Below are 288,358 nucleotides of genomic sequence, written 5' to 3' on the forward strand. Positions count from 1 at the left end.
TCAAATTGATCACATTTCCGTCCCCTCGCGTATGTGGTACCAAAGAGGTTACGTCATTTTTCGGTTTTTCCCCTTCAAAATTTTCTAGAGTTCCTTCAGTGGAGCAGCGTAAACTGGAGTGAGACAAGTGGCCAACAGGCTTGGAGCTCACATATTTAGTTTCTTTCAGCCCCGAACCCCTTGCAAGGACGTGTTTTGCGTACCTTTTAAATTACTCCTCCCACTTCTCTTTCAATTCAATTCAATTCAATTCAATAGGGCGAGTTGGGTGGGCTTACAGCTCTCCCAGTGATCACATCAATTTCTACTAATCAATATTATAAATCCAAGGCATTTTATCAAGTTTCTATAGTGGCTGTAACATAAGAAAGATTCACCCATACTTATAGTCCTCTATAAATTATTGATATATACTCACTTCCACATTCAGAATGTAGCACAGTAAATCATTCGAAATTCTGAAATCACGATCAAACGAGCCGTGACCAAGAACCCCAAATAACCAGATTTATTAGAAATTACAGGGGATTTACAAACTTCCCATTATTTGATCACTATTATCTGCGATTTAATTGCATATAATTTTGTTATATTTCATAATTTTAGGAACTACATTACTTCTAGGGCCGTATTCATAGACATTTTTAGCACGGGCTTCTGGTGGATGATCAGCGTTTTTCGTATTCATAGGGATAGGATATGATTTGAATTCTGTACTAGTAACCAGTGGATAGCCGGGGCTAGCTTAGTACGCTCGTAGCGCGTGCTGCGAAATGTCTATGAATACCACCCCTAGTGTTTAATATTACAAAATGTTGAATTTAGACCTGAGTCGAGATTTCGCCTAATTTGCTATTTGTGAGTTTCGATACTGACAGTGCTTGATTTGGTTTCGCCCCCCCCCCCCCACTTTATTGCTAAAATTAATGTTTTCCATTTATTCTCTGAATGTTCTTAAACATTTCGCTCAAAAGTAGTCCAAAACATCCCAGTTGTAGATTCTGCAGGTTCATATGCTGCCACTAGATAAGTCTCTCCTAAGCCCTACATCTTTCGTAACTTAAATAAAAACATCATGGTGTAGTATCATGAAAGTAATATTTGCTTATTTGTAGTAGTTTGTTTTACAACTGCTATGGTTATCTAGCGTCTGAATGATATGAAGATGATAATGCCAACTAAATGGGTCCAGGGGCCAGCGCCAAAAGTTAACCAGCATATTATTTTAATGGGTTCAGGGAAAACGCCAGATAAAAACCTCAACCAGGTAACTTGTCCCAAACAGAATTTGAACCCAGACCAGCTAGTCTGACGATCAGACATGCTGTTACTCCACAACAGTAGACAACAATTATTAAAAGTTGTATGTTTATTATTATCATTGTTAACTTAAGAGTCTTAAAGACCAAATACCTGACTTGCAAGAAAAGTATGGTAGTAAAGGCGTTGTTTTTTTTTTTTCTTTGTACAGAGGAGGAACCCGAAGGCTTACACTGCAGCCAGAGGCTTATTGTGCTTATCACTCCTATTCTGTGAATGATTGGGTAGCCAAACTGCTGCACTCTTATACAAGTACAGTATGCAGCACCGTGAACGTAACCCGAACTATTGTATGGATGATGATTAATGATTAATTAATGATGGCGAAATGAGTCTGAGATCCAAAGATGAAAATTACGTAGCAATTCTGCTTCAATTGGTCGAAGTAAAATCCTGGAAGAAACCCCAACCAGGATTTGACCCGCTCGTTTCATAGCCAAATGTGCTGACCATTACTCCACAGTGATGGACTAGTAAAGGCATTACTGAAAATCACAATTCACATTATGTCGATAATAATATAGAACTACCACATACATATGTAAGGAAATATGAAGAACCCTAATTTAAAAAAAAAGAAACATAAATGATATGAATATTAATTTTATGACAGCAAGCGAAATAAAAGTACCAAACGAAAGTTGCAACCACAGAGGCCTATTACTTAAGAATTTTTAGAAGCAGTCTCTGTTCAGTAGAGAATGCTGAAATGGAAATGGAAATGATATTTGGAATAAATCCAATGCTTGTATTTAACATAGGGAAGATATGGGTATAGTAGTACACTTTTTTATTTTTTATAGTATCTTTCAAACCTTTGGTTATATTTCAAAAAGCCCTCAAATATTATCTACATCACTATTTGACCATGTTTTACATTTACACTGATGGATCTCTCATGGATCAAAATGAAGGAGCTGGAGCAGGAGCTACTTGCCAATACTTTTCTCTTTATAAAAATGTTGGCAAGTACACAACAAATTTTGATGGCGAAGTTGAAGCCATTTATGCATCACTTCAAAATGTATTTGTATGGCTAAACCAGTGCAAAAACATAGTCATCCTGTCTGACTCCAAAGCTGCAATCCAGTCCATCAGTTCAACTACATCCCCTAAAATGGAAAAAGTAAAAGAAATTCATTGCATGGTAAAACAAATTCAAATGCTAAATAAAAAAGTGGTCTTCTAGTGGATCCCGGCCCACTGCGGACTGAATGGTAACGAGAAAGCAGATATGTTAGCAAAGAAAGGAACTTATATCAACTTAAAAACAAATTTCAAGTTCCCATATGAATCAATAAAGTGAGTCATAAAAAGAATAAGTTACAGCGAACAGGCAAAACATCAAAATTCAAAATGGAAAGAATCATTCAAAGATCCAAAACTAATTCCTGATCTAGCTCGAAAATCTGCCGTGGCCATGTTTAGATTGATTACTGGTCATGATTGCCTCAGTAAACACCTCCATCGTATTGGAGTACTGAATTCACCTAAATGCTTACTGTGCACCAGAGAAGAGGACATGGAGATGGAGCACCTGGCTAATTGTGAAACTCTTACGACATTTGTGGACCTTCCATCAAAATATTGGGAAGCAAGAAGGATGATGACTTCATTGTTAAATCCAGAGCATTAGATATACACACACAATTATTTATACTTCCTGTAATATTCCAGTATTATATGCAAATGTGAAACTAGAAAACACCTACACCTGTTCCAACTTGAGGATACAGTGGAACACTCATTAGGCTACACTGGTACACCCGTTATTTTGTCACAAATATTTAATAATAAATCCTGAAAATAATTAGAGTTCTTATAATTTGTACAATATAGTACTTTCTACTGCTTGTACATCTTATTCATTTTGGACTGCATCACTTTATGATTATTCCAATTTAGAGTCGACGGCAATTCGGAAGGCGGTAATCTGCCAGCGTTTGCATCGAGAGACAAATAGAGAGAGCAAGGCAGCCTACAACATTGCCACATCGTACTTCACGCGTACATGCAATACAAATAGCGCAGGAGAGAATTTAAATTATCAAAAGGCAATAATGAACTTAGCTGTTGATTACTTTAAGCATGATATCAAACAAACCCTCTTTCCTTCACTAACAGTATTCTTTGCACTGTTCTCAATCCCACACCACATGCTTCTGCAGTCGTTTCTTGCGTGTTGGCAACGTTGCAGCCAGCATCAAGGTTGCTAGCAGCATTCTGCTCGTCAACGTTTTTAAAATAATTATACGACTTAAACACTATTTTCCACGCCTGCCTGTGCAATACTCGTCTTCTTACAGTCTGTTCTTCCATTTATTTATCTTACACACATACAGTAAATGTTAGTTTTACTTATTCAGTGTATTGAAACACTCACACGTGAACAAACAAACTCGGAAAGTACTTGTTACAGACTGATTCTGATTGGTTCTACTGCACAAGCTTGTGATGTCACATACCAGAAATGCTACGGCGCATATAGCAGCTACCGCCTTCCGAAATGCCGTCTAGTCTAGTCAATGTTGAATGTGGAGTTCCTCAAGATTCCATTTTGGGAGCACTCCTATTCTTGATTATGGTGAATGACCTTCCAGAAAATGTTAGTTGTAAATCTGTATTATTTGGAGATGACACAACTCTTTATTCATCACATACTAATATAAACATTTTAAATTCAGCAATGAAAAAATTATAGTAAGTTGGTTTCGGGTGAATGGTTTCAGTTTAAATTTAGATAAAACTCAAAATATAATATTTTCGTTGAAAAATACATCGAACGCCGAAGCTCGGTCATAGGTAAAATTGTTAGGGCTTGTATTGAATTCTAAATTAGCATGGGATGAACATATTAATTTGTTAAGTATTAAGCTGTCAAGAGTAATTTACTTATTAAAATATTTAAAATCTTTAATACCAAAATTCTACCTCATAAATTCATATATATTTTATTTATTTTTATTACGACGCTGTATCAACATCTCAGGTTATTTAGCGTCTGAGTGAAATGAAAGTGATAATGTCGGTGAAATGAATCCGGGGTCCAGCACCGAAAGTTACACAGCATATAAATTCATATTACGCCTTTTCAATAGTATATTATCATATGGTATTTAGATTTGGGGAAATAGCAGTAGTATATCCAAGATTCTCATTCTACAAAAAAAAAAAAAAAAAAAAAAAAAAAAAAAAAAGCTATACGCATTTTAACAGGGTCTGCACATTATGACGCTCATTGTAGACCAATATTTATTCAAGAAAAAATGTTAAATGTCATAAATTTATATATATATATATATATATATATATATATATATTCCAATGTCTAATGGAAATTAAGAAAAAACCTTAATACTTATCACCATAAAACAGAAGTTCATCACTATAACACAAGGTACAATTATTGCCTTTCAGAATCTAGAGTTAGATTAAAAGTCCAAAAAATGGTTCAATTCTATTGTTATAACAATGTTTAACAAGTTACCACAAAATGCATATGATGCAACTTATATACAATTTAAATCTATTTTGTATAACTGGTAAATCAACCATCCATTCTATAGTATTAGTGAATTTCTTGACTCCACTGTAAATATATTGTAAATTTATAAGCTGCATTGCTCTTTATTATTACGATTATTATTAGTATTGGTTATTGTTATTATTATTATTATTATTATTATTATTATTATTATTATTACCAGTATTGTATTTCATTTGTATTACTGTATTCATCTGTTTTTATATTTTATATCAAATATTATTTTATTTTATGTCTATTGCAACAAACTGTTGCTCATGACATTAATAAACGATTGATTGATTGATTGATTGATTTATTGATTGATTGATTGATTGATATATGAATTTAAACATCTCGAACTAAAGAAAACTATTCAGACCTTTATTCAGCTGTTACTTTCTCACAAATATTCAATAATGATTACAGATGCAATGAGTAACAGACCTAAAGAATAACACTGATAATTTTTAAATTTATTTACATTGGACATAGAATCAATTTAAGTATGAGAAATTTGACAAATTTCAACTGAATACTAAAACTTCAGACTTGCTTTTTGTTCCACTTGAAAGTAAGGGTAGCTTCAAAACAATATGTTTCAATTGTTTTAATTAATTTCATTAAAGGATTCAGTCGTTTCATATAATTCACCATAATATTATCTCCTAATCATCTCTTGCTTCTCCAGTAGAAAAGATTTTGGAGCCTTATATATCTTGACCTTCCTAAGTAACACAAAAGAACCAATAGTAGACGTTCATCATTGTTATCATTCTCTTCTTCAGTGTTCGATGTAATCTCACTATAATATACGCTGTCATTAGATTCGCTTCGACCGTATATAGTCCATACTACAGAACGTCCATAAGGTCCAAATGTCCATACGGTGAAAATGTCCGTGTACTAAATGTCCATACGACAGAAAGGCCATATGATAAAACGTCCGTTACGTCAAAATGTCCATAGTGTCAAACGTCCATAATGTCCAAGTTCAAAGGAAAATTCTGCTTGAATAGAACACAATAAATTTTATTCTATAACTCGTATAAATAAGTTATTAGTCATGGGGAACCGGAGCCCCACTTTTAAGATGGTAACTAATACTTTTAAGATTTAAGAGAATTTCTCCTCTTTCTTCGTACCTGTTGCAGTTTCTCACAATCTGGAGAATTTGTCTTTGATTCGTCAAAATATACCATTCATTCCCGGCTCTTTAATTTGTGTATGCCTCACTCTTGCTTGCAATATTTGTGTCCAAACTCCATTTTCTTCGCGCTTTAGTCACTGTATAAATCGTCAAGTGGATGGATGTACAGTCATCATGCGTTGAAGAAGATTGTGCCAGTCTTCTACCGCGTTGTTTGTGTGCTGCATGCCTCTCAGGCTTGGGAGGTTCATGTTCCTGTATCACCAAGAAAGAAGTGATGGCACTAACTAAGGATTTCATTCCGTCTTTAAAAAATTCAGTTCTGATTAGTTCTGCACTTGAAAATTTTTACATAGGTTACTATAACTACCATGAACAATGGATATAGTGTACATTATAGAGCTATGGACATTATGACTGGACATCAGAGTGAAGTGGACATTATAGAACTATGGACATTTTGACTCTGGACGATTTAACATGGACATTTTCAACGTGGACATTATTCCATGGACATTTTGAGGTATGGACATTATAATCCTGGACTTTATGTGTGGTAACCTTAGATTCGGCAGCAACCGGCGTGGGTCAGTCGGTTAAGGCGCTTGCCTGCCGGTCTGAAGTTGCGCTCGGGTGCGGATTTGGTCCCCGCGTGGGCTGATTACCTGGTTGGGTTTTTTCCGAGGTTTTCCCCAACCATAAGGTGAATGCCAGGTAATCTATGGCAAATCCTCGGCCTAATCTCGACAAATACCATCTCGCTATCATCAATCTCATCGACGTTAAATAACCTAGTAGTTGATAAAGAGTCGTTAAATAACCAACTAAGAGAGATTCGGCATACTGAATAGCAGCATCACAATCTGAGAAATCACTCATACTGTCAATAACTAACTCCGCCTACATGATTTTCTTTGTGCAGCTTTTAAATATGTTGTTCTCTGTATTCTGTCAGTCTTGTAGCTCAGATAGGTTTGTCTTTAACTGGTGTTGCTGTGAGGACCTGACTTTTGCTCTTTCTTCTGGATCTGCCCCCTGTCTTACTATGTGGATGTTTGGGAAGTGGACGAGAACAAACTACTGTAGTTGATGTAGTTTGAGTGTCTTCTTGTTTTTTCCAGAGGATGTGGTCTGTTTGTCCACCAGATAATGTAGGTCCTTCAACATCTGGTAGCTCTGTGAGATGGTGATCTGGTGTCCGTAGGTTTTTCAGAGTGGAGTTTATTGTCTTTGTTGTTTAGGTGTGACCTATCAGTAACATATGAAGATAGGAGAAACTCATATTTTGAACATATCTGTTTCAGGGCCAAATGCCAATACATTGTACCTTCCAGTGTAAAGGCTTTCAAGTAACTATTTCCAAACAAAGTTCCTATATCATAAATAGAGTAGTTTGGCCTGGATTTGAGAGCATCAAGTCATTGCATTGAAATTAGTTTTCAAGGATTTAATTAACAACAAAGGAAGAGCAAAAGCCAGGTCCTCATAGCAATACAATCAACATTGATTATTGCACAAAACACGCACTTAACGCAAAAAAATGTAATTATGAGCAGTTAAGAGAGTCACCATATTCCCTTCCCAGTATCACGCGGCGTTTTCTTCTTCCACTAGGTGGCACCCACCTTGGCGTATAGCAGGGACGACATCTGCAAACAAAATTATACAAAACGTGAGGAATGTTACTACTGGTGTATAGTATTAGACAGAGTGACCTGTCCTCTTTTGTCCGGACATGTCTTCCTTTATAGGCCTTTGTCCGGGGTCAGGGCGGATTTTTGAAAAGTCAAGAAATGTTCTACTTTTCGTAACTTGTATGTCTGATATTTTGAAATTATCAGATTTGACGCCTTTTTCAACTAATTTTCCTGTAGGTAGCAGCAGAATCGACAGAATATACTCTTTGCCAAAGATCATAACTCTCTTTGCATACAAAATAATATTAAATTTACATTATGTGCTGTCTTTTTTATCTATTTTGATAATAATTATAGGCCTAGTTCCCTTGGCTTTCATATGTAGTTAACTGTAAAATCATTTTATATTAAGTTTTATAATAAATATACTGTAATGAAATAAATATTAACATAATTTTAAGTATAATGTAGGCCTAAGCCTAAATATAAACAAGGTAGATATTTTCTGTCCTCTTCAATAATTCTAGTTCCCTTGACTTCCATATGTAGCTAACTGTAAAAGTATTAATATTAAGTTTTATCATACTGTAATTATATTTGTAATATTAACATACTATTAAGTATGATATAAGCCTAAATTTGTACTGTAAATATTTTGTAAGAAAATAGACATTGACGTAATTTGAAGTATAATGTAATGTTTATGTTATGTTTTATTTAACGACGCTCACAACTGCAGAGGTTATATCAGTGTCGCCGGATGTGCTGGAATTTTGTCCCACAGGAGTTCTTTTACGTGTCAATAAATCTTCTGACATGAGCCTGTCGCATTTAAGCACACTTAAATGCCATCGACCTGGCCCGGGATCGAACCCGCAACCTTGGGCATAGAAGGCCAGCGCTATACCAACTCGCCAACCAGGTCGACAGTATAATATAGGCCTAAGCCTAAATCTAAGTACATATTGTCTGTCCTCTTTTTTCGAACAATGTCCTCCTTTTTGAAGCTTTGTGTCCTCTTTTCTATCGATGTGAATCTGGTTACCGTACCCTAGTATTAGATATTTTCCCAGATATTCTACACCAAAAGAAGCTATACTGCTTTTTGCTGATATATCGTCGCTTATCTGACGAAGTGACGTAAGCGCCAAAACCAAACATTTGGAGATACTTCGCCAGCACACTTCGTTGGACCATATCTATATTCTGACGAACTGGCGTACATCCATCTCTAATGGTTACTTGGCAGTGAACATCGTGTTATCGTCGTAAACGCCATTGCTCTTTCATTCTTTTTCAGACGAACTGGCGTATCAGATTCGCAAGTCGCTTACGTCTCTTCGTTAGGTATTACCTTTTTTAAAACTGGTCGTTACGTCTATGTGTGCAGTGTATTGCTAGGCTCCCTATAATCAATGGTTTGCCACGTGATGCCAAAAATGAACATTTATTTATAAATTCGAGCAAACTAACTATTTCGACATTATTAAGCTGCCTAGAGTATGAAATTGGCACAAAAAGAAACACATTGGACTACAGTCAGAGAAGTCAGAGTGACCAAAGACGACCCTAACTGCGTTTTTGTAAAAACCAGTCATTTGGACGAACATTATGAGCAGCTATCTCTGAAATCACGGAATATTTCTGAAATTTTGAAGCTTCCTCTGCCTCTTCTTAATGTCACCTCTCCAAAGATTTCGGTTGAGAAGTACAACGATTTGCAGCAGCTATGCAAAGGGTCAACACCAGTAATAAGAGATGTTTATAAAACGTTCTACAAGGAACTCCCATATTAATTCTAGGGTACAATAATTATTATTAACCCATGAACATTTTCAATACTTGTTTGTGTTTCTTAAAATTGTTTGTAAACAAATAAATACATTGAATAATTTCAAGGGAAAAATTGTTCCGGGGCCGGGTATCGATCCCGGGACCTCTGTTGAACGTACCAGCGCTCTGCCAACTGAGCTACCCGGGAACTCCACCCGACACCGTCTCAATTTTTCCCTTTATATCCACATAACTCGCGTGGGCTGACGAAACGCCAGAGACCCACATCGAGTGCACACAATCTCTGTGTGACTTGAAATTGTGGTTTTCTGTTAACGTACACAGTAACGTATATATTATGCAAATCTAATCTTTCAGGTAAAGCTCCCTGTAAAGCCGATTTGAATAATTTCAAGGGAAAAATTGTTCCGGGGCTGGGTATCGATCCCGGGACCTCTGTTGAACGTACCAGCGCTCTGCCAACTGAGCTACCCGGGAACCCCACCCGACACCGTCTCAACTTTTCCCTTTATATCCACATCGAGTGCACACAATCTCTGTGATTGTGTGCACTCGATGTGGGTCTCTGGCGTTTCGTCAGCCCACTCGAGTTATGTGGATATAAAGGGAAAAGTTGAGACGGTGTCGGGTGGAGTTTCCAGGTAGCTCAGTTGGCAGAGCGCTGGTACGTTCAACAGAGGTCCCGGGATCGATACCCGGCCCCGGAACAATTTTTCCCTTGAAATTATTCAAATCGGCTTTACAGGGAGCTTTACCTGAAAGATTAGTTTTGCAAATAAATACATTATTCATTAATTTTATGTAATTTAAAAAATTTCTTGAATTTGCTTTATTAAAAAAGTTTATAATCCTCTTTATTTCATAGACTTTCAAATAATTATAATGTATAATAAAAATAAAAAATAAATAAAATTAGTCAAAAAATAAATAAAGAATAATACAACTCAAAGAATAGCATAAATTAGTATTATACGATCAGTCATGTGTATGGCGTAAGTGCCTTCCTATTATGAGTGAAATCTTTCGAACAGACGTATCTCCAATTAAGGCCTAAAATTTTAGAGTTTGCCATTAGTCCTTATTAAGAGAAACAATAAACGAACTGAATCAATGTATTATCTTTGACGTGTCAATTTATTACTTTGAGTTGTAGGTCCGCATATAAATACACTTTTCTTTCAACTGCTCTCCTGTAAAATTACACATTTGTCGCTTACGCCACTTCGTCTTTTTAGCGACGATATATTGCGTGACTTGCATACAGTAATAAACAAGTGGTTTCACGTTGCAGCAACATATACTTTCCACGTAATTATCTTTTGTTACTTGTCTGTAGAATCATATGGAGTCTGAACATACTGACACCATTTTGCTCCCGTCCAAACATGGCTCCGTCCATGTCTCTCGTAAGCAACGGACAGAACACAGCAGTCAGTAAAGATGGCTGTGCTATATTACATAGTTCAGTTAATACACCTCGCATTTACGAATCTGTGACAGGTTAGGTGTGGTTAGTTTAGGCATTTTTTATGCCTTGCAGATTCGAAAAAATTCACCTTACATCCCTAGCGCTCTATACACAACCATTAAAGTTTACCGCTGTGGAGTAACGGTAGCCTGCCTGACCGTAAAACGAACGGGTCCGAGTTCAAATATTCGTTGGGACAAGTTACCTGGTTCAAGTTTTTCCAGGGTTTTCCCTCAACGGCTTAACCCATCAAGAGCAAATGCTGGGTAACTTTCGGAGCTGCCTGGACTCATTTCGCCAGCATTATCACCTTCACATCATTCAGACGCTACATAACCAAAGCAGTTAATAAAGCATCGTAAAATAACCTACTTAAAGAAATTAAAAAAAAAAAAATCCATTAACCGCAACATATGCGAAGAAATTCCCATGTACAAAACTGCGTGTTAAATTTGTACACCCACCTCTTACGAATTCCTAATGAAGTCTTACTACAATTAGCATATTTAAAATTTGTTCCGCCAGATGGCTCGATTGCGAGATCGTTAAAGTTACATTCTCACAATAGCAAAATAGCAATGTCGCTGGATCGAAACCACACAAGGTAAGTTGTACATTAAGAACATGTCGTAATTACAGGACGTAATAGAGAAGAAACACAGAAGAGGTACTTGAAGATGACGAAGGAAGGACTGTGGAAGGAGAAAAAAGAAGAAAAGAGTAAGCTAAGACTAGAGAGGAGAAGGGAGAAAGAAAGTAAGAGAGAAGAGACATCTATCAGCTAAAGTTTTAATCCCGCAACTACTCCGTCATCTAGTGCTCCTTACAATAACCATCCACGATGTCGCCAACTATCTTCCCAATCTCTCCACAATGTCTGTTTCTCCCAACCCTAATATCCCCTCATAACCCACAAGCCCAAATGCTTCTTGGGATGGAGGAAGAAGCCGAGCATAGGTGTAGTTTCAGGAGTATTACCTAGTATTATGTGATGGGTTTTGTTAGGTACTGTTATTGCAAGTTATCTTGAACCTTACATTTCCTAAGTCAGTCTTTCGAACTGCTCGGTACGGCATGTATTCATCAACGTAACGACACGGCAAGGATGCCCCTCCCTCGGGTAACGTGACTCTTTTCAGAAAACATTGGTTCTTTCACTTTATGGTTGTCTACTGTAAAAGAAATTAGTTCAATATAGACATCATCATCTCACGACACTCGGTTTTGAGAGGAGAACATGGTTTTGTAGCAGGGTTTAATTAACCTGTAATGATTAAGTATTCAAATATAATTGTGTGTACACTCCTCCTCTCTCATCTGGGCTGGGGACGGCAATGGCGGAGTTACTACAGCTATTTCTATACATTATATAGGCCTACATGACTTACACCTACAGCTGATATGTACATATTATTATAACAATATTTTACAGGCTTATTATTTGAATTTACATTAATTTACAATTTTACACAATCAATATCTCTATCACTGCTGCCATTATCATCATCGTCTTCATTGCTTGGTCCAAAATTAATTATTATTTCGTCAATGGCATCATCCATTCGGAATTATCTTCTTAATCGTAGATACTACTTTCTGAACAAGATAGAATTCTTCGATTGTATCCCGAATGACATGTTGATCGAAGTCGTCCACTTCAACTTTACACAAGTCCTAATTCTGGAATGAAATAATACGTTTTGTAGAACTATAAGAGAATAATAACTTACAACAGTAATTCATTATGTCGCTTACAGTACATACACTATTGTGCATAACTATTATAGCAATAATTTCTAAACATTAAATACCTATTCTTTCCTGGAGTAGTGTGAGGTTCATTCGGTTGTAAGTCAACATTATTCTTAATTCTCTTCACGGAACTAATACTTTTCCCAGACTATTTAGCCGCTCTCTCTTATTCCTTTTCAAGAGGTTCTGGCAAACATTTGTTTAATTTTTCTTCCTCGCAACATTCAATTATATTTGCGATAATTTCTCTTTCTCTGCTGTGGATAACAGCGTTACTTTTTCTCCGCGGTGGTGTGATTTCACCATAATTACTACCCTGTGGTTGCTGCTCCATGTTAACACTACTGGTACGCAGTGAAGGAAATAGTTCTATGTTTCTTGAGAAGAGATTATGATGCGGAGCATGCGCAAACAACTCTCTTGACTCCACCCACGTTACGAGCTTCCTTCCCTCTGTCCACGCTCAGGAAGTTCAAAATAACTTGCAGTAACAGTATATACAGTGAGATCACAAAGTGGGCATATCCCCAAATGAATTACGATACTAAGAAGGGTATGGTTGATTGATTGATATGGACATGTACCTGACAGTTTAACGATCCAAGACATCGATATGAAAACCTTCATTTTCACAGCACACCTGAATTCTGCGCCATGACCTCTCAGATGTTTTGCGAAGATAATCAAAAGTCACTTTGTTGAAGGCATCTTCCACCGCTACTCGTAATTGTGCCATTGTGTTATAGCGGTGATTTCGCACTTTGTCCTTTATGAACCCCCAGAGAGCATTATCAGATGTTGTGAAGTCGGGACTTAGTGGAGGCCAACCAAAGAAGCTTGATCGTCTGCAGATCCTCTTCCAAACCACAGGTTGGGGAAGGTCGTATTCAGGTATCGGCCCACTTGCAATACTAAGTGTGCTGGCGCTCTGTCCTGTTGTAGCTTCCATACCAGCTTGATGCAACTGTGACACCAACCATTTACTAAGCATGTCCTAGTAGGCTGGCCCATTAACGGAACCTTGGAAGAAAAATAAAGGACATTGTTGGCGGTTTCACACCAAAGCAGTCACGAAATTTCATCTTCACTGTTTCTACCGTGTTGACAGTATGACATCTTTAATGAAGCCAAACTGTTGTCACTAAACTTTGTTCGATGGTGAATGGACAATGATCAGCCATGTTTGTTTATAAGTGCACAGTTACCGTTGTACCACAGTCTAATATATAGTCACGAAGCTCAATACGTAGGCAATATGCATCCACAGATAGTTGCTAACCACTAGGATCGCTACTATCACCTCATCACAGACAATGCGAAATAGTACTGCACAGTCTATTGTTCCTAGCACCCTCATCATCTGAAGCTTCATGACTGTATATAGCCTACTAGACTGTTGTGGTAGCATGGTACCAGCTAAACATGGGAGTACCAACATTCACAAAGAAAGTGAAATAATACGCCCACTCTGTGCTCACTGTAGTATTATGTGAGAGATTAGATTAGGTTAGCTTATGTGTATAGTATCGTCATCATTCACATTACAATGTAACAACTGTCACCACACATTCTTAATTATGCAGTTCCTGATTTTAATAAATATTTTCATTTGATAAAGTATTTAATTGTCCAGTAGAAAGGGTGAAAATAGATGTACAGTTACTCATAATTTATTAAAAAGGAAAAAAACAAAGTTAAATGTAGTGTCGCTCACATTACAAGACAAGACATACATATAGCATGTATACACAATAATGGGAAACTTTGCTTTTCTAGAAACTGAAAAAATAAGGTTTCTTCTGTTGGACATCACATCATAAGATTTTTTCTTTGTTCTTAATTTCCTGACGACATTATCTCTACCAGTTTAAATAAATTAACACTAAATACTACATAAATACTATAATAGTGATAACAGAGTGGGAATAAAATTCCTGTAGAATATGTTTAAATTTGGAAAAATCTGCTGTATTTGTGCGACTCACATTATAGTTGTCTGTCACTTATATTACTTGGTCAGAATTACGTAGTAGAAAAATTATTTTCACGTATAATTTATGCTTAGAAGACACTGAAATGTATCATTAACACATTATAAAATGAAATGCAAAAGAAAAAAAATCATACAATTTATAGTACTTAAGATATATGTATAATGTCCGTCTTAGTATGAAGTTACCAATTATATTATATAACTGAGGGCTTTATAGAAGCCAGATCTTAAATGAATTTACTCATATAATGATATAAGAAAGGAAAATAGGCTACCAACTTTAAAAGCAATGAAATTAGCATGAAAAAACAGCAATTAAAGATATCTTGAAGCTAAGTTTCATAAGGAAAATAGTTTCTCACCATAATATCCTCATAAATAGGAAGTACACGGTATAGGCAATGGTTTATTTATTTTTGTAGGTTATTTTACGACGCTTTATCTACATCTTCGATTATTTAGCGTCTGAATGAGATGGTGATAATGCCGGTGAAATAAGTCAGAGGTCCAGCACCGATAGTTTCCCAGCATTTGCCCATATTGGGTGGAAGGAAAACCTCGGAAAAAACCTCCACCAGGTAACTTGTCTCGACCGGGAATCGAACCTGGGCCACCTTGTTTCGCGGCCAGACGCGCTAACCGTTACTCCACAGGTGTGGACTAGGCAATGGGTACAATAAAACTTCCACCTCGTCTCATAATATTAAAATTTTGATGAAATGTCCCACTTCTGAAGGAATGACCCAGTAGTATTATGTGAGAGGCGAGGTTAGCGTTAGGTTAGATGTATAGCATTACTTACCCGTTAATGTGCCTGGTGGGTAGATCAGTACCGTCCTTTTGAAGAATTCACACAACACACGGGACCTGGAGTAGTTCGACTTGAAGATGTGCTCTGCAAAGTAGCCATCGACGTGCTGCTTTTTAGATCAAATACAGGAATCGAGTATTTGAAGGAGAGCCACTTCCTCTCGATGTTCTGAGTGTGTCTCGACAACTGTTGTCTGATTAAGCGTATAAAGTTCTCTATGTGAATCTACGAGCTGGCGGCCATAACTACAAACTCCACAGAGATGCACGAAGCCTTCATTCTGCAATGAGTTACCAGTATATGCTTTCCAGCAGTTTGACACAATTTTCGTCCCACTGACGAACATTTCTAGCAAAGTTTCTGCGTTACGGTTCCCTACAGGCACCAGAATGCACTGAGACTTGCCAACTGTACACGACACTCCACTAGGGTGATCAGACGTCCTCTTTTATCCAGACATGTCTTCCGTTTTAGGACTTTGTCCGGGGTCAGGGCGGATTTAAAAAAAAATCAAGAAATGTCCTAATTTTCGTAACTTGTATGCCCGATATTTTGAAATTATCTACTTTGAAGCCTTTTCAAGTAATTTGCCTGTAGGTGGCAGCAACATCGACGGAATATACTCTTTGCCACAGGTCATAACTCCCTTTGCTGTTCCTTGCTATGGCGTTGCTCAGAGGTAGCCCAAATAGAGGTGCGAATGTAAATATAAATAGATAATCCCTATTCTCTTTAAGTACCAGGAACTTTCATATGTAGCCAACTGTAAAGTCATTATTATTAAGTTTTTTCATTATTATTTTTAATAAAATAGACATTAAGACACTTTTAGTATGATATAAGCCTAAATCTGTATTGTAAATATTTTGTAATAAAATAGATATTGACGTAATTTAAAGTATAATATAAGCGTAAGCCTAAATCTAAGTAGATATCTCCTGTCCTCTTTTTTCGAACACTGTCCTGTTTTTAATCCATGTGAATCTGGTCATTCTATACTCCCCATAAGAATAAACTTTGAATGGCGTCAGGTCAGAATGCGTAAGTGCGTGCACTGTGTTACCACAAGTCTTTACAAAGATTACACACAATCATCGCACTTATATGGCTTCTCGACAGAATGCGGACGTGCTTGTCCCTTCCGAGGTTCAGAGTATATAAAACATTTTCCACAAGTATCACATTTCAATGATTTCTCGCGAGAATGTGTGTATGCATGCCTTTTGAGATGTATAGACTGTACAAAATCTCGCCCACATACGTCGCATTTAAATGGTCTTTCACCAGAATGCGTACGTGCATGAACTGTGAGATCACTAGACTTTACAAAACATTTTCCACAAACATCGCAACTGAATGGCTGCGCTTCTCCCAAATGCTTACGAACATGGCCTGTAAGATAAGACGAATCTGAATAACCTTTCCCACAAATATGACATTTGTATTGCTTTTCGCCGGAATGTGAACGGACATGCACTGTGAGACGACTACACTGTACAAAACATTTCCCACAAATATCACATATGAACGGTTTCTCGCCAGAATGAATACGTTTATGGATTGTCAGATAACTTGAATCTGCAAAACTTTTCCCACAAACTTTGCATTCGTAGGGCTTTTCCCCAGAATGCATTCGTGCATGTACTCTGCGATGACTTGAATGAAGAAACCCTTTCCCACAAACATTGCATTTGAAAGGCTTCTCCCCAGAGTGAGTACGTGTATGCACGATGAGCTCGCTAGACCTTGCGAAACATTTCCCACAATCATTGCATTTGAATGCCTTCTCTCCGGTGTGCGTAGGTAAATGGGCTTTAAGGTGTTCTAAACGTAGAAAATATTTCCCACAAGTATCGCACTGATATCTCCTCTCGGCGGTGTGAGTTCGCAAATGCTTTTTCCTACTTTCGAGACTCCGTAACAACTTGCCACAAATATTACACTTAAAGGAACCTTCGTCTGTATAACAGTCTAATTGTGATTCCAACTTTTTCTTCTTTTTAAACCCGTGATCGGATAGCTGGAGTTCAGCAGTACTTTCTCTCACAACACTTTGTGGGTAGAGACAATTTTCAGTTCTTCCGCATTTCACCAAGAGCGCTTCATTCTCTTCAATGTCAGAGATGCTGTAATCAAAAGATTTCATTCGTAATAGCAAATAGCTTACTACTACAATAGTGGAAAGTGACGATAAAAATTGGCGACATATTCCACAACTGTCACCTAGCGGTTCGATAAGATAACTAACAGCAGCGTCCATAGCAGTTGATATGTTTTGGTAAAAACGGTATTTTTCTTTTCTTATTTCTTATGTCCTGTAATTTAAGGAAATGGCTCAAGAGGTGTTATTTGTGCCATATGTGACTGTTTTAATTACCAGATTCAAATGAACGGAAATAATTGTCAGGTTTTCCAAAAACAAGGGATTGTAAGGACCATATAATGAGGTTATGATTGATTTGAATATTGTAGCTAATGATGAGAGGAATAGATGAACTCTCTCATCCATTAAAGCTATTGTTGACATTCAACATAACATGGCCTATGTAAGTTGCACTGGATTTTTAGTACATTATGCAACGAGCCTATAATGGTAGTAATTAAGACGCAAGTATGTTTGTTTATGAAACTCGCTTGCGCTCGTTTCATAATTTTCATACGAGCGTCTTAATTATCATTATAGGTAAGTTGCATACGACTTTTTATGCTCGACCATACTTCTAACTTGAAAGTATTGAAAATTAGGTCTTCATATGGTTATGTGCGAACTGACCTGAATTGTGAAATGTGCGCAGACGCGAAAGTATTGAATTTTTCCGAGGCCTAATGTCATTGACCTTGGCACAGAATAAGATGAAAATTACTCTGATATAACCTGGAAACTGATTTAGAATTGAAAAACGAGATGACAAATTGAATTTATTTGGATATTATTTACAATTAACGCTAATTATTATAGTAACAGAACATAACCTTCTGCGACAGTATTGGATTTCCAGCCTCCGTGATTTTTTGCTAATTGTCTTTCGATTGCATATCCGAGAATAATCGATATAACGGTACAAAGCTTACTTGTCATTGGCTGAACACCAGAACTTTAATGAGTAGGTGTACTTTAATGACATGCATTAAAGGACTGCTACCAGGTGTATAATTACTACATTTCGGCATGGTCGAGCATAAACAAATTTATGTGCAGTGAAAAAGAATCAATGTATCTTGACCGAGTAAAGTGAAAAGTGGAAATAAATTGTCCTGGATGTCAGAAACATTTGAAAATGATTTTCACAAATTTTCGTGAGAAAGTCTTCATGGACTTAAAAGTAAGATAACTAATCCCTAAAAACGCACATGTAAAAAAGTAAACAATTCATTTGTGACTTTCAGAGGCTACAAAAATATAAAATGAAAGAAGGTAGCACACAGTTAATATATTAAACAAATCGTTTCTTTCAAATGACTAGATAATTATTATTTATTTTTCTAGTAATTTTCCTTCCTCCCATTTCCTTATTAAACTTCAGATTTTATTTCACAATTCATATAAATAACAGGGGTATAAGAACAAAAGGAAAGAGCTTTGAATTTATTTAGTTATTACGTTTTTTTAAATATGAAACTAACATTTTTCTCTTTAACTTTAAATATAGTCTATGTATTTGTTCTCATAGCGAGTCACTAGATGGCATTGGCGACACTGTCGCTAACCACATGCACATTATTAATCATTACTTTGCACTACTGTAGTAGTAAGCTATTTGGTAATAGTTAAGAAAATCACTATAACAAAGTCTATCAACATCATCATTAAAGCAGTGCAAATACTAGCGAGCATTTACGCAGAATACCCGGTTAGGAATGTTGAACAGGTCTCGTGACAGAAGTCAGATCGGACAATTAATGCAAAATATAGATATTTGTACGTAATTGCACAAGCTGAATAATGACATGCATATTCTGAAGTCCAAAAATGTGAAGGGCCCATGGAAAATTATGGTCGTGATCATGAAATATGGAGCAGTAAGTTGGGCCCCATACAGACAAAACCAAATCGATTCAATAGAAAAGCTCCAATGCAGGGCTGGAAAATATATGGTGAACAGATAGTAAAAGACTTACGGTGGGAATTTCTCAAATCAAGCCGACGAAAAACAAGACTGACTGCATTGTTTAAGGCACAAATGGGACGCAAAGCATGGACAACCATCAATATTAGATTAGTAACACCATCATACTTAGGCAGGGCTGATCATATTAGGAAGTTTAAATGCAGAAAACAAATGGACGTGGCAAAATTTTCCTTTAAACGCACAATAGTAGACTGGAACGGCTTACCTGCGGCGATCTTTCAGGGTGGTCCTCTCAAAATCAATACATTTAAGGAAAGGTTGAGAAGATTAGACTGAAAACGTAATTGTACATGCAGTGTAATTATCTAAATTGTGTCATATAATTAATTAAAGTTGATATGTAATTAATTAAGATGATATGTAATTAATAAGGTGATAAGTAATTACTTAAGTTGGTAATAGTTGGGTTTAATAGAAGTTAGGTTTACTTTTGCTTATTGTAGGTGTTATTATAGCACAGTTTTTATTTATAGTCCTAGGTTTATTGCAGCTATTTAGTTATAGTTCGAATTAAATTTGCGTTTATTTTATTTTTTTATTGCTGTAATTATTGTAAATTTTATTAATATTTATTGTAATTATTTATTATTTATTTATTATTAATCTGTGACTAGGAAATTAAGAGAGGAATTAAGAAATGCAAAATTCGAATCATGGAAAGTAATGCCTGGAAGAGGCAGAGGTGTAGAATTGTACAGCCAAGTACCTAAAGCCAACGCCTGGATTTTTAATAAGTCTGGACTATCTACATCTGAATGGGTAACCTGCCTCAAAATGAATGCCAATTTAGCAGCAGTTAGAGGAGTACCTGGTCGCTCTTTGGACGGATCCTGGTGCAGACATGGCTGCCCGGAGACTGAAACCCTTGCCCACGTCCAAGGTCAGTGTAACAGAGGTTTACTCCTCCGAAATGCCAGACATCATCATGTTCGATCCTTAATTGCAACTGCTTTAAGAAAAAAGTCTTGGACAGTAGAAGAGGAAGTTTTTTGCCTTGCTACTAATGGCTCCTCTAGACGTATTGACATCATAGCGTATTCCCAGACTACCAAGAAAGGATATATAATTGATCCTACCATAAGGATTGAAATGGGGAGTAGCCAGCCGGAGGATGTCAATCAAGAAAAGATCAACATTTATCTGCCAACAGTTGATTACTTCAAAGCAAAATACCAGCTTGAAGACATTGAGGTGATTGGTCTTCTTATTGGAGCTCATGGTGTGATTCCCAATTCTTTGAACGCTTCAGGAAGACTTTTGAACTACCACAGACACTTACTGCTGACATCATAACTTCAGTTTTGAAACGCTCTTGCCAAACTCTGAGTCATCATATTCACTCTGTTTAATTTTTTTTTATTTATTCACTTTCTATTCATATATGTTTATTTTAATTTTCTTTCTACAAAATTTATGTAAACATTTAATATTGCAAAATTCATGTAGGAGAGTATACTGAGCCCTTCTGGGCTATCTCCAATGGGAGGCAGTAATTATTATTTATTTATATATATATATCACTGCCAACGGGTATATACCCATTTGTAGTGTTAATAAATACATACATACAATATGAACAAATGAAAATGACGAGATGTTGACTAATAACTCTTTTTGTTTGTGTGAAAATAAGAAGCTGCAAAGAATTGCACTGAAATATACATTAAATCAACAGATTTAATGCTACCCCTAGTTACGTTATAATGGAGCATTTGAATTTCACATCTCTATGTTATGTTATGTAATTTCTCGTACATTTCAACGCCAACAAGCGGATGGCATATATTTCGCGTCGACTACATTATTCTGGACTGGCATTGAATATAGGTATTAAATCGCAACCAGTCAACAACACTAGGTGAAAGAGCGCAGTCGAACTGAGGGAAGAGTTCAGGCCATGAGTAAGAAGATAGTGAGGACAATGAACTGCGACTAAGAGACACATAGAATGGTTGAATGTTAACCAGTGAAAATGGAAAGTATCGCCGATTTAATTAGTGAAGAATTGGGCATATTAGGTCAGAAGCTCGAGGTACAAGTTTTAAAAATGTTATAGAATATACACAGGCTACAAGAGGACAGACAAACAATAGATAATTTAAAAGAAATCACGGAAGGAAACAAAAACAGTGAAGAACTACTTCAAGAAAACAAACAAATGAAGAATAGAAAGAAATATTTCGATGAGAAACAAAGGAAAAGGAACTTAAACGTAAGTGAAGAAAAATATAGAAAAGTAAGGGAATAAAGAGACCAAGTTTAGTAATATTTACTAACACGAGAAAGAAAGAATTAATTATGATAAATAAGTTATTAACAATTTAATGCACAGTAATATTATATTTCAGTTTAATGAAGCTATACATACTTATTTAACAAGACAAAAAGAAAATATATTTTTTTCTTAGCATGGCTCGGTAACTTATGGAACGAAAGGAAATAAGGATTTTTAATAACTTTTAAACAACGCCCTTGAGAATACAGAACTTTACCAAATTTCTGGTGTTTTAAGAATTGTTTAAAAAGACGTTTTTGGGAAGATTATTTATTTTAATTCTCAGTTGATTTATTTATTTCATGATTTCAAACTTTTTCTTCTTTCTGCACAAAACTTTGTTTTTTTTTTATTTTATTGGGTTATTTTACGACGCTGTATCAACATCTAGGTTATTTAGCGTCTGAATGATATGAAGGTGATAATGCCGGTGAAATGAGTCCGGGGTCCAGCACCGAAAGTTACTCAGCATTTGCTCGTATTGGGTTGAGGGAAAACCCCGGAAAAAACCTCAACCAGGTAACTTGCCCCGACCGGGATTCCAACCTGGGCCACCTGGTAACTTTATGTTACCTTATTGTTGTTCTTATTTTGCTTTCTTCCTTTAATTCTTTGGATATTGTATGTTTTCCACAGACTGTAGTTTCAGGACTTTTTAAATTACATTGTACAAGATATGTATGTGTTCTTGTATGGCCCCTACATTTGAGCTATACTGTTTGGGGATACTAAAAAAAAAAGGAGAACTTAGAACAAAATTTAGTCTGGAGTATGATTTTGACAACAAAACGAGAAATACGAGAAGACTATTGCTTCCATTCTTGAAGGCAACAACGAGTAAAGGACATTTTGTTAAAATGTATAAAGACAACTTGAAGGTGAACGGGAAATTTAATAGCCTGGAATTGTCAGGAAAATTTAAATTACAAGGAGTTTGGGATAAATGACAATGCAAAGGGAAGTGGGGATTTAGTTAAGGAAGTAGGGACTACAGAGTTATAAAACAAAAATAAGAGAAGTAGACATGGACAAAAGACGATGGGTCACAGGCCAAGACAGAAAAGGAAACGGTTGAAAACTGACATTTGTGAACAACAGAAAGGAGGAAGCGTGAGCGAAAATAAGAATGCATATGTGAACAAAAGAAACCCAGTCGAAGTCAGAGGTCAAGAACAAGGCGACATCAGCATAATTCAAGTAATCCAACCACATGGAAACAACGCGGATCCGTAGACCTAACCCAACTACGCAGCAACAGAAGGTCGAAGAGTGTAGGTGGTGCCAAGAGTGGAGTTTATTCGAGTCCACATACTGACAAAGTGGTAGATGAAGTGATGAAAAATAAGGCGAAGAGATAAGAATGGGGGAATGTAGAATATTCAAATCCACCAACAACTGGGAATATTGACAAAATTATATCTAGACTGCGGAACTTCATGTAATTGCATGTTTTTGTTGATTTGGTACACTGAAAAAGTAAAGGTGGATCTTTGCCATTCACGGTTTTCACATTCGAATTAAGCCAACTTCATTTTGCTTAAGTGCATATTTCGGGGGTTTTTCCTTTTAAATGAATGTATACAGGACGACCAATATTTATGTCCAACTTTCTATTACATCATAGTAGCAAAACCAATCAGGTTAGGTTACCCATTCTACCGCTAAAATGTACCGTGTTCCATACCATTAAAAGCACAAAAGAAGCTGTCACTTTATTTTACTTCATTGAGTTCTCAGTACGGTCTGAAACATTTAATGTAATCAGAAAAATATAGTGTAAATCTCAAAATGTTAACCACGGCCACAAGACTGACTGTACGATCGAACACGAATTGCTGCTCGAATGGAGGTGTGGCAGTCCCCAATTATGGTGCAGAGATGGTGGAGAATGGTGAAAGGAGGAAATGCGACGCTGGACTACAAGACCATCAAGAGACTTCACGCCAACTTGATTCGCACTGGCTCAGTTACGCAACAGAAGAATGGTGGTCGTCCAAAAACAGGGATCTCAGAGGAGGCCAAAGCAGCCACTACTGAGGCCTTCCAGAGAAGTCCTAAGAAATCCATTCGACAGTACAGCGGGAATCTGGTGTATCCTATGGGTCCATGCAGCAGTTGCTAAAGGAAATGAATTGGCAACCATGAAAGCCACACTTTGTGCATGTTATGTCATGTGAGGACAGTGATATCAGAATGGAGTTTGCAGAGTCTCTACTAGCATGGATTCAAGAGGAATCTAACCTTTTGCGACACATTCTATGGTCAGACGAAAGGAGTGTGGTCGGGTGGCAAATGAAAAGCTCGTGAGAGCAGTACAGAATGTTCAGCCACGTCTGAGAAAATGTGCAGCAAATGCTGGTGTTTATATCGAATTTCAATATTGGTGGAATTTTAAGCAATCCTAATGACTGGACTATTAGTTCATATTACTTTGATCCTGTCATGTTAATTCATTTACTTGTGATAAACGAATAAAAAGTTGGACATATATAATGTAATGCACATTTAAATGCATATATTAACATCTTTCTTGTTTTACACGATTTTTTATCTAATTAAAAATTTGTCTGTGATAAAAATAAGAATAATTTCCAAGAAATATGAAAATTATGTCAGAAATAAAACTTAATTACTGTTGAGGTCATGAAATTGCTGCGACGACAAAGGATACGTGTCCCTAGTACATAAATTGGGACTTTTCCACTTTAACATTAGCCTTACTGCTGCTGTGTGTACAGTACATAATGGCCATATAAGTGTAATTTTCCAAGAGCCAGGACGAAAGTACGCGATATGATAGTATTTAATATGAAGGAACTCGGAATTCACACGTTACAAAAATGTTGAAAGACATAGACTTAGATTTGTGGTATCGTGAAGACATGACATTATATTTGTAACTGTGGATTGTCGATCATTATTCACATTACACCAATAGTATTAATGCATGATTATTAGCAGATTAAGCACCGAAATAAATTACTTTTATTTACTATTGTTAGTCAAATGAGTAATTGTTTCATAGTTTAAATTTCATACACATTACATTACAACTAATTATAAAATTGTAAATAAACAAGAAATATTGCTTTAAAATGACAAGAAAGGCATTTAATATTGAAGCAGTAAGAAACACCTTAAAAAGACAAAATAAAAATTGACCATATCACTTTGAATTACCCCAAATCATATTTAAATCTATGAAAATAATTATTTACTTCCGCCCAGTAAGAAAGGCATTTTGCCAAACATCTGGGCTCTACTCATACGTAAGGTTGTCTCTATCTCTTTTCTCCTGGAGGTTGTTTGGGCTATTTCATGAACAAAATTAGGAGGACTTCACCCTAAATTATATTTAAAACTATGATTGATTATTAGTAGGTATGCAAGATTGTACTTTTCGTGTTCATTTTACCAAAGAAATAAAATAAACTCCTTAGCGCTTATTGGCTTCATAAATTCCCTCTTCCATGAATTCCAGAGACCATACTTATTACACAGACAGAACAATCCATGCCATAACATATTGCAAATTAACGCCATATGTGAGAATTTTAATGAAGCAATGAAAGAAATGATCACGTGAAGATTGCCACATCACACTCACCTACTGGGCAGAATCTCATTCTCCTCAAGAGTAACTTCCACTTTCAACTCTTCCTTTACTGGGTGTAAATCGCACAATTCTTCCTGAAAATAAGGAGAGAACAGAATACAAAGATGGCGCAAGTTGGCATGAGTAATGCAGCAATTTTTCATGACACAAGTCTGCATTTAAATCCCACCAAGGACAAGCACAGAACTGAGTAGCAAAAGGCACTCCTTGCAATTCTTATTTCATAAGGATCTTCTGTTTCCAGTACATTAAGATTTGAACTCATATAGTAAGAAAGAAATACAAGTAAATGTCTTTACCTATGATTAATTTAGGGAAATCTAAATCAATTCGATAATGTGTAAGAATTTTATTGTGTGCCCACAAAATATAATTTGACACAATGATTGCTTGCCATTAAACATTCCATTAAATTGTAAAATCAAAATGAAAATGTATCCCTGGGCCCTACATCATCGTACACTGATTCTAAGAACATATCCCTCAGAAAGTAAATCAGTAAGAGCTGAATGAAATAAAATGTAATAAAATTGAAGGGTTCAGAGCCAAATGCCATTTATTAAAAACGGAGAAAGCAAGGGTTAAAGTTAAATGAAAGTCATAGTTTAATGAAGATTGACATATCATTTAGTTTTAATGTGTATACTTTATATTACTTGCTACGGGGATTATTCCTGTGTTCGTCCATGGTCTGGAATTTAGGTTAAGTTTAGATTTAAGACCTCTCCTGGCACCACATTATCATAATCATCCTATCACATCATCGGGGTAATGTAACTCTGCCTTCCAGGCGCCCCAACCTCAGAAGTGGGTTACAATTAAGCCACGGCCAGGAGAGAAGACCAGAAATGTCGAAAAGACAACCTGGTGGCATTGGATAAAAAAATTTATATATTACTTGCTACTTTTAATTACATCACCTTTCATAAACGAAATAGGATATGTTCAAAACCAAGCTCTCAGACTCATTACTGGTGGAATCAAAACAACTCCAATAGATTCTATGAGATTACTCACTAACATTAACAGCATCAAAGTGACAATAGAAGAAAAAGCACTGATTCAATATGAAAAACTTATCAGATTACCAGGAAACAATTGGCATTCATACAGTCCTCTCTGTAGATTGAAAACTAAAAAAAGTTTCATACCCATTGTTCAAGAATTAAAACAGAAAATCAATATCCCGAATTTAAAAGAAAACTTACAAATTAAACCAAACCCCTTAACTCTATTAAATATAGAATATAATCTAAATTTAACAGAAGAAATACTGAAATCAGAAGTAAACGCTGAAATAATGAAACAATTGTCTTTAGAGACAATTAATATTAGGTACCCTCCACAAAACTGGCTTCATTTATACATTGACGGATCCTTGATCTCCAGAGAACAAGGTGCCGGTGCAGGTGTTATGTGCTGTCTCTTCTCACTTTATAGATCTCTTGGATGTGGAATAACAAGTTTTGATGGAGAAATCATTGCAATAAGTGAAAGTCTCAGGAATCTTCTATGCCACATCAATAAATTTAAGAATGCAGACTCCAAAGCAGCTATTCTATCAATAGTCTCTAAACACACACCTTCATCTCAAACAGCAGAAATAACTAAAATGCCCTCTCAAGTAATATCACTCATTAAAATAATAATTATATTCCAATTGATACCATCCCATTATGGAATCCTGGGAAACGAGAATGCGCATGCCTTAGCAAAGAAGGGCAGCACTGCTACTTACAGCCATGTTACTAAATCTACGTATTACTCTGTGAAAAGATTTATTAAATCTACATACATAGACTTCAACAAACAAAATTTGATAACACAATCTCAAGGGAAAAAATAGAACTCTCTGCATCAAAATCCACAGTTAATTTCCGATTTACCACGAAAATCGTCTGCAGCTGCATTTAGATTGGCAACAGGCCATGACTGTTTGGCCAAACACCACCATAGAATTGGAATATATCAGTCTCCTAACTGCCCATTGTGCAACTCAAACCAAGAAATGGATTCGGAACACCTCAAAATCTGTGCTTCAGTGGTTGACTATGATAATATCTTTGAAAAATATTGGAGTGCAAGAGGTCAAGTGACTTTATAGTCAAACGCCTAGCATTAGAAATCAACAACATATTACTTGGTACATGTTTCCATTGAATTACGGTATTAAGTTCATTTTAACCCTTGTTTTCTACAGTTTTAGTAAATGGCGCTTGGCCCAATAGGGTTCTGAACCCTTCAATTCATATAAAGACATAACCATACATGAAATTTAGGGTCTATTGAAATCAAGGACTAAATAGTTTTTCATCATATGTCTCTGGATTCAGTGATACAGTAAAGTGTGCTTCAACAAGAATAGAATATTAATATTGAATGAATAAGAGCCAGATCACTCAGTGGGCTCCACTTACCTCAACTTTACACTTTGTCGTAACAACATTACTGGGTACTGCAGTTTCCTCTAATGTGAGGTTATAGCATTCCGTCTTTATTCCAGCCACATGGAGATCTAATAAATTCTCTTCCTGCAGAAGAGACATAATGCATATGTAACATATAATAGCTTGTAAAAATGTGATTTTAAGTGCTACATGTTGGTCCAGATGGTAAGGCTTGATTGCAACTTGATACGCATGTGAAATACAATATAATGAAAATATCGATAGTGATATAACAACAAGACTTTAAAAGCTATATAGCCTACTATAGACAAAAGCAATGTTTACTTCTAGAAATAAAAAATATATCGATATTATGACTCGAGAAGAATTCATATCTGGAAGTTAAAAAAAAATCATTTGTATTGTGTCTGTACTTCTGTAGGTATATATTTTCTATGAATCTAAATATCTCAAGATATACTTATAAAACACATATCAAGTGAAAGAACAAAAAGTGATGTTACTGACACTGTAAACATAATTTTATTCTAATTCAGTGAGTTACATGAGTAATTTATATTACGTAAAATATACATATCCTCCCCTTGGCTGTATACAATGTTCGTAAAGCCTTTATAATAATTTGTAAAAGATAGCCGAATTGATGCTAGTATATATTTCAACCTTCTTTTCAGCAATGGATAAGGATCGCTAGTACCAGTGGCGGTTTTTATTTGGAATAGGGGCAAACTAATAAAAAATAAAATGCTAATTATATAAAATCTCTTTACCACCTGTTATATCTCAGTTATTATGACCATTATTATTATGAATTAACTGTCGAATAAGTGTTTCTGTGTTCTTGCTATTTTGACTCATTTTAAATCCACTTTTTTTTTTTTCTTTATTTTGGAGTTTTTCATTCAATTCTCCGTCCCAAAAATGTCACAATGTGAGTCCACAAGAGTCAACTTTCAGTGCCCATGCCACAAGTCAACATTCAGTAAACACAGTGTAAAGTGGTAGAGAAGAGAATTAGTGACGCCCAGCCAGAGGTGCCAGGGTTACAATTTCAGTAAAGTTAGCATATCGTACCAAATATTATTACGATGTACCGACTACATATGATATTTCCACCCATCCTTCATCATATCGTACCAACCTTGAATTGAATTTGAATTTAAGGGAAGGGGCATTACGACCTATCACTGCGACTTTATTAGATCCATTTACCTACTGTCCCTCAAGCTAGGCGCATTCCCAAGCGTCGCCGGTTGACTACACTAAGGTTCGTTGCATAACAAGGTTTAGAGTGGGACAGTCCACTCATCCCTACACAAGCCCTCTCCATGCGTTGCCAGTTCGGGAAATGCTAAGGAATGACGACGGAATGGAGAACTGTTGACGAAATAAAGTAGATGCCTCGTGGGAGAACCCTGAGAAAAACTCCAACTGCAATCTTTTCCGTCAGAAATGTCACCATGGATCAAACCGTTAAATATATCGTATTTTACCTGTTTGGTAATTTGCTAGGAGACGTCGTTGCATACAGATCACTTTTACACTAAACCTAAAATTTGTTTTTACAAGATATACTAAAACACTAACCTAACCTTTTCCTTAATCTGTGACAGGTTAGGTTAGGTTAGTGTTTTAGTATACGTTGTATACACTAAGGTTAAGTTTAGTGTAAAAGTGGTCTATATGCAACGACGTCTCCTAGCAAATTACATGTTTTTATGCAAACATCTTTCCCAGTTAGAAACCGCTGGTTTAGAATATATAAATGTGGTGTGGGATTTTAAATTACACCTGTTGAGAAAGATTGAAAAACGCAGGTCTATATATTGAAAGTCAGCTCACTATAAACTGGAATTTTGCAATATTATAAATGTCGGATATAGAAAAGATAACAAGTGACTTTCGATTTACCTCTGGTAAGGGCTTCTTCTCATCTGTATCAGTGTTATCACTCCAATGTATAGCCAACGGGTCAACCTCGAGTTCCTTCTTGATCACATCCATCTCGACTGTAACAGACAAATAAGTGTTGACACATATCTGCAGAATGTGAACTGCTGAAAGAGTTATTTACAGTGATTACAGTAAACATTGTAATGTGTTGTGGATATGATGAAAGTGTTAAAATTGATTTATAACGCCACATTAACAGTGCAATATTTGTTCAGTGACCGGTGGATACTCTCCTTGTCCGATAATTATTCAATGATATAGACTTACCTCTATGAAATATTCAAATTAAAATGAATTACACTTTATCGTTCTCCTCCCTTCCTCGTACAAACTGTAGGATACACGATTACAGTGGACGAACACGAACAGCCACCATTACGATCAAGCGAGCTGTGACTACGAAAACCAATGGAAAACACTACATGGATAACACTATATATTTATCCATGAACACTATTTAATGTAAAAAAAAAAAAAAAAAAATTAATAATAATAATAATAATAATAATAAATGAAAGAGAACAGAAAATGAAAAATTACAATAAAAGCGACGGGGGATTTACGGATTCCAGATTACTGAAGCAATACGTCTGCGGTTTATTGCTTAGTATTTAATTGTTATCGGTCTATTTCATTGTTAGGAAATTGATTTCTTTTCTTTTCTTTTTTTTTTTTTTTTTTTTTAGCTTTTTTAAATTTTTATTTTTGACTTCAAGAACTTTGTCATTTCATATTAAAGTTATCAGTACTTTTTTACATCCAAGAAAACTTTATTGCATAAAATATATACAACACAATTTAGCTGATAATGTTATAAAACAAAACATGTGGAATATGTATTAAGGTAGCCATCCTGTTATGATCCCAAAGTTATCACATAGTATGGTATTGCTGTGGAAAATATTTTTTTATAATTTCCCTCCAATTCTTGTAAGGACATTTAGTTTTGTAAGTTGGAAACAGCAATATCTGTTTTGAGGGAAGAATGACAAGGACTGGCTGGTTTTATACTATGGAAAATGGTATGAAAATTACACTGTCATTTGTATGGACAATTTTACATAACGGAAGTTATTGATCAACATTTGTAAAGTACTTTTCTGTGTCAGTTTAAGTGAGTAATATCATCATAAAAAAATTAGATAACAAAATACCTATCACACTATCATACAGTTACTACAATGACCTACCATGCCCATTCTAATGATACATAGGCTACACATGCCAATGGCGGCTTTCAAGTTCTGTTACGCTATAGGGTATGTAGATACTATTTATTAATGAGTAACACATTAAAAAAAAAAATCAGTCTGCATACCAGTACAGTCATTTCGACTTAGGGTAACTTTGTACTACTTCTAGCATATTTTTATACTTGCCTAAAATAGTGTTTATTAAAATTTATATTTAAAAGTAAACTATTTAAGAAAATTACTTATTGTATGGGTTGGGACATAATACATATCTAAAATCATATTCAAACAGGTGAATTTTAACATTTATGGTGGTAAAAACTTACATGGCTAATTGGGGAAACTATGTACCACATGTGTTCTTTTATAAAATTCAATTCTCTGTATTCTCCTTCAAATTCAAGATGACTTTTGACAGTACAATAAGAAAATACATGGAATTTTACATCATATGAAGTTACAAAAACAAGTTTACTGGAAACGTAGAACATTAACTATAACAATAAAATATACCAGTACTACAAAAGAAAATATATACGTTTCACATAAGTTATTTTTAATTCCATAATCAAATTCTTCACAGTATTAACATAATGAGTTCATACATGCTCCTTTCATTTACCAAGTCATTAACGTTCTTTATTACTTCAAACTTCGTCAGGCCATATCCATGCATTCCCTTCTTGACCTTATAACGAACTTTGTATCTAGAGATGGGACCATACAATTCAATGATTCAATGGCACTGATGTGTAGGCCTATCAGAGATCAGTGATCCTTCATATGAGACCATTACAAAGTCATAGTACATAGCACCATCTTTCTCGGTGAAAACATATTTGGCCTCCCAAAATTATTATTTCGGTTTTACTTTTCAATTTATTCCAGTGTTTACATCATCTAGTGCCTGCTGTATCGTTTCGCTGGAATATTTTGCCTTTATTGTATACCGTTTTCTCTCTGGAGAATTCCTTTGATCTCTTGCCTTCTCAAAATTTCAACGCACATTATTGAAATCCAAGATGAGTGTAAAAATTAGAATAGTACTTGAATAAACATGGTCAAAGAAATTTCATTAACAAGCCAACTGTGCGGGACTTAGTACAAAAAATAATTCTTCAAGTTTAATTAAAGGGTCTGTGGTAGATGTAGTAGTTACAATTTATATTAATGTTATGTATAATAAGTCTCATGTAAGTTAATAAACAAATAATTATATTTATTTATGCTCGACCATGCTGAAAAGTAGTAATGTACGGTACACCTAGTAGTAGCCCTTTAATGCACCTTATTAAAGTACACCTATTCATTATAATTCAGTTGTTTAGCCAATGAAAAATCACCTTTGTACTGATTTTACCATTATAAAACCGCAAGTATCGATTATTCTCGGATATGCAATCGAAAGACAATTAGCGAATAGTCATGGAGACTGGAAATCCAATAGGAGAAGGTTATGTTCTGTTACTATAATAATTAGCGTTAATTGTAAATAATATTCAAATGAATTCAATTTGTAATCTCGTTTTTCAATTCTAAATCAATTTCCAGGTTATATCAAGCCTAATCTTCATGTTATTCTCCAGATTATATCAAGGTCAATGACATTCGTGTTTCGGAAAAAATCAATACTTTCGCGTCTGCGCACATCTCAAAATTCAGGTCAGTTCCACTCCTCACTTACATAACCATAACATGAATACTTCTGAATAATTTCAAGTTAGAAATATGGTCGAGCATAAAAAGTCGTATGAAACTTGCCTATAATGGTAATTAAGACGCAAGTATGAAAATTATGAAACTCGCTTGCGCTCGTATCATAAACATACTCGCGTCTTAATTACTACCATTATAGGCTCGTTGCATAATATACTATTATAATCGAATTTATATGCTTATAATAGAATTAATGTAAACATGCAAACTTTTTAGTGGTACAAAGTAACCCTGAAATCGAACCAAAAAGCACTGTCGGATTAATTTTATAATTCACAAGACATAGGATTGTGTATGTCACGAGGTTATTACTGTATTTGAGAGAATAAGCATTAACATTTACAATAATTGTAACACTAAGATAAAATTATATATACTTATAATATAAAGTTGAAAATCGTTCATAAACCAGATACTATAAACAGAATGCAATATTCTTCTGACACCGGACATAATAAATAGAAAGCAAAGCATAGAGATTGTAATGTGTATGGCCTCTGTCCAAAGATATCAGACTTAGGAAATGTGAAATTAAATCTTCTAGTAAAATTGGGAACTGGTAGTAAGTTACTTTGACCAGTACAAAGTTACTGCAAATGACAATTGACACGAGAATTTAATCATGTATACTTACTTCACTTATAAGGCATAATCGAACAGTAAGCGGCTGGTGGTCAAAATAATGAGTGTGCTACAATTTCTATATAGGCCTACTGTATACACTTATATGTATTTATCTTAATTTGAGACTCGCCTAGTGATGAAATTTGAAATCCATATGACGTTTCTTCCTACTGTAGAACCTGTCAATTACCCTGGTGTTAAACCCTTCAACTTGGATATCATACTCTTTTCTATTGACAGTGTTACTTCACAGAATGGATCCTGTGAATTATTGGATGCTATGTATCGTAACAATTGAACAGCTCCATCTGTATTCCGGAAGGCAGGTGTTCCGTATAGAACTCAAAGTTATGTCTTTAACACTCTTTTGTTCAGTACAATATAGCTGTTGACAGCAACTTCAAGTTCGCGTTCAGGAAAATTAGGCTATCCAAAAATTGCCAGAAAATTTGCTGTTTAACAATTTTGTTGCATCTAGATAGCTTAAAGACTGGAAACGGTGAGTAGTTTTCTGAATTATACGGTCACATACTTCCTTGGCTTCAGTTTTCTGGGATTCCATTCTCCGTCGCTTGCTGACTGATTCAGGAGGAACCTCAAAAACCAGGTAGACGGCAGCAGCAGTCGGACACTTGAATTACCAAATAGGCCTACATTGTAAATAGTTCCGAGTTCTTCCACAAACAAGCATTCTCTCGTTACGCTTTACTTTTGCAATCTCCAAGCTGTGTTGCGCTGAAGCTGACTACAGCACTTCCCCGCGTAAAAATAGCCGATCAGGGCAGTGATTTCAGCTTCGCACATGCGCATTAATTGTCTACATTCTCATTTAGAATTTTGAGTAGCACATTGTACCCCCTGAGGCACCAAAGAGCTAAGAGCGAAGACTAAACACTCTATAACGCGTCATGAACATAACCACGGGAAATTGTCAAATGGCAGATCAGATACTATGGTGGTATTGCAAATACAATATTTGAGCAAAAATTATCATTGTGCTGTAGTAGTGTAGCAAATAAGGACGGGCCGCCCCTGTAATCGAATCAATGATCCTGAGGTTTAGAGTGCGTATATCATGAATTTTCCTTTAAGCTCCTCAGCAACATGGGACTTGTGGTTTATTTTCTCAGCAATATCATTCACTTTAGTAAAACTTAACCATAACCCTTATAACTTACACTGAGACTGAGACGTAACAGAATAAGAAAAAGTTTCAGAGCCATAGTGGGCCAAGTGCCATTCATTAAAAACGGAGAAAGCAAGAGTTAAAGTTAATTGAATATCATAGTTTAACGAAGATTGGCATATAATTTAGTTTTAATGTGTATACTTTATATTACTTGCTATATGTTTCATTGAATTATGACATTCACTTAATTTTAACCCTTGTTTCCTCAATTTTTAATATGTGGCGCTTGGCCCACTATGGCTCTGAGCCTTTTATATATATATATATATATATATATATATATATATATATATATATTGTTTGTTTTTATAACATGGAGCGGAAGAAAAAAATGTAAAAATGTTATTCCAACCAGTTATTTTGCCTGCAAAATTATATTATGTACTTAAAAAGAAATACTGATGGCTGTCACCATACTTCATAAAAGAAAAGTACTCGTATGTTTTACCAATTGAATTCTCTTAAGTCATAAATTTACAGACGTATATGGAACTCATACGTAATTAAAAAAAACTCAAGAACACAAAGACAATTCATGTTACTGTACCCTTATTATTCTCTTGAAATTGGACGGAATTATTATACCCAGTCTTCCCATAAACGCTGTTACAAAGAAATGGCGCATATTGAACAACTGTTTTGTGGGTAATAAACGACACTGTGTTAAGGCGGCTCGCATTCGGCGAAATTCACCTCGAAAAGCAGTTTGTAATGTCTTAGGAACTCTACAGTTCGAAAATTTCTATGTCAGCGTGCTTTGTGCTGGTCTTGAACTTCTTTATCGTTGAAATAATGGGCACTTCCTGACTCCGCATCTGAATAAGCAGAGAATTCTGAACGAAGGACACACCAGCAATTGTCATCAAAATGCTATCCTCAAAGACGAAAAGATTCCACAACTGAAGAGAATTTTAGCAGAGAAAATTATAAGGTTTACGATTCGAGTTCACAGAAATCTGGTGAGAGAAGGACCATCATCCCACTTTACAGGGTTTGCAAGGGTGTGAGTCACTCGGCTTTATATTTGTGAAAAAAAGTGTTTAATAGCAAGTACTGAAGTGTAGCAAAACACTGTGTTGGAGCCATTTTTGAAAATATGAGCAATAACTTACTCAGAAATAAACAGTGGGGATTATACCAATTTTCTGCCCCAGTCCACAAAGCTAAAGTACAGTAGCGTGCAAATTAATCCGAGCACGACATATTTTTTACATTTTCTGTCATTGTTGGCCTCACAGCTGCTCATGCCGCTTTAATTGACATCTGTAGTACGTGTAATTCCATTCTTGAAGGTCTGTCGTTATTTTTTTTTACAATATATGTGACATTTTGCCTGTCGTTTTGTACTTATAAGCATATCAGTTGTGTTGAAGACTTAATACTGCAATCCTGTGTACATTTTGTCGTCTTCACAAATGGATACAACTCCACGAAAATGGTCTAAAATTATAACATTAGCAGAGCATTCATCTATGACACAGAGGCAAATTGCTGCAGAATGTCACATCGGTTTGGCTACTGTTAATTCGATCATAAAACGATACAGGGAGACTGGATTCATCACACCCCAGAAAAAAGGAAACTGTGGCCGGAAAATGAAGACTTCACCTGCAGATGATCGTTTAATTGTCAGGAAAAGTAAATTAAATCCTATACTAACTGCTGTCGACTTAACCCGCGAGTTAATGGCTACCACTGCCAGTGGGGCGAATGGACGAAGGGCTCGTAAGCCTATTAAGAAGCAACTGCTAACCCCTGTTATGTGCAAAAAACGCTTAATGTGGGCAAAATTACATCAACACTGGACAGTGAATGACTGGAAGAATGTACTTTTTTCCGATGAGTCTCATTTCGAGGTCCACAGCCACCGTATTTCTTACGTATGGAAAGGATCCGAAAAAGTAACAGCAGCTCATCTCCAACAAGCACCCAAATAAAGTAATGTTTTGGGGTTGTTTTACACATGAAGGGCCTGGAGCATTAATACCTATCTAGGGAATGATGAATTCTGACAAATATATTGACTTATTGGAAACCAGAATCGTACCAGCTGCAAAAATCATTTCCGGATGGCAGAGGTGTTCCAACAGGACCTGGCACCATGCCATACGTCTCGAAAAACTACAAAATTCTTCAACAAGAAGAATATTCAGGTACTCCCCTGGCCAGGCAACTCACCCGACATCAACCCCATTGAGAACTTGTGGTCAATTTGCAAAAGAAGAATGCAAAAAATGGATTGTTCTACAAAGGAGAAGATGCTTTCTGCCCTCATTGGTATATGGTTTCGCGATGAAGAAATGAAGAATATTTGTGGGAAATTAGTGGAATCCATGTCAAATCGTCTCAGTGCTGTTATTAGGAACAAGGGAGGCCACATAGATTACTGAGGTATGTTTTAGATCCTTTTTTTTATCCCGTTTGAGTGTTTTTACACAAGTAATTACGTTGTTCGGATTAATTTGCACGCTACAGTATATGCAGAGATGGTTTGCGCTCCATGTTAATGATTTCATATCAACTGGTGGCGGGCCTAGTGCCATTACATCTCCGACCTCAAACCCTTGGACTTGAAAATGCGTCCAGTGCTTGGAGGCATTGTCTGTAATTAAAGGTTTTTCAATGTCAAAGATTGAAGCAGTGCTTGGAGGCAGGAATGGCAGAATTTGTAATGGAAAACATCCGTATTGTCATAGCTCACTGACTGAGTTTTAAAACATAAATAAGGTGGGAAATCTTGATAATGATTGATGTATTGTATGTGGAAAATGTGTAAATATTATATATTCAAAACAAGTTTAAAATCTTCAACAGTATATTTTTCTTGCCCACAAAACAGAATATAACATAATTATAACAAATAATTTGGAGGGAAAAATTATTCTGGGACAGGGCATCGAACCTGGGAACTTTGGTTAAACGTACCAACGCTCTACCAACTGAGCTACCCGGGAAATCTACCAGACACCGATCCAATTTTGCCCTCTATATACACAGACCTCAAAGTGGGCTGACAACCGTCAAGCAACCAACATTGAGTGCACACTGACTCTGTGTGACTTAAATTGTGGTTTTCTGTTAACGAGCAGTGACGTGCATTATGTAAAATCAACGTTTCAGGCATAACTCCCTGTAAAGTTGATTTGAATAATTTGGAGGGAAAAATTGTTCCGGGGCCGGCCATCGAACCTGGGACCTTTGGTTAAACGTACCAACGCTCTACTAGAAGAGCTACCCGGGATATCTACCAGACACCGATCCAATTTTGCCCTCTATATACACAGACCTCAAAGTGGGCTGACAACCGTCAAGCAACCAACATTGAGTGCACACTGACTCTGTGTGACTTAAATTGTGGTTTTCTGTTAACGAGCAGTGACGTGCATTATGCAAATCAACGTTTCAGGCATAACTCCCTGTAAAGTTGATTTGAATAATTTGGAGGGAAAAATTGTTCCGGGGCAGGGCATCGAACCTGGGACCTTTGGTTAAATGTACCAACGCTCTACCAACTGAGCTACCCTGGGGAATCTACCAGACACCGATCCAATTTTGCCCTCTATATACACAGACCTCAAAGTGGGCTGACAACCGTCAAGCAACCAACACTGAGTGCACACTGACTGTGTGTGACTTAAATTGTGGTTTTCTATTAACGAGCAGTGACGTGCATTATGCAAATCAACGTTTCAGGCATAACTCCCTGTAAAGTTGATCTTAATAATTTGGAGGGAGAAATTGTTCCGGGGCAGGGCATCGAACCTGGGACCTTTGGTTAAACGTACCAACGCTCTACCAACTGAGCTACCCCGGGGAATCTACCAGACACCGATCCAATTTTGCCCTCTATATACACAGACCTCAAAGTGGGCTGACAACCGTCAAGCAACCAACATTGAGTGCACACTGACTGCGTGTGACTTAAATTGTGGTTTTCTGTTAACGAGCAGTGACGTGCATTATGCAAATCAACGTTTCAGGCATAACTCCCTGTAAAGTTGATCTTAATAATTTGGAGGGAGAAATTGTTCCGGGGCAGGGCATCGAACCTGGGACCTTTGGTTAAACGTACCAACGCTCTACCAACTGAGCTACCCCGGGGAATCTACCAGACACCGATCCAATTTTGCCCTCTATATACACAGACCTCAAAGTGGGCTGACAACCGTCAAGCAACCAACATTGAGTGCACACTGACTCTGTGTGACTTAAATTGTGGTTCTCTGTTAACGAGCAGTGACGTGCATTATGTAAAATCAACGTTTCAGGCATAACTCCCTGTAAAGTTGATTTGAATAATTTGGAGGGAGAAATTGTTCCGGGGCCGGCCATCGAACCTGGGACCTTTGGTTAAACGTACCAACGCTCTACTAGAAGAGCTACCCGGGATATCTACCAGACACCGATCCAATTTTGCCCTCTATATACACAGACCTCAAAGTGGGCTGACAACCGTCAAGCAACCAACATTGAGTGCACACTGACTCTGTGTGACTTAAATTGTGGTTTTCTGTTAACGAGCAGTGACGTGCATTATGCAAATCAACGTTTCAGGCATAACTCATTGTAAAGTTGATCTTAATAATTTGGAGGGAAAAATTGTTCCGGGGCAGGGCATCGAACCTGGGACCTTTGGTTAAACGTACCAACGCTCTACCAACTGAGCTACCCCGGGGAATCTACCAGACACCGATCCAATTTTGCCCTCTATATACACAGACCTCAAAGTGGGCTGACAACCGTCAAGCAACCAACATTGAGTGCACACTGACTCTGTGTGACTTAAATTGTGGTATTCTATTAACGAGCAGTGACGTGCATTATGCAAATCAATGTTTCAGGCATAACTCCCTGTAATGTTGATCTTAATAATTTGGAGGGAAAAATTGTTCCGGGGCAGGGCATCGAACCTGGGACCTTTGGTTAAACGTACCAACGCTCTACCAACTGAGCTACCCTGGGGAATCTACCAGACACCGATCCAATTTTGCCCTCTACATACACAGACCTCAAAGTGGGCTGACAACCGTCAAGCAACCAACATTGAGTGCACACTGACTCTGTGTGACTTAAATTGTGGTTTTCTGTTAACGAGCAGTGACGTGCATTAAGCAAATCAACGTTTCAGGCATAACTCCCTGTAAAGTTGATCTTAATAATTTGGAGGGAAAAATTGTTCCGGGGCAGGGCATCGAACCTGGGACCTTTGGTTAAACGTACCAACGCTCTACCAACTGAGCTACCCCGGGGAATCTACCAGACACCGATCCAATTTTGCCCTCTATATACACAGACCTCAAAGTGGGCTGACAACCGTCAAGCAACCAACATTGAGTGCACACTGACTCTGTGTGACTTAAATTGTGGTTTTCTGTTAACGAGCAGTGGCGTGCATTAAGCAAATCAACGTTTCAGGCATAACTCCCTGTAAAGTTGATCTTAATAATTTGGAGGGAAAAATTGTTCCGGGGCAGGGCATCGAACCTGGGACCTTTGGTTAAACGTACCAACGCTCTACTAGAAGAGCTACCCGGGATATCTACCAGACACCGATCCAATTTTGCCCTCTATATACACAGACCTCAAAGTGGGCTGACAACCGTCAAGCAACCAACATTGAGTGCACACTGACTCTGTGTGACTTAAATTGTGGTTTTCTGTTAACGAGCAGTGACGTGCATTAAGCAAATCAACGTTTCAGGCATAACTCCCTGTAAAGTTGATCTTAATAATTTGGAGGGAAAAATTGTTCCGGGGCAGGGCATCGAACCTGGGACCTTTGGTTAAACGTACCAACGCTCTACCAACTGAGCTACCCGGGAAATCTACCAGACACCGATCCAATTTTGCCCTCTATATACACAGACCTCAAAGTGGGCTGACAACCGTCAAGCAGCCAACATTGAGTGCACACTGACTCTGTGTGACTTAAATTGTGGTTTTCTGTTAACGAGCAGTGACGTGCATTATGTAAAATCAACGTTTCAGGCATAACTCCCTGTAAAGTTGATTTGAATAATTTGGAGGGAGAAATTGTTCCGGGACAGGGCATCGAACCTGGGACCTTTGGTTAAACGTACCAACGCTGTACCAACTGAGCTACCCGGGAAATCTACCACACACCGATCCAAGTTTGCCCTCTATATACACAGACCTCAAAGTGGGCTGACAACCGTCAGGCAACCAACATTGAGTGCACACTGACTCTGTGTGACTAAATTGTGGTTTTCTGTTAACGAGCAGTGACGTGCATTATGTAAAATCAACGTTTCAGGCATAACTCCCTGTAAAGTTGATTTGAATAATTTGGAGGGAAAAATTGTTCCGGGGCCGGTCATCGAACCTGGGACCTTTGGTTAAACGTACCAACGCTCTACTAGAAGAGCTACCCGGGATATCTACCAGACACCGATCCAATTTTGCCCTCTATATACACAGACCTCAAAGTGGGCTGACAACCGTCAAGCAACCAACATTGAGTGCACACTGACTCTGTGTGACTTAAATTGTGGTTTTCTGTTAACGAGCAGTGACGTGCATTATGCAAATCAACGTTTCAGGCATAACTCCCTGTAAAGTTGATTTGAATAATTTGGAGGAAAAAATTGTTCCGGGGCCGGGTATCGAACCTCGTACCTTTGGTTAAACATACCAACTCTCTACCTACTGAGCTACCCGGGAAATCTACCAGACACCGATCCAATTTTGCCCTCTATATACACAGACCTCAAAGTGGGCTGACAACCGTCAAGCAACCAACATTGAGTGCACACTGACTCTGTGTGACTTAAATTGTGGTTTTCTGTTAACGAGCAGTGACGTGCATTATGCAAATCAACGTTTCAGGCATAACTCCCTGTAAAGTTGATCTTAATAATTTGGAGGGAGAAATTGTTCCGGGGCAGGGCATCGAACCTGGGACCTTTGGTTAAACGTACCAACGCTCTACCAACTGAGCTACCCCGGGGAATCTACCAGACACCGATCCAATTTTGCCCTCTATATACACAGACCTCAAAGTGGGCTGACAACCGTCAAGCAACCAACATTGAGTGCACACTGACTCTGTGTGACTTAAATTGTGGTTTTCTGTTAACGAGCAGTGACGTGTATTATGCAAATCAAGCTTTCAGGTATAACTCCCTGTAAAGTTGATCTTAATAATTTGGAGGGAAAAATTGGATCGGTGTCTGGTAGAGTTCCCGGGTAGCTGAGCTGGTAGAGCATTGGTACGTTTAATCAAAGGTCTCGGGTTCGATGCCCGGCCCTGGAACAATTTTTCCCTCCAAATTATTCAAATCAACATTACAGGGAGTTATACCTGAAAGCTTGATTTGCAGAATTATAACACTATGTAAGAATTCCATGAGCAATACCAATGAAAAAATAATCTGATGTAAAGTTTGCTAGAAACAGTGTAGGTGTAACTAAAATTGAATTTGTATTGTTAGTGCCTGAATGTCTAAAATTATTTATGATATAAACATTTTTTCCAATCATTGGCAAAAAATTCTGACCTAATGAACTTTACAATATATATCATAGCTGGGAAACAGTATCATTAATTTTGCAGTCATGAATGAAGGCATGCTTATAGTAAGGTTAAGTTACGGGCCGTCTGCGAGCCGCTACTTACTGGGAGGATCCAGTAATGAAGGCTGTATAATGCATGTGCAGGTAGCAGCTTGTAGTTAGTTCGAGGGACGTTTTGACAGAAAATGACTATGTCCGTGTGTAGTAGCTGTAGTAATTGTGACTAATTGTTTTCTGTTTAAAAGAAAATATCAGTCAAGAATGTGCTAAAATCACACTTTAAATGCTTGTGAGAGTTAAAAAGAATTTCAAAGGCAGATCCCAGGACAGTATTGTTTGCTGTGGAAGCATTATTTCCACACATTCTTTCTTACTGATATCAGTTTCAAAAAATTATCAAATATACTCTCAGTAAATATATAAAGAAAATAAAAATACTAAATATACGCGCAGTGACCGTATCTGACTTTGTCCAGTTGCGGCTGTTGCATTTTCCCAATATGTAGGCATGCTCAGGTGGCCTGTAACTAAAAAAATTCTTAATGAACACACAAAGACATTACAACTCTGCTTATTTTTCAGCAGAAATTTAGAAAGGCAAGAAATATCAATCAGCATTGGTCTAAGTATCAATACAGATGCACTTCCAGATATTCGAAGCAGGTGAAATATTTCCCCATAGGTATCACTTTTGGACGACCTTTCGGATGTGTATAGGCGTTTATGTTTGTTTGGGCTTTCCGATCCCGGATAATTTTTTCCACATTTGAGCCGTGCTCGATGTCTCAATCAATTCTACTAACCCGCTGTACCACTGACAGCCTTCGCATTCCGCCATATTGCTGACAACGCCATCTTTTCATGCATAATTCCTGTTAACTTTCCTACTGCCTGGCTGGATAACAGGGTACGTTAGAGAGAGGGAAAGCTAGTCTTTTTGGTAGCTACGAAGAGATTGAAAACTCACTCAGGAACTCGGTGTCGTACATTAGACATCGGAAGTATACTCAGACAGGTGTGGTAGACGCGATTGCAATATCACTTAGGAGACCGGTGTTGTAGGGATAAGTATACTTTGGAAATTTGGTCGTACTGTAAATTCAGTGAACTGGCACTGTGAGGATAAGTAGAGTTTATTTTATCTGTTATTGTGTGCCGTTTAACTTTCGGCACCCTGTGTTTCTTTCTTTCTTTTTTTTTTTTTTCCTTCCTAATTGATGTCATTTTTCTTGTTAGTTACCCTTACTTCTCATAGATGGCATCCTATCCGCCATTTTAGGTCTCATTCTTCCTTTTTATAGATAGCTTGTTTTCTTTCCGCCATTCATGGTCTCTTACTTCTCACGTATAAGGAGCGAATTTAAGTTATCACGTGACATGGGTTTTAGATTTTCATTGGCCCTATTCACATTAATTGTTAATTAGCGTCGGTTCTCCTGAGAGGGACGCTTGACGCAGTGCAGTCTGGGGTCGACGCTCGAAGAGTATGGTTGTGTGACAGCCGTGGAGAGCTGAGAGGTTTTTGTTTAGCGACTATCCATGATGCGATCACGGATAACCCAGTCCGGGCAGGGACATGTACTGCTGCAGTCGGGACTCGATCGGGGATAGTGCCTTACTACATGTAGAAGCGTGGCCGAGCTGTGCTTTGGTGTGCTGTGTGATAATGGAGGCATGAGAGTGGAAGAGAGGCCATTGTTGTTTGGTTTCGAGGCTGGCCTACCAGGGATCATAACAGGTTTTTCTACATCAGTAATTGTATGTTTCTTTGATTAGTAGAAGTATATTTGATTTCATACCGAGTATTAGGTAATTCAAGTATAAGCTGGCATTCGTCAAGTGTATATTTTACATTGGTTGTGTTTGGTTTCGTATTAGTGCTTTCTGCCACATCCGACAAGTTTGGACTTGTCTAGCAAGTTACTTATACTTATAATCTGTGGGTATAGATGGTGTTACTATTGTGTGTAACGGTGAATGCCAGTTGAGTGACGATTAGTGGCAAGCCAGTTTCGATGCATTGGTGGAGTTATAGGTGGCTGTATTTCTACTGCATCCTTTTGTTCATTCTCCAATTAACGGAAGTGCTAATTAATAAATGTAAACGGATAGTTGATCATTTATACTGAGCGTTTTCTTTTGTACCACCTCGCCCATGAAACAATCGACAGTATCATACGGTTGACAGCAGGGCGAAACTTTATCGTTTAAGTATTATTTACTTATTATTTATACCAACTATTCAACTTAAACAGAGGCCCACCGTTGCAATTGTAATTATTCGTGTTTATCACTTTGGAGGTTAATTAATTACGTTGTTCTGACGCACTGCAATATACGTCGATTTGTGAGTTGAGTAGAAGACTCGGGAATATGGCTGTGAATAGTCTAATTGGTTACTACCTCTACTTGCATCGATCATTTTGAACACTAATTTCATTACAGAACTTTGATGATTTCTGTGTTAGCGATCTCTTTTCTCTCTCTCTCTCTCTCTGAGTTTATCTTCCTTTGTATTATATGGTGCAGATGTGTCATTGTGAAATGAAGTTATTGTAACTGCTTAGCTATAATATTTGACATACTAGTTGAATGTGTGTTGTTCTCTGATACTAGAACGTTCCGTTCAGGAAATAGTGCACTAATATACATGGCTCTTACGTACTGTGAGAATTATATATAACTTCGAATTCACAATCGTAGATCATACAGAATAGCGCTCAATCATGTATAGTGTTAAATGGAATACATGTATTCTGAGTATTGAATGACTGACATAGTGTGAGAGTGGTAGATATGATAATGCAACACATATTTTTAGATTGTAATTTTGTCACAGCACTAGTTATTCAGCTTCATTATTAATTGTATCACATCAGTTCATTTGTGTATTGTTTATTTATTCTTTCATCAATTACACTGTTTGTTATAAACTTGCATTTGTTATTTCATCACTATAGGGATATCTTATGCGAAGTTTTACCGTCAGATGGCAGGAGCGTTCCATGCAGGGCAACATGTTGTAGGGCTATGTTTTTTCATATGCTACAGTTCATACGCTTTCCCGCTTGTTGGAATTTCTGTGCGTGTCAAAATTATATTTACAGTTATTTTGTATAACCTAGTATACTTTAATATATTTCAATATTTTCTTACCTCATAATTTAATTTAATTTACAATAATAACGTAAATCTGTATAATATTTCCCCGAGATCGTTAGGGAAATCTGCAGTATGCAGAATATAAATACGAGTAAATTGAATGTTCATGAACCTAAACGAGAACTTTGAGAACAATATGCACAAAGAAAAATATAGGAAATATGTCGAAAGTGAATATTGCCCTCTTGAATTATTAATATTTAATAACCGTACGCTAAAACCAGGATATGCAGCCACCAATGTGGTTTTCTTTTTATAGGGAAGAGACTATCGAGATTGAATTCCTTGTATTTTTTCTGTAGTTACAGAAAGATCAAATGCAATTTTTAATAGGATGACATAATATGATCGAAATAGTATCACGATTATTAGTGTGTTTTGTAGGTTAAGGACATGTAGTTTTCAATACTCTATGGGATGATTTTGAACTTAAAACATGGCTTTAATAATTAGGGTAAGGGACATTAAAAACATTATTCACGAAATGGATTTCACTAGGGATCGTCCTGGATAATAAACATTCCAGTTTATCGAGAGTTTACTGCAGGCGTAAACTTCGGAGACTCCTACAACTACTGCATATAATCTAAGCTAACATAGCTCGCTGTCGAGGTTGCATATGTTTTTATAAATTTATCTTTTTCCTCTTCCAAAATGAAACTATAGTCAACAATTCCTTACTTGAAGTAGTTACTTTTATTTAATAGCTAGCACTTTCAAGGACCAATTTTATTACTTATATTTTTTAAGGTTTAAAGCATATATACAGAATATTTCGGGACCTGATTGAAGACAAAAAGCTTTCCCTGGTTTTTACATATAGGAACATAACAAAAATTTGCCATTTTTAGTTGTTTTTAAGAGTATTTAATATACTAATACACTACGCATATCCTCAATGTTTATATACCGAAAAACAAATGCACACGCAAAGCACATCTCTCATAGTACACGTGCGCTATCTGTTGGTGCTAGTTCAGGATATCCCTATTCCACTGCGCCCACTTTTAAACTCAATGCCTTTAACATGTGACGAGTGGCACAAATTGGTAGCAGAGTAGGACCTTACATTGTAATGAAATGGTCTCTCGAAGTGTGTAGGTGGGCGTGAATCCTGAGGTGACCCGATTCTGACAAACAGTTTTCGCAGATATTACATCTGAGTAGTCTCTCGTCTGTGTATAGGCGGCCGAGATTCCTGAGATGTCTCGATTATAACTCCTTCCACGTACATCACATTTGCATAGTCACTCGCCTTTGTGTAAGCGGACGTGTTGCTTGAAATGTCCCGGGTATGTGAAACGTTTTTCACAGATATCGCATTTGAATGGCTTTTCGCCTGTGTGTATCCGTGCATGCATGTCTAAAACTGCTTTTCGCGAGAAACATTTACCACAGACGTCGCATTTGAACGGCCTTTCGCCCGTGTGTGTACGTACATGTCTATTTAAAATTGGCGATTGTGAGAAACACTTCCCACACACCTCACATTTGAATGGCTTTTCGCCTGTGTGTACCCGTGCATGTCTACTTAAAACTGATGATTGAGAATAACTTTTCCCACACACCTCGCATTTGAATGGTCTTTCGCCTGTGTGTATGCGCGCATGTTTGTATAAAATTGACGGTTGTGAGAAACACTTTTCACACACTTCGCACTTGAATGGCCTTTCGCCTGTGTGTGTGCGTTCATGTGACTTTAAATTTCCTGAAACTGAGAAGCACTTTCCACACAATCCACATTTAAACGGCATTTCCCCAGTGTGTGTGCGTACATGTATGTTTAAACTATTAGAAGTTGAAAAACACACGCCACACATTTCGCATTTGTATGGCCTCTCTCCTGTGTGTATGCGTGCATGTATCATCATATCGCATGATCTTTTGAAGGATTTCCCACATACATGGCAATGAAATTGCGTGCCGCCTGTGTGTAGGAAGGCATGGTTCTTTAAATCACTCGATTTCGGAAAACACTTCCCACAGATATCGCATTTTAATGGCTTCCTTATTGTATGTGTACGGAAATGAAGTTTCAGTGATTCCAGTGTTACAAAAACCTCATTGCACATATTACACTTGATAGAATTACGACTTATGTCATTCGTATCTGTACAGTCAAATCTGTCACTACCACAGTGTGTCAATTTGTCTTCTTCATTATCAGTGCTGTGGCATACTGGTGACACACTCTTGTCGACATTATACATAAAGCTGAAATCAATACAAAAAATTTATCAGACTCCAGAATTGTTTATGTGGTGATATTAAAACATAACAGGCATTATAAGTATATAAACTTACATTTAGATTTAGATTTTATTTAATAATAACATATACATAAAAACGTTACATTAAAATACCTCGAAAGAGCAAAGCTTGTGTTCGGGGACAGTTCCGTTACATAGATACAAAGTATGTGATACTTTGTAGACAAAATACTTAAGAAAAAGGCTCACATAAAGGTTATAATAAAATTAGTAAATAATAATACTAATAATAACTGACTGAAAAAAGAGACGATGTTTAGATTGATGGATTAATATTAAATTATTATTAGTAGTATAATTAGTGCAGGTCATGTTGATATAGTAACCAAGATAAAATAGAAAAATACAATTAGGATAGAAATAAACTTGTTTTACAATACATGGTACATAATATATATACAGGGAAGTCTGTCATATAAATTTTTTAATTCTGGATCTGAAAATTTCATTGCTTAAAGTAGTCAATTCTGGATTAAATTTTATTATCGAATTATATAGACGTGTACTGTGTAGAAAAGCAGCAGATGTGAAATATTTAGGTTCAACTAATTTAAGAATTTCATTTTGTCTTGTATTATGATCATGTGGCTGAGCTACAAATTTCATTCTATTTTTATGATAGAATTTAATTAAAGAGTATTTATAAATTTGGTCAATTCTAAAAACATTCAATTCGGAATGGATCAAATTTGTTGGATAATCCAGTCGCCTTTTCAAACAAATTTTGATTATACGTTTTTGCAACATAATTAGAGAAAAGATATTCACATTGTCTAGGTGGTGTCTATAATTATATTACAACCCATATCTTTTCATTTTTAGGGTCGTATTCATAGACGAGACTTTTGGCCAAAGGTGACTTTGGAAAGAACAAAGTCACCATTTTCCTATTCACAGTAGACACTTTGACGAAAGTAAACATGAATCGTGACTTTACTTGGAAGTCGCCGAAAATCTATACTTTGACTTTGGTTCGTAAATATAAGGAAAATGGCTCATATTTGGACAATTGTTGAATTTGCCAAGGTTATTGAGGACATCCAGGACATTATTAAAACTGTTCATGTTCCTTGGTTTATTATTATAGATTATAAATTCAAATGAAGGTACAGATTTGATAAACAGACAGTATCCTCATCATGTTTTAACTTTCATAATAATAATCACAGAGGATTATCTGTACTTAATTACTTACAAATGGCTTTTAAGGAACCCGAAGGTTCATTGCCGCCCTCACATAAGCCCGCCATCGGTCCCTATCCTGTGAAAGATTAATCCAGTCTCTATCATCATATCCCATCTCCCTCAAATCCATTTTAATATTATCCTCCTATCTACATTTCGGCCTCCCCAAAGGTCTTTTTCCCTCCGGTCTCCCGACTAACACTCTATATGCATTCCTGGATTCGCCCGTAAGTGCTACATGCCCTGCCCATCGCAAACGTATGGATTTAATGTTCCTAATTATGTCAGGTGAAGAATACAATGCGTGCAGTTCTGCGTTGTGTAACTTTCTCCATTCTCCTGTAACTTCATCCCTCTTAGCCCCAAATATTTTCCTAAGCGCCTTATTCTCAAACACCCTTAACTTATGTTCCTCTCTCAGAGTGAGAGTCCAAGTTTCACAACCATACAGAACACCCGGTAATATAACTGTTTTATAAATTCTAACTTTCAGATTTTTTGACAGCAGACTAAATGATAAAAGCTTCTCAACCGAATAATAACACGCGAGGATTATCTGTTCCAGCAATAATACAACTTATTTCATCGTGATTTTACGCTAAAGGTAAGAATTGATAGCTTAATATTGATTTTGATTATTTAATTCTATAGAGAATAGGTTATACAGTTGCCTATGCAGTTAATTTACGAGTATAATCCTTGCGGTCGTCATATAATATTTTCTTCATATGCATTTCAGATAATTTTCAAATAGTGTCTGCAGACATGCAGGGAGTAACTCTGCCAACTGTCAGCAGAATAATATGTCTCCCTTATAGTCTCTCATTGGTGGCATCTCCTTATCTTCCATATCTTCAGATTAAAATTATTTTATGATGAAACAATGTGAGGGCTTAATGTGAAACTAATGTAACTACAATCCATGTTTTATTCACAGGAAAATTCTCAACACGCAATACTATTTGAGATGAACTATATCATCATATTTTGTAGTTACGAATTGTATTATATAGACTATAATAGTCTACTGTTCGGACTGAGTTATGATTTTTGTGACAAGAACAAATTATTATCGATTAGTATAAAGATCTAAAAATGTCAATTTTTGTACTTATGTTAATTTCACACTAAGTCCTCGATATTATTCTTATGTAAAGCTGCAAGAAGAGTTAATAATCGCTTAACACGTAGCAATGTTCAATTGGTATGGTATGGTATGGTTTATTCTCAAACTTTTGGTCCTGCTGGCCCTTCACTTATATAGTATTCGGGCCAGCAGTCCCTTCCAGATACTATTTACAACTTGCACAATACTCGATGTTAATGACCGACATCTCTTCATCATTTAATGTTCACCCACTAAGTCTTTCATGTTCGTTCACCACACTTCCTATACTTCTGCGTTTATTAAATATTCCTTCTTTCCCTCTACTCCTACCTTCTACTATTTCCTATTCCTAATAACAACGTAACAATTACTTTTTCTATTCATCATTTTCACAGACCAACTTATTTAACATATCACTACAATCATTTACTGTACTATAACTAAGCCTACCAGCTATTATTTGCTTTACATCTATCTATATTACTTTTTTGTCCTACAGATACCTATCTAGTCTAGTCCTACTTTTAGCTCCTCTACTCTTCCTATATTTGCAATACGTCCTACTCATTCGTACTAATTAAATAACTCATCATGACCCTTTTCATACTAAAACACTATTCACCCATATTCACTGCACCCTTAATTAATCCTTCATTCCACTGACACACCATTTCCTTAGATTGTATGCTGGTTTATCCTTGCTGCTCTTCGCCTTATCCCTATCGACTTTCTTTTGCACATTCCCCTTTCCCAGCTGTTGTCTCACGTTGCCTTCATTTCTTTCGCTGACACCACACACGTCTACATTACCGCTCCTATTCGTTTGACACATTACACTCTTGTTGTGACCTTGTGGTGACGTCACTACAGATTTCTTCCATACGTTCGTGCAACTTTTCCCCTCTCGACTCCTCACGGTCATTCCTCCATCTTCACCTTTCCACCGGGCCGGGGTCGTTCTGCCGCATGTTTCTCGATCGGAATTTGCTGTCCTCGACAAAACTCCGACTTCCGCACTCTCTAGCATGTCAGGTTTCTTGCTCTTCACGCCTTCGTTCCTCGTACTAAATGAATTTTCTTTCACTATCCCCATTACTTTATCCTTAAGCATGTTTCTTTTTCCTTCGCTTATATTTTCACCTATTCCAGATTTATTTACGCTGTCCAAACATAACTCTACGTCGAAAGTCACGCCATTAATTTTTAACTTGTCCTTCACTAGCCTTGCGTAGTGACTGTTTGTCCTTGCCGCTTTCAAAAAAGGCACTAACACTTTCCTCCTGCACCTCACTTCATAATCAAAGTCACTATAGATGCTAATATTAGAGTCTTTTAACTTACTCTTTTTGCTCATTATCATATCCTTTACCATAGAGTTCGCCAATTTGACTAGTATAGGCTGGTTAGCCCCATGCCCCACTCTGTAGACCTCCTTCACTTAATCGTTACTAATATCTAATCCCATCCCCTCCCAGCACACAGTCAGTATCACTTCATATGTTTCCCAAGATTGCTCTCTTTCCTGTTCTTCGATCCCGAAACATACTAAATTATTCTTCCTCTTCTCTTCTTCTAAGTCTTTCACTTTCCTCTTCAACATCATGTTCTCCTCTTGCAATTCTTCTATCTTCTTATTGATTTTAACGATGCTTTCCCTAAGACTTTCCGGATCCATTTTACTCGAAACACTCACTTCACAATTCTTTAAACTTTAGAACGATTTGTTTGTACTATTTACTCTTCGCTACTTTATACAGCACGCGGTCATTCACATCCAGCTCCACTCGTCGCTCAACAATGTTCAATTGTTTTAATGATTTGTAAGTCAAAAGATGGCTTTGATTGTAGCAATGCCTACTCTATTTCTACTACCTATCAATTTAATTCGTTTAAGAGACAGTGAGAGTGATTGCCAACGTTAAAACAAGATAATCAAATCTCGACTTACCGAAGTCAAAGTCAAGGTCTCAGAAGTATTGTCTATGAATAGGATTTTAAACAAAGTTAAACTTTACTACAAAAGTCGACTTTGGGAAGTCTTCATCCAAAGTCTCGCATAGCAAAGGAATGGCTAACTCATAAGAGCCATGCGTCAATCATTCCGACGTATTTTGCTATATTTGGGAGGAGTACACACTTAAAACAAATAGAAAACGTATTTCCGAGTTTATGGAGAGACCATATCTCCGTTACTTTGGTGTAAAGGTTGCAGATCAAGATAAGCCATGGGCCCATCATATTGTATGCATAAGGTTATCAGATCATTTTAGTGAAATGCAGAACACAACAGTTTATAATGTAGGACAATGTAAGATAATATAGGATAATTGAACCTCGATATCTAATGCAATTGAAATATACCACCATAATATACGTTAATTTTTTTATATCATCATCTGCAGCACTACAGTCCAGGTCAAGCCTCGGCTTCTTTCAGGATTCTTCGCCATTTGTCTCTATCCCTGGCTACAATCCACCAATTCTTCACTCCAAGGCTTTGAACATCTTTCCGTATGCAGTCTTTCCATTGAAGCTTATGTCGTCCTGCACTCCTCCTTCCCTCGACTTTGTACTCCAATACTCTTCTAGGTAGCCTATCTCGTTCTCTTCCATCCTCCTTATATGCCCTGCCCATCTTAGTCTTGAAATCCTGATCTATTGTATAATGTCAGGGGATTTGTAGAGTTCATATAACTCATTGTTATACCTTAGTCTCCATCCATTACCATCGTTAATAGGGCCAAAAATTCTACGTAATATCTTCCTTTAAAATATATAAAAGCGATGGATATCAGTTTCTGTCATAGCCCAAGTTTCGGAGGCATACATAAGAGTTGGCTTAATTAATGTTTTATAGATTCTGCATTTAGTTCCACGAGAGAGAAATTTGGGTATAAATTGTTTTTTCTTTTAAACCAAAATAACTTCTATTGGCTATATTTTTTATATATTTTCTTAAAATATTCACACACAAACTATCAATAAATATCACCAATTACACTTATCTGAAATCTAATATTACTCAAAACATAATATTTCTTTTAAATATAGTGCATTAGATATATATATTTTAGTGATATTTATCTCATTTTACTTGTTTTTGTTTTCATCATATTTCCCGATAATGGTAATGTCTATAATGTGACAGCTAGAGCCACTTATAATCATAATTTTCCTTACTGTGTGTAACTAAAAATATTACGTGCATTGTTTGCTTTGTACTTCAGTATTTTATTATTATTATTATTATTATTATTATTATTATTATTACTATTATTATTATTGTCTCATATTTTCATACTTTGCATGACTCATTTATTTTGACTTACTGTACATATTTTATTATGCTTCGGAATATGTATGATAAGACTTTCTTGTGTTTTATTATGCATTTTCCCTTCTTACTATATGTTATATATTGTGTATGGTTTCTACTAACTTCTTGCTTACATTATATTATGATTATTTACTTCAGTTTTGTGTGTGTCCTATACTTCGTATATTTGTGTTGTTTTTTGCATTGTAGTATTACTCCTGGTTAAGTGTTAGAGGTCGTATGGCCTTAACTCTGCTAGACTGAATAAACCATTATTTACTTACTTACTTATAAATGGCTTTTAAGGAACCCGAAGGTTCATTGCCGCCCTCACATAAGCCCACCATTGGTCCCTATCCTGAGCAAGATTAATCCAGTCTCTATCATCATATCCCACCTCCCTCAAATCCATTTTAATATTATCCTCCCCTCCACGTCTCGGCCTCCCCAAAGGTCTTTTCCCCTCCGGTCTCCCAACTAACACTCTATATGCATTTCTGGATTCGCCCTTACGTGCTACATGCCCTGCCCATCTCAAACGTCTGGATTTAATGTTCCTAATTATGTCAAGTGAAGAATACAATGCATGCAGTTCTGCGTTGTGTAACTTTCTCCATTCTCCTGTAACTTCATCCCGCTTAGTCCCAAATATTTTCCTAAGCACCTTATGCTCAAACACCCTTAACCTATGTTCCTCTCTCAGAGTGAGAGTCCAAGTTTCACAACCATACAGAACAACCGGTAATATAACTGTTTTATATATCAGATTTTTTGACAGCAGACTAGATGATAAAAGCTTCTCAACCGAATAATAACACGCATTTCCCATATATATTCTGCGTTTAATTTCCTCCCGAGTGTCATTTATATTTGTTACTGTTGCTCCAAGATATTTGAATTTTTCCACCCCTTCGAAGGATAAATTTCCAATTTTTATATTTCCATTTCGTACAATATTCTGGTCACGAGACATAATCATATACTTTGTCTTTTCGGGATTTACTTCCAAACCGATCGCTTTACTTGCTTCCAGTAAAATTCCCGTGTTTTCCGTAATCGTTTGTGGATGAATAAACCATTATTATTATTATTATTATTATTATTATTATTATTATTAAAATAATATCAGATTTGATTATAAAGAGACTCGTTACAAATACATGAATAATTATCATCGTACTACAGTACTCCATGTGGCTCAATAAACACCAAAACATAAAAAAAAAATATTTTATAAGCTTTGTAATAGTTATATCTGCTTGTGTTGGTGGAGGATAATTACTAAGGCACTGTGATTCGTGTTTATTTCTCCCTGCTGTAAACGCGTATACTTCGCTAAAACAACAATGACATTACATTTTCTTTACGGAATCTTGGTGCACATATCACAACTGAACTATTAAGGCCCATTCACAATGAAAATTAAACATAACGTAAACATTAACATAAGCACATAAACATATGCCACAAACTTAAGTAGCCAAGGCCCATTTACAATGAAAATTAAACATAACGTAAACATAACACATGTGTGGAAACAAACATACCGAATCAACAAAACTACAGAATCTATTAAATAAAAATGGAGAATTGCATAATGACGATGTAGCTATTCAATTTATGGTTCTAATAACTACAATGGCATCAGTATATGGCTTTCAATACTTGAAATCAAAGAAACGGAGATGTAAAAAACGATGGTGGATTCATCCATTGAATGAGAGAAGAATACAACAGGGGGACTTTTATAACCACATTCACATACTAATATATTTTGAAACACCAATACTTTGAACTATAAAATAATGTTAGCTATAAAATGATTTAACTAATACCTACCTTCAGAATTCATTTCCTGTGCTATTTTTTCCCATACATTCTCTTTTAATGTAATATCTTTGTATGTTTTATGTTTCTTGTCGTATAGGCAAGGGTTTTCTTGGTATAAAATAATCAACTTTTCGTCATATGATTCCATGTTGCGCGCCTAGCTATCATCACGGCCAATAGATCAAAATATTGCTTGTAGGCAAAGCCCATGAGATGTTAAACAAAACGTGAAAACACGCTTTCCGCTTGAGTACTGTTTCCAAATCGCATAAACATAAGGATGAAAGTTTGGAGTTTGCAAACTTTCATGTTAACGTCTTATGATTAAGATTAAGTTTATGCTTATGTAATTCATTGTGAATGCTTTCATTAAATAACATGGACACAAGGTTTTATGCTTACGTTATGTTTAATTTTCATTGTGAATGGGCCTTTACTCGTAAGTTTTGTTCTTCAGCAGTCTGCAAAGACCCAAAATGCAATCAACCAGTGCAGTGTTTCTATTGATGACGATTTGAAGGATCATTACACTGTTGCACATCTTTTGCCTACTGTCTTCATAGCAAGGACTATTGAATGACTATGATCTTTCAAGATAGTCGACCTGGTTGGCGAATTAGTATAGCGATGGCCTTCTATGCCCAAGGTTGCGGGTTCGATACCGGGCCAGGTAGGTGGCATTTAACTGTACTTAAATGCGACAGGCTCATGTCAGTAGATTTACTGGCATGTGAAAGAACTCCCGCGGGACAAAATTCCGGCACATCCGGCAACGCTGATATAACCTCTGCAGTTGCGAGCGTCGTTAAATAAAACATAACATTAACATTTAAGTCTTTCAAGATAGGCATGTTGCCATGGTGGGTTGTGGCTCATTCCTTTCTTTCCCGAGTCACTAATGCATTTTCAAACGAAGAAATATTTGATTATAAGAATGTGGGAAATGCAAGATTTTTCAGAAAATTCCACTGGACACTGGACAGAATCAGGACCTGATTTAGGCAGGAGCCTATGGTGTCTGTGCTGAGGGCCTCATGATTCTGGGGGCCTCAAAAACCAGGAACAAGCTTTTTTAATGAATTATGCAAATGGAATAGACAACAAATCTGCCGACTAAAAATCAGAATTGAGAAAATAAGTAATTACCTAATTAATTATTATATCAGAAAGCGTATTAAAAATCACTTTATTGTTTTCAGTGTAGAGTCATAAATTGAATGCAGAGTTTAATGTGTTCAACTTGTAAAAGTTGGCTACCGTGTACAGTTTATTCAAATTGTAACAGTAGGCTTATTTACATAATTAATAATGAATGCAACAGCCAAAGTCAACAATATTGTCACTTGTCACTGGATTGAGTATTAAACAAAGTGTCTAGTGCTTGTGTTGCAGCGTATTTAATTTCTATAATTATGAGACTATTATCGGTGTGTAGTGGTAGTGTTAAAGTGTTTTTGTAGGAATGTCCATAATTAAGAATGGAATTCCCAAGTAAATTTGAGTTAGGAGCCATTAAAAGAAAACGGAAAGCTACCGAAATTTAAAAAAAACATGAAAAACTGTGATCATTGAGCAAGTATGTTCGTTCATATGTTACTAGCAGTAACTCCTTTACCCACAGAGATCTCCAGTTTAAAAAAGTTAGGAATGTTCTAATGCAGACTAATGAATATTTGGGCATACAGAGACAGCAATCCGCCACAGCTACTAACTGTGGAGAATTTTTTTTCTTTTGTATAAGCCTAAACCATAATTTAGGAAAAATTAACATTCCTTCTTACTTACTGGCTTTTAAGGAACCCGGAGGTTCATTGCCGCCCTCACATAAGCCCTCTTAGCCCCAAATATTTTCCTAAGCACCTTATTCTCAAACACCCTTAACCTATGTTGCTATTTCAAACTGAGAGTCCAAGTTTCACAACCATAAAGAACTAATTTAAATTCTGTACATTCGAAAGTTCAATTTACTAAAAAAGATAAATAGATAATAAGTTCAACAAATGACTGCTGTCTGCCACAGTAAAAATAAAAAGGTATAGTAGAATTTGCTAATGCAATGAAATATTAAATTATACCTTTAAAAATAAATATTACACATTTTGGGCTCAATGGAATAAATGGATGTAAAATTAAAAATAATTAATGTAATTGAAAATCTAACGCAGATTTATGAAACAGATCTTGTAACTTCAAAACAGTTGTCAAAAGGCGATTGAACTTCACCTGTTCTCTGTTTTCATTCAGTTCTTGACCAAGCCTCTTCATTTCTTAATCATTCAAAACTTTGTTGCAACACAGAAAACATATATCAAGTGATATCTCTATCCAATGCCTTTGCTTCAGTAAAGTCTCATTTTATAAACCTAGGAATAAACAATTGACTCTCTTCTGACAGAGAAAAAATTTTGCAGTCCATACAAAAGAAACCAAATGACCTGGAAATGTACAAAAACTTGCCCAGACATGTTCAAACATTTTTAACAAGAGCCAGAACAGGTCACATTGTCACACAATTGTACCTACACCGATTTCACCTTTCTGATAATCTTACTTGTCTGTGGTGTAATAATCCTGATGAAGATCTGGAACACATTCTTCTATATTGTCCATCCATAAACCACAAAAGCAGTAAATTAAAATCATCAGTACCAGTTGCAGAAGACACAGCCCTGCAGAATATATTGACTACACCCCAACTCTGGCTATTAGCTACAGGGCTCTATAATGAACACTGATCAAAGACCCATCATTTCTCATGGAAAACAAAACCTGAATAGACTACAGTGGACTTTATGTTGTAAGCAACTTCAGGAGTTTCAGGCGCAGGATATTATATCCCAAAACATAACGAGAGATATTATATATCATGTTCATCTCCCTCTAGTCTCGAAACAGAACTACTGGCTATAGAGCCAACTCTTTTACATGTCTCTTCCTATATGATATACTTGTATGCATTTTTAGTGACTCAATGGGAGGTATTCTAAATATCATGAAATATACTTCAACTTCCCACAAATTACAATCTCTATACAGAAAATATTAAATAAACTAAATCTTCAAAAAGAAATAGTATTCCAATGGGTATCTAGTCATTGCGGCATTACTAGAAATGAGATTGTTGATAATATTGCCAAACAGGGAACATTTTTGGGACCCAAACCTATGCAAACAATTTCTTTAATCTGCGCATATTCTGCAGTTAATTCTCATTTAATTAATTTATGGATCGAATTATGGCTTTCTTCTGATAAAGGCAAAGTTCTTTAAAACATATGAAAGAAACCTATTGATTCACAAATGTTCCGCAACATTCCCAGACACATACAAACTTTCTTAGCAAGAGCCAGGACAGGCCAATCTTCACCGCTTTAAACTTGTTGACTCTAGCAGTTGTTGTTGGTGCAACAATAACGAAGAAGATTTGGAACATATCCTCTTAAAGTGCCCTGTCACAAACATCCATAAAACTAATCTAAAATCTGCAATTCCTGTAACCATGGATAAATCTGTCCAATATATACTGAATACACCTTATCTTTGGAATGTGGCTGCTTAAATGTACAACCAACATCGTGCCTTTATCCATCATTTGTAAGAAGAGGAAATTCATAGTGAGACATAGTGGAACACGTGTTGTCAGCAAATAGCTGGATACACTACGAGGATAGAATAGAATGTTGTAAGCAAACAACTGGTACCCAGTTGAGTGATTGATTTGTTCTCGGTTTCATAATGAAAAACAGATATTTAAGATACATCTGTATTTGTCTGCATTTCATGAAATGAAAATGAAAATTTGACAGTGAACACAACCTACAAATTCAGTGAAGTATGAGGAGAGAGACGAAAAGCTCCAGGTAGCTGTTGTTGCTGTAAAAGTAACGCAACCTATAAGTATAGACGTACACACTCATAAAACTTGTCGCAACTTTCGCAGCACTCGAATTGTACGGCACGAAAAGCAGAGAAATAGCACAATGGACAGGGATTGCAGTCGCAGTAGAAATGTTGTCAATCAAAGTAGTGACGTGATCGTACTCTAAAAGAGATCATGGTTCTCGAAGGACAGCAGAATATTGAAGCAGCAGATATAATAGGAATTGTAGTGTGATACTTGTCATGGTAATGATCATTTTGGTGAATCTTATGTCATTTCTGTACCAAGATATATCGAGGAGTTAATAAGAATAACATGGTAGATAAAAACAGTATCATACATTATAAAATTTATTCCCTATATCTTCATTAAATAAAGTTCTGAAAGAATGGAATAAGCAAAACCAGTACAGTAAACTCACCTCTCAGTCAACACTTCATCCTCTTCTGAAGATACTTCCACTTTCTGTTCCTGCTGAACTCTGTCCACATCGAACAAATCTTCCTGGAAAATGAGTAAACAATGAAGAGAGCTTTAACTGCCCATATGGGTCATTGGCTTCCTATGTCAAATAACTCACTATTCAAACCTAGTGAATTGAATCTAATTTTTCAGTAAGGTTGTAATGAGATTTATACAAGATAGAATTGGTTTTCTGTAACCACTTTGCATTACATTCTTGAAACATCCTTCAATAATCTACGTAAAGATTAATTTTTGGTCCTATAGAATTTATCTGTTATGGTAATAAATGTTATTAGAGGAGACAAATTCGCTCCACCGCCGGGGATCGAACCCGGGTCCTTAGTTCTACGTACCAAGCGCTCTAACCACTGAGCTACGCCGAAGTTCAAGTCAATCTCCTCTAATAACACTTGTTACCATAACAGATAAATTCTGCAAGATCAAAAATTAATCTTCGCTCACCAGTGCATATACTGAGGAATCCCGGCCACAACGTCACTCAATTGAGTGTGCTCCTTGTGTAATGGCAATTGACTTAATATACATTATGTCAACAAATATGTCTTACATGGAGTAAGGCCACAAAGGGAAAAAAACTAGAGGAGAGGAATTCGATCCAGTGCTGTGGATTGAAATTTGGCGTAGCTTAGTGGTTAGAACGCTTGGTCATCATCATCATCTGTCATACAGCCCTTGACCTCCTTAAGAATTGCCGCCCAATCTTCCCTCTCTAGGGCTCTCCGTCTCCACCTCTTAATTCCTGCTTTAACTATATCATCCTGAACATCATCCAACCATCGTAGTTTAGGTCTTCCTGCTCTTCTTTTACCACTTAGCGTGGCATCTAGTAATCTTTTAGGAATATTATTATTGTCCATTCTGATAATGTGGCCCAGCCACTCCAGCCGTCTAATTTTTATATCAGTGACAATACTTGGATCTTTATATAGTTTTTGTAGTTCAGAATTAGTCCTAATTCTCCACTCTCCCTTATCATAAATAGGGCCATAAATTTTTCTTAAAATTTTCCTTTCCCACATATTTAAGATGGTTATTGCTCGTTCAGGTAGAGTCCAGGTTTCGCTTCCAAAAGTCACCGTAGTTTTAATAATTGTTTTATAAATCCTCACCTTCATTTTTTTTAGATATATCTGGTTCTTATAATTTTATCTAATGCTCTGAGGCGTCGATTACCAATGGCTATTTTATCCTTGATCTCAGTTAATATGTTGTTATCCTCGGTGACTATCGAGCCGAGATATCGCAACCTTGACACTTTCTCAAAAGTAACCTCATTTAAGACAACAGTTTTTACAGTATTGTCTCTCGTGGTTATGTTATTCATATACTTTGTCTTTGTTCTGTTAATATTTAAATTTGAAGCATTTGTCTCATTATGTATCTGTTTGAGGACATCATCTAAGGATGACACATTCCGTGCAAATACAGCTACATCATCAGCAAAAGCAAAGTATTGAAACATTCTATTAAATATGGTTCCCCCTGGATTAATGGCAATCTTTCTAATAACTCGCTCTAGACCAATATTAAATAAGAGTGTTGATAAGGAGTCACCCTGTCTAATTCCATTATGGGTTATGAACATTTTTGATAATTTATTCTGTATTTTAACTTTATTTTGTGTATTCATTAAGGTCATCTTGGTTAAGGCAATTAACTTTCTAGAGATTCCAAATTCTGCCATTGCATCAAATATATAATTCCTATTTATTGTATCACATGCTTGTTTAAAATCAATATACAACTGGTGTAACGGTAAGTTAAATTCATAAAATTTCTCTAAAATCATACGTAAGGAAAAAACCTGACCAGTCGTAGATTAGAACGCTTGGTACATAGAACAAAAAATCCGGGTTCGATCCCCAGCGCCTGAGCGAATTTTTTTCCTCTAATAACACTTATAATCCTTAAATAAATTTAGGCTATTTGCTTATATTGAAACGCATTGGAATAAAATTGCAACACTGAAAATATTTGCACGTAATGTACAAAATACGTAATTAGAATTTTTACGATATTTTATGCAAATAAACAATAAAAGATTATAGTGACATATAAATACATTTGGCTGTATGTATATCATAGTTGAAAATTTCATATCCTCCAAAATGCAGACTCTATAACATGACTTGTTCTTTTCAGATAAGAAAGCACAAAATAAAAGTTTTGGCTTTAGTCAATTTCACTGTAAAATGATATGTAACACAGAATGTTCTGGCGGTTTGAGAAGATTCATAAATTCAAATGAAATTTGTTGTCACTGTGGAAGATTGTAGGATATTAAGAAGTCGGTTTCGTGCCAGATAAAGAATCTTATGGCAGTTCAAAGACTGTAACAACCGATATTAATACTGATTTTATAACTATATGTACAAGAAATTATAAAAAAAATATATACATGGAATATTCAACATGCAGAATACGGAGTGGATCAAGTTGTGAGGGGACAGATGAGCTACTTAACAGTATTGCGTATTTTCATGGATTTATTTATAAGAGAATAAAACAAAGTCCTTTATAAACAAAGCTGTATTATTATTTATATACAGTATATATTATTTTAATGTACCGAAGTACATATGATATTTCCATGCAGATCCCGGCCAACTAGTCACTCATAACGCGTGCACCTCAGCACATGTGTGGACTTTGGTCCTACGTTCATAGATATCTATGACGTGGTGCAGAGGGCGGCCACTAGAGGGAACCCAAGAGTTGGAGCTTAATCTGAGACGATTCTGTCCGACGCCAGGGTAGTATCCAGTGTGGCTTAGTGGATAAAGCAACAGCACGTAGAGCTGAAAACCCGGGTTCAAATCCCGGCGCCGAAGAGAATTTTTCTCCATTCCATTACTCTTTCATTGTATGATGATGCAGAATATCTGCATGGAAATATCATACGTACTTCGGTACATTAAAATAATATATATATGATATGCGTAAATCACTTCGTGATTTAAGACGGCGCTTATTCCGTCGGATCCCGGCCAACTAGTCACTCATAACGAGTGCACCTCAGCACATGTGTGGACTTCAGTCCTACGTTCATAGACATCTATGACGTAGTGCAGAGGACGGCCACTAGAGGGAACCCAAGAGTTGGAGCTTAATCTGAGACGATTCTGTCCGATGCCGGGGTGGTATCCAGTGTGGCTTAGTGAATAAAGCATCAGCACGTAAAGCTGAAAACCCGGGTTCAAATCCCGGCGCCGGAGAGAATTTTTCTCCGTTCCATTACTCTTTTATCGTATGATGACGCACAATATCTCCATGGAAATATCATATGTACTTCGGTACATCAAATAATATATATATGATATGCGTGTAAATCACTTCGTGATTTAAGACGGCGCTTATTCCGTCGGATCCCGGCCAACTAGACACACATAACGAGTGCACCTCAGCACATGTGTGGGCTTCAGTCCTACGTTCATAGACATCTATGACGTAGTGCAGAGGGCGGCCACTATAGGGAACCCAAGAGTTGGAGCTTAATCTGAGACGATTCTGTCCGACGCCGGGGTGGTATCCGTTGTGGCTTAGTGGATAAAGCATCAGCACATAGAGCTGGAAACCCGGGTTCAAATTCCGGTGCTGGAGAGAATTTTTCTCCGTTCCATTACTCTTTCTTCGTATGTATGTATTATTATTATTATTATTATTATTATTATTATTATTATGTTATAAACTCATTTCTTAACAAACTTAGAGAACTTCCAATCTTTTGTCAGTTTTGAATAAACCTATGCTATATCCGTTTGAACCTACTATTCAATGTCTAACAAAATAATTGCTAGACCAGTACAACAAAAGAAAAATTTTGTAAAATCCAAATGATATCCTGCTCTTACGCGCAACTTTCTCCCTGTATTCGAGATAATTCTCTGTTACCCACTGGAATTACACATTTTTGAATTATTACTCTATTTAAAATCTAAAACTCAAAGCTGCCAAATTTATAAAATATGGGAAATAAAGAAAACAATACTATTCAAGATTGTTATTGGTTGTGACATACTTAAATGCATTACTGGTACATCTGCATATTGATAGTAAACCACTTACATTAACTTCAGCTTTCACGAATGCGAAGGGCATAGACACTGGAGTGTCTTCAACTTTTATCTCTGATTTGAGATCACAGCTATAGTCCACACATTCCGTCTTCATCCCCGCCACTTCCAGATGCGATAAATTCCCTTCCTACAGAACATAAAAAACATCTTGGACAAAAGTCTTTAGCTATTTTAAAGTTGAATTCATGTGTAACAACCTTCAATCTGGTTCTGCATGGTAGTCATTGACTAGCTCTTTCAACACAGACAACAAATTAGGAATGAATATTGAAGGCAGAATAGGAACTAGACCTAAGAAACAGGTTACGTCTGTTAATGGGTCAGGTATTCCTTCCGAAAATAATTTACATACTAGGTATAATATATTGTGTAAAAGAAGTTGATTTATGTTCTACTCTGCCTGTCTAAATATGTTTTCAGAAATTTGCGTCGTCACTCAAATTTTGTTTGCTTTTGAATATCTATGACTTGTCTAGAACCGAAGAATGTAAATACATTTGTACCTTAACGTTTCTATGCACTTCTCTATCATGATGCAAGGTTAGGACCATTCCCACAGACTAGCTGAACTTGATGTGAAAAAATGTCTTTCTATGTGGAGAATCCAACCACGTGCATTTATTATCGTCAGTCAAAACGATGATGCCTTATATTACACAAATAAGGTGTGGGACTCTAATTTAGTCTACTGAATGTAACTATGAAATGTATGCTTTTCTTGCACAGTTAGACAAAAAAATAAACGAAATACATAGTGAGTCACTTCAGTTTACCTCTGGTAAAGTGTTATTATCCCCTATTTCGTATGTGTCATGTGGTTGTAAGCCCAATGGATCAGCATCAGGTTCCAACTTGATCACATCCATCACAACTGGGAAAAAAAAAAAAAAAAATAGTTGCGTAAATATGCAGTGATTAACACAAACTGAACTGTGCAGAAAAACTTATTTCAATTTGCTATCACATTTTTTTATTTAAATTTCTATATATGTCGGTATGTAATAATGAAATAATAATATTACACAGTAGGCCTATTACGAACATGTTCAATATAGCCTATGTGTAATTTACACGAATAAATCAAATACCAGTACATTTATTTCATGTACATACAATATACTATACTCAAAGAACATAAACATTTCTACAATAATGACTTTACTTTTCCTGACGCCTAAATTAAATGATATTGTTAATGGATCCATATTATTCGCATATTATTAAAATTTATATTCTTAGTTTCTTATTATAATTGCACGGGCGCTTACACACGTATTTTTGTTTACAATTACAATGTTTAATAACCACACTGCCTCTGATTGACATTCTGGCTGATATGTAGGCTACATTTATTATCAGGCAGTACATCTCACTTGACGATATGTCAGCGATGTATGCAACAGAGCTGACCATCCTACCACATTATCTCCTGGCCTAGTTGCCTCATAAGTGGTGCCTTGTTTGTATAACTTGTGAGGTTCAGACCTGTCTTCGGACAGTTGACTGAGCAACAAGCAATATCACATTTCAACCATGTCCAATATTGTGTCATTTCAAAGATGAAAGATAGAGATTTAATTGGATTCAAACGTTTTCAGACAGGACTACTCCATAAAATGAATATAATAAGTGAGGAGTGTAGTTGCAAAATCAGATAGAGTACATCACTTTTTTGAAAAGGAGTTAAGGCTGGTTCACAATAAACCTGGAACAGAAACGACAACAAGAACGAGAACGGAAATATTGTTAAAATAAATGTATTGAAATGTGAGCATTCACAATTAACTGTTTAAATAAATTTATTTTAACAATATTTCCGTTCTCGTTCTCGTTTCCATTCCAGGTTTATTGTGAACCAGCCTTTAATGTTATATTTCATATCGTCATATGATTCTACAACTGCTATAGCACTGTTATGCTCCAAAGCCAGATACATCACATGGATTTGTATGACGAAAGAATACTATCCTTGGTTTCTTGCAAACTTTTCTCCTCGATAGTGAAAAATTATGTTTTAGTTACAACTAAACGCCTGAAGATGGATTCAATTACAAAGTCGCACTACGAATCAGAAATATTGTAATCCAATATAAATATTAAGAATATCAGACTTTTCGTGGAACAATAAAAGAATTTACATACCTTATAACTGTTATAATATACAGTAGGTACCTATAGCCTAAGCAATGATTTCAACGTTGATTCGGTAGTTGTTGCGTACACGGCCTTCTAGATTGTAACATTTGTTAAGTGTTAAAAATATGTAAGATGGTTCCAATTTGTGGTTGCAAAAATAAATACACTTTAATATAATTCTACCATTTTGTAATTCCCGTTCATGTTGTTTCTATACCCTTTATCCTTCTATATTTAAAGGCGAAATATGCTGCAGTGTAAAGACACATGAATATGAATGAGTAGAACAACTTCAAAGACGCAGTCTTCCCAAATGAACGGAGACCCAAAACGGGATAAATCCATATGCGCTATTATATCCACCGTCAAAATAAAATAAATGTAGTAAACAAGTTTAAATTGTTTGATATACTTCCGAAAACTAAAACGTATTACGAAATAACAGTAAAAGCAAAGTAGTGTTGTAATGACTAGGACTTACCTTATTAAAGTAGAATGACAAATTATATTATATTCAAGACTAAAACCTGTCTTTACTAAATCCGTACTATTTCATAAAAGTAAAAATTGGTATCCTACCCCTTCCACAACTCAATGTCCTACCGCACAAAACAATGATGTCTGATTTGCACGGATTGCTGCCTTTAGAGGTTATTTTCAGTCATTTAACCAGACCTGCAGAACTGTAGCTTTTCAGAGCGACTGCCTTTGTATTTCTAACCCAACCTCCTTTTCTACCAGTGTGGTTATGGCGTTCTAGTTACGCTCGGCTGCATTAACATTCATTCTCGCGGTGGCAGGTATACAATACGTTATCAAAAATTACAAATGAACAGATAATAAAATCCTTAGGAACATACATTTAGAAAGTAAGAGAAAAGTGAATGAGGGAAATAAATAAGTTAAAAGACATGTAAAATAAATTGTAAAATGTATGTGTGCATGTAATGTAAGAAGTCTACCTATGTATATATCCTATTACTAGTAAAGTCGATTACGTCCACTTTTTATGTAAAATAAGTTAAGTACAGTCCCCGACTTGTCTTTCCATGCTCTGTATTCTACTAACATGAAATAAGTCCAAAATGTTGCAAGCAGGCAACAAACCCAATTACTTTATTTGAAGAATTTATTATGATTCTTCGTGCAATAATAAAGTTTTAATTCCTGTTTTTACAAAACTTGCATTACTGGTCTTAACTGGTTTTATTAGTAATAGGAAGATAAATAAATTGTACATTGATAAGTGAGTGATAGCTATATGACCGGATGTCAATGCTGTCATTCAACACAGTAACGCACTGTGAATAAATAAATGAACAAATGAATGAATTAATGAATGAATAAATATATAAATAAATACTGTACATTAATTATAACACTGTGATAGCTATTAAAGTATTTCTGATTGTTTTACAAATAAAAAGAGCGCTATTTTAATTGTTTATTTAAAAAAATGGCCCATAAGTACACATTACATTTGGGGTGTCAGCAACAACCTGCGCGACTCCTAATGTTACAAAGTTAGGCGAGACTGGTTAAGGGTTAAGTAACTATTTCTACATATGTGCGTGGTGCGGTAAAGTATTGAAGTTTCATCTCGTTTCTTTATAATATATATGGTTGTAGGGGTGTCGCCAGCTTCCAAGTTAGGTTGGCGCAGCTTAAAATTTTATAGAGATGACAGTACAGGGAAAGAAACAGTTATAATAAACTAGACACATTTGTATTGATAAGGAAATAATTGATATTTAATTAATTTTTATTTGATTAACATATGATATAAAACGATGATAAATCCACGTCATGGAAGAGTTGAAAATGATTTATTCATAACACTGGTCAAGAAAATTAAACTCATTTCTTGTTAAAAGATAAAGAATGGGTGATTCTTATAGCATTTTCCGTGCTGATTTCAGATCTATTTTCAAAATTGTTCTATCACCCAGGGTTTTTGAGTAATAATATGAAATGTACTTCAGACATTTCTAGTATTAATACCTTGTAACATTTTACCTAAAATCATATTTTATTTATCTAAAATGTATGTGAAATAGATTTCAGGCTACACTTCGCTTCAGAAACATCTCTTTTGTGTGTCCAGCAGTAGTCTGACAGAATATTTGGGCTCCATTTTTCCATTTCAGAAAAATCCTGATGAAAATGCTCTCCATGTTCGTCACTCAATACTCGAAGGTTTTGAGGAAAGAAAAGAAATAGATGAGAATCCAATAAGTTATTTTGCGAGATACATGACACCCCATCAAGTTATAGTTCTGAATCAGCTCGCTGACAAGTTCTCTGTAATCTTATAATCTGTGGTTACTAGAAAGTAACAGTCTCTTGAATGATCCTTAGGTTCCCAGCATATCATTGGAACTGGAAAAGGCATATGACGAGATCCTTTTAGCCAACTGGTTAGGCTGATAGAATTACATGGAGCACAACAGATTTCAGGAGCCCAGTTCCTGTCCTCATCTATTTTGTAATCACAAGAACACTCGTAAGCTCTTTTAGTAAAATTCGCCTATGTGCTTTCAAAGTTAATTAATCACAAACGTAACAAAACTTGTTTGTGATTTACACTGTATTTCGAGTGTGTTTCGCTTTATAATATACTTTTACTACACTTAAATTTAGGAGAAATAAAACACGGGTTATTAAACTTGTTTCATGATTGTACGTTCCAACTCAACTGAGAATTAATACCAACTATCGCAGTCTTATGAGGAATAAAATTAATTTTTATGAATTCTGACTTCACAGGCAACAATGATATAAAGTTACAGGTCAATTGCTAAAGCAACGAAATGAAATATTTGAAATATTTTCTTTTCATTTGCATGTTAAGGACTGTATATAACAATAAAAATAAATCATGTTTTTCTAAAATTACGAAGAAAATGGTGGGTGGTAGAACAAAGCTGGCTTCTTTTTTTTTGGAATCAGCATTACATAAGATCCAGCAGAAATTGTACATTTAACAAAATCATTATTGACCAGTGTAATTATTGAAAAAAGTAATTTTCTTGGGTACATGGCAAATTTTTTCAACTACAATTTGAATAAAGTAATAGTAGTTGTCAAACACAAATTTTCTATGTGCACTCGTCATAGCCAGTCCGTTTAACCGGTTCTTTCCCATAGTGCTTTGTAGCCATGTATTGATCCTTCACAGACTGCTGAAAGCGCAATCTACTGTATTGGTGGTGCACGGCTGGGAGAAAAGTATCAGCAGAGCCTTTTTCGTCACCGGAAAGGAAGGTTCATTCTCCTTTAAGACTTAGGAGACGACAAGGTCTTTTAGTTCTTCACTACTCAAGTTCATGTCCCTCCATATTTTCTACAAAGTTCCAGCTCTGCTTCTAGGCCCCCTAAATAGTAAAAGCTATAGAATGAAGCTGACTTTTTCTTTAATTCATCGATTGCCATGAGTAAAATATGCGTAGGATGTAGATATTCCAACGCAGAGGCAGGTATATTGTCTTAGAAAACCGTAATTCTAACCCTGGAGTATGCCAGCCTGGAGAATAATATGTCATCAACCACTGATGATTGAATTATCTCTTTAAGAGATTAGCAGCTTTATAAAATTTAAGGTCTTACGTAGAATCCAACAATCTTCTAGTAATTGTTTCATTTTCTTAGTCGAAATCATAGCTGACCATCCAACATACCTACCAATGTCGTGATCGTGGCTGTCATCCATTGAAACGCCAGCTTCGATGACGCCCCATATCGTCCAACAGCTGGGTCTGTGTCCGCTTCATCCGAAGTAAGAGGGATTGCCTTTGATGTAGTCTTAGTTGACACACTGGTATCACTTCGTCTTCGTCGCTGCCATTCCCATTTCCATCTGGCTTTTTCCTTTTAAAATTAGCTGTAAACAGTATATTGCTAAAGTTAAAACCAACTTATTACAACGACTAATACATTCCACGAGGATATATGAAAACACTATTAATTTTATTAACCACAACAGGTTGTTAGCTTCGATCCTTAAATTGTATTATTTAACATAAGGTGAAAAAGTACGTACCAAAGAATTTCCTAATAATATTCATGTTTCATATTCTCAGTGTCAATCTGATGAAATTGAACCAAAACTCCCAGACTGAGGCGGTGTTGTACCATACAGCAGTGTCATGACGTGATAATTTTTATGAAACTTTGAACCTTAAAAATTTTACACTCAGTTGAGAACACTGGCTGACTGTATAATTCGCAATGTCTGACTGGTGCCTGAATTGCGCCGATTCAATACCTTGGTGCTAGACACAAAATCTAGAGCCATGCAGATAATCATAGAATACATAAACACAATAAATCTTGAAGGACATGGAAATCGGTAGAACAGCTGATGCATGACAGCGCACAAATTCCTTGGCCAATCAGGAAACGTGTGGGGCAACATCACACTCGCCATATACGCTTCTAGAACGGTTCCATATACTTAGTTTGTGGACTGGCTTTCCAGAAAATCCCGGAATTTAATTGTATATTCCAGCAGTTCAGTATTCTTCACTTCCTTCAATGTAACAAACAGATTTTTAGTTATAAACTTTTTTTCGTAAGTTCTCCATTTCTGCACTTCCTTTTATTTTTTTCATTAATTTTCCGCTCTCACATAACCTCCCTCAAATTAATTTAAATATTATCCTCTCATCTACGTCTCAGTCTCCCAACTAACAATCTATATGCATTTCTGGATTCGCCCATACATGCCACATGCCCTGCCCATCACAAACGACTGGATTTAATGTTCGTAATTATGTCAGATGAAGAATACAATGCGTGCAGGTATGCGTTGTGTAACTTTCTCCATTCTCTTGTAACTTTGCCCCAAATATTTTCCTAACACCTATTCTCAAATACCCTTAACCTCTGTTCCTATCTCAAAGTGAGAGTCCAAGTTTCAGAACCATATAGAAAAACTGGTAATGTATTTAGAATATTTATTGACGACATATTTAAAACGATTCTGCGAAATGGTAATTAGTGAGGTGCGAGCCATTTCTTAATTCTCACAAAGAAAATATTTTGTTATTGTGAGTTATGATTTTAGAGGACTCAACTTATTTAATAAATAATGATGGAAGTGTCTAGAAACATCCAGATTAAATTTGTTTCCAATGATAACATTACGGTTTTTTAAATGAAAACTCATCTTTCAGTAACTCGTGTTACATCGAATAAATATTTGCTAGCATGGCTGTTTTAGCTCTTTCCGCAGTTGAAATAGCTATAATTCATGCATGAAGACTTTATAGCGGCGGAGCATTCCATAATTGAATGAAACTTTAATTCAAATTTCCCCCTTCTTCAAGATTGACAATGTGAACCAAGAGCACAAACGTGAATGTTCCATTCTATAATCTAATCTTAATGGCGAAACGTTGATAAGAAACGAAAACTGCGCCGACAGTGGCAGTTAGTAGAGTTAGCAATTAATAATGAAAACCCACGCCTTCTATTTCAGATTCAATAGACCTCAGTTTTTTTTTTTTTTTGCCATTAATGATATGATAGAGGATTCTTTGCTAAGTTTTGAATGAAATTATATAAAGTGTTAGACATAAGACACGGTAAAAACAATCAAGGTCCATCAAAAATCGAAATTGATTCTTATATTGGAAAGGAAGTACTATCATGTGGCCTAGCTAGTAATAAGAAATAATCGTTCTTGACATTCCACTACGTCAACTTCTATTAAATACACACATAAGAAAGCATTAAATGCTTAAACTTTAAAATTCGTTTTTCTCGAAACTTTCTAAAATGGACCTTGATCGTTATTTCCGTGTACCCTTCATATAGATACATTATTTCAAATGTTATGATTAATACTATTAAATCCCATCAAAATAAAATATAGCCCTATTTATTTCCACATCATCCGATATTGGTCTCCAGATTTCTTCATGTTCCGTGTTTTTATAGCTTTCATTCCATGTATCATATAAATAGGCCTACGAGTGACATCGTACAAATTCAGTAAGTTTCTGACTGCAATTATCAGGCATCTTTTCTCATTGTCAATAAAAACAATACAATTCATCGCCACCTGTGATATTACTTCTTTATCTCTTTCTACATTCAATCGTCATAAAGAGTATAAATGTCAAACGTCTTTGATAAATGTGTCACGAAAATTCGCTGAGCTACCAATTTCAGCGAGAAACTTGTTGGAGGTTTTCGCCCCGAACGAGAATCTCTTTGAGTGAGTGAAAGTCCATTTGAATTCATGTTATCAATCCTTGAATTTTCTCGCAAAAACATTTCGCTAGCGACATGGCTTCAAGTGTGTAACGGGACTTAGGGGCATCGAATTGGAACAGATTCTCCCTGTATCCCGGCGAATATGGGTGTTCACGTTAAACAACATGTAGAAACAATTTTCTATATGACATTTCATGGTTTCACACTTGAATGCAGGCACTAATGACCGTTTAAGTTATTAAACTTTGAAAAATTTCCACACACATCGCAGCACAGTAGTGTTTCGAAGTATGCTGGCATTTCTGGCTTTCCACTTTCCTGGGCTGCAAGAAATATCGTCTACAACCACAGCATTTCAATGGCTTTTAACTAATATGGTTCATCATATGAGTTTTTATACCTGTCTTACGCGAAAAGCACTTCCCACAATCATCGCATTTGAATGGCTTCTCACCTGCGTGTAGGCGTTCATGTCTTGATCGACTACTATGTTGAGAGAAACACTTCCCACAAAAATTGCAAACGAATGGTTTCTCAGAGAAGTGAATCCAGCCATGACTCTTTAAATTTCTCTGATTCGAAAAACACACTCCACAAATATCGCACTGAAATTGTTTCTCGCCCGTGTGTAGGCTATGATGACTCTTAACGGAACTCAAATAAGAAAAACACTTTCCACAGTCGTTGCATTTAAATGGTTTCTTACCAGTGTGTTTGCATTCATGAATTTTTAATTCACTCGGGTCAAAAAAGCACTTACCACAAGCATCGCATTTAAGTGGTTTATCGCCAGATTTCCGTCGTTGGTGCTTTCTTAGAGAAGCCAAATCCGAGAAACACTTTCCACAATCACTGCATTTGATTGGTATATCTATATGCCGGCGTCGGTGTCTCACAAGGGAGCTCCAATTGGAGAAACTTTTCCCACAGACATCGCATGTGAATATTCCCTCACTAGTATGGCTGTGTTCATGCCATTTTAGGCTACTCCTATTCGAATATAACTTTCCACAAACATCACATTTGAATGGATGGTCGCCCGTATGCAGGCTTTGATGGCTTATTAGGGAATCAGACTCATAGAAACATTTTCCACAAACATTGCATTTAAATAGTCTCTGACCAGTATGCAAGCGTCCATGCTTTTTTAGCTCACCTGACTGAGCAAAAGATTTTCCACAATCATTGCACTTGTATGGTTTCTCACCAGTATGCACGCGTACATGTCTTTTTAATTCACTCGGCTGCAAGAAGCACTTTCCACATACATCGCACATGAATAGTTTTTCACCAGTAACGTGCCTATGCATTTCTAAGCTACTTGCCTGAGCGAAGCACTTTCCACAGACTTGACATTTGAATTGCTTCTTACCTCGATGAGCTCGCAAAATGTTTGCGAATGGAACAGAATGCTTAATAGTCTCAGCTTGTGCAAATCCTTCGCAATCTGATGATACAGTGCTGTAATGTGTGTCTGCAAAACTATCACAAAAATACAGCATCAGTCTCTAAAATTCAGAATTAAATCAGCATTCACACAAATACAAAATCTACAAGAAATCACAAGTAAACTTCATAACAGAATTACACGTGAGTAGGTCACATTTATATTGTTTGAATATTTAATTTCACGCACCTATATAAAATGTAACAACAATTAAGTATTTAATGCTTTATAATTAATAACATTTAATAACAGTTTTGCTATACAGCTGCCAAACTTGGACACTGTCTGAGAGACAACGCTCAAATATACAAACATGCCAGAGGAAGATGTTAAGAAAAATACTGGGCAACACGCTACGAGACAGAATGACAAACTAAACACTGCAAAGACCAACGAACATTACTGACGCAGCAGAACGAGCCACGGCAACGAAGTGGACCTGGGGGGGGGGGGACATGTGGCGAGACTACACCAGGCAAGATGGACCCATGCAGTAACGATGTGGGACCCCTACGTCGGAAAGAGAGGACAGGGAAGACCACGGCTCAGATGGTCTGACATGTTTACCAAAGAGGCGGGGAAACAATGGTCGAAGACAGCAAAGAACAGAGTTTTGTGGAAAGAACTATGGAAGGTCATTGTAAATAGATAATGTAATCAGTGTTAAGATATTGTAAATAGTAAAGTCAGTATTAGTGAAAGTGTGAGATAAGTTTTGTAAATAGTAAAGTCAGTGTTGAGAAAGTATCAGTTAAATAGTGTAAACAGCAATCAGTGTTTGTCAAAGTGTTGGTGTTAGTATAATGTGGGTAGTGCAAAAAAATATAAACAAAGAAGAGAGTGCTGAGACTAGTTGAAGTCTAACAGGGTTATTAACCATATTACAAAAGTAGTATACACGACAAGCTCGCCTGGATTGGCTTACCAAGTGAGTACACTTGAACCATCCCTGTCGAGGGGGTTTTAACCGCATCACAGGAGGCCTGTGCCCAACATGGGACATCATGGCTAACATTCATTCATTCATTCGTTCAATCAATTAATAACAACGTAAATGGGCAACATAATGCAATGGCTAAATTATGCAAACTGAGAATAAATAGTAAAATTACCAGATTATCGAAAATAATAATAAATGGGAAGATTCTTCTTGCTAAAAAGGCAGATAAATATCACAGACGTCAATTCTCACCACACAGCTTCATTCATTTTACCTCATTAGTTGGATCGTCGACTAACTTTCAATATAGAATGAATAGTGGTATATAAATATGAATCAGAGTGATTTCTAAAGTAGTTCGTCCAGCATTGAAAGAAAGGGAATTATTTTATATAATTCTTTGTATATGTCTACGTAATATACACGAGATTTCTGCGGCCATATGCAGTAAATTCCTCGCTTAAAGACGTATGAAGTGGGTCTGGAAATCAAAAGCCCTATTATTCCATGACTGATGTAGAATAAAGTCGGGCACACAGCAGTGGATAAATGGCAAATGGCAGGAATATTAATTTTCAATTTTAGCACAAAAAAATTGAATGTTAGAGACCTAATTCCAGAATTTAGGACACAATGAAACTGAAGAATGATTTCAAATCGGACGTTACTTGTGGAACTACAAGGTGCAGCTAAGTATTCAGACGGTTTTAGAAGGCCGTTTACTGAGCAACATGAGGGGTTATGGATATCGATCAACAGTCATTTGTTAGCATTTTTTATGTCATTTTGTGTAATCATGGAGTATTGTGCTTTCGTTATCGAGACATTTTTCAAGAATGGTGATTTAGTTGTGAAAACTGAACATGCCTTTCATCTCCAATTTAATGTTGGCTGTCAAGGAGCCGTTCCTGCTCACAATACCATTTTCAGATGGGTATAAAACTTTCAATTATCAGCATCAGCTTGCAAGAAAAAAACACCAGGTCACGTTCGAAGTGTACGAACGCCAGATAACATTGAGCGAGTTAGAGTGGCTGTTACGAGGAGTCCACATCGATCAGCTAGACGGCAGGCTATAGCACTGCGACTTTCAGAAGGTTCTGCGCGTCGAATATTGCACTGAGATCTTAAGTTTCATCCATATAAACCTATGATTGTTCAGCAATTGAATGAGGGAGACTACCTAAAGCAGGACATTCGCCGAGAGAATGGTGGAAATTTTCGCTGACGAAGTTGTTATGTTCATGAGTGACGAGGCACATTTCCATTTAAATGGTTATGTTAATAATCAGGACTTTAGATACTGGGCCCCCGAAAATCCTAAGGAACTACACGAGCGTTCGCTTCACTGTGCAAAGGTTACAGTGTGGTGCTGTGTTTAGATACTGCGTCATGGGTCCGTGTTTTTGTAGGAGAACAGGAACACCGTGCAGTGAATAGCGAACGCTACGTCGAAATCTTAAGGGCATTTCTTCAACCAGAACTGCGCAGGCGTCTAAGTGGGATTGACAGACAAATTGTATGGTTTCAGCAAAATGGTGTCATAGCTCATACAACAGAAAATTAAATGACAGTTTTGCTCTGCATGTTTCCAGTGCACATAATTTCTCGGCGTTTCGACAATCCCTGGCCTCCCCTCTCGCCTGACCTTACCGTCTGCGACTACTTTCTGTGGGGTTACCTGAAGTCCAAACTGTATGTAAACAGGCCCCAAACAACTGATGACCTGAAGATTGCCATTGCCCAAGGAAATCGCCAAGATTGATGGCGAAATGTTCGAAAGAGCGACACGCAACAGAGGGAAAGACTTGAAGAGTGCATAGAGAGGGAGACAGACACCATTTGAAGGACATAATTTTCAAGACTATCTAAATGTATGTCAATAAAATGGTATATAGCAAATTTTCTTTTGGCAATAACAGATTTGTTCTAATAGACATAACTGGGTCATTTGCAGAATTTGTATAACAAATGATGTCCATCAATTCTTACCCTTTCCATTATTGCATTTATAACGATAGAGTTATAAATTCCTAACAGTGAGTAGTTTCAATACTAATGTAGTAAACGTCACAAGAATTATTTCCTTCGTGTGAAAGATTTCACGAGAATAAAATAAAATTCTGATACTGACAGCTAAAATGCAGTGTCCATACTGGTTAAGTTTTTAAAATGGAGCATGATTATGTCCAGATAAACGTTTGTTTAATAATATAATTGACAAAAAAAATTAAAGAAACATTTGGTATCTTCATTTATGTCCGAGTTTATATTTCCTTAAATATAATTACACAATTACTCTAGTCCAGCAAGTCAGTCAGGTCTGTTACACTATTCTGTTCCTATGGATACACAGTTGAAAAAGAGATCCCACAGATGTCAGCACAAGTCAAGATGATGCACAAAGGCACATATTGATTGTACTGCTATGTTCACTCATTTTGATTTGGCGAGTTTGTGTGTCATACTCTTGCTTTGTGTTTTAGTCTAAGCGTGCATTTTTACTCTGTCAGATCTGTTTGTGTTGTGTTTTCCACAAATAATAACATATAAAGTCAAGATCAAGAGGACATAATAGTACACGTGTCCAGTAGTGAAGTTACTAATTTGAAGATTTTAAAGCAAAAACATTTTAGGTTAGCACATGCTTGTTTGCTTTGTCATGTCTGTTACCTATCAGATCTGTTACTCCGTCATGTCTGTTACATCATTCAAGCAAGGTGAGTGTACAGTGGCTGATTACTATGGCAGAGACATTGCACTATATTAATAAATGCAGAATATGCACTAAATAGTACTTTAATTTTGACGTTCTCAATCGTCCATTTGTTTACAATTTTTGCAAATGATCCAACTACTGAGTTATTTCCATCTGAAAATCGTTTGATTCCTCTGCCGCACCTTGTATATAATTCTATGATCAGCATTGACTTCGTATCTTTTTCCCCGCATTATATCTGTAGCCTACCTTTTCTGTGTGGCCACGGTGCTTCCCATTCGTGCATGATTCTTAGCAATCTTACCCATTCATTCACAGTATAGGGATAAACCATCCCGTGCCATAACAGATTGCAGATTAATGTCATTAGCGAAAATTTTAATTGAACAATGCAAGGAAGGACTATGCGAAGACTAGTGCACTACACTCACCTATTAGTTAAATTCTCATTCTCCTCTGCCGTAACTTCTAATTTCAGCTCTTCCTTTATTGCGTCAAAGTCACACAACTCTTCCTAAAAAAATAAAGAACAAGCATAACACAAATATGGCGCAACGTTACATGAAGAGTGCATCCAATTTCATGCAATAGGCCTGCATTTAAGTCCTACCGAAAGAAAGTAGAAACTTTAATAAAAGTTTGTGGAGCACATATTTCTAATACAGGGAAATCTTAACTGTTTTTATAAGAATGATCTGTGAGCAAACATGTCATTACTTACAAGGAGAGGACACGCTCTGTATATCACCGAATTAAATCAGATTTTGTGACATGGAAGTACAAGACACACTGTTTAAAGTCATACCTGGTATGGGTGGCCAAATAACCCTCGTTTTGGAAATATTGGCAATTGTTTGTGACATACTTCCGTTAGGTGCCTAATAGGGAAGCATTAGACTGTGGTTGGATGCTGAGTTGTCCAGGCAACCCGAGTTCGAATCCTAATGCCTTCTCATTTTTTAAAGCTTGATATTATTATTATTATTATTATTATTATTATTATTATTATTATTATTTTAATTCACTTTCAGTTGTCAGTTCCTATATTCAAATCCATGTTGAAATATGCGTGGTACGCATCAAAATTGATAAACGAATGAGAAGTATTTGTGAATGTGAAGGATATCTGTGTCGCAGCAGAAGTGCGTAAAAATGTGTGTGACTGTGGACAACCTTCTTTCATTTGCTGTGCATAGTGTAGGAAATATGTATGTTTTGTGTGTTTTTATGACATCATAGTGAATCGGGTACAAAATGAAATGGAATAGCTGCTACGGAAATAGAACAGACATTGAGAAATATGATATAGGTATGGAAATAGATAATTGTGATCACAATATTAATCATTATTAAAAGAAAAAAATATAGAACCAGTTAAGATTTGAATTCAGGTTGCCTGGATAACAACTCAGCATCCAACCATATGGGCTATGCTGCTATGCAAGCTAATGCTCCTCTGTTAGGCAACTAACGGAAGTATGTCACAAACAATAGCCAATATTTCCAAAACGAGGGGCCATTGGCGACCCATATCAGGTATGACTTTAAACAGTACGTCTAGTACTTTCATCTCACACAATCTTATTCCATTCGGTGATATACAGAGCGTGTCCTCTCCTTGTCAGTAATAAATTCAGTGGCATAACCTCAACCAGACAATGACAGTTTTTTGATAACAATGTTTAATTTAAAACATAAATACGTCAAAATAAAACCCAACAAAAATTTCAGTGTCACAACATACAGGGTGATTCAGATCACCCATAATAGTCATTTATTTCGGAAACTAGTGCATTAAAATTTTGGAGACAAAAATATCTGTAACTAAATAAACATGTGAACTTTCACTGGAGCTTGATTTCATCAATCAGTCCTAACAGGAAGTAGTCAGTGGCGTATCACTTTAAAATCTCATATGGGAGTCAGGGTCAAGTAGGGTACCATTTGATAGAGCTCTTCAAAAGAAACAACTTTCATAGGAAACGTTTTTATTACTTTTTCAATGAGGAAACGTACGAAAAGACAATGCCACAGTGGCAGCTGACTGGCTGAGGCAAGTGTGTATATAATCACTTAGTGATTTCAGACGGCGCTCATTCTGTGGGATCCCGGCCACTTAGTCACTCGTAATGAGTGCACCTCTGCACATTAGTGTGTTGGTCATTGTGGCACTGTCACATATCTGTGACAGTGCATGAGGGTTGGCCACTAAATGTAAACTAAGAGGTGGAGCTTAAACTGAGATGATTCAATCCAGCATTGGAATTGGAATCCAGTGTCGCTCAGTGGATAGAGCGTCAACATGTAGAGCTGAAAACCCGGGTTCGAATCCCGGTGCCGGAGAGAATTGTTCTCTGCTCTACCGAGCTTTCATCATATTGTGCTGACAGTTGTGTTGTGATAAAAAATCACAAAAGTATTAAAGCTTCGGCAAAGAAAGGAACCTTAAGTGAAAATTAAATTGTAATCCTAACTTCAATACTATTCCCTTCATCAGCGTTTCTCAAACTATGGTCCGCGGACCACCTGTGGTCTTCGAAGTCGGCCCTTGTGGTCCTTCAAAAAGGACAGAAGAAAAAATCAAATTCAAACGAATTGCATTCAAACTATAGCTGAAAACCTTAGTTTGTAAATGACACATGGCAATCGCCTTTCACTTTTTCTTCCAGTACTAACATTTTATGAAATTTATTACCCTGCCTGTCTACTGGCTTCCCACTCTACTCTCGGCAACAAAAGAGGGATTTAAAACACTATGAACGTGGTGTTTCTCGCCATCTTTTCCCTGCACATCAGCTGATGGCATGTGGCTATGTACAGTGGCATGTCTTTCAGATATATTCTGAAAACTAAACGAACTAAATCTCTCTCTACAAGGTAATTCTTTGACTGTTCTCAATGCGCATGAGAAAATAAAGGTGTTTGAGAGGAAACTTGGTTTGGGGCCAGTTCCCTAAAACAGAGGATTTTTTCACTATTGCCAACCCTGGAGTCTTTTTTGGTTGAAAATGATTTCGTTATTGGAAAAGAATTGTGCAATGACATATGTTCGCATCTCGAAACTCTGAGGTCACAATTTAAAACTTATTTTCCAAATAAATATGACGTATTTTCATGTGTTCGTGATCACTTTAATTGCGATATTGAAAATAACAAACTTTCATTGAGTGAAAGAGAACAGTTAATTGAACTCTCGAATGACAAAGGACTTAAAATAAAATTCGAACCGGAAGGTAGGGTTAATTTCTGGACCTCAACACAAGCTAAAAGAGAATATACCGAGCTGTACAGTGATGCTTTACAGATTATAATTCAGTTTGCTTTTACGTATCTGTGTGAGAAAGGGCTTTCATCACTAACTCTAATAAAAACAAATTATCGAAATCGACTCGATGTATGTGACAATCTCCGACTTAAGCTTACCAGCATACATTCAAATCTAGAACAATTCTGCAAGAATCAGAAGGCATATCTATCTCATTAATGTGAGTACGAACATTTATTTACTTCGTTTAGTGAATAAGTTAAATATTATCCATACTCTAATAGCCTTGAATTATTAAAAAAATCGAAAATGAATTTTTTTCTATTAAAATTAACTTAGTTAATAGTAATATAAAATTAATATAATTTAATTAATTTTAATCAATTAATTCTATTTTAAACTATAAGTATACTAGTATTAAAATATGCTACAAAAGTCGTAAATTTGTTTTCGAAAGGAACAAGAGTAAGGTAGTCCTCGGAACTGTTCTGACTTAAAAAGTGTCCCCATTTCAAATAAGTTTGAGAAACACTGCTCTACATAATGATATTGTGTAAGCAAAGTTACTTAATTGAAAATTAAATAAAATCAGAGGTCAAATCTAGGATATATTGTATAAAGAGAGTATAATCGACAGTAAGTACACTAAAACAGTGGTAGTTCTTTCACATGTCTAACTACACTGGGGGAAAGTTGTACAGAGATGGCGTTCATGACAAACAGAATACAAGATAAAGCTTGCAATTATACCTAGAGCACTCAATAAGCCCACTCACCTTAGCCTCGTGTTTCATCTCCGATGTGAAATCACAACTGTTGTCCTCACATTCTATCTTTATCTGAGAGGATATTTGCACACCCTGGGGAACAAAGAGATATCACAAATGAGTAATTTATATTAGATACCGGTTTTCAACTTAAATTTAACTGTTAGAGGCTGGACTCTGGTTCTCCAGATGAGGGCTTGGCCATTATTTCAGGCACGAGAGAAATTGTACGAGTAAAAACAATAGGAATTACAGAGAGTCCAGGACCTGTATACAAAAATTGAGGAAGTTGCTTACATACATAGTATACGTACAATTATATGCATACATACATACATATCCTACATACATACACAAACAGCATACCGTTATGCATACATAAATAAATACACACATACATAGCACTACAAACACACACAAATGAACAGATGCACACACGAACCCATGCATGCATCCTCTCACAATGCACGCACGTATTGACACACATATATACATACATACATACATACATGATGCAGAATCACTAAATTATTTTAAGGGGGTAGGTACAGCTTAACAGGTTGGAAAAAATCTATTTTTCAAAATATTTTTTTATTTGATGCAACATTTGTTGAAGTTCATTTTAGTGAAAGAATTATGTGAATATTAGAGTATTATAGATTTATTAATTTGTCCTACAGATTGATATCTGTAATATTGACAATTAATATTTGAGGAGAAAAATTCGCTCCGGTGCCGGGGATCGAACCTGGGTCCTTGGTTCTACATACCAAGCGCTCTGACCACTGAGCTACGCCGAATTTAATCCACAGCACTGGATCGAATTCTCCTCCTTCGATGTGTCCCTTTGTGGCCTGACTCCAAGTTAGGCATATATGTTGACGTATATGTCCAATGTCAACTGCCATTATACTAGGAGCGCACTCAGCTGAGTGACTTGTTTGGCCGGGAATCCGCAGTTAAGTGCACAGTTATCTGTACAGACATATGCACTGCTAGCTATGAGAATATTATAGATGTATTAATTTGTCCTACAGAATGATATCTGTAATAAAAAAATTAATGGTGTTCTGATTACATTAGTGAACTCAAAACACGGAGAATTCAACATTTCACTAATAATTTGAAAGTGTTAATTTGAGGTCTGCAAGTTTTTTTCGTTTTTAATGAATGTGTGTTAAATACAGTCTCAATCCAACAAATATTGTCTATTGGCCATACCGCACCTTTACCATAATCCAACGAACCTTTAATGTTAAATATTTGGAAAGTAATATTCATACTGAGTTAATACTCCAAATCCAAAATGATTGTATTTTCCAAAATTTCCATTAATCTCCAGCAATCTCCACCGACACCAATATTAAAAAAACACAAATGATAAAATTAATCTCCATAAATACCTGCCCCTGTATATTGACCATGCCATTATAGAATGACACGATATTTTAAAATGGACTGCATCCCTTTGTATAATATCTTATTTGCAAGCAATTTTTAATTCGTCAGAAAGTAACCTCCAAAGAGCTAATATACTTGAAAGAATCGGAAAAGAATACAATTTGAACATTTCAACCACCAAAACTAAAGTATTAGCATTTCAGGGCTAAAGCCATCTCAGATACAGAATTGTAATAAATAGAAGAATTGTAGAACAAGTAAGCAACTTCAATTACTTAGGATTGAATATTTTATATTTCCAATAAAATGGCATTAATATAAAAATTCAGAAAGTCCAGAAAATATGTGGTAGCATAAGAAGAACACTAAGGCATAAAACAAGACAAGAGAGACAACTAAAATTTTGTAAATGGCAGTCCTACTAGTAACTTATGGATGTGAAAACTGAATTCTGAACAGGACAGATAGGAGAAGAATTGAAGCTGCATAAATGAGATTCCTTAGATTGTTGGCAGGCTACTCCATTCTAGATAAGAAAAGGAATACAGAAATATGAGATGAATTGCAAATATTTAGTCTAAAAGAAAGGATAGATGAAATGAGGAGAAATTGGCAAGAGCACTTAATGAGAATCCCACAAGAATGGATGCCAAAAATAATATATTCATTCAATCCAACCGGATTTCAAAGTAGAGGTAGATCTTTAATGAGATGGAGAGACCAGCTTTATTCTCTTGAAGAAGTAACAGACCAGCAGGTCTAAACCTTGAAGTGGATGATGATGATAACTGTTGCAACTACTTCGCATGTAAATTTGCAGTGAAACATGTAATTAAATTTTCCATACACACTACAAATGATCGATCATCAATAAAATCGTAGATAGGACTGTCAGAAAATCATAGAAAACACAGGTAATCACACATTAATCTTATAAGTTACACTGCAACTCACGTGTTTAAGTGTCGATCCTGCAAAAAGTTTACAAAATTCATTTTCTATAACAAGAACTAAAAAAATACATTAGTAGCTAGAAACGTCACAACTTGAAGTCGAAGCTTCATCTGCTGCAACGTGTGCAGTCTATAGATGCACTCGTAATTGTGGACTTTTAATTAGAAAACGACTTAGGCCATCTCAAAGCTACATTTTCCGATGAAGTGAGATAGTTGTCTAAAAAGCCGGATGTGACGTCAGAAGTCATGATCCAAAGCTAATAGTGCATAGCAATGAAGTCCGTAGTAGCTAGTAGACGAAAATGTTTGCTTGATGACTTGTTCACTAAAAGAACACTGACATCTCATCAGCAATTGGGGTTATGAAATATGAAGATGCTTTGGAAGTGAAATAATGTAAATATAATGTACTGTTGAAGACTCTAATCTTGGAACCTGACAATAATGCGACGTGGCTATACAGTTCGCAATAGTGACCCCTGCTACCAACTGTCTAAAAAATGTGTTACCTACCTCATAGCGGAAACTGCTGAGCAAGTCTCATGTCAGCATCACATTCAGATGTGGTGTTACTGTTCTCACTACCCCTACTGCCATCACCGTCATCAGTATTATTAATATTATCACTATCACTAATGTTGGGGACTGATAGGATGCGTTACGGGATTTCAAGTTGGCTATCCATTCACCAGTCAGTACTCTAGCATATATAAACAGTGTACCTGCTGAATAATAATGCCCAAGGTTGAAGGTTTTCAGGCGCATATTTTTGCTGCGGAATTTGGTGAGTGTTTTGAAGTGAATGACGGGAATAATATATGTAAATTATGTAATAAAAATATACGAGGTTACAAGCGATATTATATACTGAGATATTGTAGCACAAGAACATAAAGGAGGAAACTCAAACCCACGAATAATTCTACAGTATGATAGTTCTTCTGCACATAACGAAAGGTGCGTAATGTTATGTAGCGTATATTTACTTTTAGAGTTGTCCAGATTTGTTTATATGCACCTTGTTATTCGTGTAATCGATCGCACAGCCAAGTCAATGTCCTCGTACTAGCTCAAATCCCCAGCCTATATAGCATGCTGCAGTCAACTTGTATAATCTGTCCCCAATATTACAAGCCTAATAATAATTTCATTAATCACATATGATAGTTAATCTTTTTACAAGTATTGTCTTTCTATATTTTCAATGTGTCTACAGAATCCTTCTCAGTCTTCATTTGTCACAAGATAAAGTGCACTTTTTGTCACTTGCATTAATTTGTGTAAATTTAAATCGCCCATGACATTATTGTCCCTGACAATATGTTTCACCTTAGTTCAAGCCAATTCAATTGGAATCAAACTGCACATATAACGCGGCAATCTAAGAACTTTGTGGTTACCAGTATGTTGTTCCAAAATGTTGTCAATTCTGTAATTTTTTTGCTTTGGCTTCAGAGATAGAATAAAGTTATAGAGGTCGTTCTTTCTCATACTTTCATCATAGTTCACTTCTTTCTTGGGAAGCCAAGAGATCATGTCTGTCTTTACTGCATATGCAGATGACGCTTTGTCGATCTGGAGACAGTGATACGGAGTGTTGTTGAGAACAATAACTGCCTGAGGAGGAAGATAGGATATCAACTTTTGTATTACCCATCTTTCAAAATTGTCGGCGTTCATCTGACCGTGGTAATCTCCCGTTGCACTTCCGGCTTTATATATAAGTTATGCATTAGGAAGGAAGCCATTAATTCTTCCTACATGTACCAGGATCAATGTTTGTTCAGAGTTTACATTCGTATGGACATTTACACTCTCATTTTACCAACATTTTCGAAATGTCATATTGTTATTCACCCAGGTCTCGTCTATGTAAAAAACTGAATGTTCCTTGCTCCAAAATTCATTTATTTGCACCAGATATATCGATCTTCAATCTACGATGGGTGAAATAATTTTTAGAATATCTTGTAATATTGAACACGTGCGATGATGAGACACAAGCGTCAGTACGTTATCTGATGTTTTTGACTCTCCGTTTACCCCACTTCTTCACACTGTAAGTTCCAAGATTGGAGTATTCAACTTTAGAATAACATGTTAACTTTGAATATTGACATTGTTAGTACCTTCTTTATAATGTCTTAAACATTATTGTAATACTATATTAAGCCCTCAACTTTTCCACATGACTCGCAATGAAACTGCATTAGGACACTGCCTTCTTAATTCAGTGCTGCACCGATAGTCTATGCAGAAGGCCATGTTTCAAACATAGGTACATGTCCAAAGTTCCCTAGTGTGTTGTTACAAGTCACCTAGTTACTATAGTCACTAGTGCGTAGTACCTATCAACTTGAGCTTTGAGACACGGCCTTAGTTTCTACCTAATATACTGCACTAGACATGCGAAAAATTAGAAAGTATGAATGTTTATAAAATAAACTTGCAATAAAGCAAGCAAGTATGTTAAATTAGAAGCTGTGATCAACTTTCAAGTGCGAATACTACGTGAAAGATACATATAATCATTCGGTATGATGACAGAGGAGAATAGGATCTCTAGGTTTATTTTTTTTATTTTTAGTCTGATAGTCTGTTGAATATAATTTAATAGGTGTACACTTTTTGTCATATTTAGGCCGTGTCTCAAAGCTACATTTTCAGCTGAAGTGAACTAGATTGTTGACTGGAGGTGACGTCAGAAGTTACGATCCAAAGCTATGCAGTGAATAGCAATTAAGTCCGTAGTAGCTAGTAAATGAAAATGCTTGCTTGATTGTTGACTTGTATACTAAGACCGTGTCTCAAAGCTACATTTTCAGCTGAAGTGAACTAGATTGTTGACTAAATAGCCGTATGTAACATCAGAAGATACGATCCAAAGCTATGTAGTGAATAGCAATCAAGTCCGTAGTAGCTAGTAAACGAAAATGCTTGCTTGATTGTTGACTTCTATACTAAGGCCGTGTCTCAAAGCTACATTTTCAGCTGAAGTGAACTAGATTGTTGACTAAATAGCCGGATGTGACATCAGAAGTTACGATCCAAAGCTACGCAGTGAATAGCAATCAAGTCCGTAGTAGCTAGTAAACGAAAATGCTTGCTTGATTGTCGACTTGTATACTAAGGCCGTGTTTCAAAGCTACATTTTCAGCTGAAGTGAACTAGATTGTTGACTGGATATGACATCAGAAGTTACCATCCAAAGCTACATAGTGCATAGCAATCAAGTCCGTAGTAGCTAGTAAACGAAAATGCTTGCTTGATTGATGACTTGTTCATTAAACAAACATGGGCATCTCATCAGCAATTGGGGTTATGATATCTAAAGATGCTTTGGAAGTGAAATAATGAAAAATATAATATTCGACAACAGCTAAAATTACACGCACGGCTGTACTAGATTCACGGACTCAACAGAAAACCATCTTGTACCACATACGTCTAATTACCGACACATAGTAACTGTATCAATGATTTTCACATTAGTCAGTATGAACAATATAATTTAAAAAAAAAGTGAAAAGTCTACAAAGGCTACAATAACACATAGTGCCAAAAACCACAGATAAATCAGTGAACAAGAAGTGCGTCATTCAAGACAGTGATTTTAACCAAGATCAGCAGACGCAGACCAATTCAACGACATAACAACTGGCTAACACGGCAAACCATACATGTGTTCAAAGTATTTTTATAGTGTATACTTCATTTCATTTATATTTATATGTTATATTATTGCTCTCACATAATTTTGCACTGTCCGACACGGTCTTTTATAGTGAATTTTAACAGAATCTTAACAAGTAACTAGAGACACTGAATTAGGTTAAGTCATAGCAATGATCAACTCTAGTAGACTAGAAAATCATGATAGGTTCTATGCATTTGAAACAACCCACAACACAATACGAGGCTAGGTTTTCATCACACATGTTGACATAATATCCTAACATCTGAAGATGATACAATAAAAATATCGAAAACGTTAAACGTAAATTAACAACATTAAGATAAGCAAAGGTGGAAAATAAAAAAAATTGCTATAGTTAAATAAAAAATCTCTAGTGTGTAGTTTACAAGTTAGCTAGTTCCTAGTTAGGCCGTGTCTCAAAGCTCGAGTCCATACTACACACTAGTGACTAGCAACTAGACGACTTGTAAACTAAACACTAGGGAGTTTTGGAAATGTATACTTGAAACATGGCCTACTTCATAGACTATTTTTCTAAAAACCATGACATCAAGGTGCAGCACTGAATTAAGAAGGCAGTGTCCATGCAGTTTCATTACGAGTTATGTGGAAAAGGTACGGACTTAATATATTGCAATAATGTTTTACAGACGGTACTAACAATGTCAGTGTTCAAAGTTAACGTGTTATTCTACATAATATTTACATTATTTCACTTCCAAAGCATTTTCAGATTTCATAACCCCAATTGTTGATGAGGTATCTATGTTTGTTTAGTGAACAAGTCAACAATCGAGCAAGCATTTTCGTTTACTAGCTACTACGGACTTGATTGCTATGCACTATGTAGCTTTGGATCATAACTTCTGACGTCACATCCGGCTATTTAGTCAACAATCTAGTTCACTTCAGCTGAAAATGTAGCTTTGAGACACGGCCTTATTAGCATGTAGTATGGACTTGAGCTTTGAGACACGGCCTTATATAAAGGACTAAATGTCATCTATACAAAATAGACAGTAATGGCTTTTAATATAGGTACCTCTAATATATGTTTCTTCTCGTTCTCATCTATGCCATGATTTGTTTCTAAAGCCAGTGGGTCGACCTCGAGTTCCGCCTTAATCACGTCCATCGTAACTGAAAGAATTAACAAACTGACTATGCTAAGATCCATACAAGTAATAAAAAACGATATTTATGTTCAACGTATGTATCGCTATACGAGAAACCACTTGTTCATGATTGTATTCATGTAGTTTTTCTGGAAAACAATGCCGAATTAGAAAATAGATTTCAACTATCCCGACTTCCGGCAAATTAGAAGTTAAGGCAAATACTTTCAATATTCACGGATACAAACTTACACACCCATGAAGTATGAAATTGAACAAAGCAGCAATATCCTCACTTCCACAACCAAAATTTACGTGTATAAATACAATCTAGAATCATGATCAAGTGTGCCGTGACTACGGACATCAAGCGGCGATATATTAAACCCAGATAAAAAGAAATAAAATATAAATGACAAAGGATTTACAAATTCTTGATTACTGGATCAATACTGGCACAGCCTGCGGTTTAACTGAATATAATTTTGTTGTTATATTTCATCATTAGAAAATGCGTTTCATTTCTTTGACATTACAGAAGACCCAATATACAGAATGTAAGGGGAATAAGTGCCGTGCTTTTCATAGTCTTCGGGGCCTCTCTATAGGATCAAAAAACGTTCATACAACATTGGGGCGTTATACTGCTTATATCGGTACTAAAATTACAATAACATTACATCAGTAGGTACTGCTAGCAAAGAGTTAATATTAGTTTAAATAAATATTTGCGTCTTTTAAGTTTTCGTGAAATTAAATAATAATACAAATTTAAATTTGTTAATATTCTGGCGTGAGAGACGTGGCATCATGTTAGCAGGATTCATGCAGCTGACTATTCTGCACAGTAGTACAGATTACCGGAGTTCAAGCTCCTTGTTCATTGGACTCCTGCTGAGCGGATGGCAGTTCAGTACAGGTATTCGATAAACAACATGAAACGTCAGAGTTCAGGAATATCATGATATGTTATTAATTTTATGGAGGAAGTCTTCGTAATTCAAGTGCGGCAAGAAGGATGTACCCATCAACGTTTTTCGCAAAGAAGATTACCTAATCGGCGAACCTTTGTAACAGTTTGTTAAAGACTATTGGAAACTGGGAGTCTCTTATTCCGTTTCGAAAATCACACAACCAGAAATTTCGTAAAAAAGTAATACTGCTTTACGGAAGTCGGAGAGATTAAATTTTTCATTAGAAAAAAAGTTCGTGTGATTTTATGCAGTAAACCAATATTATTTTTTAGAAGTACAATAAAAATGGAGCGAGATTGAAAGTTTGTATTTGCTGCTCGTTTTATGTAAACAACAGTTGCCCTGGTCCGCCCCTGCATTAGAACAGAGCATCTGTTTTGTACCGGTTTGTCTGTACCTGCTTGAGCTGTACTGTGTACTTGTAAACCCCCTCCTTTCCATCCAGCAACGTTGCCAAACGCCTAATATTGTAAATGCCAATAATATGTTTAATATTGCAATTAGAAAAAAAATTGCGAGGACATTTTTTTCCCCTTATGACATGAATAATCGTCAGTTAAAATAATGACACTATACATAATTTGAGCTCAGTCAAGACTTCACATCATTTTCATATTGGCAGTACTTTGTATGGTTTCGCTCCCATATTGTTAAAATTAATGTTTCTCATTCACCCTCTAAATATTCTTAAATGTTTTGGCTGAAAACTGTCCAGAACTTCGGAGATGGCAGCAAGTTCGTATTCCTATTTCCTGCCACTAGATAACAGACTCTTACGACTTAAAACTTCGGACACTTATATAATCATGTTGTTAGTACAATGGAAATAGTATTAATTCTTATTAAAAGTTGTGTTTTTATTATTAATAATCTTAACTTAGAGTCTTAACGATCAAATGGCTGTCTTACAAAGGAAAGCAGTAAAAGAGTGACTGAAAATTTTAATTTTAGTTATTGATGTCAATATAGAACTACCACATACATAATTAAAATAATAAGGAGAGTAGCGAGACCAACCTCTAATATAAACACAACAATAAATTATATGAAAATTAATTTTACAGCAAACGAAATAAAAATAGTAAACAGAAATCAGAACCACAGAAACTTAGAGCAAAATAGTTTTTAGAAGCATTCTCTGTTCATTATAGTTGAACTTAAAACAGAACTGATATTTTGGTATACATCCAAAGCTTGTATTCCACATACATGTCACAAACTAAAAACTTTTGGCATTCCTCCATACTCTTCACTGTTCCCAAACGTCTTTTCCCACACTTAAATTTCTCAATACATTTTTACCAATATCCATCTTTCCCAAACCAGATATTCTTCATTGATGGTAACTATTAGTTAGAAATTTCTTCTTTATACCTCTTCTCCTTCCGAGAATAATTTTTATGCCGGTGGATAACCCGTTCCCCTCAAGAAAGCCTGTCTTCTGCACTTCAGAGCTGTGTAATATGTTTCACTTTATGACTTATGGTATTATTGCCAGAAGGGCCAGGAGAACACTATTTCTTTTCTCACAGAGAAGGGTGAATGTGAATGTATTTAGTTAAGAAGTGGAACAAGGAGATGAGAGAGACTGGAATTACTTCCTAAAGAACTAACTGCTGGCACAGAAGCAAAATCAAGATGAGGTGCATATTACACATATAGTATATTTATATAGAGTAAGAAGTGCTAAGAAATTGCAATATTTATAGTAAGAATAATAATAATAATAATAAATTTAATGTGGTGAGAGTTATCCGGGATAATAGGCCGTGGTCTACTTCTGATGTTCCAAGGAGACCTTTCGTGTACAGCTGCAGGAGACATCATCAGTGGCGAGGCACTCTAGGGTATAATGATCTCCTCTGCGTGCCGAGGACAACTGGTGGCGTCAATGGGTTGCAAGTTATCCATGCTAATAGGCCATGATCTAGTGACGATGTCCGACCAGAAGTTTCGTCTACAGCTACGGTAGACATCATCAGTGGTGAGGCACTCTAGTTGTCCTGACACACTGAGAAGATCACTACGCCCTACAGTACAGTAGCCTAGATAACTCACCTAATTGACGTCAGCTGTGAAAGCCTACATTCAGAAAATACATTTATTACCTAAATTATTAAATTTTATAATTTATATTTAAATATTAGAAAAATAACCTCTGGTGGAGGATGTAGCTGATATGTACATTTATTATCGGTATGTGTCAGAGGAATATGAAGGGGTGAGATTGAAATAGACCAAGGCCACACTTTCAACAAAAGATTTTTTTTTTGTGCGAGTTCATTTCTTACATGTATGGGGAAGCTGCTAGTAAAATATTGTAACAATTACTCAACAAAAGACGTTAATTATGCGTCGAAAAAATATGATACCACACTTAATAACATTGCACTCTAAACTCTTAATATGCTCTCCTGTAAAATCTTGTCTCTGTGGCTTAGGACTTAGGCCTATATCATCCTCACCCCTTCAATTGATTGTATACATCTAAAGTTTTATTAGTGTAATATGTTATTAGTCAGCATTGTATGCAATGGAGGGGGGAAAGGAACTGGCCACCATACACCATCTCCTGGCTTAGTTGTCTCATGGTATCACTTATGAGGTTCAGACCTGTCTTCTAGCAGTTGACTAAAGAACATATTACACAAATATAACATTTGAAACACAAAATATAAATTTGAAAGTCATTTAAGTCGAGTAAAAACTCTAAATGTAATAGTAAAAATACATTAACGGTTAGTAATTGATATAGCAGGTGTAATGGTGCAAGACTGTTATTTTACTTATGCTGTGTTTTGACAATGTGATAATGTTCTGAAATGGCGTTCACAGATTTCTTTCTCTGTTCTTCGTAAGTCAACTGATGTGGAACCAATTGCGCTCAGATTTTTCGGTAATGCAGGTGCTTCGTCACAATGACGTGTAGGGAACCGTGACTTATTCCCACCAAGCAGTGACGTTCTTCCAAAGACATCCGTCGATTTCCGATTTCCCCGTATAACATCAACCTCAGCAATAACAGCAGGATTGACGCCATGATGAGCCTGTCCTGGACGAGCATTATCTCGCAGTGGCACCCATCCCTCTCGGAATCTCTTGTCCCATTACAGTACACGCGAATATGACGTGATGTGTTCGCCGTAAACAGCAGACATGCGACGATGGATTTCTCGTCCTCCTACTCCTTCAGCAGCCAAAAATCGCACTACACCTCGCTGTTCTTTACCTGCCTCCATTAGTGATGTTGGACAAACACATGTATCCCTAACCTCACTTCCAACACAATAAACGAACGACTAATGTATAAGCAGAGGTTGTAACTGTGCTTTCGCGAGTCGCCACCAGATGCCAGTTCAGAAATCAAATACCGGTGGTAGCAACATGCCCGCTGTAAGGCCCGTATAGAGATGGGTCGGAGTCGTTCATTGATGCGAGCTAGCTCTTTGACTCCCGCTCCTTTTGAGGAGTCGTTCATTGAGAGTCGTTCAAAAGAGCGGAGCGGTACAGTGCCCTCCCTCTTTCTCAACCAGCTCGCTCCTAGTGATCACTCACCCCACGCTTCACCACTGCACCGCTCCGACTCTTCTACGATAAATGCAGAGCTGGTTGTTAACTGTATGACATAATACACATGCTTCTCAATAGATGCCATTGCAATAGACATTCGAATCGGTTTGCATCGGTCTGTGAATGCGGAGAAAAGCTTCTTGTACACGTACAGTAAGGTAAGTTTCCATGTTATCCCAGAGGGAGAGAGCCCATTTACATTACTTACGCTATTTTACGAACCAGTAACAATCGTGAAGTATCGGTATGTAGTATAAACAGATCAATTAAAAACAGTTCTGAAAGTGTTGGTAAACAGGGACGTCGCTAGGGGAGTGCGAAAGGGTGCGCAAGCACCCCATAAAAATCGGAGCACCCCTTTCCGCACTCCAAAGGGCAACTTATTAACAAAATACTAGGCATAAATTATTTTGAAAAACAAAAACAAACAAACAATTTCTTGGATGTGAAAAAACTGCGTCCCATAGTGTATCGTAATGGATTGAATAATAATAATAATAATAATAATAATAATAATAATAATAATAATAATAAACAGATGTATAGTATGCGCGCAAGTGGATGAAAGAACATTCTGGATTTTTATGTGCCACATTTTTACAGCTCGCACCCCATCCGCACCTCCCTTGCTCTGATCCTGGCGACGTTACTGTTAGTAAAGTAGTATAAATAGCAATTATGAAAGTGTACAATGGTATATAAAAACGGCTAATGTACAAACATGATCTATTTAGCAATAAGGAGAACAGAAACATGACAATAGGCAACGTTTAAACGTGTCTGCATTGAAGTGTAATTTAAACATCATTGCGCATGACCACACTGACAGACGTGCTGGGTATCGTGATCAGGGATTGTATACAGCTGTAAAGGAGCTGCGGAGCGCTGTGCGTTGGGAGTGAGCCATAAGCAAGAGAGCGAGGTGAAGTTGCCTTGCTCTCCCAAGAGTAGGGAGCGAAATGCAATGAACGACTCGCTCTTTTGTACGGAGGGAGCGGAGAGCCGCTCCAGAGCGGGAGTCGTTCATTCGAAACGACTCGCTCATGAGCGTCCCATCACTAGGCCCGTAACACACTTCAAGAGTTTTCGTCAGCGAGAAATGTGTTGCGAGAAAGAGGCGAAGAGCCTCCTCCACACACTTGGCGAGTTCTCGCTATCACAGATCACACCTCGCTATGATCATCTATGCACTGCCTTCATGCAGAAATAAGTTTTCTGATTATAGTAATGACTCTCGTTGGGGGAAATATTATGGGTCATGTATTTACGTATATTGTCGTACTTAAATATATAACCTGTAAGTATATTGTCGTACTTTACACATTACGTACGAACGCTATGTTGAATCTGATATTCAGGTGATGAGGAAATGGAGTTACATGAACATATTTTGTTAATGAAAAGAAAAAGTAGGCCTAAAATTAAAGCCAGAAATATCTGAAAATCACATTGTATCTTACGAAATAAGGGCGAGATTTGGACACTGGTTTCGATTTGAAAGATGATACGTTTAGGCGTTATTTCAGGTTCAATGGACCACAGTTTTTTTTGCCATTCATGATATGATAAAGGATTCTTTGCTATGTTGTGATTAAAATTATGTAAAGTGTTAAGACATATAGATACATTATTTCAAATGTTTAATTAATACTATTAAATCTCATCAAAATAAAATATAGCCCTATTTATTTTCAGATAATCTCCAGATTTCTTCTTTAAGTTTCGTGTTTTTATAGTTTTCATCCCGTGTATCATATAAATAGGCCTACGGGTGACATCGTACAAGTTCGATAAGTTTCTGACTGCAATTATCAGCCATCTTTCCTCATTTTCAAATAAAAACAATACAATTCATCGCCACCTGTGATGTCTTTTTCTACATTCAATCGTCATAAAGAGTATAAATGTCAAACATCATTGATAAATGTGTCAAGAAAATTCGCTGAGCTACCGATTCCAGCGAGAAACTCGCGCGAGGTTTTTGCCTTGAGAGAGAATCTCTTCCAGTGTGTGGACGTCCATTTGAATCCATGTTATCAATTTATTAATTATCTCGCAACACATTTCTCGCTGACGAAAACTCTGCAAGTGTGTTACGGGCCTAAGATATACACATGGTGACACGTTTTCATTTGACTTCCCGTCATAGATAATTGCAAATCTAATGTTTTAAGATAATTACGATATAGCTTTTGTGCATCCAACCTATTGTCTCAATGCGTGTTAATGCTATGTAACAGATTTTTAAATAAGTTATTTCACTTAAGAAACCATAATGGATATCTAAGCTTACTTCTTAAATAAGCCACTGATGTAGATAAATCAGATATCAAGTTATCTAGTTATAGTATTAGACCCGCGATATAAGAGTTCATAGTGACGATTCGGAGAATGAGTGCTTGTTCTGGCTTTATATTAATTGTTGTAGAAATAAAATTACTATGAAAAAAATTATAATGAAGGCATGAGCGATTTATAAAATCTTTAAGTATTATATATAAAAGGTTTCTTTATTTCTTTTTGTTGAACTTAATTTTTAAGTTAAAAAGCTTAAATTTATTTATGGGACGAGAAGACCGGATGAAAACGCACGAGATTCAACTCACATTATATCTGACGTGACCAACAGCTCGATAAACAAAGCTGACGAGGTAGCTAGATATTGCAAGCCGTTCGATAAGATTAATGTACAGTACAAATGTGACTGAATGTTTTTGTTCTCATTCACGCGCGGAGGTAATTCAGAGCATTGCTCCATTTATTTTAAAACAGAAGCATGCAATATTTCCTGTCTCGAATCTTAGACTGTCCATATACATACACACGCCTCTCCCATGTGATCGGCATTTGTAGTTGAATCGAGTAATACAATATTATAAATAAACAAAAGAATGAAAAGAATGGCATATTAACGTATGCCTGCGCACTTGGGCTGACAATTCAAATGTGATAAATTTTTTGCCACGGGCAGTGCTTTTTTCCTGGAAAAAAGTTTACCGGAACTATATCATTCGATCACATAATACAACAAAAACGTAGGTTTAAAAATATTAGGCCTACATACCTTATATTACAATAAGTTCCAAACGGAGCTCATCGATTTTAAGCCTAACGGAAATTTTGCGATTTCGAGTTATAGCTACAGGATCAATAACGGAAGATGGCAGCACTAGATTGCAAGAGTTACTTTTGCACCAACGATAATAATGAGAAAATGTAAACTCTTGGACTCGGCAGTGGCGGCAATTTTAATTCTCAATTTCGCTTACAAAATATATCTCGTTGGAATTTGTAATGGCAAAAAAATTACCGGAACACGTTCCGGCTGAAAAAAAGCGCTGCCCATAGGTATCAAATTTTGAATTGGTTTTCGATGGTGTGCGTATATACATGGATTCTAACATGTCTCATATTTGAGAAACTTCTCCCATAGGTAATATACAGTATATGAACAGCTTTTCGTCAGTGTGCGTAGATGTGCCAGTTTTGAAATGTCCAGAATTTGATACTTTTCCTACAGGTATCAACGCAAAGACTAATTTTTGGTAATACAGAATATATCTGTTATGGTAACAATGGTTATTAACAGGTGCTGTGAATTGAACTTCGGTGTAGCTCAGTGCTCACAGCACTTGGTACGTAGAACCAAGGACCTGTGTTCGATCCCAGGTGCCAAAACGAATTTTTCTCCTCTAATAACAATTGCTGCAGGTATGACACTCGAATGCTTTTTCACTGGAATGCAATCGTTCATGGCCTCTGAGATATTTTAAAGCTGAGAATATTTATCGAGATGTATAGAATTTGAAGGAATTTTACTCGTGCGTACGCATATGAATACAGAATGTCCGGAATTTGAGAAAGAATAGGATTTGAATGACGTTTCGTTCGGTACATACGTACATAAATTCCTCAGAGAGCCTGATAAATAGAAACATTTGCACAGGTATCGAATGGGAAAGTATTTTTTGAGAGTATGCGTAAGTTTATATTTTCTGACCGAGCCCAATCGCGACAAACCTTTTCAACACGTAACATATTTGAACTGGTCACAAAACGTAATCCACCAATTTTATTTGAATGACTTTTGGCCTTTGTGCGTGCGTATATGAATTTTGAGAGCTCCTAATGTTGAGAAACATTTCACACAGGTGGCACATTTGTACGGTTTTTCGCCAGTGTGAATGCGCATATGAATTGTGCGAGAACACAAGTGGGAGAAAAATTTCCCACAAAAATCGCACTTGAACGGCTTCTCACCCGTGTGAGCACGTAAATGAGTTGTGAGATGTCCTGATTCTGAGAAATCGTTACCACAGTAATCGCATTTGAAAGGCTTTTCACCAGTGTGAGTGCGAGTGTGTTTTGTTAGAGACCACAATACTGTAAACACTTTCCCACACGTATCACATTTGAAAGGCCTTTCGCCAGTGTGCGAGCGTACATGTATTCTGAGATTTCCCAACTGTGCAAAACATTTTCCACAAGTAACGCATTTAAATGGCTTTTCACCAGTGTGCGTGCGTAAATGAGTCTTTAAATAGCAAGGAGCTTTGAAGCATTTATCACAGGTATGACATTTGAAGGGCTTTTCGTCAATGTGCAAGCATTCATGGGATTTGAGATTTCCCGATCGTGAGAAAAGTTTCCCACAACTATCGCATTTGAACGGCTTCTCGTCAGTGTGCGTGTGTAGGTGTGTGTTCAGATTGCAAAGAGAGTTGAAGCATTTACCACATATATCACATTTAAATAGCTTTGTGCCAGCATGTGTACGTACACGGGTTTCGAGATCTTCGGACTTAGATAAACATTCTGCATAGGTATCGTGTTTGGACGTCGATATATCAGTGTGGTGGCCAGACTGCGACAGCAAATTGTTATTTCTTCTACGCCTGTGGTCGTAAATCTCTGATTCAAGGACACTTTCGGAATGAGGGTTCACTGAAGAGAGATAATTATCCGGACTTGTGTGTTTCATCAGCGGTTGTTCAATCCCGTCAGTGTAGAATATGCTGTAATGAAGAATATCCCATCTGTGAAAGTTGCGAATGTCCAAAGATAAAAAAAATATCAAAATTACAAGACATGGTGCAATGCAGTAATTTCTCCATTACAAACTGACAAACAGGGCTCTCATATCAAAACTTCCCAGTCTAAATACTTATAAAAACTGAATTCAATATAAACAAAAAACGTCAATTTAAATATTGAGAGGGAAGTCAGAAACCAGGCTTAATTGCATTTTAGATTTAACACCCCATCCCCATCAGAAATTTTAAATGGCACCCTTATATTTTTCTACTTAAATATGAAAGAGCATGCAATTGTTTATACACTCATTCATTTATTTGACATCTTTTGTTTTATATCGTTGTCTGGCAACCTCGATTGTTGTCACTGTTAATTAGAGCTTAAGCTACAAATACCATTCAACATTTCTTGTAATAGTTGTGTTCGTGTATTAAATTATTGTAAAATGGTATATACCCTCCAAGAAAGAACAGAAATCATATTTATTTACTGGAGCTGAAAACAATTGTCCTCGTAGAACTGCTACAAATTCCAACGAGAGGCATTGTGGAAAAAAATGTAAGTCACCGATGTTATATATCTAATAAGGAAATTTGAAGAAACTGGTTCTGTGTGCAAGAAAGCTAATGGCCAACCTAGAAAATTCGATGAAATTTCGCAGATTAAAATACTAGGCCATTTCGTTAATGAACCCACCATTTCCATTCAAAAAGTAGCTGCCATAACAAACATTTCCATACATAAAGTGCTGAACATGAACAAATTTTCCCACTACAAAATACAAAATCATCAACACCACAGTGAAGACGATCTTGATAGAAGAATAGAATTTTGTGAACAGATGTCTCAGAGAATTGAAGATGATTAAAATTTGACACAAAACATTTGCTTTAGTGATGAAACGACTCTTTTCGTAAATGGGTTTGTCAACAAACGCAATTGTAGGTACTGGAACATTTGAAATCCTCGTGAAGATAATATCCAGTTTCCTCAGAAGATCAATGTGTGGGCTGGAACTTATGGGGATCAAATTGTTGGGCCGATTTTCATTGAAGAAAACCTGACTGGAGAATTGCATCTGAACATATTAGAAAATGTAATTGATCCACTTATCACACTGTCGCTAGAGAACCAAGTCAATGAAGAAAATCTGGTCTTACTTACTTACTTACAAATGGCTTTTAAGGAACCCAAAGGTTCATTGCCGCCCTCACATAAGCCCGCCAGCGGTCCCTATCCTGTGCAAGATTAATCCAGTCTCTATCATCATACCCCACCTCCCTCAAATCCATTTTAATATTATCCTCCCATCTACGTCTCGGCATCCCTAAAGGTCTTTTTCCCTCCGATCTCCCAACTAACACTCTATATGCATTTCTGGATTCGCCCATACGTGCTACATGCCCTGCCCACCTCAAACGTCTGGATTTAATGTTCCTAATTATGTCAGGTGAAGAATACAATGCGTGCAGTTCTGTGTTGTGTAACTTTCTCCATTCTCCTGTAACTTCATCCCACTTAGCCCCAAATATTTTCCTAAGCACCTTATTCTCAAACACCCTTAACCAATGTTCCTCTCTCAGAGTGAGAGTCCAAGTTTCACAACCATACAGAACAACCGGTAATATAACTGTTTCATAAATTCTAACTTTCAGATTTTTGGACAGCAGACTGGATGATAAGAGCTTCTCAAACGAATAATAACACGCATTTCCCATCTTTATTCTGCGTTTAATTTCCTCCCGAGTGTCATTTATATTTGTTACTGTTGCTCCCAGATATTTGAATTTTTCCACCTCTTCGAACGATAAATCTCCAATTTTTATATTTCCATTTCGTACAATACTCTGGTCACGAGACATAATCATATACTTCGTCTTTTCGGGACGAACAAATTATACTCTTCCGCCTGAGAACATGCAAGAACTGAAAAATAGAATAATCCAAGAACGTAATCGGACTGTGAGGAAACACACCAAAACGTTCGCCAGGAGTTCCAAAATAGAAGCCACCGGTGTGGCTCAGTCGATTAAGGCGCTTGCCTGCCAGTCTGAAGTTGCGCTCGGGCGCGGGTTCGATCCCTCCTTGGGCTGATTGCTTGGTTGGGTTTTTTCCGAGGTTTTTCCCAACCGTACGGTGAATGTCAGGTAATCTATGGCGAATCCTCGGCCTCATCTCGCTAAATACCATCTTGCTATCACCAATCTCATCGACGCTAAATAACCTAGTAGTTTATACAGCGTCGTTAAATAACCAACAAAAAATATAAAAAAATCCAAAATAGGCTCTATTACTGTTTAACAAACAATGGCGTACATTTTGAACACTTAATTTAGTGCAAAATAAACTGTTTCTTGTCAGGTTGCCAGGCAAAGATGTGAAATAAATGAATGAGGTGTATAAACAATTGAACATTCTTTCATATTTAAGTATAAAATATAAGCAAGCTATTTGAAATTTCAAGGTGGGGGTAAATAATTAGTTATTTAGACTGGAAGGTTTTGAAATGAAAGCCCTGTATATGCATCTCACATAGAATATCTGGAAAAGAACTCCAATCCCCTACTATGCAATGAAATTCCATCCCTCTACAGCAAACCTAAACTCGTATTATAATATTTATATACAAATTCTTCCCCATCTAAACAGTGAAAAAGTATTAAACCTCTTAAAAAGTGAAAATTAAAATCTAAATTTTTAATATTCGGATGTAGCTGAACAGGATTTTCAAGGTTTATTAACTACACTTGTTTTGTCTCCTACGCAACATCTGCACTTCTCTACAGCATCACAATGCTACCACATCCGAGTAGCAGTAGTCGAGAATTACAGAAGACCTCTTATTACGCGACACGGTAACACATAAGATTCATGCTTTACGTCATAATTTACTTGACCCAGCCCAAAATTAATACCTACACTCACCTCTCAGTTAAGACTTCAGATTCCCCTGTCGTTACTTCCAGCATAGACTCCTCTTTTATTGGAGACACGACAAATGTCTCTTCCTGCGAATAATAAATAGCAGTATAATAAAGAAGATGGTACCATTTCTGTTGAAGAAATACATAGAAAACAAATCTACAAGTGTAATAAGAGCTGAACACAATGCTGTAAAAATGGGAACATACAAAATATTAACAAGTGCTTAAATACAATTACAGTTACAACCATGTTTTGGTTGCAAAACGGTATTTGTCGAATACAGGGGGGGAGAGCCATTAATCCTTCCCATTGAAGGCTTTAAGGAACCAACCTGGACAAATACCCAATGTCCCATCCCTACCTTCCCGTGGTGCAGCTGTTAGTAAGCATAATTTTACAAGCTGAACTAAAGGGAGGGGCTACTCATCAATTAGCACTGGTCAGCTTGATGAGTTAATGACCGAATTTGGTATAATTTTCCTCTATTCAATACCTAATTCTCTCATTACCCTTTCCTATCCAGTCCTCTGACTGAACTCTTACTTTTTTCGACCCCAACGGCATTAGAGCATTCGAGGCCTAGGGGTTCATTTCACTTTCCTTCCTACTTTTCTGTTCCTAGTGCTGACCTGCTATGGCACTAAAATCGTCCTCCAGTGGCTTAAGGAGGGAAAGTTGGTGATCAACAAGATCTCCCAACTAGGTCCAGTGGACCTGTCTACCAACAGCAGGTGTGGTCCTCCAGACATTCTGGGGGTTGTGTGTGAATGAAGTAGCCACCAAAACATTAAAATATGGTGTTCACTTAAAACGGCTACAACTTACCATTTAATTGGTAATATCTTTGAAAAATATTGGAGTGCAAGAGGTCAAATGAATTTATTGTCAAACGCCTGGCATTAGAAAACAACAACAACAGTTACAACCATTAATTTAGTACAATTATCAGAATAGGTCGAAAAATAATGTATAAAACTGGCAACACTATCAAGAGAAATATTTTTTTTGTAGGTTATTTTATGACGTTATCAACAGCTTAGGTTATTTAGCGTCTGAATGAGATGAAGGTGATAATGCCGATAAAATGAGTCCAGGGTCCAACACCGAAAGTTACCCAGCATTTCCTCATATTGGGTTGACTGAAAACCCCGGAAAAAACCTCAAACAGGTAACTTTCTCCGGCCGGGAATCGAACCCGGGCCACCTGGTTTCGCGGCTAGACGTGCTAACCGTTACTCGACAGGTGTGGACTCGAGAGAAATAATTCGCTAGGAAAATGATAAAAAAAGGATGTTCAATGAAACAACAGAGGTAACATATGAGGCGTTCAGAGCAGAAGTGGTGTAAGTCAAGAATGAGTAATGAGGGTTAAAGTGAACATTCTGTAAAATACAGCGCAAAGTAGCAATTAATATTCAATTTATTAAAACTATTAGTAGTCAGTGGATAACAAGGACATACCAATTGCTACTTTGCGCTGTATTTTACAGAATTCTTACTTTAAACCTCATTACCCAATTTTGACTTACACCACTTTTGCTCTGAACGGCTCATATAATACAGTACTGCGCCACATAGCCAATACTTTTTAGACGAAAATGATGATGATGATGATGATGATGATGATGATGATGATGATGATGATGATGATGATGGTAGCGAGGAACTTAAAGGGCTCAGGATCCCTTAAATACAATGAAGTTTATTAGCAACATGATATTTGAGAGTAGAGTACATCTGGCATTGAAGTTACACTAAAGAAACATTAAACCCATTTGCGCAGATACAACTGCATATTTGGTACTTTCTGTCATATGCTTGTGGTGTCAGTGCTTAGTGCTTTTCATAATTTAAATCACTATGTATGTTACTAAAGTTAAAATGTTTTAGATGAAGTGGTATATCTTGGTAAATGAAAGGTCGATGTTTCCAATTCTATACACAGCTTCATATTTATTATGTTCTCCATTTTATTGTAATATTTATGGCTACGTTTTCTATTCTGACGCAGCATCATGTGATGAAGTAAGAGATTTCACATATAGAATCATAAAAATAACACTATACCAGTACCTCTTATGGATTAATTTAAGACATTAGTAGCTGCATAGGGATCAACAGAACCCCCAGAGTAGAAAATTTAAATTAACGCAACAAATGACAGTGATAAACTGGAAGTTATCATGTAGTCATATTGCCGGTACCCTTTCAGGAAGGTACTGACAAGCTGGGCAATGTAGGCAACAGCGTAAAAATAATACAAAACAACATACAACACTAGGGGTTAACATCACCCCCACGTGACTATTTGTTTTAAATTATGGTTTATTTAACGACGCTCGCAATTGCAGAGGTTATATCAGCGTCGCCGGTGTGCCGGACTTTTGTCCCATAGGAGTTCTTTTGCATGTCAGTATATCTACTGACTTTAACCAGTCGCATTTAAACATAGTTAAATGCCATTGACTTGGGCCGGAATCGAATCCACATAGAACTAAACCAAGTACGCTACCGAGGCTGATACTTAAATATTAATGTGATTGTTAGTCAAATATTACGTTATGACTGCCATATTTATGGTGCACAAACCAACAATAAGATCTTATTGCTCTACTCCAGGGTTTGGTTACGAGATTTCCATGGACAGACTTGAACTAATATGTAAATTCCTAAATTTTGCTGACAACTCAAAGAACAGTAGCAGCACAGGTCTTCCTAAACTGAATACAACTGTCCCTATATTTCCATATCTCAACAACAAATTCCAAAGTTTCTATCTTCCTGGAGAAACCATAGTATCCATTGACGATATTCAGCCATTATAGAAAGGAAGATTATATTTTAAAGAGTACTTGCCGCTAAAAGCATCAAAATTTTTAATTCAGATGTACGAATTGTGTGAAACTAGAACTGGGTATCTGGGGTCCCTTGTGATTTTCACTAGTACTTACTTACTGGCTTTTAACGAACCCGAAGGTTCATTGCCGCAGTCACATAAGCCCACCATCGGTCCCTATCCTGAGCAACATCAATCCAGTCTCTATCATCATATCCCACCTCCCTCAAATCCATTTTAATATTATCTTCCCATCTACGTCTCGGCCACCCCAGAGGTCTTTTCCCCTCTGGCCTCCCAACTAACACTCTATATGCATTTCTGGATTTGCCCATATGTGCTACATGTCCTGCCTATCTCAAACGTCTGGATTTAATGTTCCTAATTATGTCAGGTGAAGAATACAATGCATGAAGTTCTGTGTTGTGTAACTTTCTCCATTCTCCTGTAACTTCATCCCTCTTAGCCCCAAATATTTTCCTAAGCATCTTATTCTCAAACACCCTTAGCCTCTCTCAAAGTGAGAGTCCAAGTTTCACAACCATAAAGAACCGGTAATATAACTGTTTTATAAATTCTAACTTTCAGATTTTTTGACAGCAGACTGGATGATAAAAGTTTCTCAACCGATTAATAACAGGCATTTCCCATATTTATTCTGTGTTAAATTTCCTCCCGAGTATCATTTATATTTGTTACTGTTGCTCCCGGGTATTTGAATTTTTCCTCTTTTCGGGATTTACTTCTAATCCTATCTCTTTACTTGCTTCAAGTAAAATTCCCATATTTGCCATTATCGTTTGTGGATTTTCTCCTAACATATTTTCATTAGTAGAAGGTAAAAGGTAAAGGTATCCCCGTAACATGCCATGAAGACACTTGGGGGGGCATGGAGGTAGAGCCCCATGCTTTCCATGACCTCGGCACTAGAATGAGGTGGTGTGGTCGGCACCATGCTCTGACCGCCTTTTACCCCCGGGAAAGACCCGGTACTCAATTTTATAGGAGGCTGAGTGAACCTCGGGGCCGTTCTGAAAGTTTGGCAACGAGAAAAAATCCTGTCACCACCTGGGATCGAGCCCCGAACCTTCCAGTCCGTAGCCACATATTTTCACTAGTAGTGTAACTAAACTTAAATTATCATTGATTATAGCAAACACGACATCAAGACATGAGCTATTCTGTTTCATTTAATAAAAGCAATTCTAAATAAAGACAGAATTGTTTGGATGGTTAATTTTTACAAGTCCCCAGAGCTGGGAGCAAAGTAGAAAGGCAAAGGGACCCATTGTGTCGGCACACTAAGATAGAACAGACGTGGGTTTCCTTAATCAATTAGAGATAGGAATTGAAAAATGGCAAATTTTAATTATATGCTCAGCATCCAGGCCCTGTCACTGTAATGAGATGGAGCAAAAAAAATATGTTTCCCTGATCTCTATATTTCACAGCAACGAAACCCGGGCAGAAAGAGAAAGAGGTATAGAAGAAAAAATGCCTGTGTCATGAGTTTTCGACTATAATACAAATATGCGTGACACTGACCACAAGAATCAGCTCTTGCAGACGTATCTAGTAGAGTGGATAGAGTGGAAACGTCTACACATGTGGTATACAAAGCCCTTCAGAAGAATTCTAAATTCCACAGCAGGCAATTCCATGACAAATTATAAGCAAACTAGTGGATAGCAAATTCATCACTTATCATTCAGAATTCCGCTGGTTGAGGAATTGTACCATCAATTCAGAGATTAAGAATGGAAAGTACGTAAAAGATTAAATAACACCACAATTGGAATGAAAGAAAGATTTTTTCCAAAAGAATTCCACCTAGGGGGAATAAGGCGAGACTGCAAAGAAGATGTGTTGTGTTCGAAATATGGAAAGAAAAAATACAATGTGTTTTTCTGCCATATTTGCGATGTTGGTCTACGAGTGCATGAATGCTTCAAGACATATTAAACTAAGGACAATTTTAAGGTAATGTAGACGTCACATTATTATTTTAAGAACCTCAATTAATATTACATGGATTTTTTAAAACTTAATAATTTTTCAAGCGAGTTACAGTAATTTTAATAAGATACCACATTTTTCTCGTTCACGCTCTTAACTTCTCGACGTCGCTGTACTAGCGCCAAGTTTAAATTCCTGATATCAGCAAAAGCTTAAAGGAGGTGTCTGCAGACATTAATATCTTCAAAATTATGAAATTATTCATCATCATCATCATCATCATCATCATCATCATCATCATCTTCCTCCCATATCTCTTCCCTCTTGGATGATAATTCAAAATCTGATGAGGGATGCAGGATCGATCCATGCGCTGAAGATGCTGCTGCCAATTATTTCTATATGTAGTGATATGGTCCATAACCGAAGAGATTTGAAGATCTTGAAGGATATCTACAGTTTTATTTTTGTCTAACTTTGTGTAGCCAGCTGTTATTCTCATGAACTTCATTTCGCTAGCTGTTATTCTGTTTATGTCTCTTTTACATATAGTCCAAGCTTCACTCCCATAGGTAAGCACTGGTCTCACTAAGGTTTTATAAGCTCTTATTCTCGTATGTCTTTGCACTAAAGATGGTTTTAAAACTCTATTAATGGTTCCCATGGACTTATTATAATTTTGAATTTTAAGTGATATCAATTTCATTGTCATAACTAACATGATATCCTAAGTATTTGAATGAGGAAACTACGAAATTATTAAATATTAAAATTGTATTGAAAACAAAGATGGTTTCTTTTCCAAAGCTGGAAGTATATATAAAAAAAATTTAATATCCAGAGAGTTCACTTCAGAGTTTTACAGCATACTGCAGTACTTAATAGAGGCCATACATTAAAAACACAATAAACATTATTTTGCTATATTGCAAATAAATGTACCCAATTATTATTACTGAATAGTTGTGAATTTGTATTACTACTATTTCAAATGAAAAAAATCTTCAAGCTTCTGATTACTAAGTTTATTTCTTCTGTGTTGATTCGTCAACTATAGTGCATTAAAATTTCTTCAATATAAGAACAACCCACTTACAGTAATCTAGTATATCACCAATTCCATAAAACACTATCTATGCGGATCAGATTGCATGTACGTAGAACTTCCAATGTCAATCATTTCTATTTCTTCAACATCCTAATTCTCTCCTACCGACAAACTGTCGTACATTGATTCAGTTTTCATCTACCAGGTGCGCATCACTATCTGAACAGTGGCAACATCAGATTCCCCTACAGAGTAGCAGGCATATCAGCATATTCCGAATTTCACCGAACAACAATGACGTCACGCTGCAGCAAAATAGGAACAAAACTGCTGGAAGGTTCGATGGCTATCATAGTGGCTGTACAAGTTGTTGTCTGTGCTATGCTAGCAAGATTTTGCGAAATTTCCGTACTGTCATCTCGTTCATAGAAAAGAGCGCATAAACCATTTATTTCTTGAACCGGTAGTAATAATTGGTCTGTTGACATGTTCGCTCATAAGCCATTAACATATTGTTTTTACGTTGTGCTCATTACAAACAATACAGCAGAACACACCGCCATGACACAACAGTGCACGATGTCATTCGTCTGCTAATTCCCGCCCTATACAAGAACCAATCAGTTTCACTGATGGCTGCTGATGGATACTGCCACCACCTCTGCAAGAGCTAATGGAACCAGTACAACACCGGTGGAGCATCAGTGACGTCATCATTGAAATTAGGAACACCGTGATGCCATCAGATTGTTCACCGCTGAGATTCGGAATACGCTCATATGTACCAGCAGTTTGAAATACTATTCACATTCGATAGTAAATACAGTTTTGAGAAAATTTCGCAGGACACTCTCGCTTACCTTCAATTACAATATTTTTCAATTACTATCAATATTTTTCTTTTATTGAAAACATCCAATGTTTAATATATGGGTTTAGTCAGAGCATATATGCATATCTTCATTATTATTTACATGATTACAAAATTTAAAATAAAAGATTTTGGTCTTGTCCACAGGTCTGCAACTCACATCTAGAGGGTCAAGCAGATTATGGTGGGAAAGACTTCACACCGATGCAGAGATACTGTTGACGTCAACAGTTTTTAATTTAGAGTTTTCGTCAACAGCTATGTACATGGAGGAAAATTTAGGGTTCTTAAAATCGATTTCAAACTCAACATATTATCAGTCAAAGTCCAAATGCGATCTATTTGCTATGGTACGAAACCTGAGTGCACTATACTGTTCCTCAAGGTTGTTTGAAAGGCAGTTATGATATACATTGAAAGTGATTATATTTTGTTCAACCTGCGGCATCGTTTCGCAAACATGCATACATACGAAATAAAATAAGATTTTCAAAACTTGTATCGTAAATAACTATCGTGTTGGAAACATACCTTCCTATAATTCTCACAAACCTTGTTTATGTTACATGTGTGAGCTTAAATCTAGTATTTAGTTCCGGGAAAAAGCACATATCCTCATTCTATATAGCAAGATCTCGTACCTTGCCAAAACTTAGTTAGTGGTGTTTAAAAAGGGTGCGTCTGCTACTATGGCTATTTGCGCTCTTATCTAAAATCTTTCACAAAACAGAAACACAATAAAATAATCAGAATGTTTAAAAGAACTAAAAAACATTCTCACGGTTAAAACGAGGTAAACAAATGCATTTTCAATAAGGTAATGCATAAAAATCATAAAAGTGAGCAGTTCTCAAACCCTAGCTAGTATTTAAAAAGAAACAATAAAATAATAAAACAAATGCCACCAGAAATAACATATGGCGCATTTCTAAAATACTCGGATGTAAAAGGTCCAAATGTCAAGTTTGTTAAAAACATATAGTAAACAACAAATGTAACCTCTGGATGTAAAGGGTCTGGAGGATAAGTGAAACAGGTCAATAAAAAACTAAATCACCCTGTCAAGTCCTGTATTCGATAAAAATCTCAGAACTGCATTTGTACAATTAAAATCATTTCCAAGAGCGTCACGTAGAGTCAGCCGAATTCCATATTGCTGACGGACATGATCATATTTTCAACAATGCAATAAAAAATGTTCCACCGTAAGTGGAACATGGCATATATCACACTCCGGCTGAAGCTCGCCACATAGGAGATGCCTTGCCGAAAGTAGCTGTATCTCGCTTGAATACAGCCATATCACACTTCAAATTTAATTTGGGCAAGAAAGAAATAAATAGCATGCAGGTAGTTTTACTGTCCCCACTGTAAACCAAAATTAGCTTGTCACCATAGCTGTACAGACAAGGTTTCTGTGATGAACGCAATACAAGTTAAACATTGGAAAGAAGAGCCAGTACACCCAATGAGCTTCACTCACCTCGACTTCACACTTCATTACGGGAAAATTGTTTGGTAGTATAATTTCTTCAAGTTTTATCTCTGAAGTGTGATTGTAGCTGTCGTCCACGCATTCCTCCTTTATCCTAGTCTCGGAAAGATCCAATAAATTCCCTTCCTGCAGAACAAAGAGGCATAATGAATGAGTAATATATTACAATGTGACAGAAGCTGATCACAAGTGTTACAGGTTGGAATGTGGGACTGAATGCGAGTGTTTCAATACTACTTGCATCACAGGAGAGGAATTATGGAAATAATTTAAGGAAAAATGGATAAAAATTTTCAAAGCAGCATACGTCAGAGAAAAGATAATGCTTCACTTATGAGCGCGACAATTTGCATATTTGATTTTGGTACTCAGTAAATTTACAAAGTGTATCTATATTTAAAAAACAGTCCCAACACTTGTTACCTGCGCTCAATTATAATGGAAGAAATATGACTAATTTCTGTCATATCATTGGAACTTTTAATCAAGGTGCACTGCATTTCATGACAAATTGTGGTATAAGAGTCTCCGATGCATGCAATCAACTCTTCACTGTCCTTCCCAATAAGTACATTGACCAGACTTTTTACGGTCCAGCAGGGGACATCAGCAATTTCAAGAAAAACCACACTTACCTAGTTACTCTCTCCAGTGAAATGTTACCGAAAAAACACGTAACAGTAGATACAATGATAGAACTCTGCACACTAAATTTGCAAAGTATCGTAACATTTTGAATTAAATGCATAAATACACGTAACTCCTATATACAGATAATTACAGCCACTAAAAAGTCAATTCAGTACTGACGCATGCATGGAAGTCTTCGACATAATATTGCTGAACTCTATCACACACATTTTACAAGTACTTGTCTGAAGACTGTATCTCCTTAAAGATCTATTCATTCCCATACAGCTTCACACCAAGTTCTTCAAATGAGGAATGAAAGTTTGTTTTCACTTGTAGGCCTAACAACTGTTCAACTTTCTTTTCCTACTTTTCATCAATCTAGGATGACCAGCTATAGTCAGCTATATCGATAGAAAAGAGGACACAAGGCTTCAAAAAGGAGGACATTGTTCGAAAAAAGAGGACAGAAAATATGTATTTAGATTTAGCCTTAGGCCAATATTACAAGTATAAATTACGTCAATATCTGTTTTCTAACAAAATATTTACAGTACAGATTTAGGCTTACATCATACTTAAAAGTATGATAATATTACCAAATAATTATGATAAAACTTGATAATAATGATTTTGTTGTTAGCTACATATAAAGTCAAGGGAACTATAATTATTATTAAAGAGGACAGAAAATATCTATTTAGATTTAGGTTTAGACCTATATTATACTTAAAATTATGTCATTATCTATTTTATTACAGCAAACTTATAATAAAACTTAGTAATATAAAATGACTTTACATTTAACTACATATGAAACCCAAAGGAATTACAATTATTATCAAAATACATAAAAAGACCACACAAAATGTGAACTTAATTAATTGTAAGCAAAGATCGTTGGCAAAGAGTATAATCCGTTGCTGCTGCTGCCACCTACAAGCAAATTACTTGAAAAAATGCGTCAAATCAGATAATTTCAAAATATCAGCCATACAAGTTACAAAAAGTAGGATATCTCATTTTTTTTTAAATCTGAGACAAGGGCCTAAAAGGAGGACATGTACAGATTAAAAGGACGTTTGGTCCCCCTACATCAGTCCAGATTGAGTTCATTGTGGAGAAAAGTATTTCAACTGATGAATTACTGACTGGAAGTCACATGATTAATGACACTATTTTGAGTAGACTTTCAAACAGAATTATTATTATTATTTTTTTTTTAAATGTTGAAAACAATCATACCACTTTCACTTGTTGGTTTGTTACAAAATTTCTCATTTCTTGAACTACCGGTACTTACAAATGGGTGCTATGGCAATTCTAATGCTTCTGTGCAACGCGACCAAAGACAAAAATGCTATATTCTTCTCAAAGAGTGCAGAATATCTCATACTGTGCTCACTGGATGTTCTGTCTGATACTGAGAAGCATTCAGAAATGTGCATGAATCGCAGCAGTTCTATCACGATCTTTAAATATTTGTGTAAAATATCACTGAAACAAAATCAAAGCTTCTTGGGACAAAATTAATTTTTGAGGACAAAAGCGGGAACATTTGCTCCCTGGGGACAGCAATTCAAAACTGGGACAGTCCCCGGAAATCGGAGATGTCTGGTCAACCTACAATAAGGGACTTACATAAAGACTATAAAATCCAGTGATAAGATATTCACTGGTGACATATCGAACAATCTTAGAAAACAATTCAGAGTACCTCTGCACTCGTAACCTTCCACATATTACAACCAAAGAATTTTCAGAATTCAATAAGAGTGAAGGTAATGAAAATACACATTAGTTTTTAGAACATCAAATTAATATTTTTAGATCAGTATTTGTGTGTCTTGGAAAAATTAGTTCGATATTGAATCCTGTGAGTCTGGATGCTATTTAGAATCTCGTTCACTCGTTAATGTTGATGCTGGATTTTTGCAGGTGCAATTTGTTATAATAATGTGAGATCTTATCTTGTCGAGTGTTTTGTAGCATTGGATTAGCCACAAGTCTCCTAAGAAATGAACTTGAAAATTATCTGTTCTCACGCCACTGCAATTCCTGCCACTGGATTTATGAAGAATATCTACTGTCACAAGGTCATCGAAATGGGGGAAATCATATGACAGTTATTTGCTTGATGGGAACCGTTTCTTTTAATTATATTAAACATTTACATAATATTACACAGAATTCTAATTCCGTACAGTAACTATTTTCAGGAAAAATCCTAACAGATCAGTCACTAGCCAGCAGAAATTGGTGGAGGAAACCGAGATGCAACATAACCACTAGGAAAGTCAGAGAAGTTGCAAGTATTGCAGATATAAACTCACCCACCATTTTGGAGCATATTAAATTTATCATACGAAAGAAAAAAAACGAAGATCTCAACTGCAGGATCTGATGTCGAGGACTATAAATCTAATGCTTAGTATGCTGTGAATATGTTTGAAGAAGGGCGCGGACACAGAAGAATAACTGAAAATGGCTGTCATTAACAATCACTGATGAACTCTCTCCCCCATGAGGATGGATCATATGAAAAGATACATAGCACTGTTATAACTCATGAAATAATCCTTGTATAGGAGTTTCTTTATTCTTGCACATTGGTCTTTATTTCACATTTAATCGCTTCAACAATTAATTTCAACTCAGGTAAGATGTCACAATAAGCCTCAACAAGACATAAATATTCTGGGTCATCCATGTATCTTGGAATTGGAGCTGTGTGAAGAGCCTCAGCAACATGTTTGTGCAGGCGGGAAGGGAGCGGTCTGTGGGAATATCTGGTTTATTCAAGGTCCCGCAATGCAGTTTGTTCTGTATTTCAGTGAAAGCAACACGTGAAGTGAAGTGAAATGGCAAATAATAGGGCTAATTATTCTAGTCCACATCAGGTGTTTATGTACGATTTCTAGGTATGTCCGTACAGAATCGTCTCGAGCTTCCAGGAGATTAATTCAAGAGAATTTCGCAGGTGTTCAGTCGCAGGTTGTGGGGTGATTATTAGATTAGTTAATAAATTTCGTGAAGTGCTCATACAAAAAACTCTTGATGACTGTGGGCAATGCTTGTAAAATTCCCATAAGAAATCTCTTAGCCGTCTTTATCAGCAAACGAGAATTTTTTATTGTTCCGTACAAAGGGCTATGAAGTTGCTTAAATTAAAACCCTAAAAATCTACAGTGGTGCAAGAACTTAAACCAGGTGATGTTCTATATAGCATTAGATTTTGTGAATGGATTTTCAATAAAATGCTTGACAGAAAAATTGATTCTAATATCATTTTCTTTTCAGGCGAAGTGGGGTTTCATTTACCCCACTGCAGTGCTGAAAAATCTAATCTGCTTCTTCAGGTACCCCTTCATAACGAGAAATTAGGCGTGTGACGCACAGTGTCAGGTGCTACAGGAGCTATTTCAGTTCCAATATGACGTCAATATACGGAGTCTTCTACCAACTTTCTTAAGTACAAAACAAGTCAGACTGTCGTTTAGCAAAGAGTGAAAAAACAAAACATTTACTGCAAGACAACTAGCGAAATGTGTTGTGGTTTACAAACTTTGAAAGTGTAACACATGTTCAACATCGTTTTAACCATGAATATCATGTTCGGAAAGCTCTGAATTAGAAGTTTATAAAGTTATGATACCATAATTCTGAAGGAAGTTGATCTATTTTCTATGCCATACTCTGGTGGCCATATGCGTGTTCTCGAAACCTAAGCTACTGTTAGTGCTGTTATGACATAAAATCCCAAGGAGTCTCATACAACCGTCTGCAGAGATAGATATGCCATACACAACTTGTGAAAGTTACCTGAAACTTTATCTCTGCCCCATACAACATGTTCAGGCATTACAATATGTGGATTTCCAGAAGCAGATCAAATTTGTGTCTCATTCCACAGATGCAACAGGAAAACAACATGGGCATGGTGGTCCAGCAGGATTGCGCATCACCTCGTGAATAATATTCAACATCAAACAGTGAGGTTATGGTGATCAATTACATGACGTCCAAATACTCCAGACCTGACACCAAATAATTTCTTTGTTTGAGGTTTTGTATGTGCAGCGACCTAGGAATACTGAGTATCAATAAATCAAGATTGGCTCAGCTCTTACAAAACCTACCACCGAGATGTTACAACTCACAAGATAGATACAATCCTTACGACATGAAAAGTGTTGTGTATGCAATGGTGGTACATTCAGGTCTAATGTGGACAAAACATCTATCTTTGTGGAATACATTTACAGATTATTGGAAAATAAGTTGCAATAGTTATCATGTTACAATGTTTTTCTTTTGTCTTCCCAATGGCTCATCCAACGTACAGTAGGCTATATTCATTAAAATAGGTGTCTATAGAACAGGTTACCAATTAGCATAATTTATAAGAGTATATTTCGTTTGAAGCTTACTTAAGCACAGTTTAAACCAGCAAATCTGGCCAAATCTCAAAATATTATGTGTACTAATACAAGAATGAAAACTGTGACGTGTTGGTGTGCAGCACAAGCAATTGTTTACTTGACATTTGTTAGTATCGGCCAAATTCACTTTGCTAACTATAAATTGAGAGATGTATAGTTATTGTGTTACAGTTTACAGTGTTATGCATTTCAAACATAGAAAACAGATACCTAATAGTCAATTTTAATTTACCTCTGATAAGGGCTTCTTCTCTTCTGCATCATTTGATTGCATAGGCAATGAGTGGATGTCCGGTTCCATCTTTATCACATCCATCTCAACTGAAAGAGAAATTTATAGAGATTGACATTCATCTGCAGGATATAAGCACACTCAAGTATATACAGTCACGAAGCTTGAGTTTATGAGGGTACTAGGAACAATAGACTCTGCAGGTACTATTTTGCATTGTCTGTAATGAGGTGATAGTAGCTATCCTAGTGGTTAGCAACTATCTATGGATGCATATTTACTACGTATTGAGCTTCATGACTATATACTAGACTGTGATATAAGATGTTGGAAAAGTCTTATTTAGAGCGGTTGTAACATATTTTGCTGAATTCAGAACTTGTTCTGAACAAATGTATGCTATAGACAAAAACATAAGACATCTTTATATTAGCGAGTAAATCGCTATCAATTGGATTACGTAAACTCCTCGTGCACAAAATCAGATCCCATTTCTCTATGGAATCAACAGACGGAATATGTGTATACGCGTGTGTGCGCATTCACATACATCAATGAATAATAGTACTCTTCTTCAGGATGCCACTCATATTTTGTGATCAATGAGAACAAAATTCAAGTAGTACATATTACTTTTAAAATAATGCTTTAACTAGGCCTATTATTCACTTTTACACATAATTTCCTTAGCTTTTCACGTGTCAGAATTTACCTTAAAAATAAATTCGAATGACATGGTGATTAACATTCAAATTACTGTAATTACTTCCATCTGAGACTATTTATTTTGTCGTATGGTAAATATTACAGTATGTACTTAAAAACTATTTACGTTTGTATTATAGTGGCGCCATCCCATAGTACGGTTGTTCAGCTACAATTTGATGAATGATTACAGAGGAGATTTCGTAATTTGTGTCTAAATATAAGTACTGAATACAATATAATAATTCGGAAACTTTAGAACTCTTAGGCCTACCACTGTCTAGAGGAGAAAAGAAGAATTTAATTGATAATGGATCTGTGTAAGCAGGTCTACAATTTCCCCATTTACACAATTATCGAGCAAATAATATGGGTCATCTACTACTTCGCCAATACTAGAAGAGAAAGCACACTAAAAATAAATGCAAATATATAGGTCTACCTACAGTCGCGCCAACTTTTGAAAAATTTTAGGTGGGCTCAAAATTTTTAATTACAATAAAATATCAAATTCTCCCTTACATGAATCGTGATGTATGTCTATTCACAACAATGATATAAAATATTGAATGACATAAAAATAAAATTATAGATCAGACAATCTTTTTGATAAGTCGATAAAAATAATCGAATACAGATAGTAACTTAAATAAACCGTGATAAAGAGTTGTGTAGCCCTTGTGGAGGCGGCGGTACGATCAACCACTTCTCCTCTATATCTTTCTTATATTGGCTGCTTTCGCCAGGTGGACGGCACATTGGAAGGATTGGATGTGCGCAGTGGAAGACTTTTAGAAATGAATAGTGTGAATTTGTAAAACAAATACAATTAACAATAATAAGTAACAATGGACATAAATGGAAAATGAAATAACAATAAATATGAAATGGGTGAGTGAAAATAGGACAAACTAATCTGAAATGATATCCCCAGGATATGTAAATCATGTAAGTATCACAAGGCTGAGGCCAACACACTTATAAGTGATGAAACAATCTAACATGGCCGTCTCTCGACAATCAGAGACTAACCTATTAAGCATATGTTCATGAACCACTGTCTAAAAATATATATATATATATATATATATATATATATATATATATATATATATATATATATATAAACCATCTGAGTACGAATCTGAACAAAACACCCAGCCAGCACTTTAACTTAATACATGATCCATTCAACCATAGATACCACTCAATCTCAGTAACCAAACTATAAATACATGTACACTGAATAAGAGAGAAACTCTACCTAGCATAAGGCATTACATGACTGATCACTATACATTACCCACTGCACATATTGCTCACATAAACTGTGCAAATTGCACTAACACAAATCTCTGCACTTTACAAAATGAACACCCAATGGAGAGAGAGGGATGGAGACTGATACACGTAATAAGTACACGGACGATAATTCCAATCTCAACGATAATTTAAATAGCAACAAACTCGACGCATATAATAACAAAATAGCGGCGAAGGAAAACCAATAATCAAATGGAGCAGGGATTACACTAAAACAATATGTGAGACCGTAACCGCTGCTCTATCACTCTAACCATCTCGGAAGATGAACTCACGTTTCAAATCAATCTCATTACATAATCCCCAAAGCAATTTACCTCAAACACATATATATCTCACAAATATGTTACACAAAGCAAATACTAAAACTTGCCCCCAAGACGTATCACTAGCAAGCGATGTTTCAAACTACAATCCACTAAAATCCCAAACACACACGACGCAATTTAACTACTCCACTGATCTATCTCCCACACGTACAAAGCCCGAGTCACGTTGTCTATATCTGCCGCGTACCAAAATCCTAAGTCTTGTTAATGTTTCTGCCGCGGACGAGAGCTTGAATATGAGCCAACTGTTTCCGTATATCTCCCGCCTACGAGAGCCTAAGTCTTGTTAAGTGTATCTGCCGCGTACCGGAACCCGAGTGACGCTCCGTGTATCTCCATTAAAACAGGTAAACTCTCTCCCCCTCTATCCTCGTGAGACGTAATGAACCGGCCAATAGGGTTATTTGGAAAGAACAAATGAAGGGATTGATAGCGCTATCTATACTGTGACGTCTGAGAGCGCTCTGACGGATGAAGTGACGTACTAGGTGAACGGCCGTGGTCGTGGGCACTGCTCACCCTGTGAATAAGAAGATTGTGATTAAGTTGTAAATTTAAAAACTATACATATATGGACTCGCCACTATATGTTTTTCTTCACTGCACTTCTTCCTATAAACTCGCCACAAACAGCCTCTAAATCCAAATTTTCAGCGCTATCCTTGTGTATATTTAAAATAGCAATGTGATTAAGTCGCTTCTGGTACATTGTTAAACGCAGAAATGTTTTTTGCCTTTTCAACTCGGAGAAAGAGCTTTCAGCTGTAGTGGTGAAAACCGGCATAATTAAAGTCAAGCGTATAAATTTAATTAATTCAGGCACCATTTCACGAATAACATGTGACTTCAGAAATTTACTAAATCTCCAAAATTTCTTAATTCAACACACAACATCGCAGCATTATCACACACCATATTTCTCTGCAACCGTAAGATTTCATAGTCATGTATGTCGCCATCGAGAACACCTGACAATCCTGACATCGTCCTCTTTTCCGATAATAAAGTTTTACACTATATTTAAAATGTTGCTTTCGTGGAAACACTCTTTAAGGGATGCTGTCACATAATCTATAAGTTCAAAGAATTTACTTGCGTCAGTAAATTCATGCTTTGCGTGTTAACGATCATCTAGGCGGCGAGACAGTTTCCTTTGCTTTGGGGTCCTTGGTTCTGACATGTCCAGCTCATTTGCTCTTCTTGTAGTTTTGTCCCATAACATTTCATAGTTATCACAAAAAGTTTGGGAAGTTTTTATCAAATTGTGAATGAGACAATTTGCTTCATGGAAATCAAGATTTACACTTTGTAGTTTTATATTTGTTGCATCCAGGATGGTAAATACCTGTGTCATCATGTTTAAATAAGCAAAATGTTCAAATGACTCAAGTAGTTTTAGGTAACCAGAAGCTTTAGTGCCAGCATCACTTTTATCATTTACAGAAATATCTGAAAGGAACGAATGAACATCTTGATAGTTATCTGTCAGAGATTTTAAGCTAAGGGCCCTGACAGTGAATCGTGTTGGACAGAACAGTCTTAAATTTTGTTCTGAGCCATGTGCATTTGTATCTCTTGAAGAATTAAACCAATTCAACCTTTTTGGGGACTTTCTTATCATATTTATTAGATCTTACTGATCACATTTCCGCAAGTTGTAATGTGATTCACACTGTCTTGTTTCACTAAATTCAATAAGTGCAAACAGTAATGCAAATATCTAGCTTTTTATTTACTTGTAAAATCTTTGCCTGTACTCCTTTGTATTTCCCACTTAAATTCACAGCACCATCATATCGTTGTCCGCCACAATTATGAACAGCCTATTTAGTCCTAGTGTTAATAAAGTGTCAGTGATAATATTGTAGAGATTAGTCGCATCTATTGCTGACGTTTCATAGAAACCGATGAAGTGCCCTTGAATTTCTAGTTCCTTTAGAAATAATACGCAAACTTATCGACACTTGCTCTGTTTTCGCCACGTCACTCGTTTCATCCATAAGCAGGACGAAAAAACCACTTCCTGAATTTCATTAACCAACGCACGAAGCACTTTCAATGTCATGATTTCGAGCATTTCGTTTTCCGGGTCGTGTGACACCCACCTAAAGGTAAATCTATCAATAAATCGCCTGAGTTCTAGGGAATCTTCACATCGTAATTTCAAAATCTGATGGAAATTATTTGTTTTGTCCTTATGCCCGCGGATTACTAGTCCTTGCTTTGATAAATATAACATCGATGAAAATAGTTTATGTAAAGCAACACAAGAATTTTGAAGATTGAAACTGGCTGCAACATTTACTCTACTCTGCACCGAGTACTTTGGAACACGATTTTTGTGGCACTGGGATATTTCAGGGAATTAAATTTTCTTAAGGTATGTTTCCAGTTGGAAAAGCCGGAGGAAATGAAGCAAGGGACTACTTTGATCGAGAAATTTAATGTTTTTTTTTTTTTTAATCACTAGCGTCCTTGCACACTTCACAAGATACCACTTTTTGTGTTCATCGTACAAAATCCACGGATGTTAGTCCTGCCATGAATTTTGGTAAATTCTACCCTTACCAGTACCCTTTATTTCGCTTTCGCAAGACAAAACGGAATCACAAAGTTTTGAAATATGTGAAGACGAACTTTGTACATCAGTCGATTTTTGAACGGAATTCAAATCCATTGTATCGAACTAAATGGTTGTCGATATCGTTGGGTTTCCACTTACGTTGGGTAGGATCTATCCGCGCTCTTTTAATTAAAAATTTATCTATGGTCTTGATTAACATCACAAGAAAAACACATCACAATCATACTAAGTAGTTAACCGCACAGCAACGTTTGCGCAAACTAAAATTAAAGTCAACTGATTCTTTCGTTCTTTTATTTACTAAGCACCGATACTCAACGGAGAAGAGTTAAACTGTTTATTGTTGCTTTTCTTTTTTGTAGGGCCCAACAATGCTTCCTTACTTTAACTTACGTACTATTTAAAAATCTGTCTCCACTGATTGTAATAAATCATTCACCTAAAATGAGATAATAATAATAATAATAATAATAATAATAATAATATTGGGAAAATTTCAGTTTACGGATTCCTCACTGACAATTATATATTAAAATACTAAAAGAGCAGATTTGTCTGCGTTTGTCGAATGCGCATCATCATGCTTACGAAAAGGCACTTTTCATTGCCAATAATTTATTTTGTGTGCACAAGGTTGGAATTTTGAAATAAGAGGGAGAGGAAGGAATCTGTGTTCTGAAATTTATCCTAATAATAATAATAATAATAATAATAATAATAATAATAATAATAATAAAACGACAAATTATTGGGTGGGCTCGGGCCCTATGGGCCCATATAAGTTGTTGCCACTGTATAGGCCTACCTAATATTAACAGAATGAAAGTCACATATGCATATCATAAAAGAATGACGCATTAATATAAGCATTTGGGAATGTTTTACTTACAAAAAAAGGACAAATTTCAAAACAGGGATACTACCCTTCCCCTCTGACCCACCACAATTACCTTGCATCCAGCTACTTTGCTTCCAGACTCCTCCCTCTCTCGAGTTCTCACGCCTCATCTCAAAATTGAGATCATTTTGAAGACCTTGCAATAACATTTGACGTTCACGGAATAATAAATGTACTTAAGTTATACCTGTGTTTAAACGTCGAGTGATGAATTTTCGGTAGCCTTCTTGCAGTAATAATATAACAAAGAGAATACAGCTATGCTCCTATGGGCCACTTCTTTTTCCACTCCGAAACTAAAAGTGGATTTAAATTCTTCGGTTTCCGCCCTTGACACCAACATTAATAAACTATATTTACATATTTAGACAACAATGAAAAGCAAGCAACGATGTAACTTATAATTCGTTGAAAGCAAGAAACGAGATCAAGGATGCCGTGAGGTACAGCCACTACACGCATACAAAAACTCACCGAATATGTTTTAAAACCCATAAGATTTTCGTTCCTATAGATATTTTTGCACTTAATTTTATTAATAAATATTTCGCAGATAAGATATAGTCTAATATTTGAATTGAAGAATATTAACACACTCTAAGTCAGTGCTCCCTAATTTTTGGAAAACTAAGTAAAACTGTCTTGAACTTGAAGGACAATTAAAAAAATATATTACAAAAATATATATTATTGAGATGCCAATTACAATAAAATTGTGGAGCAAGCGTTTGTTCTTCCCTACAGTTTAATTAGTTATTAGCTAATTAAAATGTCCGACTTGTAGAATCTCTTAGTTCACTTTTAAGCTTTTGAAAAAACAATGTTATGCTGGTACTCATTTTTTTTTAATGGCCCTTAATGAGCTATAGCTGTACCTAGAGCAGTACATATAAATATGTTTTCTTTTGTGGCAGTATCCATTACAATGATTATATAATAAATTTAATTACATGAGATGTAGAATAATATGAATTTAACAAACTTGGACCTAAGTCTACGCTCAATACTATTTTTACAATTCATATACGCATACTTAACTTAATGGGAACTTAGCAAGCTTAAACCTGAATTTAGTCTGTGTATTCTTACCATATATATTCAAGTTTAATTATAGTGGAGAAAGTTGAAACATCTGAAATGGCATATTTTAAGAACTGGTGGCAACAATATAACAAAAATATGTGCATCTCTGAGGAAACTGGAGGGAAACAGGTTCCAAAAGAAAACAAAGTATATTTTGGACTTCCCTCCATTAACTTCATTTCATAAAAAAAAGTGTCTTAGAATGTTTTAGTATTCTTCGATTCAATTATTAAACACTCAATACCGAAGCTATAAAATGAGCTACTCCATATATATTTTTTCAGTTTCAGATAAAGGTGCGGAAGTTGAAGTAGAAGCACCTGCAGTTGGTGCTTTGTAGGCTTTCACTGTCCTAATTTAACATGATTTTATTAAGACAATTCAAAATTATAACATACACCACTCCGTCTTACTGCAGCTCTAATTTCAAAATTGAATGAAATTCTCATCCTATTTTAACTTTAGTTTAATGATAATACTTCGAATCCTCTTCTGAATTTCACCAAGCAGGACATAACACTGATGGCGTGAACTCGGTACAGTAATTCTTTCTTAACTGGTTTTTATTTGATACCTCTTTGTACTGGAAAACTTTACTCCAGAAATCAGTGGTAGTGCTGAAATTTTTTTCGTTTCACGAAGTTAAACACGCGCCACTGTACTGAAATATTTTCAGTAACTTTTTGGGCTATTCCTTATGTTAATTTGAGAAAACCTTGATTTGTTGTAGAACACAATGGAAACTTAGTCTATTAATGTTAAAAATACAAAAAAATGTTGCTAAAGTCTTTTCAGCAGTTCCTTGATTGAGGGAACAACAAAAAAACGGGTCGTCATGGAATTAATTTCTCACTTTGTGTATTAAGACTGTGTCTGGTTTCAGTTCCAGCTACTGAGTTGTTATCCGGATAAAATAGGGAACATTGATAGACATCTAATATTGCAAGACAAGTATTTGAAAAGATAATGGTCATTGTCGAAAGAGTCGTGTTTTATATGGAACCTGCCTTAAGCCTTATTTACATGGTATCACTTAGTGATAGATAGTCACTGACGTATCACTAAACTGCGCCGTGTACACCACTGTGCAAGTATTCACTGCGTCAGCATATCACTTCTTGCATATCACTAGAACAAGCCGGTTGCCTTCCAACTTTAGTGAGCAGTGATGCATCATTTTTCTCATGATTCCGTCTGTTTAATGGCTGATTTCGCGCGTAAATTAATTACTTGTTTGTATGAGTTGCATTAGAACGCGCTAAATTATGGATATATATATATATATATATATATATATATATATATATATATATATATATATATATATATATATATATATATATATATATACTTACTGGCTTTTAAGGAACCTGAAGGTTCATTGCCGCCCTCACATAAGCCCGCCATTGGTCCCTATCCTGAGCAAAATTAATCCATTCTCTAACATCATATCCCACCTCCCTCAAATCCATTTTAATATTATCTTCCCATCTACGTCTCGGATTTAAAGGATTCGTAACAAGCTGTTTTTTACGGTGAAGGGTTGTTAGCCCTTCGCCCAACCCCCAAGCTGGAGCTGTCTGTGACTGCTTATTCAATATATTCACAGCTACCCTCCACATATATATATATATATATATATATATATATATATATATATATATATATATAATTTTTATTTTATTGGGTTATTTTACAACTCTGTATCAACATCTCAGGTTATTTACGTCTGAATGAAATGAAAGTGATAATGCCGGTGAAATGAGTCCGGGATCCAACACCGAAAGTTACCCAGCATTTGCTCGTATTGGGTTGAGGGAAAACCCCGGAGAAAAACCTTAAGCAAGTAAATTGCCCCGACCGAGATTCGAACCCGGGCCACTTGGTTTCGCGGCCAGACGCGTTGACCGTTACTGTACAGGAGTGGGCTATATATGTGGAATGGTGAATGTACTCTGTGTTTTGTTGAGCAGTATGGGGGACAGGAAGTAAATAAATCAGGAATATAAAAACAAATTAAGAGTCCTATACAAAATGTTAAAAAAAGTATCCAATATTTTAGGCGGTAATAGCATGCATCAAAACAGGAAAATAATGTCTAATAAACATGGGTCCTATGACATACTTTCCGAGATATGAACACTTGTTCATAGGAGGTGCTCAATGTGACGTCCATTTATGGCAATGAATTTCTCTGCCCTACAATAGAGCAGACTACCAGATAATCATACCACAGTTGACACCCTTGACATGGAATAATGATACAACGTAAGGAATACTGAAAACAAAGGTCTGGTTGTGGATATGAGCGGGGTTCAGCAGAGATGGTGTTGTGAATTTTCGTAATCAGCATGTGTAGACTGATGAAAATTCCCATGTAGTTGAAGAAACAAGGCATCAGGACCGATTCTCAATCAACATATGGGCAGGCGCTCTTGGTGATAGATTAATAGGGCCATACGTGCTACCACAGAGACTTTCAGGACTTTCTTATTAACATATTGCCTGCCTTGCTGGAGAATGTGCCGTATCAGCAGAAACTAAATATGTGGTTCATGCACGATGGCACACCAGCACATTTTCTCCGCGATGTGCATGAACACCTGATGCTGACATTTCAGAACAGCTGGATTGGTCGGGGAAGCCCCACACCTTGGTCTGCTCATTACCCAAACCTAAATCCCCTAGACTTTTGCTTATAGGGACACATGAAGGAACCAGGTCAATTTCAGAGTGCGTGATTCCTTACGCCGAAGGGCATAGGAATGCATTGTCATGAATGGACGTCACATTGAGCACCTCCTATGAACAAGTGTTCAGATCTCAGACAGTATGTGTTGTAGGACCCATGTATATTGGACATTATTTTCTTGTTTTGATGCATACTAGTACCTCCCAAAATATTGGACACTTTTCTTTAACACCCAGTATAAGAATTCCGATGATGCCAAACTATCTCCGGTAGATGAAAACAGGAGAATTATTTCCAGTTTTAGTTTTTCTGCCGGTATCCTTATTGTCTGCTTTCTTTGTATAGCAACTTTAACTTCTCCAACCGAAAGGAAAACTGATCAGTAGGGCGAGGATTTTGATGAAATTGCATCTTTTTTCTAGTAAGCCAGAAACATTGCTGCTTTAGTATTTATATGTTATGTGATAAACTGAGAGTTTTAAAACATATTTGTTAGGACATTTTTTTGCATTTTTTATTTTTTACAACTCATAAGAGCATTTTTTGTTTTATTCGGTCATTTTTTGGGTATTTTCATTTAATTTTGGCCATAAATCCCCATTATTAATGCAAAATATTATTTATTTCCTTTGATATTTTCTCAACATATTTTTTCAATTAATACCCATTATTTTGTTTATATTTTAATCGTTTTTCTACACAAATATTGTCATTTTAACGTAGTACACCCCCACGTAATGGATCAGTCCAACCACCCCTTCAATATAGACTCCTCTATACCTGTTAGTTCCGGATAAGAGTGGCCTTGTGGTGGACTACATGGAACTACATCAGATAAAATAATTAATTAAAGTGTACTGCTTAGAAAAATCATGTAAAATTAAATAAACTTGAATGTTGGTACTAGAATTTAATTTAATTACTAGTCTAAATATTAATATTCCTACTAAGCGAATTATGTAAGGTCAATTTTTAAGGCATTTTAAGGGCATTTTTGAAAGATTTTTAGTTCATAAATGCATTGTTTTAGGACATTTTTTCATGATTCATAGGTCATCAAAATCCTAGCCCTACTGATCACCCAGCAGAAAGGAAAACTGATCACTTGTCATCCTTAAGTAATTACTGTTAACTGCAACTATCTTTCACAATCAACTTTTTTAGAAGAGTATTTGAAGGTCCATGCACTTCTCTTCACTCATGTGTAGGCTTGTGAAAAATGAAATCTTGAAGACTACTTACTTCAGCCCAATTATAGGCCTAAAGGAATTCTCTGCAAAGAAGTTCTGCAAATGTTTGTATTGAACACTTTATTAAGAATAAATATAAATAATTCATGTTAATTACACAATGTGACCCTGTGTAATCTGACAGTGTCATTTACCAACACAGTACAATTTTTATTTTGAAATTTTTGTTCTCAATTATCAAGGCTCATGTTGTATTGTCCAAACGTTCGTAATGATTATTCTCTGCTGTACATGAAGTAACAGGTTCTGAGTCAGACATTTTAATTAGTAAATAATTAATTAAACTATAGAAAAGAACAAATGCTTACTCCACAGTTTGTATTGTAATTACTATCTCATTAAGATATAGTTTTGTAATATTTTTTTTAAATTGGCCTTCAAGTTCCTACACAATTTTTGGTAGTTTTCCATAAATTATGGAGCACTGACTTAGGACGTTTCAGTATTCTTCGATTCAATTATCTATACTATTACATATTATGGGAGGGCATGTAGAATGTAAATTATGTGTGCATCCAAAAATGCATATAGTGTTAGTTGGGAGGCCGGAGGGAAGACCTTTGGGGAGACCAAGATATAGATAGGAGAATATTACAATGGATGGTGGGATACGATTGTAAAAACTGAATTAATCTTGCCCAGAATAGGGACCGATAGCGGGCTTATGTGAGCACGCATATACTATATATCATGTAGATCTCTTTTCAAAAATGAAAAGATTATGACAGTCTACAATCTATATATTTTTTAACTTTTAATGAAGCCTACCTATGTAAACAAGAATATTACTAATTATACAAGTACAGTAAATCTGCATTGCTATGAAACCAGAAATAATGACCAATTAAATGTACCACATGTCAGGTTGCAAAAAACACAATTAAACTATGTAATTACTGCAATAAAAGTATATAACAAGATACCAACAAATATAAAGGCACTTAATGAAACAAATTTAAATTTCAGATTAAGAGATGGCTACAAAATAACCCCTTTTATAAATTGAATGAATTTTTTGAAAATGATGTAGTATTTTAGTTAAATTTTTATTATTTTTTACTCTTTTATTATTTTAAATATTGACCCATTGTTTTTTATATTATTACATTGACGAGGCCTCTTGTATTCTTGTACCTTCAAATAAATAAAGAATATGAATATATGAATGAATATGACGGGAATGAACCTCTGGGTTCCTTAAAAACCGTAAATAAGTATGTATTATATCTTATCTGCGCATCATTTAACAATAAAATGAAATGCATAAAAGTCTATTGGAACGAAAATCTGGTGGGCTTTAAAACATATTTGGTGAGTTATTGTAAGCGTATAGTGGCTTTTCGCAAATTGAAGTTGACAAAACCTCCTACTCACGGCATCCTTGATCTCGTTTCTTGCTTTCATCGAGATAAGTTACATCTTTGTTTGTCCTTCATAAATGTTATGTTTTATTTAATGACGTTCGCAACTGCCGAGGTTATATCAGCGTTGCCGGTGTGCCGGAATTTTATCCCGCAGAAGTTGTTTTACATGCCAGTAAATCTACTAATTGTCGCATTTAAGGACACTTGAATGCCATCGACCTGGCCCTGGATCGAACCCACAACCTGGGGCATAGGCTAGCACTATACCAACTGCGCCAGCCAGGCCGACGCTTGCTTTTCATTGTAGTCAAAATATGTAAATATATGTTTTTTTTTTTTTTAATTTATTAATGTTGCTGTCCACGGTGGAAGCCGAAGAAATGGAATCCACTTTTAGTTTCGGAGTGGGAAAAGAAGTGGTCCATAGGAGCATAGCTGTATTTCCTTTGTAATGGTATTATTACTCCAAGAAGATTCTTGTATTATATGATATCGCTTAATTTTCGTTCACCGCCGTCTGGATTGTAATACTATTGCCTGCTCTACGGTACAATTTTACATGAGAAACGTCGTATACCGTATACCAATGTTTCTAGAATTTGGCGCAAGACTGCGAGTGTGACTGCAACATACCGCATCATTTCTAATCTGCAGGTGCTAAACTGTTGATACGATTGTTGGTGATTGATTAATTATTATATGTGACTAAGCTCAATAATGTTTAAGTCAGTAGTGATATATTGAATTTCTGTGCTCTAGTTTGCGTGTATGAACTTTGTGCAAAGTCATAAATTGTTGCGAAATGTGATATTAATTTTTGGATACAAATTTAGGTGCTGTGTTTATGATTAAAAATGGTGAATTGTTGTGTTCCTCTTTGTAAATCTAGACAAGGAAGTTCCCATTCAAAGGGAATAAAATATTATGAAATTCCCTCAGCAAAAGAACTTAGAGAAAAGTGGCTGGCATCTATATCCAGAGAAGGTGCCTGTAAAGGTAGCACATGGGTTCCATCCGATTATTCACGTGTGTGTAGTCTTCATTTTCGTTCAGAAGACTATAGAGAGAACTGCAAGAAACAATTTTTAAAGCCTGGTGTTATACCGAGCATTTTCCCAGCTTACCCCAGTTATCTGCAATCTCGGAAGATTACATCTCGTAAGAAAAGAGCCACTTCAGTGAATAAGGAAAGTGAAGTAGAACTTTGCGGAAATTCTGGTAAGTAGCCAATTAAGAACAAATTTTTAATATTTTCTTGAATTTTTTATCTTAGTATTGTTGCTAGAAGGAAGATTTTTTTTTCCACATTGGCCAAATAAATTCCACACAGAAATTTTTCATGAAATTGAAAACAAGTATGAGATATGAGTTCGAGTTAACCTCAAAGATAATAACAGTTCTGCAAGTTCACGGATGAAAATTAATTGGGCCTATCTAAAATTTATAGACGGGAGAAAAAATGGCAGCTATGAAAAAGGAATTGAAAAAAATGCAGGAAAAAGTAATTAATCATCCGGAATTAGATCAACTATAGGTTATAAAAGAACATTTCGGCTTTAGACCGAAGAGCTCGACCATAATGGGTGTGAGCAATCTCCTGCAGGAAATACAGAATGCAATTACAGAAAAGCAGATAAAGTCATATGTTCTGTGTATCGATTATCAGAAGGCGTTCGACTCAGTAAATCGACAACTACTTGTGACAAAACTAGATGATGTGCTGGGAAGATCAACCCTAACAAGACTCATTGGAAATATAATGGCAGAAAATTACATTCAGATAAACGATAGTGCGGGCGAATCAAACTGGATCAGTAAAAAAAACGGCGTATTACAGGGCGATCCTTTGAGTCCAATGCTGTTTAATATACTAACGTACGACGTGGGAAGGGAAATAAAAGCAAACACCAAATCCAGAATATACATATACGCTGATGACATGGCACTAGTGTCAGAGAATGTTGAGGACCTCCAGAAAGCCACCGACATACTAGGGAAGTGAGCGGCAGAAAATGAAATGAAAATAAATGAAGATAAGACCGATCTTGTAATATTTAGAAGAGGAGGAAGAGTTACGGAGAGAGTGAGTATAATGTGTAATGGGAAAATAGTCAACCGAAAGAGTGCCTTCAAATATTTGGGAGTAGGCCTAACCATACAAATAACAGGGACAACATTCGCTGTGCACTTAAAAGAGAAACAAATAGCCGCAATAAGGAGCATCAACAGTATTGGAAATCTCTTAGATATGTCCATTATCTCAGCAATGAAACTCTTTGAAGCTAAAATCTGGCCTACCTGCACAGACGGTCTGGAAATGATATGGGAATATCTAAGTGAAAAACAACTGAGAGATGTGGAAAGTATAAAATCAAGATACTTGAAGAGGGCACTCGAACTCTGCAAATACTCATTTTGTCAAGGTACGCATACGAGTTAGCACGGGAAACTTTCTTTCTGGACGACTTAAGACTGAGGATGCTGCTACCAGCCACGGAGAGCTACAAGAAAGTAGTGGAAGAAAGATGACAGAAACGGAAGAAGAGCACAGAGGATTTCTAACAACGAATGCTATGATATAGCGAGACTGGACGAATGCCAGCTACGGCACAAGATGGCTGACCACAGGATATCATCACAGAGTGTGTACAACCAAGAGATACCACTCCGCTGACGAAATAGCAATAAAGCAACGACTTCTTTACGATAGAACAAGTGACAAGTTCTACGGAATAGTTAATGCAGAGGATATATATGATAAATGCGTAGAAAAATATCCAACATTGGCAAACAAATTACTTTGTTTTGTAGTGAATGACCTCTAAAAAATATTCACAATACCAGCAGCTTATTATTTTGTTAAAAGGTGACAGGGTCAAGAGTTATATCAATTGATTAATCAAGTAATCAAATATATATATATATATATAATTTAAGACGGCGCTTCTTCCGTCGGATCCCGGCCAACTAGTCACTCATTACGAGTGCACCTCAGCACATGTGTGGACTTCGGTCCTATGTTCATAGATATCTATGACGTAGTGCAGAGGGCGGCCACTAGAGGCAACCCAAGAGTTGGAACTTAAAACTGAGACGATTCTTCCGACACCGGAGTAGAATCCGGTGTGGCTAAAGCGTCAGCACATAGAGCTGAAAATCCAGGGTTCAAATCCCGGTGCCGGAGAGAATTTTTCTCCGTTTCATTACTCTTTCATCGTACAAGTAATCAAAGCAGTAGAAGACTGTAGATTCCATGTCCTAAGAATTGTGATAATCATAAAACAAATGTCTTAATATTTCGATAGTTTGGAAATGGAGATCTGAAATTTAGTGTTCAACACCATTGTGACCATCAACGTCCACCGTTTCTAAGTTTTGATTACTATCATTTGATTAAGGACATAAGGTCTCAATTCCTAAACAGGGATATGGCTGACGGTGATGGGCTATTAACTTCCAAATATTTGAAGGAAATAGGCCTATATGGTCTGTAAGCGAAGTTGACTGTGAAGCGTGTTCGATACTTAACCAAAAAACACATTGAAGCTATTAAGTGCCAAAAAAAAAAATGAATGTATTAAGGGCTGTACAAGTTTTCTGTCCTGTAGTAACTGCCACAGTTGACTTCATAAAGAATAACAATGCCCATATCAGACTAAATAAGCAAAATAGACGTCATATTATATATTGCAATCCAGACGGCGGTGTTTTATCGAGTTATAAGTTACATCGTTGCTTGCTTTCCATTGTAGTCAAAATAGGTTTATAATTTAAGTCAATCTGCAGTTTCCTATTGCCACTTCCAACGGACTCCTAACGAATATTCACACGTTTATCACTGGGATTGTGTCGCTGGAAATCAATTTTGAACAATTTTATCACAGCCGCGACACATTTCAATTTTTATTCTACAATATAAATGCAATTATCACTACAATGACAATAATTCTTGCAGATAACACAGAAACAACTTCGGAAACGTTATTAACACAATAGCAGTTTAACTTCACTTCCACTAGATGACTCTGACTTCCAGCAGACGATATGCTATAGGTGTAGCAGGAATGCCAATATCGGCAAACGAAATGAAACTGTGAGGAATGTTACAACAGGTTTGCTAAACGTTAGGAATCTTACAATCGGTGTGTAGTATGTTAGGTTAGATGTGAAAGATTATATGAATGGTTACCACAGTTGGCGACACTGCAATTATTCTCCCACTCCACCTCAAATTACGTCACAACGACGAAATATGGCCGCCTTCTTCATTCAAATACGATAATTTTTCTATATAAGTAACAGCTGTCCCAGTGATCACATCGAGTTTCTACTACTCCGCAATACCAAATTCAAGATTCACCATAATTTATTAATGTTGCCGTCAAAGGCGGGAGTCGAATTGGAATTTACTTTTAGTTTCAGAGTTAAACAAGAAGTGACCCATGGGATGGTTATTAACATACAAGTTACTCTACTTTGATCTAAGACTCTTTATTTTATCGTAAATATTAAGTACGATATTTAAAGTTACTTACGTACGTATTGTACCAACTCCATTCTCATAGTATGGTCACAGTCTAGTATAAACAGTCACTAAGCTCAATACTGTACTAGGGAATATGCAGCTATAGATAGTTGCTAACCACTAGGATCGCTACACTACTTTTATAGTTGGACGAAAAGGAAGTTACAAATGACAAAATTTCCATGTACTGGAGAGAATTATCTTCCATCTGTTATAATATATTCTGCACAGAGATCCACCACTTTTTCTCCAGAAGAAAATCACCAAGCACGAGAGAAACCACGAAATTCCATATGTAGGTACACTGAATGCATATTAATAACCTCACTGCAATAAATTAAAATACGATAATGTCATTTAACGACGTTTGTTACCTCATATTACCATATGATATCCTTAATGAGTGTCTGTAATTCTTTCATAGTAGGGTGTATATTTATAGAAAACTTTTTGGTTATGTTATATGTATTTTGTATCGTGCACATTGCGTTTAATATATAATAGTTGGGGTTTAGACCTAGGCTATAGCAATTCTTTTTCCATGTAGGCCATGTACCGGTACTATGATATTTTAAATTTGTGTCTGGAATTCTTTCACTGTAGGGCCTTTATATTTTTACGTAGTTATAGAAGTGCCCAAGAAAACAAAATAAATTTCAGTTTGCTCATGGCCACCTATAACAATAAAATAAACTGCTTGCTATGTGGTGATGCTGAACGAAAAACTCACAAAATACTCATCGGTGATGGGTAGCTTTCAATTCCTGCACACGTATCGTTTTTAGTTCAGAAAGGCATGCCCAATTGAATGTGTTTCGACCACTATTGCATGCATTACTTGAATGCTTAAAAGTTGAAAGAAAAGTTGGACCTTAGAAATGCACCTTTATGTTTCTGTATATAGCATACATTTGTTCAGAATAAGTTCGGAATACAGCAAAATATGTTACAACCGCTCTAAATAAGTCTTTTCCAATCCTAGATCCTGCATATGACTGTCAATCTCTATAAATCCCTCTTTCAGTTCAGATGGATTTGATAAAGATGGAACCGGACATCAACCCATTGCCTATGCAGTTAAGTGATACAGAAGAGAAGAAGCCCTTATCGGAGGTAAATTCAAAGTGTCCTCTTGTTATTGTTGTAATGTGTTCTTTGTATCGAGTTTGGAATGATCTGCCTGGTTGTTCAATGTCAATACATCTACATATGCCAAACACATAACTAATGCTAACCACACATACAATAACATAAATACAGACATGGAAACCTTACACATACAACCCAAAAACTCAACACACTAGAACAATATGAAATATACAGACACACTAAAACACACCCTGATCAAATTCTCAACACACAGATAAATTTCAGAACACACACACTATTTGACACCACATATCAACACTTTTCAACAATCGAACGCAACCACACAACAGGCAGCGAAGTTTGAGATGACGCCGAGATCTAGTAGGCTCTGAGGATGGTGTGAAGAAACATCGAAACAGCTGTAAGCCGCACATGCTTACATAATTAACACGAGTAAGATCGCCACTTAATCAATTATTTATAGTCAAGTGTTAAAAGTAGTGTACGAAAGATTCATCATAGATGTTGCAATTTATTTTCAATTAATCTGTAAATGTAATCCAGATAGATAGAAGTTTTGTCCAAGTTAGATCTCAATGTGCCACCATTGCATACACAATACTTTTCATGACATAAGACATATCTATCATGTGAGTTGTAACATCGCAGTGGTATCTTTTGCAAAAACTGAGACAATCCTGGTTTATTGATACTCAATACTAAAAAAAAAAATAGCGTGTAAGAGGGTCTTAGACTAGAAATGTTTAGTTTAAGTAAGCATAAGGGTGTAATTGTTCGTCTTATTTGAACTGTTGTATCAGTGAAGCATGGTGATTAAGTGAAGTTATGGTTTTACAGTGCAGTGAATAGTTCCGATCAGTGATAATTTATAGTGTCAATGAAATGTTTTCTATAGTGTCAGTGAAATGTGTCCTAAAGTGTCAGTGAAATGCGTCATAGTGCCACAACAGTGAGTGAGATGAGAATAAAGTGAAAGATTATTATCAATACTAATGTGAAACTTATGTAGGGCCTATACATATGTAGGTTGTATTGTAAAATTAGGTTCACTTATTAATTACATTATTTTATGTGTTATTATTAATTGAAGAGTCCACTGCAAGAATGATGGATGTCACTTTCTTGTCGAAAATGAAAAGACTGTCAATGCATAGCTTAAGACATATAGAATGTACATAGAGAGTTATATGGCATTAACACTGATAGTCATTGTCCAGTAATGATCGGAAAATCACAGTTAAGCTTTGAGCGCTAAGCATTTCAAACTTTCAATTGCTTCTCCTGCAAAATATACTCTAAATGACATCCATCATTCTTGCAGTGGACTCTTCAGTTGTAATTATTGTATTAAATTGTATTGTGTATTGTGTAATTGTATTGTGTATTGTAATTTTATTGTGTATTGTAATTGTATTGTGTATTGTAATTTTATTGTGTATACCACTGCCACCGAGTGCTTGCCCACTTGCAGTTTAAATAAATACAATATCCTTAGATCGCTGTGCATACAGAACTTCAAACAAAGAAATTGTTTGGTGTCAGGTCTGGAGAATTTTGACGTCATGTAATTGACCACTTTGACCTCACAGATCTATCTTTACTTGCTATTTTCCAAATTTCACTATCATATAGACATGTTGTTACTGCCATTATTCTATAATGTTTCATTACATATATCATCTTACTTTCTTCTTTAGCGTTCTTCTTATTTTGACAATCACCATGTTAAATCCTCTTATTTTATCATGGATATCTACTTCTCCGTGATATATAAATTAAAATGATGGAGTTATTCTAATACTACAAATAATACTATTACATTCATTGTCTTCACTCTTATTGAATTCTGAAAATTCTCTCGTAATAGGTAGAAGGTTACGAGCGCAGAGGTACTCCGGATTTTTCTCTATGATTCTTTTGGTCGCCAGTGAATATCTAGTCAATGGAAATTATGGCCATTATGTAGGTATCTTGTTGGGAAGGATAGTGAAGAGTTGAAGGCATGGATGAGAGAAACTTCTACCACAATTTATCAAGATATGCACTGGAGCTTGATTAAATGTTGCGATGATGTGACACAAATAAGCCATATTTCGTCCATTATAATTGAGCGCCAATAACATGTGGTGGGATTTTTTTTACCCGAGAAGTACTTTATTTACTTTAGGGGTAATGTTGAGTGGCAAAATGAAATATTCAAATTCCATAAAGAAACATTACATCACTCTATGGCAAATGTTTTCTCTTATATAGGTGTATTATGAAGTGGACCCCAGTACAGAGTTGGCTCTACTTTATTCGCACTCAAAAGTGAAGTTTTACCTTTTCACTAACATATGCCACTTTTAAAATCTTCTATGCTCGACCATGCCAAAATGTAGTAATTATACACCTGGTAGCAGCCCTTTAATGGACCTCATTAAAGTACACCTATTCATTAAAGTTCAGGTGTTCCACCAATCAGAAAACACCATTGTAGCAATATGAATGCGCAAGTATCTATTATTCTCGGATATGCAATCGAAAGACAACTAGCGAAACGTCACGGAGGCTGGAAATCCAATACTGTTGCAGAAGGTTATGTTCTGTTACTATAATAATTAGCGTTAATTGTAAACAATATTCAAATAAATTCAATTTGTCATCTCGTTTTTCAATGTCTAAATCAATTTCAAGGTTATGTCAAGATTAACGTTTACTTTAGTCTCTAGATTATATCAAAGTCATTGACATTTGTTTCTCGGAAAAAATCAATATTTTCGCGTCTGCGCTCATCTCACATTTTACGAGATATTGCACAAGGTCAGTTCCGCTCCCCAGTCAGATAAGAATAACATGAATGCTTATGAATAATTTCAAGTTAGAAATATGGTCGAGCATAAAATGTCGTATGAAACTTGCCTATAATGGTAATTAAGATGCTCGTATGAAAATTATGAAACTCGCTTGCGCTCGTTTCATAAACATACTTGCGTCTTAATTACTACCATTATAGGCTCGTTGCATAATGTACTATTATTCAATTTTTCAATCATTTTCATAATTCCTCTCCTGTGCTGCAAGTAGTATTGAAGCACTGGCATGCAGACCCAGAGTGCAACCTGCAACACTTGTGATCAGCTTCTGTCACATTGTAGTAAATTACTTATTAATTGTTACTCTTTGTTCAGCAGGAAGGGAATTTATTGGATCTTCCCGTGACTAGGATAAAAGAGGAATGCGTGGACGACAGCTACAATCACAATCCAGAGATAAAATTTGAAGAAATTATACTGCCAAACAATTTCCCCGTAATGAAGTGTGAACCCGAGGTGAGTGTAGCTCATTGGGTGTGCTGACCCTTCTTTTGAGTGTGTAACTTATATTACGTTTGTCACAGAAACCTTGTCTGTACAGCTATGGTGACAGCGAATTTTGGTTTACAGTGGGAAGAGTAAATCTATCTGGTTGTTATTTATTGCTTATTTCTTTGTTGCCCAAATTAAATTATGATATGACGGTTTTGTTTAAGTTTTGAAGAAAATTCTTTACATGAAATACAGTTATTTTTGGCAAGGTATGAGATCTTGCTATATAGGAAGAGGCGATATACAAGAATATCGCCTAATGATTTATGCTAAGTGAATGCTTTTTTTCCACAGAACTAAACGCTAGATTTAGGTTGACACAATTAACATATACAAGGGTTGTGAGAATTATAGGAAGGTGTGTTTTCATCATAACAGCTATTTACGATACAAGTATTGAAAGTGACATTTTATCATTGTTGTCACAAAAAATCTTACGTCGGGCAATATAATTGTCCTTACTTTTCCACTTCTGAGAAAAAACTAACGCAACGTCGTCATTATCAGTCTGTTCTACCCTTTTTCCACAACATCTCTTATGACGTCAACAAGGTCCATGTCATCTACAATGCCATCTCTATCATTACTGTCACCAGATTCGTCAGTTGTTGCCAGTAAACTTGTCCGATTTCGTCAGTTTGCAAAGGGCGGCCGTGAGTTACACTGTTTGTACTAGTTTGTTCACACTTCATGGCCGAGACTGAACTACGAATCGCACTCTTTAATCTTTTCGCTGTAAGAAAAATCCCAATGTAAACAATAGCACGTGACTGAAGTGAGGCTTCATTGGCCAATGTTTGGCGCCATAGATTCTCAATACTTGTTCCCGCCTACTGTTGTACATTCTGTTTCATGTTAAACATTTCCCGTTACTCGTCAAGTAGGCCTAACCTCACTACTATGCATTTGTTTGCTTAGGAAACATTTACTTTATAATTACTGCAATTAAATTATTTTTAAGTCTTATGTCTTCACAATGGACAGTTGAGGATACCGAAGCCATACTTCAGTACCACGTGCTTACGTGAACAACCACGAGCTCAAGTGACGCCAGCTTGTTAGAAGAACAGACTACCTCGGTACTACTGTTGATATTCATCCGCGTTCATAGTACATAAGAAAATATAAAAATAGCTTTTCTTTTACATAGCATTTTACTTATGAGTGAAGTTAAATGTTTCATCGTATTGAACAACTAGAATTATATTTTTTTTTATTTTCAAATAATACAAGATTATGGTTTCCAAATACGAAGTATATTTTCCTGTGTCGTGTGAGTGTTTCGACTGGGAGCCAATCACGGGTATGACAGCCACGTGCTTATGTTTACATTAGGATTTCTCTTACAGCATAAACAGTATAGAGGACCATTGGGCAGATTTTGATTATGTCAAAACAATGATGGGGAGGGGAAATGAGTAACACCGAGCTCATTCCTAGCTATGGACAACTTATAGCTTCGTCTTTGTGAAAGGAGCACAAATCAAAACAGTGAGTTCTCAGAGGCAATCGAAACTTAAGTCTGAGGCATTTCAAGTTGAATAAGATCAACTCACCCACGATCCATATACAAATTGATCCTAACGATCTTCAGATTCAGATATATAAGAAAAGGAGAACATGCTTCGAAATTTTATGACATGATGCTGCGTCAGAATAGAAATCGTAGCCATAAATATCTCAATAGAATAGAAAATATAATAAATATGAAGCCGTGTATAGAAATGGAAACATCGACCTTTCATTTACTACGATATTTCACCGCAACAAAAATATCTTAACATTAGTATCCATTATAGTGATTTAAATTATGAAATGCACCCAGAAGTGCAGTGCACGGACATGACAAGCATATGACAGAAAGTATCACCCATGCAATTTCATCTGCGGCAAAGGGTTGAATGTTTTTTCAGTGCAATGTCAGATGTACTCGCTCTCAAATACAATGTTGCTAATAAATCTCATTGCATTTCCTAGCCAATTATTTCTCTCAACAGTGCTTTTAGTCTTGAACACTACTATTCGAGCTATCCTAATAATTGTATACCTAGTAAATAACTGGTTGTGTTTGTAATTCCTTAAGGGATTAGGTACAGCCTACAGCAGTGAGATTTTTTAGATATTCAACATTTTTTTCCTCTATTACTGTATCTTGTACAATAATGAAAATTGGTATATGTAAAAACTGTTCTGCTATATGAAAAAAATATTTTTACGATTCAAAACAAAAAAATTATTTACATTTTTTTCTTTTTTTTTTTTTTTCAAAATTTATTTCACTGTGCAGCGATGAAGCATTTCCGACATAACTCAAAGACTATCCAGGATTCTACGATGAATTTTTTTTTGTTTATTTGTGCATGTTGTATCTGCAATATGGTCCAATATCACTTTTCTACCTTTGATAGATTCTCTGATAAAATATAATTTTATTTTAAAAATGGTCATGTATCAGTAATTTCTTCTAACACAAAATTAAAAAAATATATATATATATTTATATTTATTTATTTATTAAGGAATGTAGTTGAAAGCGCACGATATTGTAAACATGAGTTTCAGTAATGAAATAAAAGAGAGAGAACATGACAAAGTTAACAAGTTTATGAATTATGAGGGAAATGCTTCATCACTGCACAGTGAACTGCCACCATTTTGAATTTGTAAAAAAAAATATAAATAATTTTTCTAATCGTAAAAATATTTTTTTCATATAGCAGATGGACAATGTTTTACACCTACCAATTTTTATTATTGTACAAGATACAGTAATGGAGGAAAAAAATGTTAAGTATTTCCAAAAATTTTACTTCTGTAAGCTATACCTAACCCCTTAACCACTTCTTCATATTTTATATCTTCCCATTTTTACAGCATTCTGTTCGGCTGATGTTACACTTGTAGATTTAACTTGTGTCTCTTACTACACCACAAATGGTACCATTTCTCTGATATACCACTATTTATTATTCGTAGGAAGAGACATTTGTCATGTCTCCAATAAAAGAGGAGTCTATGCTGGAAGTAACGACAGAGGAATCTGAAGTCTTAACTGAGAGGTGAGTGTAGGTGTATGTGATCATTTTGTGCTTGTTTCCCTGGGTCAAGTATATAATGACGTAGAGCACTAATCTTACGTGTTACCATGACGCATAGGAACATAACTGTGAGGTCTCCTATATTTCTCGATTACCACTTCTCGAATGTGGAAGCATTAGAGATGCAATAGAAAAGTGCAGTTGTATCGTAAGAGACGAAACAAATGTAATGAAAAAACTTTGATAATCCTTTTGAGCAAGATCCAAATATTCAAAATTTAGATATCAAATTTCTGATTTTCAAAAGGCTTCATCCTTGTTCACTGCTTTAGATGGGGAAGAATTTGCATTTAAATATTATACCGATATTACGAATTTAAATTTGGTGTAGAGAACAGTTTATTCGCAGGTTGTTTGCAATCGTTTTACTTACATTTTATTTTATAATGTGGCAGTTTACTGCATTGCACCATGTCTCGTAATTTTGATTATTTTTTATCTCTGAACATTCGCAACTTTCACAAATGGGATCTTCTTCATTACAGCATATTGTACACTGACGGGATTCAAGAGCCGCAGAAGAGATATACAAATCCGGAAAATTGTGTCGACTCAGTGAACACTTCTTCCGAAAGTGCCATTGAATCAGGGAACTACGACCACATGCCTAGAAGAGAGAACTATTTGCTGTCACAATCTGGCCGTCACACTGACAAATTGACTTCCAAATACGATGTCTATGCAGAATGTTTATCAAAATCTGAAGATCTCGAAACACGTGTACGTGCAGATACTGGCGAAAAGCTATTTACATGTGATACATGTGGCAAATGCTTCAAATATCTTTGCTATCTGAAAAAACACATACGCACGCACAGCGACGAAAAGCCATTCAAATGCGATACTTGTGGGAAATGTTTCTCACGATCGGGAAATCTCAAAGTCCATGAAAACTTGCACACTGCCGTAAAGCTCTTTAAATGTGATATCTGCGGAAAATGTTTCAAAGCTCCTTGCTATTTGAACACTCATTTACGTACACATTCTGGTCAAAAGCCATTCAAATGTGATACTTGTGGGAAACGTTTTGCACAATCAGGAAATCTTAGAGTGCATATACGTTCGCACACTGGCGAGAAGCCATACAAATGCGATAGTTGTGGGAAATTTTTTTCTCTATCGGGTAATCTCAAAACCCATGAATGCTTGCACTCGGGCGAAAAGGCCTTCAAATGTAATACCTGTGGAAAGTGTTTCAATGCTCCATGCTATCTAAACACTCATTTACGCACGCATACTGGCGAAAAACCGTTCAAATGCGACACTTGTGGGAAACATTTTGCACAATCGGGAAATCTTACAACACATTTACGCTCACACACTGGCGAAAAGCGTTTCAAATGCGATTATTGTGGAAAAAATTTCGCAGAAATGGGGCATCTGAGAACTCACATACTTACTCACACGGGGGAAAAGCCGTTCAAATGCAATTGTTGCGAGAAATGTTTCTCCCATTCAGGCTCTCTCACAAATCATATGCGAACGCACACTGGCGAGAAGCCATACAAATGTTCTAACTGCATGAAATGTTTTTCGAGATTAGAAACTCTCAAAATCCATATACGCACGCACAAAGACAAAAAGCTATGCAAATGAGATACAGTTGAATAAAGTTTAACATAAAAACAAAAATGGTACACTGAAGAATTAAAGCATGAAGATGCAATTACTAATGATACATGATATTTATAAAGAGACTGGTCTGTTCACAGTTAAAAATATATTATATGAAATTAAGAAACAAGTCAGAAATAAATTAACTCAAGCGAAACTAGATAATACAAAATTAATTGTGAACTCTGGTAACAAATGTAAAACTGCCTGGAATCTGATAAAAAATAAAAGATCTAGTAACTCTCAAAATCAAATAAACAAACGTAATATATCGCCGGAAGTGTTGAAGGAATTTTTCATTGACTCAGAGGACAAAATTAAATCCAAAATTCAATGCTGTGAAAGTACTAACCAGAAATGACAAATCTCATGTACTTCGAAATGGAGAGAGGTCACCATATGGAACATAAAGAAAACTTTGAGAAAAACCTAATTCAGAAGACGTTTATGATATGTCAAATGATTAAAAAAAATAGTTCTATATTCCTATTACAAATACTGTAGATCAAGTCCAAATAGTTACAGAACAATCTCTGTCATTCCAGTGCTATCTAAGATAATTGAATATGTAATTTAAAATCAAATTTATGACTACTTTGAAAATTCAAGTCTCTTTAGTACCAACCAATTTGGCTTTAAAAAAGAAAATTAACAAATGATGCAATTGAGCTTTTAATAACCGAAATTTAAAAAAACAATTCAAACTAGATCACAAGTTAGCCATACCAAATCTCCAGGACGCCCTCGTGTTCCTGATGAGGTCGTAGAACAAGTGAGGGACAGCTTTGTTCGGTTCCCAAGTTTGACTCGCCTCAATTGCTTCATTTCCGGGTTCGATAAGGACTGGGTGTTTGTTCAACCTTTACCTGCCAATGTCGCTGAGCTCAGAAACTGGGTCTACACTGCAGTTGCAGAAGCGGTGCCGGATATGCTGCATCGAATGTGGGAAGAAATTGACTTCAGGTGGAATGTTTGCAGGATGAGCAATTGGAGTTACATTGAACCATATTGAATGTTTATGAGTAAACTTGGGGTGTTCTGCTATCAAATGACATTAAAAGCAAGTGTGTAAGTATTCCCAATAAATTTTCATGAACTTTTAAACTTGTAAACCTCTTTTTGAATCATCCTGTATATATAACCTACTGTTCTCCAACCAGGAGATCAACCATGAAAGGAATGTGCTTACTATTGCGTCATCTATTGGAACGAAGTAGATAGACGATATTACCGTTATAACGTCAGTTTAAAAACCATGCGCTCTCTTCCATATGTTATTTCCTGTATGGAGAGATTAAAAGACCAGGAGATTAACCTTGATCTAATTTTGTAACTAGGATAGTATAAACATGTGTGTATCAATGTTATTGTTTGTGCTGTTACAGCTAGCCAATAGAGATAAGAGTATCCACGTGTGTGACCTTATGACATCTTATGACATCAACATTCATTCACAGCATTATCCCACTTCGTCTCAGTCCCCGAAGACTTTCTCGTGGTTGGAGTACAGTAGTCCTATACACTTTACAAAATATTGACAATTACTCACTAGTAGTCAATATACATGATGATGAAGTAAGAAATAGTGAACAAACTAATATTTTATTTAATTTTTTTATATATTTTTTTTATTTTATTGGGTTATTTTACGACGCTGTATCAACATCTAGGTTATTTAGCGTCTGAGTGAAATGAAGGTGATAATGCCGGTGAAATGAGTCCGGGGTCCAGCACCGAAAGTTATCCAGCATTCGCTCATATTGGGTTGAGGGAAAACCCCGGAAAAAACCTCAACCAGGTAACTTGCCCCGACCGGGATTCGAACCCGGGCCACCTGGTTTCGCAGCCAGACGCGTTGACCGTTACACCACAGGTGTGGACTACAAAGTAATATTCCACACAGTAAAGTAAATCCATGGTGCTACAGCCCTGAAGGGCCATGTCCGACCAGCTGGCTGCTGGCTCACGTTCACATGCCGAAGCAGAGGTGGACGATCATCCAACCAGAATGGAGGTATCGTGTGGTTAGCACGATGATCCCCCCAGCCGTTATAGCTGATCTGCTGAACCGGATTTTCGCTACCTATCGTAGCACCCCAAGTGCATCACGATGCGGATGGGCACAGGTCCCATACACTGGCCGGAATTTCATGAGAAAATAATAATAATAATAATAATAATAATAATAATAATAATAATAATAATAATGATTTATTTAGCTGGCAGAGTTAAGGCCGTAAGGCCTTCTCTTCCACTCAACCAGCAAAAAGTGTATACACATATGCATGAACTTACGAAAAATTCAACAATTTGAATTAGATGAGAGTTACATGTATACAAGAGTTATTTACGAATTAAACAACAAAATACTATGAACTATTAATTAAACACTGAAATAAACTGTGTAGCAGAATTAAGCTAAAATACATAGAATGTTAATATATTTCAAATAATATTAGATAATAGAAAGAGATTATTATGAGAAAATTTTGAAAATACAGCACTATCAGGATGATGTCTAAAGAAAGAAGTAAAAATGTAGTCAGTGATAGTTTAAATCAATATGATTGAAGTGAAATGCTAATAAGGTTATCTTTTAAGCTGTTTTTAAAGGTGTTTATTGTCTTGCAGCCCCTAATTCTTTGTGACAAGGAATTCCATTGACCAGAGGTGGATACTGTAAAAGATGATGAATAACAAGATGCTCTATGAAGAGGTATACTGAGCATGCCACAGATAAGTGATCTGGTATTTACGTCGTGGTTAGAGTATAGATAAGAGAAACGAGACGAAAGGTAATTTGGTGTTGAAGTGTGCAGAATTCGAAAGAGTAAAGACAAAGAGTGTAAAGTTCTACGTTCTTTGAGTCGGAGCCACGAAAGACTTGCGAAGGACGGTGATATGTGATCATATCGTCGGATGTTGTACACGTACCTGACGCACATATTCTGAAATCGCTGTAACTTCACTGACAGTTCAGAACTTAGGTCACTTAACAAAACGTCACAATAATCGAAGTGCGGCATTACTAGGGTCTGTACTAGGGTAAGTTTTAGTTGCTGGGGCAAGAAGTTTCTCAAGTGACTCAAACAGTGAATGGAGGAACAGATTTTTTTTTATCGTGTCTTTAACTTGAAAATTCCAACTTAGATTATTATCAAAAAAGAAGCAAAGATTTTTTTTACGACAGATGAATAAATTTCTTCCCCCATGAGGACACGAACCAGCGCGCATTCCGTAACGCGAGTCCTAGGCAGCATGCCTTACACTGCCACGCCACGGCGCGATACGTTCCACACTGTAGATTACTAACACTAGTACAAATTTTTCTGTCATGGGGATGAAATTATATAACGATCTTCCCAGTCAATATTATAAGTTACCAACCAATAGTTCCAAACTAGATTTTATAATTCACTTTTAATTAATGCTTCCTTCTATGTAGATAAGTTACTTAGCATAAATTCATACAACATTGTTGTTAATAAATAAAGTTATTCACAGTTATTTACAAATGATACATTAAGAGTGAAGTGTTTTCATTCTAATTAGACTTTATTGTTTACTATTGTGTTTTCATTCTAATTAGACTTTACTGTTTACTATAGACAAATTTAATTTGAAAAAATTCCATGTCCCAGAAGTCACATATTTCAAGGGGAACAGAAGACTGATTATGGAAAAAATAATTTGTAAATGGAAACAAAAATATGTAGGCCTATACAGGTAAGGTCTGCACTTGGTCTATTTTTATGAAGTTGCTGAAATTAGATGTTTATTCTCCGTTTGTTCAAAAATGTACGCATTAAAATAGTTGACTTGCAATGTTCGTGAAACAACTGATATAGGCTACATATTTAGAAAAAACTTGTTTCACTGCAATAATCTCGGCAGGCATTATTGATCTCATATTCGGCTTCAAAAGATGGAAATGCTGTGGCTGTATATCATCCATTGTTAAGCCCGTAACACGGAGAGTTTTCGCCAGAAAGAAATATGTTGCGAGAATATTAAAAAATTCATAACATGGATTCAAATGGACGTCCACACAATGGAAGAGATTCTCGCTGAAATCGGTAGCTCAGCGAATTTTCTTGACACATGTATCAAAGATGTTTCACATTTATACTCTTTATGACGATTGAATGTAAAAAAAGATATCACAGGTGGCGATGAATTGTATTTTTTTTATTTGAAATGAGGAAAGATGGCTGATAATTGCAGTTAGAAACTTATCGAACTTGTACGATGTCACCCGTAGGCCTATTTATAAGATAAACGGGATGAAAACTATAGAAACACGAAACTTAAAGAAGAAATCTGGAGACAAATCTCAGATTATCTGAAAATAAATAGGGCTATATTTTATTTTGATGAGATTTAATAGTATTGATTAAACATTTGAAATAATGTATCTATATGTCTTGAAAGTTTACGTAATTTTAATCAGAACCGAGCATAGAATTCTCTATCATATCATGAATGGCAAAAAAAAAAAAAAAAAAAAAACTGTGGTCCATTGAACGTGAAATAATGCCTAAACGTATCATCATTCAAATCGAAACCAGTGTCCAAAACTCGCCCTTATTTTCGTAAGATACAATGTGATTTTCAGATAATTCTGGCTTTAATTTTGGTGATGAATGTAGAGTATCCAACGCCCACTGAACGAATATTTCACTTTTATCACTGCCAATGTTGCGCTATAATCGTATATGCAAGGTAGGCTATAACAAAAACCTAAACTAACCAAACCTAACCTGTGAAAGAAGCGACAAGTTATTCTAAATATGTGTAAAATTGGCCTATGTCTCTATAGTGGGCGGGACATAAGTAACATTGACCCTCAGATTCAACAAAGCGTTCGTACGTAATTTGTAAAGTACGACAATATACTTACAAGTTATATATTTGAGTACGACAATATACGTAAATACATAACCTATAATATTTCCCCCAACGAATGATTACTATAAACCAATGAGTTGCTATAATCAGATAAATGCTTTCTGCATGAAGGCAGTGCATAGATGATGATAGCGAGGTGTGATCTGTGATAGCGAGAACTCGCCAAGTGTGTGGAGGAAGGCTCTTCTCCTCTTTCTCGTAACACATTTCTCGCTAGCGAAAATTCTTCATGTGTGTTACGGGCCTAATCTCGGCAGGGATTATTGATCTCATATTCGGCTTCAAAAGATGGACATGCTGTGACTGTATACGAACCATTGTGATATGAAGACAATTCTCATGGATTGTGGTCGTCCATTGATGGAAGTGGGGAAAAAAACAAGAGTCGGTATGCAACAAAATAAAAATAATAAATAAACCAAAGATTTCCCTAAATATAAATATTATTTATAGAATAAATCTATATTCTTCCCCAAGATTTTTTTCTAGCATACCTCGATTTAAAAGAGGAATACCCTCCGTTGAAACATACACGTACATGGAATACAATAAATTGTGTCATGCAAACAGTGAAGCAAATCTCCAAAGTTTACGCAAAACATAAAATTTTTAATAAAATAATTTCAAGCTACTTTAGTTATTTACTAAATTACTTTGCAATGTCCATTAATATTTAGAATAATGCTAAAACTTCAAAGTGCCCTACTTGATTATTCATAAAAAGTGCACCAACAACAAAAATGACCATACAAAAGTATGCTGATATAGAAATTTACCTTCTCATTTGTGACCCGTCATCTTCTTCATGCAGAATGTGGCAGCCTGCTTTTAATCCTGGGGCAGCAACATATGATACCTTCCGCAACTCAACTTCCACATATGCAGAACACATCACAAATGCTGACCCTACCAACTTCAGGAAGACCAAGTTGCTGGGAGTTTTCACATGAAGCTGATTCCTTTCAAGCGAATATATTATGTTCATGGCACTGAATAATTGTTCACATCTGGATATGATTATGGTTTTCACAGATCGAAGCAAAGGTTTTAAATCACCTAAACACTGTTACTGTTTCTCTCATGCAACCTACTGTATATACAATTTTTCATACAGGTCTTTTATTTTACTGTCTCCAAAACAAATATCACTGCCTACATCTTCTGGTCACTTTGTTTAGTCAAAAACTTCCAAATTACTTAACAATTTATGATATTTTGGCTTCTAAAGATCGTGCATTAGAAGCAGATCTATGAGACTGACTGTTTAGCATTCTCTTTTCCAATTCTTCCACTAATTTACTACAAAACCTTGTCTGTCAATGTTGCATACTCTTTGCTTAACAACAGTTTTCCTCATTTCTTCACCAATTAGATTGATAACGACAGCAGGTGAATGTTTGGAATGTAGAATTAGCCCATATCAAGACCGTTTACTCTTTGTTCACCAATACAGCATGGGAGATCAGAAAATGACTTTCCAAGGTTGGCAAGGCTGTAAATTGGGGATTCTTTTATTATAGGATATCGCTTAATTTTCGTCAAGTTTGACAAACGATTCTGACGTCACAACATGGCCGAAGTAAACCAACACGACGAGTAAATAAAACTCACTGAGATATCACCTCAACTAACCCACTAACATTCTCACATACGTCGACCTCATGTCACTGAGCTATCAACTCAACTAACCCACTAACCTTCTCACATAAGTTGACCTCATGTCACCGAGATATCACCTCAACTAACCCACTAACATTCTCACATATGTCGACCACATGACATCACCCCATTCTCCAATCTAGCCAACATAATATATTCTCATAAAAACACTATCGATATCCTATAGTCATATAGACCCGAATTTCTTTATTATCCCCTTCGGGTATCTTGCAGACTGACAATGGGCATGAGAATTTATGTGATTAAAAATCTTTTTTCTTATTGCTTTCCGTATTTTAACATTGCTGTCACCAGAACCCTTAACAGAATATGAACACCATTCCTTTGATACACGTAAGCCTATTCTTTGTGATTTGAAACCACCTAAGTTCCATTACTTCTTAGGCATATTTTGCAGCCAAAACCTCATGTTTCGATTTTGTAGGTTAGTCAGTCATTTAAATTTTGCCTGCCACTGAGAAACATTCAGAAATGTTGGCAATTAACCACAATCTATTTCACTATAACTTTGCTGGCTTGAAGACGCGTTTAACAAAGACCACGTAGTCAAACCACAGTCTAGTATATAGTCACGAAGATTGAGTTGTTAAGGGCACTAGAAGCAATAGAATGTGTAGGTACTATTTCGCATTGTCTGTGATGAGGCAATAGTAGCGATCCTAGTGGTTAGGAACTATATGTAGATGCATATTTACAACGTATTGAACTTCGTGACTGTATATAATAGATTCTCATCAAACTGTTTTCTTGTAGGCTAGATTCACTGGGCTAGTTCCAGCATCACTAACACAATTACAGTTATCTCTTCTGTGTCACGGAAGTTTCTCTTTCCTCCTCGTATGAAAAATTTACCCAGTATTTTATTATAAACAGCGCTAAAACCGTAATAACGGAATAACGAACAATGAGAAATACTAGACATAAACAAATGTGTTAACCTATATTTAATGACGCACAGTACTGAAGCAACTCTAAAATGGAACCCAAACCAAACATTGCCAATACTGCTTTACGGAAAATTGCTACTCAGTGGTGCCAAATTTATTAACTTCCTATACCGTTAAAAGTTCATTACTATCGCTAACGACTCGGTACTTAAAATAATATGTAATCCTATCTAAATACTAGATAAGTAACGATATCTAAATACTAGATAAGTAACGATATTTGTCACTGACTAATATTTAGAAAAAAAAGAAATAAATAAAATCTAAAGACAAAGCGACTAAATTAGCTACCACAAACTGCAGACCACAGCTTCTATACTTGGAATGTTACAGGGGGATGCAACCAACGAGTTAGAAGAGAAATTATACAGTGGCCAAGTTGTCGTGTACAGCGTTCCTAGTTGTGCCGCCGCAAAACACACCATATATGATGAATTAAGCGCCCATCGTAAAAATTCGTGTACTAACAACGTTGTGTATATGGAGATAAGAGCTCCGTAGAAAACAAAAAACAAATTTCCTCGTGTGTGCTGTATATAACTGTAATATCAAAAGGAAAAAGAAAACTGATATATTGTATGATATTTCAGGTAAATTTTATGCAGTTAAGTGCATACTTACTTACTTACTTACTGACTTTTAAGAAACCCGGAGGTTCATTGCCGCCATCACATAGCCCACCGTTGGTCACTATCCTGAGCAAGATTAATCCAGTCTCTATCATCATATCCCACCTCCCTCAAATCCATTTTAATATTATATTCCCATCAATGTCTCGGCCTCCCAAAGTTCTCTTTCCCTCCGGCCTCCCAACCAATGCTCTATATGCATATCTGGTTTCGGCCATATGTGCTACATTTCCTGCTCATCTTAAATGCCTGGATTTAATGTTCCTAATTATGTCAGGTGAAGAATACAATGCGTGCAATTCTGTGTTGTGTAACTTTCTCCATTCTCGTGTAACTTCATCCTTCTTAGCCCCGAATGTTCCTAAGCACCTTATTCTCAAACAACCCTAAACCTCTGTTCCTCTCTCAAAGTTACAGTCCAAGTTTCACAACCATAAAGAACAACCGGTAATGTAACTGTTTTATAAATTCTAACTTTCAGATTTTTTGACAGCAGACTGGATGATAAAAGCTCCTCAACCGAATAAAACAGGCATTTCCCATATTTATTCTGAGTTTAATTTCCTCCCGAGTATCATTTATATGTGTTATTGTTGCTCCCAGGTATTTCAATTTTTCCACCTCTTCAAAGAATAAATTTTCACGAGACATAATCATATAATTTATCTTTTCGGGATTTACTTCCAAACCTACGGCCTCACTTGCTTGAAGTAAAGTTTCCGTGCTTTCCTAATCGTTTGCTGATTTTCTCCTATCATATTCACGTCATCCGCATAGACAAGAATTTGATGTACCCTGTTCAATTACAAACCTTCACTGTTATCCTGGACTTTCCTAACGACATACTCTAGAGCAAAGTTAAAACGTAAAGTCCATAGTTTTGTTAATTAGTTAATTACGATTCAATTAGTCGACTGCGTTATTCAGAGACTTTCTACAGTTCCTAAAGACTACTGATACGAAAACACCACCTGTTCTTCTATTTTTAAGAGCTTCAAGATCATTTTCAAACTAATTACACACAAGGTACAAAACACCACAAGTACGATCGAAATATAACCAATCATATTTATTACCATAAGTCATAAATATATAATTTGGCAATGAAACATTGTATATGTTGACTCAATGCTAAGAGCATTAAAACGAGATAATATAGATGCAAATGTCAGTTCACAGGTGTCACTTTTACTTAAAACCAAATAAAGAATTTTCTAAATTATTTGCAATTGATTAGTATACATCTTCCCCTCAATGAGTCTCTTTGTTTTAAGAAAAGTAAACAGTGTCTACTGTTTGATCGTCGTACACAGAAATATCTATGTTTGTACTTCCTAAAACATCAGTAAACAGTCGAAAGGAAATCATGGTTTTTAACGGGTTTTTTTGACTGTGTGACTGAGTACTTGAACAGAAAATTTCACTGTTAGAAATTTTTACCTCGGATATCAATTTTGAATTGATTCCCGCTATTGTGCATACGTATATGATTTCTATTATGTTTTCAATTTAAGAAACTTTCCCAGTGGTATTTAACTTTAAAAACTGTTCGTTCCTGTGTGTATATACACAGATTCTAACATGTCCCGTATTTGAGAAACTTCTTGCACAGGTAACACACTTCAATGACTTTTTGCCAGTCTGTTCTCGAATGTCCACAATTTGATACTTTTGCCAAAGGTATCACACTTGATTGCTCTTTCAGCGGTGGGCGTCGGTACACGGCCACTGAGATGTATAAAAGGTGAGAATAATTTGTCATAGGCTTAGAGTTTTAATGACTTTTTTCCTCGGGTGCGCACGAATATGGGTACAAATCTCTCGAACTCCAAAAGGCATAGCGTCTGAATCGCGTTTCGTCCGGGTCCATACGTACATGATTTCTGAGAGAGCCTGATAATTAGAAACATTTCCCACAGGTAACGAAAGAGGATTTTTTGCCAGTATCCGCAGCGAATAGGGATTATAAAGAACGGGCTCTGAGCGAATTTTCATGTGTTTTGTTTCTCTATCCGCACGCATTTAGTTCTACTTTCAAGCGCTAGAGGTTAGTGTAATCGAGCATACTCTAAGATAATAATTGAGAACAGAGTTGAGACACAGGCTCCAAACATCGCCTACCTTATTGCATAATCCAGTAACACTTTGCTTCAAATAAATTCAAGTTAACAGCTTTTCCTTATTTCTCAGTGACGAACTAGTTGTAATAATAACTTTTTATATTTCAGGTATAATAAATTATATTATAAAATAATATAATACATTATAAAATTATGTATCAAATTCGTTTAATATTTGTATATAATATAAAAGTTTTGTTTTTCCATATTCAGTGCTATCAAAGCATTACATATTTTAATTGTTGTTGGGGTACGTCTCAACTCTCATTACAAAGGATCTATAGAGTCTAGACATTACAGTTAATGACGGATTTATTATTTTATGGATCCAAATTATTTTACATGAGTACATAATGTACCTAGATGTGTTAGTTATACGAATTATATTTCCGCTCTGTCGACTGCTAGCTAGTGTGATGTCAGCGCCCCAGGAAGAAAGCAGAATCTCACGCTCTAGCTGGCTTGGTCATTGAAATCAGTCCGGCTACATCAAAGATACCGACGCTCAGTGACCATTCTTTATAATCCCTATTCGCTGGTATGCGCACGTTCATAAGTTCCGAGGGAGCTGATTCAGAGAAAAGTTTCCGACATGTAAAACAATTGAATTGCCAGTCGGAAGTGCGTGCGTGTTCAGAAGGAACTTGAGGTTTAGGAACTTTTTCACCTGTAACTCATTTGAATGGCTTACTCTCTGTGCGTGCGTATATGTATTTTGAGAGATCCTAACCCTGAAAAACCTTTCATACAGATAGAACATTTATATGGCTTTTCACCAGTGTGAGTGCGCATATGACTCATGCGTGAGCTCACATGGGTGAAACATTTTCCGCAACAATCGCATCTGAACGGCTTCTCGCCTGTGTGAACACGTATGTGCGATCTCAGATTTCCCGATTCTGTGAAGTTTCTTCCACAAAATTTGCAGTTGAAAGGCTTTTCGCCAGTGTGCGTACGTATATGTTTTCTTAGAGACCACAATACTTTGAACATTTTCCCACAAGTATCACACTTGAAAGGCCTTTCGCCAGTGTGCGAGCGTACATGTGTTTTGAGATGTCCAGATTGTGTAAAATGTCTTCCACATATATCGCATTTGAATGGCTTTTCACCAGTATGGGTGCGTATATGAACGTTTAAAAAGCAAGGGGCTTGGAAATTTTTACCACATATATTACATTCGTAAGGCTTTTCGTCAATGAGGAAGCACTCATGGTTTTTTAAATTTCCCGATCCTGACAAACGTTCCCCACATCTATCGCATTTGCATGGCTTTTCGCCAGTGTGAGTGCGTACATGTTTGCTCAGATAGGAAGGATACTGGAAACATTTGCCACATGTATCACATTTAAATAGCTTTTCGCCAGTACGGGCACCTACACGGGTTTCAAGATTTTCAGATTTCGATAAACATTCTGCATAAGTATCGCATTTGGAAGTCAATTTGTCAGTATGACGGCCAGACTGTGATAGCAAATTGTCCTTTGTTCCACTCATGTGGTCGTAAATCTCTGATTCAAGGGCACTTTTGGAACAAGGGGTCACTGAGGAGACACAATTTTCCGGATTTGTGTGTTTCTTCTGCGGTTCTTGAATCCCGTCAGTGTACAATATGCTGTAATGAAGAAGATCCCATTTGTGAAAGTTGCGAATGTCCAAAGATAAAAAATTATCAAAATTACAAGACATGACGCAATGCAGTAAATTCCTATATTACAAACTGATATATAAGCATCTCGAATAGAATATTTGGGAAAGTCCTCCAATCCTCTAGTATGCATTGAACTTCCATACCTCGAAAATTACAAATCAGATCATTACACTACAAAATAAAACGTAAGTAAAACGATTACATACAACCTGCGAATAAAACGTCCTCTACACCAAACTTTAACTGGTATTATAATATTTATATACAAATTCTTGTCCATCTACAGCAGTGAACAAGAATCAACCATCTTGAAAATCGGATATTAAAGTTTAAAATTTGAACATCTAGATCAGGCCCAGTAAACTCAGTCTCAGTTGGAACAGAGGTCATGTACTTGACGTTGTTTTAGTCATAACATCCTACCACAGTCTAGTATATATAATCACGAAGCTCAATACGTAGGATATGCATCCATAGATAGTTGCTAACCACTAGGATCGCTACTACCGCCCCATCAAAGACAATGCGAAATAGTACCAGCACAGTCTATTGTTCCTAGTAGCACAGTCCAGTATATAGTCACGAAGCTAAATACGTAGTAAATATGCATGCATAAATAGTTGCTAACCACTAGGATCGCTACTATCGCCTCATGACAGACAAGGCGAAATACTGGGTGTTCAGTTGAAAATGTGTCTTGGCTCGCTGTATGCCGTCATGTGGCTAGCTGATGAGCCTAGAGAATTCAATCTTCCTACACTTCCGCAGCTCAGGTGTATAATCTAAGAGGCAGAGAAGTTGGCTAGCAAGTACGGCGTTCAATCTGAAGAGTACGTGCCGATACGTACGGTAACGCCGCTAGTGGCAGGAATGTGAACTGTTTGGAAATACGTACTGTCGGGATATGGGGAGAGAGTTAAGACGATTACTTATGTATTTGTTGACATTAACTTCGACGGTCAACATGGACACGGAGCATTTGATTTGTGTTGTGGAATGTTACCATACGCAACCGATGATAACAAATACCCTGCGTACGACTTGCCGGCGCAAAACACAGTTCGAAAGAGGTTATGGTAGCACACAGACCGTACAGACCGCCATCTGTTGCTACGACGTTCAAGTTATACCGTACACGTTCTCAAGTTCAGATTGAGGAACGCCATAAATAATAGGCAACTTCTCTAACATATAAGCTGAAACTCGCTTCAAATCGGTGACCCAACAACAGTGACGTCATGACACACTTTGAAATGAACACCCAGTAGTACCTACACAGTCTATTGTCCCTGTTACCCTCATAAACTCGAGCTTCGTGACTGTGTATACAAGATTGTGATCATACCTTGCTAACTTCGAATGCTAATTTACTCTACAAATTACATCTGTAAGGTTTCAGTGGCGACATGATTTTTCATTGTTTTTACTGTATATGGTATTTCATAAATAGCTATACTGTAAGTGTTATAGGTTTTAATTATAATAAAAAACAATAAGCAGTTATTAATTTCTAGTGAAACATTAATTCAATCAAACTGATCTTAAACTAAATACTAAATACAACTTTACAGATCACTAAAGAGAAACAACTATCTTTTTCAAGATCTTTATGCTTTGTGTCCAAAATCATATGTATTGTTTATTCACACTGCAAATGGGTATATACACGTTGGCAATGGTAACTAATTACACTCAATTACGACAATTAATAAAAAATTAATGATAATAACAATAATAACAATAATAATAATGAGGGAGTATCCTAAATTAAATGAAGAACAGTCACGTATATAACATTTAAAGTAAATCTAATTTGAATCTTAACCCTAAGTTCGAAATAAAATCGAGGAAAAAAAGTAATTAGTGAAAATTTACATATGAAAAATAAATAAATTACATAACTGTTTATCATATCTTAATTAAGCATAAAATGAACACATACACCTAAACTCACCTCTCAGTTAAGACACCAGATTCCTCTGTCGATACTTCCAGCAAAGACTCCTCTTTTAATGTGGACACGACAAATGACACTTCCTGCAAATAATAAATACAACAGAGAAGATGGTAAGAAATAAACGCAACATGTATCCTGAATTATACACAGTGAGGTGAGATTTACGAGCAGGAATGAGAAGTTACAAAATGTTTATCATAAACATATGAAGACGTTCATTAAGGAATAAACACAGTGAAACCCCGAAAATACACGCTCGTTTTTTAAGTTATCCTGCATTATACGCTCTTTTCGTCCGGTCCCTATACATCCCTATATAAAACCATGTAAAATCCACCGTTTAATGTGCCCATCATCCTGATTAATACCTTTATTAAAGGATCATATTCCAATATACTGTACCACGGTTAAGCTATAATGGGGGGAGGAGGTAAATAATGTTCCCCATAACCCTGTTATATGAGGTTTCTATGGTTTTGCTTCCCCCCCCCCCCACCAAGGAAACGATTCTCACTCCGCCTATGGTACTTACAGTAACTAGCTTTCAGGTAAAGCTCCCTGTAATCTGATTTGAATAATTTCAAGGGAAAAATTGTTCCGGGGCCGGGTATCGATCCCGGGGCCTCTGGTTGAACGTACTAGCGCTCTTACCAACTGAGCTACCCAGGATCGATATCCGGCCCCGGAACAATTTTTCCCTTGAAATATTCAAATCTGCTTTACGGGGAGCTTTACCTGAAAGACTAGATTTGGATAATATATACGTCACTGTGTACGTTAACAGAAAACCACAATTCCGAGTCACACAGAGATTGTGTGCACTCGATGTGGGTCTCTGGCGTTTCGTCAGCCCACGCGAGTCGTGTGGATATAAAAGGAAAAAGTTGAGACGGTGTCGGGTGGAGTTCCCGGGTAGCTCAGTTGGTAAGAGCACTGGTACGTTGAACCAGAGGTCCCAGGATCAATACCCAGCCCCGGAACAATTTTTCCCTTGAACTTATTCAATCCATAGTATATTAATCATCAATTCCACAAAACTCAATCTATTCGCATATTATGTATACAGAACTTCTAGTGTCCATCATTTCTTTTACTTCAATGTCCTAATTCCTAATTCAGGCGTTCTCAAACTGGTGCTCGTGAGCACCTTGTTGCTCTCGTCATGCGAGTAAAAATGTGCTCACAAGTAGGGTGACCAGACGTCCAATTTTGTCCGGATAGTAAATTCAGTTTGAGAAAATTTCGCAGGACACTATCGCTTACCTACCATTAGGCCTATAAGTAGTATTTTTCAATTATCATCAACATTCATTTTGTATTAAAAACATCAACCGTTTCGTCTGTACATACATGCATATCTCCATTATTATTTGCATGATTCCAAAAAATAAAATAAAATATTTTCGTCTCGTCCATAAGCCCTGCATAGAGTGACCAGAGTCGCATCGATATCGATAGAAAAGAGGACACATAGCTTCAAAAAGGAGGACATTGTTCGAAAAAAGAGGAGAGCAAATATGTATCTACTTACATTTTTAGGCTTAAGCCTATATTATACTATAACTTAAGTCAAATCTATTTTCTTACAAAATATTTGCAGTACAGATTTAGCCATATATAATACTTAATAGTATGTTAATATTAAAAAATAATTATGATAAAACTTAATAATAATGATTTTACATTTAGCTACATATGAAAGTCAAGGGAACTATAATTATTAAACAGGACAGAAACTATCTATTTACATTAAGGGTTAGGCCTATATCACACTTAAAATTATGTCAATATCTATTTTATTATAGCATACTTACGATAAAACTTAATAATATAAATTTATTTTATAGTTAACTACATATGAAAGTCAAGGGAACTATAATTATTAATGAGGATAGAAACTATCTATTTAGATTTAGGGTTAGGCCTATATTATAATTACAATTATGTCAATATCTATTTTATTATAGCATACTTACGATAAAACTTAATAATATAAACTTATTTTATAGTTAATTACATATGAAAGTCAAGGGAACTATAATTATTATCAAAATACTGTACATAAAACATCGCACAAAATGTGAATTACTTCGTAAGCAAAGAGAATTATGATCGTAGGCAAAGAGTATATTTCGTCGACTACAGGCAAATTACTTGAAAAAGGCATCAAATCTGGTAATTTCAAAATATCAGGCATACAAGTTACCAAAAGGAGGACAGTTCTTTATTTTTTTTTTAAATCCGCCCAGAACCTGGACGAAGGTCTAAAAAAGAGGACATGTCCGGACAAAAGACGATGTCTGCTTACCCTAGCCCTGCAAACTCTTGTCTAGAGGGTCAAAGAGATTATCGTGGAAAAGATGCAGATGCAGAGACAATGTTGACGTCAACAGATTTAATTTAGAGTTTTCCTCAACACCTACATGAAGGAGAATTTGAGGTTCTTAAAATCGATACTAAAATCAACATATTGTGACAGCGAACGTGAGATTCGAACTCACGACCAGCGTACCGCGAGAGAGAGCATATCGCGCGGGCTTCATGAAGCATGAGGGACGGCGCGCGGCGGAGAGGGGAAAGGCCCACGCGACGAGGGGAGAGTGCACGCGCAACTGCCGCATGCGGAGTAAGGGGGAATGGACCTTCCCGACCCTTCCAGAAGTGCGTCGAAGTGCAGATATCTGTGAACTGATAGTTCTGATTTGTAAATAGAGCTTTGTAAATATTAGTTAAGATTAACAGTTCATTGTTGTTCGTACTAGTCCAAGTGAATTGTCATTTTCGTCGGTGGAGTTTTATAACGAATATTGTGTTGAGTGAAAATCCAATTGTTGACGAGAGCGTTTAAGGCGAATTGTAGAAAGGAATTATTGTGGGAAGAATAAAACCCTGTTGTGAGTTAAATAAATTTACAATATTAATAGTCAAAGCCAAAACGCGATCTGTTTGCTATGATAAGAAATCTGAGTGGATCATACTGTTCCTCAAGAATGACAAAAAGACATTTGTGACACATGTTAAAAGTGATTATATTTTGTTCGTAAGTTGCTACACTCGACCTGCGTTTTGTAAATATACACACTTACGAAATAAAATGCCACTTTCAATACTTGTATCGTAAATAGCTATCGTGTTGAAAACACATCTTTCTATAAATCTTACAAACACTGTGTATGTCAAATGTGTGAGCCTAAATCTTGTGTTTAGTTCTGTGGAAACAAGCATAGAGATAACTATTCTTTCATATGATGTAATGCTTTGGGGCATGTCATCTGAAGTTATAAAAATATTTCAACTTAAAAAGAAAATAATAAAAATAATAAAACAAGTTCCTATATGCACTCCAAGCAAAGAAATTTTTCAAGAATTAAATACTTTACCACTCCCCTGCATCTACATCCTAGAAACTGTTTGCTTTATACATAAGAATCTTAACTATTTTAAAAGGAACTCTGAAACTCACAACCATAACACAAGAACTGCCAACAACTTGCATATAAACTGTCTACTATTACCAAAAGTCTCCACAGTACTTCTCATACAGGTATCTTATTATAATACAAAATACCTGGGGATATTAAACATTTAAATTATGAAGGTTTCAAAACCAGGGTAAAAACTATTCTGCTCCAGTCCATGCCGTTCAAAATCACTGATTTCTTGCATTAAAGCTATAAAGCAAAATACTTACCTGCATTACTGTTGCACATAATTTTTTCTCCAAACAATATTGATAATAATGTAGGACTATCTTGTTCTTATCTAATCTATGTTAATTTATTTATTTAATGTCTTGCAAACGGAAAATGCATTATATATCTTGTTATTTATTGTGTCTTTTGGCCGTTTTACTATTCTTTGGAAAACTTATGAGTGTTAATATTAAATTCATACTAGAAATCAGCTAAATTCATACTAGAAATCTGATTTTGTGTGTGTGTGTGTGTATTTTTTGAGTTTGTATTTTGTGTTTGTATCTAATGACGAAACTATAATCTGTAATAGATTGTACAGGAAATGAGTAAATACAATACAACAAAAATCATTAAGCGATATTCAAGATATTATACAGTAGCGTAGCAAATTAATCCGAACAACGTAATTACTTATGCAAAAACACTCAAACGGGATAAAAAAAGAATCTAAGACATAACTCAGTAATTTATGTGGCCTTCCTTGTTCCTAATAACAGCTCTGAGACGATTTGGCATGGATTCCACTAATTTCCCACAAATATTCTTCATTTCTTCATCGCGAAACCATACACCAATGAGGGAAGAAATCATCTTCTCCTTTGTAAAACAATCCATTTTTTGCATTCTTCTTTTGCAAATTGACCACAAGTTTTCAATGGGGTTGATGTCGGGTGAGTTGCTTGGCCAGGGGAGTATGGTACCTGAATATTCTTCTTGTTGAAGAATTCTGTAGTTTTTCGAGACGTATGGCATGGTGCCAGGACTTGTTGCAACACACCTCTGCCATCCGGAAATGATTTTTGCAGCTGGGGTACGATTCTGGTTTCCAATAAGTGAATATATTTGTCAGAATTCATCATTCCTTTGATAGGTATTAATGCTCCAGGCCCTTCATGTGTAAAACAACCCCAAAACATTACTTTAGGGGGGTTTTTGGGTGCTTGTTGGAGATGAGCTGCTGTTACTTTTTCGGATCCTTTCCGTACGTAAGAAACACGGTGGCCGTGAACATCGAAATGAGACTCATCGGAAAAAAGTACATTCTTCCAGTCATTCACCGTCCAGTGTTGATGTAATTTTGCCCACATTAAGCGTTTTTTGCACATAACACGGGTTAGCAGTTGTTTTTTAATAGGCTTACAAGCCCTTCGTCCAGCTTCCAAAAGCCTATGCCGCACTGTTGTGACGTGAATATTCGCGGGTTAAGTCGACAGCAATTAGTCTAGAATTTACAGTAATTTACTTTTCCTGACAATTAAACGATCATGTGCAGGTGAAGTCTTCCTTTTCCGGCCACAGTTTCCTTTTTTCTGGGGTGTGATGGATCCAGTCTCCCTGTATCGTTTTATGATCAAATTAACAGTAGCCAAACTGATGTGACATTCTGTAGCAATTTGCCTCTATATCATAGAAGAATGCTCTGCTAATCTTATAATTTTAGACCGTTTTCTTGGAGTTGTATCCATTTGTGAAGACGACAGAATGTACACAGGATTGCAGTATTAAGTCTTCAACACAACTGATATGCTTATAAGTACAAAACGACAGGCAAAATGTCACATGTTATAAAAAAAATAATAACGACAGACCTTCAACAATGGAATTACACGTACTACAGATGTCAATTAAAGCGGTATGAGCAGCTGTGAGGCCAACAAAAACAGGAAATGTAAAAATATGTCGTGTTCAGATTAATTTGCACGCTACTGTATATAGCAAGATGTCGTATCTTATCAAAAATATTTCAGTTAAAGAATTTTCTTGAAGACTTAAACTAAACAGCCACATCATAATTTAAATTTAATTTCGGCAACAAAGAAATAAGCAATAAATAGCATGCAGCTAGTTTTACTGTCCTCACTGTATACCAAAATTAGCTTGTCACCATAGCTATACAGACAAGGTTTCTGTGACAAACGCAATACAAGTTAGATATTGAAAAGGAGAGCCAGTACACCCGATGAGCTTGACTCACCTCGGCTTCACACTTCACTACAGGAAAAGTGATTGGTAGTATATTTTCTTCAAATTTTATCTCTGTGTGAATATAGCTGTCGTCCACGCAATCCTCTTTTATCCTTGTCACGGGAAGATCCAATAAATTCCCTTCCTGCAGAAAGAGAGGAATAGTGAATGAATAATTTCCTACAATGTGACAGAAGCTGATCATAAGTGTTACACGTTGCACTCTGGGTCTGCAAGCCAGTGTTTCAATACTACTTACAGCACAGGAGAGGAAGTATGGAAATGATTGAAAGAAAAATGATAAAAGATTTTAAAAGCAGCATTTGTCAGTGAAAAGGTAAAACTTCACTAATTAAAGGCTCATTCACAATGAAAATTGAACATAACGTAAACATTAACATAAGCACATAAACATATGCCACAAACTTAAGTAGCCAAGGCCCATTCACAATGAAAATTAAACATAACGTAAACATAACCCATGTGTGGACACAAACATACCGAATCAACAAAACTACAGAATCTATTACATAAAAACGGAAAATTGCACAATGACTGACGATGTAGCTATTCAATTTATGTTTCTAATAACTACAATGGCATCAGTATATGGCTTTCAATACTTGAAATCAAAGAAACGGAGATGTAAAATAATCAACTTTTTGTCATATGATTCCATGTTGCGCGCCTAGCTACCATCACGGCCAATAGATCAAAATATTGCCTGTAGGCAAAGCCCATGAGATGTTAAACAAAAAGTGAAAACACGCTTTCCGCTTGTGTACTGTTTCCAAATCGCATAAACATAAGCATGAAAGTTTGGAGTTTGCAAACTTTCATGTTAACGTCTTATGATTAAGATTAAGTTTATGCTTATGTAATTCATTGTGAATGCTTTCATTAAATAACATGGACACAAGGTTTTATGCTTACGTTATGTTTGTGTTTAATTTTCATTGTGAATGGGCCTTTAGCGTGAATAATGTAAAGTAAAATCTCTACTGGGGTCCACTTTACAATATGCCTATATAAAAGAAAACAATTTCCATAGCGTGGTTGTAATGTTTTCTTATGCAATTTGTCCACACTTGTGGAGTAACGGTGAAACATGTATAGTTATTGTGTTGCAATTTACAGTGTTCCAATACAGAAAATAGATACCTAATATTAACTTTCAATTTACCTCTGATAAGGACTTCTTCTCTTCTGTATCATTTGACTCCAGAGGCAATGGGTTGATGTCCGGTTCCATCTTTATCACATCCATCTCAACTGAAAGAGGGATTTATACAGATTGACGTACATCTGCAGGATCTAAGATTGGAAAAGTCTTATTTAAGGGGTTGGGTGCAGCGTACACGAGTAAAATTTTGGAAATATTAAACATTTTTTCCCTCCATTACTGTACCTTGTATAATAAAGAAAATTAGTAGGTGTAAAACACTGGCCTTCTGCTATAGGAAAAAAATATTTTTACGATAAAAAAATGTTTATATTTTATTTCAAAATGCAGTTCACTGTGCAGTGATGAAGGTTTTTCCCACATAACTAAAAAACTATCCAACATTCTGTTATGAATTATTTTGTGTACATTTATGCACGTCATATCTACAATATGATGAAAGATCACTTCTCTACCTTTTATAGATTGTCTGATAAAAAATAAATTCATTTTAAAAAATGATCAAATGCCAGTAGGCCTATTCTCTTCTAACACACAAATATATATATATATATATATATATATATATATATATATATATATATATATATATATGGTAATTTCCTAGAAGACGGGCAAAATCCAACATGGCTGACGAAAACTACCAAAAACGTTCTGCCAACTATGAAGTCCAAATGTCACCAAACATCCCAAAATCAAAGATGAAAAATCAAATATGTAATCATATTTTTAAAGAAGAACAAGCCCTCCAAAAAAATGAAAATATATTTAATTTTTTTTTCCTTTGATTTTTTTGGCGTTTCGTGGCATTCGGACTTCATAGTTGGTAGTACTTTTCTGGCAGTTTTCGTCCGCACTTTACCCCCAAAAATCACTACAACACAAAACAAAACATAATAATTTATCACCTTATCAAATAAAATTCAATTCTCATTGACGTCTTCATCGACAACCACTTCACTTCCAGTATAAATGACACAGGCTTCAAGGCAATCTAAACTTAAACCATGCAGCCAACAAGGAACTAAACCAACACTTTGTCGTACAGTCAACTGTGCATAAATAAACCACGTCTTTACACTGAATGAAATTCTCTTCTAACACTTATTACACCTTAACATCTGCAGAAAATTCAGTAAATAATTCCTTTAAACGACAGAAAAACAGTTTTCTCCTCAACATTCAACACAATCCTTATTCACCAGCGAAAGAACTAAACCAAAATCGTCACAAAATTTAATAACTAATTTCAGAACACGGATTCCTTCCTTTCCCTCTTACTTCAAAATGCCAACCTTGTGCACACAAAATAAATTATTGGCACTGAAAAGTGCCTTTTCGTAAGCATGAAGATGCGCATTCGACAAATGCAGACAAATCTACAATGTAACATCACTCACGTCAAACTACCAAGAACTGACAACGTCATTAGCCATTCAAAATTAATGAAAATTCTGGAATAAATGACAACTATAACCAATCAAATCGAAAGAAAATCACAAAAATCATAAAATGACAAACTTTCAATCGCTTTAGCCATCAGACACAACATAAAACCACTCACGTCAAACAACTAAGAACAAGTGATAACGTCATTATCCATTCAAAATTAACGAAAATTCTAGAACAAATCAGAACTATAACCAATCAAATTAAAAGAAAATCACGGCGACACCTAGTATAAAAAACCTAGAACTAACATGTAAAAGTCACTAAAAGATCACTAACATTTAACTCTGAAATAAAAAAGTTGGTAATACTTATTATATTCAACCAAGTGCCCGTCTTCTATGAAATTACCATATATATATATATATATATATATATATATATATTTAGGCATATTAAGGAATGTAGTTGAAAGAGCATAATATTGTAAACATGAGTTTCAGCAATAAAATAAAACAGAGAGAACATGAAAAAGTTAACAAGTTTATGAGTTATGAGGGTAATGCTTCAACACTATGCAGTAAACTGCCACCATTTTTAATTTTGAAAAAAAAAAAAAAACAATTCTTTTTAAATCGTAAAACTATTTTTTTATATAGCACAAGGACAATGTTTTACACGTACCAATTTTCATTATTGTACAATATACACTAATGGAAGAAAAAATGATTATATCCAAAAATTTTACTGCTGTCAGCTAAACCTAACCCCTTAAAGTGGTTGTAACATATTTTCCAGTATTCCGAACTTGTTCTGAACAAATGTATGCAATATAGAGAAACACCACAGTTCAACTTATCTTTCAACTTTTACGCATTCAAATATTACATGAATCAGTGCTGGAAACGCATTCAATTGAGCAGGGTTTTCTGAACTAAAAATGATATGTATGTGAGAATTGAAAGCTACCCATCGCCAATGAGTATTTTGTACATTTATGCGTATTATACCTGCTCCATTCACATAGTGTGATTGTGCATCCACAGTTTGTTGAATGATGAAAGATGAGATTTGATAAATTGTATAAATGTAGTGAATACAATAATTCGAAAACTGTAGAACACGTATCAATGTCTGAAGGGAGAAAGAAAAGTCCAATTCATAATGGGTCTGTGTAAGTAGGCCTACAATTTGTTCGTCTACACAATTATCCAGCAACAATATGGGTTATCTACTAACTCGAAAATACTTGAAGACAAAATGCATGCAAATAACTTATCTCCTACCTAATACTGTATAACAGAATGAAAATCACGTATGCACATCATAAAAGAAAGATTAATATAAGCATTTGGGAATGTTTTTCTTAAAAAACAAGTTAAGTTTATTTTGAAGACGTTGCAATAACATGACTTTCGTGCAATAACTAATGAACTTAAAGGCATAGCCTACCTGTGTTTAAACGTCGAATGATGAATTTTCGCTAATCTTCTTGCAGTAATAAATAATAAAGGGAACACAGCTATGCTCCTATGGAGCAGTTCTTTGTCCACTCCGAAACTAAAAGTGGATTCCAATTCTTCGGCTTCCTGCCATGAAAGCAACATTAATAAACTATATTTACAATTTACATAATTTGACTACGGTGCATGGTGGAAGCGTGACTACGATCCTAAGCAAGCAACGATATAACTTATAAATCGACAACGAGTAGTATCGTTGTAAATCGATGAAAGCAATAAACGAGATCAATGATGCCGTGAATAGCAGTTGTTGCCGATTTCAATTTGCGAAAAGCCATACACGCTTACAAAAACTTACCAAATATCTTTTAAAACCCACCAGATTTTCGTTCCTATAGACTTTCTTGCACATAATTTTATTGCCAAGATGATTCGACGAATACTGTAACGTTCTAAGTCAGTGCTTGCTAATTTATGGAAAACAACGAGAAATTGTGCAGCAACTTGAAGCCGAATTTAAAAAAAAATATTACAAAATAACTAATTAAACTGTAGAAAAGAACAAATGCTTACTCCACAATTTGTATTGTAATTACTATCTCAATAAGATATCATTTTGTAATATGTTTTAAATTGGCCTTCAAGTTACTGTATACTTCCTCGTTCTTTTCCATAAATTAGCTAGCACCGACTTAGAACGTTTCAGTAGGCCTATTCTTCAAAGTCAAGTACCCATACTTGGAACAGTTTATAAATTCATAGCTAAACGCCAGTTTTGAAAAATTAGAATTGGATAATAATAAATATGTACAAATAATGAACTATATCAGCACTATTTGTGACATGGAGAACCAACTTTCTTTGCAGATGATACCAGTATCTTCTTATCAGGAAAAGATGTCAATACGATGCGTTTTCTTATAGAAAAGACAATAAATCAACTAGTGGAATGGTTTGAGAGAAACAGACTGGTAATCAATAAGTCGAAAACCATAGCCATTTCTTTTCATCATTCACAAAATAATAATTCTGAGTGGCCGGTTATGGAGTATCAAAATGAAACAATTCAATATTCTAACAATACAAAATTTCTTGGTATATGGCTAGATGAACATTTAAAATGGTCTGTACACCTTCAGGAACTAGGGAAGAAATTAAGTAAAATTTGCTTTGCCTTCTGATTACTAATAAGAGCAACATCTATTGAATCTGCTCGCACATTGTACTTTGGATACTTTCACTCTATCCTAACATATGGTATAATCTTTTGGGGTAATTCACCGAATGCAATCCAAATATTTAAACTACAAAAGAGAGCTATTAGAGCCATAGTTCAAGGGTCTCAAACTACCAGCTGCAGACCATTCTTAAAAAAATTACATATCTTGCCATTACCCAGTATTTATATTGTGACAGCGACGTGAGAATCGAACTCACGACCAGCGTCCCGCAAGAAAGCAGATCGCACAGGCTCCACGGAACATTGAGTGACGTCGCGCGGTGGAGAGAAGAGAGAGGGTGTATTACGTCAACGCAACGAGTCTGCGCGCAGCTGCTACTTAACGCAGTGAATGTGGAACGACCTTCTCGACTATTCCAGAAGTCTGTCGATGTAGAGATATGAGATAATTCTCTACACACCTGTAGAAGGTTCTCGCAACTATGATTTTGCTATAAAAGAGCAGTCGCCAGCGAACCAGAGTTTCAGTTTCAGAGTTTTCAGTTATTCAGTCAGTGAGAAAGCCAGAGTTCGACTCGAGTGTGCGTCCGCATCTGCGTCAGCATCCGAAGGCCTGAGTTCGAGTGCAGTGGACCGCAGTTGGAGGGACCTGAGTTCGAGTGCAGTGGCCGCAGTTGGAGGGACCCGAGTTCGAGTACAGTGAACTGTCTCTTGAGGTCTGTGGTTCGAGATACTGTGAACTCGAGTGACTGAGATAGAAGAACTGTGAACTGAGAACTGGTAGTTCTGATTTGTAAATAGTACTGTGTAAATATTAGTTAAGATTAACAGTTCATTGTTGTGCGTAATAGTCCAAGTAAATTGTCATTGTCGTCGGTGGAGTGCTATAACGAATACTGTGTGAGTGAAGATCCAATTGTTGACGAGAGCGTTTAAGGTGAATTGTAGAAAGGAATTATTGTTGTGACGAATAAATTACATTGTTGTAACTAATAAAATTTACAATATTTATGAAACCTTAAATTTTATCAAATATAATTTGCATAGCTTTCCTACAAATTCAGACACACACCATTACAATACAAGAAATAAAGATGATATTTTTATTGAAAGTTTTAACACAACTCTATATAAAAACAGTTTCATTCATGCTGGTCTTCTTATGTACAATAGCCTACCAATTTATCTTAAAGAAATATCTGCACATCATAAATTTAAGAAAGCTCTTTATAAAATTTTAATCAAAAACTGCTTTTACAGTATGAACGAATTTATTGAAAATTGTCATAACTGAATAGAAAAAGAACGCCTTACTTCAAAAAATTTTACTTCCTCTTTTCCTGATCCTGACTTCGAGAAGTATGGTTTCTCATGAAAGACGCGATGGTTGAAATTGACTCCTGACTTCAAGACATACTGCAAACGGGACTTCTAGCCGAAATAGACTGACCGGTAGTTTTCTTCAATCAAGTTCCAAGTTTTTTATATTTGTATTTGTGTTGCATTTAATTATAGTTATTACTTTTATATATATTGTGTAATTAATTATTAGTTTGTAAATATGACATGTCCCATGTCATGTATATGATCAGTGGATGTAATAGATGATTATGATTATCATGAAATAAAAATTCTCTCTGTCTCTCAATATATTTTTATTTAAAAAAATCTTCCTTGTCCCAAGTTAGGGTATATCCTCCCTAACTTGGGACACTATTTGTTTTAGCATTTGTACCATGTTTGGGTGGGTATTACATAACATGGGACATTAGAGAATGCAATATTGTGAACATAAGCAATATTACACAACAAAACAACCTTTATACATGACAAAAATTGTTTATTTATATACCTATAACAATTTAACCTTACAACCAAATTTTAAAGACCTAAAACCTTTAAGGATCACCTTAAGCATTTAGTTTACAAAATAAAAGTGTATCTACCCCTGAATTCAGACACTGGTTTCAGGACCCTTTCAATTCTTTCTAATGGAATATAATCATCAACATCGTCTATAAACACATCTAGAGACCCACGTAGTTTCGCATGAAACTAATTTTGTAGAAGGAACTGTCATTGTGGTTCCTTATTAGGTTTCATATAAAAGTTTTTTCAATTGCTTTTTCTTGGTTTGATCATAAACAAATTCAACAATAACAACATTATTCATTTCAACATGTGTTGGTGGTTGGTCACTACTATTATTCACTTCTATGTTGTCAATGTCCGCATGCACTTGCAGCTGGTTAGTAATTGTTGCAGTATCTATTTCTCTTTCACCTTTATCAGATAATACTGCAAAATGTTTGTCCCCATCTGATGATGAACTGTTATAGAATGATATCACGTCAGTTTCGTCTGTACTCTCATCTTCATTGTTCTTTCCTCTTCGCTTTTCAGGCACTGGTTCTCGATCATCAGGGTCACCACTGCAATTTCCATTCTCAGAAGCCTTCCTTTTATTCTCTCTAGCTTAATGTGTCATCTTCTTGTGATATTCTTTTTCTCTTCGTTTTTTCGCAGTTTCAGTTTCATTCTTTCTTAGTTTTTCAACCACATACCACTCAGTCAAACTTTTGCCAGATGTGACAGTTAACTTTTTCCTCCTTGGATTCAATTTAGTTTCTTTTTCACGAGTGTTTTTCAGGAATTGTTCAAATGATGAAGTTCACCATTATGCTGAAGCAGAGTCATCTTCAGCTTGAGAAACTTGAGGTAGGCGCTGCAACACTATATTTATTGAGCAGATATATTCCAATCATGAAAACCTGCTTTCAAATTTTCAGCTCCACGGTCCCCAAGTCAATCAAGGGTCTTCTTCAACAGCCTAGGGAACTGATTTTACCTTATAGCCCCCTTGTGTTTCATCTTCCAGTCTGTCAGCTGTCTCCGCCACACTAATTTAAGTGGACTGAAAAAGGCTAAGTCCAAGGGTTGGCACAAATGTGTGCTGTTAGGTGGCAATAATATAAATTGCATGTTACTGGCAATTCACTGTTGTAAAATCCTAACAGAAATTTGGCTGGCAAGGTTGTCACCAATAATAGCTTTACGCAATTACCAAGTTTTTTCAGATATTATGGCAAAGCTATTGTTTCGAAGCAGTCCTCAAAAATCTTAACTTCAAACCAACCATGTTTTGATCGATTACATCTCGTTCCTGCTGGTCCTCCTTCTATCCATGTGCTATACAAGTTATTAGCCTTGTAAACCACGGTTATTAGAATGTTAGTCCATTATGTTTTCGTCCATTCGTAATTTGGTCCTAATTTTACGTTTGTCCAGTTATATGTTTGCCCTGGAACAAATTTTGTCCACAAATCTTCCGTCCATGTCATTTTAGTATTATGTGAAATTTCGTCCTACATATACTTTGTTCTTACCTGATTTAGTCAAAATTTATTTACTTGAAGTTTTCGTAGCTGGGGTTATTAAAAAAAAAAGAAGAGAGAATCACTGAAATAAAACATGAGATTTATTTTCAGTTATTTCAAAGACCAAAGATCATGCATTCATTGAATTTATTTCTTAGAAGTGTAATTTCCTTAATAAATTTCCATATTCAGGGTTCTGCGGGTTGCTCTGTAATTTCATTACAGGTTGGCCGATTCTCACATCGCCAATATATCCTGGTTCGATTCTTATTATAAGAGTGGTGTTGATAACAATAGCCAATACTACTTTACGGAAAATCGCTACACACCTGTGCAAAATTAATTAACTTTCTATATTGTTAAAACCTCAATACTATCACTAACGACTAGGTAGTTAAAATAATTTGTAACCCTATGTAAATAATAGATAAGTAACGATATATTTGTCACTAATGTATATTTTAAAAGAATAAAATCTGATGACAAAGTCATTAAATTGGCAACAATGGCCACCACAAACTACAGACAACAGCCTTCTATACTTGGAATGCTACCAAGGGGATGAATCAATGAGTTAGAGGAGAAATTATAAAATGGCCAAGTTGTCCAGTAGACCGCTCTTAGCTGTGCGCCGAAAAGACAGGAGATATGAATTAAGCGAACAGTGTTGCAAAAACACGTCAGCTAACAACGTTGTGTATATGAAGATAAGAGCTACATAGAAAACAAAAAAACACTTTTCCTAGTGTGTGCTGCATATAACTGTAATATCAAAAAAAAAAAAAAAGAAAACTGATATATGATATTTCAGGTAACTTTTATGAAGTTAAGTGCATACTTATTTACTTACTGGCTTTTCAGAAACCTGGAACTTCATTGCCGCCGTCACATAAGCCTGCCGTCGGTCACATTCCTGAGCAAGATTAATCCACTCTCTATCATCACATTCCACCTCCTTCAAATCCATTTTAATATTATCTTTCCATCTATGTCTCGGCCTTCCCAAAGGTCTTTTTCCCTCCGGCCTCCCAACCAAAGCTCTATATGAATTTCTGGATTCGCCCATACGTGCTACATTTCCTGCCCATCTCAAATGCCTGGATTTAATGTTCCAAATTATGTCACGTGAAGAATACAATGCGAGCAGTTCTGTGTTGTGTAACTTTCTCCATTCTCCTGTAATTTCATCCCTCTTAGCCCCAAGTATTTTCCTAAGCACCTTATTCTCAAACACCCTTAACCTATGATCCTCTCTCAAAGTGAGAGTCCAAGTTTCACAACCATAAAGAACAACCAGTTATATAACTATTTTATAAATTCTAACTTTGAGATATTTTGGCAGCAAACTGGATGATAAAAGCTTCTCAACCGAATAATAACAGGCATTTCCCATATTTATTCTATGTTTAATTTCCTCCCGAGTGTCATTTAGATTTGTTAATGTTCCTCGCAGGTATTGGAATGTTATGGTTTATTTAACGACGCTCGCAACTACAGAGGTTATATCAGCGTCGCCAGGTATTGGAATTTTCCCACTACTTCAAAGGATAAATTTCCAATTTTTATATTTCCATTTCGTACAATATTCTCGTCACGAGACATAATCATATATTTTGTCTTTTCAGGATTTACTTCCAATCCCCTTCGCTTTACTTCCTTCAAGTAAAATGCCCGTATTTTCAATAATCGTTTGTGGATTTTCTGCTAACATATTCACTTTATCCACATAGACAAGCAGCTGATGTAACCAATTCAATTCCAAACCCGCTCTGTTATCCTGAACTTTCCTAATGGCATACTCTAGAGCAAAGTTAAAAAGTAAAGGTGATAGTGCATCTCCTTGCTTTAGCCCACAGTGAATTGGAAAAGCATCTGACAAAAACTAACCTATACATATTCTGCTATACGTTTCACTGAGACACGTTCTAATTAATCGAACTAGATTCTTGGGAATACCATATTCAATAAGAATATCATATAAATCTTCTCTCTTAACCGAGTCATATGCCTTTTTGAAACCTATAAATAACTGATGCACTGTTTTATTTATTTATCATATTTATTATATATAAATACAAATAGCGATGAAACGTTGTAAATGTTGACTCAATGCTAACAGCAATAGATGAAAACAATACAGATCCAATTGCCAGTTCACAGGTATCACTTTTACTTAAACCAAATGAAACATTTACTAAATTAATTTCAATGGATTAGTATACATGTTCTCCTCAATGCATCTCTTCCTATTAAGAAAAGTAAACAAAGTAAACAGTGCTTACTGTATGGTCGTCATACATAGAAATATTGGTTTGTATTTCCCACAACAATACCAGCAAACAGAAGAAAGAAAGATATGGTATTTTAAAGGCTTTTTTCGACAGTGTGACTGTGTACTTGATCCAAAAATTTCACTGTGAGAAATTTTTACTACGGATATCAATTTTGAAGTGTTTCTCGCCATTGTGCTTAGGTATAAGATTTCTATTATGTTTCGAATTTAGGAACCTTTCTCACAGATATTTAACTTCAAAGACTTTTCGTCCTTGTGCGCATATACACAGGTTCTAACATATCTCATATTTGAGAAAATTCTTGCATAGGTGACACATTTGAATGGCTTTTTTGCCTGTGTACGTAAAATATTCAATTCTCAAATGTCCAGAATTTGATACATTTCCTAAAGGTATTACACATCATTGCTTTTTCAGTGGTGCGCGTCAGTACATGGCCTCTGACAAGTGAAGAGTTTCGGCTCGAACAGGAATTTCGTATCCCAAATCTCTATACAGGTCCAACTATACATCGCTGTAAAGCTCCCAAAAGCATTTGTTTGTGTAATGTGTGGTTTGTCTGTTAGAGCACTGTACAAGTTGAGGGGTGGGGAGATTACTGCACAAGTTAAGGGGATGGGACACCTTAACCATAAGCCTAAACTAACCTAGAAGCTACTGCGAGTGGTAAATGTCTAAAGCCCATTTAAGAACATTTTCCTCCAACGTTCTGTCTGAAAATCTTGCAACTAATCAAAAGTGTTTTGTGATTCATGGAATGCGCACAAGGACACAATCTTGACAAATGAATCATTACAAAGCAAGGATATAGAATGTATGATCATTCCACCTGAAACAAATAAAATATATCCATCCTCTGGATGTCTATTTCATTAGACAATACAAAATATATACTAGATGGATAACAGATTACATAAAGACTCTTGCTGAGAATCCAGAACTTAACTTGGGAAATCGAGTGTTTATAATGAAAATACAGTCTGTTGTTCATAACCAGTTGTCTGCTGCAGTATACCGCCCTATGCTTCAGTATTCCTGACAGTCAGCTGGTTACGTGAATCCTGAACAAGTCTCGGACTTCAAAAATGTAATTCAGGTGGCATTTGATTTTTCAGCAATGGAGTGTGGTTCAGAAGATTGTTCAGGTGTTGCTTTTGCGTGTTGTGCTTATTGCTCTGCTCTATGCTGTTTCATGCATTTTATAGACACTCCTCATGTACCTACATTTCTTAAGAAGTGTATTGACCAATACCAATCAAACGGAGAGTTACACAAATGAATGCCTTTACGGTCTTCATCACCATTCTGAGGTAAGCGTCTGTACAAATTTTTAAACAAAAATTCCTGCTCGAGCCGAAACCCTTCCCTTGTGAGATGTTTACAAGGTGAGAGTAGAATAACTCTTCTCGGGTTCTCAGCCAGGTGAGTTGGAGATTAGCTTCCAAGCTTTCGACGGCTAGCTCTGCCATCTTCTTCAGGGACGAAGTGATGTGGTACCATGTCTAGCCGGTATATATGCAAAAGTAGGGCTTCCCGCTGTAGGCCAATCAGGAGCTAGTGCCTAGCCCCGACCGCCAGGCCCATTCTGGTTGGTGGACACAGCAGCCAATCAGGAGCTACTTGCTGGTCCCGACTGTCTGCCGTGTGCTGGTGGTCTAAGCATATTGATGGCAGGTTTCCATGCCGTACTCAGCTATAGACCCCCGTCTCTGTTGAAATTATTGCCATCTAGCTGGATTTTGATGGCTTCGTTGATAACTAAGTCCCGGTAACCTGATGTCTTGTCCAAGATGGTGGTGGCGCCGAAATCTATCTTGTGACCAGTTTCTAGGCTGTGTTGGGCTACTGCAGACTTATCAGGATAATATAGTCTTATGCTGCGTTGATGTTCCTTGCAGCGTTCCATAATAGTTCGTCCCGTCTGCCCGATGTAACATTTCCCACATTCACAAGGTATTCTGTAGACACCAGGTGTCCTGAGACCAAGGTCGTCCTTAACTGGTCTCAGCAAGTTCTGGATCTTTGTGGGCGGTTTATGGATGGTTTTAATCCCGTGTTTTCTTAGCATTCTGCTAATTTTGCCCGAGATGGGGCCATAGAACGGGATGTATGCCATGCCCTTTGTCTCCTCTTGTTCCTCGGCAGGTGGTTTGTCCGAAAAGGCCCTTCTGAGGGCCAAGCCGATTTCCCTGTTGCCGAAGTTGTTCTGTTGGAACGTCTTACGTAGGTGACAGATCTCAGAAGGGAGACTCTCTTTGTCCGAAATCCCTCTCGTGAGAGTAATTTCTAACAGGATTAGAATTTATTGACTTTATACTCGGGTGCGCAGGCACATGAGTATAGAATCTCCCGAATTCTTAAAGGCATAGCATTTGAATGGCGTTCTATCCGCGTACGTACGTAGAGAACCTGATAATTAGAAACATAGCCCACAGGTAACGAAAGAAAACGGATTTTTTTGCCAGTATACATACGTTCATAAGTTCTGCGGGAGCATGATTCAGAGAAACTTTCCCGACATGTGACACATTTGAACGGCATGACGCAAGTGTGTGCATACGTTTTCTGAAGGAACTGAATGTTAAGAAACGGTTTTCGCCTGTATCTCAATTGAATGTCTCTTAGTCTTTGTGTGTGCGTATATGAATTTTGAGAGATCCTAATCCTGAAAAACTTTTCATACAAGTAGAACATGTGTATGGCTTTTCGCCTGTGTGCCTGCGCATATGAACCGTGCGAGAGTTTAAATGGGTGAAACATTTCCCGCAACAATCGCATCTGAACGGCTTCTCGCCTGTGTGAACACGTATGTGCGATTTCAAATGTCCCGATTCTGAGAAATTTCTTCCACAAAAAAAGCAGTTGAAAGGCTTTTCGCCAGTATGCGTACGTGTGTGATTTCTTAGAGAATACAATACTAAGAACATTTTCCCACAAGTATCACATTTGAAAGGCCTTTCGCCAGTGTGCGTGCGCACATGTGTTTTGAGATGTCCAGATTGTGTAAAATGTCTTCCACATATATCGCATTTGAATGGCTTTTCACCAGTATGCGTGCGTATATGAACGTTTAAAAAGCAAGGGGCTTTGAAACTTTTAGTACATATATTACATTCGTAGGGCTTTTGGTCAATGTGCAAGCACTCATGCTTTTTGAAATTACCCGATCGTAAAAAACATTTCCCACATTTATCGCATTTGCAAGGCATTTCGCCAGTGTGAGTGCGTACATGTTTGCTCAGAAGGGAAGGATATTTGAAACATTTGCCACATGTATCACATTTAAATAGCTTTTCGCCAGTATGGGCACCTACACGGGTTTTGAGATTTTCAGATTTCGGTAAACATTCTGCATAAGTATCGCATTTGGAAATCCATTTGTCAGTATGACGGCCAGACTGTGAAAGAAAATTGTTCTTTGTTCCACCCATGTGGTCGTAAATCTCTGATTCAAGGACACTTTTGGAACAAGGGTTTACTGAAGAGACACAATTTTCCGGATTTGTGTGTTTCTTCTGAGGTTCTTGAATCCCGTCTGTGTACAATATGCTGTAATAAAGAAGATCTGATTTGTGAAAGTTGCGAATGTCCAAAGATAAAATACTATCAATATTACAAGAAATGGTGCAATGCAGTAAATTCAAACTCATACAGTATATAAGCATCTCGCATAGAATATCTGGGGAAAAGACTAATCTTCTACTATGCAATGAAATACCATACCTCAAAAATTAGAAGTCAGTTCATCACACTGTGAAATAAAGTGAAAATAAAACGACTGCACACAACGTGCGAATAAAACGTCCTCTACACCAAACTTAAACTCGTATTATAATATTTATATGCAAATCCTTCCCCATCTAAAGGAATGAACTAGAATTAACCATCTTGAAAAGCGGATATTAAAATCTAAAATTTGAATATCTAGATTAGATCCATTAACCTCGGCTTGAGACAGAAGCGAGGTCATATACTTGACGCTGTTTTGTCATAACATCTTACCATGCCAACTTCGAATACCAATTTACTCTACAAATTACGTCTGGAAAGTTCCAGTGGCGGCACGTTCTTTCATTATTTTTTACTGTATATGGTATTTCGTAAATAGGTATACTGTAAGTGTTATAGGTTTTAATTATAATAAAAAACCTTAAGCAGTTACTAATTTGTAGTGGAACATTAATTCAATCAAACTGATCTTAAACTAAAAACATAAGATCATTATTTACAACTTTAAAAATCACTAAAGAGAAACAACTATATTTTTAAGTTCTTTGTTCTGTGTGTCTAGGCTGAAAACAAAGTAATTAATAAAAATTTACATATGAAAAATAAACAGATTACATAACTGTTTACCATATCTTAATTAAGCATAAAATGAACACATACATCTACACTTACCTCTCAGTTAAGACTTCAGATTCCTCTGTCGATACTTCCAGCATAGACTCTTCTTGTAATGTAGACACGACAAATGGCACTTCCTGCAAATAATAAAGACAACAGGGAAGATGGTAAGAAATAAATGCAACATGTATCATGAATTATATACAGTGAGGTGAAATTTACGAGCGGGAATGATATATATATATATATATGATGAGCATATTAAAAGGTGGATTTTACATGGTTTTATATAGGGATGTCAAAGGACCATACGAAAAGAACATATAGTGTGGGATAACTTAATAAACGGTATAAACCGCGATAACACATGCCCATTTATTAAGTTATCCCGCATTATACGCTCTTTTCGTCCAGTCCCCTGACATCCCTATATAAAACCATGTAAAATCCCCCATATAATATGCTCATCATCTTGATTAACACACTCTTTCATCTCCTGAAAACTTTAAAATAACGTACTTTAAAGGAAATTGAGGAAATTTTCCTGGACTTCTACATTTACTGCTAGTGCCTGCATACTCAAGGATTTGTAGGAGTCTTGCTCTGGTGAATATAATAACAGAATGGAATGCGACCCACGAGTACTTGCAAAACTACTAGAATTTAGAGCAGACGTCTCCAAAAGTGTACTCGCGAGTAAGCCCCTGAACGGAACCGAAGCTAGTACGTAATGAGTGTGCTCCGCCTCACCCATCTCCACCTGTACTGTACTCAATGTTTATGCGTAAACGAAGAGCAGTGGCGGACTGTCATTATCATTGTGTTGGGCGGGGTGTTCCAATTTTCACAATGTCTTCTAATCATGGACGTAGTACATTCAATGATGAATAGGAAGAGATTTTTTTTTTTGAGTTAGTGGGGAGAATGTGAAATGCTTAACTTGTTCGAAAATTCTTAAGGGTGTGTTAAAATTCAACATGCGACGGCAATAGTCGACTCTCCACAAAGAATATCATACAATTACAGGCATGTTGGTCATGTGAAAATAAAACGCTTACACTCAGTTCCGCATGACAAGCATATAGTTTTTCGTTTAATTTTAGGTGAAATGCGTAGGCCTAGAAATATTTTGATAAATATAAAACAAGAAAATACAAACACAAATCACACACGTGTCCTCAGTCTTAAAGAAAAAAAAAAGCTTTTTGCTAGCTATGTTTTAGCTTGGAATATTGGAAAATCAATGTAGCCCTTTACAGAAGCATCATTTGTAAAATCGTGCATATAGGACGTTACTAAAATACTGTGTCCAGAACAAAGTAAAAGTTTAAGAAAATTAAATTGTTTCGAATTAAGGTTCAGAGAAGGAATTTCAAGATTATAAATGTAATTAAATCTGAAGTCGAAACCACAATTAACCAGTTTGTAGCTTACTCACTTGCACTGAACAAAAACACAGATGGAAATGACAAAGCTCACCTAGCCAATTTCATCCGAGGAGTTAATGAACATTTTACTGTGTCTGAATGTCTTCTAAATGTAATTACAAAATACAACAGGAGAAGATCTTTCCAGGCACTGAAAGGCACCATAGAACAGAAGAGGTTGAATTTGCAATGGCTTGTGTCAATAGCAACAGACGGGGCTCCAGCTTCATAGTATGTCAAAATAATATACAAACGTATGATATTTCTTAGTCTTTTGATGTTATTATTTGTAAACTTAAGCAGACCGTTGCCGCGATTCCCCACTGATCGCTCCCATCTGTTGAGGTACAAGTCTCTTCCCCTTTTCTAGCCTTACAGCACACTGTGTTCGGAGGGCAGCATCGAGAGCACAAATGACGATACGCTTTTTGGAGACCTCTGATTTAGAGTCTCTCCTCCTTCTTGGCAGTTTTAAATAGCACTGTTAGCCAAAGGTCCCGGGACCGATACCCGGCCTCAGAACAATTTTTCCCTTGAAATTATTGAAGCCTGCTTCATAGGGAGCTCTACCTGACAACTAGATTTGCATAATATATACGTTACTGTAGGCACGTTAACAGAAAACCAGAATTTCATGTCAACAGAGTTTGTGTGCACTCGATGTGGGTTTCTGGCATCTTGTCAGCCCACTCGAGGTACAGTATGTGGATATAAAGGGAAAAATTGAGATGTTGTCGGGTGACGTCCTTGGATAGCTCAGTCGATAGAGCGTCGATGCGCTTAGCCAAAGGTTCCGGGATCGATACCTGGCCCCGGAACAATTTTTCCCTTGAAATTATTCAAGCCTGCTTCATAGGGAGCTTTACCTGAGAGCTAGATTTGTACAAAGGCAGAATTGTTTGGATGGTTAATTTTTACAATTCCCCAGAGCTGGTAGTAACGTAGAGAGAAAGGGACCTACATACGTGGGCGTGTGTTTCCTAAATCAATTAGAGATAAGAAATTTAAAAATTTTAAATTATGTGGTAAGCATTCAGGACCCGTCACTGTAATATAATGAACTGACAAAATATGTTTCTCTGATCTCTGTATTTCACAGCAACAAAACCTGGACAGCAAGGGAATGAAGAATGGAAAAAGAAAAGTCCGTGTCTTGTGTTTTAGATTATAATACACATATGGGGGACACTGACCTCAAGTATCAGCTGTTGCAAATGTATCTAGTACATAGGAAACGTCAGCGTATGTGGTACATGAAGCCCTCCAGAAGATTTATAAATGCCACAGTGGCCAATTCCATGATAATTTATAAGCAAACTAGTGGATAGCAAAATGATCACTTATTCAGAATTCTGCAGGTTGAGGAATTGTTCCATCAATTCGGAGATTCAAAATGGAAAGGATGTAAGAGATCAAATAACACCACAATTGGAATGAAAGGGAGGATCTTTCCCAAAAGAATTCCATCTAGGGGAAATCAGGCGAAAACGCAAGGTGTGTTGTGTGTTCCAAACATGGAAAAAAAAAAAAAAATACAATGTGTTTTTCTGCCATATTTGCTATGTTGGTCTCTGTGTTGATGAATGGCTCGACTTATCAAACTAAGGAAAATTTCAAGATAATGTGGACTTCATAATATTATTTTAAGGCGCTCAATTAGTATTACGTAAATTTTTTAAAACTTAATCATTGTTTCAAGCGAATGCGAGTCATTTTAATAAACTACTGCATATACTCGTTCATGCTCTTAAATTCCCAACATTGCTGTAGTAGTGCCAAGTTTAATTCCTGATGTTGGCAAACGCTTAAACGAGGTGTCTACAGACAACATGTTCAAAATTAATGAAATTATTAAATATTGAAACTGTATTGCGAACAAAGAAGATTTCTTTTCCTAAGTAGGAAGCGTACAGTAGTGGCAAAAAAAAACTGGACCGACCCTTGTAGCTGATTTCAGAGCCTTGTTCAGTCCAGAGCACGATAGACTGGTAACTAAGACTTTCGTGGTTCAAATCCTGCCTGGGAAGGAAACATTTTTTTTCCTTATTCAAATTTTCTCCCAATAGTTTTCGATTGCTGGTAAAATTCATGTTCTGCGAATAATAAGTTAAGTAGTAAAATATCGCTGCAATCGAAAAGTATTGGGAATAAATTTGAATAAGGAACAAAAAAAAAAGTTTCCTTCCCAGGCAGGATTGCCACCACGAAAGTCTTATTTACCAGTCTATCGTGCTCTGAGTAAACAAGGCTCTGGTATCAGCTACAAGAGTCGGTCTGGTTTTTTTGCCACTACTGTATATATCAATGAAATTCAGTATTGTGAGGGTTTAGTTCAGAGTTTTACAACAGACTGCAGTACTTAACAGAGGCAATTACATTAAAAACACAATAAAAATCATTTTTATACAGAGAGTAAGGGGTATAAGTGCCATCCTGTTCACAGTCATTGGGGACAGTCTACAGGATAAAAAAAAAAGTCCATACAACATAGGGTCAAAACTTGATAATTTTCCAAGAAAAAATATTTATTTTCTTATTTTATTAGCGCTATACTGCTTATATCATTACTAAAATTACGAAAACAATTACATCAGTAGATACATCCAGCAAAGGGTTAATATTAGTTTAAATTTTGTGTGCTGCATTAGGTTTTCGTGAAATTAAATAAAAATGCAGGCTTAATTTTTTTAATATTCTAGCGTGAGAGACGTGGCAACGTTCGGCAGGCAATACTCTGCACAGATGTAAGTAAGAGTCAACTGATTTCAAGCTTCCTGTCCATAGCTCTACTGCCAAGCGGATGGCAGTTCAGTACAGGATATTCGATAAACAACTTACAATGTCATTCACAGTTTAGGAATATCGTATGTTGTTAATTTATGGGGAAAGTCGTCGTAATTCAAGTGAGGCAAGAAAGATGTACCAATAACGTTTTCCTCAAAGGTTACCTAATCGGCGAACTTTTGTAGCAGTTTCTCTACGATTAATAGAAACTAGAAGTTCCTTACCTTGTTTCGAAAATCACACAAGCAGAAATTTGTTTGAAAATGATACTGCTTTACGGAAGTGGGAGAGATTAAAATGTTGCATTAGAACAAAAGTTTGTGTGATTTTGTTCAGAAAACCATTATTGTTTATTTTTTAGAAATACAATTATAAAAATGGAGCAACATTGTTACATATAGTAAATGTAAATTTACCATAATGTTCTCTCAATGACATTGAAAGTTTGTATTTGCTGCTCGTTTTATGTAAACAACAGTAATGTCATGGTCCACTCCCGCATTAGAACAGAGCATTTGTTTTGTACCGGTATGTCTGTACTCACTAAAGGTGTACTGTGTATTTCTAAACCCCCTCCTCCATGTTTGAGCTGTACTGTGTACTTCTAAACCCCTTCTCCCAGCTTGAGCTGTACTGTATACTTCTAAACTCCTCCTCCCCAATCCAGCAACACTGCAAAACGTCTAATATTATAAATTTTAATAATTAATTAAATATTGCAACTAAAAAAAAATTGTAATGACATTTTTTCTTCCTTGTGACATGAACAATCATCAGTTAAAATAATGGCGGTTACACTCCTACAGCCTGTATGTATGAAGATTTTTATTTTTATTTTATTGGGTTATTTTACGACGCTGTATCAACACCTAGGTTATTTAGCATCTGAATGAAATGAAGGTGATAATGCCGGTGAAATGAGTCCCGGGTCCAGCACCGGAAGTTACCCAGCATTTGCTCGTATTGGGCTGAGGGAAAACCCCCGAAAAAAACCTCAACCAGGTAACTTGCCCCGACCGGGATTCGAACCCGGGCCACATGGTTTCGCCGCCAGACGCGGTGACCGTTCCTCCACAGGTGTGGACTATATATGAAGACCTCGACGTCCTCTATTGAATATTGTGTAATCAATGACTCTATTTAGTCATCAAGTAGGTACTTATTAATAGAGAAAAATTCGTTCTGGCATTGGGAATCGTACCCAGAATCCTCAGCTTGGCACGCTAAGTGCTCTTACCATCTGAGCTATATCGGGATTCGATCCACAGTGCTGGTAGTACTCTCCACCTTTGTATCTCAATGGCCTACTTCCTTCAATTTAGACTACAAGTCATAGGCCTTTATGCAAGAGCGGAGATTATAATGACTTTATGGCCATTACAACAACAGTTTTTGATCACTATTAACATTGATTTTCACGTAGATACTTATTAATAGAGAAAAATTCATTCCGGCACCAGGAATCGAGTCCAGGACCTTCAGCTTCGCGTGCTGAGTGATCTTACCATCTGAGCTATGCTGGGATCCGATAGCAGTTGTTGTAATCACCATAATGTTATTAAAATATGCGTTTCTCCATAGTCTAAAACGCAGGTAGCAGCCCAATGACGATATAAATGAGAAGAGTTCGGCCATCACTGTGCAACGGATCCCAGCATATTTCATATAGTAAGAGCAGTCAGCTTGCCAAGATGAAGGGTCTGGGTTTGAATCCTGGTGCCGGAACCGATTATTTTACTGTATTCCAAATAAATGTACAGTATTATTACTGAATAGTTGTGAATTTGTATTACTGCTACTCCAAATGACAACAGGCTTTAATATTCTAATTATGTTTGCTTCTTCTGTGTGTAAAAATCTGTGATTCATAAACTATAATGCATTAAAATTGCTTCAATATAAAAATAACGCACATATAGTAATCCATAGTATAGAGTGCGGCACTGCGATATGACTATTTTTATAGCCCTGTTGTGGGAAACTCAGGACGAATTAAAAGAAAACACATATACAGGAAGTAATCTAGTACAATGCAATTTATTAATGTCTGATTACTTTTTAAAAACTAAATTTCGGAAGTATGTCTCGTGACGATAATATTGTACGAAATGGAAATATAAAAATTGTAAATTTATCTTTCGAAGAGGTGGAGAAGTTCAAATATCTTGGAGCAACAGTAACAAATATAAATGAGAAAATTAAACACAGAATAAATATGGGAAATGCCTGTTATTATTCCGTTGAGAAGCTTTTATCATCCAGTCTGCTGACAAAAAATCTGAAAGTCAGAATTTATAAAACAGCTATATTACCGGTTGTTCTTTATGGTTGTGAAACTTGGGCTCTCACTTTGAGAGAGGAACATAGGTTAAGGTTGTTTGAGAATAAGGTTCTTAGGAAAATATTTGGGGCTAAGAGGGATGAAGTTACAGGAGAATGGTTACACAATACAGAACTGCACGCACTGTATTCTTCACCTGACATAATTAGGAACATTAAATCCAGACGTTTGAGATGGGCAGGGCATGTAGCACGTATGGGAGAATCGAGAAATGCATATAGAGTGTTACATGGGAGGCCGGAGGGAAAAAGGCCTTTGGGGAGGGCGAGACGTAGATGGGAAGATAATATTAAAATGGATTTAAGGGAGGTGGGATATGATGATAGAGTGGATTAATCTTGCTCAGGTTAGGGACCAATGGTGGGCTTATGTGAGGGCGGCAATGAACCTCTGGGTTCCTTAAACGCCAGTAAGTAAGTAGTAAGTAACCTCCACGGTAACGAATACATTCCTGCAATCTGCTATGAAAGTTCTGCATAACTGGCCTCAACAAAATAGGTTTGACGGCACTAATTTCGTTCCTTATGTTTTGTTTCAACTGGATGATGGAGCGAGGCTTGTTGCGATACACCCTACTTTTGAAATAACCCCATAGGAAGTAATCAGCGCACACTGCTCATGGTTCAACGAACTGTCTGCGAAACATGTTTCTAGGACGAATAATTTCACGATTTGGAGACATTGCCTGGCCACCAAGATCTCCTGACTAGCCTGCAGCTGATTACTTCCTATGGGGTTATCTCAAAAGGAGGATATATCGGAACAAGCCTCACACCATCATCCAGCTGAAACAAGACTGTTTTGTTAGGACGAGTTATGCAGGAATTTCATAGCACATAGAAGGAATGTATTCGTTGCCGTGGTGGCTACTTATGGAATGTAATTTTTAAAAAGTAATCAGACAGTAATAAATTGCATTGTACTAGACTACTTCCAGTATACGTGCTTTCTTTTAATTGGTCCTGAGTGTCCCACAACAGGGCTATAAAAACCATCATATCCCACTGTCGCACCCTATACATATTAATTATGAATTTCAGAAAACTCAATCTATTCGCATATTACTGTATGTACACAGAACTTGCAGTGTCTATCATTCCTTTTACTTCAATGTCCTAATTCAGGCGTTCTCAACCTGGTGTTTGCGAAAACCATGGTGCTCTTTTAATGATATTTAATGCTCTCGTCATGTGACTAAAAATGTGCTCGCAAGCACGAAGGCTCCTGACTGACTTTTTCAAAACAAACTTTGTTGTCCAAGCCAGTACAAATAGTGTTCATATCCATCCATTATACCTGTGATCGTCAGCACTCGCTGAAATGGTAAAGGGTAAGGAGTGTATCATAATGTGCACTGTCGTGCAGAAGGGAGAGGCAGAAAGCATATGTCCACTTCTGTGGAGTAACGGTTAGCGCGTCTGGCCGCGAAACTGGGTGGCCCGGATTCAATTCCCGGTGTGGACAAGTTACCTGGTTGAGGTTTTTTCCGGGTTTTCCCTCAACCCAATATGAGCAAATGCTGGGTAAATTTCGGTGCTGGACTCCAGACTCAGTTTACTGGCATTATCACCTTCATCTCATTCACACGCTAAATAACCTAAGATGTTGATAATGCGTCGTAAAATAACCTACTAAAAAAAAAAAGAAAGCATACCCGCCAGCAGCTATGAATGCACGCTAGTGCAATGTCTTATCAGTGGGTAAGAGACGCTAGCGACCTGATAGGTCTACCTGTATTTCATGGTGCATAACCCCTTTCAATTCAGTGTGGACAAAGGAAAACCAAGATTATTAAAGAGAATAATATGGCTACCTGGAGTGGTTGGGCCACAATATCAGAATGGACAATAATAATATTCCTAAAAGATTACTAGATGCCACGCTAAGTGGTAAAAGAAGAGCAGGAAGACCTAAACTACGATGGTTGGATGATGTTCAGGATGATCTAGTTAAAGCAGGAATTACGAGATGGAGAAGGAGAGCCCTAGAGAGGGAAGATTGGGCGGCAATTCTTAAGGAGGTCAAGGCTAAACTAAAAGGGCTGTATGACCACAGATGATGATGATGATGATGATAATATGGCTACTCGTGAGGAACATGAAACTGATTTGCAGACTTCGTTACGGCAGAAATATTTGTATAAAAAGGAGAAATTCGTAGCCTTTGGGAAGCAGAAGATACAAAAAAGTTCCAAATTCTACAGTCTGTTTCAAAATGTCTAGCTTAGTTCGGCACGACCTAGCTGTACGAAAAACTTTCTCACTTATGAAATACCTGAAGAACAAAACACGATCACGATTGATTCGCATCTAAGCGACTTCTCTTTGGACCACTGAAATTTTGAATAACATACATGTTCAAGGATGTCATTACCTCGGTGAGTGTTTTAAAATGCCATATATATTATATGTTATTTAATTTATGTAGTCATATATTAAACTCTTCCACTTCATGCTGCTCGCTGATTTAGTATTATACTGTATGTGGGCGGTGATCATAATCTTAAAAAAGGTTGAGAACCCCTGTCCTAATTCTCTCATACCAACCAACTGTCAAACAATGATACAACTTTCATCTGCCAGGTGCACAATGCTATTTGAATAGTGGCAACATCAGATTCCACGCCAGACCTACAGGCTATGTACCAGCAGTTTCAAATGTCATTCACATTCGATATTAAATTCAGTTTGAAAAAATTTTGCAGGACAAACTCGCTTACCTACGATTAGGTACGCCATTTGTCAATTATCAACAACATTATTTTCTATGGAAAACATCAACCGTTTCGACTGTAAATATATGCATATCTTCATTATTATTTGCATGATTCCAAGTAATAAAATGAAGCATTTTCGCCTCGTCCATAGGTCCTGCAACTCATGTCTAGAGGGTCAAGGATATTACCATTGGAAAGACTTCACGCCGATGCAGGGACACTGTTGACGTCAACAGATTTAATTTAGAGTTTTCCTCAACAGCTACATCGAGGAGAATTTGGGATTCTTAAAATCGATTCTAAACTCAACATATTAATAGTCAAAGCCCAAATGCGATCTGTTTACTATGATAAGAAACCTTAGTGAACTATTCTGTTCCTCAAGAATGTCTATAACACTGTTATGACACATGTTAAAAGTTATTATATTTTGTTCGTAGGTTGCTGTACTCGACCTGCGTTTCGCAAACATACATACTTATGAAATAAAATGCAACTTTCAATACTTGTATCGTAAATAGCTATCATGTTGAAAACACACCTTTCTACATAGGTTGGATAAAAAGTAATGGCAACACTGCTGTCACGTGACGATGGTGCGTTCGAGATTTGCCAGCTGTGTGGACATGAACAAGGACTGTTAGATGAGTTAGTGCAGCCAGTGATGACAGTACTCCATCAATCTACTGCAGTGTATAGAACGTTCACTTTCATAGGGATAGTGCAAGCGCCCTAAGACCATCCTTACAAAACTAGAGCAACGTTCCTGGATAAAAATTAAAATGGCACGAGGTCATAGTGCACAAGAATTTTTTCAGGGACTGCGTTAAGCATGTGGCAATGCAGCATTGCCATATCGCACAGTTGCACGATGGGTTAAAGCGTTCCGGGAAGGCCTTGTTGCACTGGTACCAAAGGGAAGGTGACGACTTTCTTGGACGAATCGTCGCTATGGACGAAACCTGGACTCGCTCATATGAACCAAACTTGAAACGCCAATCAAATGAATGGACGCATCCTGCTTCTCCTCGTCCAAAGAAAGTGCGCCCTACACAAAGTGCTGTGAAGGAGATGTTCATTGTGGCGTATGACATTGATGGGGTAATACTGCACCATGCTGTAACTCCAAGGCAGGTGGAAAACGCGGACTACTGGAACATCCAACGTACTCACCCGATATGATCCATGCGATTACGATCTTTTCACCAAAGTGAAAGAACCACTGCGAGGGACCCGGAACAATACCAAAGATGAACTTATCCGAGGTTTAGGGCGGTCAATACGGAACATCAACAAAAATGGACGTGCTAATGGTGTACGACGCCTTCCAAACGTTTGGCAAAAGGTAATAAATAAATGGGGCGACTATATAGAAGGTACGTAAATGTTGTACCCCTGTGAATAAAGCCATGTCAGAAATATCGAACTGTTGCCATTATTTTTATCAAACCCAAGTATAAAGCTCACAAACCTTGTGCATTTCAAAAGTGTGAGCATAAGTCTAGTGTTTAGTTCTCTGCAAAAAGCATACAGACAACATAAAGCATAAAGCAATATTCAAGCTGGTACAATATTACCATTTTGAATATTGCCTAATTCTATATAGCAAGATGTCGTACCTTGTAAAAAATAACATTTCACTTAAAGAATTTTCTGCAAAACTTAAACTAAACAGCCATATCACACTTTAAATTTAATTTGGGCAACAAAAAAATAAGCAATAAATAGCATGCAGGTAGTTTTACTGTGCCCACTGTAAACCAAAATTAGCTTGTCACCACAGCTGTACAGACAAGGTTTCTGTGACGAACGCAATACAAGTAAAACATTGGAAAGAAGAGCCAGCACACCCGATGAGCTCCACTCACCTCGACTTCACACTTCACTACAGGAAAATTGTTTGGTAGTATAATTTCTTCAAATTTTATCTTTGTGTGGATGCAGCTGTCGTCCACGCACTCCTCCTTTATCCTAGTCACGGGAAGATCCAATAAATTTCTTTCCTGCAAAAGAAAGAGGAATAATGAATGAATAATTTCCTACAAAGTGACAGAAGCTGATCACAAGCATTACAGGTTGCACTCTGGGTCTGCACTCAATACTACTTGCAGCAGAGGAGAGGAATTATGGAAATGATTGAAAGAAAAATGACAGATGATTTTAAAAGCAGCATACGTCAGTGAAAAGGTAAAACTTCACATATTAGCGTGGATAAAGTAAAGTAAAATCTGTACTGGGGTCCACTTCACAATACGCCTATATAAAAGAAAACAAATTCCGTAATGTTTTCTTATGCAATTCGGATATTTCATTTTGCCACTCAGCATTACCCCAAAAGTAAATTTATAAATGTATCCCACACAGTACAACATTAGCAACTTTCGACATTAACTAACCTATACACAAACATACCCTTAAAAGATACACTACAGATGCTAGAACAAATGCTCAAAAACAACACACCACAAGAACACATTAAAGAAATCATCCACATCACAGACATCATCACAAAACAAAACTACTTCACATACAATAACAAATATTATACTCAAACCGAAGGCCTACCCATGGGATCACCCATTTCCAGCATACTAGCAGAAATATTCATACACAACATAGAACAAACATATATACTAAACAAAGACAACAACAAACACGCAGACAATATCATATAGTGGCATCACGGCCTACTTGATGTGCCGTGAGTGGCATAGATACGTAGATGACATATTAATATCATACAAAGGAAACAAACGACAGATCCAAAAGCTGCATCAACACAAACAAAATACACCCAAAGCTACACTACACGTTAGAAATTGAAAACAACAAATCCATAAATTTTATAGACATCACAATGACAAGAGTCGACAACAAACACACATCAAAGCCTACAGAAAACCCACAACAACAACACACATATATAACACATCCAATCACTCAACACAACACAAACAAGCTGCATTCCGAACAATGGTACACAGACTACTAAACATACCAATGAACCAACATGACCACAAAGAAGAGCTAAACACAATCAAATACATAGCACAAGAAAACAGATACAACCACAACATAATACGTAAGACAAAACATAACCACAAAAAACATAATACAACAAAAAAACAAGAACACAAAAAATACATCACACTAACATACGAAAACAATAACACACACAGGATCGCAACCTCATTCAAGAAATTAAATTACAACATCGCATACAGAACAAATAATACTCTACAAAAGCATCTCAACACACAAACGACACAAACAAACAACACAGGCGTATACAAACTCAAATGCAACACCTGCAACAACTTCTACATAGGACAGACAGGCAGATCATTTCAAAGACGTTACAAAGAAAACATCACAGGCAAAAAAAAACTACAAAACTCTTGCACATATGCAGAACACATCACAAATGCTGACCACACGTACAGAGACATCAACACAGACATGGAAAGTCTACACACTCAACCAAAAAGTCAGAAACTAAACACACTAGAACATTATGAAATATATAGACACACAAAAAAACATCCACATGAGATTCTCAACACACAACTCAATTTCAGAAGACACACACACACTGTTTGACTCCACATTACATTACACAAACACACCCCCACAGGAAAAACAAACAAAAGGTGCCAAGACCAGCAACAACCAGTTCTGAAGATGGCCGATAACAGGCTGAAACATGTTAACGAGATAATGTAAATTTAACACGACAAAGACACATAATAGGTTTTCCGAAGTAATATAGTGTTAAAAGTTGTATAATCAAGATGTATATATTTATAAAGTGCATTTCGGGTAAAGGAATCGCAACATGTTTTATTGGTGCTCAATTATAATGGAAGAAATATGACTTATTTGTGTCACATCATCGCAACATTTAATCAAGATTCAGTACATATCATGATAGATTGTGGTACAAGACTCTCTGATCCATGTCTTCAACTCTTCACTCTCCTTCCCAATAAGGGACTTACATAAAGACTATAAAATCCAATGACAAGATATTCATTGGTGACATATCGAACAATCTTAGAGAACAATCCAGAGTACCTCTGCGCTCATAATCTTCCACCGATTATAACCAGAGAATTTTCAATAATCAATAAGAATGAAGAAATACTTAATAGTCACTTTCAATTTACCTCTGATAAGGACTTCTTCTCTTCTGTATCACTTGGCTGCATAGGCAATGGGTTGATGTCCGGTTCCATCTTTATCACATCCATGTCAACTGAAAGAGGGATTTATACAGATTGACGTTCATCTGCAGGATCTAAGATGTTGGGAGAGTCTTATTTAAGGGGTTAGGTACAGCTTACAGGAGTAAAATTTTGGAAATATTAAACATTTTTACCTCCATTACTGTACCTTGTATAATAAAGAAAATTAGTATGTGTGAAACACTGTCCTTGTACTATACGAAAAAAAAAATATTTTTACGATTTAAAAAGAATTGTTTACATTTTTTTTTTTTCAAAATTCAGTTCACTGTGCAGTGATGAAGTGTTTCCCACATAACTCAAAAACTATCCAACATTCTGTTATGATATTTTTTGTGTATAGTTATGCATGTCATATCTACAATATGATGCAAGATCACTTCTCTACCTTTTATAGATTGTCATAAATAAATTCATTAAAAAAATTATCAAATACCAGTATTCTCTTCCAACACAAAATTAAAAAAAAAAAATTATTTATTAAGGAATGTAGTTGAAAGAGCATGATATTGTAAACATGAGTTTCAGCAATAAAATAAAAGAGAGAGAACATGAAAATGTTAACAAGTTTATGAGTTATGAGGGAAATGCTTCATCACTGCACAGTAAACTGCCGCCATTTTTAATTTTGAAAAAAAAAATAATAATAATTCTTTTTAAAGCGTAAAAATATTTTTGTATATAGCACAAGGATAAAGTTTTACATATACCAATTTTCATTATTGTACAAGATACACTAATGGAAGAAAAAATGTTGAATATTTCCAAAAAATTGTACCGCTGTAAGCTAAACCTGACCCATTAAAGTGGTTGTAACATTTTTGCTGTATTCCGAACTTGTTCTGAACAAATGTATGCTATATACAGAAACGTCACAGTTCAACTTTTCTTTCAACTTTTACACATTCAAGTAATACATGTATCAGTGCTGGAAACGCATTCAATTGAGCATGCCTTTTTGAACTAAAAATGATATACATGTGTGAACTGAAAGCTACTCATAGCCGATGAGTATTTTGTACGTTTTTCGTTCAACATTACCATGTAAGAAGCAGTTTATTTTTCTAGGTGGCCACGAGCAAACTGAAAATTGCTGTGTTTCCTTGAACAATTCTACAATTAAAGTAAAAATATAAGTATAGGCCCTAGAGTGAAAGAATTCCAGACACTAATTAAAAATATCATAGTATGGGTAAATAATATTATTAGGCCTACATGGAAAAAAATTGCTATAGCCTAGGTGTAAACCCAAACCATTATTTATTAAACGCAATGTGCACAATGCAAAATGCATAATATATAACCAAAAATTTTATGTAAATATAGATACTACTATGAAAGAATTACAGACACTGTTTATGGTAATTTAAAACTGGTGTAGGCCTATTTTTTTAACGTTCTGTATTTGAAGCAAACGTCATTAAATAACATTATAGTATTCTAATTTATTGCAATGAGGTCATTAATATGCATCCAGTGTACCCACATATGTAATATTGTGATTTCTCTCGTACTCAATGCTTTTCTTCTGGGGAAAAAGTGATGGGTCTCTGTGTAGAATATATTTTAGCAGAAGGAAAATGATTTCTCTCCAGTAGGCCTACATGGAAATTTTGTCGTTTTAATCTCCTTTTCGTCCAACTTTACATATTATACATAGCGAAGATGACGTTCAACATGGCGCACTGTGTAGACACAAAATCTGCATACGTCTTAATTGAACAACTTAATTCTTTCAATATTCTCCCCACATTGCATGGTTAAAAGCATGAAAAGTTGAATCATAAAGATGCATCTACACGGTTCAACTTTTCTTTCAACTTCAATGCATGCAAGATTGCTATTTAATATTAATTAATATGTACACGTAGTGAAGATGACGTTCAAAACGGCGCACCATGTAGGCAAAAAAAACTACATGCATCTTAATTAAACGCTCGTTCTAAACTTGATTCTTTCAATATTCTTCCCAGATTGCGTATGCACGCGCATGAAAAATTGAACTGTGCAGATGCAGCTCTGGACATCTTTATATTAGTGAGTAACTTCAGACCGATTATTTAATCCTAACAGCTCGACGACGCGAAAGAGGGGAAGTAATAGGAGTTGTGGGAAGAGCTCCGGAGTAGAGATAAGTACGATCGGTCGGTAAAGGAATGTAGTATAGCTTAATTGTACTAGAAACATACCGCTCTACCGCATGCATGACATCCGATCGCTTCCAAGGCAAGAGAGTGACTAACCCAAACACCCCTTGGCGCAACTAAATGGACTCGCCTGACCCAGGCGCGCACATCTCCGGCGACTGTCAGGACTAAATAATCGTACTGTAAGGCGTTATCAATTGGATTACGCAAACTCCTCGTGCACAAAATCAGATCCCATTTCTCCATGGAATCAATAGACGGTATGTGTGCATATGTGTGCGCGTTCACATGCATCACAGAATAACAATAGGCCTACCTCTTCTTCAGGATGCCACTCATATCTTGTGATCGATAAGAACGAAATCCAAGTAGTACACAATACCTTCAAAATAATGCTTTAACTAGGCCTATTATCCACTTTTGCACATAATCTCCTCAGCTTTTCACGTGTCAGAATTTACCTTCAAAATAAATTCGAACTTGATGCTGACTAACATTCAAGTTATTGTAATTACATCAGAGACTATCTTGTCGTACGGTAAATATTATGTTACTTAATAGCTTACGTAAGTATTATACCTGCTCAATTCCCATAGTGTGGTTTTGCATACACAGTTTGTTGAATGATGAAATATAAGATTTGATAAATTGCATAAATGTAGTGAATACAATAATTCCAAAACTGTAGAACACATATCAATGTCTGGTGGGAGTAAGAAAAGTCCAATTCATAATGGGTCTGTGTAAGTAGGCCTATAATTTTTTCGTCTACATACATAATTATCCAACAATAGGGGTTATCTACTAATTCGGCAATACTTGAAGACAAAGTGCTTTAAAAATACATGCAAATAACTTATTTCTCACATAATATAACAGAATGAAAATCACGTATGCACATCATAAAAGAATGATGAATATAAACATTTGAGAATGTTTGCCTTTAAAAAAAAGTTAAGATCATTTTGAAGACGTCGCAATAACATGACTTTCGAGCAATAATAAATGAACTTAAAGGCATAGTCTACCTGTGTTTAAACGTCGAAAGATGAATTTTCGGTAGCCTTCTTGCAGTAATAAATGGAAAACAGCAATGCTCCTATGGACCACTTCTTTTCCACTCCGAAACTAAAAGTAGATTCCAATGCTTCGGCTTAAAGCAATATTAATAAACTTTAAGATTTACATATTTTGACTACGATGAAAAGCAAGCAACGATGTAACTTATAAATCGATGTAAGCAATAAACGAGATCAATGATGCCATGACTAGAGCTGTCGCCAACTCAAATTTGCGAAAAGCCACTACACGCTTACAAAAACTTACCAAATATCTATTAAAACCCTCCAGATTTTCGTTCCTATAGATATTCTTGCATATAATTTTATTGCCAAATGATGCCCAGATAAGATAATTCGAAGAAAACTGAAACGTTCTAAGTCAGTGCTTGCTAATTTATGGAAAACAACGAGAAATTGTGCAGCAACTTGAAGCTGAATTAAAAAAAAATACAAAATAACTAATTAAACTGTAGAAAAGAACAAAGGTTTACTCCACCATTTGTATTGTAATTAATGGGATATCATTTTGTAAAATGTTTTAAATTGGCCTTCAAGTTACTGCACAATTTCTCGTTCTTTTTCATAAATTAGCATGCACCAACTTAGAACTTTTAGTATTCTCCGAAGTCAAGTACCCATACTTGCAACAGTTTATAAATTCATAGCTAAATGCCAGTTTTGAAAAATTAGAATTGGATAATAATAAATATGTACAAATACTGAACTATATCAGCACTATTTGTGACATGAAAAAAAAATTCTGAATACATTTTTATTTTAAAAAATCTTCCTTGTCCCAAGTTATCCTCCCTAACTTGGGACACTATTTATTTTAGGTTCTGTACCATGTTTGGGTGGGTATTACCTAACATGAGACATTAGAGAATAAAATATTGTGAACATAACCAATATTACACAACAAAATCACCTTTATTCATGTACAAAAATTGTTTATTTATTTATAACAGTTTAAGTTCACAAACAAATTTTAAAGATCTAAAACCATTAAGAATTATTACCTTAATCATTTAGTTTACAAAACAAAATCCACCCCTGAATTCAGACACCGATTTCAGGAGCATTTTAACTTTTTCTAATTTAATATAATCATCAACATCCTCTACATTAGGACAAATAAAAACATCTCGAGACCCCATGTACTTTTGCATGAAACTAATTTTGTAGAAGGAACTGTCATTGTGCTTGCTTATTAGGATCATATAAAATTTTTTTCCATTGCCTTTTCTCCGTTTGATCATAAACAAATTCAACGATAAAAAAGTAATTCATTTCAACAGAGGTTGGTGGTTTGTCTATACTATTATTAACTTGTATGTTGTCAATGTCCGCTAGCACTTGCTGCTGGTTAGTAACTGTTGCAATATTTATTTCTCTTTCACCATTATCAGACAATACTGCAAAATGTCCCTCACCATCTGATGATGAACTGTCATGGAGTCATATAACGTCGCTTTCGTCTGTACTCTCATCTTCATTGTTCTTTCCTCTTCACTTTTCAGGCACTGGTTCTGGAGGGTCACCACTGCAATATCCATTCTCAGAAGCCTTCCTTTTATTCTCTCTAGCTTGATGTGTCATCTTCTTGTGATATTCTTTTTCTCTTCAATTTAGGGCAGTTTCAGTTTCATTCTTTCTTAGTTCTTCAATCACATATCGGTCAGTCAGACTTTTGCCAGCTGTGACAGTTATCTCTTTCCTCCTTGGGTTCACTTTAGTTTCCTTTTCACGTGTGTTTTTCAGGAATTCTTCAAATGATGAAGTCCTCCATTATGCTGAAGCAGAGTCATCTTCAGCTTGAGAAACTTGAGGTAGGCGCTGCAACACTTTATATTTATTGAGCGGATAAATACCAATCTTTTGGAAACCTGCTTTCAAATTTTCAGCTGCACAGTCCCCAAGTTCATACAGGGTCTTCTTCAACAGCCTAGGGAATTGATCCTTTCTTATATTCCCCTTGTACTTCATTTTCCAGTCCGTCAGCTGTCTCCCCCATACTACTTTAAGAGGACTGAAAAAGGCTAAGTCCAAGGGTTAGCACAAAAGTGTGCTGTTAGGTGGCAATAATATGAATTGAGTATTATTGTCAATACACTGTTGTAAAATCCTAACAGAAATTTGGCCGGCAAGGTTGTCACCAATAATAGCTTTGCGCAATCACCAAATATTTTTCAGATATGGCAAAGCTATTGTTTCGAAGCAGTCCTCAAAAATCTTAACCTCAAACCAACCAGATTTTGATAGGTTATATCTCGTTCCAGCTGGTCCTTCTTCTGTTCATCTGCTATACAAGTTATCAGCCTTGTAAACCACGGTTAGCAGAATGTTAGTCCATTATGTTTTCGTCCATTCGTAATTTGGTCCTAATTTTACGTTTGTCCAGTTATATGTTTGTCCTGCAATAAATTTTGTCTACAAATCTACCATCTGTGTCATTTTAGTATTATGTGAAATTTCGTCCTACATATACTTTATCCTTACCTGATTTAGTCCAAACTTATTTACTTGAAATTTTCGTAGCTGTGTTTATTACAAAAAAAATCACTGAAATAAAACATGACATTTATTTTCAGTTATTTCAAAGACCAAAGATCATGTATTAATTAAAGTTAATTCTTAGAAGTGAAATTTCCTTCTTTAATTTTCATCTTCGGAGTTCTGTGCGTTGCTGTGTAGTTTCATTACAGGTTGACCGATTCTCACATCGTCAATATATCCTGGTTCGATTCTGATTATAAGAATGATGTTAATAACAGTAGCCATCTTTTATGAGCAGTGGTTTGTTCATTTTTGAAGTAATTACTTTGGGATCCATACCTCGTAATTTTAAGTAAAACGAATTTATGCATTTCCCTAGCAACACCTCTCCATTTTTGAGTTCTCCACTATTTGGTATTATATTGTTGGCATTTGTTTAAAATGTGCTTCTAGTATCTGAATACTCAAAATCAATCACGATTGAACGATATGTATATTGGACTAAATTTTTGTGGACTAAAAATTTTCTGGATGAAATTTACTCTTGGACGAAAATTCTATCGACTTACTCCAATGGACTTAAATGTGTGGTGATAGAAATTCGGACGAGATGTTGTACTGGACGAAAATGTTTGGTCAAACATTCCTCAAAGCTAAACCACATGCAGTGACAAAGCAGCACAAATTGCTGTACCGGAAACATTACTGAGAAGTTTGACTTCGAGAAGTCAATTATTCGTTCTGGGTGGTTCCAACTTCTGTGGACCATAACCTTACTCTTTCCTCGATTATCTCGCATGTTTGTCTCATCTTATTTAATGAGAGTTTCTGCCGGAACATCCATCAGTCTGTGATAGTTCTTGAAAATATGAATCTATAACTTCTGGGGACATAGCTGCTCTGGCTCTCTTGATATTCGGGCTGATGGGAGCCTTTTTTTCCACATTATGTGCAGTCAAGTATGCTCCTCACAAAATTGCTAGTAACTCAAAATCGACAAAATTGAACATACGCTCGTTTGTTTCGTAGGTACGGAATTTACAGAGATGTGAGGAACACATATTACCTAATTACTTACTTACTTACAAATGGCTTTTAAGGAACCCGAAGGTTCATTGCCGCCCTCACATAAGCCCGCCATTGGTCCCTATCCTGTGCAAGATTAATCCAGTCTCTATCATCATACCCCACCTCCCTCAAATCCATTTTAATATTATCCTCCCATCTACGTCTCGGCCACCCTAAAGGTCTTTTTCCCTCCGGCCTCCCAACTAACACTCTATATGCATTTCTGGATTCGCCCATACGTATTACATGCCCTGCCCATCTCAAACGTCTGGATTTTAAATTCCTAATTATGTCAGGTGAAGAATACAATGCGTGCAGTTCTGTGTTGTGTAACTTTCTACATTCTCCTGTAACTTCATCCCGCTTAGCCCCAAATATTTTCCTAAGCACCTTATTCTCAAACACCCTGAACCTATGTTCCTCTCTCAGAGTGAGAGTCCAAGTTTCACAACCATACAGAAGAACCGTTAATATAACTGTTTTATAAATTCTAACTTTCAGATTTTTGGACAGCAGACTGGATGATACGAGCTTCTCAACCGAATAATAACACGAATTTCCCATATTTATTCTGCGTTTAATTTCCTCCCGAGTGTCATTTATAGTTGTTACTGTTGGTCCAAGATATTTGAATTTTTCCACCTCTTCGAAGGATAAATCTCCAATTTTTATATTTCTATTTCGTACAATATTCTCGTCACGAGACATAATCATATACTTTGTCTTTTAGGGATTTACTTCCAAACCAACCGCTTTACTTGCTTCAAGTAAAATTTCCGTGTTTTCCCTAATCGTTTGGGTATTTTCTCCTAACATATTCACGTCATCCGCATAGACAAGAAGCTCATGTAACCCGTTCAATTCCAAACCCTGCATGTTATCCTGAACTTTCCTAATGACATATTCTAAAGCGAAGTTAAAAAGTAAAGGTGATAGTGAATCTCCCTGCTTTAACCCACAGTGAATTGGAAAAGCATCAGATAGAAACTGATCTATACAGACTCTGCTGTATGTTTCACTGAGACACATTTTAATTAATCGAACTAGTTTCTTGGGAATACCAAATTCAATAAGAATATCATATAATACTTCCCTCCTAACCGAGTCATATGCCTTTTTGAAATCTATGAATAACTGATGTACTGTAACCTTATACTCCCATTTTTTCTCCAATATCTGTCGAATACAAAAAATCTCATCAATAGTCGATCTATTACGCCGATCTATTACCTAATTACAAAACTTAAAAACACAAACACATACAATTAATGTTAGTTATACCCTTACTATTCCTTCGGAAATTGGACGCAATTATGATCATTCTCACTGTAAATACTGTTACAAATATGTGACATATAACGTACAACCTGTTTTTAGGGAATTAAACCACAATGTTATGGCGAACCTTATTCGCCGAAATTCACTGCAAAAGCACATTCAATGTCTCAAATGCTCTACACTTCGAAAATATCGGCGGTCAGAATGCTTGGTGATGGACTTGGACATTATCGTCGAAGACCTGAAAACTTCTGACTACGCAGCTGAAGAACCAGAGGATACTTAAGTCAGGACGTCTTCTGCAGCACCAAGTCAACAATCACAGGATTATCCTGAACGATGAAAAAATTGCACAACTCAAGAGAGCTTTCACCAGGAGCATGATATGCTTCATAATTGGAGTCTTCAGTAGCTTGAAAAGTATGCTATAGTCACTGAGGTGTATTGTTGTGAAGAAGATGTTGACAGTCAATGGTAAAGTGCACACAAACAGTTGGGTTCACACCAATTTTCTGCCACAGCTCACAAGGCTGAAATTTATGCAGAGATTGCTTGAGCTCCATGTTCATGATTTCATATCAAGTGGTGAATAGCCTTGTGGCATGGCATCCCCGACCTCAAATTTTGGACTTCAAAATATGTCCAGTGCTTTAGGGCATTGTCTGTTAGCAAAGGCACCTCAATGTGAAGGACTGAAGCAGAGGCTTCGAGGCAGCAATGGCGGAAATTCCTATTGAAAATAACTGAGCGAAAGATTTCGAGTGGCTGCGTAAAAAAAATGTAGGCAATTCAGTTAAGTTGGATTTATTGCTTGTGAATAATGTGTAGGTATTACAATATATTAAAAAAGGAAATCTTGAACTAAAATTGTATGTAAGAGAATTTATAGTAAGACCACAGTCTATAATATAGTCACGAAGCTAAATATGTAGGGAATGAGCATCCATAAATAGTTGCTAACCACTAGGATCGCTACTATTCTCATCACAGACAATGCGAAATAGTACCGGCACAGTCTATTATTCCTAGGACCCTCAACAACTCAAATTTCGTGACTGTATTTACTAGACTGTGGTAACACTAAATAAGAATTCTGCGAGCAAAATCCATAGAAAGATAATACAAAATGTTAGAAACACTGTAGGTGCAACAAAAATTGAATTTGTACTATTATCTTAATGTGTAAATATTCAGTCTTATTCTAGAATCTGTGGCAACAAAGACTGAGCAAATGAACATTTAGATACATAATGGCGAGGAAACACTTCCACGACATTTGCTCTCATGAATGTTTACATACAGGGAAATTGAGTACATTGCATTTTGAGCGTGACTGCCAACTGGGAGAAACCACACTCTATAATGCATAAGCAGGTAGCCACCTTGTAGTTAGATTGAGCAATGATTTATCAGCAAGTGACTGTATGTACGTGTTTAACTAGGTGCGTTCATTATTGTCTTACTGTTCTTCATAGCCATTTAAAATATCGGACAAGAAATTGTTAAAAAATTACACTAGAGTTGCATATGAGAGGTTAGAAGGAATTTCCTATGCAGATGACGACAAAGTTTTGGCAATTTTCAGGCATTATTTCCAAAGGTTCGTGCCTATTGTTATTAGTTTCAAATAGAGCATATTCTTATCTTTCAGTAAATAAATAAATGCTCAACTAAACGTGCTAAATCCACACGATACGTACCTCTCTTCTTCCTCTGGAGGCTGATGCAGTTGTACAATATTTAGGAGCGCCGAGTCAATGTGCATATGAATTAGGTTTGTAATTATCTACAAAAATCTACACTGACAAAATAAATTAACACTGGTCTGAATGTAAATTCATATGCTTTCTTAGCTTAACTTTAGACGTGAAACATTTTCCACAGGCATCACATTTCAAAGTCCTTTCAGCTGTGTGTACAAGTTTATGTAATTTTAGCCTTCCCGAATGCGGATAATTTTTTCCACATTCATCACATTTAAATGGTCTCTCGCCAGTGTGCAATCGGGAGTGAAACAAGAGGTTACGCGATTCTGGGAAACACTTTCCACATACCTCGCATTTGAAAGGCCTAACGCCTGTATGTATGCGTATATGCCTTGTTAAAACTTCCTTCCTTGTGAAAAACTTTCCGCATTCATTGCATTGAAACGGTCTCTCGCCCGTATGTACACGAGAGTGATTCTTGAGGTGACCCGATTCTAAAAAACATTTCCCACAGACATCGCATTCGAAAGGTTTATCGCCTTCGTGTATGCGTGCATGTCTGCTTAAAGTTGACAAATTTGAAAAACACTTTTCACACACTTGACATTTTAACTGCTTTTTGTCTGTATGGATGCTTGCATGCCGTTTTAAAACACCTTTCCTCGAGAAACACTTTCCGCATTCGTCACATTTAAATGGTTTCTCACCCGTGTGCAGGCGGGAGTGAATGAAGTAGTGCCCCGAATCTGAGTAACACTTTCCGCAGACATTACATTTGAAAGGTTTCTCGCCGGTGTGTAAGCGGGAGTGAGTTTTGAGGTGACTAGATTCTGAGAAACACTTTCCACAGACATCGCATTTGAATGGCCTTTCACCTGTGTGCATTCGGCCATGTCTTTTTAAGGCACCTGATAATGAGAAACATTTTCCACATACCTCACATTTGAATGGTTTTTCGCCAGTGTGTACGTTTGCATGTCTAATTAAAACTGCATTCCTTGAGAAAGACACACCGCACTCTCCACATTTAAATGGTCTGTAACCAGTGTGTAAACGGGAGTGAATCTCGAGGTGACCCGATTTTGAGAAACATTTTCCACAGACATCGCATTTGAAAGGCATTTCGCCTCTGTGTATGCGTCTATGTTTTTTTAAAGCTGACGATTGTGAGAAACACTTTCCACACGCCTTGCATTTGAATGGCCTTTTCTCTGTGTGCATGCGAGCATGTATCTCGAGCTTCCTTGATTTTCTGAAAGATTTCCCACATGCATCGCAATGAAATGGCATGTCGCCTGTGCGTAGGAGCGCATGCTTACGGCTTACGTCACTAGTATTGGAACACTCAAGTCTTTGACCTTCACAGTGTGCCAATTTGTCTTCTTCAAGACCAATAATGGCGCATTCTCGTGACACATTCTTCTCAATATTTTCCACAATGCTGAAATGAATATGAGAATTTATCAGTCTCCACAATAGTCTACGTGGCGAGATTGAAATGTAATGAACATTAGATGCATATACATAATAGAACATTATGCAACGAGCCTATAATGGCAGTAATTAAGACGCGAGTATGTTTGTTTATGAAACGAGCGCAAGCGAGTATCATAGTTTTCATAAGAGCGTCTTAATTACCATTATAGGCAAGTTTCATACTACTTTTCTAACTTGAAATTATTCAGAAGTATTCATGTTATGGTATGTAAGTAACCTGAATTGTGAGATATGAGCAGACGCGAAAGTATTGATCTTTTTCGAAACACGAATGTCATTGACCTTGATATATTCTAGATAATAAAATGAACATTAGGCTTGATATAACCTGGAAATAGATTTAGAATTGAAAAACGAGATGACAAATTGAATTTATTTGAATATTATTTACAATTAACGCTCTAATTATTTTGTAACAGAACATAAACTTCTGTGACAGTATTGGTTAATGTTATGTTTTATTTAACGACGCTCGCAACTGCAGAGGTTATATCAGCGTCGCCGGATGTGCCGGAATTTTGTCCCGCAGGAGTTCTTTTACATGCCAGTAAATCTACTGACATGAGCCTGTCGCATATAAGCACATTTAAATGCCATCGACCTGGCCCGGGATCGAACCCGCAACCTTGGACATAGGAGGCCAGCGCTATACCGACTCGCGACAGTATTGGATTTCCAGCCTCCGTGACTTTTCGCTAATTGTCTTTCGATTGCATATCCGAGAATAATCGATACTTGCGGTTTTATAATGGTACAATCAGTACAAAGGTGATTGCTCATTGGCTGAACAACTGAATTATAACGAATAGGTGTACTTTAATGAGGTGCATTAACGGGCTACTACCAGGTGTATAATTACTACATTTCGGCATGGTCGAGCATAAATATTTATATAAAGTTACAATATGTATATACACAGAAGGTACAACATTTCACATGAGACAATAAAAACACAAGCCAATTACGATATCTTGTTTTCTTAGTAACTTCGTTTTCATACTCGTTCTTAGGACCGTTGATTCAGATAATGGCATTGCCTAGACCATAATATGAACTCTTATTTCTTAGATATTACTGAATTTATATGATTATACAATAATATACAGTCAACTTCGGTTATAGTGAACCTCTGCCGACCAGCATATTTCGTTCACTAAAACAGGAGTAACTGTTTTTATACTACTGACGTTGCTATACATACAGTATTAATGTCGTTTGGGTCAGACCACGTTCAATATCATTACCAATGTTCGCTTTATCTTCCAACTTAAACACTTCATGTATCGACATCCTGATGTTCACAGTTCGAAATCTGAATCTAATCTCGTCATGTAGATAGTAGGCATTGGCGAATTTCGCACCTCTTCCCACTAGAGGTATTCTACTGTGTAGTCGGCCTTGGAATTTCCACGGGTTCACTTTTACAAAGATGCGGGAGGAATGGTTGAGGATCATTATACTGTAATCCTTCCTGTATTTACCTTTTGACGATCACCCTACTCTCTTTTATAGAAGAAATCATTTCCTCTTTCTAGTCTTCTAATAACCTTTTTAAAGGGGTCAGAACTAATCCTTCCTTTATCCCTCACTGCGTACACTATTCTCTTTAATATATTTCAAGCTGTCCAGGAAGCTGAACAAATACTTTGTCTTTCAATGCACTTAAGGAGTAGAAGGTTTGAGATTTTATTCTGAACATATTCTTGGAAGTTTATAGGAGAAACGGTTTCCTAAATTACCATTTTGGCCATTTTTAAATTACATTTTCTTAGGAAAGTTATAGTATTCGGTTCACTATAACCGAAGTCAGGAGTCACTATAAACGGAAATATTAATGTACAGTGAAACCTCTTCTTGCGGACACCCCCAAGATACGGACACTCCTCAAATACGGACAGATTTTTATGTCCCAACTCTAATAATATAGATATAATGATAAATTTAACTCTCGTTTACGGACACTCTCAGACACGGACATGGACAGCTGTTTCACAGTTCTAAAGCTTGCTTTACCTCCTGACTGCGGACAGAACTTGGTTTTCAAGATCTAATGTCTCACAAAAATGGAAAATTTAGTTTTGAGAACTGTACAAAAATTCCTTAACATGAAAGAAGACAACAAGGGTCTCGTAGGCTACCACTAGCCCAGCCGGTTACCCCTTGTTAACTGGAACCGGGTGGATAAACAGTCATAAAATTTAACCTGTCTGATGGATCCAAGATTTCCGCGATCGTGAAATTGTATTCGACACATGATTGGGTTAGTAGGATTATTCTCTTCACTTCAATCAGTTGACATGGCACCTGAACGTAAAGGTTAAGTTGAAAACTGTAAATTACAGTACTGCATAATTGCAGACCTAGAATAAAATTGCATGACACAGTACTGTATTTTACTTTTTAGGTCTTAACTACTGTAGTTCAAAGTTGCAAAGAATTTAGTGTAGAATACTGTATTTAGAATTAAACTACAGTAATACATTTCATTTAAAGCGTGAAGTGATACATAATGCATATTATAAATTTACTGTTAGATTGGGGAGCCTCCCTCCCAATAAAGGACACCTCCCAGTTGCGGAGATTGTTATGTCCCTTCGATGTCCGTAAATGAGAGGTTTCACTGTATTTTTCAATCTACACGGGTCGGGACCAACGATTTAGGTTCACTATAGCCGAATGTTCACTATAACCGAGTTCATTATATCCAGAGTTCACTGTATATTATAATTTTGATTTAGTAGAAAATCCATAATAACTTCTAGATGATTACAGTGGTTTTTGGTGACTAGATAATATCTGACTTCATCTGTATGGACAGTGAGAATCCCAGTTTCTACTTATGTCACCCAAGTTGTGTATTTGCGTGTGTAGAATTTAGTAAGTATTGTTTGAATGTTTACGCGATTCTACCTGTAATTTGATATCCGAGACATTGGATTCTGAACTGTAAGTTCTTAAATACATACTAGTTATGAAAGAATAGGGATATCTTATGTGAAGTTTTACCGTTAGATGGCAGGAGCGTTCCATGCGGTACAATATGTTGTAGGTCTATGTTATGTCATATGCTACAGTTTATTATGTCCTCCCACTTGTTGGTTTTCTGTGCGTGTCAAAATTATATTTATAATTATTTTGTATAACCTAGTATAATTTAATATAATTCAGTATTTTCTTGCCTCATAATTTAATTTAATTTACTATAATTAATAGTGTAAACTTGTATAATACTGAGCGATTCCCTCTATGAGATGGATGGGAAAATCTGCAGTTTGCAGAATATAGATACGAGTAAATTGAATATTCATGAACCTAAACAAGAACTTTGAGAACGAGGTGCACGAATAAAAAAATAAACAAATAAAATAGGAACTTTGTAGAAGATGAATATTACCTATTTAATCATTAGTATGGTAAGTAGTATACGCTAAAAACAAGATATGCAGCCACCAATGTTTTTTTTTTTTTTTTTTTTCATAGGAAAGTGACTATCGAGACTGAATTCCTCGTATTTTTTCTCTAGTTGCAGAAAGATTAAATGCAATGTTTGATAAGATTATATAATATGATCGCAGTAGTATAACGATTATTCCTGTGTTTTGTAGGTTAAGGACATGCAGTTTTGAATACTATGTAGGATGATTTTGAAAATTTGAAGTAAAAACATGGTTTTAATAATTACTCTACAGCACATTAAAAACATTATTCACGAAATGGATTTCACTATGGATCGTCCTGGATAATAAACACCAGTTAATCGGAGTTTATTGCAGGCGTAAACTTCGCAGAAGTACTGAATATAATTAAAGCTAACGTAGCATGCTGTCGAGATTGCAAATTGAAACTGTAGCCAGCAATTCTTTACTTGAAGTAGGCTAATATTTGTGGTTAATAGCTAGCATTTTCGAGGCGCAATTTAATTAGTTAAATGTTTAAGGTTTAAAGCATATATTCAGAATATTTCGGAACCTGAATGAAGACAAAAGGTTTTCCTGGTTTTTACATATAGGAACACAACAAAAATGTGGCTTTTGAGTTGTTCTTAAGAGTATTTACTGTACTAATACACTACGTAAATCCTAAATGTTTATATACGGAAAACAAATGCACACGCAAAGCGCATCCCTCAAAGTACACGCACGCTATCTGTTGGTGCTAGTTCAGGATATCCCTATAGGAGATGTGCATTTCTGCAGATCGGGCATGGCTACTTCATAATGGTCGTGCATGAATTACACCAATGTATCTTGTTATATTTTTGGGGGTTACATACTTAAAACTGGAAAACTATTTCTCAGTTTGTGAGGAGAGCATATCTAAGTTATTTTGGTGTCAAGCTTGGGAATCGAAATAAACCATGGGCTGCTCATATTGTATGCAAAATTAGTACGGAGGATTTGGAAATACATTATTCCAAAAACATAAACGAAGAAGAAACACATGGACATGCCCAACGAACGAAAGCAGATATCAGATAGATTATATGAGTTGCATAGATGCAAACCCCGACATTTCCATCTTTGTTAATTTTTCAGGAAATGAAGAAAACCAATTACTAACAAATCATGTTACATAAAATATCTAAATTGTACTAATCGTTTAAAGACAGAACTAACACTTTAATTATTATTTTAAATAACAAGAATTGTTAATTGTTTTCTATAAATATGCCAAGATAATATGGAAATGTCTGAGTTTGCTTCTTAATGATTTTCTTAATTTATTTATAATATTAATTTACAACATTATTTTACAGTTGCTACTCAAAAAACTGCATGAACCTGAATCTAAATTTACTTATGATATATATTTCATACAATATTATTGAAAAACAAACGCAAACAATTAAATCAGTGGCGGATATAGGAATAAGACGAATTCAGTATTACTACTTTTTATAATTCTTATTTGCAAACAATAGTTTAAACTTATTTGAAAATATCCACAGTTAGTTTATATTTTACATATTCAGTATTATAAACATTTTTACTCAGAAAAAAAAAAACATAGAAACGCCACTGCACACAGTTCAAATCCTCAATAACTCTGCTTCACCCTGTGCATCACAGAGGCATTCTTCTTCCACTAGTAATGACTCACTATCTGCTGCATTATCAACCACTTGCCCATAGAATTCAAGGTCACTTTGTTCCTTCCATTCATCTCCGAAATGAGCTTTAGCATTGAATCAATATCAAAACATTTTTCTCTTTTAACTGGCACATGTAAGGGCAAAATTTCAGGTTTGACCTTGTCAATGTTATTGCCTCTTTTGAGAACAAAATTTGCAAATCCTAGATCAGATCTATAGAATGGTTCACCTCTGATTTTCAGAATTCCTTTTTCACGAGTCAGGATCATCCTCTTGGCCTCGTTGAATTTGAAATGCCACTGTCCAGGAATTTTCTTAAGTTTAGTATATTTTTTCCAGTCATATACTTCTGTATCTTTGCCAAGTTCTGTTAATGTACCAAATTGCTGGAATATATCTTTATACATCTGGGGACTAATAATCGTTCATATTTTCCTTACAATTTTTTTGATTTGCCCAAAAAGCTGCTCTGGGAAAAGATAACTATGGCCTCCTACAGGAAATACTATCTCAATTCTCCTAACTAAGCGTTGACACTATTCAACAATTTAAAACACATTAGGACCATAGATGTGTTTTTACTTTGTCCTCCACAAGCATTTGATATTAGTCTAACAGTTTCAATGGATTGGAGGAATTCAGTGTGCGTCAGTCTATGAAAAGCAGCTGAAGAAATCTCATTCGAGGCTTTTGGAAGCTCGTTTTCATTCCACGTATAAATAAATAAATTATTTGGAGAAAGTTTATCTTTTAAACAACCTTCTACAATAGTAAAATTGTAGGTGTACATCTGTCGAGCATAATAACAAGCCTGATGAGGAATTTTCAGTAGGGGCATATTTTTTTGACAGTCATAGCTAAATGTTTTCACACTGCCATTATTATCTCTCAAAATTTCATAAAAGGCATTCGCACTAAGTGTGAGAAACCCATTTCTGGCACGTGTGATTCTTCTTTAGGTCTTACAAGGAGAGGATACGCTCTGTATATCACCGAATTAAATAACATTTCGTGACATGAAAGTACAAGACGGACTGTTTAAAGTCATACCTGGTATGGGTGGCCAATGACCCCTCGTTTTGAAAATATTGGCTATTGTTTGTGACATACTTCTGTTACGTGCCTAATAGGAAAGCATTAGACTGTGTAATGGCGTAGCTCATATGGCTGGATGCTGAGTTGCCATCCAGGCAACCTAAGTTCGAATCCTAATGTCTTCTCATTTTTTAAAGCTTGATATTATTATTATTATTATTATTATTATTATTATTATTATTATTATTAGTTCGATTAATTACAATATGTCTCAGTGAAATGTACAACAGAGTTCGTATAGGTCAGTTTCTGTCAGATGCGTTTCCAATTCACTGTAGGCTGAAGCAAGGAGATGCACTATCTCCTTTACTTTTTAACTTTGCTCTAGAGTATGCCATTAGGAAAGTCCAAGATAACAGAGAGGGTTTGGAATTGAACGGGTTACATCAGCTGCTTGTCTATGCGGATGACGTGAATATGTTAGGAGAAAATCCACAAACGATTAGGGAAAACACGGAAATTTTACTTGCAGCAAGTAAAGCGATAGGTTTGGAAGTAAATCCCGAAAAGACAAAGTATATGATTATGTCTCGTGACGAAAATATAGTACGAAATGGAAATATAAAAATTGGAAATTTATGTTTTGAAGAAGTGGAGAAATTCAAATATCTGGGAGCAACAGTAACAAATATAAATGATACTCGGGAATAAATTAAACACAGAATAAATATGGGAAATGCCTGTTATATTCGGTTGAGAAAATTTTATCATATAGTCTGATGTCAAAAAATCTGAAAGTTAGAATTTATAAAACAGTTATATTACCGGTTGTTCTTTATGGTTGTGAAACTAGGACTCTCACTTTGAGAGAGGAACATAGGTTAAGGGTGTTTGAGAATAAGGTGCTTAGGAAAATATTTGGGGTAAGAGAGATGAAGTTACAGGAGAATGGAGAATGGAGAAAGTTACACAATGCAGAACTGCACACATTGTATTCTTCACCTGACATAATTAGGAACATTAAATCCAGACGTTTGAGATGGGCAGGGCATGTAGCACATATGGGCGAATCCAGAAAGGCATACAGAGTGTTAGTTGGGAGGCCGGAGGGAAAAAGATCTTTAGGGAGGCCGAGACGTAGATGGAAGGATAATATTAAAATGGATTTGAGGGAGGTGAGATATGATGATAGAGACTGGATTAATCTTGCTCAGGATAGGGACCAATGGCGGGCTTACGTGAGGGCGGCAATGAACCTCCGGGTTCCTTAAAAGCCAGTAAGTAAGTAAGTATTAGTATTATTATCATTATTATTATTATTATTAATTTTTTTAATTCACTTTCAGTTATCAGCTCCTATATTCGAAGCCATGTTGAAATACGCTGGTATGCATCAAAATTAATAAACGAATGAGAAGTGTTTGTGAATGTGAATAATATATTTGTTTCGCAGTAGAAATGCGGAAAAATGTGTGTGACTGTGGACAACCTTCTTTCATTTGCTGTGCACGGTGCAGGAAATATGCATGTATAGTATGTTTTTATGACATTTATCATAATGAATCAGGTACAAATTGAAGTGGAATAGCTGCTACAGAAACAGAACAGACACCAGTGACACATCTTACCTGCCTACATGAGCAATGTTTCATTGTTTATCCTTTACAATACAATGTTAGTTAATTAGTAATTTGTTTAAAACATGATCAAGCGTTCAATACATTGAGAAATATGACATATGTAAACAGATTACTGTGATCACAATATTAATCATTATTAAAAGAAAAAAAAAATATAGGACTAATTAAGATTCGAACTGAGGTTGTTTGGATAACAACTCAGCATCCAACCATATGGGCTATGTCGTTACACAGTCTAAAGCTTCCCTATTAAGTAATTAACGGATATCTGTCACAAACAATAGCCAATATTTCCAAAACGAGGGGTCATTGGCCACCTATACCAGGTATGACTTTAAACAGTACGTCTTGTACTTTCATCTCACATAATCGGTGATATACAGAGCGTGTCCTCTCCTTGTTAGTTCTCTCTCTTTAAATTTTTCCCCTAACTATAGGGAAACTGAACATATATCAGTTGCAGGGCTTCCGAAACCAATATTGTAGAAGGTGTTAAATACCTGTCTAAAAAAACACTGTTTAATTCTCATTGTTACATCAGCTTTTCCGTTATACATACGCCATAATTTTTTTATGTTCAGTTCTGATGGCAAATAAAAACGTTGAGCTGTCTTTGAACGACAATAATGTCCCGTACTGCAATTTAAAGACTCGATGAATGTTTTTACACCAGTACGCTTTGCTTCATTTTTGTGGGAAACTCTATCCCCACCCCTATTTTCACGTGGCATGCTGCTTGATGATGTACATTGCCTCATAATACGAGCTACGCGATCTTTTCCTATGCGTAGCACACCTAAAAATGCATCTCTACACACAGGAACCATTCTTTTATTTGTTTCACTGACAATGTAATACTTTGTAGAAACAGATCGGGCTTTCTGGGTTGGGTCGTATTTACGCCTCTTCGGAAGAGTGGACACACAATACTTCATGATGAATGTATCCTGACCAATTTTGTCTTTATTTAAATAAAACGTATGGTGGAATGATTTAATGTCCTTCATTGTTAACGAATGACACTGAAATGAAGACTTCGCTTTCCGATGTTCACAGGAAGGGTAATGTGGAAGTGAAGAGGCTGCATATCTGAATAAAAGTAGAGATAAAATGCAATCAGGACACAAAAAGTTCACAGAAATTAATGTTATGACATTGAGATCAGCACAGGTGTTCCAACAGTGTTCAGTACAAAATAAACTCACCTTTCCTTCTTGGAAATGTTCCTCTTCCAATTATCCTCGTTGCGTGTTCGTTTCCTGCCTCGCCATGGATCAGCAGGACTGATATTGCTTTCCATTTTAAAACAGTAAACATTTATACTTTACTATTTTATAATAGTTTAAGTCACACAGTTAAAATATCCAATTCGCTCGCAACGAAGTACAAGTGATAAGTGGTAGAATAGGCGGGAATCATGTGACTTAATTCACATCAGGTATTGGTTAATAGAAATGTCAGGGATTGTACCTCAATGCTCTGAGGAAATGTTGGTGTTTGAATCTAAAACCTGCTTTAGCAGTGATCAAATGAGTAGGAATTGTCCCTGTTTACTTATAAATTATTAGTGAACTTGTATATTTCAAAGCGGAGATATTTTTTGCGAGAAAAACTCATTTTCGCTGAAAAGTGGAAATGGTTTGCATCCATGCGACTCATATACTAGTACAGGAAATATTCCGAAATTGCTTAAAAATTCAAAGGGTGGATATTAACTCAGATGATGTCCTGCTCACAGGCGAAGTAGATATTCGTCAGAAGAAGATAAGAGAAAGAAAGGTGACGAAGAAATTGAATATGGAAAAACTGAAGAATGAAGAGGAAAAAGAAAATTAGGGAAAAACGTAATACGGCGAACGCAAAGCTCTGCCCTCGTCCCCTTTCCACTTTTCCCCTACATGCTCACCACACACCCTAGCGGGAAAGAGTGGAAATAGGGGTTTAGGGTGGGGTGACATCTAGTGTAGGAAAGTGGAACAAAAAGAGTAACGACATCTACGAAGCAAAAGAGGAACTTCGTCCTGTCAGTCTCTCTCTCTCTCTCTCTCTCTCTCCAGCCTCTCCTTCTCTGTTTCTTGCTTCATGTCTCTCTCTTTTCTTTTTTCTTACGACTTCGCAGGAGGGGAGATTCGATCCGAGAAAATTCGTAACTAAACCTAAACGCACGCTTTTTGTTCACGCTTTAGACCTGTCGACTACTGAGGCGAGTTGGGGTAGAAGGGAAAATGAATCTATTTATGTTTAAGGGAACTGCCATAACGTATTGCAGAAGGGGACAATGACCGAATAGCGTGGGTAGAAACTGGTGGGCTTGTGAATGTCGCTTGGTAGGGGTTGACTACGGGGGTGGCATAAGTGTTAACGCACACTGGTGGAGCTTTATTGTGTCCGTGTCCAACTTCGTGTACAGACGTAACCATGTGTAGTGATGATCCGTATCGAAGACGTGTACTTCTTCCTGAAAATGTCCAGGGAGAATTTGAAGGCGGATACGGTAAGGTACTGTGAGGAGCATGGACTACTTGCTAGTCATTACGAGTGTCCAACCTGTGAGAAAAAAATACTATTGTTACTTCGAGGACATGCAAAGTTAACAGGTGAGTGTTGTTTAATCAAAACCACATTACAGTGTGTTGTGTTGTGTTGTGTCAGTACATGTTGTGGACAGTTGTCTAATGCGTATTGCATTGTGGTTGTGGACAGTTGTCTAATGCGTATTACAGTGTGGTAGGCAGTGATCCATCGAAGCGGGACAGATAGTAGAGAGAGAGACAGTAGAGAGAGAGAGCATGCAAGCGAGGTGCCGAGCGGCGCGGGTGGGGATAACTTCCCCTACTGGCGTTCGCCGTAATACGTTTTTGCCGAAAATTACAAGCAAATTTTCAAGAGAAAGCCGTTACAGTAGAATCCACATTTGCAAATAGTAATGGACTGATTTAAAAAGCTGTATACATATAACAGCAGAAGAAACAATAGAATACAGCCAAAGTGTGAGGATTAAAAAACCTTAGGTCACAGGTAAAATGTTGGAGATTTAGGAAAGGAGAAAATGGAAAAACATCAACACAGAAGAAGGTAGAAGAAAATACAGGAAACTAAACAAGGAACTATGAAGAGAAACTGATAAAATGAAGGAAGACTGGATAAAAAAAATGTAAAGAAACAGAGGAGCTAGAGAGAAAAGGCAGATAGACTTGCTATACCTGCAAAGTAAAATGTTTGGACTTCACACGTAAGGACACGAAATTCATTGGTTGATACAGGACGAAATCTGAAATGAAATAACAGACAAACAAGGAATATGTAAGAGAGTTATATGTGACAAGGGATAGTCCAAATGACTTTGCTATAGAAGACAAAGCAGCAGTACCAGAAGATGAAAAAGGATTTTCTATTTTAAGGGAAGAAGTTAAACTAATGCTCACAGAAAAAGAATGGAAAAGCAACAGAAGTTAATGGAATCTCTAATAAATTAGTGAAATGCTTGGGTGAACACAAAAAGGAAATTCTATCATTATGCAATGAAGATTTATAATTTAATATATGTCAACATATATGTCGAACTTGGAGTTAGGCCACAAAGGGAAAAACACTAGAGGAGAGGGATTCGATACGGTGCTGTGGATTGAACTTCGGCGTATCTCAGTAGTTAGAGCACTTGGTACGTACAACCAAGAACTCGGGTTCGATCCCCGGCACCAGAGAGAATTTTTCTCCTCTAATAATAATAATCATTGTTATCGTAACAGATATATTCTGTAGGACCAAAAATTAATCTTTATGTTTTCTGCACCTTCCTTGTACCAAGCAGTATAGTTGAAATACTCCAGTAGATTTTTGTATATTGTCAGATGTATGAAGCAATGTTTAGTGACATTACATTATCTTTATATATCCGTCTGTCTGTCTACCTACCTGTCTATCTGTCTGTTTGGCCTGTCCAAAATCTCTCTGTCCGTCCGTCTGTCAGTCTATCCCCTACATCCCTCTGTACGTCGGTCCTTGTGTCCATCTGTCCTTCCATATGTCTGTCTGTTCCTCTGTCCTTTCATCAATCTGTCGATCTGCCCATCGAATAATAAGACAAATTTTCAAGAAGAGGAAGAAAACATACCATACCAAGAGGGGTAGTCTGATTACCCCAGAAGGTCTTTAAAAAATATAACTAACAAAAATAGAAAACTGTAAGTATACAATGCATTATTGTAATGTGAGAAGCTTATTTAAAAACATCACACAGCCAGAAAATGCTAAATGTTATGTTTTATTTAACGACGCTCGCAACTGCAGAGGTTAAATCAGCGTCGCCGGATGTGCCGGAATTTTGTCCCACAGAAGTTCTTTTACATGCCAGTAAATCTACTGACATGAGCCTGTCGCATTTAAGCACACTTAAATGCCATCGACCTGGCCCGGGATCGAACCCACAACCTTGGGCACAGAAGGCCAGTGCTATACCAACTTGCCAACCAGGTCGACACACAGCCAGAAATACTTGTTGTAGCACATGCTGATTTTATACACTACTTTTATAGCTGGGGTAGCCAGTATACTCTGTCTGGTATTACGAGTGTTAATATCACTATAGATGTTATAAAACTGTCTTCTTGACACAAAATGCACAAGGCAAACTTCTCAAACCACCAGCTTCATCAATGATCGTTTCTCCCATGAATACAAATACTGAGAAGTTCAATACAAATGTTTGTTCGGCAGTTTAGAAAAAGCAGTCACGAGGTTAGGCCACTCAAGCTTAGGATAATCTTAGTGTTGAAGTATCGTAACATCACTTACAATAATGTACAATTGAAAACTGGGCGTTTTTCAAGTTACGATGTTTGGTGATTCATGTTTGCATGCTAAATCAGAAATGAGTGCACATACAATTTAACTGGACTGCCATGACATGAGATTGGAACATAGGACGACATTGTAACTTTATTTTCGCCAGAAGTGGTAGTTACGATAGTAATGTTCTGATTCGTCGATATTTTATTGCAAATAGATGTACTTTTATATATAAAACATTAACCAATGTCAAATGCTCCGTAATTTTTTACACATCGAAGTAGATTTTATAAAATTTTAATCCAGCAAAATAATCTACCTATATGTGTCTCGAAATCACAAGATGCCCAACTAAGTGTCTGATATGTTTCAATTGTTATAAAAGACTACCCTTGTAGCAGTGTCTAATTCTGTTTTCTGCACAATGAATTTGTTAAAATATTAAGCGCTAGTCCTTAGTGTGTGGTATTGAAATTAAGGAAAAGGAGCCATACTCGCACACTGGATGTAAGGTCCAAGACAAAATTATGGAAATATTAGTGACCATAACAATTCGCGATCCAGATGCGAAAATAAAAGTGTATTCATGCAATGGGTGATAAATCTGAAAATATATTGCACACTACACTCACCTGTCAGGAAACACTTCATCCTCCTCCTCCGAAGATACTTGCACTTTCTGTTCCTGCTGAACTCTGTCCAGATCGACAAAATCTTTCTGGAAAAGTAAGTAGATAATGAAGAGATGAATATGTGGGTAATCGCTTTCCTACGTCAGCGACTAACATTAAATGTTAGAAATTTGCAAACCTAATTGATACAATCTCATTTTCAGCAAGGTTGTAATGACTTGCATACAAAATCGAACTGGTTCTCTCAAACTGCCTTCAATTACATTCTCCATGTATTATTTATATTCGAGGTATTTGCCTGCATTGAAATGCACTGGAATCAAGTTGCAACATTGAAAAAGTGATGTGTAATTACATCGCATTCTGCAGAAAAGAACCAAACAAAAATATCTCAATAATTAAATAATTCTAATGATCCATATTTTGAACAAAGTCAGTCTTATAATTACGCTTTTGGTTAAAGCAATATGTAGGTAAACACATTTATTTGTAAATTTATTACTCTCGTTTAACTTTGAAGTGCATTTTTCTCACTTTAGGTATCATACGGGTTTGTTCTTTTCTACAAAATGTGGTCCAATTAACCTGCAAAATAGATAACCAGGATTTTCTACAATATCTGATACAAATGAAGAGTAAAAATGTATTTATTTACTTATGCATACACTAGCCATGCCCATGTGCTCCGCTGCACCCGTTAGAAATAGATCTAAAGTAATTACATAATTACCCCTTAATAGGACATTTGATCCAGGGAACATTCGTGTTTGATAGAAGGATAAATCGTTTATTATGTTACTTAATTTAAATTGTATTAAAAAAAAATGAAAATGCGATCATTTTGATCCAGTCATAAAAATTATTTTAGGAAATACAGGAAACGAATGCCTATCAAGTTTTCTGTGCATAAGAAGCTATTTTAATCTTACCTGTCGTCAATTCACTCAGAAGTTACTATAACAACATTATAGCATTATGTCCATCTAGAGAAACTACACTTTCCAATGGTGAATTAATAATTAATTATAAAAATCGGTTAATTTAGTTTTCCGATATTACATCATACAAACACAGAAAGATTCTCTGTAGGCTACCATACGTTTCATAGCTTTCGAATGTAGTTGTCCAAGGTCCCTTATAGACGAAGTCATTTGTTTTTTATTTCATTACACCACCTTAGATGGCATTGTTATTGTAATTTTGAAACTCATTTATCTCATTAAATATTAGTCCTATCAAGACTTTGCATAGAAAAAAAGTTATCGGAAATTATTTTTAAAGAAACTTTTGTTATGTAATTTTTTCATGAAAATTAATATGGGAGATATTTCGATTTATTTAATTCGAGCCCCCTTATAATCCCCCTTTCAAATAAAATATTTTGAATGCCATAGAGCCTAAATTCTAAGTTACAACGAACTTAATTTATATTCCAATTTTCATATAAATCGGTTCAGCCATTATAACGTGAAAAGGTAACAGACAGACAGACAGACATACAAACAAAAATTTCAAAAAAACGATTTTCGGTTTCAGGGCGGTTAATTATATATGTTGGGACCAATTATTTTTTGGAAAATCGAAAATTACCAGACAAATTTCGGCTACAGATTTATTATTACTATAGATTTCGCTGTATCATTGTTGAAAATTTTATTCTCTCAAAATGCAGCCTCTCTAATATGACTTGATGTTCTTTTCAGATAAGAGTGCAGAAAATAAGGGTCTTGCTTCCACAAATACTTTATCCTGTTTAACTACTAAGTGTTCCAGTGATAGGTACGGTTTATTCTTTGGCCGCTGGGTACCACAGTGATTGAGCGACGGCTGCCAACAAGGCCCTAAAACTGACGCCATTTCACCTAAGTAAAACTTACAGGCATATTTACTTACTTCTTACTGGCTTTGAAGGAACCTGGAGGTTCATTGCCGCCTTCACATAAGCCCGCCATTGGTCCTAAGTTTAATCCAGTCTCTACCATCATATCCCACCTCCCTCAAATCAATTTTAAAATTATCCTCCCATCTACGTCTCGGCCGCCCCAAAGGTCTTTTCCCCTCTGGTCTCCCAACCAACACTCTATATGCATTTCTGGATTCGCCCATACGTGCTACATGCCCTGGATTTAATGTTCCTAATTATGTCAGGTGAAGGATACAATCCCTGCAGTTCTGTGTTGTGTAACTTTCTCAATTCTCCTGTAACTTCATCCTTCTTATCCCCAAATATTTTCCTAAGAACCTTATTCTCAAACACCCTTAATCTCTGTTTCTCTCTCAAAGTGAGAGTCCAAGTTTCACAACCATACAGAACAACTGGTAATATAACTGTTTTATAAATTCTAACTTCCAGATTTTTTGACAGCAGACTAGATGACAACAGCTTTTCAACTGAATAATAACAGGCATTTCCCATATTTATCCTGAGTTTAATTTCCTCCCGACTGTCATTTATATTTGTTACTGTTGCTCCAAGATATTTGAATTTTTGCACCTCTTCGAAGGATAGATTTCCAACTTTTATATTTCCATTTCGTACAATATTCTGATCACGAGACATAATTATATATTTAGTCTTTTCGGGATTTACTTCAAACCCTATCTCTTTACTTCATCAAGTAGAATTTCCGTGTTTTCCCTAATCGTTTGTGGATTTTCTACTAACATATTCACGTCATCCGCATAGACAAGAAGCTGATGTAACCCGTTCAATTCCAAACCCTGCCTGTTATCCTGAGCTTTCCTAATGGCATATTCTAGAGCGAAGTTAAAAAGTAAAGGTGACAGTGCATCTCCAAGTTTTAGCCCGCAGTGAATTGCAAAAGCATCAGATAGAAGCTGGCCTATACGGACTCTGCTGTAAGTTTCACTAAGACACATTTTAATTAATCGAACTAGCTTCTTGGGGATACCAAATTCAATAAGAATATTATATAAAACTTCTCTCTTAACCGAGTCATACGCCTTTTTGAAATCTATGAATAACTGATGAACTGTACCCTTATACTCCCATTTTTTCTCCAATATCTGACGAGTACAAAATACAGGCATACTTACTAACCATAATACGTTGTATCTGATATTATTATATGTTATATTAATTATAGAATATTGTACTCACCCTTATGACAGTAGCTGCTGGAAGTGCTGACCATTTTGAGCTATACAGAGTTAGAATCGCCGTAAAAGACCATTGTTCACATTCACGAGCTTCACTGCACCAATTTGTCTAATTACGTCACGAATTTGTATTTCAGTTGTTCAATTGAGCGAAGATTACAGTATATGCATACACTTTGTTTTTTAGTGTTGCCAATAAATAAAAATCTAACAGTGTTAGATCTGGGGAATGATCAGGCCAATAACCCCCTACTAATAATTCTCTGACCAAACATAGGGGTGAACTCTGTCATAGACGCATTGCCAGCATGAGCGGTCGCATTATCCTGTTGAAAATATCCCGTTAACCATTCATGATATGTCAGTTCTAATGAAACAAATTAATATAGATTTAAATAACACATTACTATACAAGAGTGTATAGATTGTAGGATATGCTGATGATTTGGATATAATGGGAAGGTCACTGCAATCATTAGAAGTATATAACCAGCTAAAAATGACAGCTGTTAAGATTGGGCTTCAGATTAATACAGATAAGACTAAGCGAATGGTCGAAAGTAGAGATCGACCGGAAATACCGCCAATTTTGGGTGAATTTGAGATGGTGAATGAATTTGAGTATTTAGGCATAATTCTTAATTCTAATATTGATAAATGGACAGAAGTACAATGGAGAATTTTACAAGCAAATAAGATGTATTTTGTGGTACTGAAAATAATGAAATCTAATTGTGTACATAGAATAACAAAAGTGAAAATTTATAGAACTATTATTATAAACGTCCTATGTTATGGAAGTGAAGCCTCGGTCATGACAAAAAAAGATGGAAATGGCATTGGGAGCATTTGAACGGAAAATCCTCAGAAGGATTTTCGGACCAGTCCAACAGAATCCACAGTGGAAAATCAGGTACAACGCTCAATTATATAAATTGTACAATGATAATGATATAGTCACTTTTATCAAGCTTCGAAGACTGGAATGGACTGGTCACATACACAGGATGGATGACCACAGGGTATATATGGTGTAAGACCTAAAGGTAGACCCATAAATAGATGGATTGATTCGGTAAACGATTTATTTATTTTATTGGGTTATTTTACGACGCTGTATTAACATCTAGGTTATTTAGCGTATGAATGATATGAAGGTGATAATGCCGGTGAAATGAGTCCGGGGTCCAGCACCGAAAGTTACCCAGCATTTGCTCGTATTGGGTTGAGGGAATACCCAGGAAAAAACCTCAACCAGGTAACTTGCCCCGACCGGGATTCGAACCCGGGCCACCTGGTTTCACGGCCAGACGCGCTGACCGTTACTCCACAGGTGTGGACTCGGTGAACGAGGATGCAAGGGTTTTGTTGGGGACAGCAGCTTGGAGGTGAGCGGCAAAGGATAGAGAAGAATGGAGGAAAAGGATAGAGGAGGCCAAGGCTCGATTGTGGGCTGTGGTGCCACAGTAGAAGAAGAAGATATGTCAGTTCTTCACACAATGGTCTCAAAATAAGGTGTATGCCCTTTCACTCTTTATTGTCTCTTCATAGAAGTAAGGTCCAACAATTCTGTGAGCATTGATGGCACATCACATTCCTATTTTTTCTCCATGCTGTGGAACCTCGATCACATGTCGAGGTGTTTCTATTGCCCAGTGCCTGTTATTACGCGATGATACATGTCCATTAAGAAAAAACAATGCTTCATCAGAAAAAAAAAATCAACTCGGAATCTATTTCATCATCATGAACTTCTTTTATCATCCAGTTACAAAAATTAAGTTTTGAGTTAAAATCAAGGCGTTAAGTGATGAACTACAGTTCTTATGAAGGGCTTTAAAATGTTTTATTGCTGGATGGACAGATGTTTTTGTAATTCCAGTCCTCTGTGTTACACATCTCCGAGACTTTTCAGGCGTACATTTCAAAGCTGCTCCAACTTCGTCAATTTTTTCTTCTGTAATCACACGATATTGTGGTTGTTTTTTTTTTGTCAATTACACAACCTGTTGGAATAAACTTTATCACTAATTTTGTTTTATTGCCCTCCTGGTTGGAACTGAGTGGCCTGGGAAACAATTTCTAAATTTTCCCCTTATTTTGCCACACAATTCCTTTTTCGTATAAGTTTTTACACTGTACGTAAGGTCAAGTACAGAATATCTCACCATTACGCTATTTTGAACACGACTCATCTCTACATATTTCAATCTCAGACTGACTAGTCATTGAAACATTACATGAAGTATTGAAAGCCGAGAGAGGGGGAGCTGGTCACCCATCAGTTACTCAGCCGCAGTTGCAGCCTAGCAGCCAATGAATAAACTGGTACTTATTGCTGGAACACTCTATATAAAATAACATCTAATACAGCAGACTCAGAAAATTCAAATTTCGAAATGGATTGATGGATGGAAAATGAAATTTATCATTATGGAAGCTTGTAAAATATCAAGAAACTAGTTTCGTGAGAGATAAAGAAAATAATGGCAGATCAACATCCCTAGTAAATGGTGTTAATGCTGATTTAATAACAGTAAGTCCAGAAAATTATTAAATATTCTGAAAGTGGAATACGGGGTGGACCATTTAAATTGATACTGTACTATATCTCCAAAACTAAGTATTGTAGAAATAAATGTCTTGAATAAAAGTTACTTGATATTATGGGGGAAAGTAAATGCCATTTGTCGTGTTTTATTTGCAGGACGTTGTGATGGTTATTTTAGGGTCAATTTAATTTTTTTAAATAGGAACCTACATTTTTTATGTTGTTTTCTCATTCCTCATAAAAAGCTAAACAACTTTTGTATGAAGCACTTTGCAATTGTTCTTACACCAACGTAAATAACAACAAAAATTATGAATGGCATGTACGCAGAGTGCAATGAATGGTTGGACCCATTCGAAACAATCCAGCATCACAGTAGGCGAGGAGGCAATGAGACATTGTGTCCGTTGTTTTGTTTACTTTCCACGGTAGGACGGTTTCCTTGTATCTGTCGTTAGTGTACTTGCAGTCGCCTTCGAGTCACGTAACAGGCCCGAGAGGTGTTCATGTGTTTGATCTCTCCTGCCTTTTATCTACGTCCATACCACGTTCTGATTGCTTACAGCGCGATATTTTCTTCTGGTGGCAAGACTTGGAAATAATTTGTTTTTTGTTTGTTTTTTTTTTTTTTGCATAATTTGCGAGCGAATTGCTTAATTAGCATATGTACGAGGTTTCACATTGCTATGATCATTACAGTCCGTGCTGTGCCACACTGAACACCGTCAGTTTAATTATAACCACCTGGTACTATGAATCAAATTGCAAGGGGAGAATAGATGAGCTGCTGAACAATGTGGTGTATTTTCGTAAATTTGTAACAAAATAAACTCAACTCAGTTATAAACAAAGCTGTATTATTATTATTATTATTATTATTATTATTATTATTATTATTATTATTATTACTATTATTATTATCATCATCATGATCATCCTATAACCTTACTTCTTAACATAGAGACTTTCCAAATCTATTGTGGGTTTTGGATAAACTTACATATCAGTTCGAACCAATCGTGAAATGTCTATGATAGTAATTTGTGGACCAGTACAAGAAAGAAAAAATTTTGAAAAGTTAAAATAAAATTATGTCCCTATACACAAGAACTTTCTCCACCCATTCGAGATAATATTCTTTTAACTACTGAAAATATATATTTGCGAATCATTACTCTATTTCAAATGTAAAAATGAAAGCTGTCCAAGTTTAGGAAATACTACAAACAAGAAAACATTTAATATTGCACACTGCTAATGGTTTTGACTTAATTAAAAATACACTATCTGTATATCTGTGTACAGATAGCGAAAAACTTACATCAACTTCAGATTTCACAACTGAAAAGCTAATAGGCACTGGAGTGTCTTCAACTTTTATCTCTGATTTGATTTCATAACTATGGTCCATGCATTCTGTCTTCATGCCCGTCACTTCCAGTTGTGATAAATTCCCTTCCTATAGAACATAAAGAAATCATGAATGATTTTAATTAGTTGTTTTAAAATTTACTTCATTTGTAAGCCCTCAATCTCGTTCTACATGGCCGTTATTGGTTAACTCTCTCAACACAGGCAACTAATTAGATAAGAAAATTGAAGGTAAAAAAGAGAACAAAATATTAGGGACAGAGGCAATGACTGATAATGGGTCAAGTGTTGCCTGAGAAAATAATATACTGTACATACTACTGTGATGTGTAAAAGAAAGTGATTTAATTTCTACACCAAGTGTACAATTGTCTTTTCGAGTATGATATTTTATTAATCATTACTCAGAACAATAACAAATACAAAGTGGAAGGTAACTTTTTACAATCCTTCACACACATAACAGATCATGGCATTTGGGAACATTTTGTCAAATAATATTTTTTTCAAACGACAATAGTTTTTTCCATGTTGAATCTTTCGTACACTACTTTTAACACTTGAATATAAATAAGTGACTAAATGGCGATCTTACTCGTGTTAATTGTGTAAGCATGTGCGGCTTACAGTTGTTTCGGTGCTTCTTCACACCATCCTCAGAGCCTACTAGATCTTGGCATCATCTCGAACTTCGCTGCCTGTTATGTGGGTGCGTTCGATTCTTGAAGTGTTGAAATGTGGTGTCAAATAGTGTGTGTGTTCTGAAATTGATCTCTGTGTTGAGAATTTGATCAGGGTGTGTTTTAGTGTGTCTGTATATTTCATATTATACTAGTGTGTTGAGCTTTGGTTTTTGGGTTGTATGTGTAGGATTTCCATGTCTGTATTTATGTTATTGTATGTGTGGTTAGCATTAGCTATGTGTTCGGCATATGTATAGTTTTTTGTAATATTTCGAAGAAACGAATGTTGCAACGTTGTAGACAATAGCAGTGTTTACTTCCCGAGATCATTGCATCACAGCATATTGAATGCCGTTTCAATCATCTACTTGGCAGGGGTTTTGAGAGAATGTACACACATATCGTTTTGTAAACAAAAACATCTGTTGAGAATGCTGTAAAATCAAAATTTATGTAATCGTATCATGTTAATTACGTGAACTATGTTATTCGTTATCTATTGTATCGTTATCGAACTACGTTATTCGTTATCTATCGTATCGTTATTGAGCTATGTTATTCGTTATCTATTGTATCGTTATCGAACTATGTTATTCGTTATTGTATCGTTTCAGCACTAAATTTAGTACGAACACACACATTACATTTTAAGGCAATTTCATCAATAATACAGTAGAATGAAGAATTATGTATAAAAGAAAATGAATCCTTTAAATACAGTATTATTTTACACTGAGGATCACACAGTTGATGTCACTCCAACTCAATTACAATACAATGTTTGAAAGAAATAAACAACTTTGAAATTAAATGAAAATGATACACATTAATGTGAGGTACATTGTTAAATTTTGGGTGAAACGAGCGTTGAGGGACTTTCGCAGACTTCTATTGCATTCAAATAAATATAAAATACGATAATTTGGTCCAGGGAGCATCCGTTTTTGGTGCAAACATAATTCGTTTGGCGTGTTTCTTAACTGAAATTAATCTAAGTGGGCCGGTGTCTATTCCATTATTGGCGGAAGTCCCTCAATGCTCGTTTAACCAAATTTTGTACACCATTCTCTACAGTGTCTTCTAAAGGTACTGTTCAAAGTTTCCACCAGTTGCGTGTCTGCAACTTCACACTCCTTGTGGCATTATTACTTGGGGATCTTCACCAAAAGTGACTCAAGTCCTCAAATTGCAGAAAAGAATACTCAAAATCATTAAAAAAGTTCCTATTCGGACTGAAAGTATAAAAATTTTCAGAGAACTAAAAATCTTACCTGTACCTTGCACATATATTTTAGAAACAGTGTGCTTTATTCATCAAAACATAGATTCCTTTAAAACAAATTCAACCTATCATGAGTATAACACCAGAACATCTCAAAACATACATCTGAATTACCACAGGCTTACCAGAAGTCTTAACAGCATATCACATAGAGGCAGCAATTTATATAATAAACTTCCACAGAAAATCAAAGAACGTAACATAAGAAAATTAAAAAAAGAGGTAAAGAACATTTTATTAACACATATGCCATTTTGCACAAATGAAAATCTAAATTTAAAATTTTAGAATTTAACGTTTCTTGATACTGCCCTTGACCATTTATGTTTCAGGTAACTCAGAGTTGAAGAAAAGACAGGGAAAAGCAAAAAGAGAAGATACTAGATAGAACAGTGGAGACTGAAGATCAAGCTTGCATGTCACTTAATATTAAACTGTTAAATTTATTTAGAATTAGGTCTATTTTTGTATTATATTGTATGTTATGTCATTTTCTTGTAATTCTATTTGGCTAATAAAGATCTAATCTAATCTAATCTCCTGATCCTGTTATCTGTCACGGTATAAGTGAGCAGCTGCAGCGGCATTGTGACCAGTTTTGCCATAAATTAATAATATGTCCAGATACTCACGATTAGAAAACAATGACATCTCGTCGTGTTTCAACTGCTTCGAACTGTACGTACCGTGCAACTAATGACGAAGTGAATGTAAGCGTATCGTCCGCTCCGTACAGCTAGCTCGGCCACATGGTTCGCGTACGTAAGAAACAGTGTTGCCAACGTGTCACAGTCCTGTTCCCATGCAATATGTATACGACTATTAACGCGATTTGTTCGAAATCTGTGTTATTTTCCATTCAAATACTACTGTAACATGGCCATACATAGCTTACCCTTTTATCCTACATGAGATAAAAATCCAATTTTGAGCAGTTTCATGAAAAACTTAATCATAATTTCAAGTTACAAGAGGCCATTTTCTTCGAAAATCGTCCTTCTGGAAACAAAATATTATTAGACCTTTTTGTTTGTCATAATTCGAGATATCGTATACCAGAAAGATTGTAAAAGGTTACCTTCCACACTGTACTTTTAGACAAACAAATAAAAAGAATAGCAGGAAGACTTTTCACTTTACCTCTGATGAAGCTTTATCGTCTCCTATTTCGTATTTGGTATCATGTGCTTGCAAGTCCAATGGATCAAACTCAGGTTCCATCTTGATTAAATCCATCACAGCTGAAAGAAGAGGTTATGTAACTGACAGTGATTTATAGAAACAGAGATGTTGAGAAGCTTTATTACAATTTGCTACTATCTAATTCACATGACACTTCCTTGTACTTATCTACTGTCACAATAGCCCTGCCAAGATCCTGGAATTCGTTATCTGCCAGTATCAGCCACTACCCAAATAAAATTAAATTCATACGCATACCTCCTAGGTACTTGGTCAGTAACTGAGACTTGTCCAGACCTGGCTTCTTGTTAATATTAGTCTATTGGCCGGTTTGTCCAAGTATTGTTAGAACACTTAACGACAGTTAAACCTTCAACAGTTTGTTAAATACAGTTTTTCCATTTGTTCAACACCAGTTTCGCTTAACAGATTCTTAACCGTTTGTTAACTTTAAATTTAGGATTTCAGGCCGTTAATTCATTTAACAAATAGTTAAACATGGCGGATTACACCACAGCTGTTCAGACAAAAGTTGTGAAAATAATATGTTATGTTTCTATTTGAGGAATGTTTAGAGTAAGGGCTGGTTTCACCAAGCTTCAGTAAATCAGTCCAAATGAAACATTAACTAGTACTGAACATTAAAATATTTACACGAGTACGTTTATATGTGCGCTGTCTTCGTAGACTTCAAGCTGAGCAGTTATATGTGCCTCGTCACGGTGGCTACGTCATATCTCTCCGATGGAGCGAGTTGGCTTGCCATCCCTGGGGCCCGTGTTCGATTCTTGGCGATAACTTTTTTTTTATTAACGTAACTAATTTTTATACATGTTACCTTTCTTCATTTTTTTAATTTTTTGTAGTGGAACGAATTATTTCGTAACTCTGGCTCCACTAGGAGAATTTAAAAAACTCTTGGGAGATCAATTTTCTTCCCGAAATAATACAAAGATAAACAAACAAATTAAAGACAAATAAAAGAAATACACATGTGGATCTAATACATTGTCCACATGCCACCGGCGTCTATCACTGCCTGGCAATTTCGGGGCATTGAGTCCACCAGATCGCGGAAATAGTTCTGGTCCTTAGCGAAATCTTCCCAGGTAGCCAGAACTTGATCCCAGAACTGATCTGGATTTTGAGGTGGGATGTCTCGATATTTGTCAATCCTCCTATTTTTCATGCTTTTCCGTGAACCGTCTTTGAACGTTTATGGCGGTGTGTGAAGGGTGATTATCCTGCTAGAAAATTAAATTTCCATCGGAAAGAAAACGATTATAAATTCCAAGAATCCAGTTCTTTCGCTTCTGTTTTAAAGCCAGTGCAAACATATCTTATTGCTAGCTATAATATAATTCTAATAAATGAAAGTTAATATACCAATTAAGTTTTCTTATGTTTGATTGCACATTATGTATTAATTTACTAACATTTCTTAGGTACTGGTATGTAGTTATAATAATCACTTTCATGTCTTAAAATAAAACTCAGTTGTATGTTACCTAGTTGACTAGTTTCAGCTTTGTCTCCGCCGTTTTTATGATATTCTAACCTATGATCAGTTTCTTCTAAAATGTTGAGTACCGGTACCACGATCTTCGTGACGCGGTATCTTTAGTGAATTTTTGTGTCATTCAAATTTTCAAAATGATCGCTTTTTAAATGGTTAACATTATCTCCATTTGACTCTTAATTTTCGAGCAGTTCATATATAACAATTCTGTGTCGAAACGTTCCCCCATTTTATATTGCAACTAATGAATAATTAAAAATTTAAAGATGGAAATTTCTATCACTAAATTTTATGATAGTTTTACTGGTTCGTTAAGTTAAAGATGCTTGGTGAGATATAAAAATGATTTAATGAACCAGTAAATAAATTAATGAATCATTAAAACCTTAATGAAGTTTTGTGAAACCGGCCATAAGACTGATAATATATAATTTAAAAGATATTTTGGAATATCAATATAGGGAAGATAATCTTTATGAGTCAACAGATTATCATACTGACGCTTATTTCGATGCTGAGCTATTATCCATTTAATATTGAGAAAATGTGCGATCTCAACGTGGCAAGAAATTGAAGTCAGATTTGAATATCCTACAAACAGAAATACGCCACTTGTTCCAATTCACCAGCTACTATTAGCTCTAGATTCTATGTTACTGGCTCTTCAACTATAGCCGATGTCAATTGTACTTCAAAATACGCAGTGAGTAAATAATAAAATGTTTCAGCAGCAATTGCTTCTTTAGGACGAAATTACATATAATTTATACATGGACCTGAATTAGAGAATGTTATATGATACGGAATTCTCCTCGGGGTTTTGTGTACAGTTGACTACACACACATTCGTGTATTTATTATCACCTGGTAGTCATGATGCTGAGATTTTTCTAAACAGAAATTCATTTAGCATTATAAAATATAACCATACTTATAATAATTATTATTATTCAATAGAGTCAATGCAACTTTCATTTATCAACTCTCTGTACTGTATGAATCATGGCTAATGTAACGGGTTATGATTTTACACATGTTTCATGACTTACTCTACAGTACAGAATTTAAATAATAATATCAGCCAATAAGAAGTTGGCAAAATCATTACCAACTGCTGTTGAGTAGTTACAAAAGTATTAAGGACAGTTAAAGTTAAGTATTGGTTATTTTAAACAAAATTAGGATAAACTCCAGAACACGGACTACACCCTTTCCCTCTCACTTCAAAATTCCAACGTTGTGCACAGAAAATAAATTATTGGCACTGAAAAGTGCCTTTTGGTAAATACAATGATGCGCATTCGACAAACGCAGACAAAACTGCTCTTTTTAGTATTTTAAGACATAATTTGGTAGGTTCAGTCCGTGTTCAAAATTATGTTGAAAAAATGGAAAACATCTTAACAAAACGTTAAAAATAAACCAGCTGTTAATTTAACATTTGTTAAGCCAAATTAAACATTACTTGGAAAAACTGGCCATTAAGCTAGCACAAAATATGTCAATACCCAGTAACTTCACTCATATATAAAATATAATTATTCTATGTTTAAATTGGCTATCAACAATCGAAGTAAATGTGGCAAAGGTAAGGGCCTGAAATATTAGCTACAATATTTAAAAAATGGGTAACACAGATACCAACAATGTGAATGTTCCAAGTTAACGTCTTATTCTACATTGGACTCACATTTTATTTCCAAAGCATCATCAGATTTCATAACCCCCAATTGTTAATGAAGTATCCATGTTTGTTTAGTATACAAGTCAACAATCAAGCAAGCATTTTCGTATACTAGCTAATATAAACTTGATTGCTATGCACTATGTAGCTTTGGATCATAACTTCTGATGTCACATCCGGCTATTTAGTCAACAATCTAGTTCACTTCAGCTGAAAATGTAGCTTTGAGACACGGTCTTAGTAATAACATAGGAAATTTCCCTGCAAAATCTATCAAAATCTACAGTAGACGTAAACCTGATTGGCGAGTTGGTATAGCGCTGGCCTTCTATGCCCAAGGTTCTATGTTCTATGTTCTGGAGTTTGTCCTATTTTACGACGCTGTATCAACATCTAGGTTATTTAGCGTCTGAATGAAAATATGAAGGTGATAATGCCGGTGAGATGAGTCCGGGGTCCAGCACCGAAAGTTACCCAGCAGATGTTGTTTAGATAACTATCCGAAGACAGGTTGGAATCTAATAAATGACACTAATAAGGCAACATTCATGAGACAAATAAGCAAGGTGATATTGGGGTGCGGAGGCCTGTTCTCCCTCACCCCTCTTTAATATTCAGTTCGGAAAACTAAAAAGTGCCACCAAAGAGCGGTAATAGTAAAAGAAAACACAGAATGATGGTTATATTCTAGTCTGAAGTTCATTTTGATGTATATAAATTACAGATAAAAAGTGCAACTTACCTCTTCTACAACTGCAAAGTTACGAAACAAATATGTACGGGTAACCACGTATGTGCATATACACCATAAGTGAAACCTTTTCTTTTTGCTTCCGCCTGGACTCAAAAAAAACGAAAGAGATCCACGCTGCCGTGAATGTGACGACAGTATTTCCTTGCGTTTACTGAAGCGCTTCATGCCTTTGCTGCAGCAAAATGAGGGTCGAAAAAAATCGTAAGTAGGTCAAATGACTGCAAAATGGTGGAAAATTAATATTGGCTTCTATTTGTGCCGTAATATATTTAACCCTAAAAGAACCAAACATGTTAAATAATTTCGACTTCCATGATAATGACATGGAATTATTATTACTAGACGATTTTGACAATAATAAACGTTGCAAAAGACCAAAACCAACGAGTTTCTAACTCGTTGACCAAAACACACATTCCGCCATGATGGATCGTGCAGCTAGAGTTGGGTCGATTCGTGAACGAATCGTTCATTCGAACGACTAATAATAAAGAATCGTAAGAATCGATTCGTGGTATCAACGAATCGTCGTTCAAAAGAATCGTAACGAATCGTCGTTCAAAAGAATCGTAACGAATCGTCATTCAAAAGAATATTAAGGAATCGGCATGGTATCGTAACCCACGATTCTATTCGTTGTTTGATGTAACCTGTCAACGGACATATCCGAACCGTGTCGAATGCTCCCGAGCGAGAGTGAAATCAAAATATATACTGCATTTGTTAAGTATGGAAAATAATGAACACAAACCTGAAATTTGCATAGTTAAATAGAGATGTAATGCAAAAAATGTACTTCATAATAAGGTTCAGTTGATAAATTATAATTTAGAGACATTATCTTGGGTAATTTTGTAGACTAATGGAGGTCATGCTGAATGGTTCCAGCCAACGAGCTAGATACTATAGAGAGGCTAAAGACCTCTGATAAGCGCTCCCTGCGGAGGCCAACAGTACTATGGATCGTTCCCTAAAAAACATGGCGGTCTATAGTACCGCCAGCCTCCGCAAGGAGTGCTTATCAAAGGTACACTGTAACGAGTTGGTACATGTATTATATTTTTCAGATACATCAATATTTAATTTAAACATTTCGCTATAGGTTTTGTAAAAAGCTGATTTATAAATGAAAAAGTAATAATTTATACTTTAAAATTTCCAAAAATGTCTCATTCCCTCGGATTTAAATTAAATGTACCGTAAATCATAATATTCGTTGCTGGATAATTAAACCCTCTCAATACAGGTACCATTGCCGCAGAGAATTATAAGATAAGACGGACTGAGCATAAGCGAAGTATCTGTATTAATAAGTCTGTACCATCAAGAGTTTAGTATTTATTGTGTTTATAGGGCCTACTCCAATTTTCTTTTTATTAATGCGTAGGGCTCTTTTTGTTACAAAAGAGGAAAGTTAGCACTTGCATCACACACAATTTGTCATTATTGTTCAAAATAATGTAAGAACAGTTTTATTCTGCAAAAGACTCTGCCTAGTTGCGAGACACGTGTGAGATCAATGTTTGTTTCAAATTATATTAGACTACACGATGTCTCCATCACGCGACAATATTTGTTTCAAACTATAATAGACTACATGATGTCTCCATCACGCGAAAAGAAGTGTAGCTAGCTGTGGCTCCTGTTGTTTCTGATAACAATGTTAATCGTAAGTATCTTATCGTTTCAATAAATGTGGTGAGTTATGATCATCAGTAACTTTCTATTAGTGTCATTCTTTAATTATTATGTTGCATGCTAAGAGGTTATTTGTAGTTTTAATAATTTCAGTTTTCAAAAGTTCTCTGTGTTAATTCCAATTTCAAATGAATTTTTCTCAATAACTTAATTACTGGATATTTTTTTAAATTTTCGCCACTACCTTTCCTATATTTTACTACTATTAGTTACATACGTCGTCTCTCTTGATATCACCTGGTGAGCACTGAATTACATGATTTCATATTAGGTTAGATTAGCTGTAAGGTAATTAAATTTGTGACGAAGTCAAAAAATTATTTATTTTTCCTCTGCCGATTAAATTCATCGTCTTTAGGTGCTTTGCTTTGGTTGCATCGAGTATAGCTTGTCATTTAATATCTGGGCTATATTTAGTGAAACTAATAAAACAGGCCTACAGCTGTTATAAAACGTAAAGTTTTGTGTGTATTTTACTTTTTACTTATTAACACAGTCTTAATATGTAACTCAATTCACAATAATACTAACTTCATCACAGTCATTTCCTACAACATCCGAGCCACGCCCCTTTGTTTTGACTAACCGAAACATGGCGGACCAATGTTCAATTGTCTTCAACTTTCTGAGGTCTTTGTCCTCTCTATAGTATCTAACTCGTTGGTTCCAGCCAATGAGAAAGAGACAATCCAATGTCTCGCCTCTTATGCCATCTATGAGAGAGATGTAGAACGTTTTTGTTTTACGCGTGGCTTGCAAAGGAAAGTGTCTTGCGACGATTCAAAAGAATAGTTGGAATCGCAGACTGGGAAGAATCGTGAACTCGTTGACGATTCAAAAGAATAGTTGGAATCGCAGACTGAGAAGAATCGTGAACGAATCGTTAGAATCGATTCGTAATGTGTGATTGAATCGTTGGAATCGACTTCTGAAAAAGAATCGTGTTGCCCAACTCTACGTGCAGCAAACTCGTAAAGCGAAGTTTTGATTTGCTGCACGCTTGCTACAGCGCTGCTGCAGCGATGGTGAAGCAAATGTAATAAAAGAACGGTCTTGCTGCAGCGCTTTACGTCTTGCTTTAAAAAAAAACACACGGTTTCCCGAGTTAGAAACAGAAGACTATAGAGTGGCCATGTTGTCCTGTATAGTGCCCTTTGCGGTGCCACCGCGAAACACGGCAGATCTGAGCTAAGCGCCCACCTTTGTAAAAATTCGTCTGCTTACAATGTTGTATAACGGAGGTAAGAAGTACAAAAAAAAAAAAAACGAAGAAAAAACATGCCTGTTGTGTGTACTGCATATAACTGCAATGCCAAAAGGAAAAAGACAACTGATATATCATATTTCATGTAAATTTTATGAAGTTAAGTCCATAGTTTTGTTAATTAGCAGCATTTTTTTTTCATGCATAAATGTGTAACAACGCCCGGCATAAACAAAATAAATGGTTCACTGGTAATGTACTTAAACTAAATACAGATAAAACCAATACAATTCCGTCTCAGACCCAGTGAAAAACAAATAGCAATACAATATTAAAACTGTATTTCGAAACCGGCATCCTTTATTTCTGCTACTTCTGTCCTTACTGCTTATACAAGAAGACGATGAGCTGTAGCTTATAAGAAGTAGGCCTATTTCGAAGACAAACGATTAATCAAATAAATGGTTCACTAGTAATAAAGTTAAACTAAATACGGATAAAACCGCTACAATTCCGTTTCAAACCTAGTAATAGCAATCAAATATTAAAATTGTATTTCGACACTCGCATCCAAAATAATGCAAAACTCTGGGGTACGTCGTATTGTTGTTAGTATTTTGACTGGAAGGACATGGAAGAACATAATTGAGCACCCACGTGCAATAATGGGGTAAGTATGAATATATTTCGTAACTATTTATCCCATTATTGTACTTGGGTGCTCAATTATACACTAATAATTATCTGTGGTACCACAGCCCTTGAAAGGCTCAGACAGACCAGCCGGCTGTTGGCCTCACGTTCACATTTCGATAATAATTATACCTTACTGTAACAAAAAAACTGAAAGCGTGTTTTGTCATGTTTCACCCAAGTTACAAGCTTGGAGGTAAAGATTGTTTACTACAGATAGGGCCTACTTTCATTCTATATCTTATGGTATAGTAAATAGTTTTGCAACGTGTAGAGACTGGGAAAACAATTTAATAAAATCATCCCAATCATACTCGTTCATTTTATAGGCAATCTTGCAGGTCGCATTTAAAAGAACCTAGGAATATTAACATTTTCTTCAGTATATTTGCTAGGACTTCTTGTCATATACTACATGACAATTTTGCTTAGGTTATTCTTTTAAGCATTCCTTCTAGGAATAGCTCAAGTGTTTTAAATTTAGCGTACATAAGTTTAGATTAAGTTCCTAGCACGTATTTGACGAAATACTAGGTTTTTCCACTTCAGTTTGATTTATGCAAACGAAATTAAGACAGCTGACGATTCTAATGTCAGTTATCACCACGCCCACTTTGTTTTGGGCGCATAAGTTCATTTACTTCAAACATGCCGGCGCAATGACCACTCAATATCTTTCTCTTTCTAACTCGTTGGTATTTCCCTTACTAGCGCTCACTGTCACTGCCAACGAGTTATTATACTAATAATTTACAACTCGTTGGCCACTGCTATGTCATATTGATTACTTATAAAAAGACTTTTAACTCGGAGAGTTACAAAACCATTCCACATCACACGACATAAGGAATCTATAACTGTAGTGAAGTAATTCCAGATAACATGTTAAAATGTCAAGGGATATTGTACAGTGAGAAAATAAAGCCAATCAAGATAAACAATCACACGTCATATCAGTGACTACACGAGAGGGGTGTGGTTTAAGACATCATGGCTAGGACTAGAATAAGCGCTGGTTCTAGTCAAGGCTTCTAAATTTGGGTCCTAGTCTTGAGGAAGGAATTTTCTCATGAAATTTCTGGAAATGTTTGGGACTAGTGCCCATCCAATACCGTGATGAATTTCTGGACCTACGATAGAAAGTGATATCGGGTTATGAACAAAAGTTGCAATGGCTCGGATATTATAGTGGCGACAATTCAATATTGTACTGGTAGGACTATCGTTCACTAACATATCGCTAGCAGTCGGCTGGCTCTTGCCACATACTTTATAAAAGTAATTAGTAATATTTATAGCACAGAGAAGAAATCTCCAATCACTGCGCCCCAATTTAGGTTATAATGTATATAGCGAACAGTTCAATGTAACGAGTTATTACAAGTAACTGTTTGGAAAACATTAAATTTATCTTCTTTGTGTTTTAAAAACATAGAAAGTTGGTTTCCATGTCTTGCTCAATATCCCTCCGCTGTCAAACATAATATTATCGGACATATTTCAATTTCTGTGGCCTTAAAATATAGGCTACAGAATGCAAGATTCCATTGCAGCTGTAGACTTAAATATCGTGTACTGCTTTGGGATAGAATTTTTTTTATTTCTTTCTCACAAAAGCTAATAATTATATCATATTGTTTTTGTGACCGTATGTTTATAATCTTATTTAATAAGATGGAATGCAAATAATATGAGGCATAAGTCATGGCAACTATTTTTTTTTTTTCTGAGAATTCGAGCATGGGTGGAAAATGTGAAATATAAAGGTGAAAGGACAAGGAATGGACGAAATATATGGACATATCACAACACGCCAACATTTTGCTCCTCATGTTTATTATGGTCATTGCCAAAACATATATATTTAATAAATACCATGCCACGAAATCAACCCACAAAATAATTATGAGCTAATGGAATATGCATTTATATTGTTATTCTGTGAACTTACCTCTTTCCTAGATACATAACCACAGCAATGCGGCACTAGTCATAAAATGACACAGCTGTGTGCTTTTGCGTTGTTGAAACTGCATGCAAACAGTACTGCCAACATATAATCTTAACTGCAAAATACTTTTGAGGCTACTGTATATTCACTTGAAAAGCTTTTGAATCTGATGAAAGTAGCAACTGTGTTTCTTTATTAAAGTAAGTGATATTCATATAACTGAACACTTTGATCACTGAGATTAACTAGCAATAACGCAGTATTATGAGAATTACCTCTTCTACACGAAGTGAATAATCTGTTATTATACGATGAAAGAGTAATGGAACAGAGAAAAATTCTCTACGGCGCCGGGATTTGAACCCGGGTTTTCAGCTCTATGTGCTGATGCTTTATCCACTAAGCCACACCAGATACCACCCCGGCGTCGGACAGAATCGTCTCAGATTAAGCTCCAACTCTTGGGTTCCCTCTAGTTCAAACCCGGGTTCAAATCCCGGTGCCGGAGAGAATTTTTCTCCGTTCCATTACTCTTTCATCGTATGACGCAGAATATCTGCATGGAAATATCATATGTACTTCGGTGCATTAAAATAATATATATGATATGCGTAAATCACTTCGTGATTTAAGACGGCGCTTATTCCGTCGGATCCCAGCCAACTACTCACTCACAATGAGTGCACCTCAACACGTGTGGACTTCGGTCCTACGTTCATAGACATCTGTGATGTAGTGCAGGGGGCGGCCACTAGAGGGAATCCAAGAGTTGGAGCTTAATCTGAGACGATTCTCTCCGACGCCGGGGTGGTATCCGATGTGGCTTAGTGGATAAAGCATCAGCACGTAGAGCTGAAAACCCGGGTTCAAATCCCGGTGCCGGAGAAAATTTTTCTCCGTTCCATTACTCTTTCATCGTATGATGACGCAGAATATCTGGATGGAAATATCATATGTACTTCTGTACATTAAAATAATATATATACTGTTACCAGTTCATTCAGCATCTATAGGTAGCCAAGTGGCCACATGACTTCAAGTAAATATGCGATCGAATTAGTCAATGTAGCACTTTGAGTGCTGGGTAAAATTACGGTGCTCCTAATGAAAAATTAATTTTTACTACAATTAAAGGAATGCACTAAGTTTTGAAAACTGATTCCACCTTCTTCTTCTAAGACCGATTACACACTATGAACTATGTATTGTGTGAACACCGCTTAGCTTAGTCTAACGTCTTCACACTACAACGAGAAATATGTTGCTACACAGTGCAGCCATCTCTGTATAGATAATTAAAACACGAGTTTTATTACATCATACGGAAGGCAGTTGGATCAAAGACCTTGTATATGATACGATACAAGGTTTTACGTTTGTTATGCGATGATAGAAATAAAGTTACACGAATTTGAACATCTGACTTTCTATTAATTGGTCAATTACATTCAAGTAATATAATTTTATAGGCTATAATTAGGTTAGGTTACCGGTGCAAGCGGGAAATACGTAGCTATGTTTTCAAAAAATTGCTCGGCGACCAATGTCAGCTATGCCTTATTTCGAGCGTTACTCCGTGCTAAAAAAAAGAATTTTCCATAGCTCGACAAACATATTACATATTTCTCGCTGAAGTGTGTAATGGTCCTTACTCTGTGTTAAAGCAAAGCATTTTCTATAGCTTGACAAACATATTACATATTACTCGCCGAAGTGCGTTACGGGCCACACAAGGAATCACTGTGATTTTCAAATAATTTTCTAATTTGGCAAAGTAGGTCATATTTTATAAATATATGTAAATAAATAAATGAATTATTGTCACTCTTACTCTACATAAAATTCCCCTCGAAATGGGAAAGAAAGAGGCGATCCCAGCTTTAATATTTCACGAGTAATCTTTCTCCAGAAAGCTGACTGACGTAGAAATATGTTACGTTCAATATTTCATATCATGCGGACAATTACAGAGGAAGTTCATGTTATGGAGATATAAATTTGTGTGATTACTTAATTTTTGTATTATAATTAAAATAAACTAAAATTTCGTATTCTTTGTGGCTATCAGGTTTCACGTGGAATATCCCACATCCTTTTTCAACTTATCCATTTACGTAAATATCACATTCAAACATAATTCGCCTGTGTGAAGGACCTTATGTTTCTTTTTTAAATTTAAGATTCAGGATAACTCTTTCAACATGCATCGCATTTGAATGGTCTCTTGCCTCTGTGCGTCCCGCTTGTGAAATACAGATTCCATAGATTAATGCTTTTAGCCTGTGTGAATGCTAACATTTTTTTCCAAGTATACCAATTACCAGAATCACTTTACACACACAGAGATTTAGAATAGCCTTATACCTGTGTGAATGAATGCATTTGCACTTAAAAATTACGATGCATGAATTTCACTTGTGTGTACGTGCATGTCTCCTTAATTTTGATGGTGCTAAGAAACGCTTTGAACAAATCTCGCACGTGAATGGCTTTTCAGCTGTGTGAATGCGCATATGCTGCTTGAGGTGTCCCGATTCCGAGAAATCCTTTCCACAAACGTCGCACTTGTATGGCATTTCACCCGCGTGTGAGCGTGCATGTCTGCTTAAATCAGTGGATGCCGAGAAACACTTTCCACACAATTCGCATATGAATTCGCCTGTATGAAAGCGCATAATATGCCGCTTTGTGTGTCCTAATTGCGAGAAACACATGCCACAAACGTCGCACTTGTACGGCTTTACACCCGTGTGTGAGCGTCCATGTCTGCTTAAAACTGTAGATGACGAGAAACACTTTCCACACACTTCGCATTTGTATGGCTTTTCGCCTGTGTGTATGCGCGCATGAATCTTAAGATTTGCCTTTAGTAAAAAACTTTTTCCACACACTTCACATTTGAATGGCTTCTCTCCTGTGTGTATGGTTTCATGTCTCTTGAGCTCTTGTGAGCTGCTGAAAGACTTCCCACAAGTATCACAATGAAATGACATCCCGTTTGTATGTAGAACTGCATGTCTCGTGACATCACGTCGTCTGCTGAAAGACTTCCCACAAGTATCACAAGGAAATGGCATCCTGTTTGTATGTATGACTGCATGTCTCTTGACATCACGTGGTCTGCTGAAAGACTTCCCACAAGTATCACAAGGAAATGACAACCCGTTTGTATGTAGAACTGCATGCCTCTTTATATCACTCAGTTGCATGAAAAACTTCCCACAGACGACACATTTGAATGATTTTATTTTGTGTGTATCAAAATGAAATTCCAGAGATTCTAGTGTAACAAAACCCTCGTTGCATATATGACACTTGATACAAATATTGCTTATGTCTCTAATTTCCGCACCCTCTGGTCTGTTGCTTCCGAACTGAGTCCATTTGTCTTGTCGATCAATGCTGGCTTGTTCTTGTGACACACTCTTCTCAACATTATCCACAATGCTGAAATGGATATAAAATTTATCGGTCTACACAATAACCAATTTCGTGAAAAAAAAAAAAAAAAGTATTACGCAAGCTGAACAAAATTCCGGCACACCGGCGACGCTGATATAACCTCTGCAGTTGCTAGCGTCTTAAATAAAAAAACCATAACTATACATCTAAGGCCGTGTCTCAAAGTCCATATTACACACTAGTGACTAGCAACTAGATAACTTATAAACTACACATTAGGGAGCTTTGGAAATGTATGCTTCAAACACGGCCTTCTTCATAGACTATTTTTTTAAAAACCATGGCATCACTGTGCAGCACTGAATTAAGAAGGCAGTGTACTAATCAGTTTCATTATGAGTTATGTGGAAAAGATAAGGGCTTAATATATTACAATTATGTTTAAAACCTTGCACAGAAGATACTAACAATGTCAGTGTTCAAAGTTAACGTGTTATTCTACATTATATTTACATTATTTCTCTTCCAAAGTATTTTCTGATTTCATAACCCCAAATTGCTGATGAGGTATCCTTGTTTGTTTAGTGAACAAGTCATCAATCAAGCAAGCATTTTCGTTTATTGGCTACTACGGACTTGATTGCTATGCACTACGTAGCATTGGATCATAACTTCTGACGTCACATTCGGCTATTTTGTAAACAACATTGTAGATAGTAGAAGTGTTTACTTCGCGAGCTCATTGCATCCCAACAGACTGAATGCTGCTCCAATTATCTATTTGGCAGGCTTTCTGAGAGGATGTACACATATACCGATTTGTAAGCAAAAACATCTGTTGAGAATGCAGTCAAATCAAAATTTATGTAATCGTAACATGTTAATTACATGGATTACGTTATTCGTTATCTATGATGAAACGTTCGTTATTATATGGTTTCAGCACTAAATTCAGTACGAACAAACACGTAATTTCCGTTAGAGTTTAATGCAATTTCATCAATAATCCAGTAGAATGAAAAATTATGCATAAAACAAAATTAATCCTTTGAATACAGTATTATTTTACATTGAGGACCACACAGTTGATGTCACTCCAACAAAATTACAATACAATGTTTGGAAGAAATAAACAAATTTAAAATTACATGAAAATGATACACAATAATGTGAGGTACACTGTTAAATTTTGTACACTGGTCTCCACATATCTTTTAAAGGTATTGTTCAAAGGTCCACCAGTTAGTGTCTGCAACGTTCACATTCATGATCCAATTATCTGTCACGGTATACCCATAAGCGAGCAGGTGCAGTGGCCTGTGACCAGTTTCGCCATAAATTAATAACATCCAGATACGATTAGAAAACAATGGCATCTCGTTATGTTTCAACTGCTTCGAACTGCACGTAAGCAGCAATTAATGACGAAGTGAATGTAAGCGTATCGTCCGCTCCATACAACTAGCTCTGCCACATGATTCGCGTACATAAGAAGCAGTGTTGCCAGCATACCACAGCCCTGTTCCCATGCAATGTGTACACGAATATTAACGCGATTTATTCGAAATCTGTATTATTTTCCATTCTAATACTACTGTAACATGGCCATACATAGCTTAATCTATCATCTTACATGAGATAAAAATGCAATTTTGAGCAGTATCATAGTCTACTATATATAGTCACGAAGCTTGAGTTTTGAGGCTGCTAGAAACAATTCTGTGACTCTGAAAATATTAAGAATAGGACAAATGATTATATGACATTTTGTGCTAAGAATGTCTTCGAAACTAAGTTCCGCAAAGGACAGTAACTCCTCGTGAATCACCCTGTAAACCACAATGTAAAGAAAGTGGGGTGAGTGACAGTGATTCTCAAATTTCACTCAGTGATTGCTTTGACTAGAACCAGTTGAGTGGTCTTAACATACCCATTTGATGATACTTCATTAATCTATCAAAACACAACTTCTCAAAATTTGCTGAACTATATAAATACTCTACATACAAAAGTTTAATTTACTAAATAAAGATAATAAATTAAATAAATTACTGCTGATTGCCACAGTCAAAATAAAACGCTACAGCAGAATTTGCCAATGCTTGAAAATATTAATTGGTATTGTAAAAAATAAAGTTCACCAACTTAAGGATCAATAGAATTAAGACATGTAAAAATAAAAAGTAAATCCTACTGACAATTTGAAGAAGTTTCTATGAAACAGATGTTATAACTTCACATTGTTCTCTGTTTTTATTCAGTTCTTGACCAACACCTTCCTTTCTTTAGGTTAACACAATGTTAGTCCATTACGTCTCCGTCCATTCGTAATTTGGTCCTAATTTTACGTTTGTCCAGTTACATGTTTGTCCTACATCAAATTTTGTCCACAAATCTTTCGTCCATGTTATTTTAGTATTAGCCTATGTGAAATTTTGTCCTATATACATTTTGTCCTTAACTGATCAAGTCCAAATTTATTTACTTGAAATTAATATATTTTTTTTTGTTTTATTGGGTTCTTTTACGACGCTTTATCAACATCTAGGTTATTTAGCGTCTGAATGAAATGAAGGTGATAATGCCGGTGAAATGAGTCCGGGGTCCAGCACCGAAAGTTACCCAGCATTTGCTCGTATTGGGTTGAGGGAAAAACCCGGAAAAAACCTCAACCAGGTAACTTGCCCCGACCAGGATTCGAACCCGGGCCACCTGGTTTCGCGGCCAGACGCGCTGACCGTTACTCCACAGGTGTGGACACCAATAGAATAAAGACATGTAGAAATAAAAAGTAAATTCTACTGACAATTCAAAGAAGATTCTATGAAACAGATGTTATAACTTAATATTGTTCTCTGTTTTTATTCAGTTCTTGACCAACACCTTCCTTTCTTCAGGTTTGCACAATGTTAGTCCATTACGTTTTCTTCCATTTGTAATTTGGTCTTAATTTTACGTTTGCCCACATACATGCTTCTCCTGCATCAAATTTTGTCCACAAATCTTTCGTCCATGTCAATTTAGTATTATGTGAAATTTCGTCCTATTTATATTTTGTGCTTAAATATTTAAGTCAATATTTATTTACTTGAAATTTTTATAGCTGTGTTTATTACAAAAAAAGAATCACTGAAATAAAACATGATATTTATTTTTAGTTATTTCAAAGAACAAAGATCATGCCCATTCATAGCTGCTGTTTCTTAGAAAGTGTATTTTCCTTCTCTAATTTCCATCCTCGGAGTTCTGAGAGTTGCTGTGTAATTTCATTACAGGTTGATCGATTCTCATATCGCCCATATATCCTGGTTCGATTCTTATTATAAGAGTGGTGTTGATAACAGTAGCCATCTTTTATGAACAGTGGTTTATTCCTTTTTTGAAGTAATTACTTTGCGATCAATACCTGATAATTTTAAGTAATACTAATGTATGCACTTCCCTAGCAACACCTGTTCATTTTTGAGTTCTTTAGTACTTGGTGTTATATTCTTGGCATCTGTTTAAAATGTGCTTCAAATATCCGAATATCCAAAATAGATCACGATTGGAAAATATGTATATTGGACTAAAGTTTGTGGATTAAAATATTTCTGGACGAAATGTTGGATTGAACGAAAATGTTTGGACAGACATTCTTGAAAGCTTTCTTTATCTTCAAACCTTTTCTCTCCCTTTCGTAGTAAAAAACAGTTATTTTAGATAATCTTGCCTGCATTTCATACAATGAAAATCTGACAGGAAACACAAACTAAAAATGCAGTGAAAAAAGAACAGAGAGTCGAAAAGCTCCAGCTAAGTTGGCGTTGCGAGGGTAACACAATGTGTATGTACTGACCGGAAAAATTTATTGCAAGTGTTGCAGCACTCGAATTACGCAGCAAGAAAAGCGGCAAACTAACATAATGTACAGGGATTGCAGCCATAGTAGAAATGTTGCTTATCAAATAAGTGACATGATCGTACTCTAAATGGGATCATGGTCCTCGAAGGACAGCAAAATAGTACAGGGGCATATATAGTAGGAGTTGCAGTATGTTAATTATCATTGTAACAATTATTTTTGAGAATCTTATGTAATTTCACTATTAAGATATATTCAGGTGTTAATAAGAATAACCACACAAATATAGTAGAATTCATTCCCTACATCTTCATTAAATTAAGTTCTGAAAGAACGGAAGAAGAAAAACCAGCACAGTACACTAACCTGTCAGTCAACACTTCATCCTCTTCTGAAGATACTTCCACATTCTGTTCCTGCTGAACTCTGTCCACATCGAACAAATCTTCCTGGAAAATGAGTAAATAATGAAGAAAGCTTTAACTGACCATCTGAGGCTTTGGTTTCGTATGTCACAAACCTGTGTTTGAAACCTAATTAAGACTTTTCAGTAAGGTTGTTATGACTTTTATAAGAAATAGAATTGGTTCCCCCCTAACTGCTTTGAATTACATCTTTTCAAAAATTCTCCCAAAAATTCTGGTTTTTGCTTGTATTGAAACGCACTGGAGGCAAGTTGCAGCTTTGAAAATATCATCATCTGATGTATAATTGTGTTACAAAATACGTAACTAGAATTTGTTACGATATTTGATGTAAATAAACAGTAAAAAATTAAATACTGACACATAAATATATTTGGCTCTATATATCATTGCTCAAACTTTGATATCCCCCAAAAAGACAGACTCTCTAATATGTGTACTTCTAAGATAAATAGCAGAAAATAACGGTTTTGCCCCCAAACATGCAAATTCGCTTTATTCAATTATACTATAAAATTATATGTAACGTAAAATGTCTCCAGGGCTTGAGAAGATTCACAACTCGAAAACGAATAAGGAACAGAACGTGAAATTTATCACCATTGTGGAACATTGCAAGCTAATAAGGAACTGTTTTCATACACGTAAAGAATGTCATGGCAGTTCGAAGTCCGCAACAAAGGTTATTAATGCCGATTTTTATAACTCTAAGTCCAAGAAATTATAAAAATATATGGATTAAAATATATACAAAATGCAGAATGAATCAATTGCGAGCAGATGATAGCTACTGAACAACTGAAAAATGGGGCGTATTTTCACAGATTTGTTTATTACAAAATAGAACGAAATCCTTTATAAACGAAACTGTCTTATTATTATTATTATTATTACTACAACTGCTATTGCTACTGTTGTCATCATCATTATTATTATTATTATTATTACTGTTATTATTAGTATTATTATTATTATTATTATTATTATTACTATTACTATTATTATTAATATTATTTTAATCCTACTTGTCTGTGGTGTAATAATCATGATGATGATCAGGAACACATTCTTCCATACTGTCTATCCATAAACCACAAAAGAAGTAAATTAAAATCATCAGTACAGTTGCAAAAGACACAGCCCTGTAGTATATATTGACTAGACCTCAACTCTGGCTACTAAAGTGCTTTCGGAATAAGAAGGCATATAAGGCGGAGCTAGTTCAGGCCGGTCTATCTCGACTAGCCAGTGACAGTGAAGCGGTGTTGCCTAGTTAAATCGTCGCGAAGTCTCGCTGAAGCATCGCGTATTAGTTTCTTTCTTGCGCGCACAATATTTATGGCTAGGAATGAATTTTAAGCTGTGCCATTCGATAGAGCTACGAATTCTGAATCCAACAGTACAAGAATGACAATTATATGTTAACTGGGTCGCGTGTTATCGCTTTAAGACTAAACAGAGATATCCAACCTACAATATACAGGATATTTTGCTCTGAAGTCCCTCTCTGTAAACGAAGATAGATTCTGTTTTCTGTTTTCAAATTCAGACGTGGATAGTTTTCCCTTGTGTAGTGTGTAACTTACCGTAACAATGTCTCTTGAAGGTATTGCAAGTGGCTCTGATGTTTCATCTGTTATACGCAAAAGGATAGTTCTACACTCACAGGCGAGGAGTACTGATTTTTTGTATATACTGCTTATGATGCAGTGCGTGTCAGTTTTTCACAAACAAAGAATTTGACTGCAGAGGCGTGTGGTTTAGAAGTACTGTACATAAGTTATCTTGTATTCTTGGATAGGGCAAAGAGACAATTCAAATAGGTGGTATACCAGTATTTACCTCTCCTGGAAAATAACGCAAAATAAACGTGATAATTATTTGGATGATTTTCAGAACCGTGTACTACTTCATCGTATGATATTTTAAATAGACTATAGTAGTACTATGTGTTAGCAGTGCCATTATAGAACTTAGAAAGCAAGAAGAAAGCTGAGAATAACCAAAGATACGATTTCCGCTTTTCATTGCAATATTATAGTGGTATATGACGAAATATTGCTTAAACGTATGAGATATTTGATTGATATTGTAAACATAAACACTCTTGCCTCTTTTTCGATGAGTTATACGAAGAGTATTAACAACGTTCTTCCTTAAGAGCATTTAAAAACTTTATAAGATAAGCAATTTAATTACATTTCACTTTTAAAATAAATACAGGCATGCTAGAAACGAGAAGATTTTACAATTTCGAAGCTCAATTTATATTTTAAAAACCTCGCGTTATATATAATATAGGTCTATTACATTGTATACGTTTTTCTAATATACAAATTTACCTTCAATATATTAACGATATTATTGGGTTATGGTTTTCACATTCACTAACTACCTCCGCTCGTAGGATATGCCACAGGCCAGAATGATAGAACATAGAACCCTGGACCTCAAGGTAGGTATAAGCCTGAGGATTAAATTAAATTAGATAGGCTTGATTTAACAAAGTAAAAGAAAGTAATCTTCAATTTCAGTATGAGTACTGAATTAGACCTACATATCAACAGATACGCTTATATTCTTATAGCCGGATTCTTAGCCAGAATATAGAACCTTGGACCTCTAGATACGTAACAGTTAGAGAATAAAATTGAATTAGATAGACTTAGTTATACAGAGAAAAATAAAATAATCTACAGTTTCAGTATGAATACTGAATTATGTATGAACACATAATTATTATGCTTATGTTGCATTATAACCGGATTCGTAACCAGAATATAAAACGCTGGACCCTAAGTAAGGTATAAGCTAGAGAATTAAATTAAATTATATAGGCTCCATTTAACAGAGGAAAAATAAATTACTTTTCAACTTCAATATCAATACTAAATTACGCATCTACAAACATGTTAACGTTTTCTTATCGCTAGATTCATAGGCTGCCTCTACAAACAAACTGTATCTCATCTTTCCTCTGGAGAAATAAACAATAATAAATTGAGCACTGCTGTACAAAGAAGTCTGAACATTTGGGTAAAGTTTCTCGCCCTTAATTTTTTTCAGGAGATAATTTCCACATGTCAGATAGTGCAATACAATATGCAGCATTCCTTTTTTAAATTAAGACATTCTTTGTTTGACATTAGCAAAGTAAATTTCTACATATGTCACTTTATTTCGCAAGTTAGTGACTCCAAGATCTACTGATCTGTGAAGCGAAGAATAATAATTGGGATGAAAATTACTTCAGTAAGAGTAATTATATTTAAACATTACACATCATGAGGGAACAAGTCTCGACCCGTCCGCTCGCTGCACCCAGCAGCGACTGATACTGATATTTTCTGTCCTTATCTGTTGTCTCTGTCTTCCACGTCTCGTGCACCGTGTGACAACGCCGTACTGCTGCTATCACTCGATTGGCGTAGGCCATATGCCTTCTTATTCTGAAAGCGCTATAGCAACAGGCATCTATAATGGACACCGATCAAAATACCCCTTATTTCTCATGAAAAGCAAAAACTGAATACATTACAGTGGACTATAATGGACTTCATGTTGTCAGCAAACAGCTGGATACATTAAAAGACGGTTTATTATTATTATTATTATTATTATTATTATTATTATTATTATTATTATTATTATTATTATTTTCTTATAAACTCATTTCTTAGCAAACTGGGTGAACTTCAAAATCTTTTGTCAGTTTTGAATAAACTTATGCTATATCAGTTTGAACCTATGTTTCAAAGTCTAACATACTAATTGCTACACCAGTACAACAAAGGAAAGTTCTATAAAGTCCAAATAAAATCCCGTGATGTAACATTAACTTTCCCCGTGCATTCCAGATAATTCACTGTTACCAACAGAATTATACATTTGTTTATTATTATACTATTTACAATGTAAAAATCAAAGCTGCCAAATTTAGAAAGCATTGGAAAAAAGAGAACAGTTAATAATGTTCAAGATTGTTAATATAAGGTGACCAGACATTCCAATTTGGCCGGGACAGTACCGGTTGTCTGATTCATGTCCCTTTGTCCCTACCAGGTTCAGCTGCCATGCGAAAAAGGTCCGGTTTTCTCAAGTCAAATGAAGTGACCAAAGATTTAAGATTCTAAATGTAAATGTTTAACTTTCAACATTAGTGAATAGTTATGAAGGAGTGTAGGCGAAGTTAGCATGCTAGTGTTAGGTTAAGTATTGGAAAAAAGAACTCACGTCATGACGTAACAATGTTTCTCGCATTTCATCAAGTAAACCCAATACAAAAATGAGTCAGTAGTAAAATTCCTAGCATGTCAGACATGACATTCTGTATTCAATAATACAGGGACATCATTTTATTTCTACTATCACTTCTAATAATAGGCTGGCTATAACTTTGGATTAATGACTGAGAACTGGAAAAAACGATTGCTATCTCCTTCCACGACTGCAGTTCGATGATACTGGCATAAAATACAAACAAATCACTTTACTAGGTATAGGAGGAAAGAAAATTAGTTCACCCATTTACGTAAACTAGGAAATATCGCGATTTTGTGTTTGTATTTTCCAATAGAATTTCTCTTTAATCAAAATATAGTATAGTATTAACAATAAGTGAGTTTTCTCACGAATTGAGCTATCCAGTCGGACGTATTCATTATGCAGTGTATATTATACTGACTACAACATTTTAGCATACAATAAAGAGTGTGAATCTAAATTGAAAAATAATCATTATATAGATATTTGGACACATTTTTTAAAATGGTGGCCGTTGATTTCCATACATGCTTCAGTTCTTTTCTGCATATTATCGCACTATAGACTATTGTACGTAATTCCAATTACCGGTAGCAGTTTGTTCCTTCGTAATAGTAACTCATGTTGAAATAATTCTGTACCTACCCTATAAAAGAGTACCTTAGGTACTGTAAATTAAGTCTTCATTCTTCCCGATCTCAAAAGATAAAATTATACAGACATGCCGAGTATTGTCCATCCAAATGATTCTGTCGCAGGGTCGTAGACATGAGGGGGGGGGAATCACATGACAGTTTATTACTTAACGAGGCCCTTTTATTTTACTTATTTTTAACAGTTGTATAATATTACGTAGACTTCCAATTCCTAACAGAAATTAATATTTTCAGAAAAGAGATAAGACAGACCAGCCATTAGCTTTTACAGAGGGTCGAGCAGAAGTGTGTGGGGAGGAAACTAGGATGCGACGTAGGCAAATGGACGACAGTACAAGTACGAAAATATAATTCAATATTGAAATCTCTTTCGTCACTGGAAAACGCGAATATTTTTCTGGAACATACTATACTCACTAACTCAGTACTGTTAACTATGACTGTAAGGCAACTTTGACTGCATATGCCACCTTGGTTCTGTGTGGGATTGGAAGTTCACTAGTAGAGGAGGTGGGAGTGAAGTACATTTAAAAACTAAGGTACAATAAAAACTGAAGTAAAAGTAAATTGATGTCCCGGTATAATATGGCATGTTGAATCAATTTTGCAACCATAAGATTATTTACGTTTTCATGGCTCATAAGTTGAAGCCCCTGTAAGTGCAGAAGGATAGAGGGAGCAAGAAGTAATTATGTAGTATTTTGTACCTGAATCGGCAAAATTACAACCAAGAGGGGGATCTTGTGATAGTTACCTATTTGGTCCCAGCTTGGACTCTGAGGAATGTGGTCCCTTATGTTAATGGCTATGACATACTTAAAATAAGCACTACTGGTACATCTGCATATTAATAGTGAACTACTTACATCAACTTCAGACTTCACCATAGGAAAGGTAATAGGCACTGAAATGTGTTCAACTTTTATCTGTGATTTGAGATCCCAGCAGTGGTCCACGCATTCCGTCTTCATACCCGTCACTTCCAGATGCGATAAATTGCCTTCCTACAGAAAATAAAGTCATCTTGGATAAAATTATTGACCTATTTTAAAGTACAATATATGTGTAATAACTTACAATCTAGTTCTGCTTGGCAATCACTGACTATTTCAACATAGACAACAAATTAAAGAGGAATACAGAAGGCAGAATAGGAACTAGATCATAAGAGACACAGGTAACGTCTGATAAAAGGCTAGGGTTCCTTCCGAAAATACTTTACATAGGTACTACAATAATACTGTATGTGTAACAGACGCTGATTTAGATCCTATACAATCTGTGTAAATGTTTTTCGAAGAAGAATATTTGATTCATAAGGACAATACCGAAGTGGAACTGTGTGCTAGTTATGTGAGCAAATTATCGCTCACAATATATCCAAGATTGTTTTAAATATGCTACAGAGATGACAAATGTAACCATAGCAACTTTACAGTATTTCGCCATTAACAGCTACTTGGAAGAAATTCCTAATACTATCAACGTGTAAGAGCTAACTGCTAGCATATTACCACTTTATCCACAGCAGAAGTGAAAGATCCTACGGTGAAGCACTCTAATTTAGTCTACTGAATATAAAGTGCAAAATGTATATTTTTCTTGCACTGTCAAGCAAACAGATAAACAAAATAGATAGTGAGTCTTTTCAGTTTACCTCTGATAAAGTGTTATTCTCCCCTATTTCGTAGGGGTCATCCTGTTGTTGTAAGTCCAATGGATCAGAGTCAGGTTCCATCTTGATCACATCCATCACTACTGGAAAAAAAGGTTGCATAATTGGCAGTGATTGACACAAAATGAGCTGTGATGAAACACTTATTTCAATTTGCTATCACAGAACTAATTTAATTTTCTAAACATGTCGGTAAGTAATAATGTTACATAGTAATATGATCATATTCCTCAACCACCCAGGCATGGTCACTCTGGCCTTTGCGGTTGGTCACACTGCTTATATCTCCATTTAAAATTTAATTGCGCAGCTGTGATTCTGTGCAATTGTTTATTGTTGTTGATAAAGACCTCTGTCATAGGGGTTTGTTTGTAACTGCCTCTGGCAGTATTTTATTGCATTTATATTATTTCGGGCAGTATGGCAGACCATGCCTGGGTGCTCACTGACTAGCAAGCCTTCTCCTTCGTATAATGTGAATTTGAAAATCCTAAGATCATAAATAACAAACGTGGCTCTTCGAATGCAGTGAATGTACACTGGTGGCCATAATTCTGGAAACTTTTTGTTTTTGTACTGAATTATTATAACATCTGCATTGATTCACAGATTTATACAATTGAAAATGTTACTCATGACTGTTTCGTTAATTATGGGGTTATAATAAAGGTATTATATTAAATCCTGAATATTTTAACAATAAATAATCATTACTATGTGGGAAATTATGTTTTTGTCGTTTAAGATCTAAATATTAATTTCAGATTTCATTATAATTTCCCATTATTTACTGTAATAAAAACTGGCCCATTTTATATTTTAAGATTATTGTTCATCGGTAGAAGCATTGTTGAGCACTGTTAGCATAAAATGTGGACATTATTATTGTGTTTCTATCATTAGTCTGACTTAAGATTTCGTTAGGTTAACATCTGATTGCTTTACAACAAATTTTATTGATCATTTTATCACAATGGATCCACGAAAGGACTGGACACCTTCTAGGGCAGTCACGCTTCGAGAAGAAGGCTACACATTCAAGGAAATTGCAAGAAAATTTGGTAATGGTGCTACAGTGTCTGGCATCCAGAAGGTATGGCAGAAGTACAAATCCACAAAATCTTGTAAAGGAACACTTAGGGCTGGTAGAAAACCTAAAGTAAGTACAAGAGATGTGAGGCAGATTTGTCGATTACTATTGAAAGATCAAAGGAACTCTTCTAAACGACAAGAATATAATTTCCCACATAGAAATGATTATTTATTGTTAAAATATTCAGGATTTAATATAATACCTTTATTATAACCCCATAATTAACGAATCAGTCACGAGTAACATTTTCAATTGTAAAAATCTATGAATCAATGCAGATGTTATAATAATTCAGTTCAAAAACAAAAAGTTTCCAGAATTATGGCCACCAGTGTAAATGCTCCTAATTTCAACAGTACTATATCACGATGGTATGAGGACGACAAAGGAAGTAGCCTCTTATGATCTCGATTGCAACGAAGATTTCGTGATAGTAAGCGAGCATGTGTCAGAATCTGAGTTAGAGCTGAGTGATGTTAGTGAGAGCGATGATCAAAATATGAATGATGATCTTCGGGTTCACGAATAATGTGTCTCACATTCCAAGAAAGAATAGGACTGTCGTTCAGGTATCCTCCATGCATCACTCAAATCTTTTTGATGATGTAAGTGATAAATCAGAAATTATTGCATGTTATAACTTGACTAATGGTGACATGAAGTGTGCACAAAATAGCTGTGGTCGCCGAACCAGACGCTGGCCTACGGCCATATTTTTTTTAGAATTCTTCACATTAGCACAATTAGTGCATTTATCATGTACAGTTCCTACAATGACAACGAATTAATTTCCAGAATGTTTTTATCATGAAGAATCTTGAAAACGTACTCGTAACTCCCGATATGCATTATTAGAAACAACAAGTTCATTACTTTTGAAACCCGAGTCTCCAGCAGAAGACTCTTTGGCTCTAAAACGGCTGTGTCATCATTTGAAGAGGAACTTGAGAAGCAGAAAAATTTCTATACCTGTCCGCCAAAGAAGCAACAGAAAAGAGCATACATTTGTCATTGTTGCAGGAAACCTCTCTGTTTGGAGTGTACAGTGAGGACATGCTTGTCCACACCTGTGGAGTAACGGCTAACGCGTCTGGCCGCGAAACAAGGTGGCCCGGGTTCGAATTCCGGTCGGGACATATTACCTAGTTGAGGTTTTTTCCGAGGATTTCCCTCAACTCAATATGAGCAAATGCTGGGTAACTATCGGTGCTGGACCCCGGATTCATTTCACCAGCAATATCACTTTCACTTCATTCAGACGCTAAATAACCTGAGATGTTGATACAGCGTCGCAGAATAACCCACTAAAAAAAAAAGAGACATGCCATAACTGCAATGGCACACGGTAAGGAAAAATTGAAGTAAGTGAAAAGAAGATCCCAAATAAATATATGTAAATTGCAATGTTTCAGTGTATCCTAAAAAATATATTACATTTTTAGAATTTGTAGTTTTATAACAAAAGGACGTTCTTGTTAAAGTAAAGACCAATTATGTACTATGCAGGGTCTAATCTGAAGATTAACATCGAAAAATGTGTAAAAGTGCAAGAAAAAAATCACAGAATTGATCATTTTGAAAATCCCTTTAATTTTAACAACATTTATGACAGCCTTAAATATTATCAAAATAGTATCTTTATATTATTCATTTAAATAATTTCAATGTGACAATCTTGTTTCAGACATATTGAAATATATCTGGAATAATTTTCAGTAGTCTGTGCTGTTTTGTTATTTTTATATATATTTTTTTTCTCAGCGGTCTCTGTGACCATGTCTGGGTGAGTGTGCAACTTAATTTAGACCTGGGTGGTTAAGGGATATTTACTAATCTGTAATTCTGACGAAAAATCAACTACATTTATTTTCGGTCTTACTAATAAAAACTCTAAATATACAGACGTTTAACTGTCTTATACTTATACAATGAGTAGCTCGTTTATAAGTCGTGTGTAAATTCCTTACTAATAATCACTACATACGTCGTGTATAACAGTATGACTGTTACATAGCTACGTCATAGTTTCGTCATTACTTCGTTACGAAAGGTAATAGAATATCTGAGGTTCTCTATTGCATCCGGTAGAGGGCTCTAGTGTGGCGTGTTAAATATCGATAGTACAACTGGCTCTAATCGATTACCACACTACATTTTGGTCAAAGAGTACAAGCTACAGCAATATTATTCTTATTATTCTGTGCTCTTTGGTTTGTTCTTCTGTGGTTACAAGGTAACCATCATCATAAAATGACAGTCGATACGAACAGCTGTTAGAGGGGCGGCCATTTTTTCGCTATATACAACGCTTAAACAAGGGGTTTCGTGTATATAACTACTGCAAAGCAATTCCCATTGTATAGTTACAGCCTGTTTATACGTCCATAGCTTGTTCACGGTTTATTAGTAACGTTTTCTGTCTCAACTCTGCATAAGTCTCGTATAAAAACTATACACGGTTTATTAGTAAGACTGTTTATGTACAGACAATGTACTTGAAATATATTAACGAGTCTATAATATGGTACTGATTTTACCATTGTTTTTGGCTAAATTAAATGGCTGTGCTAAAGGATTCATGTTATTCCCATATTACATATTGGGATCACTTTGTACCGGTCAGTGTAACTTTGTACCTGTTCCCGATTTTATACAAGATTTAATTTCACATATCCTAAGTGTGATAGGGTCTATATCTTTGGTGCTTAAGCCCATCTCCATAACCCAAAATCTCTATGCCTTGCTTTCTATCTATTATGTCCGGTCCCTGAAGAATATCTAAGGCTCCAAGTGGTAAATATTATATTCTGTTTATAGTAGCTGGTTTATGTACGATTTTCAGCTATATATATTTTATGTATATAATTTTATTTTACCATTACAATTATTATAAATGTTAATGCTCATTCTCTCTTCTTTAAAATACAATAATAACCTAGTTGACATAAATAATTCCATGTCCTGCAAAACTCATAAAATTAATCCGACAGTGCTGTTTTGGTTCGATTCCAGGGTTACTTTGTGCCAACAAATAAAAACAGATAATGTTCAGTCATATGACTTATTGTAATCTAAATTGCTATGGTAATTACTTAACACAATATTATTATTAACAGTTTGAACGTTTTCGCCGAATCTTGGCATCTTCAGACATAATTAGTTCACATCTTATGAAAACATTGGAATACATATTAAAATGTGTTAAATAATGTAAGGAATCTTGCAGTTAAAAGTTAAAAACATCAAAAAGATAAAAACAATTATACATATGAAGTCACTATATATTTCATATAATTAAGCATATTTAACTAAAACCAGTGCAAATGTGTGGCGAATATTATCTGTTTTCATTTGTTGATACTTGACTTACTGGAACTTATAAAAGATGAATTCTAAATTACTTTGTACTGCTACAGTTTTGTAGGCAAAAGCATTTAAATTTGATTATTCATAAATTTAATCAATTTGTTTATTAAATAACATCAGGCAGTTATTACATGAAATTAATATAGACTAACTACTAGCTCTACTACAGACACACTTTTAATTTTCATTGAAGAATTTATTTATTTATTTTTATTACTAAGTGCCACACAGTTGACTCATTAATGAAATTTCTTTGACCGTGTTTATTTAAGTATTGTTCTAATTTTTACACTCGTCTTGTATTTCCATAATGGATTGAAATTTTTAGATGCCATGATGTCAAAAGGATTCCCCAAAGAGAAGACAATGAGCAATAATGCAAGATATTACAGGAAACACAACAGATTATAAACACTACAAACTTTGTCAACAAGAAGCTATATGTTTGTGTTCCATCATAAGGCAAACAATAGTGATAAATTGCAAAATAAACACACAAATATGTTTTCACCGAGTGTGTTATTTCTCTGTGCTATGATCATTTTGTTATGGTCTTAAGTAAAGGCCTACAGTCAATGGCTTTGAACTGCATGGTCCCATCTCCAAATAGAAAATCAGTGGTAACGTCAAGAAGGGAAGGCAAATGATGTGACCTGACCAATTTGAAGTAAGAAAGAAAATTAATAAGTTAGTAAATAAAGAGGGCACATGTGAACGGAATAGGCCTATGTTAAGATTGTGAAGAATATGATTAGCGAATTAAAAATAACTTATATCAAATGTTTGTGTAGGCAATAAACACATAAAAATAATGTTTATATTTTCGTTTGTAGTGCTAGTACATTGTAGGCCTATTGCTATATATATGGTAAATATTCTACGTTTTTGAATAAACTTTTGGTGAATTTTTACTTTGATATTGCTAGTATAGGGAATTAAAAACAAACACTGAAAATACATTATTTTTCTAGATTGGAGTAGTAGAAACTCGATGTGATAAATGGGATAACTGTGGTACCACCCAACCCGCCCTAAATAGGTTCCTTACGGATATAGGAAAATCGTCGTACTTGAAAGAAGGCGGCCATATTTCGTCTTATAATGTTATTTGAGGTGGAGTGGGAGAATATTGCAGTGTCGCCAACTGTGGTAATCATACATATTATCATACACACCTAAACAAACCTAACCTAAAGTGCTACACACCTATTGTAAACATTCCTCACGTTTAGCACACCTGTCGTAACTTTCCTCACAGTTTCATTTCCTAAGTCGATATTGGCATCCCTGCTACACCTATAAAATGTCGTCTGCGGGAATTCTGAGTCATCTAATTCAAGTGAAGTGTAATTGCGACACTGTTAATTACGTTTCCGAAGTTGTTTCTGTGTTATCTTAAGGAATTATTTTGTCATTGCAGTGATAATTGCACTTATATTGTACAATAAACATTTAAATGTGTCGTGGCTGAGATAAAAGTGTTCTAAATTGATTTCCTGCTCCAAAACTACAGTAATAAACGTGTGAATATTCGTAAGAAGTCCGTTGTAAGTGGCCGTAGGAAACTAAAAATTGACCGAAATGAAATTAATAGGAAAATACTTATGTGATACAGTTTCCGCAGTTAGCCATGTAACTCTGTACCACCACTAAATGTAAAATTTCACCTTTTAAAAATATGATTCTTGATTCAACCCGTAAAATATGTAGATTTCTTAAATAATTCATTTTTAAACAATAATTTGAAAAAATATTACTGTAGGTAGGCTACAGTAAGAATAAAAATATGATACAAGTGGTACAAAGTTACATCAAATGACTTTAGCTATTAAAATGTATATAGCCTACTTACCTCTTTTATTATAATTGCAAGCGCGCTTACACGTATTTTTGTTTATAATTTCAATGTTTAAACCTAATAACCACACTTCAACAATGCCCAATATTCCGTCTCCTTTCAAAACTAGAAAATAGATTTAAATGGAGTCAAACGTTTTCACATAAGATTTAATTGCATTCAAAGGTTTCACACAGGACTACCGATACTCTACAAAATGAATATAACACGATGGATTTAACTGCAGTCACGCTAGAATCAAAAATCTTGTAACGCAAGAATATAGATATTTCAAGAATATCAGATTATGTTACTGTAACCTCATTGTTACAGGAATACTCGCACAGTAAGTACATATAGCCTGAGGACTGTTTTGAACGTTGATTGCAAATGGTCACGTAGTTATATTCTGGTATTAGCGTAATTCACTTGACCCACTTCAAATATAGAAAAACGAATGCAGTAAAATTTACCACGGCTGCCACTACTCTGTTGATAATAAGAGACAGGGGTCAGAGGTTGTTGGTACACGGCCTTCTTGATTTTAATATTTGTTAAATTTAATAAGAAAAAGTAGCAATTTGTTGTTTATTTATTTATATTGCTGATAATTGTAACATCAAATATAAATAAACAAAACAACTCTAGCTCGCCCCTGAAAGAGTATTACTCATAGTCAGGGGCGGATTCCTGAAATGAAATTAAGAAGTATATAATACAATATTTGTGTTATGTCTACTGCCATGATCTAGACTACTACACAATAAGAATATATAAATTGAAATTTACATTTATTTCTAAAATTCATACCTAACTTTTTAAATTAAATACTACAGCTATTAGAATTGACAAGATTAGGATATATAAATATAAACTTGTTATAGGCTATATTCTTGGGCCTAAATTAGCCTGCTATGATTAAATAGGCTACTCTAGCAGTGTTGCATTTTGGTTCAAACAATCTTGAAGAATTGATACGGTACCTTTTGTTTCATAACTATGAGGTTGGAATATACACTTTAATATAATTCTACCACATTTTAATTCCCAAGTCGTTTTGCTTCTATTCCACCTAAGTTAACCTTCTATTTTAAGGCGAAATACGCTACAGTGCAAGACACAATTATTAATGATTAGGCCTACTTGGTACACGTCACCTTTCCCAATTGAACGGAGACGTAAGATATTTTTATTTTGCTTGGTTATTTAACGACGCTTTATCAACTACGAGGATATTAGCGTCGATGGGATTGGTGATAGCGAGATGTTATTTGGCGATATGAGACCGAGGTTTCGCCAAAGATTACCTGACATTTGCCTTACGACTGGGAAAAACCTCGGAAAATACCCGACCAGGTAATATGCAACTCTGAATCGGCAGGCAAGCGCCTTAGCCGACAGAGCTACGCCGGTGGCTGCCGTAAAATAGCAGATGTCAATGTCAGTGTGTGCTAGTATATTGTCAGAATAAAATGAATGTAGTGAATAAGTTTAAATTATGTCAGATATACTTCTGAAAACTAAACCGTGTTACGAAATGGCGGTAAAAGTAAAATAGTGATGTAACGTCTAAGCTTATGATGAAAGTAGAATGACTAATTATATTCAAGACTAAATAAAATCTGTGTTTACTTATACACGTTTCAATCCATACTCTCTCTTAACTCCCGAGTCATGAGTAGGGTACAGATTTTTAAAATGTAATTTTAGGTGCCTAAAATAGGCTTAAAGTGTAGGAAATAGTATCTAAAGAATTGAAAACAGGCTCTAAGAAAAAATAACGCTTTCTTTAAAAACATATTCCAAATCATCAGAAATTCACTTTTAGAACGGAATAATTTTAAATGCTTATATACTGTTACCACCACTACTTCTAAAAGTACAACAACAACAAATACAGTATCTATGTTACTAGTTATATATAAACTAAACAATTAAATGTGAAAAATAAGTTTTAGACATAAATTCAGTACACAAACAAGCCAAATATGATCAATTTTTACTAAGAGTTGTTTATTAATGTCCTTAACTAGCTTCACAAATTAGTAATGCTTTTCCTAAATTTTCAACTGAAAAGCAATGCCGTCTCTCACTCAACACAATTTATAGCCTATGCTGAAAATGAATGCTCCACATACTCTGGTTGAAATAACAGGAGGGTATTTCAGTTTTGGTACTAGTTGTATAGCAATTTTATACTATAAATCCATGTTCTTCCGAGCTAGAATGTCTGAAGCAGTACACAGGTCCTTCAGCCCTACATTTCTCTGCAGAACTTGCTCCAGATTATCCCTTTTTTCCAGCAGAACCAGCAACAGATTTCGAATTTAAAAACAAATTTTCGGAATAAAAATGTGTGTTTTGACCTATTAGAAATAAAACATACTTAATAGGTCAAAATAGGTTTGTCTACAAAATAGACATTTTTAGATGCTATTAAAATACCAATATTAGACATAGTTTTATATGACACATGTACTTACAAGTTTGTATGAACTTATCATTTAAGGATTTAAATAGTAATTTAACTTAAATCCGAAGTCCTCTTTCTCCTCTTGTTTTTCCTTGAACTCATCTTACTTCTTTTTTTTTCTATACCTCTTTTTTTCTCTCTTACTTCTCTTGAAACATCAAGGATACCACACACAAAATAATGGGAACCACACTACCTAGATACAACTTTCCATGTTCTTTTTCGTCCGGATATGCCTCGAACATGCGGGTATCGGCGATGATATTCTGGCTTACTTCTAATATGTTCAACAGAGAGTTTAAAATCTGAAATACAGAGCACACAACAGGCGAAATGATCTGACATCCTAGATCTAGTGAGAATCCATCTCACATCCTGATTATCGGCCTCCAAATGAAATTCAGCTTGCTCGAGGTATCGTTCATCATAAACTACTTCACGCCAAGGGGCTCTAACTCACTAATAAAGTATTTCAGATCCTGGACTGTAAGGGTACCTGAGGTATAAGCAGTCTGTCTATTACCTTCCAGAAGAGTTTGCAAAAATACTGCCGCCAAATCAGTGCTACAAGTATCCGTTTGCAACACGAACGTCTTGGAAAAATACGTCATAGCTATCACAGAAGGAGAAGTAATAGCTTCCTTAAGTTTGCTAAAGGTGTTAACCCACTCCCGGCCACATGCAAAACGAATTTGGCGGTATTGATTCCATTGTCACTTTTATTTGATTGCAGGCAGTAAATCCTCCTGAGCACTACTACTAATAATAATTTAAACTGAGGCCATCGCTGGATGATAGTCTCATCTGTTTTATAACAAACTCCTTCTAAGTAGCTACTTACTCTACTGTCATGTGGAATGGAGGACTTTGTAGGAGACATGGGGAAAGATCTCGGCATCGTGACCGTATTCGAAGTCAACAATCAAAAAGTAAGAAAACCGTCATTGTTACTCGTGATGAATACAATGGTGTCTGCAAACAATTCGGCACTGTAAACAAACTTGGAGTTAATTGGTTTATTTATGATTTGAAGATTCAGATCAGTGGTCATCAGCACAGTGCACCCTCGGGCTAGCGTCACTTACCCGCGGATAAGAGATTGCACTATGGTCCACCATAGCTGCTTGCAGGTATGCTCTCTACCTCTCCGCCTGCTGCACAACGGCGCATATAATGTTGCACAGAATACTCTTTACTTACATATTTCAGCGTGTGCTGATGACCAATGATTTAGATAATATTTACAATAACTGAATAAGTGCGGTGAAGAGACTGAAATTTAAAAAAATTCGAAAAAAGGGTGGGTCCAAAACAACAAGATTTACGACAGTAATGAACTACAGATTTGAAAAAATGTTTACACTAAAAGACACTAGTGAAGAAAGAATATTATGGTGTGTTTGAACTTAGAGAAATTCCATTGTAACATGTGATTTCCGCAAAAAAAAAAAAAAAAAAAAAAAAAAAAAAAAAAAAAAACGCAATGATGTACAAAAAATTGCTAGAAGAATATTTTGGCAAAAATTGGAAAGAGAATGCAGAATTACGAGGGTACAGTGTTCTTCTGGAAAGCAGAGCTAGAGATGAACAACCACAACATTGCAATTCTGTTCTTTGTGACTGTTTCGAATTGGATGCCAAGCATTGCATTTTATTATTATTATTATTATTATTATTATTATTATTATTATTATTATTATTATTATATTATTACTATTATTATTATTATATTATTATTATTATTGTTATTATTATTATTATTATTATTATTATTATTATTATTATTAATATTTTCTTTAATGTTGTGTATCTCTGATTAGTAAAAAGATGTCACTTTCTAAAAACTCAACCTTGTGACTTAAAGTTTGAATAAGGATTACATATTTCGTTTCTGAACATGAAGTACTAACAAAGATAACAAACTTGAAACTCAAGTAAAGTTAATTTGAATAATTTCGAGGGAAAAATTGTTCCGGGGCCGGGTATCGAACCCGGGACCATTGGTTAAACGTACCAACGCTCTCCCACTGAGCTACCCGGGAACTCTGCCCAACACCGATCCAATTTTTCCCTCTATATCCACAGACCTCAAAGTGGGCTGACAACAGTCAAGCAACCAACATTAGTTGTGCACACTAACTCTGTGTGACTTTAAATTGTGGTTTTCTGTTACGTACAGTGACGAGTATTATGCAAAAAGGGAGCAATTTTTCCCTGACTGTTGTCAGCCCACTTAGAGGTCTGTGGATATAGAGGGAAAAATTGGATCGGTGTCGGGTAGAGTTCCCGGGTAGCTCAGTGGGAGAGCGTTGGTACGTTTAACCAAAGGTCCCGGATTCGATAACCGGCCCCGGAACAATTTTTCCATGGAAATTATTCAAAATTGAAACTCTCTTAATTTTGCAGCAAGAATAATTATTTTGCGTTTATTATGTGTGTAATATTGTAATGCTGTTACTTGTCATGACGTTAATTCAGGAAAAATATTTTTGCGTTTCAAACCTGTTAAAATATTCCAATTTGTTATTTGATAATTATTTTAGTTTTAAATTTTTCATTGAAGTATTCAACTGTTCAAATACTAAACAGCTGTTTTCATGCTTTCCAATATTTTTTTTCAAAAAGTAATTTTAAAACCGGTATTAATAACTTCACTCTTATTTTTCAAAACATAATATCGCCCATCTTTTTTTTTTTTCAAAATTAAACAATGAAAAAAATTTACGTAATCAATATTTTGAAAACATAATCTAGGCACAAAATTCTTTAGTTCTGCACTTTTTTCGATGAAAAAGGGTGAATTTTAACAATGAATACAGTTTTTCGTTCCTTCAATGAAATTAAAGAAAATGTTGGAAGAAAGCTCCTCAATTCCTTATGCATCTAAAGCTCTCACATCAACAGAACAAAGATATAGCAAAACAGAATATAGAATTGATAAGTTTGTGTTTTGATGCTGAAACATTCTGACAATATATCTCTGAAAGGGATTCAGTAAAGGTTCAAACTGATCATAATTTCATGTATGTGTGTGTGTATGTGTTTGTGTGCTCTCACTTGAATTTCAGAGACAGCTGACGATAAACATGGAATTTCCTTGTTCCCAATCTGAACCCGTTGGGGTGTCATTGACAGCCAAAATTTATCTCTGTATCAGTCGTACCACAAAATCAATATATAAGTATATAATTAAATTTATACTAGAAGATTTTTTTACCCCTTGACCGCTGTTTTCCTATTGTTTTTAATATGACTTTAGAAACTATAACTCAGAAATTCAGAACACATTGTATTAATTCTTAATTTATACACAGAATAAAGATACAATATAAACTCGCAATAAGTCATTGTTAACATAGAGACTAATATTCTGAGAGATGTATATAGGTTTTTTTTTTTTTTTTTTTTTTTTACAAATTAAGAGATTATATGCACAACGCCTATCTTACTATATTGGCAAGGTGATTATACAGTTAGAATTTAACAGTAACACATATTCGGGCATGAACAACAATATTTTGAGAGACGTATATTTTAGAATTAATACAGTATTATTTTCAGTTAGCTTACGTACTTCCACATACTACAGTAACAACATGACAGAAGTATCTGTGAATTGTTTTCTCACAGTTGTAAATTTTTTTTCTTCCTCTTTTTGTATAAAATATAGTTCAGAATGTGAAAATACGGAATTAATGTCTGCAATTTTGTGAGACTGTCCTTGAGATTAATTTTAATTTGGCCATTAGAAATGCCAGTCGCATTGAAATTGCTGTTAGGCTACTTAAAATCGAAAGATATGTTAGTATCATAGGAATGCGTGGAATAAAAACATCTTCTCTTTTCGTTTTTCCAGTTAATAGTGTCACTTCTATTACGTTTTGCATGGATTTTTTTTACACCATTTCCTCTTACATTGCATAATTTTGTGTGTCAATATTTCTCAACAGTACTATTGGTGATTCAATACAAAATATTAAATTATATGGCAGCAATCCGCGTGGTTTCAAAGATTTCAATGGGTCCCGAACTTCCTGTATCAACAACTGCAGTGTCGCCATCTGTGATTCACATGTGTCGATTTAGAAGGGATTAACACGTTGTATGAACTTCACATGAACGAAATGTACGAGCACACTATGAGCTATTACTTTTTCATGGGAATAAGTTCATGTCGAAGCAACTGCATGGGAAAAAGATGTTGGAAACATTCAATAATTTATTTATTCCTTTAGAATATACATCCCGTACGTAAGAGGGTATAAACCAGAACCATATTCCTATTCCTCGTAATCTGTTGATTTATTTTCTTTGGTCCAGGATAGAGTACTTCAATGCAACGAAGGGAAGTTATTTCTTTAATTTGTGTCACAAATTGTCGATTGAGACTCAACAAATAATGCATGAACTATGAATCAATAATATGAATTAGTCAGACAGTGTACGAATAGTGTGGTTGAAGGATTCCACTCTCAAATCCAACGACTTGTGATGGCACATCACGTGAACATTTCGCGATTCATTAGCCATTTGCAACAACAGAATCGGAAACAGAACGTTTAGTAACCCAGGTCCTTGTTGGCATACAAATATTAAGCGGCCAGTAAATATACTGTAGCCTATATCAATAATCAAACGAGAATATTCAACATTGTCCGTAATATTACCAAGATTATAAAGACAGGAATGAAAAATTTCGATATCTCAGAGAGACATCATATTATTTGAAATTATATAGTGACCCTCAAGAAGAACAATAGATGTATCTTTTGTATTAAGTACCATAATTAGGCGATAAGAAAAATTTTTCAACACATTCCTTGCAGTTTGCCTTGTCGGATATTTTAGGGAAATGGACGCATTTGTGGACATTTTTAAGAAGAGGACTTGCTGACAGTGGACCTTTTCAGGTAAGGACATTTATATGGCATGGACGAATTTTCAATACGGACATTTCTAAACGTTGGACATTTTGGTAGAGAGGACCTATTGCAAAATGGACCATATCTCACTTAACCGACGAAGAGTGTTAGATGGTATCAGTGTTTCACAAATAATCAATTTGTCACAATAATGATCAGTAGAAGACTGTTAAAATACTGAAAGAGTATGCTGTGTGGATAAGCTTCAGAGCTTCTACCGCGTTGTCTTGGTGTTGGTGGCTGACGTTTCGACTGCAGTGTTGTGGTCATCTTCAGAGCAGTTGTTGCGAGCCGGTATATATATAATAGTCTCCATGGGGGGGTCGACCTGGTTGGCAAGTTGGTATAGCGCTGGCCTTCTATGCCCAAGGTTGCGGGTTCGATCCCGGGCCAGGTCGATGGCATTTAAGTGTGCTTAAATGCGACAGGCTCATATCAGTAGGTTTATTGGCATGTAAAAGAATTCCTGCGGGACAAAATTCCGGCACATCCGGCGACGCTGATATAACCTCTGCAGTTGCGAGCGTCGTTAAATAAAACATAACATTCAACATTCCATGGGAGAGTAGTTGCGGTGATAGGTCGTAGGCTCTCCTTCTGGCATCGGATTGGTCCTACGTTGTCCAATCCGGTTGAGGTCTGTATGAAGGGGAGTATCCATATTAAATACTGGCCCTCATAAGGTCCGAAAGAGTGACCTTGATACCGTGCCCGATGTCCAGGTGAAGGGGGGGCCGCGTACATGTGGAGACCTGGTTCCTAAGTATGATCTTGGAACAGACTTCCCCATGAGTTGCTGAGTTGTAACCCCTCGTCCTTGTTGATGTTGTCGGGATGGTGTTTGATGTGGAAGGCTTCTTTAACCAGTCTTCTGTATAAGTTGTCTTCTTTATCTATTATCCTGATATTGTCGATATTGAAAATGACCACAACAGAGCGGTCGAAACGTCAGCCACCGACACCAAGACAACGCGATATAAGCCCTGAAGCTTATCCACACAGCATATATACCAGACGCGGAAGCCTACGCGACCACTTAACTGAAAGAGTATGTTTAATGCGTCAAAATATACACTAGAAATCTTAGCAATAAACAGAACAAAATTTCACTACGATCTGAAAATCAGAGGAAACATCACTAGGTACTTTTTATTGTACTTGCATCTGAAACAAGCGAAACACATATATATCACAAAACACGTGTAACATAGATGGGATCTACATTTAATTTACGATCACTGAAATTAACATATCATTAACAAGTAATAACACAGTATCGTGATGAGATGTACGCTTCTACACAGAAGTGTATAACCTCCTGTTGTCAGTTCAATCAATATCGGTAAATAGCCAAGTGATCACCGGAGTTCAATTAAATATGCGAACAATTAGTCAAAGCAGCACCTGGAGTGTTGCGTAACAATAAGGCGCACCTAATGAAAAATTGATTTTTACTACAATTAGAGGAATGCGCCCCAAAGTTTTGAAAACGCAATCCGCCTTCTGCTTCTAAGAGGAAACCACAGTGATTTTCAAATAATTTTCTGATTTGGGGAAGTACGTCAAATTTTATAAACATATGTGAAATATATGTAAATAAGTAATAGAATTATTGTCAATTTTACTGTATCAAATTATCTTCTTAATGGTGAAGAAATGGTCGATTGCAGCATTAATACTTCACGAGTAATATTTCTCCAAAATGCTGACTGACGTAGAAATATATTGCGTTCAATATATCATATTATGGAGATTATTACACAGAAGAAGTTCATGTAATGGAGATCTAAACTTGTGTGATTACTTAATTTTTGTATTATTTATTTTTTATTTTATTGGGTTATTTTACAACGCTGTATCAACATCTAGGTTATTTAGCGTGTGAATGAGATAAAGGTGATAATGTCGGTGAAACGAGTCCGGGGTCCAGCACCGAAAGTTACAAAGCATTTGTTCATATTGGGTTGAGGGAAACCCCCGGGAAAAACGTCAACCGGTTAACTTGCCGCAATCGGGATTCGAACCCGGGCCTCCTGTTTTTTTTATTAGATTTAAAATCATATAAAAATGAGTATTCTTTATTGCTGTCATATTTCACATGGAATATGCTACATGCCTTTTGAACTTATCCATATACGTAAGCATATTCAGCAAGTATCACATTGGAAGATAATTCGCCTGTGTGAAGGACCTTATTTATTTGTTATTATTTTTTTTTTTTTTAACTTTCCGATTCAGGAGAACTCTTTCAAAATACATCGCATTTGAATGATCTCTTGCCTCTGTGTGATTGCAGAGGCTTGTCAAATACAGAATCCATAGATTAATGATTTTAGCCTGTGTGAAAGTTAACATGTTTAACCAAGTGTACCAATTACCAGAAACTCTTTACACGCACACCCATATTAAGAAGGACCTTATTTCTGTATGAAAGCATGCATTTGCGCTTAAAAAACGATGCATATGTATGGCGTTTCACCTGTGTGTACGTGCATGGCTCCTTAATTTTAACGATGCTAAGAAACGCTTTCCACAAATCTCGCACATGAATGGTTTTTCGCCTGTGTGATAGCGCATAACATGCTCCTTTCGGTTACCTGATTCCGAGAAACCCTTTCCACAAACGTCGCATTTGTATGGCTTTTCACCTGTGTGAGAGCGTACATGTCTCTTTAAAGATGTGGATTCCAAGAAACCCTTTCCACAAACGTCACATTTGTATCGCTTTTCACCTGTGTGAGAGCGTACATGTCTCTTTAAAGATGTGGATACATAGAAACCCTTCCCACAAACGTCACATTTGTATGGCATTTCACCCGTGTGTGAGCGAGCATGTATGCTTAAATCAGTGGATGCCGAGAAACACTTTCCACACAATTCGCATATGAATGGCCTTTCGCCTGGGTGAATCCGCATAATATGCCGCTTGGTGTGTCCTAATTGCGAGAAACACTTTCCACAAACGTCGCACTTGTATGGCATTTCACCCGCGTGTAAGAGTGCATGTCTTCGTAAAACTGTGGAAGACGTGAAACACTTTCCACACACCTCGCATTTGTATGGCTTTTCGCCAGTGTGTATGCGTGCATGAATGTTAAGATTTGCAATTTGTAAAAAACATTTTCCACACACTTCCCATTTGAATGGCTTCTCCCCGGTATGTATTGGTGCATGTCTCTTGAGCTCTTTTGATCTACTGAAAGACTTCCCACAAGTATCACAATGAAATGACATCTCGTTTATATGTAGAACTGCATGTCTCTTGCAATCATGTCGTCTGCCGAAAGACTTCCCACAAGTATCACATAGAAATGACTTCCTGTTTGTATGTACAACGTCATGTCTCTTGCCATCACGTGGTCTGCTGAAAGACTTCCCACAATTAACACAATGAAGTGACATCCCGTTTGTATGTAGAACTGCATGTCTCTTTATGTCACTCAGGTTCAAGAAAAACTCCCCACTGACGTCACATTTGAATGATTTTATTTTGTGTGTATCAAAATGAAATTCCAGAGATTCCAGTGTAACAAAACCTTCGTTGCATATATGACACTTGATACATATATTGCTTATGTCTCTAATTTCCGAACCCTCTGGTCTGTTGCTACCGCAATGAGTCCATTTGTCTTCTCGATCAATGCTGGCTTGTTCTTGTGACACACTCTTCTCAACATTATCCACAATGCTGAAATGGATATAATATTTATCAGTCTACACAATAATTAATTTCGTGAGAAAAAAATATTGCGCAAACAGGACAAAATTCCGGCACACCGGCGACGCTGATATAACCTCTGCAGTTGCGAGCGTCGTTACATATAAAAACCATAACTATACATCTAACTTTATACGCATATGTATATTTATTCGTGCATATCTATTTAGAACTCTGAAATTTGAAAAAAAAAAAAATAGTTTCCAATCACGTCGCAATTAAATTGCATTTCAGGTGTTTGAATACGTACATGGTGATTTAAGTGCCCCTGCTTTATGAAGAGCTTTATATATACATCGCATCTGAATGACCGTACGCAAAATGTATTATAGTGTTGTACTGCCTTGGTGCATAGCTTTCTTGTAAGCGTTATTTGGGGCGCTGATTCAGAAAATGGCATTGGGTAGACCGTACCAGTTGTACAGTGCCTCCTCTGTTCGGCCGGACCATTCTGCGGCCTTGGTCTGGGTGAAGATTGGCACGCCAGCCGCCAGAGTTACACGTAAACGACCGCCAAGTCCGACTGATCTACGAACGCACTGTAGATTCTTTAGGCAATGTTCCATTTACGTAACAATATAGAGAATATAAGGTAACCACTTACAATCCTTCACACATATAACAGATCATTTATAATTTGGTAATGTTTAGATAATAGTACATTATGCAACGAGCCTATAATGAAGGTAATTAAGAAGTGAGTATGGATATTTATTAAACGAGCGCAAGCGAGTTTCATAATTTTCATACGAGCTTCTTAATTACCATTATTATAGGCGAGTTTCATACGACTTTTTATGCTCGACCATATTTCTAACTTGATATTATTAATTTTATTGTATCTGACCTGGAGCCATGTCCCGTATGTTGTGAGATGTGCGCAGACGCGAAAGTATTGATTTTTTCCGAGGAACAGATGTCCACATTGACCTTGCTAGGCCATAAGAACCTACAGAGATAACATTGAAATTAAATTAGTCATTGAAAAACGAGATGACAAATTGAATTCATTTGAATATTATTTACAATTAACGCTAATTATTATAGTAACAGAACATAACCTTCTGCGACAGTATTGGATTTCCAGCCTCTGGGACTTTTCGCTAATTCTCTTTCGATTGCATATCCGAGAATAATCCATACTTGCGGTTTTATAACGGTAGAGAGCTGACCTGTCATTGGCTGAACAGTTGTGACCTGAGTCGTCATTGGCTGATGGACCTGACCTTTAATGAGTAGGTGTACTTTAATGACATGCATTAATGGTCTGCTACCAGGTGTATAATTACTACATTTCGGCATGGTCGAGCATAAATAATATTTTCTCATACGATCAATAGTTTTTATAATATTTCGACAAAACGAAAGTTGCAATGTTGCAAAGTTGTAGGCAGTAGCAGTGTTTACTTCGCGAGCTCATTGCATCCCAGCAGAATGAATGCCGCTGCAATCATCTATTTGGCAGGCTTTTTGAGAGGATGTACACACATACCGTTTTGTAAACAAAAACAACTGTTGAGAATGCAGTCAAATCGAACTTCATGTAATCGTAACTTGTTAATTACATGGACTACGTTATTCGTTATCTATGATGAAACGTTCGTTATTGTACGGTTTCAGCACTAAATTCAGTACGAACAAACACGAAGTTTCCGTTAGAGTTTAATGCAATTTCATCATTAATACAGTGGAATGAAAAATTATGCATAAAACAAAATTAAACCTTAAAATACTGTATTAGTTTACGTTGAGGACCACACAGTTGATGTCACTTCAAGAACATTACAATACAATGTTTGGAAGAAATAAACAAATTTCAAATTAAATGAAAATAACACACATTAATACGAGGTACACTGTTAAATTTTGTACACCATTCTCTACTGTATCTTTAAATGGTATTGTTCAAAGTGTTCACCAGTTGGGTGTCTACAACTTTCACACTCCTGATCCAGTTATCTGTCACGGTATACCCAGTGAATAGGGATTATAAAGAATGGACACCGAGCGAATTTTCCTGTGTTTTGTTTCTCTCTGCGCCAGCGGCTAGTTCTACTTTAAAGCGCTGGAAGTAGTGTAATCGAGCATACGCTAAGATAATTGAGACTAGAGTTAAGGCACAGGATCCAAACATCGCCTACCTTATTGCATAATCCAGTAACACTTTGCTTCAAATAAATTCAAGTTAACAGCTTTTCCTTATTTCTCAGTGACAAACTAGTTGTAATAATAATATTTTATATTTCAGATATAATACATTATATTATAAAATAATATAATACATTATAAACTTAAGTATCGAATTCGTTTAATATTTGTATAACAATATAATATAGGTATATGGCTTTACTCCTCGTAAGAGTTTTGTTTTTCCATTTTCAGCGCTATCAAATCAATACAGATTTTAATTGTTGTTGGGGTCAACGTCTCAACTCTCATTATAAAGGAACTCTAGAGTATAGACATTGCAGTTAATGAAGGATTTATTATTTTATGGATCCAATTTATTTTATTTGAGAACATAATGTACCTAGATGTATTAATTGTATGTGTTATATTTCCGCTGTGTCGACTGCTAGCTGGTGTGATGTCAGCGCCAACTCTAGGGAGAAAGCAGAATCTGACGCTTTAGCTGGTTTGAAGGTCATTGAAATCAGTCTGGCTACATCAAAGGTACCGACGCGAAGTGTCCATTCTTTATAATCCCTATTCGCTGGTATACCCATAAGCGAGCAGCTGCAGCGTAATTGTGACCAAGTTCGCCATAAATTAATAACCTCCAGATACTCACGATTAGAAAACTGTGGCATCTCGTTGTGTTTCAACTGCTTCGAACTGCACGTAGCCTGCAACTAATGAAGTGAATATAGGCATATTGTCTGCTCCATACAGCTAGTTCGCCCATATGGTTTGCGTATATAAGAAGCAGTGTTGCCAGAATGCACAGCCTGTTCCCATGCAATGTGTACACGACTATTAACGCGATTTATTCCAAATATGTGATTTTTTCCATGCAAATACTACTGTAACATGGCCATACATAGCTTACTCTATCATCCTACATGAGATAAAATTCAATTTTGTGCAGTTTCATGAAAAACTTAATGAAAACTTTAAGTTATAAAACATCATTTTTTTCGAAAACCACCTTTATTGGAAGAAAATATTACTAGACTTTCTTGTTTGTCATAATTGGAGATATCATATCCAGAAGGATTTTAAAAGGTTACCTTGCACCATGATATTACAATGCTGATTTGTTACATTATCCGTAAAAGCATCTAGATGGTTATCTTGGTTCTGGGTTCAACTTTACAGGCAGTTGCTCATCGGAGTTTCTACTATATTTCTTAGTTTTTGTTTTTGCGTGCGTATCAGTTATTAAGAATTCTGAGTGTTTACGCACTTCCAACTGCATTTTACATCTGAAACAATGTATTGTGAAAAATAAGTTCTTAATTATATCATACTTACGATATTTTAGAAGATCTGTATAATTATATTCTCACTCATATCGTTTCATTTTTGACGATCGAGCATCGTAAAGGAGTGACCAGTTCACAACGGTCGTACTTGAATCATCGCGAATTACTTTGCTATATACAGAGTGTATACAAGTGATTCATCAGGTTTTGACATTGTATAGATTAAAATTTATAATGTCCACCCATTTGTACTCATAACCAATAGAAAGAGCATATTCTTAAATTTGGTATTCTTCATTTCAGATTTCATTCTGACTCTTCAGTGACTCACTAGCGGCGGTTGGTAAAATAGTGACTGATCAACAGAAAGCATTTTGTGTTTTGGAATATCAAAGCACTCAATCCATCATCACTGTGCAGCGTGCATTCCGGAGACAGTACAGAGGAGACCCACCAACCCACCAAAGCATTCTGCGGTGGTATCGACAGTTGAAAGAAAAAGGGTGCTTGTGTAAAGGCAAAAGCTCAGGACGACCAAGTGTTGCAGCTGAAAAAGTGAAGAGACTCCGAGAGGCATTCGCTCATAGCCCACAAAAATCAACACGTCGCCCAAGTCGCGAACTGGACATTCCAAACGCAAGTGTGTGGAAGATTCTGCAAAGGCGATTACGCCAGAAAGCGTATCGCATACAACTGCTGCAACATTTACGGCCAAACGACCTCGTCATCAAAAACGAATTTTGTTATCGTTTCCAGGCAGCATTGGAAGATGACGAATTTGCCTCTCGGCTCGTGTTCAGTGATGAGGCGACGTTTCACCGGAGTGGGAAGTTGAATCTTCACAATATCCGAATATGGGGCACAAGAAATCCCCGTGTTACAGTGGACATTGAAACAGATTCTCCAAAATTGAATGTTTTCTGTGCTGTCTCAAAGAGCACGGTTTACAGACCCTAGTCTTTGGTGACAATACCGTGACGAGAGCGACGTATCTACAAACTGACAAATCACAACACAAACTTCATCTTCCATCAAGACGGAGCTCCGCCTCATTGGCATAGAGAAGTGCGTCGATAACTGAACGAGGAATTTCCAAACTGGTGGATTGGGCGATGTGCTCAGGATGATTTGGCACTACTCAGGTGGCCCCCACGGTCTCCTGACTTCACAGCTTGTGATTTTTTTATTTGGGGGGTATGTGAAAGAGAATGTTTACATGCCACCTATGCCGACAACATTGGCTGAACTCTGGTATCGCATCACTGCTGCGCTGAGGAACATCGACAATGGCATGCTCCGTGAATGGGACGAACTGGACTACCGCATAGATGTGTGTTGGGTAACACGAGGGCACATAGAACATTTGTAATGATATGTACAGAACTTGAAAATGTGCTCTTTCGATTGGCTATTAGTACAAATGAATGGACATTATACATTTGAGGATATACGGTGTCAAAACCCGATGAATCTCTTGTATACACTCTGGATTTGTAAGGAAACACAATGAAAGGAAGTAGGAAATTTATTTCCGAGTTTGTGAACACAGCTCATTTACGTTATTTTGGTGTCAATCTTGGATATCAAGATAAGACATGGACTGCTCATATTCTATGCAAAATTTGTAAAGAGCATTTGGACCAGTGGACAAATGGAAAGAGAAATACCAATAGTTATTTTTGTATTATTAATATCATAGGGATCAGTCGAAATAAGAGGACACATTCTCATCCACCTGCACCCATGAGACGTGTGCCGCACTTGCATATGGTACCAATTCCACCCTTCCAAGAGCTACGAAAATTCTCAGTAGATGATTCCTGTGTGTGTATGTCTTATACAGAGTGATCCGCGAGGATTTACCATCACTTATGATGCTGATTTCCGAAGACATTCTGAGCAGAAAATTGCATATGAACATGTGTCCTAATCTCAATATTTTCAGGGTTACAGTAATTTTAAGTTATTACTAAAATATCTTTTTTCTTTAGTTTTAAGGGTAAAAAAATGTTACAATCAGAGAATGAACTATTCAGAAGTGTCATTTCTTTAATTGGCTAGTGTTCTGAAGCTAAAAATGTGTTAATTCCTTTGCAAAGATTTTATTTTCCAATTTTTAACTAAAAATTATATCATTCTTAAGCACTTATCACAAAAACTGTTACAGGAACTTGATTCTTTAGAGCTTAATTTACAAGAGTGGCCTGATTTGTATCAATAGTGATAAGTGCGCAAGAAAATGTAATTTTGTAGTTAAAAATCGAAAAAAAAAATCAATACAAAGCAACACAGAAATTCACAACATACATTTAGCTTCGAAATATTACATAATTAAAGAAATGATACTTGTGAGTTGTTCATTCTTTATCTGTAAAATTCTTCTCCTCTTAAAACTCAAGAATAATGGTATTTTACAAACAACTTCAAATTAGTGTAACTCTGAAAATATTAAGATCAGGACAAATGACATTTTTTTCTAAGAATGCCTTCGAAAATAAGCTCAGTAAGAGACGGTAAATCCTCGTGAATCACGCTGTATAGCACGAGGTAAAGAAAGTGGTGTCAGTGACAGTGATTCTCAAACTTCACATAGTGAATGCTTTGACCAGAACCAGTTGAGTGGTCTTAACAAACCCATTTGATGATACTTTATTAATCTATCAAAACACAACTTCTCAAAATTTGCTGAACAATATAAATACTCTACATACAAAAGGTTAATTTACTAAAGACAGGTAATAAATTAAACAAATTGCTGCTGATTGGCATAGTAAAAATAAAACGCCACAGCAGAATTTGCCAATGCTTGAAAATATTAATTGGTATTGTAAAAAATAAATTTCACGAACTTAAGGCTCAATAGAATAAAGACATGTAAAAATAAAAAGTAAATCCTACTGACAATTTAAAGAAGATTCTATGAAACAGATGTTATAACATCACATTGTTTTCTGATTTTATTCAGTTCTTGACCAACACCTTCCTTTCTTTAGGTTAGGAGAATGTAGGTCCATTACGTTTTCGTACATTCGTAATTTGGTCCTAATTTTACGTTTGTCCAGTTACATGCTTGTCCTGCATAAAATTTTGTCCACAACTCTTCGTCCATGTCAATTTAGTATTATGTGAAATTTCGTCCTATATATATTTTGTCCTTAAATAGTTAAGTCAATATTTATTTACCTGAAATTTTCGTAGCTGTATTTATTACAAAAAAGAATCACTGAAATAAACATTATATTTATTTTTAGTTATTTCAAAGAACAAAGATCATGTTTCCATTCATTACAGCTATATCTTAGAAAGTGTAATTTCCTTCTTTAATTTCCATCCCCGAAATTCTGCAGGTTGCTGTGTAATATCACTACAGATTGATCGATTCTCACATCGCCCATATATATATCCTAGTTCGATTCTTATTATAAGAGTGGTGTTGATAACAGTAGCCATCTTTTATGAACAGTGGTTTGTTCCGTTTTTGAAGTAATTACTTTGGGATCCATACCTGATAATTTTAAGTAAAAGTAATTTATTCATTTCCCCAGCAAGACTTGTCCATTATTGAGTTCTCTAGTACGTGGTACTATATTCTTGGCATCTGTTTAAAATGTGCTTCTAGTATCCGAATATCCAAAATCGATCACGATTGGACAATATGTATATTGGACTAAAGTTTTGTGGACTAAAATATTTCTGGACGAAATTTACTCTTGGACGATATGTTGCATTGAACGAAAATGTTTGGACAAACATTCCTGAAAGCTTTCTTTATCTTCAAATATTTTCTGTCCCTCTCATAATAAAAAACAGTTATTTTAGATACATTTGCCTGCAATTCATAAAATCAAAATCTGACAGGGCACACAACCTAAAAATGCAATGAAAAAAGAACAAAGAGTCGAAAAGCTCCAGCTAAGTTGGCGTTGCAAATGTAACACAATCTGTATGTACAGACCGGAAAAGAATATTGCAAATTTTGCAGCACTCGAATTAAGCAGCACGAAAAGCAGCAAACTAACATAATATACAGGGACTGCAGTCATAGTAGAAATGTTGCTTATCAAATTAGTGACGTGATCGTAAACTAAAAGAGATCATGGTTCACGAAGGACAGCAAAATAATAAAGCAGCAGATATAGTAGCAGTTGCAGCATGTTAATTATCATGCTAACGATAATTTTTGTGAATCTCATGTAATTTCAGTATCAAGATATATCGAGGTGTTAATAAGAATAACCACACAAATATAGTAGAATTCATTCCCTATATCTTCATTAAATGAAGTTCTGAAAGCACGGAAGAAGAAAAACCAGCACAGTACACTAACCTGTCAGTCAACACTTCATCCTCCTCTGAAGATACTTCCACATTCTGTTCCTGCTGAACTCTGTCCACATCCAACATATCTTCCTGGAAAATGAGTAAATAATGAAGAGAGCTTTAACTGATCGTCTGAGGCTTTGGTTTCGTATATCAGAAACCTGTGTTTAAAAACTAATTAAGACTTTTCTGTAAGGTTGTAATGACTTTTATAAGAAATAGAACTGATTCCCCCTAACTGCTTTGATTTACATTCTTCAAAAACTCTTCCATAAATTCAGGTTATTTGCTTGTGCTGAAACGCAATAGAGGCAAGTTGCACCATAAGATTATTTACGTTTTCATGGCTCATAAGTTGAAGCCCCTGTAAGTGCAGAAGGATAGAGGGAGCAAGAAGTAATTATAGCCCCATGTAATATTTTGTACCTCAATCGCCAAAATTATTACCAAGAGTCTTGTGATAGTTACCTATTTGGTCCCAATTGGACTCTGAGGAATGAGGTCCCTTATGTTAATGGCTGTGACATACTTAAAAAAACACTACTGGTACATCTGCATATTAATAGTGAACTACTTACAACTTCAGACTTCACCATAGGAAAGCTAATAGGCACTGGACTGTCTTCAACTTTTATCTCTGATTTAAGATCACAGCTGTGGTCCACGCATTCCATCTTCATACCCGTCACTTCCAGATGCGATAAATTGCCTTGCTACAGAAAATAAAGTCATCTTGGATAAAATTATTTAGCTATTTTAAAGTTCAATTCATGTGTAATAACTTACAATCTAGTTCTGCTTCGCAATCGCTGACTAACTCTTTCAACATAGTCAACAGATTAAAGAAGAATACAGAAGGCAGAATAGGAACTAGATCATAAGAGACACAGGTAACGTCTGATAATAGGCGAGGTGTTCCTTCAGATAGAAATTTACACAGTTACTACAATAATACGTGTAACAGAAGCTTATATATACCCTACACGATCTGTGTAAATGTTTTTCCAAGAAGAATATTTGATTACTCAGGACAATACCGAAGTGGAATTATGTGCTACTTGTGGGAGGAAATTATCTCTCACAATACAGGGTGATTCATTATTACGTTTAAATACTTTCTGTGTGTATTGTAGAGGTGAAACGAAGACTAAAACGTTCTATACAACTTTTTCTCAAAACCTTTAATTCCAGAGTTCCAGTAGATGGCACCTATATCGCAGTAACTGCATAGACATTACTGTTCTCCCACACATTTGTTGTGTATTGTTGGGAATCAGTTACTCGGACGTCGAGTTCTACCTCCGCGGTTGAATGTGGAAAGCTACTGTGCATTCTTGGAACGCGAATTGCATGGTCTGCTACATGATATAACTCTTCCAATGCGAGTCAACTTGTGATTTATGCACGATGATGCTCCTGTGCATTACTGCCGCAACGTAAGGGATCTCAATGCTGCGTATCCAGAACTATGGATAGGCCGCGCATGGCCAACTCCTTGGCCAGCCAGATCACCTGACATGAACCCTCTGGACTTCTACCTTCGGGGCCGCCTGAAGTCGTTAGTGTATGACTCTACTGCACCTAACGTAGAAGTACTACCACAGCGAATTGAACACGAGTGTGGAATAGTTCGTGATGAGATGAACGGGATGTGTAACATTCAGGGATGACTGAGGCTGCGAGCACAGGTATGACTTCAAGTTGAGGGATAGCACTTTGACAATGCATTACACTAAGAATTGCGCTAATGTGTAAAATCTAGAAGAAATTACTTCACGTTCTTTACTGTGTTTGGTTTTAGTTCACAAAACGTGCATAAGTAGACTGCCGAGGATATGGGTTTACTGACCTTGGTTGTTTTTGTACTGAAGTCCAAATGTACTGTACGAAAGTGATAATTAGTTTACATTTGCTGTGTTACCACTACTTTGTTTGGGAGAGCAAGTTCCACGCAAAATGGCGTTTTTTCTGGAATTAAAGGTTTCGAGAAAAAGTTGAATAGAACGTTTTAGTCTTAGTTTCATCTCTACATTACACACACAAAGTATTTACACGTAATAATGAATCGCCCTGTCAATCCAAGACTGTTTTAAATATGCTACATAGATGACAATTGTAACCACAGCAACCTTACAGTATTTCACCATTAACAGCTGCTTGCAAGAAATTCCTAATACTACCAACATGTAAGAGCTAACTGCTAGCATAATACAACTTTACCAACAGCAGAGGTGAAAGATCCTACGGCGTAGCACTCTAATTTAGTCTACTGAATAAAAAAGTGTAAAATGTATATTTGTCTTGCACGGTCAAACAAACAAATAAACAAAATACATAGTGAGTGTTTTCAGTTTACCTCTGATAAAATGTTATTCTCCCCTATTTCGTATGTGTCATCCTGTGGTTGTAAGTCCAATGGATCAGCGTCAGGTTCCATCTTGATCACATCCATCACAACTGAAAAAAAAAAGGTTGCGTAACTGGCAGTGATTGACACAAAATGAGCTGTGATGAAAAACTTATTTCAATTCGCTATGACACAATTACTATGACTTTCTAAAGATTTCGGTAAGTAAGCTAATAATGACGGTACATAGTAATATGAACATATTTAGTAATGTGTAATTTTGACGAAAGATCAGCTACATTTATTTTATGTACAGACAATGTACTTGAAATATATTAACGTCTCTATAATATGACACTGATTTACCTTTGTTTTTGGCTAAATTAAATGGCTGTGCTAATGTATTCATGTTATTCCCATACTACATACTGGGATCACTTTGTACCGGTCAATGTAACTTTGTACCAGTTCCCAATTTTACACAACTTATAATTTCACATTTCCTAAGTGTGATAAGCTTAGGGCCTATATCTTTGGATCTTAGACCCATCTACATTACCTAAGATCTCTATTCCTTGCTTTCCAGTTATTATGTCCCCTTGCTCAAGAATATATAACACTCCACGTGGTAAATATTACATTCAGTTTTAATAGCTGGTTTAGGTATGATTTTCAACTTTATATTGTATGTATATAATTTTATTTCGCCATTACAATTAATATTTTTGTTAATGCTCATCCTTTCTTCTTTAAAATACAATAATAACCTAGTTGACATAAATAATTCCATGTCCTGCAAATATCATAAAATTAATCCGACAGTGCTGTTTTGGTTCGATTTCAGGGTTACTTTGTACCAACAAATAAAAACAGATAATGTTCAGTCATATGGCTTATTTTAATCTAAAATGTTATGGTAATTACTTAACACTATATTGTTATTAACATTGTGAACGTTTTCGCCAAATCTTGGCATCTTCAGACATAATTAGTTCACATCTTATGAAAACATAGGAATACATATTAAAATGTGTTAAATAATGCCAGGAATGTTGCAGTTAAAAGTTAAAAACATCAAAAAGATAAAAACAATGACACATATGAAGTCACGTATATTTCATATAATTAAGCATTTTTAACTAAAACCAGTGCAAATGTGTGGCGAATATTATCTGTTTTCATTTGTTGATACTTGACTTACTGGAACTTATAAAAGATGAATTCCAAATTACATTGTACTGCTACAAAGTTTGTAGGCAAAAGCATTTAAATTTGATTATTCATAAATTTAATCAATTTGTTTATTAAATAACTTCAGGCAGTTATTACATGAAATTAATATAGACTGTAACTACTAGATCTACTACAGACACACTTTAAATTTTCATTGAACAATTAAATTTTTTTACTAAATCCCACACAGTTGGCTCATTAATGGAATTTCTTTGACCGTGTTTATTTAACTATTGTTCTAATTTTTACACTCGTCTTGGATTTCTATAATGGGTTGAAATTTTTAGATGCTATGATGTCAAAAGGATTCCCCAAAGAGAAGACAATGTGCAATAATGCAATATATTACAGGAAATACTACAGGAAGTACTAGAGAATATAAACACTGGAAAACTTTGTCAACGAGAAGCTATATGCTTGTGTTCGATCATAAGGCAAACAATAGTGGTAAATTGCAAAATAAACACACAAATATGTTTTCACCGAGAATGTTGTTTCTCTGTACTATGATCACTTTGTTATGGTCTTAAGTAAAGGCCTACAGTCAATGGCATTGAACTGCATGGTCCCATCTCCAAATACAAAATCAGTGGTAACGTCAAGAAGGGAAGGCAAATGATGTGGCCTGACCAGTTTGAAGTAACAAAGAAAGTTAATAATTTGGCAAATAAAGAGGGCACATGTGAAATGATTGGGCCTATGTTAAGATTGTGAAGAATTTGATTATCGAACTAATAATAACTTATATCAAACATTTATATAGGCAATAAACACATAAAAATAGTGTTTATATTTTCGTTTGTAGTGCTAGTACATTGTAGGCCTATTACTATATATACTAAATGTTCTACCTTTTTTAAATAAACTTTTAGTGAATTTTTACTTTGGTATTACCAGTATAGGCAATTAAAAACACTGAAAATACCTTAGTTTTCAAGTGTGGAGTAGTAGAAACTCGATGTGATTACTGGGAGAGCTGTGGTCACATCCAACCCGCCCTAAATAGGTTCCTTACTCATATAGGAAAATCATCGTACTTTCGTCGTTGTGACGTTATTTGAGGAGGGGTGGGAGAATGATTCCAGTGTCGCCAACTGTGGTAATCACTTATATTATCTTACACACCTAACCTAACCTAACGTGCTACACACCTATTGCAACATTCCTCACGTTTAGCACAGCAGTTGTAACTTTCCTCAAAGTTTCATTCCGCTTGCCGACATTGGCGTCCCTGCTACACGTATAAAATGTCGTTTGCTGGATTTCTGAGTCATCTAGTGAAAGTAAAGTGAAACTGCGACTCTGTTAATTTGCATTTCCGAAGTTGTTTCTGTGTTATCTTCAAGAATTATTGTGTCATTGTAGTGATAATTGCATTTATATTGTACAATAAAAATTGAAATGTGTCGTGGCTGAGATAAAGTGTTCTAAATTGATTTCCTTCGCCACAATCCCAGTGATAAACGTGTGAATGTTCGTTAGGAGTCCATTGGAAATGGCCGTAGGAAACTAAAAATTGGCCGAAATGAGTTTAATAGTAAAACACTTATGTGGTACAGTTTCCCCAGTTAGCCTTGTACCTCTGTACCACCATTAAATGTCAAATTTCATCTTTTTAAAATATGGTTCTTGATTCAACCCATCAAATATGTAGTCTTCTTAAATAATTTACTTTTAAACAACAATTTCAAAAGACATTACTGTAGGTAGACTACAATAAGTATAAAAATATGACAGAAGTAGTACAAAGTTACATCAAATGACTGTAGGTATTAAAATTTATATAGCCTACTTACCTCTTTATACACTTTTTGCTGGTTGTGTGGAAGAGAAGGCCTTACGGCCTTAACTCTGCCAGCTAAAATAAATCATTATTATTATTATTATTATTATTATTATTATTATTATTATAATTGCAAGCGCTCTTACATGTCTTCTTGTTTACAATTTAAATGTTTAAACCTAATAACTACACTTCAACAATACCCAATATTCTGTCTCGTTTCTAAACTGGAAGATAGATTTAAATGTAGCGAAACGTTTTCACACAAGATTTAACTGCATTGAAACGTTTTCACAAGGGACTACCGGTACTCTACAAAATGAATATCGTTGGATTCAACTACAGTCACGTTAGAATCAGAAATCTTGTAATGCTAGAATATAGATATTTCAGGAATATCAAACTTTTCGTGGAAAAATGCAAATAATAATATACCACATGGTACTGTAACTGTTACAGGAATACTCCCACAGTAAGTACATATAGCCTGGACAATGTTTTGAACATTGATTGGTAATGGTTACGTAGTTATATTCTGGTATTAACGTATTTCAACTAGATCCACTTGAAATATTGAAAAACGAATGCAGTAAAATCTACCACGGCTACAACTGCTCTGAAGATAATAATAGGCAGGAGTTGCTGGTACACTGCCTTCTGGATTGTAAAATTTTTAAAAAATTTATAAGAGAAAGTTGCATTTTGTTGTATATTTATATATTTTGCTAATAATTGTAACACAAAATATAAAAAAACAGAAAAACTTTGGCTCACCCCTGAAAGAGTAGAACTTGTACTGAGGGGCGGATTCCTGAAATGAAATTAAGAAGTATATAATGCAGTTATTTGTGTTATGTCCACTACGGTACGCAATAAGAATATATATATATATATATATATATATATATATATATATATATATATATATATATATATATATATATATATATATATATATATATATAAATTTAAATTTACAATTTTTATAAAATCCATATATAACTTTTTAAATTTAATACTAGAACTATTAGAATTGATAAGATTAGGATATTTATTAGAATATATTAGGATATAAATTTGTTATAGGCTATAACCTTGGAACTAAAGTAGCCTACTATGATCAAATAGGCTACTGTAGCCGTGCTGAATTTTGGTTCAAACAATCTTAAAGAATTCATACGGTGCCTTTTATTTCATAACTATGCGGTTGGAATAAACATTTTAATATAATTCTACAACTTTTTAATTCCCGAGTCGTTTTGCTTCCATTCCACTTAAGTTAGCCTTCTATTTTAAGGCGAAATACGCTGCAGTGCAAGACATAATTATTAATGAGTAGGCCTACTTGGTACACGTCACCTTTCCCAAATGAACGGAGACTTAAAATATATATATATATTTTTTTTGCTTGGTTATTTACGACGCTTTATCAACTACGAGGATATTGGCGTCGATGGGATTGGTGATAGCGAGATGGTATTTGGCGATATGAGACCGAGGATTCGCCAAAGATTACCTGACATTTGCCTTACGGCTGGGGAAAATCTCGGAAAATACCCAACCAGGTAATACGCAACTCTGAATCGGCAGGCAAGCGCCTTAGCCGACAGAGCTACGCCAGTGGCTGCCGTAAAGTAGCATATGTTAGTGTGTGCTAGTATATTGTGAGAATAAAATGAATGTTGTGAATAAGTTTAAATTATGTCAGATATACTTCTGAAAACTAAACCGTGTTAGGATATGGCGGTAAAAGTAAAATAGTGATGTAATGTCTAGGCTTTCTAGGCTTAGAATGAAAGTAGAATGACTTAATTACCGTATATTCAAGACTAAATAAAATCTGTGTTTACTTATACACGTTTCAATCCGTACTCTCTCTTAACTCCCGAATCATGAGTAGGGTACAGATTTTTAAAATGCAATTTTAGGTGCCTAAAATAGGCTTAAAGTGTAGGAAATAGTCTCTAAAGAATTGAAAACAGGCTCTAAGAAACAATAAGCTTTCTTTCAAAACATATTCCAAGTCATAAGAAATTCACTTTTAGAATTGAATAATTTTAAATGCTTTTAAACTGTTACCACCACTACTTCTAAAAGTACAAGAACAACAAATACAGTATCTAACTAGTTATATATAAACTAAACAATTAAATGTGAAAAATAAGTTTTAGACACAAATTCAGTACACATACAAGCCAAATATGATCAATTTTATTAAGAGTTGTCTGTTAATGTCCATAACTAGCTTCACAATAAATTACTAATGCTTTTCCTAAATTTTCAACTGAAAAGCAATGCTGTCTCTCAACACAATTTGTAGCCTATGCTGAAAATGAACGCTCCACATCCTCTGGGTGAAGAAACAGGAGGGTATTTCAGTTTCGGTACTAGTTGTATAGGAATTTTATACTATAAATCCATGTTCTTCCGAGCTAGAATGTCTGAAGCAGTACACAGGTCCTTCAGCCATACATTTCTCTGCACAACTTGATCCAGATTATGCCCTTTTTCCAACAGAACCAGCAACAGATTTCGAATTTAAAAAACAAATTTTCGGAATAAAAATAGGTGTTTTGACCTATTAGAGATAAAACTTACTTAATAGGTCAAAACAGGTTTTGTCGACAAAATAGACATTTTTAGATGCTATTAAAATACCAATTTTAGACATAGTTTTATATGACACATGTACTTGCAAGTTTTTATAAACTTATCTTTTAAGGATTAAAATAGTGATTTACGTAAAATCCGAAGTCCTCTTTCTCCTCTTGTTTTTCCTTGAACTCTTCTTATTTCTTTTTTCTATACCTCTTTTCCTCTCTTACTTCTCTTGAAACAGCAAGGATACCACACACAAAATGGTGGGAACCACAGTATCTAGATATAATTTTCCATGTTCTTTTTCGTCCGGATATCCCTCGAACATCCAGGTATCGGCGATGATATTCTGGCTTACAACTAATATGTTCAACAGAGAGTTTAAAATCTGAAATACAGAGCACACAACAGGCGAAATGATCTGACATCCTAGATCTAGTGACAATCCATCTCACATCCTGATTATCGGCCTCCAAATGAAATTCAGCTTGCTCGAGGTATCATTCATCATAAACTACTTCACGCCAAGGGGCTCTAACTCACAAATAAAGTATTTCTGCTCCTGGACTGTAAGGGTACCTGAGGTATAAGCAGTCTGTCTATTACCTTCCAGAAGAGCTTGCAAAAGTACTGCCGCCAAATCAGTGCTACAAGTATCCGTTTGCAACACGAACTTCTTGGAAAAATACGTCATAGCTATCACAGAAGGAGAAGTAATAGCATCCTTAAGCTTGCTAAGGTGTTACCCTACTGTACTCCCAGCCCCATACAATATGAATCTGGCGGTAATAGTTGGTTGTATTGTCACTTTCATTTGATTGCGGACATTAAAAAATATTCCTGAACATTTCTACTAATAATAATTTCAACTGAGTCCATTGTTGGATGCTAGTTTCATCTGTTTTATACCATACTGTTTCTGAGTAGCTTCTTACTCTACTGCTAAGAGCTGACGAGGAGAGCGGAAGGAATGTGTGACGTAATACCAGTCATATAACATTTCTATCGCATGCATGGTAGTACTATGTGTCCTGGAAATATTAGTCGCGTTTCTAATTTAACATTTTAATGCGAAATATTTTTTCAACCGTTAACAAATTAAGTTGTAAGTATTTCTCAAAGCATTTCAGTACTTAAATTTAATTTTCTTCCGTACTTTATTCAGGAATTCGACAATTTAAGAATAATTTAACCTCCAAACAAATTGTGTACAGTGATGTATCAATAATATATAATCGATAAGTTACACAATGTTAAACTTTACTACATGAGTAATGCATAACATTATAACGAGTTTACATTGTACGAGTTTCATACGGTACTTCTTTTGCACAACAGAATTATAAAAGGTTATTAATAAAATGAAATAAAATAAATATTAATGAGTTAGTGTCAATTTTATAACAGTTAAATAAAATTCATTAATGGTATCTCGAATTACTCTTTTATCAAAACCGTCCAAATGAACATTTCTTTCCACTTGGCGTTTTCTGTTTTTCCCTGGAGTAGAAAGTCTCATCAGCATCTTCTCTACGAATTCTTGTTATTGAACTGACTGACATACCAGTGTAATGAGATATTCGTAAACTTGCTTTTTTCACTTGTGGCTAAGTTTCCCTTGTCGTGCTTTCTCATCACAAGGAAATACAACCCTTCCAATAATAATTTCCGGGCCTCACTGTGTATTGCTTTTCCCTTTTTCCTCTGTGGTTCCATTATAAATTACTGTATACCTATGCGAAATTGACTATATGACTACTAATATCACCATTAACTTAGTTATTTTGATGAATAAAACACAATCTTTATAAACAATGTTATGAGTATCAGTAATCGCAACACATCGATTCATGATACGACTGTGCAAGAGCAAGAGCACAAGATTTTTGAACATTAATATAGTTCGATGAGTAGTACCATGTGCAGCGGGGATTCACAGCAATAACAGCGTCTCTCTCCTCATGCCCCGCTCTCCTTCTCGTCAGCTCTTAGCAGTACTGTCGTGTGAAATGGAGGACTTTGCAGGAGACATGGGGAAAGGATCTCGGCATCGTGACCGTATTCGAAGTCAACAATCAAGAAGTAAGAAAACCGTCATTGTTACGCGTGATGAATACAATGGTGTCTGCAAACAATTCGGCACTGTAAACAAACTTGGAGTTAATTGGCTTATTTATGATTTGAAATATTCAGATGAGTGGTCATCAGCACAGAGCGTCCTCGGGCTAGCGACTGCACTATGGTCCACCGTAGCTGCTTGCAGGTATGCTCTCTACCTCTCCGCCTGCTGCACAACGGGGCATATGATGTTGCACCGAATACTCTTTACTCATATCAGCGACTGCTGATGACCACTGATTTAGATAATATTTACAATAAACTGAAAGGAATAAGTGCGGTGAAGAGACTGAAATTTAAAAAAATTCGAAAGAAAGGGTAGGTCCAAAACAACAAGATTTAGGGCAGCAATGAACTACAGATTTGAAAAATGTTTACACTACAAGACACTACTGAAAAAAGAATATTATGGTGTAGTTGAACTTAGAGAAATTCCATTGTATCATGTGATTTCTGCAAAAAAAAAAAAAAACGCATAAAGATATACAAAAAATTGCTAGAAGAATATTTTGGCAAAAATTGGAAAGAGACTGCAGAATTACGAGTCCTCCTTAAGCTACGTTACGCGGTCGAACATCTGTACCAGCGTCGTGGTACTACCACTGAAGATGCAGGTGGTACTACCACTGAAGATGGAGGAGCATTCCCTCCCAAACATGTACAGTTTTTAACCGATTTTATTAATTTTATTCAATCATTAAAAAGTGTTCATATAACTGTATTAAATCGCTTCTATTGTATATAACTACCCCATCCATGAACACTGTTGTATCTGACCTAACTTATGTAATTTAATCATGGAATTTCCTTGTTCACAGTCTGAGCCCGTAGGGGTGTCATCGAGAGCCAAAATTTCTCTCTCTATCAGTCGTACCAAAAAATCAATATGTAAATATATACATATATAATTAATTTTATACTAAAAGATTTTTTTGTCCCTTGACCGCTGCTTTCCTATTGTTTTTAATATGATTTGAGAAACTATATCACACAAATTCAGAACATGTTATATTAATTCTTAATTTATACACAGAATACAGATATAATTTGTTATCTCATAATTATTTTGGTTTTACATTTTTCATTAAAGCATTTAACTTTACAAATATTAAACAACTGGTTTCATGCTTTCCAATTTTTTTTTTTTTTTTTAATTAATATTAATATTAATATTGCAGTGTAGGCTTTCACGACCGGAGTCTATAGATCTAGACTCATTTTCAGGGCTGAGAGGCCGTGGTCTATTGGTTGGTTTTATACCAGACGTTTCGTCTGCAACTGCGGCAGACATCTTCAGTGGAGTGGTATCCGAGGTCACAAGACTCTTCTCGGCGTACCTGAGGCAACTGATTCTGTGGCTGGTTGTGCGGGCATATTTATAGTGCGACTAGCGGGCCGAGGCCTGTTGTCGCTGCGGTCTGCGCCGCTTTGTTCGCTGCTCCCATTCTGGGTTCCGTCCTTTTGTTGTAGTGGCTTCTTATCTGTTCTGTTTAGGACCGGGTACCAACACTTGTTTAGCTTTACGCCTTCTTCCTTGCGATTAAAGTTAAAGCACGACGACGCATTTCTTCTCCCGTCTACATAGAGAAGCGATCGAAATATATAAACATAACAACAACTTTAATCTGTTAGACTGTCTCCGTGGTCTGTTGGTCAGCATGCTGGCTTCCAGATCAGAAGGTCCCGGGATAGTATGTGGTACCTAAGAGGTTACGTCCAATTTCGGCTTCCCCTTCAAAATTTTCTAGAGCTCCTTCAGTGGAGCAGCGTAACCCGGAGTGAGACTAGTGGCCAACAGGCTTGGAGCTCACATTTTTAGTTTTGTACAGCCCCCAACCCCTTGCAAGGACGCGTTTTGCGTACCTTTTAAATTTGTCCTCCCAATTCTCTTTCGATTTTTCGATCGATTTTTTCGATCGCCGTCGAGATCACTTAAGCCACAGGATCAGTTGCCTCAGGTACGCCGAGAAGAGTCTTGCGACCTCGGATACCACTCCACTGAAGATGTCTGCCGCAGTTGCAGACGAAACGTCTAGTATAAAACCAACGAATAGACCACGGCCTCTCAGCCCGGAAAATTAATCTAGATCTATTAATATTAATAACTTGACTCTTATTTTTCAAAATTTAATATCTCCCAATTTTTTTTCAAAATTAAACAACAATGAAAAAAAATTTGCGTAATTAAAACTTTCAAAACAAAATCTAGGCACAAAATTCTTTAGTTCTACACTTTGTTTTTTTCGATGAAAAAGGATGAATTTTAACAACGCATACAGCTTTTTGTTCCTCCTGTGAAATTTAAAAAACTGGAGATATTAATTGTTGAAAGAAAGCTAATCAATTGCTTATCCATCCAAAAGTTCTCACACCAACACAACAAAGATACAGTCAAATAGAAAAAGAATTGATAAGTTTGTGTTTTGGTGCTGAAACATTCAGACAATATATCTCTGAAAGGGATTCAGTAAAGGTTCAAACTGATCGTAATTTCATGTGTGTGTGTGTGTGTGTGTGTCTGTGTGTGCTGTCACTTGAATTTCAGAGACAGCTGACGATAAACATGAAATTTCCTTGTTCCCAATCTGAACCAGTTGGGGTGTCATTGAGAGCCAAAATTTATCTCTAGTCGTACCAAAAAAATCAATATATACGTATATAATGAAATTTATACTAGAAGATTTTTTTACCCCTTGACCACTGTTTTCCTATTGTTTTTAATATGACTTTAGAAACTATAACTCACAAATTCAGAACATATTGTATTAATTCTTAATTTATACACAGAATAAAGATACAATATAAACTCGCAATAAATCATTGTTAACATAGAGACTAATATTCTGAGAGATGTATATCGGATTTTTTTTTTTTTAAGAAATTAAGAGATTATATCCACAACGCCTATATATTGTCAATGTGATTATACAGTTAGAATTTCGCAGTAACACATATTCGGACATGGACAACAATATTTTAAGAGACGTATATTTTAGAATTAATAGAGTATTATTTTCAGTAAGTTTACGTTCATACACATACTACAGTAACAACATGACAGAAGTATCAGTGAATTGTTTTCTCACAGTTGTAAAATATTTTTTTTCTCCCACTTCTTGTGAAAAATATAGTCCAGAATGTGAAAATACGGAGTTTTGAAGTTAATGTCTGCAATTTTGTGAGACTGTCCTTGAGATTAATTTTAATTTGGCCATTAGAGATGCCAGTCGCATTGAAATTGTTGTTAGGCTACTTAAAATCCAAAGGTATGTTAGTATCATAGGAATGCGTGGAATAAAAACAACTTCTCCTTCGTTTTGCCAGTTAATAGTGTCACTTCTATTACGTTTTGCATGGATTTTTTACACTATTTCCTCTTACATTGCATAATTTTGTGTGTCAATATTTCTGAAGAGTACTATTGGTGATTCAATACAAAATATCAGGGGCCGCATTTGGGGCAGTGCCAGTGTGCCATGGCACCACTAATGAAAGAAACAAAAACTAATATCCTAAAAGGGAGTTGTAATCGTTTATTTCTACACATTTTATTCGTATTTCATCTGAACGAGCGCGCGCGCACAGATCGGAACGCACTCTTGCAGCGTATCTCCGAACGTTGGAGCCAGTTCAGTGTGGCACTATCTGCCTCCATATAACACTGTACAAAACGCTACTGATTCTAGTTTATATGCGTTTCTTATGGCAGACTTTGAGCCGAATTCAATTTGACTCAGTAGATAACATTCTGCCCGCTAGAATACAGTAATGCAGAAATTTCGCTAGATGGCAGGGAATCATCAAGCGCAGACTTGCACGAAAACACAAGTTAAAGTTCCGCACCAAATATTAATGTAATGTTGCCAATTCAAAACTAATACACACAACTTGGATTTGAATATGTAAATTATTATCCATTCAAATTATATTGAATGCAGAGATAGTCAGTCATGGTTCTTTTTAGAAAGTTTTCTTTTTCATATTGTGTAACACTACTTGTTAATTTTGTGTAATATTTGTTTTATTTCGCGGCAACTAAATATCGCTACACTGCTGCTAGTATTGATGCTTTTGTTAACAATACATGAGATCTGTGCAGGACATGAACATGTGTTATTCAGGCTGATGCCTTGGATTCATCTGCCTGTTTAAGTAAAGTGCAAACGTGTTCATTTATTATCTACATCATTGTTCATCTCGTGATTTTTTGCCAGTAATTTTACTAGTTATAAAAGTCACTTGTATTTGACTTAACATTCTGAGAAAGTTTTGCATTATCTGTATTTGTAATTTTCGTTATTAGTTTCGGAAATGTTTTGGAACTGTTACTAGGTGCATTATTAAATGCACACCTGGTAAAATACCCGGTTTAATTAATGTGTTTTATATAACATAATGTAAACGTGACCTGTGATTATCATCTTTTACTTGGGTGATTTGCGTGCAATAATTTTTTTTTTTTTTTTCATTTTTGGCACTACTGCCAGAATGCCTCACCGGCGGCCACTGCAAAATATTAAATTACAGGGCAGCAATCCGCGTGGTTTCAAAGATTTCAATGGGTCCCGAACTTCCTGTACCAAAAAGTGCAGTTTCGCCATCTGTGATTCACATGTATCGGTTTAGAAGGGATTAACACGTTGTATGAACTTCACATGAACGAAATGTACGAGCCCACTATGAGCTATTACTTTTTCATGGGAATAAGTTCATGTGGAAGCAACTGCATGGGAAAAAGATGTTGGATACATTCAATAATTCATTTAATCCTTTAGAATTTACATCCCGTACATAAGAGGGGATAAACCAGCACCAAATTCCTCTTCCTGGTATTCTCTTGATTTGTTTTCTTTGGTCCAGATAGTGTATTTCAATACAATGAAGGTAAGTTATTTCTTTAATTTGTGTCACTAATTCTCGACTGAGACTCAACAAATAATGCATACCCTCGGAGTCAAATAATATGAATTAGTAATTAATGGCAGACAGCGTACGAATAATGTGGTTGAAAGATTCCACTCTTAATTCCAACGACTTGTGGTGGCACATCACGTGAACATTTCGCGATTCATTAGCCATTTGCAACAACAGAATCGCAAACAGAATGTTTACTGACCCAGATCCTTGGTGGGCATACAAATATTAAGCGGCCAATAAATAAAATGTAGCCTATATTAATAATCAAACGAGAATATTCAACACTGTCGGTAATTACCAAGATTACAAAGATAGGAATGAAATTTTTCGATATCTTAGTGCGACATATCACATCATTTGAAATTATACAGGGACACTCAATATGAACAATAGGCCCAGATGTATTCTTTTGTATTACGTTAACATAATTATTAGCATTTCACTCCAATTTATTAGCATTTCACTCCAATTTATTAGCATTTCACTCCTATTATTAGCATTTCACTCCAACTTATTAGCATTTCACTCCAATCATACTGATTTAAACTATCACTGACTACATTGTTACTTTTTTCTTCAGACATCATCCTGATAGTGCTGTATTTTCAAAATTGTCTCATAATAATCTCTTTCTATTATATAATATCATTTGAAATATATTAACATTCTATGTATTTTAGTTTATTCTGCTGCACAGTTTATTTCAGTGTTTAATTAATAGTTCATAGTATTTTGTTGTTTAATTCGTAAATAACTCTTCTATACATGTAACTCTCATCTATATCAAACTGTTTAATTCTTTGTAAGTTCATGTATACGTATATACACTTTTTGCTGGTTGAGTGGAAGAGAAGGCCTTACGGCCTTAACCCTGCCAGCTAAAATAAATCATTATTATTATTATTATTATTATTATTATTATTATTATTATTATTATTATTATTATTATTATTATTATTATTGAAATGACAATAAAATTTTCGGCACATTCCTTGCAGTTTTCCTTGTCGGACATTTGAGGGAAATGGACGAATTTATTTGTGTACATTTTAAAAGTAGGACTTTTTTAAGAAGAGGACTTGCTGTCACTAGACCTTTTCAGGGAAGGGCAATTTTATGGCATGGACGAAATTTCTATATGGACATTTTTAAAAGTTGGACATTTTCGTAGAGAGACCTATTGCAAAGTGAACCATATCTCAGAGTGTTAGATGGTATCAGTGTTTCACAAATAATCAACCTGTCACATTAATGACCACTAGACCACGACTGTTAAAGCACTGAAAGCGTATGTTAAATGCGTGAAAATATACAATAAAAATCTTAGAAATACACAGAAAAAATGTCACTACAGTCTGAAAATAAGAGGAATCATCACTAGGTGCATTTAATTGTACTTGCATCTGAAACTAGCGGAACACATATAAATCACATAACACGTGGAACATAGATGGGATCTACATATAATTTACGATCACTGAAATTAACATATAATTAACAAGTAATGACACAGTATCGT

The 288,358-nt window shown here is 35.9% G+C and overlaps 9 protein-coding genes across 21 annotated transcripts in view; 1 reads left to right on the forward strand and 8 right to left on the reverse strand.

Moving 5' to 3' along the window:
- LOC138691697 (zinc finger protein 235-like) overlaps positions 1–868 on the reverse strand; it is a 27,679-nt gene extending 26,811 nt beyond the window's left edge. Inside the window, exon 1 of the mRNA XM_069813951.1 lies at positions 419–868. The gene's annotated coding sequence lies outside the window, so the exon portion shown is untranslated. The remainder of the gene's footprint in view (positions 1–418) is intronic.
- A 1,196-nt stretch (positions 869–2,064) lies between these two features.
- On the reverse strand, positions 2,065–30,213 carry LOC138691696 (zinc finger protein ZFP2-like). Of its 4 annotated transcripts, XM_069813949.1 has the most exons (8): positions 30,098–30,213; positions 29,789–29,886; positions 27,887–28,000; positions 25,461–25,543; positions 15,440–17,574; positions 13,229–13,664; positions 7,563–7,642; positions 2,065–2,432 (listed from the first exon to the last, which is right to left on the reverse strand). In XM_069813949.1, exons 2-5 carry the CDS (start codon positions 29,879–29,881, stop codon positions 16,530–16,532), a joined length of 1,335 nt encoding a protein of 444 aa, XP_069670050.1. In that variant the 5' UTR covers positions 29,882–29,886; positions 30,098–30,213; the 3' UTR covers positions 2,065–2,432; positions 7,563–7,642; positions 13,229–13,664; positions 15,440–16,529. The 4 variants fall into 4 exon arrangements, with proteins under 4 accessions (XP_069670050.1, XP_069670051.1, XP_069670049.1 ...); XM_069813950.1 differs by lacking the exon at positions 13,229–13,664 and having other exon boundaries at positions 2,068–2,432; XM_069813948.1 differs by lacking the exon at positions 2,065–2,432 and having other exon boundaries at positions 5,207–7,642.
- A 14,356-nt stretch (positions 30,214–44,569) lies between these two features.
- Positions 44,570–88,411, reverse strand: LOC138691698 (zinc finger protein 665-like). 4 transcript variants are annotated; one of them, XM_069813955.1, is made up of 7 exons: positions 88,317–88,411; positions 87,988–88,085; positions 80,901–80,984; positions 77,291–77,373; positions 73,126–73,235; positions 69,216–69,414; positions 64,171–64,269 (listed from the first exon to the last, which is right to left on the reverse strand). In XM_069813955.1, the coding sequence occupies exons 1-6, from the start codon at positions 88,318–88,320 to the stop codon at positions 69,236–69,238; spliced, it is 558 nt and encodes a 185-aa protein (XP_069670056.1). In that variant the 5' UTR covers positions 88,321–88,411; the 3' UTR covers positions 64,171–64,269; positions 69,216–69,235. The 4 variants fall into 4 exon arrangements, with proteins under 4 accessions (XP_069670054.1, XP_069670055.1, XP_069670056.1 ...); XM_069813953.1 differs by lacking the exons at positions 73,126–73,235; positions 80,901–80,984; positions 87,988–88,085; positions 88,317–88,411 and adding exons at positions 44,570–47,461; positions 59,258–59,340; positions 63,388–63,525 and having other exon boundaries at positions 64,172–64,269; XM_069813954.1 differs by lacking the exons at positions 69,216–69,414; positions 73,126–73,235; positions 77,291–77,373; ... (1 more) ...; positions 87,988–88,085; positions 88,317–88,411 and adding exons at positions 44,570–47,461; positions 59,258–59,340; positions 63,388–63,525; positions 65,541–65,631 and having other exon boundaries at positions 64,172–64,269.
- Positions 88,412–93,170: 4,759 nt separating this feature from the next.
- On the reverse strand, positions 93,171–164,050 carry LOC138691700 (zinc finger protein 214-like). 3 transcript variants are annotated; one of them, XM_069813962.1, is made up of 9 exons: positions 163,572–164,050; positions 160,731–160,819; positions 159,558–159,692; positions 153,885–153,967; positions 145,680–145,862; positions 114,074–114,162; positions 108,758–108,895; positions 100,564–100,646; positions 93,171–97,619 (listed from the first exon to the last, which is right to left on the reverse strand). In XM_069813962.1, exons 2-6 carry the CDS (start codon positions 160,812–160,814, stop codon positions 114,159–114,161), a joined length of 489 nt encoding a protein of 162 aa, XP_069670063.1. In that variant the 5' UTR covers positions 160,815–160,819; positions 163,572–164,050; the 3' UTR covers positions 93,171–97,619; positions 100,564–100,646; positions 108,758–108,895; positions 114,074–114,158. The 3 variants fall into 3 exon arrangements, with proteins under 3 accessions (XP_069670063.1, XP_069670061.1, XP_069670062.1); XM_069813960.1 differs by lacking the exons at positions 145,680–145,862; positions 153,885–153,967; positions 159,558–159,692; positions 160,731–160,819; positions 163,572–164,050 and adding an exon at positions 120,100–120,394 and having other exon boundaries at positions 93,172–97,619; XM_069813961.1 differs by lacking the exons at positions 93,171–97,619; positions 100,564–100,646; positions 108,758–108,895; positions 114,074–114,162; positions 145,680–145,862 and adding an exon at positions 149,203–151,894.
- Positions 125,996–141,575, forward strand: LOC138691699 (zinc finger protein ZFP2-like). Of its 3 annotated transcripts, none has more exons than XM_069813959.1 (5): positions 125,996–127,519; positions 131,851–131,939; positions 135,110–135,247; positions 138,260–138,342; positions 140,837–141,575. In XM_069813959.1, exons 1-5 carry the CDS (start codon positions 127,156–127,158, stop codon positions 140,976–140,978), a joined length of 816 nt encoding a protein of 271 aa, XP_069670060.1. In that variant the 5' UTR covers positions 125,996–127,155; the 3' UTR covers positions 140,979–141,575. The 3 variants fall into 3 exon arrangements, with proteins under 3 accessions (XP_069670060.1, XP_069670058.1, XP_069670059.1); XM_069813957.1 differs by having other exon boundaries at positions 126,015–127,519; positions 138,867–141,566; XM_069813958.1 differs by lacking the exon at positions 125,996–127,519 and adding an exon at positions 127,528–131,121 and having other exon boundaries at positions 138,867–141,566.
- Positions 164,051–170,168: 6,118 nt separating the features above from the next.
- On the reverse strand, positions 170,169–227,293 carry LOC138691426 (zinc finger protein 107-like). Its single transcript, XM_069813352.1, has 10 exons — positions 226,867–227,293; positions 222,880–222,980; positions 219,725–219,862; positions 212,733–212,818; positions 198,160–199,489; positions 191,468–191,567; positions 188,215–188,303; positions 185,917–186,051; positions 174,835–174,917; positions 170,169–173,982 (listed from the first exon to the last, which is right to left on the reverse strand). The coding sequence occupies exons 2-10, from the start codon at positions 222,973–222,975 to the stop codon at positions 173,055–173,057; spliced, it is 2,985 nt and encodes a 994-aa protein (XP_069669453.1). The 5' UTR covers positions 222,976–222,980; positions 226,867–227,293; the 3' UTR covers positions 170,169–173,054.
- A 4,983-nt stretch (positions 227,294–232,276) lies between these two features.
- On the reverse strand, positions 232,277–253,504 carry LOC138691701 (zinc finger protein 235-like). 2 transcript variants are annotated; one of them, XM_069813964.1, is made up of 5 exons: positions 253,001–253,504; positions 246,672–246,772; positions 245,881–246,018; positions 240,037–240,119; positions 232,277–235,871 (listed from the first exon to the last, which is right to left on the reverse strand). In XM_069813964.1, the coding sequence occupies exons 2-5, from the start codon at positions 246,765–246,767 to the stop codon at positions 234,836–234,838; spliced, it is 1,353 nt and encodes a 450-aa protein (XP_069670065.1). In that variant the 5' UTR covers positions 246,768–246,772; positions 253,001–253,504; the 3' UTR covers positions 232,277–234,835. The 2 variants fall into 2 exon arrangements, with proteins under 2 accessions (XP_069670065.1, XP_069670064.1); XM_069813963.1 differs by lacking the exon at positions 253,001–253,504 and having other exon boundaries at positions 246,672–246,875.
- Positions 253,505–259,108: 5,604 nt separating this feature from the next.
- Positions 259,109–288,358, reverse strand: part of LOC138691703 (zinc finger protein 723-like) — an 88,086-nt gene continuing 58,836 nt past the window's right edge. The window contains exons 2-5 of the mRNA XM_069813968.1: positions 274,200–274,300; positions 272,422–272,556; positions 271,851–271,933; positions 259,109–264,068 (exon numbers count right to left, since the gene is read on the reverse strand). Coding sequence (XP_069670069.1) covers positions 262,856–264,068; positions 271,851–271,933; positions 272,422–272,556; positions 274,200–274,295 — 1,527 coding nt within the window. The 5' untranslated portion in view covers positions 274,296–274,300 and the 3' untranslated portion in view covers positions 259,109–262,855. The remainder of the gene's footprint in view (positions 264,069–271,850; positions 271,934–272,421; positions 272,557–274,199; positions 274,301–288,358) is intronic.
- The window catches only part of LOC138691702 (zinc finger protein 98-like), a 31,592-nt gene continuing 31,065 nt past the window's right edge, over positions 287,832–288,358 (reverse strand). For both annotated transcript variants that reach the window (XM_069813967.1, XM_069813965.1), the window contains exon 5: positions 287,832–288,358. This exon is cut by the window's right edge and continues 2,088 nt beyond it. The gene's annotated coding sequence lies outside the window, so the exon portion shown is untranslated.

The sequence above is a fragment of the Periplaneta americana genome, chromosome 16, assembly GCF_040183065.1.
Source record: "Periplaneta americana isolate PAMFEO1 chromosome 16, P.americana_PAMFEO1_priV1, whole genome shotgun sequence".
Lineage (NCBI taxonomy): Eukaryota > Metazoa > Arthropoda > Insecta > Blattodea > Blattidae > Periplaneta > Periplaneta americana.

Coding starts and splice junctions, on each gene's coding strand:
- LOC138691696 (XM_069813949.1), bottom strand. CDS start 29,881: ATGGATGTGATCAAGAAGGAACTCGAGGTTGACCCGTTGGCTATACAT. Junction 28,001..29,788: donor AGAAGAAGCCCTTACCAGAG/GTAAATCGAAAG, acceptor TCTCTTCTGCAG/GAAGAGAATTTATTAGATCT. Junction 17,575..25,460: donor AATGAGATTCTGCCCAGTAG/GTGAGTGTGATG, acceptor TTTTGATTACAG/CATCTCTGACATTGAAGAGA.
- LOC138691700 (XM_069813960.1), bottom strand. CDS start 114,157: ATGGATGTGATAAAGATGGAACCGGACATCCACTCATTGCCTATGCAA. Junction 100,647..108,757: donor TAATGAAGTGTGAAGTCGAG/GTGAGTGAAGCT, acceptor TATTATTCGCAG/GAAGAGACATTTGTCGTGTC. Junction 97,620..100,563: donor TCTGAAGTCTTAACTGAGAG/GTGAGTGTAGGT, acceptor TCTTCATTACAG/CATATTCTACACTGACGGGA.
- LOC138691426 (XM_069813352.1), bottom strand. CDS start 222,975: ATGGATTTAATCAAGATGGAACCTGAGTTTGATCCATTGGACTTGCAA. Junction 212,819..219,724: donor TTGTGAAATCTGAAGTTGAT/GTAAGTTTTTCG, acceptor TTACTTTTCCAG/AAAGATTTTGTCGATCTGGA. Junction 186,052..188,214: donor AGAAGAAGTCCTTATCAGAG/GTAAATTGAAAG, acceptor TTTCTTTTGCAG/GAAAGAAATTTATTGGATCT.
- LOC138691698 (XM_069813952.1), bottom strand. Junction 80,985..87,987: donor AGAAGAAACATATATTAGAG/GTACCTATATTA, acceptor TTTGTTCCCCAG/GGTGTGCAAATATCCTCTCA. Junction 77,374..80,900: donor AGATGAAACACGAGGCTAAG/GTGAGTGGGCTT, acceptor TTATTTTTTTAG/GAAGAGTTGTGTGACTTTGA.
- LOC138691699 (XM_069813957.1), top strand. CDS start 127,156: ATGGTGAATTGTTGTGTTCCTCTTTGTAAATCTAGACAAGGAAGTTCC. Junction 131,940..135,109: donor AGAAGAAGCCCTTATCGGAG/GTAAATTCAAAG, acceptor TTTGTTCAGCAG/GAAGGGAATTTATTGGATCT. Junction 138,343..138,866: donor TCTGAAGTCTTAACTGAGAG/GTGAGTGTAGGT, acceptor TCTTCATTACAG/CATATTGTACACTGACGGGA.
- LOC138691701 (XM_069813963.1), bottom strand. CDS start 246,791: ATGCAACCTTTTTTTCCAGTAGTGATGGATGTGATCAAGATGGAACCT. Junction 246,019..246,671: donor AGAATAACACTTTATCAGAG/GTAAACTGAAAA, acceptor TATTTTCTGTAG/GAAGGCAATTTATCGCATCT. Junction 235,872..240,036: donor GATGAAGTGTTGACTGACAG/GTTAGTGTACTG, acceptor TATCCATTTCAG/CATTGTGGATAATGTTGAGA.